At 39.8% G+C, this 288,358-nt stretch overlaps 2 protein-coding genes across 4 annotated transcripts; both read right to left on the bottom strand.

Annotated features, from left to right (window-relative positions):
• Positions 1–117,538: 117,538 nt before the first annotated feature.
• CRPPA (CDP-L-ribitol pyrophosphorylase A) lies at positions 117,539–240,927 on the bottom strand. Of its 3 annotated transcripts, XR_012763756.1 has the most exons (11): positions 240,506–240,927; positions 233,228–233,507; positions 216,444–216,593; positions 202,007–202,111; positions 192,570–192,615; positions 179,448–179,545; positions 174,633–174,722; positions 173,825–173,917; positions 169,126–169,254; positions 119,949–120,112; positions 117,539–118,611 (listed from the first exon to the last, which is right to left on the bottom strand). XR_012763756.1 is itself a non-coding variant. In XM_075419227.1 (10 exons), exons 1-10 carry the CDS (start codon positions 240,670–240,672, stop codon positions 120,008–120,010), a joined length of 1,263 nt encoding a protein of 420 aa, XP_075275342.1. In that variant the 5' UTR covers positions 240,673–240,927; the 3' UTR covers positions 117,539–120,007. The 3 variants fall into 3 exon arrangements, 2 of the variants coding, with proteins under 2 accessions (XP_075275342.1, XP_075275343.1); XM_075419227.1 differs by having other exon boundaries at positions 117,539–120,112; XM_075419228.1 differs by lacking the exon at positions 240,506–240,927 and adding an exon at positions 239,922–240,356 and having other exon boundaries at positions 117,539–120,112.
• Positions 240,928–255,552: 14,625 nt separating this feature from the next.
• SOSTDC1 (sclerostin domain containing 1) lies at positions 255,553–259,165 on the bottom strand. Its single transcript, XM_009931349.2, has 2 exons — positions 258,817–259,165; positions 255,553–256,593 (listed from the first exon to the last, which is right to left on the bottom strand). Exons 1-2 carry the CDS (start codon positions 259,136–259,138, stop codon positions 256,178–256,180), a joined length of 738 nt encoding a protein of 245 aa, XP_009929651.1. The 5' UTR covers positions 259,139–259,165; the 3' UTR covers positions 255,553–256,177.
• Positions 259,166–288,358: the final 29,193 nt, after the last annotated feature.

Raw genomic sequence — 288,358 nt, 5'->3', positions numbered from 1 at the left:
GGCAGAATTAGCAAGTCTATAATGGAATATTAATTATGAGAAAACAATAGTGTTACAGGCAGAAAAGTGTCCAGCGCAAACACACCCTGACAGCCTCTCCTGGAATGCGCCGCCGACAGCAAGCTGGGATTGTCATCATCCAAGCTACTGTCGCTCTGCTGCAAACTATCTGGAGTCCGTGGATGCATGTCTGAGGTCCCCTTAAGTTATTGCTTTCTAGGCTAGAGTAAATTAGACCTGGATTTTTGTAAAGTGCTGTCACTTAATACCTATTTTATTAAGGTTATTTTTATGCTCATAATTTGAGGCTAACACATCTGTTATTTCCTCCATTGCCTGGCTTTGGTGAACACTGCCTATGGAAAGTAACAAAGAGTGACACTGGAAAAAATAACAAGGGTGTTTTAACTTCCAACATCTGGAGAAAACAATATTAAGGAAACAGGAACAAATAGGTACGGTAGCCTACAAAGCAAAAGTCCGCTTTTAACAGCAGTGCATAGTTTATACGGTACAGTAGATTTTTATGATTTTAGTCTGGGCCATCTAATACTAAAAATAAGGCTGAAAAATCTCATTAAAGAAGCAGCTGTTCCAGTTCTTGTTTAGGTCATCCTAATGCCAAAACCCCAGGTACAAAGGGAGAAAGGAAAAAAAGTACTAATATCCCTTCCAAAGGGTTTCAAAATACCATCTCAAAAGCTTCCTGTTATGTAGTTTTCAATAAAGTTTTATCACTGCTACATATACGTCCCTGGCTGCTACCTATAGAGATGTAGAAAATTCTGCTGTATCATATGAAACTTCAAAACTGAATTAAGCATTCCTGTGGAGTGGTAAATATCAAAATTAAGAAAGCAGTGGTAGTTTTCCAAGGAAAAAAAAAAAGAAAACAACTCTTAGTATTTGCATTCACATTATTAAATATAACAAAATAAATCAGAAAACGTATGAAGAAATCCGTTAGGGAAAGGGATGCATTCACCATACAAATATTTGTTTGGAAATAGCCCATTTCTATACTACTATTTTTTTTGTTTAAATTTGATAGATTTATTTTTACAATGTACATTCCTAAACCCTCCCATTTGTTGTCTGGATTCCTGTTTGTGACCTTGGAATTCCAAATTTATGATGTCATCCTCTGCCTTTTTTTCCAAGGGCATTGTATTAGAAAATAAAAACAGTATGAAAATACTTCCCTGCCCCTTCACACCGTCTCCTTTTCTCGTGTTAACAAGTATTGCCTTGCCTTCCATTTAAAAAATAAAATAAAATTTTTAAATGGAAAGATAATTTCTACTTACCTTACTCTGCAAAATAGAAGGCCTATCTTTTTTCCACAAATATTACAGGACGTGTGTCGCAGAAGCTGCCCATTTCTAGCTACTGTTCTGGGGTATGGAGATTTCTGTTCTCAGTTAATATTTTCTTTTAAAGAAAATAACACTTAATACTCCTGAAGAGCTTCTGTCTTTTATACTTATAAGTCTCCAAAAGGAGGGCTCTGCTTCCAGTGGCACATGACTGTTTTAGCAGTTTTCCTCATATAAAGGCTACATGTAAATAAAGACTGTTTCTCCTGCCAGTAATGAGAAGCAGGTAGGTGGTGGTTCAGAACAGATGCTCCTAACGGCTTGGCCATTGCTTGTGACAGCAAAAGCCAGAGGAAGTCATGACACACCTAAGCAGCAGATGTGCTTTCAGTTCCCAGTACAAATAACGTGTGCTCCAGCTCAGCAAAGCACTCCTGCGTTGAATAGGTCTGGTTTCCATGGAAAGCTAGCGGTACACCCAGGTGCTTTCCCAAGTAGGTTTTCTATGTGGATGCATAAGGGTGACTCCAGGCACAGGTGAAACAACTCCATGTACCGGCTGAATATCCCGGCCAGGCTGCGAAACGACAGAGTGCAGTGCAGGAGAGATGCAGACAGTCTCAAGAAACTGCACTTCCAAATGATACCTGATTAAAAACCTTACTGCAGCATGAAAGCTGACATAATGAATGCCAGCCTAACCCAGAAAATGCTCCTTATTTTAATAAGTGTTACAAATGCTCAGCACCTCACAGGATTAAGTTCAAAGTCACATTTACAAATACCAGTTCCTTCACAACCCCAAAGTACTAATTTTTCTAAAGAAACCAAACCACACCAATCAAATTAAAAAAAAATTAAAATCTGCTTTAAACACTACCAACTGCGTCCACAATGTTTGCACACTCTTAAGAAGAATACAAGAACCTGTTTCTGTCTTTAAGTCATAAAACCTTGTTTTCCTCAGATAAGGCTGTAAATGCTACACAGTTTCCCAATGCTGAAATCAAAGTGCTGCAGCAACATACGCGTTGTAGCATTTTACAAAACAAATAGACAAATTAAACCAAAAAAAAAAAACCTACTACAGCTTTGCCTTAATAGCTCTACCTTTTAAAAGTTCAGAGGCCCAACATGATTATTCTGAAGCAAGAAGATTTTCCTAGTTTTCCCCACTCCTGTCCCCCACTGTCACCTCCCCAAAGCTGTTAACCCACATTCGGAGATGTTTCCCTTCTGGAAATACACAAGACACTCTAGCAGAACTTTAGATATTTAATGTCACAATGTAGATTGTTTCTTGTATATGTGTTTATAACAGCTTCATCTGTGATTGCTCTGTATCACCTGGTGCAGAAAACACCTTGTGTTTCAGTGGGCTGAAAACGAAGTAGGCATTATTGGTGAAAGGTACAACATCTGTTAAAATGGCACCTAGGTTTTTTCAGTTGGTTAATAGTGTAATCGCTTTAGCTGTCAGATGAATGTGATACCGATGGGAAGCACCTCAGAACAACATGCAGGTATAGTATATGCATTCATAAAGAAGTAAAATTTATCACTGAGTATATAGGTATCAGGAGACCTCTCTATCACTTAAGACCTCAAGGTAAGGCTCCAGTGGGATTTGAAAAATGTGTGGGCTCTTTTCCAGCCCTGTGTGGTGAATTATATCTAGTGACACTATAGAGATGCCTGTGCAGACAGGTGCAGGCTGTTCCCTCGATTCCTCCACGTCTCTGGTCCCAGCCGGCAGCAATCCAGATCCAACGCCAAAGCTACAGAGGCACGTTTAGCTGAGAGGTAGGGCGTGTTGGCTCGAGCATGGTCAGCTTTAAAACGTGCTAGCTGAGAATCTACCAACTGTTTCATGAAGTGAGTTTTTAGCTGAAGTTGTTTTGTATGCTGAATTCTGCTTAGAAATCAAATTGAAGAAAGTGATACTGTCTTTTTAAAATTCATGCAAACATTTTCAAAGAACATACATAGCAAAACAAATGGCTTTAAAAAATGTATTCAGTGAGCATGTTACAATTATGAAAAAAAATGGACCGAGTTCATTTTTCAAGATATGCAGTTGCATCCAGTCTTCAGTGTAAAAGAAATGAAGTCAAGAGGCCAGCATTTTTTTTAAATTCTGATATCCTCCCTCATTTATAGTACGTGCCACAAAATGAAGTGGAAGAGGTAAATGAAGCAGTGAGGATCTAACAGCTTTACTGACAGCTTTCTAATACCAAAACAAACTACACTAGATTTTTATTTATATAGTGGGAATTCACCATTTCAAATACTGACCTTGTGCAGTAAAGTACCTAAACATGTATTTAAGCATTTTCTGAATGTGTAGAATAAAGCAAAAGCATACACTTCAGTACTTTGCTAAATTGGAACTTTACTGTTAAAATAAATTGCAGTTGCAAGGCAAGCAATTGTTCTACATATTACTCTGAATTTATTCTGAAAGCCTATCACAGAAATCTTTGTAATTCATAATACTGGAAAGCCAACAGGAAGACCAAAGTCTGTCAACTGGTGTTTGGAGCAAGGTATTGATTCCTAAGTGGAGCAATGTTAAAATGTTACAGCAACATGATCCGGCATGATTTTTAAAAAACTTACAAGCAAGAAAAATGCACCAGGGAATGCACCCAGGGACCATTAGGCCATGCTTCTGAGAAGGCTGGAGTTAAGGGCAGAACTCCGAGGAAATCACAAAGAAAAAAGTCCTATGTCTTTCAAACCCCAAGGGTCTGCCTATGAATTTATAGCCAAGGATGTGAACCTCTAGGTTACCTGTGCTTCAGATCTGTCAGAAAGAAACCTTTCTATATGCTGTTCCACACCACAGATATCACTCCTCTTCATGAACCAGGACTCTGTTATTTCTATCAAATCTATGGCAAATAAAATAATAAAAAAAGAAAATCAGTCTTTATTTGTCAGAAAGAGACAGGAATAAGGTCAAAAGGACTTCACCACCCCTTCGCTTTCCAATCCAACTTTGAAAGAAAGTGAGATAAGCTAAGGGAAAAGAACACTGAAAGCTTTCTGAGCCGAACCTCACAGGCTCTATCAAACTAATTGAGGAGAATTTGCAGACTCTGTGACAGATCTGAAGGAACTGTGCAGTGCAAAAGAAACTGAAAATATTTACTAACCCAAAGGCTGTTGTCCACTAGTGTTCTCAACCAAGACGCAACAACTCCCTTCTCATGTTCCACTGTGACAACAACTCACTTACAGAATAAACCACAGGAAAGGTAGGGGTCGTTACTTCTGTGTTTGTATTAGACCTGGCTTCTTCTTAATTTTACATATGAACCCTGCAACAAATACCCATTTCCTTTGTGCCATGGGAAGAGGAGGTCTTTGAAAGCAGAACAAGTAATTGAAAAAAGATATTTTCTGGTTTTAATAAGAACTAAGCCAACATGATATAAAAACCCTTTATGTTTTGCAACACCTGTCACAACTTCAAAGAACGTAAAAACTGGCTATTGTGAAAATAACAGGTGTCAGCCTAGAGACGTGAGGTCCAATATGTGGCAGAAGCACAGCAATTCAGGCAACTGCTGTTAAAAGAACACACAATGCAAATCTCCTCAAAAAGCAAAACGTAAAAAACCCCTTATGACCCAGAAGAACGGATATTTTTAAAATTATCTCATAAGTAATATATCATATCGCAGCCTGCTGTAGGTGACCCTGCTTTGGCAGGGGGGTTGGACTAGATGACCCACAGAGGTCCCTTCCAACCCCTACTATTCTGTGATTCTGTGATTCTGTGATTGAAGGATGCAAAGAGATTCAAAAATAGATTGGAACAAAACTGAGATTGAGAAATCAAGCATTCAGGGCCAGGAAAGAGAGAAATGAAGATTAATGTTTAATTTTGTGTTTTAAAATATGGCCTCGCAAATGTTGTAAATGGATAAAAAGAATGCAAAATGGATCATCAGATGAAAATGGATAAAGCTTGCGTGATCTGGGACAGACTGGGTTTCAGAATATGAAATTTCCTGGTGATCAAGGATTTAAGGTATCCAAAAGCCTCTGCACTGATAAATCTCTGATACAGTCCTGAAGACTGGTCATAGTTGTCCAGTTAGTCCAAATGACAACATACTGAATGACAGAAGCATTGGATGTATTGCAGATCTGGTCCTAAAAAAAAATTACAAGTTAACTGTGATTTGCGTAGGAGGTGATGCCTCTATTCATACACTATGGATAAAGTGACCGTAGCTGAAATCCCAGAATGGTTCATTTATTATAATTCATTTATGATCTCATATTGTTGAGTCTACTGTCACTAAATCTCTGCTAAGAGCAGAAATTAATTTTTGTGGGGTTAACAATATAAGATTTCCTTTTCTTTCTTTCTAACTACCCGAGAGGGACAGAGAGAGTAACATCTGATTAGTAACCACGCTTCCTCTGTGATGCTAACTGTGAAGTATGTAGCTGGCCCAGGGTATTAACGGGGAGTTTGTGCTCGAAGCATAGAGACAGACTCGGTTGTTTGAAACATAGCAACAGGCTGGGTTACAGGGTCCTCCCTCACTGCTACCTAATTTGGCTCATGGAGGGATATTCACGGTCTGGGTCCCCTGAGGAACTGTCGCGGTGACTCAGCTAAGCCCCACGTCCGGTGTGTTTATCCTCATGCTATTGTACATGAGAATAGAACATCTCTTGCTTCAGCGATAGCCAGATGTGCATTTGATGTAAGGTTTTCAGGAGTGCTTGAGTAACTTGGACATTTATTCTCATTTTTAAAAACTGCTCCTGGGCAGCCTATCTAATGCTAAAGTAAAGCCACTGAGATGCTTTGGAGATCCTTACTCTGGATTTCCAGAAATAATTGTTCTTAGTTATGAGATTGAAAAGCTTTAATTTTTCAGCAGATGAACAACTGTTTGATTCCCATAAATAAGACAGAAGGTGAACCAGAGTTTGGAACCAGTTCAAACCACCAAGACTACATCTTCTAGAATTAAGATAGTTTTGTATTATTTTTAATGAGCCACATTTTTCTCCTTCAGTGCTATTCCTGCATCTCTTAATACATCTCTTTTCAGCTATCACCCTATTTGAGCCAAAATTCTGAAGATCCTAGTTTACATGAGTGTTCTCTATTCAGATTGATGGATTCTTATTTCAGGAAAACCGAATGAGGGGCATTCATTGCTTTGTTCCGTTTTGCAGGAGGTACAACACTAATTGCCAGCTGGATGGACATGTGAAGACAGCCTTCCTAGGGTATCACAATCCTGTCAGATGCTTTGCTTTTTTGTTCCATGCAACGTAGAGCAGCATCCATCTCGGACAATGCTTTCTACTGAATCGACAGTGCCAGATGTTCTCAGAACTCAGGGCTGTGCCCAGATAATCCAATTAATTTTGTTCTCAGATGCTAAGAATTTTAGGCTGTGCCCAATTAATCCAATTAATTTTGTCCCAAATGTTTAACTGACAACAAAAACCCCCGCCTTTGAAATCCATATCTGAGTCAAGGTAGACAGAATTTTATCAATACTCTGCAGCACGCATGGCAATTCGAAAAGCAGATTATTACTGAGCTCTTATTTTAACTAATTCACAAGTTCAAATGTTCTGTAAAACCAGAAAGAATACAGATAACAGCATATTTGTTAAGCAACAGTGGTCAAAATCTCTCTACTTGCTTCAAAACCCCCAGTCAATGTTTTCCTTTAAAGTTCTGTTCCATGATTCAGGCTCTTGAGAATTTAAGTTCTTTGCTTCTTCGCCTGGTTTAGCCAGCTCAGTTGGGTCTTTGTCAGCAGCTGGGATGGACTGCAAGAACATAGCTACCAGTTCACTTAAAAGCAAACTGGTGCACTCGTTCATGATGAGCAGGAACTTACTCTCCCTGCACTAGTTTTAATATGAATTCATTAGGAGAAAATGCTGCATAAGTCTGGTGCTTAGTTGACAAATTGATACATTTACCAAATATCGAAAAGGATTGGAGCCTGCAAAATGCAACTCCAAAACAAAAGTTTCAGGTTTCATTGCAGTAGCCAAGAAGGTAACATTTCCTGATCTCTTGAGAGGAATTCTTGGCATTGTATGCAACTTTAACTTTTTACCTAACAGTACCCTAGAAACTTTAAAATATTCCAGTTTTAATGAACAGAAAAAAAATAGTCGTGACAAGGTGGCAGCTGAAGACTAGCTCTCTTCCCAGCAGAGAAATACCTCTTGTAATTCTATTTTCCTTCAGTAACACTTCCTAAATATCTTTTCTCTCTATTTCTCTCATGTGTATAAGGAGGAAGATAGACAAAAAGAGAAAAGTTTTACAGAAAAATCGTTTGACCCAGGCTCCTCCACGACACAGACCCCGGAGAACCTCCCTGGCAGTGAAACACAAGGAGGAAACAGGTGTGGGAATGCACCACGCACACACTTCCCTCAACAGTGGCTACAAAATTCAGACACACCAGCCAAGCCCCACTCCTGCAGAAGCAATGTCTGCGACATAACATCAAGTAGTGTTTGTGGCAGAATAGCAATAGTGTGAGAAACCTGTTGAAAAATAAGAGTAGTGGAAGGTGAAGCAGCATTTCTCTAGAAGGGAGATGACTAGGGGGAGAAACCAAGTAAAAGCCTGTAGAATCAGAGAACACCACCTGGTAATTGTCAAACTACTCATAATTGGTATCTCACTGCTGAGTCCAAAGTACTTCTCTGTCTAATGCAGGGCATCTTTGAAGTTACATGTTTGTTAGCCTTCACAGAGCTCTTACTCAGTTGTATTCAGGTGTAAATTATAGAATGCTTTAAGGATCTTTGATCTGTTGTGTATTTCCACAGCATCTATCAAAATGGAGTCTTGCTTCAAGCCTGCATCTACGAAGAGTGACAAGAGCCAACCTACAGCTTTGCCTGCTGTTACTGATTCCCAGTTTTTCGTTACCATATCACAAACGGAAGGGTTTTACTTCCATACATTTCATAAAGGTTGTAAGCAGTTTTTAAAAAATATTTACCTACCACTTTCTATTTTGTTGCAGACTGAAACAATGTGCAATATGTTTGCTTTCTAGTTATTCTCATCATTCTATAGTTTTTATTTTAGACCTCAAGCTAATTTTTATTAGTGATGGTGTTTTCTTCTTGTCCAGCATGCCTCTTCAAGCAGCATACAGATTCATAATCTTCACCTTTTATTTAAAATCATCCCCATCATCTACAGAGCATAACTCCTAGAAAATCTGTGGTTTTTTCCATATTTGGCTTTGCTGAGATCCTCCTGGGCACACACTACCAGTTTTTAAAATTGGAAAGAAGATAGACCTTCCACACAGATGGTGGTTTCTAAGCCGTAAAAAATTAACTGGCCAAACTGTGTAATATTCTCTGCATTGCAGTATTCACTCCCTACATGATGATATTCATCACCCACCCTCTTCCTTCCTCCACAGACTCTCAGAAGATTCACACTATATCCATTTCCAGTGCTCCTCTCAGGTTCCCCAGGCAAATGCCAATCAAAGCTTCCTTTGTTGGTGATATGTACATTCCTCCACGAGCTATAAAGGGTAAGAATGTCCCAACTTTCTACAGGCTATCATAGGCACGTGCAATATTATTGTCCCGTAGTTTATCTTACCATACCCCAGAGAAATCTCATCATCCTGTTTTCTTTATATGGGCTACAGATGTCTTAGCCAAGCTTCCTCACCACTGAGTCACCGACCAGGATTGTTTACGTCTTCGTAATGAGTCACCTTCAGCATTTGGCTCATTGTCAATACACGGGCTGACGGCTTCAGCTAGTCTCTGTTTTGTCTCATTCTCCTTCATCTTGTCACTGTAGTTGTACCTGTCAGGAGTATGAACACAAAATGGCTCCCTCTTACTTTTCCTTTTGCTTTCTTTATGCCACTTCATGTTGACTGATGTCACTCGCTATCTCTAGATTGACTGCTGTTCCAAAACTTTGACTTTCATGTTGTTCCAAGTTCCTGTGCCATAGGAAATCCAATTCAGATTTCTTATTAGCGTCCAAGAATATCAGTTGGCATACAAAAGTGCTATATCTTTGGTCAGATGTCAAACTACATTTAATATGTGTCTTTCATCCTTCTCATTTCTAAACAGGAATACTGTGAAAATTGCAAATATCTAGGATGCTTTAGAAGTCATGTTGCCTTTTTTCACATGATAACTTTTCACTTATTGGAATGTGTAAATGACTAGGAATTCTGCTGGCCCAAGAACTTTCCTTTTTGCACTATCCATCGCCTTAAAGGTTCCCTTTATGAGTGTTCTGTATTTATTAATTCTTTCCTTTTCTAATCACTATGTTTAGTATGTCTACTCAGCACCTAACTCCCCCTTAGATCTAAACTCCTTGCAATCAGTGGTTGGCTGGGCTCCCAGAGTTAGTCAGATTAATTTCCTCTTTCACCTTCAGGCTTTCATGTACTACCTCAGAGCCATTATAGGTATGTTTCCAAAACAACAAAGTAACACTAATATTTTCATTATCGCATTATTTTCTAAATTTATATTGTAAATATGTTTTTATATTATTTCCTTTCCTTTAAAAGATTTGAAAAAAAAAAGGATTAAAGCACTTGATAAGGTTCCTTTCAGACTCTTTCACAATTTCTCTTTTCTAAAGTGGTATTTGCTTTGTTGCATAAAAAATCTTACGGCAACTAAATTGGGGTGAGAGGTAAAATACTGCTATAAATTAGAAACAGGCTAAGAAACCAAAAACAAAGAGTCAGAATTAATAATCAGTTTTCAAGGGAAAAGGTTAACAGGAAGGTGACCAGAACTGAACCCAGTTTGCCAGGTGAGGGTAGAATATAAAGATGTGAGTAAAAACTTTACTGTGTTTAATTGTTACTAACAATATAAATAAATTGTACCTAAGTGTTTTGCAACTAAATCTGTGGAAACCACGCCCAAAATATCTCCTTTAAAAATTCAGTCAGTAGCTTCCAACATAAACCTGATATTTATTCAAAACCACAACTTTTGTAGATAGAAACATGTCCTTATCTTGTTTTTAAATACTGAAGTCATTGTGTGAGTATCTTTGAAGAGCTCCAAATCCTGTGTATGCAGCACACAACTATTCTAAAAAGTCAATCGGTTATTTAACTCTGCAACTTTGTCTGCTGACCTTAGCTACAGTTTCTTAGACATCGAGCTTAACCAGACCCACGCACCCACCCAGAAAAAGGTTTTTGTGTCCTCTAGTACCAGTTCAGACTAATGGCCAGCCCTATGATCCTGTTTATTTTTAAACCAATCTAGATAAACAAATCCTTCCATTTGTCATTATTGTTTCTCTTTTAGGAAATAATCCTCTGAGAAGTTACAAATTAAACAGCACTTACTGAACCAAAATGGAAACTTTGTATAATAGTTCCTTTCATAAAGCACAGATCAAATATAAATTCACATTTTTTGAATATGGAAATACTCCTAGTGATGAAAGTTATACTTAGTACATGTGGAATGTCTGCTTCATTTTTAAGTGTGGGGTTTTTTTTTAAATAACAAAGATACCAGTGAACTTCGAGACGATGAAGTTTAATGGGCCCTGAAGCCTGCTCAGATCTAGCTGCCTCAATCCAAATGCTAATGTGCATTCAGAACTGTGAGCAGAAATACTCAGAGTCTGAAAGACTGATTTCTCTGGTGGGAAATCTTATTTGTGCCAGTGAGAGGAGCTGCTGGCTGGTTTATATGACTGAAGGATTGAGAACACTGGCCCACATGAGGTGTAACTTGGTTGTAGATGGGATTCCACTATTAAACTCTCCCTGATACTATGATTCTTTTTAGATGAGGCCAAGCAAAGCTTTGTTTGTATTGCTTGAGCTGCCTGAGGTACTAATGAAGAGAGCAATAGACACTGTGCTGGATTCCAGAGGTGAAGACTGACCTAGTAAGAATTATTTGTTTTCAGATGCTGGACCTCATTCTGATGCTTTTCCCACTGTGGTGCTGGGTAAGAGACCTGCAGTTGTCGCCAGCTAGCTGTTTGGACACTCTGACACACACAAACATAAAAGAAAGCAGACTCATTATGGATGTGATAGATCCAATATGCCAAATTCTGGGGGTTTTCTATTAAACTGCCAATCAGTGAGGATCTTGATGCACTCCTGCCTCAAAAGAAATGGAAACTTGTGAACTCACACTGTTAACAACCAAACAACAACAACAAAATTGTATTCAGAGTAAGAAAAACACAATTTACTCTGGACTTGGCTCCTCTGAAAATATAGGACAAGATCGTCTCAGTTTTGCAGTTTAGCTGAGTATTATGCTATCCATCAAAATCTGGGAAGACACATGACCAAAATGTGGAACATCTGTATATTGTTGAAAGCCTCAGCATAATTTTTAATTAGAAGATGTGTTTTGAATGTTCTCTCACTTAGTGTGCTAAATAAACGAGCCATTTTAAAAACACAAAACCCAAATAATTTATGGCAAACCAATGAAATTCCCATTCCAAAGCCAAAACCAGCCCAGAGTGAGTGCTGACCTCACCTCTGCTACTACAGCTAGCAGGAAAATTGGTGCACTACTTAGGCTAGGCATAATCCAGATGATAAAAAGTCTGCTAATGGATTTTTCAATTATTTGCTAGATACCTGCCAGGGAGAAAGATGCTGATCCAGATTCTGTTCCCAGGCCCAGTAACACAGTGCAGACTCTAAATAAAGCGTATGTTAGCATGAATCCCAACACATAAAAATGGAGAGAGCAGAAAAATGGAGAGAGTAAGACTGAAAGAAAGGGTCAGGCTGGATGTGGGGTTATGAACAGTTTCATAAGGAATTGATTTTGTTTACTATTTTGGTTGATGCCCTGGCTCTAGAACGTGGTAGTACGCTGATGGAGTCTGCAGGCAACACAAAGAGGCATACATCAACAGACCAGAGGATGAGGAAAACCCACTGAAAGAACTGGATACTTGTGAAAAGAGATGAGATGACAGTAGTGAAAATAACAAAACATGCATTGAAGGCTAAGAACTAAAACTCTCATTTGGCAAAGACTCAGTGGAGTCCGCTCTGGAACTACCAGATGACTGCAGGAGGCTACAAAAGCAATGCTTTGTTAAGGTAACACTACAGGAAGAGCAGCAAATTCTTTGTGTCCAACTGTGCAACCTTTGGGAGACCTCATCTGCAATACTGCACACCACTTCTGTTCAAGGAAAATGAATTAATCACTCGAACAGGTGTAGAAATGGCATACTAGGATAGCCAGAGGAATTAATAATCCATCATCTGAGGGAAAACTAAGAAAGTTCTGCTGGAGTAGCCTTATAAAATCAGTTTGGGGTGGGCAAGTAAACATCAGGAAAGCAAAATAGTTATGTAAGCCACCAGACAGGGCTGGCACAATAATAAGTCAGCAAGCACTGCTCATAAATAACTTGAGGCTGGAAAGTGAAATATGGTGTCTACCCGTCACAGCAATAATCTTCTGATGGAAGATCTGTTCCAGAGTAAAGAGGCAAAAAATATAACTGATCTTCAGAAAAACTTAACAAACTGTGAAAATACGTGGTAGCTATATTAGAGAACTTGAGCAGATACCTCAACACTTCACAGCCATTCCTATGCTTCTCTCTGCTAAATTCACATGAAGGATAAATGCCCAGCTGGACACAATTGTGGTTCTACAGATCCATCAGCTCTCTGAGGAGAAAAGCTGTATTACACAAGCAGCTTTTTAATTGTGACAGTGAAGTCTTCTGTAAATTAGAGGCAGTAGCAAAAGAATAAATAGGCTGACCTTTTTCTATGGGATAAGTACGCAGCCTTGCACAGCAAAGGATACCACTTTGCCATCTGCCCCAGCTAAAAGTCCATTACCTGTCAGTCATTTTAACCTGGCAAAAGTAATTCTCATCTAAGGTGTTCAAATCTGAGGACCAAAACTGTCCTCAGGCTGTCTAAAATAGTGTCTGAAATGAAGGTGAACTCAACACTAAAGAATCATGCTACTATAACTGACAAAGTATTGCATGAAGGGTTTTACTTTTTGTTTTATGCACTTTTTGACTCCTTAAAAGGCTCCTTGCAAGCTAACATTAGTTTTCTACTTAAGCTCCTCTGAAATACAGGTAATTTAATGTCATATAAATGAATATGGCTACAGTTCAGCAGGCTCACAGAAAAGTGCTCTAGAAGCATTTTCTTCCAAGTTTTCCTGAACCTGCACGGTGGGATATATGCAGGAAATGTCTTTGAAGAAAACAGACTGTAAGAGCCATCATGTGTACTGAAGAATATTTTTTAATCCAGAAAGATGCAGGAAGAAAGCAACCAGGACAAAATGATGTTTAAAACAGATTGCATCAATGATAGAAACCATGACACAAGTCCATTTTCTTAACAATGTTAAAAGAAGGGAAGAAAGTCATTCTCATTCCATACATTTAAACATTTTTCTGTGTCTAATTAATTCATTACATTTAAGCAATACATTGTGGCTGAAATTTCCATATTTTCATTTGAACTCCTGAAGAAATTCAGCACACAAGAGCCCTTAGATCTTACTTTGCTAAGTTCAAGCAATTCAAGGATTCCTTCAAACGCCACAGTTCTTTCATAAGCAGTGAATTTAAAATATAAACACTGGTTCATTTCTGATCCTTTGCACTGTTAAGATTTTGTCCTACATGCTCAGATCATTCATTCATTCAAAAACATACATGCTTAGTAACTGTTCAAAAAGTGGATTAAATCCTTTAACGCATTATTATTGCTTTGCCTTAATAAGCCCTTAGTTTACCAAAAAGGATATTTACTGTAAATACAGCACTAGAACCAGCTGCATCACATTTACACGAAAAAGCCCCATACTGTACTGTTTAGAAAAGGAGGCATAATATAGTGGCAAATGCTTTCCCCTGTACTTCTGAATTAAGAGTTTGAAATACTGTGCTTGAAGTCCCATAAAGCTTGGTATGCCTTGGGAACAGCACTCCTAGCTTAATCTGGGCCAGGCTCCTTTTTCCACTTTGAAGGAACAAGATGAGACTTTAACAGTTCCAGGAGCCTCTAGGTAGTCGCGAATGTGGGGCTCTAAAGCATTCACGTGGACGGACCTCAGCCCATATTATAAAGCATGTTTTAGGGAGACTGACTTTTAAAACAAGATCAGACTATCTCCTCTCCTACCAATGCAGAAATAAAAACAAAGCACTTTATTCCCCCTCTCACTGTCTCCTATATATATTTTAAGAATTATGAGATCCTTCTTGAAGTAATATATGCAAGTGAATTGCAGTTGTGAGACTCATGTCATTTAGGGATGTCCATGAATCACAAGTCAACAAAAGATGAGCGTTCGGAAAACACGGAACAAGACAGTAAGTGTGCAAAGAGTAAGTTTCATCATAAAAACTGCAGAGCTATGTAATATTTAGATACAAATGGAATAGAAGCCATCCCTCCCCATTCACCCTCCAAAATAACAGGGATTCAAATCCCAGCATGGAGTAATTTCAGAGATTCATGTCATGCAGAAGTATGTACCTCAGGGCTTTTAGCCAGGAAATTCTGCAAATTTGTCCTCAGATTAAATGGTGCCACGCAACCCAATCACATTACAGCTTTATTTTGAATGCTTGCACTTGGCAATGCCTCTGGCTAAAGATGTCTTGTATTTTTTGGCTCCTATAGAGTTTGTACTAGAAAAACATTTTGGCACAATTGGCATCTACTGTGTAATGTCTTAAAAGGGCATGGAAATAAAATCCCTTTAATTGCTCTTAGGTATTCACATGTTTAAGACTAATTTTTACAACATGAACTAAATATACAGCCTGAACTAACTTCCTATTCAGCCAGGATGATCTTTCTAGATCAAACACGGGGATCCAGAAAGAATGCAATAAAATTGCATCAGAAAAGCAGCTTACTGTCTGACATTTCTATGCAAGGGTTAAAGACATGTCTACATGGCAGCCAAGAGGTACAATTTAAAGCTTGTTTGAGGATGTGCGCACAAGGTGCAACTAGCTGGTCAAGTGATGATAATCGTACAACCTTAGCAGAGCAAAGTGCAGACTGAAAACTTAATCTGAAAATTGGAGCAAATACTTCGGTGCCTAACCTGCAGTGAACTCCAAGGTGTCACAGCTGACACTTTAGTTGTAAGATTTAAAGTCCTATTTAGCCACAATGACTAAAAAATTCTGACAAGACTTTGTTCTAAGTATATTAGGAATTCAAACAGCAGGAGCGAAGTGGGGAGTTGGGGTGTTACTGGACGTTTTCAGCTGAAACTCTGTTTTATCAGTAAAACTAAATTGCAATGTTTCTGTGATACTCATGCTTCTAGCAAAATCTCTGCCTTCTCTGATTTCCTGTTGCAGTTGCTGAGGGGTATTTGGAAAGCGTTCCTGGACTGGGGCTTTTCATGAGAAATTTCAGAGAAGAGTTTAGATGTGCTCTTCCTTAATTGACTGGATCCATAGACTTAAAAATAACCTTAAAACCCTGGAATAATAGTGCCTGCTTTCTTCAACAGACCCACCCATGATTGTGTGCTTTAATTTTTCAACAAGATGTGGAGGTAGGGCCTGAGGAAACCCATAAAAATGTTTGGTTTGGCTTTCTGGCAGTTTTCCCCAGCTAGAGCACATGAAAAGCACTGAGGATGCAGGATCCTGCTAAGTTTCCATAGAGCCCCTGACTCGAACACCACAGAACATTCTGTACGTCCCGGAGCGGAGGATCGTATTGCTCTGCTCACTCTGGGGACAGCAACAAGCAGCAGCAGCAGCAGCAGCAGGTCATCAACTGGAAACTGGAAACTTGCCATCTTTTAATTAGTTGCTCTCTACGTCATAGTAATCCTATTTAAAATCCTATAAAATGCAAGGTCAGGTTTGCTGTACAAGCTCAGATAATGCCAAGCCAAATTTTTAATCATGTAATTAGACATAAACACCTTTTTAGATGGAACAAATATCATCTCCTCATTACAATTAGGGAGTATAATACATGGCCAGGTTCTGTTCTTTCCTATTCTTAATTATTGTCCAGATGAACAAAAATGTTTCCCAACTGACTCTGGAGTCAAGAGCCACTTTGTTTTAACTAAAGAAAACTGCTTTCTACACAACTTAGCTTGGATTTGATTCCAAGTAGATAGTCTTTCAGATACACGAACCAAATTCTCTTTCCTCTTACACTCTATGCAAAGGAATTTTAGGAGACTCCAGTTTTCAATGATTCCAACCAAACTGCTCTGTGAGCAATCCCCGGATGTATTTTAAGGGCAAATAATGCTACCTCATACAAACTGTACATGAGACCTTAAAGCAAAGGATATCAAAGGCATCAAAGTCTTATTGCCATTTCACAGACTGCTGCAGAACTGAAGAAGAAAGATTAAGTGTTACTTAGTCACACAGCAAATCAGTTCCTGATTCAGGAGCAGAACATGGGTCTCCTGACTACTAATCCAATAGCATGGAGGAAAATGTTGTCCTCATCTGGATCTTAAAGGAAGATTTCTCACATCTGGTCCCTTCCCCACTTCCACCATCATACCACTTGGCTACTTGTTCAGGATGCTGGGATGATACATGCTCCTTGCTGTGGCATTAAAAAAAAAAAGGCAAAAAAAAAAAAAGTGCAGTAATTTACAGTGGGTGGGTTCATATTAATACAAATTAATAAGGCTGCAGTGTATTGTGTAATATAATATAATCCTAGTAATCTGAGCCCTTGCTACAGCTCTCTGCTATTAAATCATTGCCAAAAAGTGGGCAAAAACTGCCAACCTTGCGTGCAAATTATGAAGTGTGTAGATTCACAAGATTCTGCCTTATTGACAAAAGTAAACTCTTTCTGAAATAGACTGATTTAGATAGCCATTTTCTTTAAATACATTTATTTTACCTTGCAGGCGTCATCCATTTGGGCAGGAAATTAACTTTTCAGCCAGTGATCTTTTTCACAACAACTCTTAAAATGATATATTTGTATGGAATGCTAGCAAGAATAGCTCTGTATGAGCACACCCTGAGAATAAGTTTACAATGCCTGACAACAGACCAAATATTTCAGTAGGTGCAGAGCATACAGGTCCTTGGCATTGAGTCAGAACTCCAAGTCCCAGTTCACAAAGCAACACAGAGTTGCACACAGAATTTGACAGGTCTGGGGCTTCAACCTCACCCCAAACAGACAGACAGGCAAGCAGCCAACTTTTCAAGAACTACCTTGGGCTGCCGTAGATCTCCCAGCTTTCAGCCCAGACTTTTCATTGACCACTGGATCATCCTCCTGTCCAGTGGTTTCTGTTCTAACGGGATGTCTTGGCAGATTCCTCTTGATGCTCTTCTCACTCTTCAAAGCTCACTCTAATTCCGCTTCTCTCTACAGGAACCAGCTCTCCCTCATTCACCCACTCGTAGGAAAAGGGATGAGTTTGAGACTTCCCAGCCTTACAACCGCTTTATTCCTCAAACTTATGACATTCAGACCTATTTATCTAACCTACTACAGCTTAACAATCATGACATGTAGCATAAGTGCTGCCAGGGATGAACAAGATTAGTAAATAGGCAGGAAAGGGAGCTTGCTGCTTTTTCCTAATATGTTCTCAAATAGGGGCAAAACAGAAGCAGTTCTACACCTGGAAATGATCCCTTACCACACCACTCTCCTAGCTCATCATCATCATCTCAACTCTGCACTCAGTATAAAGGATATTGCTCACTGCACAGGCTGTATCTGTGACAGGATCTTCTCAGTTTTGTAATGGAAGTGTTCTGTGGAAAGAGCTGACTTATTTTTCCTACAAAAAGTGACCAAATGGAATATGCTCATGGAAAGTCATTCCAGTGAAATGCCTCCCCCCTCCCCCTCCATTTGCCATAAAAAAGTACGGTTTTGGTAAATGCTGTCAGTTGTTTATTTTAGAAAAAGAAAAAAGTTCTTCACAAGTCATTTGTAAAGCCAAGCACAGTTCAGATTTCAAAATTTGTGGGAAGTTTTTGATATTTATTTCCACACTTCCCATCAAAGCTTTGATACTTGTACACATTCTTCCTCTTATTTCTTATTAATAAGCAAAAGCAATGACATAAGAAATTGTTAAAGATTCAGCACATAAGACCTTAAACACTTTTATACCTAAAGAAAGGGAAAAGGAATGTAAACATTGACAAAGTGAGAAAGCAGCTACAGCGTGTTTTACCAGTGTCAATCCTAACAGAGTTTTCACTTATTCCACTGAAAAAATAGATCTCCTCATCATCCCTTCTTAGTTTTAATACATTAGCCAAGAGAATTATTTTCATACTAGAAATCCACCCTCAATTTTCTTTCGTAGTGTACTGTAAAACCACCTTTATTTAGTATCCTGAATTAGTCTGTAGGAAAGGCAAGAAATGCTAGGCTCTTGAGAAGCATTTGTGCTTTTTTTTCAGATTCCAAAAGAAATAAGTACATACTAAAATTTGTAACAAGTGCAACAAACATGCATGACAACACATCTGAACTGACGCTTCTTATGCCATGTGGTGACCAGAAGTTGTTAGATAAATAAAACAAGCCTAAAACAAACATCAGAATCTGAAAGAAGAGCAAAAAAACAAAATGCAGAAGATGGCTGACAGGCCAAGAATGAGAAGTGGCTATATCTACACTAGCAATTTAAGCATGCCAGAACAATCCTGGCTGCTGTAAACACCTGGCATGTCCTGGACCACAGGGCTGCATGTGACATATGGTTTGGAAATGGCCTCTGGTGCGTGCCAACTCCTGCACTGTGCCCAGAAATTGTTTGGCAGTGCTAAGTGGCCCAGGCCTAAAACCGTGCTAGGGCAGCCATAGCAATCTGACAGTACTGTTGACCAAGTCCCAGCACCCAGGACCATTGCCTTGACTTAGAAGTGTGGATGCAGCCAGTGAAGCCTCACTGATCATTAATAATAGATGCACAATGTCACTGTTCTGTTTCTGTGGAAAACACTAGCAATGTTGCAGAGATACAGCTCGTTGCATTACTAGCTCTCTATTTTCCCTTTATTTAGTATATTCAGGGAAAAGGGCAAGTCAATGGAAAGTTGTTGCCTGAATTGATGGAATCGTTGGAAAGGAAACAATAAACAAAGGAAGCAGAATTGAAATGTGAGTTAAAGATGTCACTTTTCAGTTTTCTCCAGGGCTGCCCTGGAAAAGGTTATTTTTAGGATTTTCTTTGCTGTCCTATGTAGTACTTGCATGCCTTTGCTGCCTTTACAATTATATATTAAAAGTATAAATATAAAAACAAAATACAGGTTTCTTAAGCATTCCTTTGCACTCAAGGTTGTGAGATTTCTTAGCTCTGTTCAAAACTTGCTTGATTTAGTATTATTACAGGACTTGAGTAGAAATACATTTTTCTCTTTCAAACTTCTATCACAATAGTTAAAGTCATTTTACTGGTCAGCAAAAAAAGTACTGATAGATTTTAACTCATGGTTATATCATTAGGAATATGTATTTCAGGGCTGTGAACTTACAGCTGCAAAATACAGAACTAGTTTTACTTCTCAAGCATTTGTCCAAACATTTTCTTTCATTTTGATCCAAATAGTTTCACACCCACTGAGTTTGACTTTGACTTTCAGGTTCGAACAAACTGAAAATTTCAATCAGCTCCTTAGCTAGCGTAAAAAGGTCCACAATGGAGCAAAATATTGACTTCAATAGAGGTACACCGATTAACACCGGGTGAGGATCGGATCCTGATCAAATTGAAACTCAGTTGAAATTGCTGTGCTTCACCTGGTGTTTATTCACACCTCACATCAAAACCATGAAAAGCTATGAATTTTGCATGATTCTGATTCAAAGCCACACACCATATATGCTTAAAATTGAGTTCAGGTCATTCAGGAGTTCCGCAATGCTAAGCTAATCTTTTGATAAATATGGTTTGCGTTACTAGTTTGTAACAAAACTCCACACCAGGTGACTTTTGTGTGGTCTGGTGTTTCATTGTGAACATTTTGCACTGCTCTAATGAAACATGATTTCTAAGACAACCAGGGGATAAGAAAGAGTTTCTGTTCAATGTTTTGCCCATCAGTTCTTCAATATGCACACAAACTGTGACCACAACATTAAACTCCTGATGTCTAAAATTTGAAACGTAATTCCCTATTAAAGCACCTAAGTAATGCCGGTGTGATCTTCTAGAGATTCTGTGCAGTGGACTGTAGCTCTCATTATCAGCAGAACTGCAAGTCAAACCAGTTTACCTTAGGTCTTTACATAGTCTGCCATTGCATCAGAGCTTGTAAAGGGACTGAGACTGGCTTTTCAGAGGTATTTATGTAAAAAAGTACCTGAAAGTGTAGGTGGCCATCTAGGGCTAGATCCAGTGTAGGCGCTGGGTTCTTTAGAAAGAGACAGAAAGGGCTCTGTGTGTAGAGCTCACCCAGTATCAGCCAAGAAGTAACAGAGTGACAGGAGCCCTTTCCCTCTCTGGAGCTTTGGTGGCAGTCACAGCTATGGGCAGGTGGGATCACAAGCCTGGAACATAAGGTTGCTTAACCTAGACAAAAGTGTTTGCATACGCTCACACATTTATTGCATGTACGTGGGCCCGCTGCCTTGCCTTTTCCATGAAAGAAATGTGTATACCACATGCACAGTAGGTCAGATGCCTCCAAGAAGCTTTGAACTTACTGTATTTGCCCTGGACAGCTGATTTGTGCATGTGTGGTAGATTTGATATGCACAAGCAAAATGCACTTCTTGGATTCCTGGATTGCTCCAGACAAAGTTTTCAGGTAGAAAAAGATCTATCGAGGAAAACTGTGACAAATGGCAGCCTTCTGCTAGTGAGGCTTACAACATGGTAGAAACAGACAAAGAAAAGAAAAGTGCAAGTATTCCCATCCAGATGACTCCACAATGTGGTGGGCAGTGACAAATCCCTTCAGGTGAGGTGAGTACAGTATGTGGGTGCTTCCCCTTTAAGGTACAGGCTCCTATATGCAGGCCTGCCATGCTGAGCCTTTCGGAGAAGATGAGAGAGGAATACATCGTTCAATACTTCTGATGAAGCTTTGGAGGAAGATGAGTACCCACCCACTCAGTGTTAGGCAGGTGCAGCAATACAGACAAGTGAAATTCTAGCCATCTGGAAAATTTACAGTCTGCGGTGAGAGGCCACCTGAACTTAGGCAATTCTAGGGTTCGATGGCACTAAGGAAGAGGCAATCTTCAGGTTTCATGTGGCTCAGTTCCATGCAAGAAATTCCCTAATCTTTTGCTGAATGTAGCCTATGATGCATTGTGTAGGATTTAAGGAGAGCTAAAGTACCAACAACTTCAACAGGGAAGTTCCTTACACACCTGAAATGTTTCTACTGTGCCTTTCCCAAAATGCCACGAGCTTAACATGGCTAAGCCATGCAGGATCTGTTCATATCTGCACCTCACCAAGCCACTTCAACTCAGCACTCCTTTCTAAAACACATAATCTGGCACAAGACTGAGCTCCTTATAAGGCACAGAACCAAGGTCATCTTAAAAATCCTATTGTGAGAGGAAATATTTTATATATAGTTCAATGTTTACACCACTTCCAAAGTACAGGACACCTGAGGGAAACCCTTTCCTAGTCTGTAAAACCTTGAATTTATGTATTCCATCTTTTAGCAAAGCAACAGGCTATGAAAATTCTGCACACTTCTGTCTCTCCATTTAAAGACGTATCAACATGAGGTTCATTAGATAAGAGCAGACAACCAAAGAGCTGCATTACTGCCCAGCTACCAATGAAGATAAACTCCTGGGAAAGGGCAAACCAAGTGAGTGAGTCCATGGACTTCTCCTCTCCAATGCCTTTCAAAGAAGTCTGTGTGGCTCCTTTACTGGAATTTTCATATATGCTTTCCTGTATCTTTGAGAATCTTGTCCTTAGCATTCAATTCCTGTTGCATCCTGGCGTTCAGTGGGTTTAAATGTCAGCATTCACATCCTGGCTTATACACTGATTGCTTCCATGTTATTACAATACTTTGAAAATCTCCAATCATGATCTGACCATTAAAACAAGCTGTAAATTAGATTGGATTAGCATTTTCCTATGGGGAAATAGCATGCTTCTTTATTCAGTATAAGGGCTTACTGCTGGCATGATTCTGTAGGCATGAAGACAAGAATGTATTATTATACTCAACAATGGTACAGATGCCTGAACAAACCATTATACTATGTCACTCATTTCTCTTGCAAGCATCTCGTGCTCTTTGGATTGTAGCCACGCTGCTACTTGACTCTAACTTCCACTGTCTTTCACAGAAGAAAGTGATGCAGGAACTGGGAGACAACAAGTTAAAAATCGCTAAGTTTTCCCCACTGAAGTTTCAAAATGTGAGAGAATGGAGTGAGCACTTCCACTGTCCCTTGGGAAAATTAGTCCTGTTACTGCCAGCACTAAAATCAACATCATCTTCTGTGGTCTAGTGTAAAATACTTCTCTGGGTCAAAATTACTTGATGAAAATGTTTATTTCCAAAGGCTTTCTATTTTGGGTCTTCAGTGTGTCCATTTACAGAACAAGAGAGCCCTGAAAGTTATGCTTAGTACAGTGTTTAGTTTTACTCAGGCTACCATCCCTTCCCAGTCCCGTAAAAAGGTTTACGTACAATAGATCAGAGAGACCATAAACTAAAGACAAAGACCTACACAACGCTGTTGAGGTAATCCTTTGTGCTCTGCACATACGGGTGCTGTATAATGTTTGAGGAAACGCACAATAAACTATTAGAGACATCTGTTTTTAAGGTTGCAGAACACTACAATGTGAAAAGCAGACACTACAAAGCACTCACATTTCCACCAACTTCAAATGATCCTGGATATTCAGTGGAGAGCACCAAACTGAGTAACTGCTCTCCCAACTGACAACAACAGCATCGTGTTAAATGAGACAGATTCTTGTGCTGCCAGTATGTTGTATTGTCATTATTTCTTTGCTCTCCATGTGATGAAATAGGTGGTAAGCGGAGTCTGACAACCGTGCATTTGCCTTATCATACTCGCTGTTAATTCCACTATTAGGTACTACATGAGATTTCAGTGCCCTCTTTCAAAGAGCATCTGCTTATTCGAATTTACACTGCTGTCTTTAGCCAACAGACAGCACAAATTCTCAGTAAAACTCCTTACTACAGCTATAGCTCTGTGATTTCTTTCAGTATATTAAATACTTTATCAAAAAACAATTCAGAGATCATGTCATAATGAAGCTGAAACAAAGCAGCTTTCAGGCAGCTGCTCAGCGTTCCTTCTTCTGCCTTGTTTTCTTTTCCCTAAATGAAAGGAAACAAAGGTTCCTGTTTGTTCTCTAAACCTCCTGCCTATAGCACAGCATCCTCCATTGCAAGCCAACCACACAGCGGCCACCAGCAACATAGCTGGGCTTTGGTGAAAGCAAACACTTCACTAAAATATATTGATCCTTTCAGGCAAGTGAAACAAATGCATTATATCAGCCCCACAACTTTTAGTGGTCACTCTAATTTTTTATCATCTCGAGTAGGATGTTTACAAAGCCTTCTCAAAGTCCACATCTGCAGATTCTGGAGAACGCACTGAGGTGAGGATGACTTGCGTATTTTTGATCCAAAGAGCTCTAATTTTCCCTTAGTGAGAAGGAGGACTCTAAGACCCTTCAGTTCCAAGAGACTCGCATAAGAGTTCAAAAATACTTTCTTTATCTGCTACCACTTTCTGCCATCTTCTGTATAAGCTGGATCTTTAGTTTGTGCATCATGACAAAGACTGCTGCAAAATACTCCAGGACTTTGTGAAGGCACTCTACCACCTACAACGCAGATATTCAGCTCCTCTGCAGTATATAGCTCAGTAATGGGATTCCAGCCAGAGCTCTGCATAACCGATCTTACAGCACTCCGGATGTTAGTATGAAAACATCTAGGGGGTTGTTGTTGTTGTTTGGTATTTTGGTGGTTTTTTTCTTAAAAACTTCTAAAGTATATTCTTGAAAGAAGGTCTCGCTTATGTTTTCTGTACTCACAGGAAGAATATAGAAAAAAACACCAAAAAAATAGATTATTTTTTTTTAATAAAGCAGTAACCACCATATACCTAATCAGATGAGAAACTTTTTGTTTTCTTTTAGATATCAAAGAAAATCTGCCAGTGTCTCTGCTTGTGCTATAAGTTGTCAGTTAACCGCTGTTAGCAAGCTAGATCATGGGAATCTAAGGCCCTATATATTGTGTTCCTTCAGCTGAGGATAAAAGCATTTAACTACAGCCTAGGTAATAATGCTGGAAAACTTGGCTTCACTCACTCATGTTCTGGAGCAGCTAAGTGTGAAACTAACGTCATGGATGTCTTAACTAACTAACGAGGTCATGGCAATACCCTGGGTAATTTGGTAGTGAAAAAGAATTTGCTTTACAGCCTGCTCTCAGGAGTTATCTTCTGGGCAATTAAATGACATGGGACTTTATAAAAGACTTCACTATGAGTTTTGCTCTGAGAACATGCTTAATCATTCGATATTCCAATGACAGTACACCAGTATGGGGACAGATCTGACTGCTGCCCCATGCCCCATGCTTCCTCCCATGCACATACTCCTGATGAATAGTAGCTTGGAGGCAGTGGCTGTATATAAAAGTTTTCTGAGCAAATTTACCACTGGTAAAACCTGTTTTGGTGAAAAACTAAGAGTAATCCAGACATCAGCTTAACACAGGGCTACTCTGAAAAGAACCCAATGTCTTTATGACCAATTATGGTCAAAGAAACTTTTGTTTTGATAATAGCGGGTTTGACAATATCTGTCTTCAGAAGGAGGATGTAATGTTTCCTATATGACATACCTTCTGTATTGTGTCTTGTTTTCCTGTGTTCTCTCTTTTCCAGGTTCTGTTTGCCTCTCAAATCTTTTCTTGGGTGATATCCCATTTTTGTTTTATTGCTTTTTGTCCTTAGAATAGCAGATCATTTATATTGTGTGTTGGAAAAATGTTGGCTTTATGGATGTTCTGTCTGTCTCCTCTGCTAAGTAACTCATGAATGAATTTACCAATCTGACAGAATTGAGACTAAAATGTAAATACTCTTAAATATCGAATTTAAGTTGAAAAAATCTGTTAAAGAAACCTTAGATGTTTGGCATTACAGTTTTTCTTGCTCAGTGTAACTATATCTAGCTTTCTGCATGGTTCATCATGAATATTCATTTATATGCCAGACAGGGCATTTGAATCTAGGGGTTTTTTTGTCGTACATCCCAGGTATTTTATATTCATATAGCCTATATCTACCCAGAGTAAGGACAGGAAAGAGAGGTGTTTACCTACGTATTCTGGAGGGGGAAAGTAAAATATCACAAAATCATATCACAGAATACCACAGAACAAAATATCACAGAATCATACAATGGTTTGGGTTGGAAGGGACCTTAAAGGTCACCCAGTTCCAACCCCCCTGCCTTGGGCAGGGACACCTTCCACTAGGGCAGGTAGCCCAAAGCCCCATCCAACCTGGCCTTGAACACTTCCAGGGAGGGGACATCCACAGCTTCTCTGGGCAACCTGTGCCAGTGCCTCATCACCATCATAGGAAATAATTTCTTTCTTATATCTAATCTAAATCTACTCTCTTTCAGCTTGAAGCCATTACCCCTCGTCCTATCACTACATGCCCTTGTCAAAAGTCCCTCTTCAGCTTTCTAGTAGGCCCCTTCAGGTACTGGAAGGCCACAACAGGGTCTCTCTGGAGCCTCCTCTTCTCCAGGCTGAACAGCCCCAACTCTCTCAGCCTTCCCTCACAGGAGAAGTGTCCCAGCCCTCTGATCATTTCTGTGGCCCTCCTCTGGACCCACTCCAACAGGTCTATGTCCTTCTTATGCTGGGGGCTCCAGAGCTGGACGGAGTAGTCCAGGTGGGGTCTCACGAGAGCGGAGTAGAGGGGCAGAATCACCTCCCTTGACCTGCTGGCCACACTGCTTTTGATGCAGCCCACTCCTGACAGCTGAAGCTACCTCTGCTGTACCCAGAGGAGGTGCTGCAGGTTCATTGTTGTTGCTGAACAATCACTACCAGCTGGAAGGAGTTAGTTACTACAAGTGGCATGACAAAGAGCAGAAGTTGTGCCCAGTAGCCAAAATGTGTCTAGCCATCGAAGTATCTCACTGCAGTTCTGCCTCTGCAGGGTACACTCCAGGTACACTGACACTTTGCATGCAATGGAAGAAAATCTACATGCCACAGGATTAATTTCAAAGTTCATGCATGTGTTGCCTTGGAAAAGAGTTTGGGGTTGCTCTACATTACAATCTCCTCAAAACAGGCAATCATTTATCACTCTGCAAGTATCAGAGCAAATACAGCCCTTATGTGAGCTGAGAAAAGAGACGGGCTGCACAGCCACATGGATGAAACCACGCCATGGACAGTTGCGTAGGCCAGCCAGCCAGTGCTTATGGATGGATCTCTCTAAAACATCTCTACCTGTGTCACTAAATTTGTGTCCAACTGCACTTGGTACAGGGTGGTCTGGACTGAGTGGGGATCTTTGTCTCTACACAGCTGAAATCACAGATGCTAATTCTTTTGGAGGCAAATATGGACACCTCAGTAAAGAGAATGGTTTGTTAACCAGTAAAGGCAAATATATTCCTGTGAAAGTAATCATTCTACATGGAGCAGACTCACATGGACGGGAAATGTTAGCAGTTCATTTCTGTTTGAGAACCTGAACTAGTCAAATGCAGTTGCAATAAGGCTTTTTGGTGCTCAGGCACCACTTCTTACCATTACCTTGGGGTCCTGCCCTCAATTTCTTCCCAGCATGGCCAGACTTGCCCTGGCATGCTCTCCCTCTTGAGCCACTGGCAACTTCTTCAAGATGTTTGGGCTAGATGACCTCTAAAGGTCCCTTCCAAAACAAAATATTCTATGATTCTATGTTTCCACTACAGCTATCACAGCCTGGAAGTCTGGGCAGCGCTGGTAACACATGAGACTCAGGCATGTTTGTACCCATGTGGCATCCTTTTTTTACTGCTTTTATTGAACACTTCTATATAAAGAACATATTTATAGGAATCAAGTTTCATTTCTGAATAATTACGTATATGAAAATGAACTGAGTAATTGAATTCCAATGAATAATTCAAGCAGCTGTAATATTTGAATCTATAATCTATGAGAGTGTTATATGATCTTATTTCCATTTGATTCCCGAAAGGAAGTGCCTTACAAGCACTTGTACATAAAGTTGTCTCTAAACACAGACACCATCCGTCGTAAATGTTTAATGTCCAATCATGAATTACAGCACCTGTTTTAAGTGATCAGCTACTAAAGGATATATAAAAAAAAAGAGGACGGAAATAGGGGTTTCTTTCAAGGAAGATTATTTCCTGCTGTTGAATTTCTACATCTCAATAAAGTGCCAAATTCAGCCTTTGTTCTTGCAACATCTACTGTGCATATAGCTGAAAACTGAAACAAAGATCTTAGCACGGAATTTCAGCTACATCACCAAATATTTCAACCTCATTTTGCATGTACAATGATTTAAAGCCTCGGCTACCTGTACACATGTGGTATACTACAAAACAGGGCCCACAAACCTTTTGTTCACTTTCTCAATGATTTTTTCATCAATCTTGTCTACTCTTACAATTGGTTCTAGCATTCCTGATAATTTGTAAAGTGTCATTTTTATTACACACACCCATATTCCCCTGCAAAAAAATATATTCCATGCATCCTCTATGAAAAATTCCTTCTAATCAGCATAATACCTGAAGAGGTAAGTGCCATGCAATGAATAATAAAGAGTCAGCAATAAGTGGTAAAAGTCCATGCCTTACTAAAAATGAATAAAATGCAGAGGAAATTAAAAATAATAGGATATAACAGAGAAGGCGAGGGGAGGGGGGAACCTCACAGACTGTTTTGGAATGATTCACATGCAGAAAAATGGGGAAAAATTCACAGTGGATCTGTTTCTCAGGGAGTTTGGTCCAAGTCTCACTGGCAAAAGTGAAGAGGCAGACTTCAGAAATATGAAGCAAAGAGAAAGATATAAAAAAATGGAATGAGGGGAAGGACTTCGTGCCACTTTTTCCTTTTGGCCTTTATACTCTACACACATTTTCCTTACCCTTACTCATACTTGTTCGTCTGGGGGAAATGTTGGGATTGGGAAGTGATCCATGAAAATGAAGCAGCTTGAAAAGCATTATATTAGTCTGTGGAATAAGTAATACTTCAACCAAGTGAAGTAATGGAAACCGCTTCACCCAAGTCATTTAAAATTGGACTGAATAAGGCACTGGAGATTATGCTGAAGGGAACAATTCTGCATTGGCAGGAGTATGGACAAGATGACTTAATAGATCTAGTGTCCATGTGCCAAATCCTGAGATCCGGATTCAGTTTTTATTACTCTATCGTTACTAAAGTTGAACTTCCATTCACATTATTGGGAGCTCACCCTGACACAAGGAAAAACATAATCAAGAGCTTTGGGATTCATGTGTAAAAACATAAATGAAAACTACTTCCGTATCATTTAAAAATATAACTTGCTACATAATAATTATAAAGTTTGAGTGCAAAAGTAATAGATCTATATAGAGTACTCCTTTAGTTATTCCTAACAGCCTGCACAGAAGTTACACAGAGTTTATCTAGTTTAATTGGTTAAGATTTGCCAGAACCAGTGAAAACCCTACCGCTCACTTGAAATAAGTCTCTGTGTGTGTGTTATTCTCTTCCTGAAAGGGATGAAAAAATCTTTGAATAAAATATTGTGATGAAAATTAAAGTTTAAGTATGCTTTGCCATTTAAGCATGGGAACAGTATTAGAAGCTGCCACTAAAAAACGCGTAATGTAAATAAAAGCAACAGCATTTTTCCCTTTTCGTCATTAAATACCAGTGGGGCATTTCAATGTAAATGACAGAAGATTTAGGCTAATGCAGTCTGGTTTCCTTGTTGTAGAAATGTGCATAAAGGGATCAAGGCACTTCAGAGATTGTGCTAAATTCTGATCTGTTTAAGTTTTAAAACAAAACATAACTAATTAAAACAAAATTAGTCCAGAAATGCTATTAACACATTTAAAATGAGAGATTTGAGGGTTCTGTGGGGACAGAGACATGTATGTCCTTGTATGTACACAAGAGTTGGTTTAGATGCAGTTAAATAGCTCCAATTTTCACTTCATTCCCAGTCACACCAATACCTGTAGCCCTCTAGGATTATTCCTGACAAGGAAATGGTGAATCACCTCCCTCTGGCACACTACAGAATAATCATAGACAGAAAAATCAAAGGCCATATTGAGTGCATTGGAAAAAAAAAACAGTCAGAAAGATAGCCAAGGTAGCAAATTCTTTGTTTTGTGATATACAGTTACACATCAGTTATATTAAACATAAAACTTCCCAATATGGGGGAGAGGATTGGGAACTGTAGGACAGTGGAATTTCTTCCCTCCTAATAAAAAAGCCATGTTAAAAGTTAGTTGGGGTCTTATTAAAGTTTTTTACACTATACCGAAAATTTTCAGAGAAACTTTCTAAAATTTGCCTTTTTAGGAATTCTTATTTGTGCTTATACTGAGCACTAGTCTGCATGAGGAGATGAGATTTTTCTCATATCTTTCTCGAGTAAGGTTATTACTCAACACTATAAGGCTGCAAAAAGTTATGTGTGTTCCCAAAATGGGAAGAATGGAAAACTTATCTGATTATTTCTTTCTTTTCTGGTTAGTGGTGGGGTTTTTTTTACCTAAATCTACATGGAGGCTGTAGGAAACCTGGTGTATTATCTTTAAAAATGCCACTAAATCAAAGCGAAGCTCCTAAGTGAGCACATACAGATATGGGGGACAGGGCTGCTGCCTTGCAGCAGCTGAGGCAGAGACGATGGCAATGAATTAACCTTGGGGGGCTTCATAGTCGGCCCCTGGGCATGCAGACAGAATGACACGTAGCCTGACCCTGACCCTGACCCTGACCCTACCTCTGTCCAGACGACAACATAAGCGGGAGGTCCCCTTTTCTATAAGGTAAGGCTTAGATGGCGCAGGCAGCTGCATGGCTTCTATCCACATAGGTCAAAGAAGTTTCCCAGCCTAAATAAAAACAAAGAAATCTATCAAGTCTGAGCAGTTGGTGGGACTCGGCCACTGGCTTCTCCTTTGCATGTGCCTGCAAGTGGGGACACATTTCACTGCGCCATGCAATGCTTCTTCCTCCATGGTCCTACATGTCCACCTGGCAAGGGCACAGCATTACAGCCGCAACACAGAAAGAGAAAGGCGGCAATGCCTCCTGCCATGTCCCAAACTCAGCAGAAGATAATCCCTAGCTGCAACTTAGCCTCAGCTAAACTGGACTTGCCTACGTGGGACATGCTTCCCCCCTTTCACTGGCACAAGCCCATTTTGCCAGGTACTTTGCTGGACACATTGAAAAACTGTCACACGTCAGAGCCAAAGCTGTACTGAAGAGGCTGAGGAGAAAATACAAGTGGTCTGACACTGCTGCTCTGACAGAACAACCACTAGGCAGCTAACACTTCAGATGAGTGCAAGGGCTGCTTTAATTTGCACCACCTACCTAAGCAGCTGTTATTGACCATAGGCATGGGGAACAAGGACAGAAGATGTGCAGAGATAGATATTATTAATATTGTACTATTGCATTAGTACTTTACAAAGATCAAAGCAGGTATCAGGTCTCCCCTCAAGCTGTTCAAGCGCATGACAAAACGAGTAATTGCTGCCTAGAGAGTTTACAGTCTGCACAGTGACAAGAACTGCTGCAGTCCTCCCCAGCTTCAGCTATACCATGTAGACGCACCTGATTCCTTCGGCCATCACTATTTTTAAAGCAAATAAAATGTCTTCTGCTTCTTTGGGTATGGAAGTCATCGCTTTCACAGTATGCTTCATCTGGAACTGTATTTAAGTAAACTCAAGAGAGCATATTCTATATAGGCAATACAAAATCATGTGTGATTTTTTTGTTGTTGTTTCAATAGACAGGGCTTGAGTAATGTCAGGGTTTATGGCTTTTATTTTATTTGGAGGGACTACTTTTTAACGGAAGCAGGAAGCAGTCCTTGGACACAGTAAGTCGCAATGTATAAATAGCTCTACTGAGAGTATAACAAAGGCTCTTTTGTGCTTTTTTTTCCAGCACAGCCAATCATATATGCAACTTAGTAACATAAAAATACCTCATCCCTACTTATGACACCTCTACCTTATAAAAAATTATTAATACATCCATTTAGAATTTCTACCAAAAGCACACTTTTTTATGTGCGTTGCTTAGGTGAAGTCATACAGAAGTTGAAATTATTTTCTTCAACAAATGTAGAGAAATTCAAGAAATCTGCTGTTGTCTGATTACTAAATAGACCATACAGTTAATTCATCTTGAATTGGAATACGTTTGTGGAAATATGCTTTTCCATATGGTTTCATATTTATTTCTGCAAGGTGAACATAGTGACAGGATTTTTTCAAATTAGACTGTACAATTTTTTTATTAAATCAAAACCAGTAGAGTTCCTACTTTGCAAGCATTCTAGACCTCATTTTAATCCATTTGAAGGAGGTCTGAAGTTTATTGGATTTTAAATACATCCTTTTCTCCATCAAGGGTCTTTTAAAGGATAGTTTAATCTGTCTAATTTACATTCAGGAATTTCATTTTACATGCCAGGCTCTGGGACTGTCAAATCCTTCAGCTTTTCATTCTTATCAAAAATAATGAAGCGATCATATATAACCGGTAAGATGTATTTTTCTGATTTTTATCCAAATGCCATTTTCAAATCCAATTTAGGTCATACAGGATGCCAATTTTGTAGATTTAAGAAGTTAGATGGGTTTTCCAAAGGAAGATTATCAGCAATAAGTATAAACATATGTCAGTTCATTAACTCTTTAAAAATATCCAGCACATCAGACTTCATTCCTTCCTACGTTCTAAAATAATACAGTAAGTCCTACTTCAGGTTGTGTAAGGTCCTGATTCAAAGACTCCCAAAACCAGTGGAAATCTTTTGCTTTCCTAGTGGGGTTTGTACTTCAGCAAACTCCAATATATCCCAATATTTTATTGAGTGGGCTTGATCATATCTTGAGATTTGGGACAGATAAGGGCCCCATGCAGCCCATTCCAGCCACTGGTTAGACTAGCTTCCAGTGAAATACTCTGCATCTGCTCCATAACTTAAAGAGTTATTGTGTCCTACTTACAACCAGAGACAGAAGCTAAATTTGCCTATTGTCAGTCAATCACCACTTCTTCCCCCTCTCTCTTGCAAATGTAATACTCCATTTTTACCTGTCTGATTTTAGAATCTTTTTCCCACTTGGTTAAAATCAATATAGCTTCTACACAAGGTGCTGATTTGCATTTCTTAATCACAAGTATTTTTTTTCCAGTATTACGATAGAGTTTAGGAAGTATTTTTTTTTTTCTCCCTGTACTTTGAAAAAGAAAGATTCTTTTATTTCAAACTTTAGGAGCAACCAAATCTAAATCCATGCTAATCCCTAAAGTCAAGTAAATTCTAACAACTCCTTAGAAGTAGTACTAATGTTACCAATTACTTTCTTCCTCTGCTTAGCATGATGCAAATTGATATAGACCAACGAAAGTGGGATTGATTTCCCTGTGCAAATGAATTAGACGGTACTCCAAAAATCAGTACTATACCCAACCTGAATTATGTGCTAAGCATCTTATTCCTTGTATACACAGAATATTTTAATATTACTTAATTATTCATGTATTTCTTAGGCTTAGTGAAAAAGTGAGTCTGTCTTTAGTGGAGGTCTGTACTCTAATGGGGATAGATGGGGATTCTGCCAAATCCAGTACACAAGTCTCATTAACATAAGCCAGGTGAAGTTTCACTGTTAGCGACACTTAAATAAAAGTTATGAGGTAGAATTTCTTATCTCATGTACATGAATATGTTTGGAAAAACAGTAGGAGGACAATACCTCCTTTCCTCAGTCTACAAACAGAAGGAAAAAGAGCTTGAGGACTGACTTATTGCTGGTTCTTCAAGCAATTGCTACATCATTAAATCAATCTTTAAGACTTTTTCCAGTCCCTTCTCCTGCAGACAGACAGCCATACAGTACCCATTCGCTCATGAGCCTAGCTAATCTCATGTCTCATGATGATAATGAAAAATCCTTTAGAAAACCACTTATTTTAAATTCAGGGATAGCATAATTAATAAAACATATAACAGCACTTCTCAGCACCCTTTCACAAGAATGGAGCCCAATTCTCAGTCTTAAATGCATTCAGCTAAAAACATTCAAAAGCTTTCAAGCAACCACCTGTGAGCTCTTAGAGGAAAATGTGAATAACAACCCAGAGGGCCAAACCTGTGCCACTAGCATGGCCCTATGTGAGAGGCAACTCATAGCAGCCTTTTCCCGAGGGCAACCAAGAAAAGGGAGCAGCATTGAAAACATATTCCTGCCTCATTCCACGAGCAATTAATCTGCTCCCCCTTGAGCAGTCAGCACACTATTCTCCATGCTAGCTCATTTATAGCAGCTGGTCGCTAAGGTTGTCCACTGAAACCTTTGCTCACCTCCCACTGCTATAAGCCAGCTCCTGCCTGTACTGACAGAGAGAAAAGGAAAGCAGGCCCCCAGGTCATGCTCATCTGCTATTGCCTGGGCTTGCATGGAGGCAGGGAAAGCCTCAATATTTTTCCATCTCTGCAGTTATCCCAGTGTAAAGGCTGTTAGGATAGTGTAACATCAAACTCCCTTCAGAGGCTATGGGCCAATGTACATCAAAGATATCGCAGTAAGTAAAAATATGACCTGGACTCACATTCAGGGGTATGGAGTCATCAGCAAACATACAGCGCTAGAAAGAAAGCTCTTCCCAAATAGAAAATCTGGGATCGTCGTATCGCACCTCCTGGGTATAGAAGTGTTTGACAAGATTTATAAAACTGAATATATCAGAGAAAGAGAACGTACAGGTTCAATAGCATCCAGTGATGACTCAGGTCAGAGAGAGATGGAGACTCGTTTGTGATCTCAGGGTAGGGAGTGCCCATAGTTTCTGATTGTATTTCCAGGAGCTATCATTCAGAAAGCCTGTATCACCTCCACCAGAACAGAAACTGAATATAAAAAATTCACGCCAATATCCCACAATATCCACACTTCCACCAGCAAGCAAATAAGATTCATTTTACATTCACACTTGAATTATTGTTATACGGCCAATAAAAACAAAATATGAAGCCCTACTGAAGAGCAGTTTTAATTTGACAGCATTTCTGAAGTGTCTGGGGAAATCTGCTGTCTATGAATGCCGCATAAATTCTGCCGTTATTTTCTACAGTACTGCAAAAGGAGAACTTCCAAGTGTTGTTCACAGCAGGAAATGCCTTCAGTCTATTTCTACCCACAACCAATAATTCTAAAGTTAATATCTGGTGGGTCCCTTCAAGCGTTTCAAAATAGTATGCTTTCTGCAGTGGTCTGTTACGACCTACAAAAATTGGTAGTATGAGTTGGGCCATCTCATAATGATGTGTTCTCACATCTGTTTTGTTTACTGTATCAGTGATGCAAGTTGTGATTAGAAAAAAAGTAGCTTACAGTAATTAAAAGCAATGTTTCTCTTTTATGCTTTTTTCTCGTTCTCTGCAAAAGAGAAAGGAAAAATCCTACTGATGATGTCCTATTCCTACTCCATCCTTCCTAAATCCGCTTAGTCATAAAGTGTTGATGATATTCATCGAGATACAGAATAGAATAGAATAGAATAGAATAGAATAGAATAGAATAGAATAGAATAGAATAGAATAGGACTAGACAAGACTAGAATAGAATAGAATAGAATAGAATAGAATAGAATAGAATAGAATAGAATAGAATAGAATAGAATAGAATAGAATAGAAAAATGAGATTTTCCATTCCACTTATCACTGCATTTAACTTGCTTCCCTTTCATAAGAAAGTTTCTTATTTATCATATTATTTATTATATAAGGCCAGACTTAAAACATCCCTGTATTTACAAACTTTTTATATGCCACAAGACTAAAAGAGATGCTTACACAGCATCAGACCATAAGTCCAGTCACTCTGTTAATAGTAGCTAATAAGGGATATCTACGAAGAAATACAAAAAACAAGGCATATGTAGCATGTTTATATATTCAAATAGATATCATGATTTACACATATGATAATGACAATTGCACTGATCATGTCATTTTCATCTTGTCCACCAACGTTTTGTGCCTTTCAAGCTGGCCTATCTCTATTACTCATATAGCTAGAACTTGAAGTGAGCTAATGGCTGTGACAATTAATGCTAGCTGAGGATCTGGTTTTAAACTTCTAGCCACACCTCATTTAAGATTAAAAAATACACGTCCTACGAAATAAACCTATTCGATCTTATGAAATGTGTATCAGGAAACTAAATCAGATCATTTCTAAAGTTTTCTTTTTTTTTTTTTAAAGAAAGGTGCATGCTGGAATACACAGTTATTTATTAAAGTGCATTTTTTCTATGAACTTTTTAAAGTTCAAAGAAATAGCAACACAAAACCCACAGAGTAAAAGACAGAGCATTAAAATCTCATTGCGGTGTACGCTAGAGTCATTTGGATGATTATGTGAAAAATGAATTTTCAAGCTACTGTCCTGTTCTTTACATTTTAACATTAGCTTCAGGATTATGCATTTCAGAAGCAGACAGTACCCACTCAGTTAGAAAGAGATTACCTTGTCTTCTTTATGAAAAACCAGGGAGATCTAGGAACCTTAAGCTCACAGCTATGTGTGTTTTAACTGTGCTGACCCCACTTGTGTTTCACTGTATCGATGCTGAGAGCCTTCCTCTGATTTGAAAGGTCAAAGATTTGAGAACCTACTCCTTATGGACCGTGTTCTTGTTCCTGGCTGTTTGATCACTGTACTTTTTAAATGCTCACCAAACAGACCTGGGATTACAGTTTTCAAATTCCATCCTTTAGAAAAGAAAAAGTTATCTTCTTTCAAGTCATAAGGCTAAAAAAGTCAAGTCAAAGTACAAAAGTGCAATTTCTCGGCGTGTCTGCTCTATCCTTATTTGTTCCATTTTTGAGTGACTGAGTATTTGATTCAGCTCAAGCAGCCACCACTCCCAGTTCCTGAGCCTCAGCCAGGTCTCTCAGGCCCATTCACAATTCCAGTACTAACTTTCCATAATTATTTTATTTCCTTAATCTTCCCAATGGCTGGTTCAGCCCCAGGTGGGCCTCATTCCTCTCCAAGTTCAATACGACAGTCTTTTACTCCCTCTGCTCTCCTGTCTCCTCCAATTTTGATTTTTGCTGGCAGCCTCACAGCATCTCCTCTTTTCTCGCTTTTATACACACAAACACACACGTGCATGCACACAAAATAGCATGGGAAATACCACAACCATTTGGAGAGAAACAATAGCAAATTGCATTTTCCATACCTAGAAAAGAAGGGAATGAACCAAAGGATGACCAAAAAAAAGAGTATGAGGAAGAAAGTAGGACCACAAAACTTTAAATAAATGGAAGGAAAAACCAGAAGAGTTTAAATATAGCAGTAGAAAAACAGTGAAGAAAATGTTACTCATAAATATAAGGATAAGAAAAAAATGTAAAATATATGAGATGAACAGAAAATTTAAAACCAGAAAAATTCTTAAGTCCCAAATAACTCAAAGCTCAGTGTAGCTACTGCAATTTCTACCTATCTGCCCAAAATATCTATATTTAAAAGTGTTTGAAAAGATGGAAAAAAACCCAACCAGTTTCATCTTATAGTGTCAGTCTTAGCTTATCACATAGTATTCTCGAAGTTGAAAATATTAAATGCTGGAGCCTTCCCTCTGTGTTTTCACAACGTGTTAACCTGGAGTGCAGTACATATCATTATGCAAGTGTAATGTTGCATGCTACACCCTGGTGTAGCATCTAACTGTAGTCTGCAGAGACTAAGTCTCTCGTCTGCAGCTTAATAAACTACTTAAATACGTGGCTGATTTAAAGCTATGGCTATGTCTAACCCATGGAATCCAGGCATGCTTCCCAGCTCCTACAGCCGGGTGCGTGTGCGTGCGTGTGTGCCCCAGCTGCACGCTGGCTCCACGCTAACTCCCTTCCACCCTCCACCCCCACATCCCAGTTTCCAGCCCAGCCAGGTCGCCCCCGGATGTTGGGGGACACGGCTACGGCGCACACCCCACAGTTTATAGACAGAGCCTCTGGGAGTCATTGAGCGTTACACTTGCAGCAGTCTGAAGCAGAGCTTTCACTCTGAGTAATTATTTTGTGAGTTGAGCCTTTTACGAATGTTTTCTGCTAGTAGTTTTGCTGTGAAAGAGCATATCTTTTCTCACTCTCAAAAGCAGAAATAAGTTCAGTTCATTTTTTAAAGAAATTACTTTAACAGCTTGTGCTATATTTAGGCAAAGGAATATGAGAGTACAGCAGGCCAATCTGGTAACAAAGGACACGCTGGTTTGGCAAAAGCAGCCAGAGCACTCACATGGCCACATCGCCATGCACTGCACTGGAAGTGTACTCCTAGGTGTCAGTAGTTCATGCGTGGCCATCTGTATTTTGTCAACAATAGCAATTCACTTTTTAATGAATGTTTAAAGTCTCAGTTCCCCCGGGATTAACAGCTATAGAGAGCATCAGCTATTGCTGAAAGAACAGCAGTTCTAGGAATAAACAGAATATTGTGGAATGGCAAACGGGAACCAGTGACCTCATTATTCTGGAAAATGTCTCCTTTTGAACCACAGGGAACTCTGACAATTGTAAAGGTTTAGTCTTGAACAATGGAGTTTCGCAGAGATAGAGTGAAAGTAAAATTGAGCCCCCTGTGTACTTATGGCAGTTCTTTATTACATGCCATATATTATCATGTTGTGTTGTGTTTTGCTTTATCGTTGTTGCGTCTTTATTAAAGATGGGCCAGAAATAAAACCCAGATGTAAACATACCTGCACTTCCAAGGCACTTGGCTTTAGCTAAGAACGCGGCAGCTGAAAGCCATCCTCATCACGTTTATGTTCTAGAAGGTTTATATTCTTCTACTCTAAAAGCAAAAAACAAGGAAAACATTTTAAATAGCAAATAAAATCTCGCTGTTGTAAAATAATTATATATTATGTTGTTTGCTGTTTAAAGGAATCTGGTCATGCAGGTATGGGGAATGACTCTGACTTTAAAGAGAAATGAAGGAGGGTAGCAATTTTGCTCTCTAGCCTGCAGAATACTAACACAGGACACATTCTTGTTCCAAAGTCAAGGGATTTCCTTTGTTTAGGCTTATTAGGCAAATTGCAGACCGGTGTCTTGCAGTCAGACTCTGAGGTCTGCACTGGATTATTGAGCTGTAGGACATAAAACCATATAAAGCAAGAGATGTCATTATTCCAGTGACAATGGAGGAGAAAAATATCCACTGCTGACAGGCCTACTCACTCACAAGTCCATTGGTGTCAACATACATCGCAGTAGAGACAGAATAGCTTAGGAAAGAGTTTGTTGCATCTGGTTAAAAGGGAAGTGTAAGAGCTAAAGGGGAGCAAAATACTGTATGTCAATATTTGCCCTACTGAGGAACAGCAGACACATACTGGAACTGAAGGATACCATACATAAAGAAGTAAGTAACCACATGTATTATTTCAGTCCTGTGCCCCAGCTGTAAAACATTATTTGAAGTTATAAGGTTATAATAGTTGCACAGCTGTGCGAAGGTGAGGGTCATCCATTTTACATACATATTCAAATCAAGAATGCAGGGCTGCTGGCACAGAGCAACAGCAATGATAGGGCCTCAAAGGTAAGAGTGTACAGAAAGACAGTCAAAAATCTCTTCTCATTTTCTCTTTTGGAGATGGATGTGAACTGTTTCACTCCTCTCTTGGTTGTGATTGGTTAGGCTTGAAGATGGAAAATTATAAACAGCCTGGGCACCTAAAGTACAGATTCACAGAAAAATAAGGAACTTAAGTAAAAAAGGCTTGATTTACATCTAAATCAGATGGCGCCTAAACGCCCTAAGTGCTTTCTTTTTCAATATTCAAATGTGTTTCTTGAATCATACATCTGTTTACGGCTACAACTGCCATGGCTAGACTTTCCTTAAGCCCCATCTGGATCCAGAAACTAGATGTTTTCCGCATAAGGATATGCCTGCACAGCAATACACAGGTCATATGTACCTCAACTGGCTCTTAATGAACTCGTCTGGATACCAGAAGCTCATAATTTATCACTGTCCACTGACTAATTTATCTGCTTTTGATATGTCTTCATGATCTTCCACTATGACCAAGAAAAACAGAATTGCTGAGGTTGGAAGAGGCCTCTGAAGATCATCTATCATGAACCTCTGCTCAAAGCAAGATCAACTAAAGCAGGTTGTTCAGGATCATGTACAGCTGCATTTTGAAATACCTCCAGGTATAGAGACTCCACAAACTTTCTGGGCATCCTGTTCTAGCATTTCACAGTGAAAGACTTTTTTCTTATGTTTAAATAGAATTTTGTCTGTTTGAGTGTATTGACTGCCTCTTGTTCTGTTGGAGCTTGGCTCAGCAAGCTTGGGTTCTGCTCTAGGCACAGTTCCCAGCTCCTTGTCTGCAACCAGGACACTGAACTTTTTCTGTAGCTGCACATCTGCAGGCAGAGCATTTACCTGATGCCAGAAGTCAGAAGCTTGCAGCCTTCACCATCATGGGGGTCTCTGACACCAATGGCTCTGCCTGGCCCTCTCTTCATACAGTTGGAGTTCAGGTTCTTGCAGCTAAAAGGTCTTGGAGAAGATCTCATCAAATGGCTTTTCTTGTCTCAGATGCTGTACAGTCACAGAATCACAGAATAGCAGATGTTGGAAGGCACCTCTGTGGATCATCTAGTCCAACCCCCCTGCCGAAGCAGGGTCACCTACAGCAGGCTGCACAGGACCTTGTCCGGGCGGGTCTTCAATATCTCCAGAGAAGGAGAATCCACAACCTCCCTGGGCAATCTGTTCCAGGGCTCTGTCACCCTCAAAGGACAGAAGTTCTTCCTCATGTTCAGATGGAACTTCCTCTGCTTCAATTTGTGCCCATTGCCCATTGTCCTGTCGCTGGCCACCACTGAAAAGAGTCTAGCCCCATCCTCCTGACATCCACCCTTAAGATATTTATAAGAATATATTAGGTCCCCTCGCAGCTTTTTCTTCATGCTAAATGAGCCCAGCTCCCTCAGTCTTTCCTCATAGGAGAGATGCTCCAGTCCCCTCACCATCCTCGTAGCCCTCAGCTGGACTCTCTCCAGTAGCTTCTCATCTTTCCTGAACTGGGGAGCCCAGAACTGGACACAGTACTCCAGATGGGGCCTCACTAAGGCAGAGTAGAGGGGGAGGAGAACTTCCCTCAATCTGCTGGCCACACTCTTCTTAATGCATCCCAGGATCCCATTGGCCTTCTTGGCAGCCAGGGCACACTGCTGGCTCATGGTCAACCTGTCATCCGCCAGAACACCCAGGTCCCTCTCCGCAGAGCTGCTCTCCAGCAGGTCCACCCCAAGCCTGTACTGGTGCATGGGGTTTTTCCTCCCCAGGTGCAGGACCCTGCACTTGCCTTTGTTGAATCTCATCAGGTTCCTCTCTGCCCAACTCTCCAGCCTGTCCAGGTCTCGCTGAATGGCAGCACAGCCTTCTGGTGTATCAGCCACTCCTCCCAGTTTTGTGTCATCAGCAAACTTGCTGAGGGTACATTCTAACTCTTCATCCAGGTCACTGATGAAGAAGTTGAACAAGGCTGGGCCAAGTACTGACCCCTGAGGGACGCCACTAGTTACAGACCTCCACCTAGACTGAGCGCCGCTGATAACAACCCTCTGAATTCTGCCATTCAGCCAGTTCCCAATCCACCTCACTGACCACTCATCCAGCCCACACTTCCTGAGCTTGCCTATGAGAATGTTATGGGAGACAGTGTCAAAAGCCTTGCTGAAGTCTAGGTAGACAACATCCACGGCTCTCCCTTCGTCTACCCAGCCAGTCCATGCCATCACAGAAAGCTATCAGATTGGTCAAGCATGATTTCCCCTTGGTGAATCCATGCTGACTACTCCTGATAACCTTCTTTTCCTCCACTTGCTTGATGATGACCTCCAGAATGAGCTGCTCCGTCACCTTTCCCGGGATGGAGGTGAGGCTGACCGGCCTGTAGTTCCCTGGGTCCTCCTTCTTGCCCTTTTTGAAGACTGGAGTGACATTGGCCTTTCTCCAGTCCTCAGGCACCTCTCCTGTCCTCCAGGACCTCTCAAAGATGATGGAGAGTAGCTCAGCAATCACAGCTGGCAGCTCCCTCAGCACTCGTGGGTACATTCCATTGGGGCCCATGGATTTGTGGGTGTCCAGATTGCCTAAGTGATCTCTCACACAATCCTCCTCGCCAAAGGGAAGGTCATCCTTTCTGCAGGGTTTCTTTCTTTCCTCCAGGGCCTGAGATTCCTGAGGGCTGGCCTTAGCACTGAAGACTGAAGCAAAGAAGGCATTCAGTAACTCTGCCTTCTCTGCATCCTCCATCACCAGGGCACCCACCTCATTCAGCAGCAGCCCCACATTGTCCCTAGTCTTCCATTTGCTGCTGATGTAGTTGAAGAAGCCCTTCTTGTTGTTTTTGACATCCCTTGCCAGCTTCAATTCCAGGTGGACCTTAGCCTTCCTCGTTGCATCCCTGCATGCTCTGACAACATTCCTGTACTCTTCCCAAATGGCCTGTCCCTCTTTCCACATTCCATAGACCTTTCTCTTCTGTCTGAGCTCTGCTAGAAGCTCCTTGCTCTTCCATGCGGGTCTCCTTCCTCCTTTGCTAGATTTCTTGCTCAGGGGGATGCACTGATCCTGAGCATGGAGGAAGTGATGTTTAAACAGTGACCAGCTCTTTTGGACCCCCTTGCCTTCCAGAGCCCTGATGCATGGGATTCCTCGAAGTAGCTCCTTGAAGAGGCCAAAGTTAGCTCTCCTGAAGCCCAAGGTTTTGATCCTACTTATTATCAGCCTGCTTCCCCCATGCAGGATCCTGAAGTTCACCATTTCATGGTCATTGCTGCCAAGGCTGCCCCCAACCTTTACATCCTCAACCAGTCCCTCTTTGTTTGTCAGTACAAGGTCCAGCAAAGTGCCTCTCCTCGTCAGCTCCTCCACCATTTGCATCAGAAAGTTATCATTGATGCTCTGTAGGAACCTCCTGGACTGCATATGCCTGGCAGTATGGTCTTGCCAGCTGATGTCACGGTGGTTGAAGTCCCCCACGAGAACCAAGGCCTGTGACTGTGAGGCTACTTTCAGCTGCCTGTAGAAGGCCTCATCAACTTCCTCCTCCTGGTCAGGTGACCTGTAGTACACACCCACCATAAGTCTGTAGACCTCCTCCCGCAGCTCCAACTTGGAGATACAGATCTTCTATCAGCACATGCCTCCTGCAGCTGAGGGCACCATCTCTCCCAGCCCCAGTCTTGGTGAGGCATCCCTGCAACCATGGACCTGCAGAGCTGCATCCTCCCTCGGGAGCTCATGCTGAGTTGATGCCAGAGGAAGTTGCTTTAGTTCCTGCCTCGTGACAGGTCACCACCATTGCTGAGCATGTGTACACCATCCTCAACAGAGTTTCTGACCCCCTCTGTGCACCCTTCTGCCCAAATTGGCAGACACTGCTGCATCTCCTGGTTGCCTCTGCTAGATGCACTGTCACATATCTGTGTCACACAGGCATGCCTAAATCTCCTGAGGAACACATAACACAGCTGGTTGTCTTAATACAGGACCGACAAGACCTGTCTCCCTGAAAATACAGTAACAGATGCCGTCTTCAATGCCAACAGAAACACTGGAGAAGTAATTCTTGTCCCTGTGATTTTACATTATTTGCTGAATATTGGTACAGTTCTAACCATGTTTAAAAAACAGACATTGCTATCCTCTATTTTTACTCTGGAGTGGTTCAAAAGACTCTAGTAAACTCTGTTCATATCATTGAAAATACTTTAGAGGCGTCCTTTGACCTTCAGGAAATGGGTACTTCCTATTCACTTGCTCTGGGCAGTTCAGTATTTTCCTTTTGACTTTAGGTGCTTCCTTGGTCAGCTAACTAGTCTAGATCCTGGTTTGAAGCACCAGGGTGCTTCCTGGTGTTGGGAATCTAGATACCTAACTTAGAGGACTAGATAGTCTCATACAGATCAGCAGAAAAATACTTAGAAGTAATTCTAATTTTAACCGATTGAAACTTCTGGAATTTAGATCCAAAAAGAAGAGTGATGTCCCAAAATAATACTGGTGGTAAGAGTCCCAGGGCCTTAAATCTCAAAGGACGAGACATTTAGATGCCCAACACTTCTGCTCCATGCAAGAATGAATGCAGATTTCATTGTGATGCTAAATGAATAACAGTTAGGAAGCTAGCTCCTGGAGTTGGATTCACAATAGCTCAGCACTCTCCACATATGTAATTCTGCACCTTTCTCGTTCCTATTCTAGCAAAGACAACGAATCAGTAACCATTAGCTGCAGAGAGGAAGGATTTAAGTCCTATGAGAAGCAAATTCTACTTTTAATTATGGCAAAGTGAGAAGCATAAATTGAAAACCTTCACCATACAATAACCTGTGATTACCAAGGAATAAAGATAAACTAGGAGCACTGTCAAGATCAGAAACTCAGTAATTCCTTCTGTATTGGGAATTGTGAGACTCTTGAAAACAGATCCACCAGAAATCATGCTCATATAAATTGAGTTGTTTCTAGTTCTATCTGGTAAAAGACATCTAAGTCTGCACAAGTGAAATTTAATGGGCAAATGTCCATTCTTTCCCATTAAGGTCAATAATATGGAATGGAATGTGTACACACATTTAAACCCTCTTTACTTTCCAAAACTGCCTACTGAGAACGAACTCTCTATTAGCTTCACAATCATGCCCAGCTGATCTTTGGGAGATCAACAATTGTCTCTGACCAAAAACCTGCAGGGGATTATTCCAGCAGTTTAGCAGTAGAGACAACCCGTTCAGGCATTCACAACATCCCCTGGAACTGTCTCCTTTTCCAGTTTACATATGACCAAAGATATTTAAAAAAATTAAAAAATCTAAATTCATTAGTTTGTTTTTATTGGGAAATTGACTTAAAGATATAGTTTTTTAAAAGGAAAATTAATATTTTTAGGCTGATTTTTCAAAAATAAAACATCTGTAATAGTGTTGGTTGCCTATCCATCTGTCTGTTCAACCTACCTGTCAGTTCTCGTAAAAAACTTGCAAGGAAGTAAGTGAACACAGAATACAAATCCTAGCCCAAACTGTTCTGTGATTCTGTGATTCTGTGACTTTATTAATATTCAAAACAATCTGTATTCCTTAAACTCAAGTCACTATGCAAGATGAGATCATCTCTTAAAAGCTTCATTTCAAAGGATAACGCTAGAATTTGATGTAGGGATTATAATTACACAACAAGAGATCATTCAAACATTGTATCTACACTCAAGAATACAGTAAAAGCAATCACCCTGTAAAAATCACTGGTATCCAGACTAGTAACCCGTTTTGTCTCTTACAAGACACTGTGACTCTCAGAGGTGCACACGTTGAGGACAAGAAGCAACTGGCACAAGTTGGAATACAGGAACATTTGACTAGATATAGGAAAAAACTTTTACCATTAGTGGTTTCCCAGAGAATCGGTGAAGTCTCCATGTTTGGTAATACACAAAATGCGACAGGACTAGGCACTGAGCAGCTTGGTTTAACTGGACCTGTTCTGAGGAAGAGGTTAGACTACACAGTCTCCAGAGGCTCCTTCGAGCCCACACAATTTTACGGGTACTTACATGGAGTCAATTAACAATTAACTCATAAAAGTGAATCTTGAAATTGATTCATATTTCATTGGTAACTAACAGATATTAAAGGATGTCTGTATATCTTACTGGCTTGCTTAGATACTCTTTTGCCTCTATTCAGTTGCAGTTATTTGACTCCCCCATAATCTCTATTTTAGTAATCTCTGAATTTTTGGATGAATCCTAAAAGATGGGAGGCTTGCAAGGCTGTCACCAATAGCCTGTCACTGAGCCTGTCACTGATCTATATAGAATCATAGAAAGTTTTGGGTTGGAAGGGACCCCTAGAGGTCACCTAGTCCAACCCCCCCGCAGTGGGCAGGGACACCACTAACTAGATCAGGTTGCTCAGAGCCCTGTCCAACCTGGTCTTGAATGTTTCCACGGATGGGGCCTCCACTACCTCTCTGGGCAACCCGTTCCAGTGTTTCACCACCCTCATTGTAAAGAATTTCTTCCTTATATCCAGCCTAGACCTACTCTGTTTTAGTTTAAAACCATTACCCCTCGTCCTGTCACTGCTGTCTCTACTAAAAAGATTGTCCCCATCTTTCCTATAGGCTCCCTTTAAGTACTGAAAGGCTGCAATCAGGTCTCCCCGCAGCCTTCTCTTCTCCAGGCTGAACAAGCCCAACTCTCTCAGCCTGTCCTCATAGGAGAGGTGCTCCAGCCCTCGGATCATTTTTGTAGCCCTCCTTTGGACCCGCTCCAACAGTTCCATGTTCTTCTTGTGCTAAGGGCTCCAGAGCTGAACGCAGTACTCCAGGTGAGGTCTCACCAGAGCAGAGTAGAGGGGCAGAATCACCTCTCTCGACCTGCTGGCCACGTTTCTCCTGATGCAGCCCAGGACACGGTTGGCCCTGTGGGCTGCCAGCGCACATTGCCGGCTCATGTCCAGCCTTTCGTCTGTCAGTACCCCCAAGTCCCTCTCAGCAGGGCTGCTCTCGATTCTTTCACCCCCCAGCCTGTATTGATACCGGGGATTACCCCGACCCAGGTGTAGGACCTTGCACTTGGCCTTGTTGAACCTCATGAGGTTCACACAGGCCCACCTCTCTAGCTTGTCCAGGTCCCTCTGAATGGCATCCCGTCCTTCTGGTGTCTCGACCGTACCACTCAGCTTGGTGCTGAGGGTACACTCGATGTCGCTGTCCATGTCATTGATAAATATATTGAACAGCACCGGTCCCAGTACGGACCCCTGAGGGACTCCACTCGTCACTGGTCTCCATCCGGACATTGAGCCGTTGACCACTACCCTTTGGCTGCGACCATCCAACCAATTCCTTATCCACCGAACGGTCCACCCATCAAATCCATGGCTCTCCAATTTAGAGAGAAGGATGTTGTGGGGGACCGTGTCAAAGGCTTCACAAAAATCCAGATAGATGACATCCATTGGTTTTCCCTTGTCCACTCTTGTTGTTACACCATCATAGAAAGCCACTAGGTTGGTCAGGCAGGACTTGCCCTTGGTGAAGCCATGCTGGCTGTCTCGAATCACCTCCCTGGCCTCCATGTGCCTTAGCATATCTTCTAGGAGGATCTGTTCCATGATCTTCCCAGGCACAGAGTTGAGGCTGACAGGTCGGTAGTTCCCAGGGTCCTCCTTTCTACCCTTTTTGAAAAGGGGCACAATGTTTCCCTTTTTCCAGTCACTGGGGACTTCCCCTGACTGCCACGACTTTTCAAATATCATGGAGAGTGGCTTGGCAACTACGTCAGCCAGTTCCCTCAGGACTCTGGGATGCATCTCATCAGGTCCCATGGACTTCTGTACGTTTAGGTTCCTCAGGAGGTCCCAAACCTGATCTTCACTTACAGCTGGAGGGATTTTACCCTCCTGGTCTCCTTCATGCCATCCCTGAAAACACTTAGCTCACTAGCTGTCACTCCAGAAAGACACAAGTTTTCCTTATCTGCCAGCCCCATATATGTGTTCCAGGTACCCTATTGTGTCTTAAATGGCACCCATAGTCTATGTTTAGGCAAGTGAATTGAACTTAAGCTGTTCAGACCAAACATCCCATTTGTGTAATCTTGTCCCAGTTGCCATTGCAGAGGCTTGAGCTGGCTGTTTTACAGTCCTATGTTATACTTCTCTTCTTACACTGCTCACCCCTCATGCTATGGTGGGATGAAATAAGGGCCTTTCAAAGAGGAAAGCAAAGGAAGGCCTCATCATTTGTTCCAGACAGGAAGAAGTAACATGGCAATTCAGGCAGCCCAGCCAGTCCTAAGATTTCTACTTCCAAGCCAAATGCTTTTGGCTACAGAGGTGATCTCGGACAATTCCATCTTTCCCTTTGGGTATTAAATAATGCTCTTCTTTGGTTTTAGTAATATCCATTGAAGCACTGGGAGGAAGAGATGGCCCATGTGCTCTGTGACTGGAGCATTCACCTTTTCTGAAACCAGAGGGCAAACTTTGCTTCAGTTAATATTTAAGTCTTTATTCACCAAAAAAAAACATCAGTAGCCTGAGGTTAAACCATGCTTATTTGATACGGTACAGACAAGAGACTGTACTGAAATTGTTTCAGACAAATTCCAGTGAAGGAGAAAGATGTGGAATAGTTTCTATGTAAAGAAGGCTGGGCAGATCAGGACTGTTCTGGTTGGAGAACAGACCATGGTATCGGTAACAACGGCCCAAAATAACCCCACTGAATGGCAAGCAGAAGGTGGATATAAATAACAGTTCATGGATTCTTCCCATACAAGGACTAGAGACTATCAAATAAAAGTAGTGGTTGGCAAGCCCAAAGTTGAGACTCTTCATGCAAGACTTCACGCAAGGCACATGCAAGCTCTGCAAATCCTCTTTACAGGGTGTTGCAGGTGCTACAGTTTTATATTGTGTGAAAAGTGGTTAGAAATATTCATGAAAAACATTATCAGGGACTATTAATTACAGAGTTAAATGGCACATGACTGATTCCAATCTGCATTGGGACAGAAAATTTCAGTATGTGTTTGGCCTTAAGCAGACGCATTCCTTAAGCATGTACTACTGACTACTTCCAGACAGGCTGCTGGGCTGGAGAGGACTTTGGTCTGTCTGACGTGGCCATTCTTACATTCTTAAATCCCTCACCTGAATGAAGCAGAGCTGCACTTTGCAATGAGGCTGCTTCCAGAGAAAGAATCCAAAGCTAGCATATGGCTCTGTGATTTTGAGTAGAAACACCACCCTGCAGTTCCAAAACTCCTTTTGAAACTTGTTCATATATTTCCAGCATTATCTGATGAAAAGAACAATGAAAAAGAACACTTTGCTTAAAAAGCCCCAACCAGCTCCTCTGTTATCCAAACCAAAACTCCACACTCTCCTGAGGTTTCCCTGCCAGAACCACAAAAGACATTGGCACATTCTATAGGCTCAGGCACCAGCAAAATCCAATACATATCTAAAGAAGACTGATTGCCTGTCCTTACTGCAATTATTTTAAGGCCCAGTGCTCCACAGGGGAGAGATACAAGACAGCCAGGAAAGATGTCGTGAAAACAGACTGTGAGCATATAAATCATCAGCGCAATTCAGACATGGAAGCTAGGAAGATGACTCCTATTTGGAAGATTAACTACACTGTACATGCTAAGGCAGAGCAAGCAAATTTTTTGATACAGATAAAATGCAGAATACTGCAGGGACAAGAAAGGAGTCATCCCTCTGCCCCCAATGAAAATACTGGCTTCATTGAGCCAGGAACTGGAAAGGGTTGTTTTCACTTGTGCTGAAATATAACCCCCAGACCATAGCTGGGAAGAGGACTGGAGCACTTGCCTACAATGATTCAGTCTAGTATGGGAAAAATATATGTTCTTACGATGATTTTCTAACACCGAAGAATCTGTCTATTTTAATAAGCCCAGAGAATCTAGGTGTCTGGTGATTTGTTGCCATAAATCAAGAGCTCATTAAAAAGAAAAAAGTATGAAAAAAGGCAAAGATTCTGGCACGAGTCTTGAGAAAACAACTGAAAAGCATTTTTGACGTTTCATTCATTTTGGTGCAATATGTGCAAAGGCCACAGCTCTGAAGCACCAGTAATTCTGAAGTCTGCCTACAAGGTACCTAAAAGCTCCTGAATTTACTGAATTTTAGAGCATGGATTCAGTTTTCTGCCTGTGTCTGGATATTGCCTGCTGAGAATGAAGCGCAAAGCTGTGGTTGTGGGAGGGAGGTACAGAAAGTCATGTTACCTGACCAACAGGAAATTCAAAGTGCATCAATTGTAGGAGTCCAAAGAGCTGTTGAAAAGTAAGATAAGGTTCAGAAGGGGATTACTGTGTCCTAAACGTGATATTTTTATTGAGAGGGCAGTGCTTAAATTACATTTTTATGAGCCAGCGTGGCATACCATCACTTTTTCATTTTACTGGGAAGCTTGCTGGGACTTCTGCGGCTCACAGCTGCAGAATGGCTTAATTTTATCCTCCCCTGAATGAGACCTTCAGTCCCACCATAGCTTCTAACTTGGAGGCAGTGTGAAGGATGCTACAAGACAAAAATTATTACATCATCAGACAGAGTAGAAAAGAAACAGGGACAAAAATGGATAAAATGCTAAGACTTGATTCAGCAAAAAATATTTATGTGCATGTTAGCCTTAAGCATCTCTGTTTAGTGAAGCGCTAAAGCATGTTCTTGGGCTTAATTGAAGTTAATGAGATTTACACAAGTCCTGAAGGAAATCACATGCTTCACTGCTTCATTAAATCAGAATATAAGTATTATAGGTTAAGGTTTATCCTCAGGGAACTCCACTGAAATACAGGGTGATAGAAACCTATAAATAATTTTAAAGGTATTTATTATTAAAATGCATGCACGAAAATGTGCTAAGAGGAGTGCAGGTTGCATGAGAGCTGAGCCTCAAAACAGCACTTTGTTTAACAAGATATCTGAGACATAAGACTTGTTTAAGTGTAAAATCAGAAGTAACTACAGTGAAGCCAAGGCTGATGCAGCTGAGATCAATATTACACCCCAGAGAAGGGGATTTTCTAAAAGTATGGGGGGAGGGGAAGAAAAACGGAGAACAGGTCCCCAGAGAACGTGATAAATGATGATGGGTTAGGCAATATAGTTCTGCTTCCCAAAGCCAGGCTTAATCCTCACTCAGGAGTAGACATTGTGCCACATATTTAACCTATCCCTTAGAGAGAGTCAAAAGGATCAAAAGCATCACACAGATACTTAAAGGGAAAGGTCATATTCCCATTGAGGACTAATGACTATATCCCTTCCTGCAAGCATGGGGATTTCTGGTGAGGGAACTAAAACGGCAATGTTTCTAGCGTTAACTCTGGCTGTAGGGTGTCTGCTGTCACATCAGCTTCTTGAACCCTTCCCCTGTACTCCAAACTGCCTTCACGCTGTGCTGCTTGCAGCTCCCCGTGTTTCTCCTACAGCTTTTCCATACCTTTCAGCAAAGGGATTTCTTTAACAAAACTGAGCTCTGTGATCTGATCACCCGAAGCCACTGCAATGTCTCAAAACTACCAAAGCCTTTGTGGTTACAGAAGAATTGTAGAGAGCTGCTATAATTTAAGAGCAGGGATTTCTTTTCCACTGTAGTGGTTCAATGTGTGTTGTGTGCACACATGTGCTTCAGCACAGATGGGAGATTCAAATGAATATCAGACCCTTTGGTGTGAGTTCAAATTTCCTGAAGGTGTTGGAATGTCTGTAAAACATCAGATGCCCTTTTGGTTGTTTTTTTATAAATACATTTTAATTCTCTACTGATTTGACATTTCACTTTATTTAGGAAAAATGGGGGGGGGAAATCACAACATATTAAAAAAAGTTGTTGCGGAAAAAAAGAATAGGGAAAGGGAAGGAGGCTTGCATGTCCCTGGCAGCTACCTGCCTTTCTTATACAAAGCCACCTATGATACTTCTACAACCACAAACAAGCCAGGTTTTCTTTGTGCTCTGTCCAGAAAGGAAGTTCAAAATATGTACATCTACTCCAAAGCTATTAATCTTTTTTACAAGATTATTGAGGGGAGTAGAGAACTATTTTGTCATCTTTCCTAAAATAAAATTTCCCTGAAGCTGTAGTAATCTTTAACGTAGGGTTTAAGACACTCTTTTTTTCTCTCATAACCAATTTACCGCCTCAAAAATAATTACCTTATGACTGATTAACTTTTACATTAATTATATCTGTTTCTCTGTTTCTTCAGATAAAAGGAAATCTTTCCCAGCCTGCTGCATTTAGAGCCCCGCATAGCTGACTTTAGTTTCATCTTGCTACTGTCAACCCAGCCCCATTGGGCTGGAGAGGTGGTGTATCCTCAAAGGCTGAAGGATGTGTTGCATGAATCAGTTTCTAAACGGTCAGTAAGACCAAAAGAACAACAACCCCTGAACCTTTAGATTTTCCAAAATGGTTTCAATTGCATGTTAAAAGTAGCATAAGGCAAAACAGGAACAAAAATCAGAGTCAAGCCCCTAAACAAATGTCATCACTGCTAAGACTTCAGTGAGGGTGTTAATTATTATCACAAAGTGAGGAAACCACAGAATTGTTGGACCAAACACACATTTCATGTGGAGAAAGTAGTATAAACAAACCAAAAACATACATCATTTTCCATGGAGCACAGAGAAGATCCATCTATTTATTCAACAAGCCTTAGGGATCCTCCTCCTGTACAAACTATCTAACCTACTACAATAGAACTTGCATCCCAAGGCTTACAGCCTTCCACATGCCTGTAATTTATTAACTATCTATCATCTCAGCTATGAGATTACAACTGGAATAATTCTGAGTGCCGTTAAGAAGGAGCTTGCTGTATAATATCTACACACTGTATTATGACTCTAATGCCAGAGAACCAACCTTCTCCCATACGCTCACATTTGCAGTCCTTTACGTAGACTTTTTAACTAAACTGAAGACATGCAGTTATTCCATCTGGCTATGTGACAGGGGGTGTAACTACAGGAAAGAATATATAGGCTATACCCTATGGCTGAGCCACACAAACGGTGAAAAACATTTTAGTGCCATATGACACAGGGATGCTTAGAGTTCAAAAGTTATCTCAGAGAATGGCAAACACCACAGACTTCACATTAAGGCAGTAAAAAAGGCCACAGTAAGTAGTTTTTGAATAATCTGTCTAAGAAGGTATCCTCTTTCCCCCTTCAATCTCAAGGTGATTTGTTACCTGAAGCTGAATAAAAGATAACATTTCCTAGTATATATATCACACGGGACCACTATCTAGTCATGCCAAAAAGATTTTGTTATTTATGGACCAAGCTAGCAATAAAATCACAATGCTGAGAGCAAAATAGAGATTAGGCAGTTCACTGACCTATTCTCCCAGAATTCAGGACAGAACCTCTCCTGGTTTGCACTCATCACAATGAGCAATTTTTAGAGCATCTCCTTGCTATATACTGACGTCATATTTGACGAAAAACCTAAGCTGAGAAACTTGGGTTATGTCTCCACCACCACATTTACCTGAGTCATAGCCACGCTGCCAGATCTCATTATTGGACTGATAACCGGCAACATTCTATAGGTACACACAATGGCTGCACTCTGGTTTCAACAGGCAAAATCTAGGTTGCGAGAAGGCAATGGAAAATCTACAAGTGCTTTACAAAGGTGATAGATCAAATTTCACAAATTGCAACATCAAGTCAACCTTACTGAACCCTTGGAAATTCCTAACAAAAATGTCCTAAAACTGGTGTACTAAATACCATTAAACCACTTTAATTAAAGTGACTTTTAACTGAGGTCATTCAACATCAGTAATTTGAGCCAACTTACCTAGTTTAACTTAAACCAGGTTTAATATAGTCTAGTTTTTCAACTGACCCAAAACAAATCCATTCCTATATTTTCCAACTGATGTACAACTTAATTTTTAATAAATGTCTCATACTTAAAAATTTGCGAGCAAAGCCAATGCTGCACAAACCACACCTTTCCTTGAATTTATTGCCATCTTTTTAGAAAGTTTATTTAAAAGAATATAACCCAAATATGTGCTTTTCTATGAAACGTACTTTTCAAGTTTGTTTTGCCAGAGAAAATACTCATTTTCCAGAATGGCATATTTCATTTGCTACCAAAGAGGACTGACTGTAACATAAAGCTAGTGGGTCCTTTGGAAGAAAGAGAAACAATTTGACACGGTAGGTCTGGTATCCTTCTGCAATATCAAATGAAGCCCAACTTTTTCAAAATGATGCATGGGAATTTAACCACGTGGTGCCCATTAAAGTCAATGCCAGCTCTCATGGTTTATGAGGTCACCAGAAGTCCTTGATGGAATTACACCCCTGTCCTACACGGCTGATTCTCTTGTGTCACAGAAAGAGTCTGAACCAAAGCCCATAAAGTCAACAAAAATGCCTGCAGTCAGTTTGGTCAGGTTTGGATCAGGTATTTCCACTGGAAAGAGAGAAACAAGAAACAAATAAATTACTGAGCAATTGTTAGTTTAATGGCATGTCATGGGTCCTGTGTTGATACATATTTCTGTATAGTAAGGGGGAAATAATGTCTTCCTGTGGTCGTGCAGGAGGCATCTGATGGAAAAGAGAAACACTGGGGAATATTCCTTGGAAAAACAATAGGACATCCTGTGAGAATGCAATTACAATGTAATTCTTTAAGTATACCTAACAGTTATCATACCATATATCAGGTACAATATACTGGAGGAATAAATATCCTGGGCTCTTTGTGCATCACCTGCATTTTCAGAGTTTACCATACTGGTGCACATCTGTCAGTTTTGTATTTACTAGACTGAATCTTTTAATATCCATCACACACTAATAACATTCAACTTCCAAAAGTGAAACATAGCACCCAATTGGCACAAAGACTTCGCACATTGTTGTATTTTAAAGCACTCAGTGGTTAGTAAAAGACTATAGTCTATTGGTATATTAATTTTCATATTCTCTTGGTTGCAATATGAGTCTGCTTTAGCAATAAACTATGTTGATTGAATACTTTCCAGTTTTCTAGGTTTCAGTTGTGTTTCTGGGGTTATATCACTAGAAGCACAATGACCTACTATGGCCTCCTGAATCTGTGTATGTAAGATGTAACAACATTATTCGGAAAGTAGGAGTTTAAAACATTAACCAGCAAGTTTCTAGGAGTTTGTGTGCGTATCTAACATAGTCAGGATTTCATCAGAGTACAAAGTATCCTAAGCTAGTTAAGAATTTAGGGGGGAATTTGCATGCACACATGCATTGGTGGGTGTCAGGAGGATAGGGCCAGACTCATTTCAGTAGTGCCCAGCAACAGGACAAGGGGCAATGGGCACAAACTGAGGCACAGGAAGTTCCATCTGAACATGAGGAAGAACTTCTTCCCTCTGAGGGTGACGGAGCACTGGAACAGGCTACCCAAGGAGACTGTGGAGTCTCCTTCTCTGGAGATATTCAAGACCCGCCTGGACAAGGTCCTCTATAGCCTACTGTAGGTGACCCTGCTTCGGCAGGGGGGTTGGACTAGATGACCCACAGAGGTCCCTTCCAACCCCTACTATTCTGTGATTCTGTGATTAATACATGCGTACCTTGCAAAAAAATGGTCTAGAAAAAAGCAGACACGCTTATTGAAGGAGATTTGCACAGAGCAAATAAATAATCTCTTTGAGAGAAGGAGCAACTCTGGAAGCATAACAGCAGTGAGATAAGGATTATCGCTTTGATTTTCCATGGGTGCACAGTGTCTATTGTTTAGTTAGGTTTCTGTTGTCCAGGGCTATACAACACGAGAGGAGAACCCTGGCCAGCTAAAAACATGAGTAGTGCAACATTTATTTTACAGCAACCCGCAAGACCAGATCAGACAGTGAGGGAAAAAAGCTGATGCTTTAATATGCCCCCTCTGTGAATTAGGGAATACAGATGACACAAATATAGCAGTACTGTTTCTGGATTCAGGTGTCTTCATACCTACTGCCCCGTCTGTCCACAAGCTGGGTAGGTCACCTCCCAGATAAGTGTGAATTAACCATACAGGGAGTGCAGCACTCTATCAAATGAATTTCTGTAGCAGCTGTGGGGGTTATGGCGAAGCTTCAGAGCCTTCGAATGGCTGATCCCAACGGTACCATGGCTTTTTATTTTCCAAGAAAGATTCTTTTAACACAGGCTGGAGTATATTTTCTTCTGTCTTTTGTTTTGGTCTCTGTTATTACTGTTCTTCAGTAAGGAAAAAAAGTCAGGAAGGTTCAGAGTGGGACAACTTTTTCATTACAGAGGACTGAATCACCCAGTAAAGAACAGAGTTTACAGCAGGAATCCTGTGAAAGAAGCATTGTGTACCTATGTTCACATCCAAACCTTATGACATAGCCTGTAACATTTTACCTTTCGGAGACAGACTGCCATTCCTTGCCTTTGCTTAAATGAGCAGTCCGAATACACAGAGCTGGCCTGCATTATTCCCCTCTCTCATCATCTCTTCACCTGTCTGAACATCACGCTCCAGCTGCATTTTACTGATAAAGATAACACTATGCAGAAGGAAAAATACGTATTCTTCATGCTGTACAGCTGTGTAGGGCTAAATGACTGATATAAATGACTCCTGGGCACCAACTTAAAAGGGGGAAAGGAAAGGGCTGGTGCTGTGGGTGGAACCGGGAGGGGGGCTGGCGCGGTGGGCTGTGGAGGGGGACTTGCCAGTCCGCGAGCTGGAGCCAGTGCCAGTCACGCCACATGGTTCACAGAGCACCCCCTCAAGAGCACATGTTTGTTTCTGCAAGGTGTTTGACTTCTGTCTGAGGGCATTTTGTATGAGCTGAGAGGAAAGCCATTTGAAGTCTTTTTATAAACAACATAACTCGGGTAAATATTTGACATGGATAAATACTTTGTAAGCAGCATGGAGTCCTTAATTAGGCATTTGCAATCTCTCAGCTTACACTTAGACGGTTTTTGAGGAAGTATTCACAACCGTGATACAAAGGCTGGAGTATTACAGACATGCAATCACAGAGCCCAGGCTTTTCATACGCTTTTTAGAACAAAAAGATTAAAATAAGTACTTTGGGGCTGCCAGTTAAACTAAACCTTCAAGTTCTTCTACCCTCACGCTCTACGGGGTCTACTGTAATGGCACCCTCACCTTGACCGCTGGCGTGCTGACCCCTCTGGAGCTCCTCTTCCCTTTCCTGCCATCTTTAACAGGCGGAAGCACCGCGAGCGTCGTGCAAACCCTCACCGCTCCTCCCGCACGGCACGGAAGCAGCAGCCCGCCGTTCCCAGAGGCAGACGCGCGGCAGCCGGACACCTCGGCAGGGCAGGCTCAGCCCCAGCCCGCCAACGCGGCGCCCAACGGCCGCTTTCCTCAGCGGCGCGGCGGGCGGGCCCGCCCGCGCAGCGCGGCCGCTAGGGGGCGCCGCGATGAGGGCCTGGTGGGGCGTGGGGGAGGCGGGGGGCCGCGGGCGCGCCCGTGGGCGCGGGCCGCGCCTTGCGGAGGAGGTGCCGACGCTCCCGGGCGCCGTCGCTGAGGGCGTCGCGTTTGAAAGCCGATCAGAACAGCCCCTTCCGTGCGAAATCTGCCGGCGGCGGGTGGGGTGGCGGCTGGGAGCGCTGGCTGGGAACTGAGCGGGGACCTGAAAGAGAAATGTCTTTGTCATTCACAGCTGAAGGAAAAATAGATGAGGAAAAGCTTTTTTTCTTTTTTTTCCCTTTGCCATTCTAAACCCATGCTTCATTCCGAAACGTACCTACCCTTTGCTTATTCAGTATTTTTAGATTGGTTTTATTTTTTCTGCTTCAAATAATTGACACATAATGGATGCGTGAAAACAGATTGGTGTCATCTTTGAGATTAGGATCCCAGGGCTATAAAATAGGAAAAACTGAATAAATTCTTCAGTTTAAAAAAAATATAACTCAAAAAGATAGGATTTATTAGGAAGAAAAGTTACTCATGCTTTCCTGCTAAGTTATAACATGAATGGTAGCATTTTGAACTCTTGGCCTAAAATAGTTATATTGAGCTTTGATCCTTTGGACGTTAACAGACGGGAAGCAGAGGAGTGAATTGGGGTGAATTTAATTGTATCCAGAGATAGAATAATTAACTCTTCTGGTGCCTATTAGCAGCTAGGGGCTGAAGGGAAAGGATTTAGAAAAATAAAACCAGCAAGGGAAAAGAGGCATTTCTGAATAGTGTTAGTACGACATCCTTCCTTAATATGAGTCACGAAATGAAGGCCAAGTTTGTCTTCATCATCCACCAAAGAGGATAACTGCAAACAGGCTGAAAGGTTGTAGGCCACCGGTTACTGTCACTGCTCAGCTCTTGAGCTTTTGTTCTCCTCTTACATTAGTGAACTTTTCAGTAAATTTACTCTTTTCACAATACGAATACATGGAATAACAAGCTTTCTTATGAGTCATAAGAGCTACAGATGCTCTCCTTTGCAGCCTTGTTTGTAAACTAGATACCAAATCCTGTTTGGTCAACACAGAGACTAAATATGTGTAGGCTGGCCCAGCAGAGGACTTGGCACTATTATACTCCCTGATATACTTCTACGTGTCCACGCCAGTTCATACTGCCCAATGCAGCATGTCCTCCTCGTAACAACAACCTGAGCTCAGGCTGTCTGTAAGTGCAGCACCATGGTGCCTGTTCAGTGGTATTAAGACCTCTCTAGGAAGGACTCTAAAAGTAGCTTTTTTTGCCCAACAGGACATAGACGGGACTTGGAAAGGGTGTGTTGGCCAGGGCACAGGTAGGCTCAAATGCAGATTCAGACCTGTGCTCAAAACATGGAGTGCCTGTACTCTTGTGTGCCTCCCTGTTTAATTGCTATGTTAAGCATCGGTCTGTTCCCACAAAAACCATCGAAGTGCCTGAAAACAATATGCAGGGCACATTCTGTAGCTAACAGAAAGCTTGTAGACTGAGAGGTAAAATAAAATGATTCCATAAACACCAGAGAGATGTTCTTTACATCGAAAGAAGAAGCACTTCATTTTTCCAGAGGCTAAGACATCAGCACAGGAGACAACGTGTTCCAAAGTGTGGAGCAGATATTAACCCACTTCACTAAAGCTATGCAAAAACACAGAATTATGTACTTCGTGTGATTATGTATTATATACCAAAGGGGAAAGGAAGGAAGGAAGAAGAAATCTCCCCAGCCTTTCTACAAATGCATACAATAGGAGTCATTGAAAAGCCCCTCAGTATTTTGCAGCACTGGACAGTAAATCAATGTAATCTGCATTTCTGCAGTAGCAGGAAACTTTCCAAATGATCACTATAAATGGAGCACATGTTTTACGTATAGGTTACTATTTTTGGCAGTCCATCAAACCCCTTTGATCTGTAGACAGTGGGGTTTCATCCAGCCAGCAGGACAAGAATAAAAGGCCGATATTCTGCCTTGTGCCAAGATCCACTCCGAGCAGGAGATGGGGAGCCGGTTATGGTCACACAACTCGGCGGCAGCTCCTGTCTCAGCCTGAGCCACAGCAGAACTTAGATAAGCTTCTGGAGTTCAAGTACACTCTAACTAATCCCAGCTCGTTTCAGTCCCCGAGATGTACCCGTGAAGAAATGAGCTGTGGATCTCTCGGTCGCTCCCTGTGCCAGCACGGGGAGAAGCACTGGCACAAGCGCCGTTTATACCACATTGCGCTGGCTGCACGGCTCCCTGCGCGGGGACCATCCCCTGGGGGCCAGTTAAACCAGCGCCCTGCAACACCTGCACAATACAAAGTGACGGAAACCAGCACACAGACTCTGGCCCGTGAATCCTCAAAATGGAAAAAGGCAGATGAAAAAAAAAACCAAAAACACCAAGGCAAGGGAAACCAGGCAGCGCAGGAGGATTAGAAAGAAAAGAGCAGAGTGAAAATTTATAAAATGGAGCAGATCACTTCCTTACTGCAACAGAACTGAATTTCGAAAAAGATCCACTAAGCCCACAGTACTGCTGCCCAGGATGGACAGTGTGTGGGCGTCCTCCCTCGCCTCTGATTCCTCCCCAGAGATGATGTCGAGATTTATGTCTCCCTTCCTGAAAAGTTCTGGGAGTTTAAACTGGGCCTCAGTCCATTACAGCCCCTGTATAAAGGAGCGGACAGCGAGGAGAAATGTTTTGCCGCCTGTGGGTAATGTACTATGGGGCAGAAGTGTCTGATATCCATGATTTCGTGGCTCTCCAGGTTGATTCTAACCACAGGGAGAAGACAGTGTTGACAAAGAGAATTACGAATATCTAATCTGCCCCCTACATTATTTATTTTTTAACTCTGAAATTCATTATACTCATGGTGTATATATAAAATACATTTTCATTAGCCCGTCATCAAAGCACGCAAATCTTAAAACTCCTCTGCTGTTCTGAATGACATATTTCAGGAATAGCTACTCAGAAATAACTGCTGTAGATGTGTCTGGCTGCTGAACATGAAAGTATGGGTGCTGCTGACTGCCTGGCAGCTGGCCCAGCATTTAACCCTGCTGTTTTAAAATGTCGTAAAATAAGCACAATTTAATCTTTTGAAACCTTTTGGTCAGTGACTGTGATTTCCGCAAAAAATGACTTCAAAGGAAAGACAGGCACCTTTGTTGATGCCTTTTTAAGCAGTCATGAGTTCCAAATTATTTTAAAAAAGGGAAGCAGAAACCTCAAAGTGTGTAACACCTCCTCAGGATTAGATGCTGAAGCGGTATGTAAACTGGGCTGTAAAAATCGATCCTCCACTAGCGATGTGGCTCAGAATGATATAATTAAAAGATAATGTCAAGAGAAAAAGAACATCATCATAGAATAATGGGCTCCTCCTGACACATAAATGCTGCAGCAAAGCCCCCATTTTAATGAAAAAATACCGTCAAGAAGCCAAGTTATTTTATTTTCAGAGCAAGATGTGTTGAAAATCTTCTGTTTCTGTTGCTATATTTCTATTTGGCCAAATGTCTGACACAGAGTTAGCACTTCCACCTTGCAGTGTTCTTGTCATACACAGCACTCCTCCGTGCCTTGAAAGCACTGTGCTTTACCTGTGAAAAAAACAGCCTGCTTCTGCAAATAGTGTTCCTTTTTTTTAAGAAGTTGCAATGTTAATATAGACTGAAGGTTTTCTTTCCAAAGTTTGATGTGGGGAAAAATGTCTGTATTTGATCACTTGACATAGGTTCCATTCAACTTGATTTAGGGAATGTGGACATTCCCAGGCATAAGACTGTTTAGGTATAAAGTGATTATTTTTCACCCCAGTCAAATTGGAGTTAAAAATGCCCTTTAAACACATAGGAGAAAAAAAAAAGAGATGTGAAGATACCTTGAACAAATAAACATATTTCCAATCTACATCAAATTACTCTTTTGACCTTCACAAAGAAAGCAGCCTTTCTTCTGTTTTTCTCAGATTTGGTTGGGAAGAAATATCTTTTGGCATTTTAGTGTTAAAGCAGAGTGATACGAAGAGCATTTGATCCATCAGTGTATGCTAGGATGCTCTGAAAACGCCTACCAGATGTGGCCCTCAAACGTCTTAGGCGTCTTCTGCTTAGTTGCTGGCTTGAGAACAGTCTGAGGAAAGAACTAGCTGATGAGCTGCTCAGACCAGGCTGATCTGGACAAGATCTGGACAACCATTGTCACCCACAGAACTTTAAATGTGAAAAAGGAGGTGCCTTGCAAGACTAGGCGCCTCCAGGATTAGGCAGCAGCCAAGCACGGGTTTCTGGAGAGTGCTTTTGCATGCTGTTCTACCTACATCCTGCCTTAGGTGCCTAAGTCCTTTACTAGAGCTAGCCAGAAATGCTAGATTCCCATTGAAGTCAAGAGAAGGATTTACATTAACTTAAGTGAATTGATTCAGGCCTTAAATGAGAACCATGTGTACATCCTTATGAAGAATCTGGTCCCTTCTGTTTATTCATTGTGACTTCTTGCTATACTGAACCATTCACATGCACTAATCCACAAATAATACCTCAAAAGCCATTTTGGAGTGTAAGAGAGTTATGGACTCTCATGCCCATAGTCTGTGCTGTTCTCAGCGGTTCTGGAAGCATGGCAGCCACCCTGGCTAATGGGTCCATCAAGCCACATCCACCGTTTGGGCCATACATAAGCTCTAATTGTATTACTCGTTTGGCTCGTCAATACTTTTCCATGGAGCTAAAGGAGAGGAGGGCATATGGAATAGAGAAGCAGGAAAACTAATGAATGAGAGAATACAACTTTCAGGGTTCTGGCAATGTTTTCACATCCATTTTTTGCTCCACTCCCCTGAGGTCACAAATAGCAAATGGCATATTCATTTCCTTCCATCTGTGCTATTCTGAACAGCAAACGGGAACTAATATCTGAACTTTCCTAATAAGCAGAGGTGGGAGGAGAGCTGGGTAATAATTAGCTACTGGCTAGCGATGCCATGTAGCTTATGTGACTCTCAGAGTGCTGTTCACTGCAGACATATATTTCTTCTTCCTTTTCCTATTTGCAATGCAATGACTCTTTAAATTAAAAATTAAAAAAAAGCCCACATTTTACCCAAATCCTGCACATGCCGCGTGAAGCAGCAGGAGCAGATGCATGCAGAGCCCGGCCAGCGCTGTCCCATTTTTCCTGTAAAATACACGCGATTCCTTGTAAACACTGGGCCGCGGTGGCTGGCCAGGAAGCCCTGGTGTTGTCGGATGCGTGGCGATGGCCCCCCTTCCCCGGGGAGACGGCTCAGCTCCAGCTGCAGCTGCCTCCGCTGCCGCTGCCTCTGCCGGAGCGGGCAGCTGGCAGGGCCTCCCCGCCGCCCCGGCAGCTCGCTCCCCCCGCCCCGGGCTGCAGAAACCAGAATTTAGCAACCTGGCCATGCAGCAAATAAAGAAATGAATGGAGCTGGAGAGCTTTCTGGAGAGGGCTGCGGGCCGTGCTTCCCAGAGCGAGGGAGAGGAAAAGCGCTTCTGTAGGCGTCTGGCTGGCTGGGTTCCTGTCGGAATAATGATTTCAATGTTACCGTGATTTCACCGAGCGGCACGCTGGGGCACCGAGGGTCTTGGTAGGCAATTTTTTACAGTTGCAAATGTAAATAAGGCATTTATTCAAATTAACCCTCTATTATACAGAGAAAAAACAAGCTGAGAGGAAGCGTTGCTTCTGGAGTGCCAGATTGCAATGCATTTAAGCAGCTGGGAGCAGGACAGGTCCTGAGCATCACCCGGGCAGCGCTGGCCAATATCTGCATTTAAAAATGGGGTTTAAGGACAGTACGTCTGCCACTGACCTGGTTAGCAAGGCAGCTCTACACCTCGGCTTCCAGTCTGTAAAATGGGCATAACGATCATGCCCTTACACAAGCCCCAGAAAAGACTCTTGCGTCATATGACAGCACTGGACACACACTGGGAGGGAACCAGATTTCAGCTCCAGGACAATATTCACATTTCTGAGGAAAAAAAAGACCACATAAAAAAAATATAACAATTTGAAATCCGGAGATATTTCTTTAACTAAAAGTCTTCTCCTAAGCAGCACTGTAACTGTCTCATCCTAAATGATTTCATGTGAGAGATTATTTACATTTTTTATGCTTCAGTTGGTTTGTTTTCCAAAACGCAAAGTAATTTCAAGACAGAGAAGCAAGATGCTATATTTTAAAAAGAATAAAAAGGGAAAGTTTTGATCAATGAAAAATTCTTCCAGATTTTTCATGTCAAAAAAATGCATCCAATCCCTTTTCTGTAGGGAAGTTTCATTTTCAACCAACTGGCATGTTTATAAAGATCCATTTCATTAAAAGTTTTCCACCTAGACTGGTCCAGTAGTAGTACTTTGTACCCAGGTACTGCCAAACTTTTGCGGGGCTCGACTCCGATGCCCAGTGAACTGAGGTTGGCTAGGAGGCTCTTTTCGGGCTTGATGACCTTCTGCAAGTTCCCTGATGCCTAGGAAACAGCGCTTTACTGCTATGGCAAAGCCTGCCCGAGTTTAAAATAAGGGCAGTTCCTGCCTTTGGTTAGGCCACTTTTTTATTTTTTTAATTTTAAAAACATTTCCCCTTTATTTTAATGGTAAAAGGTATTTTCAATATTTTACAAGAAAATACCGAATGTCCTTATTAGCTTTGGGCCATAAATGCCACAAAACAGATTTAAAAACTGGAATAAACCCAACATAAATGCTTGCTATTGGTGAATATAGGGGCATACAAAACAGGGCAGTAAAGTCACTATACAATATCAGGAAAACCATTAAAAAAATCTGGAAAAGCATCAAGATGGCTGGCCTCTTTGTAGTTTCAGCACAAAAAAATTGAGTTTTATTTCTAAATATTTTCCCTAGTGGGAAATAACAGCTTGAAAATAATCCCAGATGTATTCATTTGTGTAGCATTTTTCTGCTTGCAACATATACGCATGGAAAAATTATTGAAGGTTTCAATTCTAGACTTGTATTTTAAAAATGTCAAGCTTTTGAAAAACAGCATCATTTTTTCTTAAAAGCTATTCATTTACCTGGAATGTTGGCCAGCAGGCATACATTATGGACTTGGTTTAGTTAAGATTGAAAAATTGCCCAAAGGAAAAAGAGAAATAGGCAATTTTTGTGGCTCAGACTATATACCAACACGAAATACAGCCGAGTTGATTTTTGTGCTGGCATGTAAAAGAATTTTGCAAGTATGGGATCTTAAAAGTGATCAAAAGCTACCTGAGGTTTTTAAAAAGCTCAAGGGTTGTTTTTTTCCTGTTGTCTTCTTTGCAACCAAAATCTGTATCCTGAGGTACAAACCATTGAAAGCTCTTATTAAATGGCTGCTGAAAACAATAAAAATAAAAGCAATCCAAGTCCATAAGTAATAATTTCAAAAAAAAAGCAGACAAAAGTACGTTTCTGTTTCCTCTGCAAAACAAGTTGTTTACTAAAATGTTCCCATTTTGGGTAGATATTAAAAAAAACCCAACACATACACTGAAAGCTTCAGGAAGTTGTCTTGCTAAAGGAATCACAGTTTTCATTTTTATCACACAATCTAGACCATCAACTTGAAAAGCTGTTTGTCTGGACAGTATTTACAGCCCAGTATTTTCTGTGACTCGTTTTCTATGACATACAGTAAGTGATGTTATCATGATATAGGTGGCTACAAATAAATTTAAGAGGTTAGACTTATCAAGGGTTTTTTTTTCCTGTCTATGTACATGAATTCTCTTTCTTTTTTTATGCAGAGAGACTTTTAAATAAAAACAAATAAAAGTCAGTGGAAATTCAGGGAATTAAATTATTCCTCAGGAGCCAAAGGTACAGATGTGCGAACAGGTATAGTGGTCAAGCCACTGCACATCAACCCTATAGAGCTGAAGGAAATGCCTGTCCTCTGAAAGGAGGAGCCAAGCTCATGGTGAAGCAGCCAGCTCCAGGACCAGGCAGACTATTGCTGTGTCAGTGCAATGCTCTGCGTAAGCTGAGTAAGTGAACAAGGCTGAGTAGTGTGGACATAGTGCCATATGGCACTATTTGCAGCCTGCTGTAGGTGACCCTGCTTCGGCAGGGGGATTGGACAAGATGACCCACAGAGGTCCCTTCCAACCCCGAACATTCTGTGATTCTGTGATTCTGTGATATGGCCAGAGCTCCACTGGCTTGGATGAGTTTCTTCGGACAGTGCCACTGCCCTACAGAGTTGTGCCAGCCTGCCTGGAGCCTGCCAGAGGAAGTCCAGTGCAACACGTGTACAGCCATAAGGATCATGGTGATCCAAGAGCAATACAGTTTATCCTGGTCCCACAGGAATCATTGCCAGAACTTCTCCGGTTTTCTATTTGAGAAGAATCAAGTCTTTAGAGGGTACCAGAGAGGGTGCACTTCAGGAAATGTAGCCACTACATGGCTGGTGGCAAGCGGATGGAGATGCCACCTCTATGGCAGGCAGATGGAGGTGTCACCTCCACAGCAGTGGCAATATCCAGCTGGCTGGTTATGCCATGAAAGGTAGTCCTTCTCCTTCTGGGGTGCAGACTGCTGCTATACATGCAGTCTTCGTCAAACGCAGAGCATTAGGAAGAGGTACAGACACAACCTGAGCTCAGAGAGAAGGACTCAGAGAGCTCCTGGGCTTTTGATACAACATGTCGACTTTGCCCTGATGGAGTGAATGTCCACGCTCAGCTGACACGTGATACTTGAGCATGATCCATGTGCTGCGGAAATGGTCGTGGGAAGTGCCATAAGTGGTATTCTCTCTCTTCTTCACTAGATTCAATACCTCCTCAATGACAGCAAAATTCATTTCTTGGATACTTCACACTGCCCTCTCTGTTATCCTGCTGGGAACAAACAGTGGCACGGCCATACCTCTCCTCCCCCATGTGCTTCAAGAAGTAACTGAAATGGCCAGTCAGACAAAGTAGGAAGAGCAAGCTCAGGGACAGAGTTTCTATACTCACAGTACTGAATCTGGATTGAATACAAGCGGAAGGACTTCAGACATTTCTTCTAAACACTTTTCTGTAACAGAACTGCAGTCCTCTCTCTCTCAAGAGGAAAGCGTGAAGACATACTGATGTTTCTGTGCTACCAAGCTCTCCACCATCATACAGTCAGAGAAGAAAAAAAAAACTGAAAAAGTACGGTCAACAAGGTCTTAATGTACAGCTGGTGAAGCTGGCAGAGGAGTCCTACCTGATGCCCAGGAGAGCAGTCAGGCCACAAACCCAAGACTTGTAAAAGTTCTGAGTGCCCACAGCTCCCAGCTGCAGGTAATTAGCATATCTGAAAAGTCAGATCAATAAATATCTCATTGCGATTTAAAGAGAATTTGCGTAGACATCACTGATGTCCCCCTGCCGAGCAGTTGCAGATGTCTTGGCAGATCAGCGAAATCAGATATGTGGGCTCTGGTTATATTCTAAGTATAACTTGTTTTACTTACACATATAAGTAACTCCTGGAACAGAGATAATCAAACAGCTTGCAAGCAATTCCCTTGTTCAGGAATCTCAGTTTATCACTAAAATTGGGATTACAAGCAACAATTCCACCTGAGGAATAGATTTTAATATGAGATCAAGGCAAATAGCAAATTCACCTTCCGATAACACAGCTCCCTTCACACACAACTCTATATAATGCAAATTGAAAAAAATGAGTGTACCTTCCCATGAATGAATATTTACTTGCATGCTCAAATAAAACACAAAAGAAAAAAAAGAGTCTGGAAGATTGAAATGGCACCACCTGGTGACACCTGCCACATGGTAGGAATGGTTGCACATTAGGACTCATGAAGCCACTTTTGTTGTTTGAAGTTTTGTTGAATATCCTGGTGTATGACTGTAAAAGCCTTTAATAGAAAAATCTTAATTAGCCACTGCTTTTTTTCATTCTGTTGCTATAGCTCACTGTAAAGACAAAAAGACAATTGTAGACAGGTGTGTGGAGTCAGATACTTCCTTCAGAAATTACCAGAGTAAATCAAGTTATATATAAGACTCACCTCACTCTAATTTATAGTTCAGCTCAGACCATTGAACTTGCAAGTAAAATTTATGGGGGAAGAGCAATAAATTAAATTGGGTAGAAACATAATTTTAGTCCTCCAGTTACTTGTACAGTTCGATTTAACACATAAAAAATGGAGTATAATACTAACTTGTTAATAAAATGTGCACAGCGCTGACATGTAAAAACAGTTTTATAATTGGTTGGTCCACTTTGTTAGCCTTGTTGACAACACTAAATTTTCAAAACCCTACATTCGTAACATTGAGCTAACATTATAAATGCAGAAAGCTCATAAATGCATACAACAGAAATTCATTTGGCCTTTGATTTTTTTTGGGGTGTCTTTAAAGTGAAAACTGTAAAATTACCACATAATAAAAGCCAGTACACTGAACACTAATTGCCCATTTATAAAAAGCTCTTTTCCTCCAATCATGTAGGTGTGAGGCATAAACTTCTTGGGTTTTACGGAGCTGCGATTTATACCTTCAGTTCTGTTTCTCTCTGTTGCATTTCATCTTAAGCTTATAAAAGACGAGCTGGATTCTATTAATCTGCATCAGCGGATTCATTGGACATTAAATCTATGAAGATCCCTACAGGGTTTTAATTGTGGCTGAATTGCCAACAATAATTGGGCCTCTGACTAACCACGGAGAGCAGCCCACCCTCGCTGCCGGGCACAACTGCTAGCTCCAACACCAGCCACGATAGCCCACTTTGTCAGCCGCCCGAAGGGAAGTTGTCAAGTCTGGGACCCTGCTGCTTTATTCCTATAACTACGTTTGAGAAACACCTCACAAGTGGAATTGTGGTTGCCTCATCCAGAAAATGTGGAAAGGATTAATGTGGCATGTAAAACAAATCACTCCTGAGCTCAGCTGAGAAAGTGGGTATTAAAAGCACTCCAGTCAAAAGAGCTTTAGTGAAAGGGTCATGGTGATATACAGTCAGCACATGTTGGGCTGGTAAAGCTGCAGGGTGTTTGGAAATGGTAATGGTCCATGGGTGTAAATTCTTTCAAGACCTCTTAAAGGCACATGTGTTTCTTGAGCATGTTCTCCAAACAAGGACCTGTTATAGGCTAGATTCACTGGAGCTTTTAAACTTTATTGATTGGTTTGTGGTATTCCAGGTTCGCTTACTGGTTGGGGTTTTTTTTAATGCTGTTGATAAACACAGAAAAAGATCCTGGTTTAATCTAAAACTTATAAATCTACAAACTATGTGGTATATAGCTTTATTGTAACATATTTCAGAATGTGTTATTTCTTTTCTTTATGCCAGTAATCACTGGCTTCACAAGAGTTAAGGGTCTATCAAAATTTTTTTTATGAATGCAGGTTGGTTAAAGCATCTTTAGTTTTGAGGTTAAAAAAGTCAGGCCCATAACTTTGACATAACATTTAGCATGCCTTTATATATGTTTGTAACATTTGTAACGTAATATTTCCTAAAATTATTAAAAAGATGGCTCATGGCAGCTTTTCTTGTAAAGCTGGGAAGACTTACAGTGCTTAGTGAAAGCTTTATTTTACAAGTTGCACTATTCCTTGTTCTTTTTTTCATTAGGAGTTTCGCTGTGATTTAGCACAAAGAATAAAAATGTGATAACATATATGTACCATGTAGCCCTTTTCTACCCAAAGAACTGCCACTACAAGACGGAAACATCCAGAAATTATTTTTAAGCAGCAACTCACCTTGAATTCCATCAGAAACATGAGGGTTCAGTAATTTTGTAAATTAGGCCTTCTGTGCAGGGATCACTTCGCTTACATTTGAAGTGGAGCCATTTCTGAGAAGCATGTGTCAGGTGCTGAGCAGAACACAGCCACAGCTTTATACAGACTGAGTGGCTGAGAAGTGGAAATGAAAAAAAAAAGACGTATCTAGTTGCTACAGTACTTGGCATGATATAATTAAAATCACTAATAATCACTTGCAACACGCACCGTTCCATTCAGAACGCATCCCTGCAACAAGTGGCCTGCATTCAATTCTAGGGAAGCTTATCACAGTTGTGGCCCAAAGGCCAGTGTTTTAGGATTTGGCCAGCAGCATGTTGTTTTGGTTAAGTACACTAGAAATTAGGATTCTTCAGTCTTTTTCTCTGAATCTATTTGTTTTTACACAAGGCCACAATTAATTATTTTATGTGGTCATTTAACCTGTGTTCACTATAACAGACTTGAAAGCAGAAGCACAAAGTGCAGTTACATGATGTGGTAGGTGAAAACATTTGTTCTGAATAATTATATTTAATTCAAATCATATTTAAAAACACCAAGGAGTTGTTTTCTCGCAAACTCACAGGATTGTTATGAACAGGGACCATGGTTAAATGATCAAAACCCTACTTAGTCAAGTTAAAACAAATAAATAAAATAATGTGACCCTGGAAGAGTTTGGGTTCTATGTAGGTTCTGGTTCAGTACCCCTGACTTTGGCTCTAGCTACAACCATGACTACAAATATTTTTTCACAGGCTTCAGCAATGACTCCATTTGTTACTTTTGCTTAGTACAGCACTGGTGAAAGTCAAGATCAATCGTTCCCCTGCAATATTTCCACCATGCAATGAAGTTCCACCCATAAAGCAAAGGGACACACAGTAGATATGATGTCACTGTCTGGCATCTTTATGGAAATCAGAAAGCTTTGGCAATGCTTTACTTCAAAATTAAGTTTCCTGTCCTCTTCCCCTTCAGGAAGGTGAAATGCGATGTGCCTGTAACCTATCTTGAAACAGATGTCCTGTAGCTACTTAGGTAAACAGCTGAGGTAACCGGCCAAGACACGTTTCAATGTTTTGTGAAGAGACATACAGACTAAAAAGACAAAGAAAAAAAAAAAGGTTAATAGCAGACGTGAGTTGTTGTAATGTCATTGTTCCACATCGCAATAACGTGCAGGAAACTGGACAGCACTGTAATCTGTAAACCAAATTATTGGTGTCCTGCCCAAACATTTTAAAACCCAAACACCTGCAAGGAGCAGCCAAATACTCTGAACAGAAGACTAGTCCTTCTGGGTTTTTTTACCCTTAAAAAAATATTATTAAATTTTAGGCTTAGGAAATGTTTTTCTTTAAGCTTGCTAAGCTACAGGGCATGAACAAAGGCATTTTTTTTCCAAGACTATACAGTTGCTCTATTAAACCAAGTAAAAGTTTCCTGTACCTAGGAAAAAAGACACTGCTTACCTTTTGTTTCAATTCTAAGTTTATAACAGAGTCTGTCTTGCTAGTGTTCATGCTAAGACCTCAAATCAGCTGTTTTGCTAAAATGCTGAGGTTGTTTTAAGTTGAAGTCTTCATAGTACCAGCTTTTTAAGTTAAATTCCTAATAGCGTCTGCTCTCAAGTTTTGTTTCATTTTGAGAAGAACCTGCTCTGTCTCAGATCTAAAACTGTAGATTTGGATTCAAAGACATTCATCAATATGTTTGTCATCAAATCTGCAAGTCCATTCACAGTTGGACAATAAGTTAGAAGGAAAAAAAGGACAATATTACATTGTTACTTACTTTTTTTCCAGTCAGTGAGGCTATAATAATTTGATTTTAATTTAATATAATTCATTGAAAATCCAAACTTTCCTTTCTGTTAGAAGACAATCCTGAAAATATCCACTAAAATAATATAAATAGTAAGCAGATTTAACAAAATGTCATTCATTTACATCCTAAAGATGATCTCTTTCTTATCCAGAGCTGAATTTTAACTGTGCCGTGTCAGTAACCTAAGGGCCTTTGAGCAGTTGGGATTTATCAGTCATTTCACTGCCTGAAAAAGTTAATTTGGACAGAAAAGGAGCCCAGGGTAGAGGGCTAATGACCTCTCTGTGCAGCTCGTTACTCAGCTGTTCCAGTTCTGACCCACCACCCTCAGCCCCCAAAAAATGGTTTAGTGGAGTAGAGCAAGGTCTAAAGCACCAAGGTCTCCCTAAAATTATCCATCCTCTTACTATTCCGCAGAATTGCCTCAAACACTAGTAAGAACTAGGGCCTTGCTGTGCTAGGAGATGTATAACCATTAACAAAGCAAGTATTACTTGCTTTGAAGAGCAGATAAATTTAAGATCTTCTAACAATAGCAGTCAGTGAGCTTATGCCCTCCTAAATAGGAAATCAGGTAAGAGAAAAAAAAGAATAAAACAATTGCTGGGTTTATTTTCCTCTCAACTAAGGATCAAAGTGGGGCTTGTTTAGATCTGGACTTAGTGAGCTCCATCCAGCTTGTTCAACAAGGGTTTGACATGGGCAGATCACGAGTCAAGGCTGTATTTTTGGTAGGCACAAAAAAAAAATGCTGGTAAAAAGTAGGAGAAAAAATTAACAGGATAGAGAAGGAAAAAATTCTTTAGTAAAAGTTATTCTGATTAAATCATTTTCCTTTGGAAAAGGGCGTATGAGGAAAAAAAATCTGCTATGTGTGTGATTTATCAAAAACTTATCAAAATGTCACATTTCAGTAAGGCCTCATTCTTTGTTTTAAACAGATTCTAGAAAAAATACATAAATATTTTACGCATTAAATTTCTTTGAATTTTAAACTTAAGATTTTTGGTTGTACATTTCTTCTTTCTTCTTCTTAATTTTTTATATTAATAGAGGAAGAAAATGGCAAACCCTGGGAAGCCTTCATCTGGAACTAAAAAATCTGTAATCCTGAAGCAACATCCTTTTTTCCCCATAAAGTTGAACAAAACTTTTTAAATCTTTTCCAGGAAATAAAAAAGGCAAAGATAAATTCATATCTTCACACAAGAAGAGAAATGCGTAAGTTATCTCACATTTGATATGGGACCATCCATATGTCAGCCATTTCATGAAGGACATGGACAACTCCTAGCAACCCTGTCCGAAGCAAAAGAGAAGGTAAGGAGGAGGCAAATGTCCGCTTTCTCCTCTCTGTTTTCGCTCATGAGCTGCTACCAGCACTCACTTCTGAAACTGTTTTTCTGTGTGGTCTTTTCTACACCTTCCATGCACTTGCCACATTTTGCCCACAAAATCTTCTTTCTACATCTCTGCAAGAAGTGCTACACAAAGTGTATGAGCACACATCACTTTAGAAACGAGTCTGGTAACATATGTACATGTGTGTGTGTGTGAGCGCATGTGCTGAAAACATGTATCAGAGTCTTCCTATGGGTCTACTGCTTTCTTATTCACAAGTGCCAAACCAACCCCAGGATAATATCAAAATAAATTATTCACAATTGAATTACTTGCATATTCTGCTATTCATAGAGTAAATACATCAGTACTGAAGCAATCTCAAAATGTCATTCTCTCCCTTTTACTGGCTGTGGATTCTGCCATCATAAGAAGCAAAAACCTAGTTAAGATTATGAACAGACTAACCAGCTCTGCCTACTAAACTGGGAGCAGATACAGTAGGCAACTGCCCCCACTAACATCTTCAAGCAGCAGTTTTCAGGCAAACAAAAGGAAGCACTTTTCATTACAATGCACAATTAAATCATGGAACTTATTACCACAGGATGCCAGAGAAGCCAAAAGTGTAACAGGGTTCAAAAGGAGATTAGCCTAATTCATGAAGGATATGTCTTTCAATGACTATTAAGCACGGTGATCCGGATGCACCTCTGGCGAAGGAAGTCCTGAACCCACTGACTACTGGAAGCTGGGAGGGATACCATAAAGGACTTCGTGCATAGTTTTTATGTTCATATATAAAAAAACATTATTTTAATTGAGCACCTTAGAGAATTTTTTAATACAAAAAAAAAAAAAAAAAAAACTAATCAAGCACCTTAAAGAATTTTTTAGTTCTCAGACTCACAGTTCTTATTCCTACTTGACCACTTAAATGTTTGCAATGCTCTTTTTAGGGGCCCTTTTTCAGCAACTTGAACATTATATTAGCCCTTTAGAGACAAAGCAGTAACTTCTTTTAACAGATTTACCTGATGGTATACATCCAGCTTGTAGAAATCTCTCTACCTTTGTAAAGCTGCAACATCGGTTCCCAGAAACCTGGTAAGTATAACTAAAATAAAATGTGATATGTGCACACCTGTATAGCAGATGACTACATTAAAAGTGATTAAACAGCATTTCTTTTTGTTTCTTCTAATTTGAACCTGACTCTGTTATACTTCCACGAAGAAATTGTTAGAGCCAGGACCCCTCTGAGCAAACCAATTTACTGTAGCTGAGGATGCAGCCCTTGATATCACAAACTGAGGACAGATAATTGTTAAGAAGAACACGCGTCATTGCAAAGCTCTTACAGTAACACTTCTCTTCATGTGACTTTGCATTTGAAATGTGTTTGTGTCATTTATATTGCAATTATATTGTAATGCAAGATATGTTTGGGATTGTAAATATCAAGATTAAATCTACCTTGAAAACTCAGGCTGAGTCAGGTTTATAGCCTAGAGGCAAGTTGTGAATCCCATAAAGCATTGTTTGAGGGACCTGGTTAGTGTTCTGTACACCTGCTTAATGTTTTTTTTTCATAGTCACAAATGTCAAACTGCTCAGTAACGCACTGGGGTTTGAATGACAGCCATGCACTTGAGCACCAGTTATGTTTTTTCACTACCAAATTGGACTATAAATGATGAAAAAGAGGTCAGAAAGGAAGTATGGAAGCATACAAATTTGAAAGGGGAAACTGCTAATAGTCATAAACCGTGTGCAATCAAAGGACTGGCAAGTCATTGTGAATTACCTGCTCAATGAATTACTGATCTAACTGCATTATGATATGGAATTTTCTAACTCCTTTCATGTGTGGTGCAATGACTCCTAACAGCTCCCAGATCAAAAGCAAGACTGCCAGAAAAACCATGAAAAAAACCCCACAACACTGACTTTCATTATGAGCACTTATTTTTTAAACTTTTCTTAATATGCAGGCTTTATTATTTATTGATTCATTGATTGGACGTACTATAAGTATGCCACCTACCAAATTTGAGGAAATAGCACAGATATGATCAGCAGTGCAAGTCAAAACTGGTAAGCATGTGCACATAAACACTCATAACTCGTGCATTTCTCCACAAGTGGTAAAACGCAGAACAAACATTGGGTTTATGTGGCCTCCTTTTTTTTTTTTAATCCAAATCACCCAAAATACTTTACAAATGATTAGTTACATGTTAGTAGTTTTACTGACTGTATAAAGTTAATGAGACAATTAGGCTGCACATGCCAATAGCACCAACATGAAGACAGTCTAAGACATAGATGAGCAATGATGAGATGACTGATTTCTACAGGTGCCTGTCACACGTGCCCCAACATGGAATTCTAAGTTCAAGTTAAAACCATAACAACAAAGCTCAAGCCAGCAGACACATTAACCAAAATGTATAAATATTTCTTTCAGCTGGGCTTAGAAATTCTTAAGGTGTGTATTACAATGTTTAAAATACATTTCTAATTCAACATTTTTAATTTTTTTAATCTGTTTTCCTAGACTGGATGAGAAAAAATGAAGTTAATTATCCTCACTTGAGCCATTTTGGAAAAAACAAATAAACAAATAGATTTTATATATATGTGTACACATTTTGACAGATATCTCTTTTGTTTGGTATACATCTGCTGGGACAGCTCTGAGTTCGCCCAGGGATGAACTTCTGAATTAATTTCATCATGATGACAGTCTGCACAGTGAATGTGTCCTTTTTTGTGCCTATCATAAAGAATAAACACTTCAGGCACTGACAGCTACATCACTAGTTCAGTGTGAATGTACTGTATATTTTCCACCTAAGATCATATTTGTAAATACGTGATGCACAAGCAAAGAGAAAGCAAAGACGGGCAGTATGACCTCTCCTGTGGAAAGAAGTGATTGTAATTTTTCCTGAAGAATTCATATTTTTGTAAAAGAAAGAAAACATCCAGAGAAATGCTACTGCAAGAGAGCCTACGTGAGGGCCAATGCCCCCCTATTCCACGCTTCCCTGCCCGCAGCCACCCCAGTCCCAAGGCAGAGGTCTGGTGGGGGTGTCGGGAGGCTGGAGGGGCTGCTGCCCGCGGAGCGGGGAGCCAGGGGAGCCCCGGCTGGCATGCAACCAGGAGCGCAGGCTTCCTGGACAGCCTGCCTGCCTGCTTTCCATTGAAACTTTCAATGGAATCAACATGTTCCTGTGAAATGTTTCAATTCTGTAAAGTCAGCATTTTCCAACAGAGAAGTGTTCCACTGGAAAATTTTCAACCAGCTCTAATAATCAGGGCATCTTTAACATCTCACACGGAGATGGAGCTGAAGGGTATTAAATTTCCATCTGAGAGACTGTGAGCCACATTCTCTCCTTGCTTGTGTCCTGCGCCGCAGCCATGGTCTTTACCTGAGCAGTCTGCGACAGCGGGCTGGTGGTTCTCCAACAAGTGTCACCATGCGACAGCATACTCTTACTGCATTGCTACAGCTCAACCAAACCGGTCAAATGGCAGGCACCACGAGTTTGATGTGGCCAAATATAGGGCCATAACAAAGACCACTTGTGAAACGCTTAGGAAAAGCCAGTATTTTTTGAAGTTTGGAAGAAAGTTTAACCATTTTAAACAATCGTAGGAACCACAAGGAACCATTCTCAGCTCCAGTCATGACCAGGGTTTTTCTTATGCACATATGTATGTTGGAGCATTTGAGTTTAAATTTCTTTTTTTCTTTGGCAAGTTACTTGGTTGATTTCCATGTCTTCTTTGGGAGGTGGATTCATAAACATGAAAAAAAGATATGGATTTTATTTATACAAAGAATCTGTTCAAGAAAAAGTTTAGGAAACGAGCAACAAGAATGTCCAGCAAAACATAGAAAACGAATGGTTCCTGACAGCTGTCAGTCAAACCACTGGCTAGAAACCTCTCATGATGATCACACCCCTTTATATGACCTACTTTGTTTTCAGTGAGACATTTTAGGAGCTTGTTCTATTAAGGTGAGTTTAAAGTTAACTAGACAGAGGTCTACAAATACAAGATAAATCACAGTAAACAATTATTCAAGCAAGATTTTAAAGTGAATCTGGAAGACAGGAAACTGATGCTTGATAGTTTTTTTTATTTAAGTGAGCGTAATGGACCCAAATATATTTCTTTACAGCAAAAAAGAGATAAGAGAAAAATAAATGATATCTTTCTGTAGCTGATGTTGGAACTTGAAAACACAATGCAGAAATTATTGTCAGCAAGTGTTAAACAATCAAACTACATGATGGCAATCAGATCAAACCAGTTCCTTAAATTCTATTTTGCAACTCATTTTTAAGGATTGGATTTCAAACTACTGATGTCCTTCAGTTTCAGCTTTGTGCAGCTGTAATATTTAGCAGCAGGAGTCATCTTGCAGCAAGTCATTCAATAGACCGGATCTTCTAGGGTGTAATTTCTCTTAGTCTAAAATCGGCCAAATAAATCTCAGGAAGAATGTGCCTATTTCACTCTGTTAACCATAAAAGGAAGATACAGGAACAAATTTGTGGTAAACATCCACACTGTAGATGATTTAAGCTAGGTGAGATGAAACCATCCCAACTTTCTTTTAAGGTAACTTTTCATGGAATAAATTACTGGTCAGACTTAGGTTGTAGATGACTAGTGTTTATACTGATTTTAAATTTTGCAAGAGCAAGTTTTAATTAACAGCGTAGTGACATCTGTACTTTAGGATCTTGTCATAATAGAGGAATTTTTAAACAGACCAGACTCTGAGGCTCAGTAAATATTTTACTAAGTGACCTCAAATTTAGGGTTTAAGTATGAGGAGTCTCACTCATGTCAACCCTTACAGTAGCAAGGCAAAGGAAAAAAAGAAAATGAAAAGGCACAAGGGAAAAGGGAGATACAGACATATCAAAAAAAAAAAAACCCACAAAAAAAATGAAACAAAAAACCCAAGAGAAGAAGCCAAAAGACCATAATAAAAAAAAAAAGAAACAGAAATACTCTACGGAATTACTGATCCTGTTTTGTGTCATAGAAAAACATGTATAAACCACAGCAGATAATCTTCCCATCACTGCAGGAGGCAGCCCCGAAACAAAACTCCAGATTTAGAAAGCTCAGCAGTTGGGGAAGCTGAACCCGGAGCCGGTCGGGGCTCGCTGCCGGGCTGTGCCAAGCCCCCAGACACAGTCACTCCCTGACGCCATGGCAGGGGCACCAGCACCTGGCCCACCTCCAGCTCAGCGCCAGCTTTTCCAAGCACTCCTCATCCTGCAGGCACACAGTCACTTCTATGTTGGAAGCCATATATCACGTACACATCCAGCATATAAAGTCACTTTCCATCCTGCTCATTTCGGGGGTTTAAATTATTTTAAATTTCATTAAATTATACATGCTATTCCAAATTTCCCAGCTGACACCTCTCAGCTAACCTCACCTCCAACACACAGTAGGGTTTTCTTCAATATATAAAGACAGAAAAACAGAGCAGCATTGCTCTCCCTTGGGTACTGTTCGGTGAGAGGGGAACACCACATGCAGGTAGCTGTGGCTGAATACTGGTGGCCACTGCTGTCCCTGCCACACAGTAAGAGAGGTTACAGGTCCAAGAGGGATATATTTTGGGAAGTATGCCACTGCCAGCCATAAAACATGTGAATATACACGTAAAGTGAATGCATAGGTACCTATGTAAATATATATTCCTACGCACATATATGTGTAAATGTCATGTAAGGCGTGAGGATCTTGGGAAAGATCCCAGGGCACATGCACTTAAATTACATGTGAGTGTGTTTGTGTATGTATCGGAAATGGGGTAAGCACAGCTGTGCACATGTATGCCTCATGTGCCCCTAGAATGCTGTGTATTTCTGCTATTTTGGCTTGGTTACCTCAGTGCCTGAGTCTACAATAATGCATGTCATCCTTGTGGGTAACATTTTGTTATAAATCTAAGCATGCAAATATTTGTGTCAAAGCTGTCTACGCGTGCAACCAGTTGAGAAGCTGAAATGCCTTCAAGTTATGTAGCAACTGTTTTCATTTTCTCTCAAATAGTGTTTCTGTTATGTTCTAACCTCGGCCTGTTTTTATTGTCTTCATTCTGCTCTGAAGCTTGACTGCCTTTCTCTTCTTTGGCTAACTTCTGGGCAGTGAGAAGAATGTGTAGGAGCCATATCCAAATTTTAATACAAAGACAGATAAAATTCCAGTCTGTATTAAAACAGTCCCTTGCAGAGCTGCTCAGCGTTTCCTTTGTCTACACAAACCCGCTCAGAGAAGCCATCTGCAGCCCCAAGAAGCTACCAGGGATCCTGTAATAAACTCTTTCTTTCTAATGTGGCAAGGGCTTTGAAATTTAAGTTATAAATGTGAGAGAAGGATTAGATTCAACATTGTCCTATAGTTATAGATGTGGTATAGCTGGGTAAGAAGTCTGCGTCTTTGTGCTCCCTCAGTGCACTTAGTCAGTAATTGCCTGGGTGGCTCAGGGCCTCCCCAGCAAAGGTGAGAACGGGCTGATGGGAGACCATGGACAGGCTGGAGAGATGGTGATTGACTGAACCCCTTCCCAGCCACCTTCACTACAGAGTACTTCCCAGAGCACCACAGGAACAAATTTTGGGAATCCTGAGATCCCTCCAGGCAGCTCCCGCTGTGCCTAGACCAACAGATAGGCACTACTGCTGTGCTTTAATAGTTAATTAACACACTGGGTGGAAAATCTGGACATAAGAAGGCTCCCTCAGGCAATTCCTGCAGCAGAAGTGACCAAACTGTACATAGACAAGACACATAAATAGTAGAAAATGCAACTGCAGAAATGGTCATGCAGGACAGTCTTTTGTACATAGTTAAAGCAATTAGGAGATGTTTCGCAAGTAGTTGAAGATAATCAATACCAATGAATCATTGAGATGCTGGAGTGGTCATGTAGGACCACATCCCCCACAGTTTGGGAAATTTCACCTAATCCAGCTAAAGATGCCATTGCAAGGCACCTTGCAAGGCACACTGCAGTCACCATCTAGATAGACTGATCATCTTGTTTGTTTGCCCACATGAGTACTACCCTATACAGACAACCCAAAATCTTTGGGGTCTGGGGGGGGTTGTTTAGTTTTGCATGTTTTTTTTAAATAAACCATCCATGAGTCAATATGCAGCACCTCTTAAATGTAGAAAATCTAAAAAAGAGATACTGGAAAGGGGGGTTTCTGCTAAGCATCTGTCTACATGAAGCAACAACAGGAAAATGTGGACTATGGTGGAATTCAAGGAAAATAAATACGAAATTGGCAGGATTCAAAATAAGTCCACCTGTCTAAAGATTACTTCAACTGTAAACACTTTGGGGAACTCAGACAGTTACCACACACAGTGAAGAGGACTGAAGGAACCAAGATGAACTCATCAAAACAGACCTGACCTTGACTTCCCCCTGTCCTAGTACTCCCCTTGCTTATTCTGTCTTAAACCAGTTACAAGCTTTTCGAAAGTCAGTGGCCCAAAAAGGCATGTGACCATGGCCTCCTCAGCTTAAGTCTATATACTCAAACAATAATAAGGAATAATAACAATAATAATACTAATAAAAAAAATAATAATCAGTCTTTCTTAACAAGGTTCAATAGCATTCAGTTACCTGAATGTTCATTTAAGACTTTTTTCTAGAAGTTAAGAGAGCTTGTGCAAAACAGGTGAGCATCGAAGGTAGAATTCTCATCTTCCTTTTACTGTCATAAAATTGAAGCAGCTCCATATACCTCCAAGGAATTAAACAAAGTTTACAGTTTCTAAAATGAGGTAAGAATTTGGCCCATGCCGTGTACAGTACCAGACTCTTTAAGAAACTGACATTAAGAGGATTCAGGGAAATAAAAAAAAGCAAAGCATGGTCCTTCAGTGAACATCAGTAGTTAAAGGAAGGGTCTTCTATAAGCCTGTAGGAAGAGATATGCATTCATAAATCCTTGTGTGTTGCAAAGCAATGAGACAAATTGCATTTAGCCACATCAGCAGCAGACTCACATAAGAAGCAGCAGGAGCAATAAAATTCATATGTCTAGCTTACATACATGTAAAGGTTTCTTGTACCACATGTCACATACCCAGTTTGTAGGAATAAATATATTGACTATGTTTTTCTAACTGAAAACATTTTTCACATGCAAGCAGACTTAAAAGCACATTTTAAAGGAAGATGCAATAATCAGTTTTTAAACTTTGACTTTAAATTCAAAACAGAACTTCAAGTAAGCCTTTGGGGATGTTCTTTTTCAAGGAATGCACAATTCTTGTTACTTACTTCATGCAATGAATGGCAACACTCAGTCACAAAAATGCAACAGAACTACTTGGGAGTGGGAAGAAGCTATATAAAATACATTCAAACACCAAGATCTTACTAGCCAGCAAGATTTGGAAAAGGCTGAGGCAAAAGTAGATTTGAAATTTTAAATAATATGGCCAAATCTTTGCTTATCAACCATTACTTGTTTCCAGAGAAATAAATCATGTCAATTCCCACTCCCCAGCTACTACACAAATGAAATAATTATCACTGAAAATAACTTCTCTCAGAATTACAGGATCAGTTATTCTCACCAAAGACGTGGCCAATTAGGCAACATGCAGAATGAATGTTTTTGATTGGGTGTCTTTGTTAGGACTGGCAGAAAACAGTACACAGTAATGGCTAAACTATGATCAGACAGTAAAAGAAAATAGCAGTTGCTCATCAGTGTTGTGCCCTTGATTTTTATTTGAGTATGTGCATTGGACCCACTGGGTGTGGGATGCAAGCAAACAGCATGAGGAAGGAATGGGAAGAAATGAAGCAAGAAGCCCTGGTGATGAGCTGCACGACACATTTCATTCTCTGGAAGATGTCCAGCAGACCTGTCTATGAGTCTTTTCTCATTTTCCTTTTGTAGGGTTTAGCTTACACCTTGCTGGCTTTCCTGAGATGCAGGAATTTTCAGGAAAAATCAACGTCTGCTCGTAGGTAGTGCAAAAAATGCAGAGCATGCTTTGAAGAGCAACAGATGTTAGAGAAGTAGTTACTACCGCTAGAGTAGTAGTTCCCACTTGTGAGTAACATTTTGTTCTTCTTTGATGTGGTCTGCATATATCCCCTGCTGCAGAAGCCTAGCTAGCAATAAAATACCAATAGAGTCCAGGAACTGTAATAAGACAGTACAGGTACAAACTGAAAGGAGGTAAATGAAATCTTTTCCATCACTAGACTATTTGGACTGGTGCCACAGAAAGAATAACTGCCTAGGAGGTCAAAAGACCTTGGTATGTCTTACCTGGGAAAATGGGATGGAAGACCAAGCAGCAAACACATCAAGGACCTTATTACTGAGCTACCAGTCGGAGTGCCAACATGCAATGATTTCCCTCTCTCTTCTCTTTGCACTAACACAGTCATGTGCTCTTGAGCTTCTTTGACACTTAGAAACTGTGATACATCACCTCGCACTAATAGCGCTGGGAAGAAGAGCACCTTCCTCTCTCCTGTTCCTGTATAAGAACAGGAGAAGCATATTGGGATATTTCTCGCACAACATTCTTCTCAGACGATGTCTTTAAGGAGTTCTTGAGGTAGAGTTTTTACCTTCATGTTTCATAGCCCTGGCCAGACTTTTGTTCCCTCAATTAACTACTTTCTTTTTTAACCTGTGTAAAGTTTTGGCATTCTATGACAATGAATCCCACAGACTGATGGTAAAATGAAGTGTTACTTTTTTGAATGATCCAACGCAGTCAAAATGTTATGTCATTTATTCTGCCTTCTTTGGCTGACAGTCATTAAAAGTATGTGCCTGCTCGTTCGCCTCTAAGATAGTTCCAGTTATATGTCGACGGCTTTTAGTAGGACACTCAGAAGTACTACAGGCCTTGTGATTTCTATTTCTTCTATCCCTTTCCAAACAATTCTAAAGCAAGTGAGAAAACTATCACACAGGCTTTCCGTAACATAATAGAATACAGAATGTTATCATATTCTCTATTGTTTGTAAAATCAGCATTAAAATAGCTTTTGCATCTTTGCTGTGTTATAACTAGACTAAACTATTGTTACAGCGGTGGGTTTTTTTGTTGGTGTTTGTTGGGTTTGGCTTTTTTTTGGCTTTTTGCTTTTTTTGGATCATTATTAAATGCAGGTAACAAGACACAGCAAAAATTCCAGCTAATATTTTCTTAATACAATTATTTATCTTGACTTTTGAGACACTTCTTTTCAAAACCCTCCTGAACTGCATTGCCCTTAAGTGCACAAAACAGACAGCCTGAATGAATACATAACTGGGGTATAGCGAGAACTAAAATAAAGCAAAAGCCTTTTGGGAATACATTCATATCACAAATACCGTAATAGCTGGCACTGGTAGATCTAGCTCCTGGCAGTCTCTAGCAATGTCAAAGACACAATGTTTCAGAAACAACTGATCAGTCAGCTGCAAAAGGTTGAGAGATTTAGTTCAGAGAAGCCCGTTTATTATATAATGAAATATTTCCGTAGCATCCCATATTTGACATCCCATAAGAACACCAGCTACAGGCTGAGCTAATAATACCACCTATCACTGAAACTGCAATAACATACCCCAGTATCTGACCGTCTTGCCAGCTGCTTATAGGCTTGTAAATCTTTAACCATTTGGGGCTGTAATTTTCCGTTTTTTTCTGTTTTCCTATGACCCATTTTTGGGGCTTTTTTCAAACTAACAAAATACTGTGTTTCTTTCCAATAAAACCTCTTGGGAGGAAAAATGTTGTTTTGTTCCTGGGAAATAAGGCCTGATGAAGTCTTCTTGAGAATCACTCTGGCTTTGCTTTGAAATAGCAATATGAAACTTGGGCTATAGGGAAGTTTTGAGGAGGTTTTTTTGCAATTCTCATTAAGGTCTTTTATAATTGATTCATCAACTGTTTTGAGCTTCCTGGAACTAGTTCCCAACACTTGCAAAGTTTTCTTGCACTTCACAGAGGCAAAAAAAAATGTTTGATAGAACACAAACCATTTAAAAAAAATTCTCTTTTCACTTTTGGAAAACAAAATAGTATACAAAATAAAGAGTCTAAAGATGGTAAAACACTCACCAGCAAAGGGTTTAATAACAAAAGCAAGAAGTATTGTTTCACTTTTCATTATCTCTACAATAAAAATGGAAACATGTTTGGTCACATTTCACATACAGTATACTTCACCAGAATGTTTCCTAGCCTTATACGCTATACCCTGTGGGAGACAGGCATGCTCTCTATTGCTCTGACCTCTCAAATTTAGTGCATTTTCACCGGCTAGACATTTTCAGCCCTTTTCCTAAGCTGGCAATTAAAGCCTCATTTGCAGCTGTGCTTGTGAAGCTGAAGCTTCCATTGTATCATTTTTGAAAGCCTGGGATTTATTTGATCTATGGAATAGTAAAATTCTGCTTTTGAGAACATAAAAAGTACATAAAATATTAAAAACATAAGAAATAACTACTATCCCTGGACAAAAACAATTGCCCCACAGTGAAATGATGAACACAAGCAGCAAACATAAAGAAAGGAAGAGAAAGAAAACCGACAGTAGTTTGTCGTCTTCTGGAAAGTCTGGCTTGCTAGCTGAGGGCATGGAGGGGGAAACGAAACTAGAGAATATGTAAGGCTGGGAGATGAGATCATCCCCCCGAAACAATCCTTCAAATTCGTAGACACTTCTGGATTCATGAGGTGAGAATAACCAGCACTGAGGACTGTAAAATTAATTTGTAGCATTTGAGTTTGTTAACGTTCACTTGCAAGCTGTCTCCTCCTAGAAGGGAGAGTAGGAGATGCCCTGGAAACCAAGGGCAGAGAAATGCAACTGCTGAAACAATGCTCCTTAAAATGCAGGTGACAATAGCTTGCATCCAGACAGCCTCTTCGCTAACAGTCTACACCAATCCAATCAAGAGTTACAGCTACCTTTTAAGTTTTCATCAGCGTATTATTTTGCAACAGCCTGTTGGACTAGATGACCCACAGAGGTCCCTTCCAACCCCTACTATTCTGTGATTCTGTGATTCTGTGATTCTGTGATCCTGCAAATGGTTGTTCCCAGGTGCATAATTATTCACACATGGAGCCTTCTTAAAACAATGGGTGTCAGTGAATGAGTAACTACCTGGAGGGCTGAGAGTCCTGAAATTGCTTCTGCACATGACAGGTAAGTTGCATATTTGCAAGGGGATTTTCTTTCGTATGTGTATTTGGGGTTTTTTTGTTTCCAAAACTAAAATGGAGACAGCCCCATGTCAAAACACCCAGACAAAACCTTCTGAACTTTGACAGTGGATAGAGTCCAAACCTACAGCAACCTCAAAATTTTGCATGTATAGTGGCTCTTTATAGTGGGCTGGATCCAAACCTCACATCGAAAAAAATCCCCAAGGCAGCTGGACTTGGATCTGTGCTTTCCGGTTTGAACCCAAACTGAAAGTGTTGCAAGAAATGGCTCATTAGTTTATTCTGTAGCAGCTGCCTCCAGAAATCTGTCATTGAACAAAGGCACAGCAACATTTAAAAAAAAAAGATTAGTTATTTTTGGATAACCTGAAGGCCCTCTAAGTGTTGTAGCGCAGTATTTTTTGGAAATCAAGGTCTGTTGCAGAGCTGTCTTAGATTTCTCTCAGTGCAGACACGGCTGACTTTTGCCACAATAAGAACATCAACATCACACTTGGGGTGGCCAAAGCTTATAAACATAGAAAAACAGGTCCTCATGCGAGATGCAGGTGAGGGCATGATGAAAAGAGTCAGTCACATTTTGGGTGACTACCACTAAAAGCAGTAGCTCTTTTCTTTCTCTTTCAACTCTCCTCCTTTATTTATGGCATGGTATTCCTCTGCCTCACCAGCCATGATAGGAAGAGTCCTTCCTCCTCCTCCTGCAGCTGTCCATTCCGTCTTGGTCTCAGCAGAGGGATACAGCTAGGATCGGGGTAAGCTGAGAGGAAAAGCCTGGATAAAACATTTTGTAACACGGGGCCTACAGTCCTCATATCCTGCCTTTACATTGTTAACAACAAGCAGCTGTGCATGCAAGAGCAAAAGTATGGGCAAAACCTGGCCACACATAAGAGTGACAGGCTGCCAAGCCTGTCCTCCTACCCAGACCTCCTTCCTAGAGACACAGGACGGAAAGTGAGGCTACTCACCCAGGTCCTAGCTCCTCATGGAAAAACAAAGTGAAAAATCAAGTATTTGGCTGGTTTCTTTTCTTGTGAAGGCCATTACTGACATTTATGTAGTTTATCTTGTCTCTTTCCTGGGTTCAAAAGCTGGTTAATGAAACCAGAAACATATCTTAAAGAAGTACCATATCCCTACAGTATGCATGTCCTGAGTCCTCTTAATGGACAAATTCAAGGCTTCTGCTGACTTGGTGATCACATTTGGAGACCAAAACATGGAAAGAAGGAAGGTTTTATTACCTCACGTTTGTGCCTTCTCAGTCCTAAAATGGGCTACAGGTCTGTATGAACACCTTCACTGGTCGGATACTCTGCAGCACTGATGGCTACAGCCTCAAAGCAGTATGTCCGCAGCTGAGTGCTGCAGGGGAAGAAGTTATCTCTCAGCTGTGACTCTTGATCCATTGCTACCATGCAGAGATTTCTCTTGGCTTTTCAAACTATCACCAAATTTGGTAAATTAATTAATTTAAAGGTTCCTCCCCATGCCAGCCAGAGAGCAACTCAGGACTTGGCCCACCACTTGGCTGGGATTGGGTCATATACAGCCTTCTGGTAATTTATTTATTTTCCTCCACTAAACTGAACTGAAACAAAGTACAATACTGTAAAGCAATGTAGAGGATGTCCTGAATTGACAGTCCTTTGAATTTTACTGAGTTTTCCACTAGCCTCAAGCAGCTTTGGCCCTCACATTGACCCATAAAAGCATCAGCTCTTCTCTACTTCCTTTCTCCACCAGTCGTTATTTCCTTCCCTTTCTAGGTGGCTAATATTTGTCTCCCTTTTTCCAATAGCCACATTTGCGAGCTAGAAAACAGAAAATAAAGTAGTATTGGGAAATTAAAGTGCATTTGCCTTTTACACTGTTGTGCAATTTTCTGAACAGAAATTTAGGCCTTATCTTTCAGTTCCGTCACCGTGCTTTATGCAGGAATGCTGTTTACAAAAATGCATTTGGTCACATACTGATTACAGTGGGTTGATACCCTGATTCTAAAGATGTGTGTTGTGTGAGGGTTTGGCTTGTTTTCTGCTTTGTTTTGGTTTTGGTTTTTTTTAATTTGAAAGAGAACCTTAAATAGACTTTCATAAAACACAAATTGCTTGTAAGTTTTGGCATAATGCCTACAAGTGTTTATAACTTGTGTAAGGAAGCCATCTATCTTAACCAGTGTAGGACAAACATATTTTCCATGTTAATTGGATGTATTGGACCTGATATGTCAATGACAGAGCTTCATTTTAATCAGCAAAGAGATGGCTCTTTAACCTACACAATGCAGGTACAGCCTCTCCCAAACTAAATGTAACAAGCCTGGCAATTATAAAATCACAGGCACTCGTTCCAAGGCCCCAGAGATGCTGGACACTGGCTTTCTCCATGGACTCTCACTTGTGGTAATAGAACACTGTAATTCTACAGAGTAATTATCACTAAATTATAATTGCAATAATGGATGTGTAAAGTCACTCTAGCAAGACCAGTCTCCTGAATATAATCACCTAAAAAGGATGTATAGTTATTTTTACTTTGACCCAGTGGAAATGTTCAAAATATCCCCGTGATTTTTGAAACAGTTACATGCAATTTTTGGTACTTTCCAGAAGAGTGCTGATTAACCCAGTAATAACTAGAAGTTTTTTATATCATGTGCTTTTGGAATATGCCTCTCTGCACTGTAGTCTCTGCTTTTAAGTCATTTGCTGCCAGATAAAGGGGATTTTTTAAAATATATTTTTGGAAGTAAATTCCAGTGTTATGACAGCTGTTCTGAAATGTGTTGTGACAAAAATATCCACACAAAATGACTTTTTAAATGCATTTTCCAGTTATTAGGGAATAACTACTGGAGTAATTTCTTTGGAGCCTTTACATTTCACGTACTAATATGCATCTATTATGTTTTGGTATATCCATGTTTATACACGTTAGCCCTTTTCTATGCATATTCTACCACTGTAGAGATTTAAATTCTATGGACTCAAGACAAAATAGTCTTCTCAGGACTGAGCTGTGGCAGGTTCAGAACTCAGTTCAGAAGCTTAACAAATGCCAGCATGTCAGCTTGGTATGCGTGGTGACCCAGGCCGATCCGCCTCTGGGGCAGCCAGCTGTGCCTGGCCAAGTTCAGCTGTCACCAGCCTGTCCCACCTATAGCCGATTTTCCTTGCACTCACCTTGTCTCTCTGTGAAGGTCAGGGCTTATCAAGCTGTGGCAGTGCCTTTGGGCACTGCTGACGGACATATCGTCCTGTGTCCCTGGCACACTTCACACTGAAAGCTAGGGGTTTACACTCAACAGCCCTTAGGGACGTGAAATAAACACTGCTTTCAAAGGCTCCCATCATAGCATACTCCTCTCCCAGCTTTTCAAAGACAGCTGGCATGTTAGTCAACAAAGCATCATGGCAAAAGATCTCCCAATCATTTTTAAATGAGACATCATTTACTAAAAGAAGATGGAGACAATGGAGATTATATTAAGCCACTCCAGATGCAGGCAGGCCTTATCCTGGTCCTTCACACCTAGAGGTCTGATTCCCTGGTGCCTTTAACTTCAGTTGCTTACTGCCATTACTGCTAACTTCTGTTAATTCTATTTTATATTACTGCAAGCCTAAAGGAGCCAGAGAAACTGAATATTGTTACCAACGGCAGAAAACCCTTCCACAGATGGGAAAATGATCCCACTTGGCAAGAGGCAATGTTTGGTACTTAAAAAAAGGAAAAAGCTTTTGGATTTCAGCCACCAAATCCAGTCCCCAATCTTGGGCTGTGCAGAGTAATTCCCAGAGCTCAAAAATGTAATGTACTGCTGTGGATCATCCATTAAACTGTCTATTGAATGAGGTATAATGCTAAACAGGCTGAAGAGGGTCTATCATTCAGATTAATGCAACTTCAACTCACAAAATTTTCAGAAATGGTTTCTGTAAGCAGGGCAACTTGGTGCTAAATAAGTTTGTTTGCTGTGAGAGCCAAGACGTTAGAGCATTAGAAGCCCAGAAGAATATGGCTATTTCTAGGGGTTGAATCATGACACAAGTATGCAACAAAATGGAAACAGAGTAAACACTATGAAACAAAGAAAACTGCATGAATTTCTACCTGTATAATAAAACCTTAGCAGCAACAAACAAAGCTGTAAAAAAATGCCACAGATTCTTGCTTTAAAGCCATATTTTAAAGATGTGTTTTAGTCCATTCAGTGGCCCTCTAAGAAGCCCACTCTGATTCTGTAATTCCTTTTGCAATAGTGTGAAATGTGTCATTTTCAGCTGCTGTCTGGATGAAGTTTGAAGAAGCCACTGAATGTGTCTAATATTGTCATCACAGTATGAAACACCATACACACAGTGTCATAAAAAAGCATCCTAAATAAGTGTGGAGAATGTGGATTTAAAAATTAAGAAAAAGATCATGTAACTCGAGCTTCTTGAACATTTAGGCACTGGGAAATTTTTTTAAAAAGCATCTTAGCGTATTGAAAATAATATTTTTCCTCCAAAGAACTTGAACTCACTATGTTTGGAACAAAGCACCATCGTTAATCTGGTTGCCCTCATGCTTGAATTTATAGGTGCCATAGGTATACAAATGATAAAACACTCGTGACATGAAACAATGGATTAAGAGCTGTATTTCTCTATTATCTGCATTGCTCAAGCCCCCAAAATAAAAGTGTCTTAGTTATTAGGCAAGTCATTTTAAATTTAATGTTAAGTCATACAGTTATCAATTTGCATATAAATACTCAGAAATCGTTTTGTGCTTACTTTTAAGTGTTGACAGTCTGTAGGCAGGGAGCAGAGAGGGACAGGAAGATGAAAGGAGAATACACAGAACTCTTTATATTAAATATTTGCAGTTGCTTTATGTTGAAAACTCAATTATATTCTTCTTGGTCCACAGCCACAAGCTGTGACCCCGTAATAGCACAGCCTTACTCCTCCATGGTTCTGTTGAACTTAATTATTAGTTCCTCAATGTCCTGTGGTGCCTAAAGCAGAATGGACGCTGAAACATGTGTCTTAAAGACTTGGCCCACTTCACTGCAGTGGACTATATAACTATCATTTTTTAGAATATTATTTCATGGTTGTGCTTTGAAGTGAGAAACATGTGGGACCCAAAGATTGTATGCATATTAATTCAACTTTTTTCTTGCTGGTACTTTAGAGAGCTAGCCAGACATGGACATACACAGTAGGTTCTTCAGACTCTTTGTACCTCATGAATCTCATTCTATGTTGGTACAGCCTGAGGTATCTGGATGTTGGGTGTTTGTAAAACAAGTGAAAACAAGTGTGCAGTAAGTGAGAGTTCTGGTCTCAGATTCCTCCCTTGAAAAACAAAATTATTCTTTTTGGATGATGCTGAGAAGCGTTGAGACAAAAATTAGAAGAACTTTGTACATTTGCCCTAGTTCAAGAAAATAGTAACAGACAACCTGAACCAAACATGGACATAAGCAGCCTCAACCCCCAGTGGAGATTCACATCAAGGTCATCTGTCAAATAAGCAACAGTGAAGTACGTGTGCAGACTGTTTCTGGTGACATATGCCCTTTTCTGGCACAGAAAGTAAGTAGTCTTCATCTGACTGTGGGACAATTTGTTTTAAATTGCAGCTAAAATAGATACACAGAATTTAAAGTGATAGGTCAAAAACAGAAAGAAGAGGTCTTACCAGCATGATTTGTAGGTTTAGCAGTTAGTGAAGGGCTATTCTCAGCCAGCATGTGGAATCACTTACGACTCAGTCATTTGCTCGAAATGGTAGGGACTATCCCTCAGCTTTCTGAATTTTATTCAAACAGCAAAAACATGTATAGAGAAAGCAACGGACAATAAATGTGTGACATCTACATCTCTTCTTTCATCAAATTTTAGATGCACAGCCCAGTAAAGCAAAAGGATTCCACCATTACACATTCAAACCAGAGAGTAAAGGTAACAAACACTCTCTCCAGATGCAAAGAGTTTTGTCAAGAAAACCTGACCCATCTCTCATATGAGAAGTGTAAACCAGTAATTTATGGACCATTTTCTTTTATATAACAATCTCAAGATTGGGACTCCACACTTTTGTTTCACACTGTTATCAGATACATAATTTTCCCAGTCATGTAGGAGACACAGAGAAAAAAAAATCAGGGTCTGTGGTGTTTTGGGGGTTTTTTGGTCTGTAAAATTACAGTGATACAAATATTAATATTGACATTTCATAGCTGCTCCTAAATATCACATTATGAGAAACAGATCTCCAGGACTCTAACCAAGGAAGACTGAGGGAGTTTCTACTTCCTTTAGGAAAAGGTTTGAATAATGAAATATTTTGTTATGTCTATAGAGACATTCTTTTTATAATGCTCTCTTAAGAATCTTCCTCACAAAGAATTCAGGATTTCAAATTATTTAAACACCATTAAAGTAATCCTTGAATTTGTAGCTCACGGGGTTCAGGTGGTTCCGTATAAAACTTTAGAGTAGCTCTCCAGACAAAATAATTGCCTTCTGTCAGCGAGAGCTATTCAACACCGAGGAAGAAAGTCTGACTACTAAAAATAGGTGTCTAGTGCAAGCTTAACCCTAAGATATCAAAGACATCCACACTGCAACAGCCTCAACAGCCGAAATGGCATTAGATAGCTTTATTTAGGTACTTGAATTGCTCTCTATATGCTCTATATCTCATCCCTACTGAAGATTCATGAAGGACATTGTTATCCACAATCTATTTACAATTGATAGTGTGTGGAAGGCTGTGGATGGATGTCTTTCTGCAGGGACCTTGGTCTGCCAACCAAAGATGCTCCCAGAAGGTTTGGGGTTCACCAGTGTGAAGCTGCTACTCCTGGGCCCCATCAGAAGACACCGTAGGAGCAATACGTCATGTCCTCCAGCACAGCTTAACAGCAATGGCCACTGCTGATGGTCTGAACTAGCCCAGATGACCTTGCCCTAGCTAGACTCAGAAACCCAAGTAAAGCCTTGCAGAGCCCTATAGACAAGGGTCTTCAGTAACGTGCTGGCAGCAAACAGCTGGGGATAGAAACATCTTAACCTAACACAGCTGTCTGCAAATTGAACATCTGTCCACAGGCTAAGTATTCAGCTGTATACTAAATGGAACAAAATAGATACACTTTGGACAACTTAAAAATGTGATTCTTTCTCGTAGATATTCTCTTAAATCTTACAAATCCTTAAGTATTTCTTGCATTACAAATATGGCAGCCCTAATTTGCCTACTTTGTGTCACAATTTTGTCAACATGAAGAGAAACAAAGGAGCTGCAGAAATTCTACAAAGCCACTTGTACAGGATGCTACTTACTAGGGATTAACACCATTTACTTTCAGAGCAATAGTGGTAATCACACACACAGACATACAGAAATATACTTATATCTTCAAATAAGATCTCTTAAAACTGAACAGCCTGTGTTGGGCTGCAAATATGCAACAAATGGAAAGTAAATTGAATGAATGGCTCGCTGCCTAAGACATGTTACTGAGACTATCCTAAAGCCTATGGCAATCTTAAATTGTGCCACGTGTTTGTGACATTAGGGTAGTGGAACAATTCTCAAATAGTGTCATTATGCCAAGAAAAAATGTCTATAAAATCAGTAGCACCTTTCGAAGAATTCCACTATGGCATTACTGTATATATGATGCACAAATATTCTTCTCCTGCCACACTGTGTGACCCTATTACTGTGTGACCTCTATTTGAGAAGAATACTAGGAACTAGGCTGATTCCATCCCACAGACCCTGAATAGTATTTACAAATAAGACCTTTTGGCAGATGTTCATTAGAACTGGTGATGAAGAGACAAAATGGTTGAATATCCCATTATCAATCCCTGAATCATGAAGTATTCTTATTATTTGCTATAAATGCAAATCCCAGTAAAGCATGAGAAGTGTGTACCAACAAAATTTTCAGCATACAGTAAGCACATAGAAATGCAGTAATATGTGCATCTGTATAAAAGTCATTTAGTCAAATAACAGCAATAGCATTCTTCGCTGAATATTTTAAGGCTGTCTTTGATCTGACATATATACACACACACATACACACACATATATATCTATTTGAGTTAAACTCCTCTTTGTACTACTGAAACTAAATTAATTGAATGACATTTGGGTGTGCTTGTCCCATTTTACTTATGAAATCTTCTTAAGAAGGATTTCATAATTAAATAATATGTAAATTTTAAGCTATTATACGTTGGTAATAACAACACTTGTCAATAAGATTTCTGTCTTCAGAGCCATCTGCCCTCACAACATTATTGTGAAATGGCAGTTTATGGCAGACTTGGACAAAACTCCCTCCCTGAAGACAGAGATGCATGGGTTTGTGCTGCTGTCTAGAAACAGTCACTTCACACAGTGAAGGTGCGTCCTTCTCTCACCACCGTGATCAGTCCCAAGACATAAAGGTGCCTCTTCATTTGTCTGCTTTGATGGCAACAGGACCACAGCTAGAGAGCTTCTGTCCTTCAGACTCTCAGGCACCAAATGCAGAGCAGCAAAAGTACCCTCGGCCTTCCTGATGAAATTATGCCTCTACTAGAAGACTATAAAAGGCATCAGATATGCTCACTTTGTTAATAGAATCTACTGCAAATGTATTATTACGCTAAATATGGTGTTTAATCCTCCTGATACTTTGGTGAGTTATGGAAAAGCTAACCTTATATTAAAGGTGGGAACAGAAGATCTAGACAGACAGTGACCTACCTTCAAACCATTCAGAAAAACAGTGGTGAAGCAAAAGAATACACCAGGATGTCCTGTGTGCTAGTCCATTTTCATATGCATCAAGCTATCCCAGACCAGAACTCATAAGGGGATGTAACCAGAGTGATAAAATCAGTTGACCATAAACATGAACAGTGCTGCTATGTTCCTGGTACAGCCCTACCCATCTGGACATTAGGTCTGGGAACAGAGGGTCTAGTCTCTAGGTAACCATTAATGTTAAACAATAGTAGTGAAGGGGATTTTTAATAGAAATAGCATTATAGTACTTATCTATTGTGTAAATTAACTGAAGCAGTCTTGCATCTCCATACAAAGGGGTTAGTTTTTGATAGGGGCTAGAAGTCGCCTAGAACCGGTCAAGACGACCCTGCTGTGTGGATGGGAGCCAGAAGAGAACTGAGTTTGCACAGAAACCAAAGTCAATCAACAAACACTGTGATGAAGAGGATGAACCTTCATCTTGGGACCCCCGACAACTACCACTACAATGCACTGTGCAAACGCAGCTGGGAGAAGTATATGGAAATGACTTCTTAGAACTGATTTTAATATGAAAGGGTAAGTTATGTAACCTAATGAATACGTATATTTTTGATCTATATAAACTGCACGGAAAAAGTATGAGTTATGCACGTTCGGTGGAATTATCCCCCGTGCATCCAGCGCTGCAATAAAGAATGCCTGCCTTTTAACACTACATTGGCGTTACGAGGCTTTACTCCTGGATTTTTGGTGACAGGGATTTAAGAAGACAAAAGTCCAAATTCATAGGACTAGCTGGTGTTCTCTGGAAGAAACACATTAGTTCCATGATTCTGACTCTGTATGTTATTTCTCCTTTCCTAACGTGCAACGAGCACTTTTCTTACACATTTTTTCACAGAGGATAGTATGACAGTGAGGGTGCTACGTAATGGCAATGCACAGCTAGCCATTTTTGTGATTGTGGCCTGTGAAGAGCTACATGTTTGTGAACTGCAAGGCTGTCTTTCTTGAGAGACTCTGTTAAGCTCTGATGCACAGCAAGTTCCGTGCATTTTGTCAGGATGTCCCAGTTTTATGCCCCTCTCTGGCTCTGTCCCACTGACTCGAGCTGGCAGCAGAGCTTTCTGTTGTGTTTTCATCTCCCAGCCTTCTACCACCAACCGGCAGGGCTTTCTGCTTTTCTGGGAAAGAAGCTCTTCAAGACTGCTCTTCAGGGTCTATGGAAAATTAACGCAACTCAGTCAGGGGAAGCTGCTGTCAGTGCTCTGCTGTCATCTTCTCCCTTAAATGCTGCCCTTCAGAATGGAGTGCTGTGCATCGAGGTCTTTGCTTGCTACAAATTTCTTGCAGAAATATTCAGCTTTCTCAAAAAAAATTCAGTCATATCCTTCAGCATTACAGCTGTTTGTTTTTGATTCAAAGGACTCCCTGAGTATTCAGAAGTCTGAGGTCACCGCACAGTTTCTTGTGCCATTGTGGAAGAAAAAGCTCATAGTGTGTAGTTTCTCCAGTTTGAGTTCCTGTCAACCTTGATAGGCAGGTATGGAAATAGACCTGAAATTTCAGAGCTCTGGGGGAATTCTCCTTCCTAACCCTGTTCAGGCAGGTTCTGTTAAACCATGCAGCAGGTGCCTCCTGCAATAAAATTTCAGCTTTAGCGGTTCGAACCCGCACCCTCAGCTGACCTCCAAGGTCAGCCTTGCAAGATGGCCAGAATTAGTCTGTACAGTAGACCACAAGGGGAAGGCAGAGTGCTTGCACTGGGCAGTAAAGCAGGACTGGAGATCTGTGTCTGCCAAAACAGTGCTTTGGGACAAGCTATTTTGTTCCTTGCTCCTGCATATCCCCTTGTGAAAAGGAGAAGAATTGCTTTCCCCACACAACACTGTGAGGTGGGGAATAAAGTCCATCATATAGTTCATGAGACATAGACTAAAAGACTTAAACCAAGGTGGATTTGTTAACAGTACTAATCGGAAAAAGTCCCATGGGCTGGGGTCAAGGTGGCCAGCTCCTGCAGGATCAAACTGGGACCTTTTTCCAAAGGGATCTATACTTTCTCTAAAGAAAGACAGTGAGTACTGCTAGCTTTCTTTTCAATTAATATCCACTATACACTTCCTACACCTTGAGGAGCCCCTGCAGGGAACCACCCTGAAAAAGTAAAGAGATAGGAATACAGAAGACGACTTCTTATAATTCATCTCAGAAGTGGCTGAACTAGTTTTCTCATCAATGCTAGACTTTTTGTTTGAGCTCTGAAGTGTTTTAGTTTTTTACTTGTACCCGTCGCAGGAATACATTGTCAAGAGCAAATCTTCTGAGGCATACCAGGATAGTGATTGGCAATTTCCTATTATTTATTAGCTATGGCATAAGCATATATTAAAATGCAAGAGCCATGCCCCCCTTTTGCTCTAGTATTATACAATATATGCTTCCAGTCACATTACAGAGAAATTATTAGACAGCTGCACCATTTTCCTTTCCATCCTACCCCTACCTTACTGATGCAGCATAACAGTCTCCAGCCCCGAGAACTCCTACTGCTCATTTTTTTCCCGTTTTAAAAACAGAACAGATCGCCTCTTCTAGCTCATGAGCAGACAGAAAAAAAAGAAGAGGGGAAAAAAAAAAACCTACAAACACCCCCCCTCAAAAAAAACCCACAAGTCCTCTGGGAATGTAGGGGATAGCATAAGGAGGAAGGTAGAAGTTAGCTGAATCCAGAATCGAGTTACATTGTTGTCCAGTGCTTTAGAAATTATACTTTAAATACGATAGACTGGATGGCTGGAATGTTACTAGACAGAGACCAAAAAGTTTAGCTGATGAAGACAAATGGTAACTAGAGACCCTTCAAATTTCTTTTAGGAAACACACAAAAACGGTGGCTCAGCATGCCACATTTTTGTGCTATTTTGGATTTAGCTACTAAGGAAAGCTAGCAAATTAAGCATTTTACCACCAGAAAACAGTATTTGTTCCATGACAAATGTTAACCACTACCTAAGTTTGTTTCCTTCTTTTACACTTGAATATTATTGATTAATATTATTGATTAACAAGAGGAACAGAAGAATCTTTGAGTATCAGCCTAAATTGTCTGAAAGCCTTTCTTGGTTTCCCAAGCATGAATTCCACAGCACTTACTATAAAGAAAAATATTTACAGGCTGGGTGGTAGGAGACACCTGGGTGGAGTGAAATTGAGAGTGGGAATACAAGTCTGACTCAGCCGTAGTTAGAGTGAAAAGGTTACTCAGAAAATACAAAGGATAAGCCATCAACAGAAACTACGCTCTTGAGTATGATAGTACAGCAAGGAAATAGCATCAGCAATGTCAACTGGCAGAAAAACAGAAAAACAAACATCAGCAGGGTATTAGAAACTGATCTGGGGGAAAAAAATGTCATTTACAGATAAGATATATTAGGTGACATTTGTTCTGTGACTGCATGTCTTTTATGCAGGGAAAAGGCCCAAGTAGCAACAAAAGCCTCTGAAAGCTCCAGATATGACTGAAGGAGGATTTCCTCCGGCAACCATGAGGAAGGCTTTTGCCTGTCCCTCTAAAAGTCACCGGCAACCCCAGGCATCAAATAGGCCCCCAGTGGAGGTGGGGGCCACAGAGCCAAACCAGATGCGTTTCAGGGATGGGACGTAGAGCAACGCTGTCACCAGCAGAGCACACAAGGCCTCTGGGCTATGTAAATTCTGCAAATATCTGAAGACTGCCTTTGTGCTTGCAGCAGCCTGGGCTAGAGAGGGGGAAGAAGTGGGCTGAAACTGCCTTTACTTCTCTCTCCCATGGAGGTAGGAGTCCTGTGCTCTTTGGCAGGTGACCCAGGCTGTCACCCCTTATCTTTTCTCACTGACACTGAGATCCACTTAGAGTTGCCTTTAAATTTAGACAGGCATATCTTAAGATGAGAAGTGAGAATAATAAAGCCAAAAGTTGCACTGGGAGAGACGCATGTGCCAACATGCTCTGGTATCCCATGGAAATGTCATAGCACCCACCGTGCATCTCCTCGTGTCCCCATAAAGAGCCAAGCCATAAGGAACTGCTCCCGCTGGGCCGGGCCCCAGTGCACAGCTTCTTCCACATGCGGGGTGCTTCAGCCATCCTCGGGACAGCATAGCCTCATGGGCTTCAGAGGCTTTGGCCACAGAAAGAAAAGGAACAATTTATCCACTACCTTAAAATCTCATATTTTAAGACTTAGTTCATGTCAAGTAACTTCCCATGACCATAAAACAAAGCCTAAATGGAACAAGGAGAAGGAGAAATAGAGGGATATTCTTATTCTAATGAAATAATTAGTAGGCACAAAAGCCTAAAGGGGCACATGGGAAGATGTCATAAGCATTTCTTTGCTCTGACGAACTGCTTTAGCAGTGAGAGCATCAGAGAAGAGGCTGTCAGTGGCTACAAAGGAAAAATCCCCAAAGCGGCCACAGCATTCAAGTAAGTGTTTAGGCCTGAGTCAGCCGTTAATTAGGTAGCTTCAAATGGAAGAAACCATTTATAGGAAGCCCTGATTCTGAAAAAAAATCCCATGTAGTCCATCTAGCATTATGACAGGTCAGTGAATGTTAGATAGAAGAGAAAGAAAGAAATGAGGCAAAAGCTTTAACCGTGGCCGGTAAAGGTCTTTAACTCCTTATCACCTTCTCATTAACATCTGTCTTCTCCATTGGTTTGCAGTTCATCTAGGTACATTACAGCAGCTGGTGGGATACCTCACTCGTCAAGGTGAATAAACTCTTTCCACCAAAAAAGCGGAAGGTGACAAATAAAATGTTTACATTAGTGGCCATGATAATTATTCCCCTAGTGTTGCAGAGGCAGGGCAGAGAATCAGATGCCATGACGGGCAGTTCTGTGGTGTTAATGTAATTTGTAACAAAAGTAAATAGCGAGAGCAATTCTGCAACCTTATGATTTCAAATTTAATGCTGCTAGTGTGATCTCATCATCCACTGGATTAGGTAAATGAACTGCCCTAAAATACAGACGCTTTAATGGGTTCTTGCATTCTGTGGGCTTGTATCTAATTTATTTTATTCCCATTCAATTTGTAGAACAGACTCTTGCAAGTATTTCCCAATAACTTTTAAATTTCTACAATTGCTGAGATAGTGTCTCAAACAAAGACCTATAGGGCTGAAATAAAAATAGTGAAGGGTTCAAGATGACATCATGTTTTATGAACACAAGACGTGACCACAAATAACCTACAATAACCTTTAAAATTAGTTTTTTCCTGACTTCATAAAACAATATTTTATTTGGCAGGCCCTTATTGGCAAGCACTTTGAACAGTTCTATTTGTTTTCTGTAACCAGGAAGACACAACCAGTGTTTTCACGTAGGTTTCCTCAGTACTGTGGTTTTGCCATTTTCTCCCTCTTTATTACTGCCTGCTGCTGTTGAATATTTTTCTTTGGGATGTTTATTAAGAACAAGGATATGAAATACAAAAATCCAAACTTTCCTTATAACAGCACTGGTGAGTTTCTTCCCCTGTAATAGTGCTGTATCAAAACCACAGAAATAGATCAATGTATCTAGAATGATCTGGCTGCTTTAAGTCTAAAGTTATGTAATAACATACAGCTGGCTACATGTATATTATGAGAAACTGAAGGAAATCAGCCCATATGTCCTTTGATGCATTAACCAAGACCAAGATTTAGAAATCCACCATAACTTGTAACACCGTATGAAATGGAGGAAGGGGCTTAGCCAGCCACTGAACTAAATAACAAAACAAAATCTAAGTGTTCCAGTTAAAGTAAATTAGAATTCAACATCACAGAGTACAAGAAATGCTGCTGGTTTCTTAGGGGATTTTACCTGGGATTAGTTGCTACAGCATTTCACTGTCACCAGTTGTCCTGGTTGCGTGAGGCACAACGTGAGAGGTGTGTTTTTCACAGTACCGCCTGTAGCTGAAGGGGATTGCTCTCTCTGTTTGACACTGCTCAGGCTTTCGCTGTTTTCAGTTGTGCTGTCATGGAAAAACAGACCATTTTTCCACCTTATCTGTACGAGTCGTTATGCTGCTCTCACTGCCTTAAATATGTAATTTTGGGGGTTTGGGTTTTTTTTTTAATACGCTTTAAGAAAAATCTCTGTAAGATTTTTATTCAGTATATTTTGAACTAAGAAAGAAATTTAGTCTACAGTCAAAGTTGCACCATTCAGCAAATCCCACCCCCCCAAATGTTTTGTATGTCTGAGCAGGGACCATGCAATTAAGATGAGCTTTTCGGCTTCTGTACACAGTTTGGACTTCCCAGTAATCCCTCTTTCTTCTGTACGGTATGAATCTTGAGTGAGTAAGGAAAGTTCCAATAATTAAACTTGCTCTATTGACCTAACCAAAATTAACTGGCTATGCAACAATGTAGCTGTCCATGTAAAAACAGGAAGTCAGATTTCCCCAAGTAACCCTTATTCACCATGAGAAAAACAGCTGGTGCTCTCCCTTTACATGCAAGTGTGTGGGGCATGGATAAAAGATGTATACTTCTGATATCCTCTCTTTTAAAAGGGTGTGTTTTTTTTTCCAGTGGCAGTTTTCCAGCACTCAGTTCCTGAGAGGTAGGGCCCCAAGATAGTCTGGTCAAAATAGTTAGAATCATATCTTTGTAAGGAGAAGTCTGTGAAAACGAACAAAGAAGCCACATTAGTATAACATGAATAATCCTCCCTGACCTCCAAGGAGAAAAATAATAAAGGATTTATTACGCTTTTTTTTTCTCCCTAAGAAAGAGTAATAAGAAAAATCCCCCTTACAACAACAATAACCACTGTTTCAGAATCAGAGCTTTTGTGTCACTGTTTTTCAGTAGTTACGCTACATTTCTCCCAGTGCACTGCTGGGATTTTTTATTTTTTATTTTGCTACGCATGCTCGCACATCTGCTCCACATGTGTGATCAGCAACTGGATTTTCTGAGTTGAACGTCCTGTTAAATGGACAGAGTGGGCAGATCATTCCTTAGAGAGCAGAGAATCTGCCTCTGGTGGATTGCCGCCAAATGCAATGGTGTAATAAAGAAAAGAAAGCTGCTCGTTCGGATTGCTCTGAAATGAACTGTGTCCTCTCCTAAAATACCATCTGGTTAGGATCCCTGGAGGCACAGTCCAACACACCTAGGTCTGGCAGCCTATGTGTTTGATGGCTGTAAATGTCTCTGCGTAGGTCGACTGGGGGAAGGCAGGATCATTAAGAATTAGAAGAGGTGAAACAATTGTACTCTCATTCCCTTTCACCCCCCCCCAGACAAAATTACACATGAGGGGTGTGGAGGTGATTGTACTTTCTGTTGCTGAAGCTGACAGCTAATCTTTAAAATAGGTGTCTTAGGCTTGGACTTTCTATGCATTGTCTAAAAGCTTTGTTTTCAGCTGCTGTAAACCAGCAGCGGTCTGGACTGATCATCTCTTCAGATTTGGCCCTTAGTGCATTAATCAAGGGCTTTATAGTAAACTGTATAAAGGAGATTGAAGTGAGCCTTATGGTATGTGTGCAAGGAAATCCAGCTTCCAAAAATCAAATCACACCAGGGACTGATAACGGATGTACAAAGTAAGAGGAGAAATTAACAGATGCTTCCCAGTTTGGGCCATTATCACCAATGAAACCCAACTCATATGGTCCATAGGTCACATTAAAGAGTCTGCTGCAGATGAATTTGGTTCTTTCCTGATGCTGATAAAATTAAGGCTGCGACTGCACAGTGCTGGATCTATCCTGAATACAAGTTGATTTTCTGAAGTACTATCAGTGCTGCTGAAAGGTCCCCTCTGCAAGTTTAGCAGTTAGGTCAGCAACCAGAAAAACAAACAGTATCATGCTGGTTTAATCCATCTCTGTAATGGATGTCCTGAAAAGTAGGAAACATGACAGTTCCATTCTCAACAAACCCAGTATTTCATTTTAATTTTCTTCTCAGTCTACATATTTCCTGGTGAATTAGACAGGGCCTGAGAACATTCCTGGGCACGGGATTATGATCATCTATGGTGTTAAACAGCTAGGCAAGTCCCTAGCACCCTCAAAGCTGCTGCCAACTGACCTTCAAACCGCTCCCAGGCACAAATCAGAAGCAGGGGATTTCCAGAACCATTCCCAATAGGCAATTTGCAAGCAGCCACCCAGTTCTGAAGGCCAAGAGTGTTTACTAGAGCTGAGCTGGCTGCTCTGTGCTTGTTGGCCTGGGTTCTTGAGAACACTCTGGGAATGTCTCAGCCGCCCATCCATAGCCCTGGACAAGTCTCACCAGCGAGACTTTATTTTAAGCAGGGGCGGAGTCTTCCACTTATTGAGGCAGAGGTTTTTTTCTGCCTGGGGAGACCATTTTCTTTGTAAACAAGCCCAAATTATAAAACTCTGGAGTTATGTTCAGGGCTTCCCTCTGCAGCTACCACTTGACAGGGTTTTGTTTCTGCGATTGCCCTGGAAGTTGTTGGATGACTGAGCCCCTACAGTAGTGCCTCTGATGCAGTCGGTGTCACAGCCTCAGGCTAATACAATCATGCTGCCCAACTGAAACCACGCTAAAAATGTTATGGTTTGTTTTTCTCTTTCCAGAGGTGTTTTAAAATAGCTATCTGCTGGTTATATTGTGAGTTCTGTTGTTCTTGTTTATCCATCTGCTTGTAATTGTGCTGGATTTGGTTCAAGATGACCTTTAACTAATTTGAAATCATTAATTTGATTATTGCTTACCACCCAGCAAAGAAATGGCCAAAAACCAGGATTCTGCCTTTGCAGGTCTTTTCAAGAACCTGGATTCATCTCAAATACAGATGAATTATTATTTTTCAAATTTCTTGAGTCAGACATTATGAAAAAAATGTATTAGCAACAGTGATAGAGGGTGTATCTTACAGAAATTACGCCTTTGGCTCAAGCTGTTGTTTTAGCAATTATGAAACTGAGAAAAACATCACTTTCATTAACAGCTGTGCTGGCTCATTAGGTCTCAGACCAGGTACTCCAGGAAAAGTCCCTTGTTTAAGTGATACTTTCTGGGCTTCCCTGCCTGAAGCTGCAACCTGGCAGGCATTCCTGAACCGACCAGCTTCCAGTCCCACGGAGGGCTTTATCTGAGCCCAGTGTTTCCAGGCTTCAAGTACCAGCTCCAGGGGCGCCGGGTCCAAAGAGCAGGACCAAGGGCCGGGACTCGGAGGGCTTCCAGACAGCTGGGGAATAAGTCCTGATGCACCAACCTGTGAGGCCAGTGCCTTTCAGCCTTGACATTCCACTGCTCAGGGTTTGAGAAATGCAAGGCCTTTGATGTTCAGCATTTTGCAGTCAGTGAACCAGTTTTCTTCAGCTGGCAGTTTCTGACAGACCATTCCATTATACAATTTCTAATAGAAATTAGTGGAATAGATATGTAATAGAAAAGAAAGAAGTGAATAGATCTGTTTATTATCTAATCACTATATGAATTAGTGGTGTATAAAAAAGCTGAAGTCCTAAAACCAGGTGAAGGTTTTTCAGTTGGGCAGTTGGAGATGGGTGGGGAGGAGGGTTAAATGTTTTCAGCCAGATCTTAGATTAAGTTCAGAATAACGCAGGATGCATCTAAGGAAATCATACTTGCAAAATAACACTATTGAAGTGATATAATGAACACTCTCATTGTTTCAAATGCAGATCCTGTCTTGATCAATCATTGTGTACAAAAAGATGATTTAGTAAATAGCTAGTTGAAATGGGACAGGAGCATTAAGACAAATGCTAAAAAAATGTTTTCACTCATAATCTAAATCATTTAGTTATTACCCTAATAACTAATAATAACTAAAGATGGGGTGAAGCCATTTAGATGATGAACTAGATGACTCAGAGCCCATCATTTTAAATTACTTAAATTACAAGCTTAAATTACTCCATTTTGAAGTTTGGTTAAGTTCATTTAGAGCTTTTCAGTATTTTCTGGTTTTGTTCCTGCCTTTCTGGGACCCCATTGATGCTCAGCCTTCTCCCCTGTTCCCCACAAGCTCACATCGCCCAGGAGTGTGCTTCCCTTGTTAGTAACAACAGCATCGCGTGGCAGTGACATGGTTCCTGCTGCAGCCAGGCTTGGCAGATCCCCTCCCTCTGCAGGCACTAGCAAGGGTCTGCAGTACCTTCTGCAAGCCAAATTTTTGCAGCAAGATGGGGGCAAAGAATCATTTGGAAATGTATATAAGAAATACAGGCTTGGTTTGAACAGAAAGGATTCCTTCTTTGAAACTTTCCTTATCAGTTGAGCAAGGTATTTTGTTCTACCTGACAATGTCTTTCCTCATTGTAAGACAGGAGAACTGAAAAGCAGTGATTCCCCGTACAAAAATGCTGAATTGGAGGCTAATCACCTCACCCGCCTTGGCAACTGATCTTCTGCCCTTTGAAGACCTGAAAAGTCTTCCTGCTGGCTCACATGGGTTGTTGGACTGTGTCCTTCACACTGGTACACTAGAAAGTCCCTAACCAAGCAAATAAAGCTTCATAAAATCAAACTATTCTACACTTTGTAGTTCTGCTATAATGCATTTAATAATAATTCAAACCTTAGCCATTTTATAGGGTCACATAAAGAAATGAAAAGGGATATAGAGGACAACACAGAGGCATAGAGTCCTGCATGATCAATAGGCCATTTTAGCACACATGGTGGTACAAAGGCAGAGCTCTTCAGAGCCATGTAATAAGCCATGGCAGCTATCTTCTGCGCTACCTGCCGTATGGCTTTCTAGATCTCACAAAGTTTAAGAAAAGGACTCAGTAATACAGTACTGTGCCCTACCACGGCACACATCTCCCCATTTCGCAGATATTATGACAGCATTATGGACTGGTGAGGAAAAAAAACTACTGCTGGGGAAACAATGTTTGCCGACTTTGTTCAGTGTTGTCCATACAATTTTTAATTGCCTCAGCAAGTTGTCATTAGGTGAAAGATAACAGCCTGCCAAGTCTAGAGAGTAAACATTTTGTGTTGGTCCACCCACAAAGCATTCAAATAAAAAACTTGTGCTTATTCAGTGTAACACAGGTTTAACTATCTCATTTTCATAACCTTTCACTCTTCATGGCCTTTCCTGGTCTCTTCGTGTTTGTTCTCAGCCTCCTGAACCTTTCTGCTCGCTCTTTCATGTTCAACATCTGGCTTAATCAGACTTAGGTTATCATTATATTTGTGAACATGTCTGATGAAGGTGTCTCTTTTATTACTCATCTGAAGTCTGGTTTTAAATGTTAACATCTTAAATTTTGATAGGTTTTATTCTCATTCCCCAAACTGCATATTGTTTACACATGTTACTCCTAGGCATGTAATGTAGATATTAAAATGTAAATAAATATATAGATACATATATTTGCATCCACACAACACACATTTTATATATAAATATGTGCATACCATATATAATGTACACAATATTTATGCATATATTTTTTTACTAGTATTTGGCTCCAAATTTGAATTTGACAGTAAAGCAGCCCAGAAGCTCAGGGCACCGTGTAATAGAGGGCCCTTTCCACATGCAGTTGGTAAGTATGTTGTACCAGGTGGAAGAGGACTACATAAAAATGAGAAGAAAAGGTTTGTCTCTGATATTATAGAGCAGAGGAGGAAAAAAATAAAGGGTGCAGACAGTATTGGTCTAAGAAATAAAAGAGGGAGTTTCCAAAAGGAGGTTTCTGGTCTCCGGTGGAAACTGGGGTCAATGAAATTTTTCAGTTCAAAAAAGATCAGAAAAACGTAATCAGGAGTAGGAAAGAGTCCTCGCATGGGAAAAGCACACCTGAAGCTCACAAATGTATGGGACAGGAGAGTGTGGATTTGAGGCTGACAATAGCAATAGCTGCCCATGAAGGGAAGAGAAGCACTGCAGCTGGTGCAGCAGAAGGGAGTTTGGCCAGCAGGACGTGCTGCTGAAGCCAAGATACAATCTGGAAAAGAGAGCAGCTGACCAGGAGCCGCCAGAATGCTTTCACCATTCTGAGAAGTGTGTGTAGTGGTAAGTGCTGGCAGTGGGCTTCCCGTTCTCTCCCTCCCTGATACGTATGCCTGAAACTACAGTTAGTTTTTACCCCTGAACTGTGCACATATCTCTAAAGTATGGAAATCCCTGCAGTCTGGTAAGTCAAAAGAGACAGCCCCTAAGTCTTTATCTTAAGACTTTTGCTGTTCTTCTAGTAACCTGCTCGGAGAATACCATAGCTTGTACACGAGACTGTTCCCCTTCAGATGACAAGAGTGCAATGTTTTTACTAGCCACTGCTGAGCAATATAGTTTCTTGGTCTGCATCCCTCAGGAGAAATCTTATAAAGTATCTTGGACTATTTGTCAAAACTTGTGCTCGTTCTCCTGTTGGACCTGAGAACCTGGCCAAAATTCAAGGGGTTTGAACTGTTCCAAAGAGGAGTAACTGGTGCAGGAATCAATACTTCTCTCAAACAGTTTTGTACATTTACAAGGAGTGGACTGACCCTCTGTTCCTGAGGAGGAAAACCACAGTTATTCACCACATCAATGTCCTTCTAAGTTACCTCTCCATGAGGACTCTCTCCAGGCTTTTCAGGGTTGTGCAACCAGCTGCTTGTTGGTTTCTGCTCCTTTTCCTTCTACACCACGCAAAGGAATGTGTTGCAGAGGGATCACAAGTAACAGAAGCCAGGTTAATAGAAGAATCAACTTAACGCAGTCGTGTCAGACCTGCGCTGCACGTGATCTAATCAGATTTGCAGAAGGCAGTGCTTGTAAGCGCAAGCCCAGTACAATATGCAGGAAGCTGATTTGCCTGGGGGATGTCGTTTACAATCTCCAGCAGACAACACCTCGTATGGTATGCCCGGACCACTGGGTTACCACGGGGGATATCTAGCCTTGTCTTCTTTTTGTTTCCATTTATTTCTCCCACATATGCGACCATTAATTCAAACAGTACTCTTTTCAGCCCTCCATCCAGAGAGCTGAGATTCCTCAGTTGCGTTCAGTATGTGCTTGTGTTAGTGCGGAGACCGGTGGCACTCCGTGAACAATTTCTTTACTTGAGTCCACGTGGTCAAAACTGCCCACTTCAGGGGAGCTTCACTGGACTGTCAGTGACTGAAAGTACTGGAAGAAGTTGCAACTTCAGCAGCTGTTTTCTCTTTCTATGAATAGTATGTACAAAGAGATAGGTACACTGTGCACTGCTTTGCCAGGGAAATCTGGAGTTACCTTCTGATCTTTGGTGTGGACACTATGGATTTTAGTTGGAGTACCTGGGATCCAAACCTAGTCATGTTTCTTTTAACGCAGCGCGTAGCCAAATCCTTTAAACCAGCTGGACTGTCACAGTCTCCTGCAGAAAATAGCCAAAGAGCTATTATGGGGGGAGGGGGTGTCACAGGAGCAAATTATGGCAGGGAAAGGTGGGGGCAGAGGCAGTAGCAGTTCCTGAGTGTGTGCTTCTGTCCTGCAGCAGAGGCATCACTGCGTTATCTCACTGTTGAGGCTGCAGGTAAATGGTGACTAAGAAATTATGTCTCTCAGCAAAATGGGAACAGCTCTCCCTAGCTATTACGCATCCCTTGCTGTCACCTTTCATGAATGTTTACAAAGTACTTGGGGATCTTTGCATGCGAAGTGTTACATATGAGCCACTGGTAATTAAATGTTTTATTATGTACTTGTTTAAGCCAATGCTAACAGTAACTAGTGGAAAACTTCAATCTATGTCTCAGAAAGGTCGGAATAATTGGAAAGAGATGACTGTCTGGGTAAAATGTGTGAAATCTAAAATAAAGCCTGTCTGAAGAGTGTGGTGTGTTCTCACCAATGGGTGAAGAAAAGGAGCCTTTGTCATTTATCAGCACTTGCATTGAATCTGAGAGATCAAGAATACAGCAAGCTGATACAGCCAGGATATTTTCTCTGTGTGTTGCCCTGACAGCGATCAGCATTTAAACTGGATGCAGTACCTAAAAGGATCCAGCATCTAAATTATATTCAAACACGTTACATGTAAGTGGTCATCAGACAACTTGAACATTCAGCAAAGGAGTCCAGTCACCTTGTTAGGAGTTACAAATCTTCTCTGAACTGGGGTGACGCACTTGTTATCCACACCTCTAGTACTACTCCTTAAAACAAGAGACAGGTGGAAGCCACAAACAGTGAAAAAGAACGAAGAGGTCTTTGACAACTGCGAATAACACTGACTGGCCCTGGCTTAAACACAGGACCTATAAATCAACATTTGTGCAGGTGCAATTCTGAACGTGCCTTTGTGCATAGACGAGCGCGTTCAGCGTCTGCCGGGCAGAGATCACGGGGAGCTGCTGCAGCTCCCTCAGCCTCTGCTTGGCCCCGCAGCAGTCGGGGAGCTGGCAGTCGCTTCCCTGAGCTATGCACCAGGTGCAGCTCCCGTGGCTCTCGGCTGTCGCTCCCACACCTCACTGCGCCCGCTCGGGAGGAGCCCGCACCCTCTGCGCACACCGTCCCAAAAACGAAGACGAGTGGGAACCAGAGAGTAAGTACTTCAATATTGAAGAAATATGTATCAACAGCCCTTGATGGTTCTATCCCTAGCCATTAATATGTGATTGTATGACCTTATTTTTAAGATAATTAATTATCATAAATGTAATTTTAACAAATTTCAGTGTAGGATTGGCTGGATGATAGACTCACTTGTTTCGCCCCACTCTGAGCTCCCTGCGGCTACCTGTGAGCCTGGGACTGCCTGGCTACGCCAGCGGGCAGAGATTTTGGGCCCAGGTTCCTCAGCTGGAAGTCTCCATCCTGAACCTTGGCACCTGCCAGGAAGCCGCCTGCCCCCCACCCCCCCGCCTTCACTTCGTAGTATCATAAACTACTTCACATTCGCTAAACGCATTCACTAACCTTTATCACACGCAGCATATAGATCATACCTAACGGGTCAGTTGCAAAATAGTTCGACAGATGAAAACGTGTGCTTTACAAACGGGAGCACCGCCTCGGAGGCTGCAAAACGTGACACCCTCCCCCCCCCTCCCCATCCCGGCCTCGCGCGCCGCGCCTCACCGCCGGTGTTAGACTCCCCCTGCAGGGCGAGCCCGCCGCCCGCCCGCCCCGCCCCGCCCCGCCCCGCCCGCCGCGCGCGGCTGCCCCGCCCCTAGCCCCCCCCGGCCTCAGCCCGCCCCGCCTTGCGTCTCCGGCCGGTCCCTGCAGCCCGCACGCCCGCACGCCCGGCAGCCAGAGGGGGCCCGCTGCGAGTTGCTGAGGGCTGGCGCTGTGCCTGTGTCACAGGAACACCCTTAATCCCCTCATCACTTACTCTCTCCTCTCTTGCTCGGTATTTTAGAGCTTCACCCCATCTCTTTATGGACCTCGGGATCCTGTTTTCTCCTTCCCTTCTGCATGTCTTGGGGTAGACCCCTCTCCTCCTGCGCCGCCGCCCCTGAGGGCACCCCTCCACCATGGCACTTTGGTACCACTGTGGCGAGAGCCGAGAGCTCTTTTAATCTCTCCAAGAATGCTGACATTTAAATATTTTCAACCTAAATCAAAGCCAAAAAGGGACATTTGCTTTTTTCCTTGGTACAAATAGTGAAAGAAAAAGGAAATTTTGAAAATAAAACATAGTTCAGCACTTAAATGTGTCTGGTTTCAAATGCTTTGTCTCAAACCGGTATGAAACTGCATTTCCCTGTAACAGCACGTTGCCTGATGGGGGGAAGGTTTGCCACGCTGTTCCTACGGCGTCATCTCCCCGACTGAATGTCTGCCGCCAGGAGTCCAGCACTGCCTGGCCGCAGCCCTCCGCTCACGGCTGGCTCAGGGGAGGTCTGCGCTGCGGAAGATGGAGTCCCTCAGGGGCCTGCCCTGGGGACAGCCGTGGAACAGGGACCAGCGCCTCAGCTGCTCTCCTCTGAGGTCCGCGTGGCGATAAAGAAACACAAGGCCTCGAATCCATTTAAGCCTACGTGTTTTAAGTCAGCTAAAAAACCCAAAATATCCCAGTTTGGTTCCATGGATCCATTCAACTTTGTAGACACCGTGTTTTCTTCGCAAAAATTAGTTCAGGTGGAAGATTCCCAAGGGTTTTCTGCTCCTCGTCCTCACAAACGTCGGCCCCACCCCGTGCAGAAAGCAGACGGCGGTGAAGGGGGTGTGGGGACCATTCCCCACTGAGAGCCATCCGCGGGGGGACAACCCTGAGATCAGCTACCGTCCCAGCCAGCGCTCTGCTAGGCCGGGCCACTGCACCTCCGTGGGGACAGGGATGGGGCCAGGGGTGTGATGCTCCTGCAGCGCAGCCCGTGTGGGCATCAAGAGGGAGGCTCGGCCTGGAAATGGCTGCCAGGCAGAGAGCGGGGGGAGCCTGTCCCGAGCCCTCTCCTCAGGCGGGGAGCAAGCTGGCCTCCAGCAGCCCTCTGTCCAGGGGGGACATGCTCTGAGCCTGGCAAGGTTACACACAGCCTAACAGGCCTTGCTCTGCTTGCACAGAACACCAAAGCTGGATGTCCAGTTTCCTCTGTTGAATGCTTTCAAAACCCCTCAGCTCCTGGCAGCGTAGTAATCGGTAGGAGTGACAATCCCAGCTCTGCCCAAGAGGGACTTCAGCTCAGTTCACGTTGCTGATGCACAATGTAGACAGGGGTAAGCATTCATAAATCTATTGGACAAAATCAGATGAGTCAAATGAGAAACATGGCTAGATAATTTTAATACACTCATAAATTGGGCGGTCTGAGATCCTCGCCTCTATTTCAGGTACATGAGTAATACAACCTATCATCTCCAAAGCCACTGAAAAATGAGTGCAGGCAAAGAGAGATTTCCATGGCTCAACTGGTTAAGCAAGGGTTCGCTGATACACAGAGCTGGTTTTGGCACTAAAGTATCATCTCAGCAGTAATAAATTTTACAAGACAGCACTCTTCAGCTTTTACAGTTTTCAATTTACAAAGGACTTCATAAATATGAATACAATCACTGTATCAAATACTGCTGTGAAGCAGCCATTATTCATATTGCACAGAGAGAGATGCTAAAGCAGAGAGATGTTAACTAACCTGCCAGCACTCGTCTTTCCCTCAGCGGGACTAGTGCCCAGTACAGGCTCTCCAGTCTGTGCTTTAAACCTGTGCACTGTATGCACTTTGCTCTTTTACAGGGATAAAACAGAGTAGCAAGATACAGTGGGGGCCTGAAGGGTCTCTGCAATCTAGCGTTGGCCTCACCATCCTGGTACCTCCTCTTTCATCAAGCAGCCACTGGGTTCTTGGCTTTCTCCAGTCTCTTTCTGGCACCTGTGTCCAGCCTCATTCCTTGTGTTGTTTATTCGGGCTTTGAAGTTGCTTGGAGAAGAGGCACTGTTTCGAATGTGGCTGGCACATTAATGTCTCAGCCAAGGTCAGAAACCCAAAGTAAAGCATGCGATTTAGAGTGACGTATTAGTTTCTTCAGAAAATACTTCAATTAGAGCAGCGTCTGCATTCAAGTGTCGTACCGACCAATGAACATACACGACTGGGACAGCCATAGCCCAGAGAGCTTACAGGCGGTGTTATTGTTCCAATGACACAAATACACACAGAAAACCTGAGGGCAAAGGCAAGGAATAACCTGTTCTAGTCCATGCTGAAAGTCCATGCCAGAATCGGTGGCCAGCAGTCACTCTTCAAAAATGCCATTGATAGGTAAAATAACACATCTTTGATGTTTTAAACAGCAGATCATCCTCTCAGCACTGCTTTTTTTGCTTCCTCTAATTATTTTTACTATGATTATTATTATTACTGCTGTTATTGTTGTTATGAATTCTTTGGCTTAATTAGATCATACTTGTTCTTTCCTCCCTAAGGATCCTTTTCTTTGGTACTTCAAGACTGATGTTCTTTTTCTTCAGTACGTCAGGACTGACCTTCTCCATCACTGTAGAAATAAGGAGGAACATATTGCTCAGACTACCTTCCGATAAAACTTTTATTTTCATTCAGATGAGGCATCTCCATGGATAATGAATACTGCATGATTTTTTACATGCGTGCTAAAATGCTTTGCCAAAGGAGGACCTACAAGAAAGCTACTCACAGTCCTTATTTTCATCTGAGCGACCATTTCTTCTGTCACCCAATGAAATTTTTTATGCACTCTTGCACATTTGTTTTAAAATGTAAACAGAAGGGGTATGATTCACCAAATACAATTTTGTATGTCCAAAAGTTAGACAAGTGTTTGAAATTAGTTGAATGTAATTGAGAAATTAGTTGAATGTAATTGAGGTACAATCAATTGAAGTAAGACACCTCACTTGTTTTAGCAACTGTTTTGAGTAGGATGAATCGCTTGATACATTTCTATGCACAAATGTGATAAGCACTCCCTGAAAGCGATGCAAAAAAAAGTTACACGTAATTATGAAACTCATTATTGTTTTAAAATTGTGCATGAGGTCATCTGCACATAACTCCTACCTGGCAGCAAAAATGCATGAAAACCCACACCTGCGTAGAGACAGTTGCATGCATGCAGTGAAACCTGGTGTGCACCAGCAAAGATCTCATATGGGAGCACACCTCTGTTCGCTTCTGGGCTCTCTGTAAGCGGGACCGCTGAGAAAGCACGGGATCATCTGCTTTACCGTAATGCCTGCTAGATGTGAGTGAGTAATGAAAGCCACAACCTAGCCTACAGGCAACCCCAATAAATTTCCGACAGTATTTACTGCTCTGCAGTTTTTCATTAACCTGGGGTACGACATTCCACAACCAGGAAAAACACAATTCGACTGCACAGACACAAAACTGCATTTTAACTGCAGAGGGCATGAAAGAGCTACTGAACAGCACAGTGTGTTACTTACAAGGCATTACTTGCAACGTAATTTTCTACAAGTTTGATTTCTTCCACGCTAAGTATTTACAATATCACATTTTAGTCCTGAAAGATCCTCTGAGGATCCATCTGATTGCTTTCTTGGGGAAAACCACAAACCTAAACAGCATGAATTATCAGATTCATTCTAAGAGGGCATTTCTTTCTGATAATCATGGACTAGAAATCATTCTGTTTTCCTGACTGAAACTAATAGATGTCAGTTCTTACTGAGATTTCATTTCCCATTTTACTTCATGCTCAAAATCACTTTTTTTTTTTTGAACTTGCATACAAGATTGCTGATGTAGGATGAGCTGACATTTACCTGTTTCCCACTTAATGCCACTTTGAAAGCCCCCAGCCGTTCATTAATTCTCACTGAGTCACTGAGCACACCCACTATAGTGCAATGAAGCTATTTTTTTCATACTTTTCTGATGCTTATAAGGCTTTCATCAAACTGAGTTTAAGATTAAAAAAAATAATAATAAAAAAAGAGTTGAGATTTTCACTAAAGTATAAATTATCCTTCAAAAAAGCAGTTGTAATTGTAATTTGAACAGAGAACTGTCCAAAACTTGCCCATTTGGGCTGTATTTTAGGCTTTTCCAGAAATCCGAAACAGATCTTTCTCAGGGTGTGTTTTCAGAGGAAAGAAAAAGGTCTGCAAACACCGCTACCAAGAATCCAGCCTGCGGCAGGTATGTGTTGGCAGAAGCAGTCCCAGCCGGTAACAAACACTTTGCCATCCTCCACCCACACAACCTGATCAGCGTGAATCCCCATTTTTCCAGTAACCCACATGCTAAGCGTGTTTTCCAGCCTGCTCCTTAAGCTAGGCGCATCTTTGCTACTCATTTTGTAGCCGTGGGGGCCGAGAGCCCACCACACTCGGTATTTGTTCAGCCCATCTCAGTACCCCAGGCTGTCAGTGCTGGGAATCTGTGAAGAGGGAGAGCAAAATATTGGCTCTTCCTCTGCCATCGGCAGTCACTTGGGAAAGATTTTTGATAAAATATTGATGGACACCACCAGAGGGTGCATTGCTGCCGCTGTAATGCCCGTTCTTACACGGTGAGTACCATGCTCCTCTGCTGCAAAGCTTTGGACAAATCCTGCAGCTTCAGTTTCTGTGGCGCTGCCTACACAATGGTGCATGATGGAAAGCAGGATTAAATACCAAAGTCAGTGAAGCCAATTGCTTTAAAGAAAAAGAATTTAAAAAAAAAAAAAAGGAGAAGTAATACGCCTTTTGTGCTGTGCACTCAAAGCATTTTGCAGCTTTTCTTGGAATATCCATCATGAGAGTCCTTCTTTGATCTGCTGCTAGCAGCCACTCCCAGAAGGGGTGAGAGACACCTCGCTTCCTTCCTTCCTTTCCTTATCCTGACCTGCCGGTCTGGAATGCAGCTCACCTCTGAGCGTTTTCAGATGTATCATTTTCAGACAGGCTTGCATGTCACAGCACACACCCGGGGCTCACGTTGATGCTCACAAAGCCTGCGCACAACAGCCAGAGGAGCCTCACACGCATCTGACCCTCCCGTGCTTCACCTACTCGCACGCCCTTGGCTGCAGCAGGGGCGTAACAGCGTTAGAATAACAAGTATTCACCTCGCCTCCACACAGGCAGGACCAGAGACAGACCAGTTCAAACACTGGCGCCCCGCGGGTGCAGCTGAGCGGCAGTTTAGGCTGCGCTGTGCCGGTGTTGCTGCGGCCCGACATGCCCCCGGCACATCCCTTTGCAACAGGAATCGTGAGATACCTCCTCCCCTGAAGTCATCCCACCGGGTGACTCGGGGGAAAGCTAATCCCTTCTCGCTGGGTTGGTTTCCAGCCAGGTAACAGTTGGTGTTTCAGCTTCCTCAGCTGACTTGCTACACAGCAGCACGATCCTCAACGCCAGCGTACAGGAGAGGGGGACAAAACACAGCGTCCAGAAGAGGCCAAGACTTTTTCCAACCCTGCAGACTAGCTTAAACCGAGCACAAAATCATTCTTTTAGGCTCTTTTAGGCTTACTGTGCTGTCACCGGATTCAGAGTGAGTCCTCAAGAAGAGATTTTAAACTCTGCATTGCCCTTTAGCAGTGCCCCTATAACCCCACCTACCAGAGGCCTGTGGGTGCTTAAGCTGCAGTCACAGCTAAACTGCAAAACATAGTTGGCATTAATCAAGACCATAATGTTCCCCCACCAAATGTCAAGGGAGTTGAGAGCGGCATAAATACACACTTAAAACTGCAGCACAATAATAATAATAATCATAATGATAATAATAAAACCCCAGCATAAGCAGCATGGTGATGTGTGACTTAGCTGAAGATGGCCGGAGGGAGGAGATGCCATGCATTCTTGAGTGCACTGCAAGAAACTTTCAGTCCCGTTGCCTTCAGTGGCGTTTCAGTCAGGCTGTGTTTCTGCTGTGGAAAGGAACTGCTTAACACAGCTTCGTGGGGTTCCTCGGTTTTTGTCTCCGAGCAACTCCTGGCAGAGCCACTGGTTAGTAAGTGAAAACACACTTTTTCCAGTCACCAGGACTGTACCTGGATTTGGCTTCTTTCCCTTTCTTTCGCTTTTTGTTATTGCTGAGACCCAGACAGATTTGCAGATCCGGCTCCTTGACTAGGTGCTGACTTTACAAACCCCAGTTCTGCTACTGAAGCGGGGGGAAGGGGGGCCCTGGCCTTGGGGCAGATAATTTCCCCTTGCAGCTTGGCTCCAGCTAAGAAGCGGCATTCAGCGCCAGCCCGGCAGCTGCCGTGCAGGAGGTCTGTCCCTTCGGGCAGCTGCTGCTCATCTGCCTGCAGCTGGCAGCGGAAGTGACATCTGTTCTCGGTCCCAGCTGTGAGCAGCGCGGAGGTGCCAAAGCCCAGACGCCTCAGTTCTCGATCCAGGAGCAAGGAAGGGTTTCTGATGCCAGACCACGGCCTGGCTTGCAGGGGAAGGGAGGGGGGGGGGGATTGTCTCCTTCCACGATGGTGGGCTGGGAGGAATGGAAAGAGGCTGACAAATGGGGAGAGAAAGAACAAGTAACAGAAGTAGGGGAAAGTATGGGAGAAGAGCGCAGGACAAGACAGGAGTGGCTGAAACAGAAAGAAAACATGAAATTTGAAGTGACAGGGCCAGTCTGAGGCAAGGAAACAAAGGGAAGGAGGCAGAATAACAAAAAAGAAAGAGATGCAGAAGTAGCAGCAAATCACTGTGCAAGGGAGGCGATTATCTACAAGGCTGCTGAACAGGGAGACGCCTCATCGAGCTGCCATCTCGGGCGCAGAGCCTGGAGGGCTTTCCTGCCCGCAGCCCTTAGCGTATCATGCCGTTCAAGGGGTCTCCCCTGCAGATTTTGCCGTCTGGAGGAGCTCTGGTGTATTCTCTCTTGCCTCCTTGCTTCTCCATCTTTTTTAAATTCACATCACTTTTTGCTTGTCCAAGTCTCTTACTCTCTCAGTTCTCTTTGTAACCATGCTGTAATTCAGTGTTGTGGCATTTTAACTGAATTATGATTTCAGTTTCTGAGACAGCAGTATGTGCAAGATGAAGGACAAGATCCGTTTCAATCTAAAGATCGAAAAGCATACTTAAATTAACCTAGGAATAAATATATGAAGAAATGCCACTTTGCTCCCCAGGCTGGTGTATGCAAGCCGAGTATATTCTATCACGAACATATTTTCACAGTTGGGACTGTTTCCTCAGTACTGGCGCTGAAATTGTGTTTTTCAGATCTCAAAACTATTTAAGTATTCCTGGTAGAAATAACCAAGGAAAATGTATATTCAACAAGAGCTTTAACAGTCCTGTCAATCAAAATCAACTTAACACTGGGAAAAATGCAGTGTCAGTGACAACTTCTTTCCTTTGGTGCTTGCCAGCAGCAGAAGACGAACTGAACTGTGGTACGAGGCATGGGCTGAGGGAGACAGGCATCATACACACTCACCAGTCTGAAGCTCGAAGGGCAGGCACTGCGGGCACACCGATTTGAACTCATGTTGGTTCTTTGCCTTGGGAGGTGCCCAGAGCGGGGCATTAGTCATGGAACTGGGTGCCATTACAAATTATTTGAAACCAGGTGCAAAAGATTGGATTGATTGAGTAGGGGAGGAATAATGAAAGCAGCTTCTTAGTTTCTCAGAACTCAGCTCTTCAAGATTAGCTTTAAATAATGTAGTTTGGCTCTAAATACTGTAGTTGTCGTTGAATTTCTTATATCAAAATTACATATAAGATATAGATATTTATAGCTTAATATTTCATAACACATTTTCCCAACGGGAGCCCATAAAGATATTATTCTTTTTACAAGTCTCAGCAGCTCTCCCTGTTCCAGTGAGAATTAGCTGTGGTTTTAATAAGTGATCTTTGAAACAAACAAGAGGAAATTCCTCTGAATACCGTTCTTTCACTACCTTCACAATGAGGAAAATCTACCATCTAGTAAACTATGCGTCTGAATTAATCAACGTACTGACTAACTACTCTTTCTCCAGTCAGACAGGAATAAGACTGGTGCATGTGTCACATGGACCAGAGAGAATAATCAGAAATCTTAAAAAACATACAGTTGAGGCACTACTAATACTCTGCAGGGCTCAATTCATCCCATAACACACATTTTTTGTAACTACCAGCCATTTATATGTCCCAATCATCACAGCAGTCACACTGGTTCAGGTCAAAGGTAGCTCTCGCCCAGAATTCTGGCTCCTGCAGGAACACTGTTAACATAAGCCTATTCCTGAACCCCCAAACCTTCCAAAGCCCCCAAAACCAGGAAAAAAAGGGAAACACACACTGTGTGCACATCTTGGTGGATGCTTGATAAGATGAACTAGCATCATGCAGATCAAAATTATAGATGAAGAGGAGGGAGATAAGAGGTAATAAATGCTTTTGTGTATCTGGAAGTAAAAGTGCTTTTCTTCAGAAATAAAACCTGAACAAAAATCAGTGATCAGCAGCAAGTGTCCGAGACAGGGAGAACAGAGCAAACCAACTACGACCCTTCTCTGGTGGAGTGACCTACAGACAGAAGTTGCTGCATCATCAGAAAGTGTCAAGCAGTAATCGGGAACCTTGCATGTCTTTGGAAGCTTCTGTTTGGATGGCACTTAGAACAGCATTGTGGAGATGATGAGGCTCTGGTGTCACACAGAAATACAGATCTGAATCCACCAAAAGCTTTAAGGCATCCAGGCACTTTTTTTTTTTTGTTCTGCAGCCCGCATTAGTTACCACGATGAGCTAAAAGCTTCACTGTGATATTTTAAAGTCAACTAGAGTTATGCCACTGATTACAGTAGGGTCACATCTCACTTTGTTTCTCTTTGCTTTTTCTTTGGTTTTGTTTTTTTTTGGGGGGGGTTATTTCTAATTCCACCGTCTTCTATCCTTTTCATTCTTTCAGCCTTTTTAGAAGACCATCAAGCCATCTTTTTCAAGCTAGGTAGCCTGACAAGCTAAGGAAAAAAAGATTTTAGCTAGAAATTCTTCTGCCAACTGATCTAAGATAAATGAAGTAATTTAATTTTCAGATTTTGCATGAAGTGGGTTGGTTTCAATATACAAATCTAACTCACTCCGTTTTGCAGCTATGAAAAGCACTTCTAGGGCCATATTCTGTATTCTCTTTTCGGATGAACAGCACCCAAGGAATACTAATTAAGAGTGCTTGAGGAGTAAGGTAAGCAAGGCTGGCAGAGTCTGAGCTTTTATTTACTCTGTGTTATCTCTGTCCAAATGTTCAAAGCAATATGGGTGGTGGCTGACTGAACAGTTAAATTCAAAACAGCATGTGTGTCCAAAAGGCTGCCAAGTTTCTCATGTATATTCCTATTTGGGAGAAGCTATGCACAGACAAAAAACAATCAACCAGTTTCTTAATTTCATTTTATATCTTTATTCCCATTGTAAGTATTAACAATCATCCAAAAGACCATTTAAATTTGGTCTGGATACACAATAGCATTCATCACACTCCAGTTTCTTTTTTTTTTACTGCAGTTTAGTATTTTGTGATCTGTTTTAGTAGTTCTGTTGTTGATGTATTTGCTTCCAGCAAAAGAGATTTTTCAGTGTTTGCAGATTATTTAAAAAGACTGTTAAAAAAAAATCCATAAAGCAATGATTAACAGTACATTAAAAAAGCTTGCTATCTTCCATTTAAGATTAGTACTAAGTATGTTTGAAGACCTGAAACTTACTTTTTGTTGTGGGTTGTCTTTTCAAAATAAGTCTATTAAAAAAAAAAATTTCATTACAGCTGTTCATTGCAATAACATTTGTAATTGGATTGAAATGCTTTTAAGAGAATAAGGTAAGTAAAACAACCCTACACCGTGAAAGGTTCTGTTTAAGCAAACAATGTTACACACAATGCAATGCTAAGGCAGTATCACAATGTATAAATCAGAACAGATGAAAAAGATAAATTATTTTCTAAATTCACTTGCTTATTATTATGGGGGGAACACACATCACACGTTGTATTTCAGTCTTCAGGCAAAGAAGAGTCACAAAACACAGTCAAATAGACATGGTTCATCATGTCTTTTAAAAGCCTGGGAGACAAATTCCTTCATCAAATTCATTAATGTAAAAGCAAATTCAGAAAACATATTTGTGAAAGCTGTCCTGTTAAATTATGAATACCAATAATAAATTCTTTAGTTGCTCATTTATGTGCATAATCTGCATATGCACAGGCATGAATATATATATATATGAATAAAATATGCCTATTTTATAGCCATACACAGAGCTAATATGAATGCTTATGTGCTTATGTTGTACACTGTCAGAAAAGGACAAATTATTAATCAAAGTAGAGAGGAGCGAAGAAGAAAGCAGATGATGCACGAGAACTTTGTTAGTTGTCTTAGGATGACTTCTGTGTGGAAGAAAATGTGTGCTCTGGATGTAGAACAGTCGGCTAACAACTCTCCATGTAATGAAAGAAGTTTGGGATCGACATCAACTTCTAAAAGGGATTTAAAACAGATATACAGATAGTCAGGTGAAGGGAAAGAGGAAGGCGAAGGGGACCGAGCCCAGATCATGCTATGCTAAGTTCTGTCTGAGCACCAGAGGGAGTGGAACATGGTGGGAGTAAGGGGAGGAACGCTGGTGTCAGAGGGAAACCTGCTGAACTGACAGTGCTCTCACTTAGGACAGGCTGAATGGGGGGCTCGCTGGAGATTTCTGGTGGAGATACTTCTCTAAGGCCTTATTCCAATCACAGCAGCTACGCAAGATGTTACCCTAACCCCTTCACAAGTTGCAGGAAAGCTGGAATTCCCGAGTCTGATACACAGGGAGGGACAGGTGTTTTCAGGGATTGTCCTCTGCTGTACAGCTCTCAGTGGCTGTGATACCTGGAGACACTCCACATGATAACCATTCACCATTTTACCTTCCTGTCCCAGCCTTCCACACTTCAGTATCAATGTAGCATATATTTGAACTCACAACACTCAGTTCTCTTCAATACTATTTAATACATACATACGCCAACCAATAAGAGATGAAAATTGTGTTCTTTCTTGTAGAGAAGCTAACACCATCTTCCTATTTCTCCATTACCTACAGACTGGGTTGTCAAACCTTTTTTTTGGTCTTAACTCTTCCTTCGAGCATGCATATACACACACATGCATATATGTACACACACGTGCAAATACAAAGAGCACGTGTAACACCGCACTCCGAGGAGCCACTGGAGCTACTTCAAAATGATGGGTAGTGGAAGAGGTCTAGGACACAGCCAGAGCACACCACATCTGGGAAACGGGGGTTTAGCACCTCGCTGTCCCCAGGCACATCTTCTCCGTTTCAAGGTTACCTTCATTACATGGAGGACGGGGACCTGACCCTTCAAACACTTCTTGCAGTGTGCGTTTCTGTTGACGTCAGGAAGGCTGCACTGTATAACCAACTCTACATTCACTAATTGGTTTTTGAATAATTTAATGCAAAGAACAAGAGCTGTGCTTTAGGCTTATTTTCTCTTAAATCAAATTTCATTCATGCAGTCCTAGAGTACAACACACATGCATGGTTAAAGACAATTCTGCATGAAGACTGAATGCTTTGTGTCCTCTCTGCACCTTTTTGAACGATCAGTACTTCACAAAAGCATTTCCGTATCATTCCTCACAGTGTGTACCCAGTGTATCTCAGAATGATTTGTATTTCATTTTACACTTTACACATAACATCAGACGTGCATTTTAAGTATAAAAAATATGTTGTTAAAAGATCTTAATAGTAAATGTCATAAATCCAGAGTTTTCATCAAAGTATAAAATGATTCAAGACCTTTGGTGAATGGATGATGAAAAAGAAACATTTCCAAAAGCTACACATGATTTATGGCCTTATGCTACCAACAGCTGCCCAGTCAGCTCCGGGTTTCTGTCCTTTATTAATGCCACAGTAAGAGCCACAGCAGAATTTACTGTCTCCTGAAGCAGCAAATGGTCCTGTGGAAAAAAAAAAGAGCAAGCGAAACAATATGTTAACAGAAGTGGAAAAAGTAAATATATAAAACTGATTTTCAAGTATGCAAAATTACCATATGACTTGAAAAAAATGAAAACCACTTATTTGCACTTATTAGAAGAAGAACTTCTAAAACTTGTACTTTAAGGAAACACAATTTCATAGTAATATCCATTTGCCAATCTCCACGACGATTTAAAAAGCAAAATTATTTTTTAAAAAGGAATACATTAAAATTGCTAGAATTAATGCCATCTATCCAGAGACCACCAAACCAGAAGCTTGATTCCTAACTGATTTTTAAAATCTAAAAGGTAGTCAAATTTTGGGTTTGAAAACATTGGAAGAAAACTGAGGATTTAATTGAGTAGCATAGTTAGAGACCTATAACTTTAAGCACCTACTGAAGCCCATCTGTAGTCTACAAACTACTTAAACTCACAAAGGCATTTAAGCGCTGGGACTTCAGTAGTTTAGGCTGATCTTTGTATCAAATGACTTTAAAAAGTAGTCTGGTTTTGATAGGCAATATAGAGACCAAGACAAGAAGTAATAAAATGAGACTTTGATTCCGTGCTTCTAACTAGAGCACTCCAGATCACGTTTGAAAGAGTCCTTTGTCTAATTGCCAAGTTTTCTTAATTGTATTGACTATAAAAGGTTGGCCTCTTGTTACCAGTAACATTTTTGTTTGCGCACTGGGAAAATATCAATAGGTGTAGCCACGCACAGACACGTCCCTGGAGAGAGAAACAGGAGGGAACAATTTCTGTGAAGCAACAGAGAAAAAGAAAGGTCTACAAAACTGTCGGGAGAACCTAGAAGAGTTTCAAATACAGACGGGGAGCTACAAAGAGAAAGCAAGAGGTGTTCTCCGTATCCACAATGGATAAAACTGGAAGCAGTAGGCTTAAGGGAACTTAAACTGGGATAAAAGAAGTCAGGAAAGGGTTTTATCAGCAAGGACTGGTGTACAATGGAACAGATTATTGGACAGATTAAGGGAACTCCATCATTAGGGTCCTGTAACCTGAGACCCTCATACGTGTGAATGGGATGCAGGTACAGCTTCCCGCCTGGGGCAGACAGATGGAGCAATTTGATTCTGTATCATTTCACCACTGCTTTTCTAAGATGCTGCATCAAGGAATAATTTGTAGATGACATGTTTAAAACATTTGGATTAATGGAGAAAGAGGAAATGGTTTCAACAACTTATACAAAAACATAACATTAATCACTGCTTTTTAAGTCATAAGCCTACTGCTGAGGGGACCTACCTGTTCAGCTAGTCCAGAGGGGAGCTGGAGACTAAGAACTTGGGGCTGAAGGAAAACCTGATACGGGAAAAGTATCCCTGGAACACTCTAAAATATGTAGCATTATATTTTATAATGCTATTAACTTCTTGCTCTACGTAAATTGCAGGAAAAACTCTAGACAGGTAAATGGATAGAATTAGAAATAGCTAGTTTATACCCGATTCTTTTATCATTCCTGGACAAATGATATTTGCACATAACTAGATTTTTATCCTACAAATGATCAAATAAGTAAGCTGTTACAATTTGTAAACCTGCAAAAGATTACACTCCTCACAAATTCACGTTCTTTATTCTAATATGCAGTAAAATTATTTACTAGTGGTCGAAAAAAATGTCTTAGATTAAAAACGTTCACCACAGCTGTGTCTTGCTGCCTACTGAATGACACCTCCCATTCCGTCAAGCAAGGAGCGCAGAAGCGTACTCGGGTCCTGCTCCCCCGGTGCCTTTTGTCATGGACCGAGGGTGCAAAGAGCAACTCGGAATCCACTGCTCCAGTTTGGCGGGGGTCTCACTCCCTCGTTTCCCATGGGTATAAATTGCTGTACAATGCACAAGGAGAGCGGAAGTCACGTGCGTACACCTGCTCCGACGGCAAACGCCGCTTTCAAGACCTAGCAACGCATTTCTTGATACCCAGCAGTGCCAGTCTCTTTGAGCCCCTCATCGCTTTTTGTTCAGTTTGTCTCAAGGAGCACTGCACAATTACAGACACTGTTTTCCAAATGGGCTCCCAGCCATATCTGAAGTTGGCTGGAGGTGTGTATTTTTTTTTTTCCCATTTAACAAAAAAGAAAAAAAATACACCTGGCCAGGAATCCTCTTAATGTTTCTCTCAATAAATCTTTCCACATCTTCTGTTGGTTACTGGATTCAGTACACATTCCTTTGCAGTAATAAATTATTTAAGTTTTTGAACATAAAAAGAAGCAAGGGAAAGAAATTTAACTTTCACAGGAGAGATTGAAAGTGACACCACAGGATTCCTTTAGCCTGAAAAAAGCTTTTTCTAAAGCTAAATCTAAGGCTTTAGTGCTAATTTCTATGTTCTGAAGGAAAGACATGCAAAATGATGGGTAGTATTTATAACACAGGCAATGCGGCACAATAATGTGTACAGAAACCTGTGTGCAGAAGTGGTCTATAAACCACACTGAAAACGACTGCTGAATTGCAATTTGTTCAAAAAGAGAAACATAAAAAGTAAGCAGCACAAATTAAAATGCATTTGCAAGTTTTACAATTACTTCACTTCTAATAATCTGATTATTAATACTATTATTATAACTATTCCGGAAACCTACCAGTTCCTGTCTCTCTTGGAATCAATCCATACAATGGCAGGAGCAATGAACTGTCAAACTTTAAAGTATTTATCACAGGGGCTACTAATTTTTAGATTTCCGCTGTTGCTCCTTCCCAGTAACGCCGTCCCGGTTTGATCTCAGGGGCACCTATTCATTGAACAGGGTCCAGCACCTGGGCCTGCGAGCCAGCCTCTGAGCGCAGGAGAAATCTGTGCCACAGAGGTCAAGTACACGACGATCTTAACTTGCTTTATTCTCACGGCCACAGTCTTACTGGAAAGAGGTAGTAAATAACGCAAAAAAATGGACTCTTCCAGGAATTCCAAAATCATTGTACATCTTGTATCTTTCCGAGAATCAAAACTCTCTCTTATGCTAGGAATCACTATTGTAGTACGCGATGGTCATAGCCTGTGCATAATGCATAACTTTGTTGATCATTTCTAGTCCTTATTATCAAGAAAAAGAGAACAGAAAAAGAAATTTTAGCAACTGAAAGAGAGCACATTGTTCAAAGAGTAGGCATAACTCTGACTGACACAATAGTTAAGTTGTATCTTAAGTATTCTTTCCTCTCTTCTGAATATTGCTGGGAATTTATTTCATCTTAGGCAATTACTGTGCAAGTAAGTGGATATTTTCAATGTGCCACAATGATACTTAGCTTTTTCCTTAGTAGTTACAGGTAATTTGGATGCCAGCAGTGTTTATAAAGAACATTAAAAAGAATTTAGATGACAGAATTCAACAACAACCCAGGAAAGAAAAAGAATCTTGTGGGTCTTTATTAATTTAAAGTTAAACTAATAAGCGAACACTTCAAGGCCCCCAGCTATTTCCTTAAAACACCCATGTTTCTGACACTGCAATGTTATTTCTGGCAGCAGTGCTGATTACAGCTGATAGTACCTACAGGGAGGCTTCAGCAAGGATGCCAGGACAAATTCAATCTACCACACCTAACTCCATTGCACATACAGGCCTCCAGACTTCTTTTATATTCAACGGCGTAGCACTAAATCTTTCAAAAATCTCATTATTAGTTGCAGGAAGTCAAATAATCAAGCAGAGCCAGGTCCTCACACGTCTAATTGCCTGACGTGTTTGCATGTATTGTAACCACGATAAAAAACAGGATGTAGGAACAGAACGATCAATACAAATCCTCATGCAGCCCACAAGAGCTCTCGCACGTCGCTGCCCACCCGCCGCTCGGCGCTGCGGACTCCAAGCAGAGAACACACTTCAGCACGCGACTCAGCGACTGCGCATCCGTGCACGCGCTGGATGGATCAGACAGGAATCGTTCTCTTCCTCATCAATGAAATCCTTCAAAAAGACTGTGACCTTTAAAATAGACTCGGAGGCAGTAATGATTTTAGGGGATTAATGACTGAATTTCCACAGGATCAACTGGTGTGCCATGATCCCCCCTAAACCCCTGTGGTATTCGCTGTCTATTCATTTCACCCAGTCGACATAAATGAGTCTCTTGTAAAAAAGAAAAACCAAAACCCCCTAACATTTCTTGGCCATTAATAAATAGAATTTTTTATTGTTTGAACAGATGATTAACTACATTTATAAGCTAAAAACAAAACTTTTACCACTTTATATTTATGTACTTTGGAAAAGAAAGTACTCAGAAACACTGCCAACCTTATAAACCATAAATCCACATAACAGCACTTTGATTCCAAAATAAAATATCCACTTTGTCTGTTATTAAATAGTAAAAATATTCCAACACAACCATATTGTGTGAGGGTTGTAACTCATATTCAGATTTTATTTGATGTAGAGTTACTGACTGGAGGGGTTTTCTGGTCTGCAGAATAAGACTGGGAATGGATACAGGGACAGAGTTAAAGTTGTGTTTGGAATATGCAATCTGATATTTTACAAATGTGCATTTATTTAAGAAACTGTGAGGATATCTGAATATTTACTGACATTTCCCTAACGATTCATTTCCTTGGCTCAATCTGTTCAGGATTTTTGTTTTTCCCCAGCTGGAACTTCACACACATGCATTTCAATTTGCATATGTACTAGTTCAGTTTAAGCATAGCTTGAAAAATACATACTACGCTTTTTAGCTCTAAAAAGAAAAAAAAAAGTCTCTGCAGGTATAACCTCTGCCTTTTACTGCATCCCTCCAAAAGAATAAAACAGCTGCACTCCATTATTTGCATTTTTTTTGCTGTAAAATTATTCAACTTTCTATTTAATACAGTTTTTAAAAATGAATAGAACTGTAATATTAGTCCAGATTATATGGCTGACGGGAAACCTGCAAACATGATTTAAAGACGCTGCTGAACTTACGGAACATCAATATTAATACGGTTGCGTTTGCCCCAGGAGCGGAAAGAGGGCCAGGGCATGTGCTGGCGTGCCGGCGTGCCCCTGCCCTTGCTGCTCCATTGTAGGCCCGCTCCCCGGCACAGCGGTGGCTCCTGCCAGCTAACGTTCCCAGACAATGGCTGGGCACGGATCCGGGGACAGCGCCGGCCAGGGACTGCTCCCAAGGGACAGCTGGAATGCGGACACCCTCTTTCGGGAAAACGAGCAGTTAGCCACATGGGCATGAGGCATGCAGCGCCTTTCAGCCCCAGGACAAGAGAGCCATCCCTGGCTTGTCTTACTTCCCACCTCAGACATAGCCTAAGTATCGCCAGGAAGTGACAGTTGCGCCTTTCTCTCCCTACCCAAATGCATCAAGAATACATAGAACAACAATCAAATAACCCCCCCAGAATTAGGCACAAATCTCATGTAGCTACCACATAAAAACAGTAATTTAAAAAAAAAAATTAACTGCTCTATGGACATCTTTCCCACCAAAACCGAGAAGGGGAGAGAGACGAACCACACCACAAGGCAGCACTCACACTGCACTGCACATTCCTGTCCCCTTACGGAAAAAGGCTGGAGCCAGCAGAAGGACCACGTGGTGGAGCGCGTCCACTGGAGCATGTCCCTTCGCAGGGTGGGCCTGGACACACACCAGGCACACCGCAAGGCAGGAGTGGAAGAGCAAAGGGCTGAAACAGGCTGTGTTCTGGCAAGCATCCTGCAAAAGACTACGTTGGCAGTACAAAAGGAGCTGTTGTTAATTTAAAACTCCACGGGACGCTGCAACTTATACTAAGGCTATACCAGGTGTCTCCAAAACTCGCCTGATGTCACGTACTGACAGTGTTTTATTTGCACTTAGAGAAACCGAGTAGAGAACTTAGCCTCAAAAACTGCAATACTTGAAATTTTAATCTTCAACTATTTTTCTTTTTAAAAAAGATGATCTGAGGAGGGAATGAGGTTCTTCCACTACCAAAAGTCAATCGTGTAACATGGTTTGGTGTTTATTCTAATCGCACCATGAGGAATTCTCTGGTAGATTCCTGAAGAAGCTTTTTTTCCTACTCAAGATATGTAGTGGCATGCATCTATGTATCTGAGTAACCTCCACTTCTGTAACAGTACAAATTAAGCTGAGGTCTCCTTTCTTCTTAAAATGCTTCCACATCACATTTTTAAATCCATGCGTTAAAGGATCTATTGATAAGTGACAGCTCATACATAATATCAATGCAGTAAGTTACCTCAGTAAGCAGATACCTATGCAGATCATTCCAAAAGATAAGAAAACTATTTCTCTGAATATTTTTAGCTTTCCTTTCAAGTAATACAGAAATAATTAAGATAGCATTTGAGTTCAGATAGGTAGCTGGGTTCAAAATTATTCCATCAGATTCACAATTGAACCTCTGTACACGCAGCCATGTGTCCTTTCTGAACTAAGAAAATGCAATCAATTCTTCATTAGTGGATACTCCTCAAAATAGAAATAATTCTGAAATCTAGCTACTCAGGATGCACTGAAGAATTGAGAAAACAGATGAGTGGCACTGGAAGAACCAAACTGCCACTGTGCTAATGGAGCCTAGCAGACCTCTTAGTTAATGAACGCTGACAGATCTGAGTTAATTCCCTGCAGTTAAACAGTTGTACGTCCATGCTACAGTCAACCCAAACTTGGAGAAATTGTGCACAAATACGTGATACTGTACCACATCTCTCTCTCCTGTACCACTGCTCAACCGTGCCTCTTATCGTTTGTCTCAAGAAAATGGGAGCCATCAACATGTAAAATGACCGTGTGGGTACACTGAGGACAGACAAGTATTTCACATCTCCTGGAGTCTGTAAGGATTATGTCCCTAATGCTACTGCGTGTATCTTTTCACCTAAGATTCACAGATTTTAAACTGAAGGTAAGCATCGCTCTTCTGTTAAAAAAATCCAACAAAACAGCACAAACAAAAACGCAGACAGGATTAATGCCTTTCTCTAGTAGGAACAGAATAGACAGAATTCCCCTAAAGAGCACTTTTAGAACAGCTCCATTATCTCCATGTTTTGCAACATGTAGGCGACCAGGGTTCAGTTCCCTTCTTTGGGTGAGGTGGTTAATCCACCCCCCAGCTCACAGTTTTTGTACAGGGGTTAAACTCCCTGTGGAGGAACATCCATTCGACAGACAGTCACTGTATCACAACAGAAGGATGATATGAATCCAGCCGAGGTGCTAGTCCAGATGCCTGGGGAGCAAATGAAATCTCTGTTCTAACTTTTGCTTCAAAAGTTCGTTCTTTTGATGTAAAATAGACAAATGGTGTTCGGAACAGACATGAGCTTGGTGCCAATGCCTCTGTCATCTGCAGACCTACGCTTTATATTTCCTTGTTCTCTTCCTCTCCAAGTCTTTTTTTTTTTTTTCCCTGTAAGAAAAATTGTTACCGTGATCATACCGAATAATCAATAAAAATTCCTGGACCAAAAAATTGTCCAAAGAGTTTGCTATAAAGAGCATTTTCAGCACATTCAGTCATTGCAGCTTAAGCAAGAGTTTTCATTCAGCACTTGCCACTATCTGATCTAAGCTCTGTAAGCTCTTGGCAAGAGTGAGTATGCCAGTTAGTGATAGCACAACCATCTGTCAAGCGTTTTTCCCCTCTAAGTTGCTCAAAAAGCTACCTAATGCTTGAGCTTGCAGCCAATTCTGCCACTTGTATGGGACTGGTACAAAAATACTGGCAGAAATCAGTCATTTAACAGATGTGGTTGACTGCAAAATTATGTGTTTGAGGTTTCTTAGAGGTGGTCTCTTAATACAGTATGTTACCAAATAAGACTATAGCATGAAATGTATTCATGTTAATATACATTACAGAATCACAGAATCACAGAATAATAGAGGTTGGAAGGGACCTCTGTGGGTCATCTAGTCCAACCCCTCTGCCGAAGCAGGGTCACCTACAGCAGGCTGCACAGGACCTCGTCCAGGCGGGTCTTGAATATCTCCAGAGAAGGAGACTCCACAACCTCCCTGGGCAGCCTGTTCCAGTGCTCCGTCACCCTCAGAGGGAAGAAGTTCTTCCTCATGTTCAGACGGAACTTCCTGTGCCTCGGTTTGTGCCCATTGCCCCTTGTCCTGTCGCTGGGCACCACTGAAAAGAGCTTGGCCCCATCCTCCTGACACCCACCCTTCAGATATTTGTAGGCATTTATAAGGTCCCCTCGCAGCCTTCTCTTCTTCAGGCTGAACAAGCCCAGTTCCCTCAACCTCTCCTCGTAGGGGAGATGCTCCAGTCCCCTCACCATCCTCGTAGCCCTCCGCTGGACTCTCTCCAGTAGCTCTTCATCTTTCTTGAACTGGGGAGCCCAGAACTGGACACAGTACTCCAGATGAGGCCTCACTAGGGCAGAGTAGAGGGGAAGGACAACCTCCCTCGTCCTGCTGGCCACACTCTTCTTGATGCACCCCAGGATCCCATTGGCTTTCTTGGCAGCCAGGGCACACTGCTGGCTCATGGTTAACCTGTCGTCCACCAGGACACCCAGGTCCCTCTCCGCAGAGCTGCTCTCCAGCAGGTCCACCCCAAGCCTGTACTGGTGCATGAGGTTGTTCCTCCCCAGGTGCAGGACCCTGCACTTGCCCTTGTTGAACCTCATCAGGTTCCTCTCTGCCCAGCTTTCCAGCCTATCCAGGTCACGCTGAATGGCAGCACAGCCTTCTGGTGTATCTACCACACCTCCCAGTTTGGTGTCGTCAGCAAACTTGCTGAGGGTACATTCTAACTCTTCATCCAGGTCATTGATGAAGAAGTTAAACAAGACTGGGCCCAGTACTGACCCCTGAGGGACACCACTTGTCACCAGCCTCCAACTAGACTCAGCGCCGCTGATGACAACTCTCTGAGTTCTGCCATTCAGCCAGTTCTCTATCCACTTCACCGACCACTCATCCAGCCCACACCTCCTCAGCTTCCCTAGGAGGACATCATGGGAGACTGTGTCGAAAGCCTTGCTGAAGTCAAGGTAGACAACATCCACGGCTCTCCCTTCGTCTACCCAGCCAGTCATGTCATCGTAGAAAGCTATCAGATTGGTCAGGCATGATTTCCCCTTGGTGAATCCATGCTGACTACTCCTGATAACCTTCTTTTCTTCCACTTGCTTCATGATGGCCTCCAGGATAAGCTGCTCCATCACCTTTCCCGGGATGGAGGTGAGGCTGACCGGCCTGTAGTTCCCTGGGTCCTCCTTCTTGCCCTTTTTGAAGATTGGAGTGACATTGGCCTTTCTCCAGTCCTCGGGCACCTCTCCTGTCCTCCAGGACCTCTCAAAGATGATGGAGAGTGGCTCAGCAATGACATCCGCCAGCTCCCTCAGCACTCGTGGGTGCATTCCATCGGGGCCCATGGATTTGTGGACGTCCAGATCGCTTAAGCGATCCCTCACACAGTCCTCCTCGACCAAGGGAAAGTCATCCTCTTTGTAGGTTTCTTCTCTTACCTCCGGGGCCTGGGATTCCTGAGGGCCAGTCTTAGCATTGAAGACTGAAGCAAAGAAGGCATTCATTAGCTCTGCCTTCTCCGCATCCTCCGTCACCAGGACACCCGCCTCATTCAGCAGCGGCCCCACGTTGTCCCTAGCCTTCCTTTTGCTGCTGATGTATTACTGTATATTACAGGCCCTATGAGGTATCACTCTGGCAACTTTGTAAAAGACACTATAAGGCTTTTTAGGGGCAATGGAAAAGATGTTTCTTACTATAAATATAAGAAAACTGAAATGCTCCTGAGGCACAAGAGACTTGCGTTCTCCTCTGACAATGAGCACTGCAAGCTGCTGAAAACCTAGGATTCGGCTGACGTTGAGTGAAGCTGTGGCACATTTTTCCCCCGGTTTCAGAAAGCTTTGGATGAATCCGATAGCTCTGACAAATTCACATGGGAGTGGGATTTAAACCTTCCACGCAGCAGCAGCATGTAGCAGCGCTTCCCTCCGTGCACACATGTGGTTGAACCTCTGCTGCCTGTTCCACTGTGAGAGTCTAGAAATACGTGGATGGGCTGTGGGGGCAAGTTTTGCTGGTGGCCAGGACTACATAGCAGACCCACCACAGGCAAACATACAGAAAAAAACAGGTGAAGTAGTGCTGGCCTCCCGCAAAATGTAACGTCCCCGTCATGCAAACCACTCACAGACCGTGGCAGTACACCAGGCACCAGGCGAAGACAGAGCAGCCACGGAGCATGTACGAATGCATTTGACACACGGGGCTAGCAGCAGTGCAAAACAGGTTCAGCACAGTTTAGCTGGTTTTCTCCTATTATAAGCTGAGAAGTACAGCACTTTCAAGCTCAGTTTCACTGGAGGACTAGTGTTTTAGCCCTAGTCAGCAGTCAGTAGGAAGGCAAAAATGTGTATGTAGAGAAGACAGAGAAGCAGTGGGGGAACAAGCTAGGAGAAAGGGGAAAAGAAGAAAAGACAGAGATAAAAGATTAAGTACACAACTATCTCAATCCTCAAAACACAAAGACGCGCCATTGCTAAAGATCAGGAGAGATTACTGTCAATGCCAGAGGCTCTGTCGGATAGGCAACCTGTGTCATATACTGTAGGTTAAAAAAAAAATATCTTCAAAGAACAGAGTAGGACATTTCTACCCAGTGAAATCTGAGGTCATCAGTGTAATCCTAAAACTCTAAGTAGGTAAGTATCACATATCTGAATGCTTCTCTCTACTTTTACAGCACTATGGCATTGTTACTTAGGATCTGACAAAACACACCTAATGGGGAAGAAAACAATACAGCACTTCATTTCTAGCAAGAACAAAAAAGTACATATTTTATGGTAAATTTAACACATGTTGATATTACAGGTTTCTCCTTTCTGTCCCATATTATATTGACAACTTAGACTGGCTGTTGCACTTTTCAAAAAAAAATGAACACAGTAGTTTGCAAACATCTAAGTTGCTAATAGGCAGTACAAGACACAAAACACTTGAGCTATCACAGGTTACAGATTTTGCATACAAATGTGCAGGAGCGGTTTCATATAATTCGTGACATACAATTTACGATTGTGATTATCAGTGTTACATAGAGAGACTGGGCAACTTTTAATTAGTGACTGCAATAAAATGAGAAGGTCTTTGGAAAGAATGAGTGATGCATTTGAATCTCCTGGGTGATGCTGAAAATCAGTGCAGAGGAAAAGAGCATTTTTTCCACTCTCAGTCTAAAGCACACTTTTCTCCCCTCTTCTTGGTGCTAACTTCATATGGAATATTATGCATAATAGACATCCAGCCCTCCAAAATATGAAGAGGCATGCTTGCATCCATTTCAATGTAAGTGTTATGTTCAGTCATTAAAATCTTCATTATACAACTCCTACAGACTGTGAATAATCTGAAGTACAAGCACACGGCTGCAGTAACTGATTGGAAACATTCCTCTTGATTACAGATAATTTATTTGAGATGGTTCAGAGGAAAAACTATACAGCCTACTAGAAATCTAAATTAAAACTTCTCCTTTGGGGAAAGAAATAAACAAAAACCAAGAGATTCTGAGGGGCAAAGTATGTGTACACATGTGCTGGGCTATTGTTCACATCCCAGTATTGTGGCTTCCAAACTTTTAGAATGATAATATCAATTCAGTGGGGTAAAGGCCACATTCCTATCTTGGTTACAGAAATACAGACCAAAGTAAGTACAGTATTATGAGCCCAGTTACTTGGCAGTTGCAGAGACTGAAATTCAACTTTAAACTCTGTATTTTGCTACGGAAGGCCTAATGCACAACTGTTTTTAAACTGCTCTCTGAAAATTTCAAAAGCAGCTTTAAAGTAACTCAAATGCCAGTGTTTTGGGCAGTGAGACACAGTGAGAGGGAGTGGCTGTCCAGAAGCTTATTGTTAAGCATATGATATCATACTTTTCCCTGATTGGATACTCTTAATTGAATCTAGCTAGTTGCTTGCAAGTGGCTCTCGAGTTGCATCATCTTACCATTTTGTGAGGAGGGACCGATTGCAGAATAAATCGTAAAAATTTCATGTTTAAGTTACACATTGAGATTTGAAAGCATTCTTGAATAACACATTAACATTTAAAATTGAATGGCCATCCTGCATGTTTCATCTCATCGTTCAAATTCTACTTCTTTGACCATTTTTCTGTGATGCTTAGGCATATTTTATGTCCCATCTCTGACTTCTTGTCTTGTCTACAGCTGAGGGTCTACAGCCTACTGGAAGGCAAACAAAAATTCCTTACAATTGAAGACTTTTATGTAAGGCCAAGCTAATCTACTGTCCCCCCCAACATAAAAATACCAGACTGATAAAGAAGTGTCCAGAAATGAGACAAAAACTTACAAGGACATGAGGTGACATCTCTCCTTGCAAAGTAAGAGGAGAGGAGTCAGCAGGGGAAAACCAAGTTACAACACAAGTTATTAATAAAGATTCATTCCCTTTGTCTCTCGCACCAATATGACATTTTAAGACATTAATTTTGCAGTAATTCTGATTGTTTTCACCATTCCTTTGCACAGAACATGGACTTATTCCCTGCTCCAAAGCAGTCTTCATGAAGTGAATGTAATAAGCAGGAAAGGAACTTGCGTATCTTGCAAGCATGAATAACTGTACAAGCAAGGGAGCTCTAAACACATTCAAGTACACTCAAATACAGCCAAATGCACTCAAAACTGCTGTAAATGGAGAAAGTGCATTTGCCTCTATTGTTTTCTTTCAGGTATGCTGCCTAGACAGTGTTTACCTACACACTTAAGACTGGGCAGTTTATCTGAGCAGCACCCTAGGACGCAAACTGAATGAAACCCTACCCAGTATGCACGAGGAAATAACAGTAATTTCTAAAAATGGTGATCCAAACTCTCAATTATTCTGTTCTCTATTTCTTTGTCCTCCTTAGTTTATAGCCTAAAGCCAGTGCAAATAGAGCACTTGCCCACATTCAAGTTCTCAGCTAAGCAATGGAGGGAGCATATAAAGTTTGAATAATTAATCCTAGAGGAGGGACGGTCCTTGAATCTGGTGTGAGCAGAGGTGCTGGGTTCAGAAAGCAGCAGCAAACAGCCCGTGTCCAATCCAACAGATGGGGAAGAGAAGAATCATAGAAACATTCCAGGAGACCACTGTGGGAAAGTGCTCCCTCTCCACCAAGCGGCTGAGAGGAATGGCGAGCACCGGACACACCGCACCTTTCCACGGAAGCATGGACGGTAGCAACGGATGGACAAGGCTGAGGGTGTAGTGCAATTTTTAAAGATACAGTCGAAGCATGCTCAAGCCAGCTAACCTGCTAGCAGTGTGACTAGAGCAGCACAAAATGCCAGCGTGGACTAATCAACACATGCGCTTACTCCCTGTCTCGGCTGGTTTTTGCAGCCCCTAGGTAGCTCTTGCTGTGATGGCTGAGTCTGGATCCCCACCGGATCATCCCACTGTAGCTTCAGTCACATGGAGGAATCACTCCTGCCACTAGCTACTGATTAAACCACCACACAGCTGGAGGGCAAACAGCCAGTTTCCAAAAGAAAACCCCTCGAGTATAAGCCCAGTGACAGCAAGGCAGAAGAGGGCCCATAACCTGCCTTGTAGCTACAACACAGCAAACAGATAAAGCAGTCGGCACCATTCCTCAGAGTTCACCAGTAAATCCTTATCCTTGAACTCAAAATGTATAATCCCTACGATTTTAAGGGGGCAGATGTGCTTGCTTTTAGATTCTAGTTTTCTTTTAGGCTGTGAGAGTCCAGCTACACCACAAAGATAGAGCCCACAGATGTTCTCTTACATAAAAACCAGGGTTTGCCAAGACAGGCTTCTCTTTCTTTCTGCCAGCTAATATCAGCCCAAACCACGTAACACAATAGCCTGTCTATATACAAACAAAGGCTCTCAAAAGCAAAACACATCCAAATGATAGAACTCTTGCAAAATAACAAAGAAAAATTGTACTGTGCTTTTAGAAAAATAGCTATTTTAGAACTTTAAAACAAATAGAAATAGAATAAAAAGAAGTAGAAATAAAAAGAATAAAGGGCCAAGTGTTGCTTTAACAGATGGATTAATTGTAGTCCATAATTAAGATGTTCTATTAAAAATAAAAGAGATGAAATATGTTGTTAGCTATGAACACATCTCTTTTTACGAGATTAGCACTGACTGTTAAGCTTCAGGTATGTTGTACCTTGAGTTGCATAACAGAAGCGTCTATGTTTCACAGCCTTTAACACTTTCAATTAAATTGTTACCAAAGTTTCCTTTCAAAACATCCCCAAACCATCTTGTGCCTACTTGCAACTTTAAATAGGTCTGTGACTGTCTGCAAAGATAAGTTCGGTTCTCCCTAGTATCTCCTCATAATAGGCATCTGATTCAGAAACTATTTATGACGGTTTCCAAGGGCATGACTAAACATGATGTGTAAGAGTTTACCACATCACTTACTCCTCACTTTAAAATTTGGGTCATCCAAAGGTAATCAAAATCAATGGGCTGAGTACAAGCGACCAGTGCTATTTTCACAGTGATGGGCACCGGTCTTTTTCATAAGAAAGCGGATTGCCCTTCTTCCAAGACAGCAAGGTAAAAGAGGTCATATCAGCGTCTTGCAGACTGCCTGCATGTGGAGTGTTTTTCGCTTTTCAGCTTTCCCTACACAAGCTGAATATTCAGCTAAATATGACTGTCACCGACACTTAGAAGTGATGCAAGAAGCATGATATTGGATATTAAGTAAATAACAGTATAATCCACTTGCAGAATCTCTAAAGTATTTTAAAATATGTTAATTGGTAATACTATTTAAAATAAACTCAAGAATAATTTAGAGGCCTTAACAACATTGTTGAATTATTTTCTAAATGTAACTGTCAAAAGTGAAAGCAAGCACAACACTAAGTAGTTTTCAATCTGACAGTAATTTTGACAGCAGTTAATCATTACAGATCCTAGACATAAGACAACAGAGGAATTTTTAAATTATGTTAAAAAGTTGTTACTTTTTTGTAAAAACTGTATTGTAATTACAGCATTTATGTTTAAGGGAAACGTAGTAGCTTCATTTTGTTGGGTTCTGGTCTTGATATCCACAGCTGCGGAGGAAGTAACTCCCATGAAATGGTGCAGTTACTCCAGCGAGAACACTGGATGGCACAGACGTGAATCCGAGCACCCACTGTGTGAGCCCAGCTACTGGAGCCTGCAGAGCTCTTATGTCAGAGATTTGTTTGCTTAAAAAGAAAAGGAGTGCAGCTCTGTTTAAGCCTTTTGCAGAATTAAAAAGTAGTTCAGCTGCTCAAATCGGGTGTTAGTTAAGAACGAATCTCCTGGTGCTTCAACTAGAAAGCACAACTTTTACTCTTTGACTCACTTTTTTTTTCCTTCCAGCTTCAGTATTCGATTCCAAGTTCCCAGCTGCATTTAGAACCGCATGTATCTTTTTACAGGGGCAATGATTTCACATTGTTCATCTCCTCAGCCTGTATTGACTAGATGAGTGTGTGGTTTGGCTTTTCACGGACATGTTTTAAAAGCTTCCTCTGGACAAAAGAAGTAATCTCAAACTCCATTTCCACTAATTCCTCTCTTGACTCAGTATCTCTTTTGCCTTCAGCAAACTATATTCCCTCGTGCCTGCTCTTGGCCTCAGCTTTTACCTTGCACACTCAGCTACCATAAATCTGCTGTCTGTGCAGCAAGCAGAACTATGTCTGCAGCAGGACATACATGCCACAGCCACGTCTCTTGACACTCCCAGCTGTCCTCAGTCACAAGGTCTCCTTCACATTAACTACTGAGATTACCTTGCTGTCAGTAACTTCAGCCTTACCTTTCAGGAATGTTGGCATTAACTTCTGCTGCTGAATACCCTTTTACATGCTCAAAGTGAGATTCCATTCACCCAGTCAAACAAAGCTTCTAACCAACAGAGCTACGCGTTCCCTTCAAGGCCCACTAACAAAACGCAGCCTGTCCTGTGCTCGAGGCCGTCTGTCGACTCGCTCCAGTCCGAAGAAGGCACTTAAGAACCCTTACTGCCTCAGTTACTGCCTCCTGATTATTTCCCCCTGCTTTCCACACACCCTTTTCTTTAACCAGATCTGGCACTAGCAGAAAGGATTTCCTGAGTTGCTTAGCCTAACCTTCATCTGAAAAATTATTCTTGTCTTCATGCCTCAGTTATACTACTGTTCTTGTAACATTGTTGTTGCAGCACATATTTTTACATAAACTGCATAACATAATAGAAACATGTATTAGGAAAAAACTCCCTGTCTTCCACTCCCCTGGAATTTTTGAAATATTTTTCAAATCTTGGCTCTCTTTACCAATATCCTGAACAATATAAGCAACTAGTTCAGTTTTCCCCAATAATCTAAAACCTACACTTTCAAGACACAGGCCTTGCTTTTTTATAGAGATTCATTAGGTCCAAACCCACTAGTGACATCTTTCGTAGTGGCAATGCATATACAACATACCAACAGTATTATTTGACTGATACTACAATATCCAACTTATTTTTCCATTTTTTTTCAAATGTTTTCAATACAATTTATAGGATTCTATTAGTAGGATGGAAGTTGGAAGTGTCAATTTTGATTTCTGTGTGTTTGTTTATAACCAGTCTCAAAGCATTATGAATATACCCTAGAATTCTTTCTTTCAAACAAACTCAAAAGAAAAAATGTGGTTGTATAAGATGGTAATAAATATCAGTTAGGGGCATTATTAATAATTTTGCAATGACATTTAAAATGATTAATCAGGAAGTTTTTATCTCTAAAATGCAACCCAAATATCAGAAAGAACATACTTTAAAATGTAGAGCTATTTATAAAATAAAATGTAATTAAGCCAAAATCATCTTTCCCAAAACATTTCTAGATTCACTCCACATCACTAGGATGCATTTAGGGAAGTAAAGAATTTAAAGAGCTTTGCACAGGAATCTTTGTTTCTGCAGCTGTCATCATATTGAGTAAATATATATGGCAACTAAATTCATATTCTGCAGTCAGTAAATACCAGGAAAGCCAAATCAGTCAGTAGAAGCAATCTTTTAATGTGCGTAACTGATAATGTTCTGAGAAAGCTGCCATGGACCCTACAATTTTCTAAGTCTTAGTGTTGGCCACTGCAATGTTACTTTCTGCTGTAACTTTAGTATGCATTTAAAGGAACCGATATTGTATTTACACAATAGATAATACATAAACTGTAATAAGTTATGACAGGCATTGTATTTCAAGACAATTATAATTTGCCTCTAGTAGTTTTATAAGGCATAAGACTAAATACCTATTGAGTTTTACCACCCAAGAAGTACTGTGTTGGACTGAAATGCCTGGATTATATTACTGATAAAAAATAGAAAACAAACTTCGAAATAAGGAAAACAGGCTATGTATTGATTTGCGAATGATCTCATTGCACACCACCTCCAGAACATTAACTTCATCAAGAACCCTGAAGCTATTTGTAATGTCAATTGCTATCAGTTAATTTTCAACTTCTTAACCTGTTAGGCAAAGAAAAACACAGTTCAGATGAAAACAACTAGAAAAGCTTCTCATAAACTGTGTTACAAAGCAGAAGCACTGCATGACTCTGAGATTCTGCCAGCACCCACTGTTTGTAGATCATGCACTATTACGATCTGATTTGTTAACTTAGATTCTGAAAATAACATTTTAAAAAGTTCAGATTTACAGAACAGTGCTAATTCATGACCAAAGGGCCAAAATTAAAGAAACGTATTCACATGCATCCATTAAAAAAACAGTCCATGATTCCTTGTATCTAAGTAAGGTAATTCAAACTGCTATGTAATTTGCAATTGCAGTTAACGTTTGCCACTTGTGAAATCTTCTGAAGTTTATTTTGGAATCAGTTCCTTCTCTTGCAAGAACTGTAAAAATATAAAGTGCATCACATGTCACCAAAAGAGATTAGTTAGTTACTGCCCCGGGTGTCAGTCCAACCTTATGCAGAGACACACATTCAAGATTCAACATCAACAGAACAGCAAGACTTTTGGACAAAACAACGTACCAACAAAGATGGTTGGTAGTAACAAACCCCATCAACCTTACAGTAGGTAGATATATACTCTCTAAAGTCACACATAATGAAGGTTGCAGTCATGTACTTCAGGTGCAGTAACTGAGAATGGCTTTTGGCAAGTGCACTGCAAGGCTCTGACAGCGTCCCATGAACATCAGCTTTCTTGCAAAAGTGTAAATATTTCTAATATGAATTGCTCATTTGTCACAAACATGTCCATACTGTACTTAAAATAGGATTCTAAATCTCTTATTGGCTTAAGACACAAAGGATTATTGATAAGTATCTGTACCTCAGAAATATTTTAAATTAGTCTTGAAAAAATATGTAAATGCATATCTTTCTTTCTGCTACAATTTCTACCGCATCTTCAAATGCGAGTCATCAAAAGGAGAAATCACCACAAATGATGTTGTGTTCACCCAAAGTACATTTTGTTCACCACTTCTGCCAGTATTCTACTCTCTCCTCTCTATTTTGCAAATTCTGCTTTGCAACTCTGCCTTGAGACATCAGATGAAAAGCAAAGCATGAAAAACAGACAGTAGAACACTACTGTGCAGCTCAAATGGGTGAACCCTATAACGCAATTTCATAAATAAAAGTAGGAATCAGATCCCAAAGGCAACATAAAAAATGAGAAATCTGGCTTGTATACCAGTCAGAGGTACTCTGTCATATTTTATTTAATGTGAAAGGAGTTGAAAGTATCAGAGAACTACAGCTTCCTGGGGTACCTGTATAAACAGTGAGCAAATGGCAGCAGAATTTACTGATAAGGGTAATATGTGCATGTGCTTATCCATAAAACAGGTTAATAGATGAATTAATTTATAGTAAGAATAAAGTCAACTTCTGAATACAAGACCACCATTATTTCATAAGGATTCCTTTGTTAATATTTAATCCACGTCCAAGATCAGAATTGTTTGTGATAGCATTTAGGAGAGCAGGCAAGCAACGGGACAGTTACAGATAAAGGATTAACACCAAGTTCACACAACCTCACTCCCTAACAAACCCTATGTAATAGTTTTATCTAACATATACAGAAAAACGCTCTAAAATAAAGGTTTTTAAATATCTTTCTGCATAACATAACGAGCTGTCAGTGTCTGTTGTGATGAAAGAGATATGTGGCTACAAAAGCTTTATTCAAAAACAGACAACCAGATCGACACAATCCACAAGAAAGCCAAAATTAGAAAACTAGGCAATGAGAGACCAGCTTTTAACACAGTTACTAAAATTCACTCCTACATCAGATGACAGGATCCAAAACCAGATCAGATTTAGGCACACATTCACAGGAGGGCTTTATGGCTTTCAGTAGATATTGGACAAGAAAAGGGTGTTCAAGTCCAGAAATACAGCCTTCAAAATCCAAGGACACCCACAAGGCAAGTAGTTCACATGTTTTTGACAATACATTCCTGAGATACTTTGGTTTAGAAGCACCTAACTGCTAAAATGTAGAACTGCTGAACCTAAAATCTGCTAAATCTCTACACGCTTTCTCTAAGTTGTCTGACTTACTGTACTGCAACATTACATGCAAAGAAATGGGTAACTGTATCAGGAAAGCCTGCTTGCCCTAGACCCCCTTTACAGGTACAAATGAACCTCTCCTTCTCTATAAAGTAATTCAGATGAGGAGCCTAATGCCTACAACTTGTTTAGATGATGTAGCTGCATGTCCTAATCAAGTGATTGTAATATGGAAATGGTAATATGATTTTTTTTTTTTTTTTCAGTTTCCACACAGAGCTTTGCATTTGTTACAAAATCTCGTTTAGCTGAGAAAAATCCTTGCGTGGGAGAGGGGCATCTTAAAAAATGTATTCTAAAGGCAAATGTAACCTGAGAGATATATATATAAGCAGCAAAACACTAAACCAAGCCCCACAGATCCTTATTTTTCATAAAAACTGCACTTAATCTGTCTGTGGTAATAAAAGGTAACTTATGAAATTATTACTTGAATAGTCACTGAAAATAAAAGCAATATATTGCAAAAAGTGTTGTTCCATTAGAAAACTATACACAATTCTGTGCCTGCATTAGTTGTCTCCCAGCCACAGAAAATTACAATAGAACTTATAAGATTTAAATTGCTATAAATGTTACCTAAGAGGGTTTTTTAAAAAAAAATTTACTTCTGAACAGTTGTAATAGCTCCTCACTAAAATAAGTTTGTATTTTCTGCCCACCTTTGTATTGCAGCTTTGTTTTCAATTTCCCATTTACTTAGTGTCTTGGTAAAAGTGCTACAGGTTAAGTAACAGATATATTTGCCTAAATACCTACGATGAATCATTTATCTTCAGTTTAATATATGAAAAAATGAGAATTCTTAGAGGAATTTTACAATTATATTCTATTGTGTTACTTTTAAAACTTCCATACACTATCAACATGTAGAAAATTTTTTAATTGAAAACACAGAATAGAGCATTTATATCTAGCAACAATTAAGCAGAATTTGAAATACCCCAATAATAGGATGGAGATAAAACAAATTAAGAATCTTTAAACTGGAAAAGGTTTCCTTTCCATTTTTCCTTGTTGTCAGTAACAGGGGTGGCACTGCACATTAGAAGTCTCCATTGGAAGTATTTACTACATCAATCCCCAAGATAAAGTAAATCAATTAAACACGAACATTTAAGAGTCCTAACAACTAATTGAGCATAATTGCGACTGAAAGAGAAGTTCCATAAACTTCAGCAGTAGTCAACATAATATTAATCTCATTTGCATTTGTTAAACATCCAGGTTTAATAAGTGGAGGACATGAAAATGAAACATGCCTGCCAGATACTGTTGCTTAATTCACTGGAAGGTATACAGCAAAGCAACGGATGAATGACACATACTGTATGGGGTTCACAGATATTGCCAGTTCACTTAAAAGTTCATTTTCACAAATGAACAAAAGAGCTCTAAAAATGTCAGCTGCATTATCTGTAATTGCATGAGTTTATTGAGTCTATTCCCAAGCTGTACCTATCACACCCACTCACTTAAGGCAAAGACAATTGTTAATGAAGAAATATTTTCTAGTTCAATCTGCTCAACCCCTGCTGCACAATGTACCTTATTATCATACTTTCTAAGCAGCATCACTTTCCACTGCATAATAGGTCTCAGTGCCCTAGTGAAATCACTGCACATACATCCTCACTGTTCTCTTAACAGACCTCTTGCAATTACTTATCTCTTTTAATCTTTAGAGTACTGTTTTGCATACAGGTGTTAACTCAGACATTTCATATCAAACACAGCCCTGCTTGTTTAAGTTGGAGCATGTCTGTGTTTCAAAAACGGGGTATTTGCAGTGCAAGTAAGAATACCAGCAGAGATACTGCATGTTGCTGAACAATTAGCCTTCAGTAATTTAATCCTGTATTACCACACAAAGATGTTAAAGTTTTAGCTTTCCTGAAATAGTTGGGTGTTGTGCTTAATCTGGGCACAGTAATATCTTGGAAGGTATATGCACATTGCAGCACTAACTTCACATTCCAGAAGTAATTCTTGGTCTGGCTAGATTTAAAACCAGTATTATAACACTGTAACACAGTTTTCAGTTGATCACATAGTGCTGCAAGAGTGGAATCAAGCAAGCTCTGAGCAGCACTGTCAAAGCAACAGCGAATGTAATGTTCAACGTGGATGGTGAAGTTAATGTAGGTATTGACACACTTCTGTACAGCCCCGCCTGCCACATGCAGTCCCCGCCACCGTGAGGTTTCAGCAAAACCTTGGGCGTGATAGAGAGAAACAAAGTTTAAAGGGCATCTGCAGAGAAGTTGTTTAACTATATGTCTGACAGAACACATTATTCACAGATAAGACTTATAAATGCTTCAAATCAGAAAGTCACAATCACTTGCCTTGTATACATTGTGAGATAGGTATTTAAACTTAAAACAAAAGTACATTAGGAAGTCTGAGCACGAGAATCGACAAACAGACTGTATAAAACTGTACAAAATTGCTATGTTAATGCCATTTGGCTTTAACTTTCAGCATGTGCTGTGATAAAATGCTTTTTTAAGTGCATTCCCATCACTTCAAATTTTAAAACATTCTCTATTTAATAACCAAAATACTACTTAACAATAACAATGCTTATTGTTTCCACATTCTTTTCATCTTCAGTCTATCAAAATTAATTGCCATGAAAAAAACAGATGATGAAGTCTGTTCCTACCACAAAAAGATCCTTATCTGCACAAAATTTTTTTACTGATGAACCGAAGTTTGTGAAGCATTTCCCATCACAGTTTGCTTTGCATTCCATTTCAGGCACACCGTACCTTTACTACCTGCAGCGCTGCCCTCCTTGTAACTACACTAGTGAGCACAACCCCAGATACCTCCTGGGCAACTTGGGTCTGTGGAGGCCGTTTCTCTCGCTGCACAAGCACGTGAACAGTGCTGAAACGAAGCCACCAGCTCTACTTGGATCACGCTGCTCTTGGGTATGCTGCAGAACGGCTCAAATTACCACACATACTCAGTGGAGAGCACTTACTGCCCTTCGGGATATGCCAGAGAGTATTTCTAGTTATCAATATTTGAGCAATACTACCTGTTCGGGCCACCCTGCTCAGGACATTCTCTTTTGACGAGGGGCATGAACAAAATAACATCTGGAGGTCTTTTACAGCCCCCACCCTCTTTTTTAAAGAATGGTTGTCTGACTTCATGATTCACTGTTGTAATTTTTCTAGTAACTGGCAACTTTTTGTGGCCAATTATTTAACTATCAAAATAATATATTCACCTGAAGCAATAAAAAGCAATAAAAATAAGAGTTGGCAGTTACTACTTAAATTACAAAAATCTTGATCCAAAGAGTTCATCCAATTAGCAAAAGAATAAATTAGCCAGAAGGTGCACTATGCAAAGTGCTTAATGCTGTTTTCATTTAGATTATATTTGTGTTCAAGTCCAAAAACAAGTAGTGAGAGTGACAGGGATCCATTTTGTGGATCCTGCCATCTGGCACAGGATCCCTTGGTGGAGTCACAGAACAACAGTTTAAGCACCAGATGCTGTCGAGGAAGACAGACGGCTTCTGTGAGGGGCAGGGAGGGCAGAACCACAGCCAGATGCAGGGCTCGCTGGGCTGGAAGATGTATTCTCCCAAGCGCAGCCTCTGGACTAGCAGCATTTAGGCTTTTTAGGTTTCGCTTAACCAAACCACCCATTCCAGACCGCCTCTGCTCAGTACCAGTAGCCAGAGGCATAACAGCCAAGTGGAAACATCTGGGCAGAGGCAAGAAAGTAAGTGAAATGAAGAAAATTTAAATAATAAAGGTAACAGGTAATTCCTTTGCTGAATGGAGGAAGGGAAAACGACTATTTCCTTACAAAAGGGATGCTGCTGCTGCAGATGAAAGTAAGGAAAAGATAATTACGTGTACTGAAAAGACAAAAGGAGAGGGGAAGGTTGCCTGGCAATGAATAAATGCGGGCAGCTGTTGTAGAGTTGCCTGCTGCTTCCCAGTGCAGGAGGAACAGACAGCTGAAGCCCAGGCATAGGAAGGCTTGGGTTAATATTTTAACCCAAGGAACCCAGGAAAATAATAGCTCCTTGGATTTGCTAAATTCAGATTTCTTCACCAAGTAGGGCAGCATAGTAAGAGCAGATCAACAGAACGATGCAGTTGCTGCTGAGGACCTTGCAATTACGCAATACACATTTGGAGGATTTTACTCAGACTAGTTCAAATCTGAGCCCAAATCAAGTGTTCCCACTTCAGCAGTTCGAAGGAAAGCTATTTCATAAATCTTTGGTTTCCAGAGAGCAGATATTTCAGCTGGATACTCTGGGAAGCACTTTATCAACCTTTTGTCTGTCACACAGGACAATGCTAGGTGGCAGGGGCAGTGACATGCATCTCCCCTGTAAGCCTCACATGGGGAGTCAAGCCTTATTTCTGTTTCTCTTCCTGTTTCTGCTCTGCATCTTTCTGTCCTCACTCACACAAAAGTGCCACCACAAAGCCATCGGGAGTTTCCTATCAATTCTGACCTTGCACCACTATTTTAGAATCACAGAATGCTGTGAGTTGGAAGGGACCTTTAGACGTCATCTAGCCCAACACCCCTGTAGTGAGCAGTGACACCTTCCACTAGAGCAGGCTGCTCAGAGCCCAGTCCAGTCTGACCAAGGAGGATCTGCTCCATGATCTTCCCAGGCACAGAGGTGAGGCTGACAGGCCGGTAGTTCCCACGGTCCTCCTTTCTACCCTTTTTAAAAACTGGCACAACGTTTCCCTTCTTCCAGTCACTGGAAGTTATCCTCAACGCATTCTAGGAGTTCCCTGAATTGCCTACAGCTCACCATGCTACTTTTCCAGCAGATGCTGGAGTGAAGTCCCCCAGCAGGACGAGAGCCTGTGAACGTGAAGCCTCCTAGAGGTGGAGGGAGAAGGCTTCATCGGTAGGCTCCCCTGGATCAGGTGGCCTGTAGTAGACACCAACAACAAGGTTCCTTTTGTTGCCTCTGTCTCTGATTCTTACCCATAAGCTTTCGACCTGCTCATGGCTATGCTTCAGGGACAGCTCTTCAAGCTCTATCCATTTCTTGATGTAGAGGGCAACGCCTCCACCCCTCTTTCTCTGCCTGTCCCTGCTGAACAGCCTGTAGCCATCAATAGCCACACTCCAGTCATGGAATTCGTCCCACCAAGTTTCAGCAATGGCAATCAAGTCATAGCTTTCTAGCAGCACGGTAGCTTCCAGCTCTTCCTGTTTCCCATGCTGTGCGCATTCATGTAGAGGCATTTCATCTGGGCTGTCAGCCATGTCACCTTCTTAGTGGAATACCCCTTATTTCCCTTGAGGTGTTTCACAGAAGTTTCCTTGTTGGCTCCTACTACCTCAGGAGCCCCCAGCTCATCTCCACAAGACTTTGTGCTGCAGTGTCCCCAGCATGCCTGTGGGCAACAGGCTGAGGGCCCATACTAGCATCTTGTCCCTCTGACCATTGTGTGTCATCTCACAGCTTGTCACAGGCAAGCCTGATATGTCCCCCCTCCCTCTTCACATCTAGTTTAAAGCCCTGTCAATGAGCCCCACGAGCTCCTGAAGAAAGACCCTCTTTCCCCTTTGAGAAAGGTGGCTGTCATTTAATGCTAGCAAGCCTGGTGCTGCGCAGGCCATCCCATTGTCAAAAAAAGCAAAATTTTGATGGTGACATCAGCCACAGAGCCATGTATTAATAGATTGGGTCCACCTGTTCCTTCAAATATCACTGCCCACAAGTGGAAGGAGGGAGGAAAAAAACACCAGTGCCCCAGATTCCCCCACTAACCATCCCAAGGCCATGAAGTCTCTTTTAATCATCCTTGGGCTTCGCACTGCAACTTCATCATCACTGATGTGGCAGAGCAGGAGTGGGCAGCAGTTCAAGGGCCGTACCAGGCTAGGAAGCTTCCTTTTGTCAGTGACCAATATAGAAGAAAATGTGGCCCTACTCCTCCATCCATGGTAGTTACTCCACGAGGACACCCCAGATGAACTGACTTCAGACCTCGTGGAGGCACTTCAGTCTCAGGCAGGAAGTACAGTTAATGTCTGCTAGGAGTCTCTGCCACCACCGCTGCTTCGTCTCTAGTCTGACACCACCTGGAGGTGCCAGAACCTCTGGATGGGACTACGTCATCTTGGGACATGGGATGACACTGACAGTACATGCAGGACTTCAGGATTCAGAGGGACACAGTCAAAGCCTTCTGTCATGAGCTGGCATCATGATTTCACCACACTTATTAAAACAAATTTTAGGTGCCTATAATTGTGTTCAGTACAGTGGGCTAGCTCAGTGTGGGCAAAGTCATAATCAAGATCTCTCAGGGCATTTTGCAAACCATAGTCTTAAACAGCGTATACATAACTCTATATGGAGAATGTCATTTTTTTTACATGAAGCAATATGATATGATCAAGTCTTGAAACTAGAGACTCTCACATTACACACAAAATCTCCAGTGAAATTTCTACCTGAGGAACAGTGATCACTGCCATTGAAGTCAACGGCAAAGACTCTGAGGTTTTTTTAGTCTATGATGGTATGAGCAGAACATCTTGGCGGTATATTCCATATGCAGCAATACAATAGATTATGATTCCACAGAGGTTCCCTTTGTTATACTAATGTTCAAACTTAACAAAAGAAAAAAAAGAGTCAAAATACCATTAATATACTTAAGGTTTGTCAATTATACTAATGTACTACAGTGTACCAGTTGATTATTTTGGAATGACCCACCTGGGACTCCACCCTCTATTCTGCTCAAGCACAGAAATGGGCTGAAAATATATATATTTTCCCAGCCTAAAGCAGCAATGAATAACTAAAAAGCCTGTCCAAGCCCTGTTCTGGTGTACTACAGTGTAAAACTGGAATTTTGCAGTAAATACGTCCAGGAAACATCATCTACGATCCTTAAGTGAGAAGCTTCTCCTTCTTGCAAGTTTTAGCAAACTTGCATATTTATTTCAATGGACGCATATTATAATTTTACTTTGCAATTTTAAAGAAGTAAGTAGAATCATAGAATGCTTTGGGTTGGAAGGGACCTTTAGAGGTCATCTAGCCCAACCCCCCTGCAGTGATCAGGGACATCTTGAACAACATCAGGTTGTTCAGTAGCCCTGCCATTGCTTTATTTCACCTTTATAATCTTGCATTAAAATGCTGTTAACATTAATAATGAAGTTTCTATTTTCTCCCAAATTAAGAATTTTACTTTGTTAATCTCAATTTTTATAGTATTATCAACCAGTCTGCAAGCACAGCAAGTTTTTTCTTTTGAATAGGACATACCAGTGTCATTGCAGAACTTGGTTAATTCATACTGAAATTATTTTTCCCTCAGCATCTCAGATAATAATTGGGTCTCCACTGAACGTCTTCATCAGTCATTGAGAAATGCTTTTTAACATGCATACGCAGTGAAATACGACAAGTAGTCTGCCACAATCATTTTCATAATTGAGTAGCTGCTAGGAATTCCATTTTATTAAACAGAAGCATAAAACCAGAAGAAATCTCCACAGTCCTGTAGTTCACACTCTTGCTCCTGAGCTACCCAGAAACAAGATTGCTGAAAGGCTGAAGTACCATTACTACGGCAACATGGACCGTAATACTAACTAAACCCTGTTTCTCACAACCAGACATGCAAACAAGCCCTCCACTCTCCTGGAAGGACTCCTAGGTTCCAGGCTCCTACCCAGCCTACTTTAAATTCAGCTTTCTTGAATATAATTAACCAAAACCCACATTGTTTATGTACACTTATACATACTAAAGTACCAAAATAAGATCTGAAACACTGCAGTGTTAATTTGCATGCCACAAAGAGAATGTATTTTAAAATAACTGTGTTTTCTTTGAAGACCATGATTGTGGAATATCAAAAGGATGGAATAAATCAAAATAACACAAGCTAAAAAACAAAACAAAACTATTCAGCCTAAACGCTCAGCACGAGGTAGAACCTTTCCTCTATTCCAAGCTTAAGATGGAGATTTCCTCACCACTTTTTCTTTCTTTCAAATCTGATCCTATGTGTTCATTCCTCCCAGACCTTCTTACGAAAGATGACAGAGAGACTAAGATCTGCATCTCCAGATCTGGCCAGACACAGCATTCCCTAAAATGTGTTCCCCCACACAGAGCACAGTACCAGTGGTCCTGTCATCAATCACAGATGCAGAGAAAGGAATACCTATATGTTTATTTCTAAACCTGATAGCTTGTTGATACTTGAAAAGAGATTAATCACTCTACGAGTATCTCATGAACAGCGTTCACTTACAACGAAAGCATTAATAATTCCAGTGGTATATATAAAGAACTATGCAGAAGGCTATTTACCTATCCCAGCGTATGGGAAGGAAAAACTAATAGAATGAACAGTTCAAAAAATTCTGAGGGGCACAATAAACTTAAATGCTATAAAACACTGTTGGGAGAAAAATGTGGAATCACACTGAGATCCTGTGAACTAAAGCTGTGAATCCACACAGATTCCACTCCTCCACGGATACATGCCCCAGGCTACTATCTTTCTGAAAGACAGCGTCTGTGTAGAGATTTACAAATTAACTTCACTTGATTTTCAAAAAGTGTTATTCATCATTGCATCATGTTTTCAGTCAGGGCAGTCAAAGAAACTAAAGTGCTTCAGCTGAAGCCACTAAGTATTTGCTAACTTGATACTGATGTCAGTTCCAGGGTGGAGAAAAGCCTGCAAATTGAGGATCATGGTAGGCCAATTTCACAAGAATTTTGAAGAGAACACTATTTTCTTTCTGACTTCTAAAACTCCTTTCTGCTACTTGAATTTTTACTAGAGCTCTTTCTTCCTCTTTGCTTTCACTAAAAATATTGCACCGTAGTTTCTTCTTTACTGAAATATGCCGATAATCTCTAGGAAGTGGGAAAGATGGAATAAATAGAACATCATCCACATCGCTGGTAATTTCATTTATATCTGACATTTTGAGGAAAAAAGAACAGATTCGCAGTTGCTCCCCCTTTACCCTTCAATATGCCATGATGAACTGATACTGTTAACAATAATAAAATATTTTATCCATCTAGGAAATAACTATAGTTTAGAAAGTGAGACGTTCAATCCATTTCAAAAACAATATGAACACACCATGTTTCTTCAATACAGCACTTGTAACTCCTGGTATTGTGTATCCCTGCACGCATGAGCATGCGTAGGAATGCCTTGTTTCAAAATAAACATTAGAAACTTGGATAATAAATATATAATTATCATCTGGATAAAATCAGATGCCTAAAATCTCATTGCCTCTGAGTATAATTATAGTAATAAAAGTATTGCTGACTGATGAAGAAATGTACTATTTATGCTGCAGGGATTGCAAATCAACACTTTTTTATACTCAGCCAGTTAAAAAATCCAGTCTGCATTATAAAACTTCATTGGTATATAAAATAATTCACCTCTGCACTGTAGTGATTAATCCTCCTGGCTTTCTCCTCCTGTATTATCTCTTTCCTATGATTTATATTATTGTCATGATAATAAATTCATCAATTCAAGATAATACTTGGTCTTTACTGGATAAAACATGTTTATATAAAATGCACGTTCATTGTCCTAAATCACATCTTTAAGATATCTTTCATATGTAGTAAAACATTGTCTCAGTAGATTAGAGCAAATATTTCCAAACATGTCTACAAAGTGCAGTCCTCAGAAGCCTCCTATCTTATTTTAAAATCATATCTTTAATCTTATTTTGCTCACTATATCCCTGGAGTGAATATTAAAGAGAAGGCCTATTTTACAGTTGCCAAGTGGGGATACATCATCTGAGCCGAAAATTTAAATTTAAATGCTTTAGATCTTCTGGAAAGATTAAAAACATGAGTAGTGTTTTCATCTATATGTATGAAGTACTTATTGATAGGGTTTCCAAATTCTGCCAGCAGGGGTAGAAGAGCCTTCTCTCATTCAGAGACGATGCAGATACTGCAATGCCTTTCCTGTTCTTAGTGGAAGAGTTGTGGGCAGTGGTCTACATTCAACTGAACCAGCTCATAAGTAATTTTACATCAGATGATTTTTTGAGAAAATACAGAGGAAATATACTATTCACTATATCCATTTTCTGTTTTAAAATACAAAGATTCACGCCAATGTCAGAACTCCAATAATCAAGGTTTCTCTCTGCAACTTATTTCAGCATACTTTTGCATAAAGCATTTTAACACCATATGATTACTTACTTTTTTGCCCCATAAGGAACAGCACTGACAACTGCTGCAGACTGCTAAGACTGGTAAAATGATTGTGGACCCCATGATCTACTCCACCTGTGCCACAAAATGCTAAGTTCATTGCTGCTGCCCTGCTCCCAACCTTTTTTCTGTCTCCCGCAGTGTTCACTCCTGTCTTGCCTTTTATCTACTACTCCAATTAAAATGTCTATTTACCCCTTATCCTCTCTCCTTGACACCAGGTGCCCAAGCTGAGGGGCCTTGTGAGCACACGAAAATCATTTTACCCCATCTCAACTATTACACATTGTCCAGCAGCACCAAATGGGCGGAATGAGCTGCAATGTGTTCCCCAGGGAAACAAATTTGGGGAAAAAAAACAAAACAATGCCTGTGTGGGGTCTATTCAAAGGCTTTGTGGAAGTGACAGCCTCAGAGAAAGCTGGAACCCCGGAACAATAAAGCATGATTAGTGCAGAGGAACGCTGGAAAATTTCAGAGCTGTAGGTTTCACTAGCATCAACAGCCCATGTACAAGAGAGAATGTTCATATTGCTGCATCACTTGGCTAAATCTGGATTAATACTTACAGGGAAAGAGGAAAAGATATTCCTGATATTATGGCGACCCTCCCTACCAGGATGCAGCTTATCTTCTTCATTAAAGTGGGAAAGAAAAACTTAAAATAAAATTTAACTCATTTACTGTATCTTCCAATCCTAGCTTATCTCATGGCTCAAACTGGAAGGAGTCTCCACCAGCACAGATTCTATCAAGGATCCCTATGAGAGGACAGAAGCTAGGACACTTCAGAGTGTCTGCACAGGACATGGTGATAATCTGATACATGGGAAAGGATGCCTAATGAACATAAAACCAGGATTTTACTCACTTTTTGCAAAACACAATGGTAGGACAGGCTACAAGTGTTTGCTAAGTGAACAAACCACATAGATCAGACCACACTGCATACAGTAAATCTGCTTTCATCTGCTAAGAGAACTATACAAATAAGAACATTCCTTTCTTAACTGGAGAACCATCTTTATGCATAGTCAAGAGTTTATCGTAATCTTACCCAACAAAAGCATCCTATGCTTAAGTAAGAAAGCTTTTGGTCAGATTTACAGTTATCTTGTTACCAAATAAACCTTAGTTACCTTAGTTACCAAATAAAGTCAGATCCTAGAGGTAACACACATTTAGACTAAACACATGTAAGGATATCAACTCGCTTACAGTGCTCACTAAAGCTTGTAGAAATAACAGTTGTGCTGCTACCAATGATAATATCGTAGTTACAAAAAGAGCCTGTTGGACCAATACCATAGGAGCGTACCAGCCAAGACTAATTAACACCAAATTACCCAATGATTAAGCTCATGCTATAAATTAGCACTCTGAGCTATTCTGCCCAATGTTCCTGTCCAAAGTGAATCTGATCTTTTACATCCCTAATTATCCTGGCCAGTTCTACCATAAATAGGGTTATACTGCTTCTAGAAAACACTTCTTACTTGCAGCTCTTGCATATTTACAGCATGTGAGAAACCACCACCACCCCACCTCCCAGTCTGAGAAACACTCATGCAAGCACTCTGGGTAATTCGTTGCATATTTTCCACTATCTGTATCAAATACGGAATATTGATAGAGAATCTCCGAAAAAAACACTTTGATGGTTTCACTAGTGCTATTACTTTTTTAGGAAAAACTCTATTTTAAAATAAATTTCCTGTTCCATTTTTTCTGTGATGCAAAAACTACCTCAGGTCTGCCTTGTCATAGCACTTCAGTCTGTGATGGAATTTGATCTGAGGCAATAGCAAACATCATCTTCAAAGGGCAACATGAAGAGAGATTTTGACTTATGAAATAAGATGTAACTAAATACTAGTGTGATTTGGTCAGACAGCTGGACAATTTCCATAATAACCCTGAACATTTCTGTATGTCTGTGTGTTTGAAAAGATTATTGCTCATGTCCCACTTAACCAGGAATATGAGGGTGATAATTAGGCACTGAGCCAGCGAGCCTCCAAGCAGCTCCTCTTAATGCTGTAATATTAATTAGTACAAAGCGTGTCCTTGCTGAATAGAAAGGCAAAATGGCCTAATTCACTACAGAAAGAACTAGAAGCAGAAAAATATTCAGAGCTAATTACATAACATTTTTTTGCCAAGCAGTGAAAAGCTGAAATAGATGCATATACAAAATGAATCCACGTTTCAGATGAGATGTATCAAGTTACCTATGCAAGATGGACAAAGTTACTAAAACCAGCACAGAAGGAAGGCAAAGACAATGATGTTCACTTTCAGGAATAATCATGCATGTAGAGTGGAGGAGACTGGATGATCATTTTTTCTGTCTCTAATGTCTAATATCTTACATATGAAGAAGAAACATTATTAGCTACTGACTTTGTTCAGCACTGAACAGTCAAATCTATCTCTTTTAGAAACAGACTGGTTTCAAGCTCTTAGAGGCAGAGTCACAAGGAGCTACTGGCATGAAAAATTATGCCTGCTCTTACACTAGATATTCAAGCCCTGTTAAGAACAAAAGCATCACTACAGCTGACAGAACTACCAAGTCGCTAAAGCCGGCATGCCTTCACTATTGCCGTGTCTGACACACAACCTGACGATGAAAAGCTCTATCAGAATAATTAGAAACCTTCAGCAGCTACTTTCTTACACCACTGAGTTTCATCCTCGCTCTCAGACTTGGGATGAACTATTTCAAAGAGATTATATTGTTTGGCCATGTTTTTCCAATTCATGCCTGCAAAAGTGGGTGGCAAGGTATCTGGTAGCAAAACTTTGACCAGTCAGAGAGAGATGGAATTAAGGAAAATGAGGAATCCATCTGAGTTCACTAGGCTAATTGTTCAACAAGATCTAGAAAAACCATAATTAACATTTGTTGGATGATTCTAGGCAGTGAAATGCAATTTTCTCAATCTTCAGCGGAAAAAAAGAAAACAAAAATCAGGTCACCTAAGCTTTCAATAGAATGTTATAAAGCTAAGAGGCCGCACTTACAGACAACTATAATTATCTTTTCCAAAATTTGTATCTTTTGCAAAATTTATGCAAAATTTGCAAAAGTACTCTGACATTTGCCTTCTCTTCCTATGACACACCAGTAAGAGTCACTAGTAATTTAACCAGCAAAATCTTACATCAACTGGATGTAATAAATGCATGGTTAGCTGTTCTTTCGTAACACAGGTAACTTGCATTGGTTTTGGAGTAAACTTTAGTAAGTGGATTGAGAACGGGCTGAATGGCAGAACTCAGAGGGTTGTCATCAGCAGCACTGAGTCTAGTTGGAGGCCTGTAGCTAGTGTTGTCCCCCAGGGGTCAGTACTGGGCCCAGCCTTGTTTAACTTCTTCATCAACGACCTGGATGAAGAGTTAGAATGTACCCTCAGCAAGTTTGCTGATGACACCAAACTGGGAGATGTGGTAGAAGGCTGTGCTGCCATTCAGCGTGACCTGGATAGGCTGGAAAGTTGGGCAGAGAGGAACCTGATGAGGTTCAACAAAGGCAAACGCAGGGTCCTGCACCTGGGGAGGAAAAACCCCATGCACCAGTACAGGCTTGGGGCGGACATGCTGGAGAGCAGCTCTGTGGAGAGGGACCTGGTTGTGCTGGTGGATGACAGGTTAACCATGAGCCAGGAGTGTGCCCTGGCTGCCAAGAAGGCCAATGGCATCCTGGGGTGCATCAAGAAGAGTCTGGCCAGCAGGACGAGGGAGGTTCTCCTTCCCCTCTACACTGCCCTAGTGAAGCCTCATCTGGAGTACTCTGTCCAGTTCTGGACTCCCCAGTTCAAGAAAGATGAGAAGCTACTGGAGAGAGTCCAGCGGAGGGCTACGAGGATGGTGAGGGGACTGGAGCATCTCTTCTACGAGGAGAGGCTGAGGGAGCCGGGCTTGTTCAGCCTGAAGAAGAGAAGGCTGTGAGCGGACCTAATATATGCTTATAAATATCTGAAGGGTGGCTGTCAGGAGGATGGGGCCAGACTCTTTTCAGTGGTGCCCTGTGACAGGACAAGGGGCAATGGGCACAAATTGAAGCACAGGAAGTTCCATCTGAACATGAGGAAGAACTTCTTCACTCTGAGGGTGACGGAGCACTGGAACAGGCTGCCCAGAGAGGTTGTGGAGTCTCCTTCTCTGGAAATATTCAAGACCCGCCTGGACGAGGTCCTGTGCAGCCTGCTGTAGGTGACCCTGCTTCAGCAGGAGGGTTGGACTAGATGATCCACAGAGGTCCCTTCCAACCCCTACCATTCTGTGTGATTCTATGTGAAGTGGAACTCTGACATACGAACACATTTAATGGAACTTCAGAAGCTCCCAAAGAGCACAGTAAATCACCCCAAAACATTTTAAAGATTTATAAACAAAGCAGACTCATCTCCTCTCCAAAAGACTTAGATAACAGGAAATGCAGAAAACATTTTATATTGTTCCAAAATACGTTCATACTATTTCTTCCACAGAAATCCTAGTTAAAATTATTTTCATGGGAAGGGTGTAGAAGGCATAGAAGCGGTACTGCCACTTTCAATATAATTTTTAAAGAAGGATTTGGTGTGGCTTTATGAGAAGGGGCTTAAGATTTACTCGAGCTACACTGCATCATGAGACACATCAGGAAAAACTACCTGTAAAACACCTGAGTCATATGTAAGGCACTGCCAAAATTCTCCTTTAAATCAGGCACATAACTAGTACCAAGCAGAGACTGCTGTTCAGAAGCAGGTTTTCACTTAGTAACAATTTAGCACTTAAGTCCTGTTTCAGAAATGTTAGTTTTAAAGCAGTTTTAAAGCTGCTGAAGGTTTATTCTCAGTTCAAAACTAAGCAGGTATCAGTTACAAGACTGCAACTCTCTGCAGCATATCCATTAGTTACAAAGCTATTACTGAAACTTCAACTTTGCTCACTAAAAGTAAAGAGCTTCTAAACTGCACATCTATCCAAACTGCACATCTATCACAGTATCAGAGTAATCATAAACTGACCTAATTCTTTTATGCACACAGAGGATGGCATGGTTTCTGTCAGACCAAACCTGTCTGGCCAGAGGCGAAGTGTGGAATCTTAGAAGCAACCCACAGCCTTACGTGGGTCTCCCATGATGATTGACCTAAAGCCATGCTCTGCTTAGCATTTCATTTACTTCACCCTCTCCTGTGGGATCAAACACCTGTGTACAAATTTACTAGATTATACGTCTAGCATTAATAATCTGCTTTAGCTACCTTTGTGTTCCTGAAAATGTGCCTGTGATAATTGGCTGGTACACTAAGCTTCTAAAGATGCATTTTCAGGACAGCATAACAAAATGAAAAAGCAGTTTGAGAGAAAACATGTCACAAAATCCTTTCCGATCCTAAAATATAACCCCCCTTAGACCCCCACTCCCTAATGGGATTCTAATAATATTAAGATTTTTTTTACTTCCTGATGGATAACATAATATTTAAATAATGTTTTCAGCATAAAACATTCTATCTAGAACAAACATAGTATGCTCTGCTTACATAATTTGAAAATACTCTGAATCCAAACTTTTCACCAGAAACTATTTCTATTCATATTTTCAGATAACTAGATCCTTCATACCAACCACTGTTGAACAGGTTCTAAAAAATCGAAATCAGCAAGGTTTATTTGCAGTAGTATGCATTTATTTGAACCTCAATATTCAATCTCTTTGCGGGAATGTAATTATTTAAGGCTGTAATCATTTCAGTGTGTTAATTATTCCTCAGGAAGCAAAATAACTGTTACATTCCTGTCCAACGCAAGCATCTGGAGCATTTTTATGCTTGGTTTTAAAAATCCAGGAAATACATGCAAACTCTGAAACATCAATACATTTGCTCCAGTTTTTCTTCTTCCCAAACACAAAGTACCACGGGCAGATTCCACGACTCCTCACCTAGTGCCACTACTTTCAGAAACAGAATTCAGGATGCTCCATCTCTAGTCTGGGTAGCTGCATCACGTTTTGCCCAGTTAGCCCATACCTTACATAACAACAACTCAAACTTCCAAAAGTTATGTCACTATGTAACACATACATCTAGTAGAGGGGGAGCTAAAATGTTTTTATTAAAATTTCTTATCGAGAGAATAAGGTGCACACAACCAGGAGCAGCACAAGAAACAGGGCTTTACCCCAACCCAAACAGAGCGGTCCTTCAAAGAAGTAACTCACCTTTTACAGAAGGAATGAACATCCCCTCTTCCTCCAACAGCAGAATCAAGAGAGGGAGGAAGGTTAGTCACAACTTACGAGGAAAAGGCACATGCTGTCCCTTTGGCAACCCCAGTAATTTTGGCTCATAAATTCCATGAGCTCATAATGATAGTTATGCCATAATTCCACAGACTAATCTTTGTGCCTTGAACCCTGCAAGCACAAAGCACACTTTCAAGGACAAAATGTAAAAGCTGACTACGGAACTGGTATCTGGTCTTGTCAAAGGAAAGCTTTGAAGCCATTTTACCTCATTTTGGACAATGAAAGATCTCATGGGACAGGGAGAAGCTTCTAAAAGTGCATAGCTCACAGAGTGAGTGGACATAAAAGTCTGTGTGTAGTCAGGCTTACAAAGAATACTTCATTTTACTGCTGTTGTTTAAGTAGAGATCATCCACTATCTCCCTCTCTCAGATATTTTGCTAAAAATTTTGCCTCAAAAATTCAACACCTGGCCTGATAAATTCAAGCACAGAACATGGAATGAATTACACAAGTGAGAGATACTTGAGCACGTATCTGCATGAGAATGGAAAAACTGAGTCAGGGAAAAAGCTGAAGGCAGAGGCTCTGTCAAAAATGAGCATTCACGCTGCTGCCAGTACCACACAGGTTGAATCAAACTCAAATGTAAACAACCACTTTTTTAAAAGATTCTGCTTGGTGGAAACTTCAGAGATCAAAACAGTTATAAATCAAGCAGATTTATTTAAGCACATTGTGAAGTAATGGGCTCTGCCTCTCCATAGAAAGTAGGACTTTTCTGAGCTGCTGGGAAATTACACTGTAAGGCTCGGAGTACAGTTAAAGTATTATTTAGAAAGACGAATAAAAATTCACTTAGGAAAACAACAGCTCAAATAAAGTTTTAAAATCAAATATAATTAGCTCAGACTGTGAATGCTGGAAATTCGATAATGGTAACATTTTCCACCCTTTTTTAATCCAAACATATGATAGGAAAATAACTTTCAGAAAGTACTTCACAACAAAATTCAGATTAAAATCACTACCCACAGAGGTTTCTTATGATCTACATGTCTTTCTCTGAATGACAGTATCTTTTTAATAAAATATAAAAATAACTCATTCTACCTCTGTTAATCCCAAATTCATGCATTCCCATGTCTTCAGAGAATTTTCACAGTAGAGTTTAATCTAACTTCAAACGCTATTCATCTCACACTGTCTTGAGATATGAACATATCTTTGTACCCAGATGTTCCAAAACATATTTAGATGAAAGCCAGCAGGAATGTGCAGAGACTTAACATCAACGAGATGAAGTTGCCATAAGACTGGCTCCTGTTATCTTTAAATGTTAAAAAGTAAATACCTCTGAGCAACCAGAAGCAAGCAGCAGAATGCACTCAGAGATTGTTCTGGCCCTAGCCTTGGGTGAAGAAAAACCACGTATTTATTGGCTGTAAGCGCATTTGTTTGCTTGTCTCTTGCTTGGTGGTTGGTTGGATTGGGTGCTGCCTGCAGCAAGGTCTGTGAGCTGCTTGGTGCAAACAGAGGTAAGCAGCGCTGAAGGAGCAAGAGGATATTTGCACCTTTGCACGCAGTAACTGAACAGCTAACATGAGGCGAATGGCTAGATGAGCAATCATGGCTGAGAGCATGCTAGGAGGTGTTTGTAGACATCAGGGGAGCTTGCATGAGAATGTTCCTTTGTCACCTCTCTATAGAGATACGCACAAGATGAAAACAATAATCACATAGCAAAAAAACACAAATTGAAGCTGAAAGATAGCCGGTATGCATGAAATACATTGTGCTAGAAATCTCAGAAGGGAAGATTCTGCTAGGACATGAGGTTGTGGCTGAAGAAAGAAGAAAAAAGCCTTTCCAGATTACAAAATTTGCAAGCGCCTGCTGGAAAACAAGCCCATGGTGCCAGGCCACAATAGGAGCAGGAAGATCCACAGAAACACGGGACAATAAAGACAAAGCAGAGAAAGAAAAAAGATAACAGGAGAGAAACAGAACTGAATGATAGGTTTCATGTCCCAGCAAACAGAAAAGTTTACATGGACATCAGGGGACTAGACAAGAGCATGGAACAAAAATCTGTTAAGGCTAATACTACCATAGCAAACCACTCTGGCTCAGAATATACGTAGTTAACAATAATTGAGTATAGAGAGAGAATTAGGGGCTTCATATATGCTTGCCCTGACCTGATTCTTTCCTAAGCCATTTCCTTACAGCTACTCTTAGACACAAAATAATGGCCTACAAAAACTTCTGATCAGAACCATTATGGCCATCCATACATTGTAGCATAATAAAGCCCATCCCAACAAAGAACGCCAAACCTGGAATGTATCAGGACAGGTATTTCCAGATGAGACAGGTAAGTGACAGAGGTGTACAAATCTCAAAAAGGTTCCAGTGCACAAAGGAGCTACTAGGACAGACAGGATATCACACAAGAAAGGGAGGATGCAAGAGCTTGAATTCTTTGTTCTATAAAAAGAATTCTGAGAAAGATATGACTATAGTGTGAATGCAGAAAGAGATAAAACACAACTGGTCTCCAGTAAGAATGAATGATACAGAAAAACCTAAGTCATTTTGAAAGAGCACTTGACTGGTTACCAAAAAGAATGCAAGACTAGGAAGAAGGGGAGTCACGTCAGTGTCAGACAGTCTCTTCCAGTTCTCTTTTCTTAATGCTATAACTTCAGCAATTTTTAAATGCATTTTAGAATGTAACAAAGGTTATATGAATGTTGTTAGTTGTATTAAAAGAAGCATTCTCAACTAGTTGCAGAAATAACAACATATGAAGGTTGTCCTTCCCCTCTACACTGCCCTAGTGAGGCCTCATCTGGAGCACTCTGTCCAGTTCTGGACTCCCCACTTCAAGAAAGATGAGGAGCTACTGGAGAGAGTCCAGCGGAGGGCTACGAGGATGGTGAGGGGACTGGAGCATCTCTCCTACCAGGAGAGGCTGAGGAAGCTGGGCTTGTTCAGCCTGAAGAAGAGAAGGCTGCGAGGGGACCTAATATATGCTTATAAATATCTGAAGGGTGTGTGTCAGGAGGATGGGGCCAGACTCTTTTCAGTGGTGCCCAGCGACAGGACAAAGGGCAATGGGCACAAATTGAAGCACAGGAAGTTCCATCTGAACATGAGGAAGAACTTCTTCACTCTGAGGGTGACAGAGCACTGGAACAGGCTGCCCAGAGAGGTTGTGGAGTCTCCTTCTCTGGAGATATTCAAGACCCGCCTGGACGAGGTCCTGTGCAGCCTGCTGTAGGTGACCCTGCTTTGGCAAGAGGGTTGGACTAGATGACCCACAGAGGTCCCTTCCAACCCCTACCATTCTGTGATTCTGTGATATGAAATCTCTCACTCATCCTATGTAAGGATGCATCATCTTTCATTCAAAGAAAAATCCTACTGCAGTCAAGAAACACATCTCTAGTACAACAGAAGAAAGTAAATGGAGGCTGGATGAATTCACATTTCTTAATATCCAGAATCAAAAAGAGAAGCGGTCTCATTTGAAAACAATAGAAAATACATGGTGGGAAAGATCTAGAATAGCAAAAGCAGGCTTATAATTTCCATTGTTTCTATCAGTTATGCTAAGAAAATGAACTTTATTTTAGACTCATAGAATGGTTTAGTTTGGCAGGGACCTTAAAGATCATCTAGTTCCACTCCCCCTGCCATGAGCAGGGACATCTTCCACTAGATCAGGTTGCTCAGAGCTCCATCCAACCTGGCCCTGAACACCTCCAGGGAGGGGGCATCCACATCTTCTCTGGGCAAAAGTACTGATTTTCTGACACTTTCAATCCAAAATGTCTGTTTTATTTCTTTCTTCCAAAATAATTTTAGAAGTTCATTGGGACCTGAAGGCTGTGCACAGGTGGGGGAGTAAAGGGCATTTTTCATTCTTGACATTATAAGGCTTTTGCCATAAAGTGCAATATCGCATATTATTTTTACGTACTTCCGCACTCGGTATGTTCCATAATGGATGACTTTCACACGAACAACCTGATGTAAGCAACAAATAAGATTTGGTGCTTAATATCTCAAATCCATACAGAAGCCTCAAGCACTGCTTCCAACCCTTGTAAAGAAATCCCCCAAAGTCAGCCTGAGGCTGGATTACTTGATTCCTGCTTGTAAATAGTGGGAGAGGGTAAAAGTGGAAGTCAATACTCCCAATATAGATTTGATGGCCACTGCCTCTGCTGCACAAATTTTATGAGCTACCACACCTTGAAGACTGCAGCAAAAGCCACAGAATGGTTTCAGTTACTAACAATGTAAAGCTTGATGTGTTTAAATGGCTGGAGAACTTCAGAAGTTTTCCTGGTCAAATCCAGTGATGCAAATGTGCTACAAACTAAAGAAGTTATATGGCTGAAAGGGGAAGTTACATGGCACAGTAAAAAAAAAAAAAAAATCAAAGCATGACTGATAATCTTTATCATTGGACACAAGTAAATTAATGGAGCAGAAATTACTGATCTTTGCCTGTAGAAATCCGAAATTCCACAGAAATGTTACATATCTTTGCCATATGATTAAACACAAAACCTGCAAGGCAACAAAGAACACACCTTTCAGAGAAGACGACTCTACAGTAGAATACTGATCAACATCTTTATTATCAGCCAAGCTAGCATCGACTCTATAAACTCCTATTTTCAGAGTTGTTTAATACTTCAGCTATAAAACTAAATTTTGCATTGGAACTGGAAAAAGTTAGCTGAAAAATTTCAGCCATATTTTTCGCTTAAAAAAGTGCATCCAAAATACAAAATATTGCTAGGAAAATAACACAACAGCAAGCTGGTAACATTTTCAAAATGCCTCTTCAGCACATGTAACAATTTTAGTAAGCTTATTTTTATTATTGTTTTATGTATTCAGAGCTAAGCCAGGAAAAACAGATGTACTCCGTACTACAGGTGAGTATTTTGGTTACCTGCTAAATGACGCCTTTGGGGGATAGTATGGAAGCAAGGTGAGAAGACTAATTTTTGATGCCCAGCTTTTAGACAGTAAAAAAGCAGAAGCATTGCTGTGAGTCAAGAATTGCATCACTAATAATTCAAAAGTGCAACTGTCCATAAACAGATTCAATGGACTTCACAGTCTTCTGTTAGGAAAGCTAGCAATGGAAAAAAGAAGTTAAAAGCAGTTTGTTTGCAAACAAAATTTCGTGTCAAAATCCTTTCATCTTGAATGTTTATGTTTCCACTAAGAGATAACAGGTCAACGCCAAAGTTTTCATAAGATGGAAAAAAATGTCAGAATAATTCATATTAACAGATTTGAAGATGAAACTCAGATATGACGCTCATAGTATTTGTTTTTGCAAAAGCTTCCAATTCCATGCTTATTCCCTATCACATCCAAGTATCTAGCATAATTAATACATCCACACTTTTCTAAGTGCTATATTTTATATCACATATTTTCCTTTCCTCTCAGCATTTCAACTTTTGAATCCACTCATTCCCCAAAATTGCACTCCATACTGTTAAGCTATTTTAGAGTAATATATTTTATACAATTAAAATATCCGCAAAAGAAACAACTGGCAACCTTTATTGACTAACATTGCCAGAATGGCTGAACAGAAAGCAAAGAAGTTTAAAGACCTTTTTACGAAGACATGACTTTTAAGATAAGTCTACATGCCTAATCATTTTGGCTGACAAGGTGGTGGGAGAACTCCGATTCCTCCAATTATAAGTTCAGTAGCTGAAGTGAGTCTAAAAAGGTCGTGTGTAAAAGGCATAAAACATTAATCTCAATTTTCTGTGCAGCTTGTTAAACTCCTAGAAGCTGTAATAGCAGAGACAAATTGAGCAACTTTCCGACCTTTCTCTGATAAAAACCTCTACGGTTATTTAATGAAAACCCAAAAGGTTACCAACTATTTTTGTAAAAATTTGTCTTCCTCAGACTGGGAATTTGGTACTGCACTGCGAAGTCAGTTTGTAGAAATGCTTCTTTCGAGTGTCTAGTAAAGTTGCACAGTTGCAATAAACCCACTAATTTATTACCTGTTTTGGCTAGGAGAGGAGGAAGACTCAAGGAGAAACATGGAAGGGCATGGCAGAGAACAACAGAGAGAAAAACAGCGAAGAAAATGAGCAAGCAAATGTAAGAGAACATATGCATTCATTCAAGGTAGACAGACTAAAACCCTGGAAAAAAGGAATAACAAACACAATTTGTTGATCAATATGAGCCAGTATCAAGCTTCAGGATATCTACTAAAATCAGCAGCAGCACAGGCAAGCAGCTGTTCTTCCCGCAACAGTACGCACTAGAGCATTTCAAGCAAAAGTGAGATTACCAGGTTTTGTATGAAATACTTTAACACTCAAATATTTGTGACCCTTCCTGACTCAAAGCCCAAAGTTTCACCAATGTTTTGGTAAACTTGGAATTAGTATCTTTCTTAATTGACTAATGCTCCAGAGATGTGATCTTTTTTAATTTTTTGACATGCCTTGAATAGTGCAAAACAGATGCAGAAGGTTGGTTTGGCCAAACAGATTTCAGTTCAAAATAAAAAGCATCTAGCTGGTTTATTACTTCTGTGTATATTACATAGCAGAAAAAATATTCACACTCAGCAGTATTTCTCTGGAACTACTCAGCTTTCTGTCCTTCAAACATTAGATTTAGAACTGATTTTCCATAGTTAAGTAATATAAATATTTAATTGACAGGAATCTTAAGAGAATTTTCCAACCAATTTGATACTAACAGGTAAAAATTATAGAAATACGTTGGGCTAACAGCCAGTTGTTACAAACAGCATGACTAAATCTATATTTTAAAACTGTGCTATTTTCAGAAGTTCCTGTAAATGTGCTTTCATGTGAGCAAGTCTGACAAACCAAAATTTCTGATGATCAAATCAACCAGATGGACCAACGCTTTTGATCATACCCATTTTTAGCACAGCCTGTTAAGATTTCCACATATTCACACAATAAAATACATGAATCAGTGATGAGCTGTTAGACATTTCAAAACAAAATCAAAGACAAAATTATCAAGGTGGGTCAGAAAGTTATCTGCAGTCGTTCATGTGTGTGAAAATACTGATGAAGCACAACAATTCTTTTCCGTGAAAGTATAATCTTTTTCACCAAAGTAAAACAATCTGCTTCAAATGATGTCCACCCAATTGCAAAATTCTAAAGATAAAGACAAGATAAATATTACTGAAATTACTGAAAATCTGAAAATTGATATGTGTAAAATATCACCTATAAACATTTTATTCCATAAATTCTATCACTGTCTCTTGAGGGAATTAAAAGATGATATGGTCCATGCAGAATGTTGTCCTTCATGAATGATCTTACTTTTTTTGTGTGAGCCATTCCCAAGGGAAAAGGATAGTTTTATGTTTGATTTCTTGAGTATCAAGTTAACAGAGCCCCCAGTTCTGAATCTTCTATTCACTGAAAATTCCATCAAGAGTTACCTGTAGTTTTATTTTAGAAATCAGTGTCTGTAAACCTTTTTTGTCATGTCAGTTCTATCTATTGCAAAATATGCAGTCATGACTTATTGCAGACAGTAGTAATAATTAAGGATAAAATAGTGTCCAGCCTATATAAATATCAGTCTCTGGTTTTACTGGTGAATGACTTGCTACTCCTTTGTCTTAATAAGCTTACAGACGATGATTTCTATGAGGTTATTCATGTAGAAAGTTTCAAACTAGATTTGGTTTCCCACTTTGTCGAAGCAAGATCACTCCGGCTCATCACACATTTACCCAAATTTCCTTGATGAAATAGTGAATGGTCCATAGGATCATGCTACTTAAAAGTTCAGCTTCTGGCTCTTGAAAATACTAACCAGTAATTACTTGGCCTTAAGGACTTCTATGAATACATACAGGTTTCCAGATTCATTACAATCTGTTACGTCATTACAACTGAAACAAAAAAAGTGTCATCTTGAAAAGAGAGAGGTTTCCAGGCAGTATCACAATCATTCCAATCAGACTGGAATCATTTGACCAATTCTACGCTGATTATTAAATTAATTAAGAAGCGTGCAGCGGTCATGTAGGGCACGGCTCATTTGTTTTCAAGAAGTTATCAAGCTTTTAGTTTGTGATTTCACTTCATTTGCTCTTCAGGCTCATTGTCTCACTACTGGTTACCAATCACCTTCTGCTTTGCCACTTGTATGATCCCATTTGGGGTTGTGATCCCTGTTTTGAGAACCATTGCCTTAATGTCTGCACGTAATACTCTTTTTAAGGGATCTTTGATGAAAAAGAAACCACAAACGTCTACCTTTTTGGTTTACCAAACCAGACAAAAAAAAAAAATAAGCACTCTAAGTATTTCTAGAGACATCAAGCACACTGTAGACGGCCTCTTGTCTTCAGAAAGTTAAACACTAAAATAAACGTCCAGTATGTTTGCATAAGAAATCATCCATACTTCAGTTTCCTTTTAGTTTCAAGCAGCTTCACAACAATTATTCTATTTCATCACTTGTCTCTTTTTAGTCTATGGACTGTGATTTTTCTGGCTGTCAGTGAATAGTCCCTTTATCTAAATCAAATAGCAGTTTCAGAGGCAAAAATATTTGGGGCCACCTTACCCCAGAGAAGTCTTAGCAAATATTTGCTGTTCTGACCCAACATTCTGTCAGTGCTTCTTTAAAGTAGGATTACTTAAAATTAACATCGTTCTATAACCAAGATATATTTGTATCACTTTCATATTTTAAATCTTTCCGTGGCTTACTATGCCATGCATACTTTATTTTGGATTATAATTGTTCTTTTTTATTCTTTGTGTAAAGTAATAAAGTTATTACTGAAACTACTAGAACAAAATTTTACAGTTGCAACCTTTACGAGCTTCTGAATTTGCAGTCCCATATTAGGAAATGATGTTTATACTTTCTTTTTATGTGTGTTGACTATTTTTTGTAATTCAGTCATAAGACATTATTAATTTAAAAGGGAGAATAGCAGTAAATAGAAAAAAAAGTATTTTTAAAAAACATTACTGTCACATTTAAGTATAAAACCATTAACTACCTAGGATATGTTTAAAGACAATAATGCATGTGTTTGTGGGATCAAGGCCCAAGATCAGTATTATTCCATTGCTCAGAACACAGATCAACAAATAACTAACACATGCAGCTGAGGTTCCCTCCCAAACCTTGTAGTTTGAATGACATAAACAAATGCTTTCAAGATTAATATATTTCCCTTTTAAGTAAAACTTTGTTTATTTAAGTGTAACTTGGCTTCTTTTCATAGCTTTTCCTCCTAATATTCAGAATTGGCCGTTCTGCATTACACATTGTACTAGATTAACTATTATTACACAAAAAAAATCTTATTCCAATACATTATAAATATAACACTAGTCATTGCTACTTTAAGGGTCAAGTACTTATTAAATCAAAACAGTTGGAATTTTACTAACATTGTCATCAACATATGCCAGTTATATCCTTCATAAAAACTAGATTTTTCTCATTTTTAATTCACCTTGCTTATCAGCTATTTCCTTCAACTCATCTGAAAAACCCTCAAAAGCTAACTCCACAAGCTCAGACTCTGGAATTTACTGAATACTCTTTTCCCCACTGTGTTTTGGATATGTAAACCATTTCTAACATTGCGAAACTGTTTTAGCAAAGAACTGTCTTTAAAAATGTTTTCAGAAGCGAAATCAACAATATTTTCAGGGTGCAAAGTAAAGCCATTCTGAAGTGGATCCAATCTTTGTATGAATATCAGTAATTTGGTATTCCACACACATGATGTTTATGAGAGAAATAGCTATCTGCATACAAGCCGTGAACATGCACTCATTTTGAGCAAATGAAGGTACAAAGCAGGTCATTTATAAAGCACACTAAAGCTTTTTCCTTTAATTTTCCTGATTAGCTTCTTTGAGTATTAAATATTCATAAAAGTGCTTGGCATCTTTTTCTCAATACCAAATAAACACTGCATTTAAGAAATTAAAGTGAAGACTTATACTTTTTCTATCTCTTCCTATCTCCTCCAGTACTGTCAAAAATGTACTCCTAGGTTTCAAAAGCATTTCACTTTCATTTCCAAAACATAAAAAACAATTATATATCTCAAAAAATATTTATTTCAGCAAATTTACTTTTCTAATGCAGAATCTTAAAGAGTGCCCCCATATTCTTTTATATCAATGTATCATCACAACCACTTAAACATATAACCCTTCTAAATGTAAAATAATTTCACCTCAGTATTACCATGGTCATCTGTCTCAATAAACTCTTCATCCCTTACATTTTATCCTTGTTTTTGAAATAGTAAAAGTGTGCATATCAACCGTGCGTGTCTGGTAGTGATGATATAACCTGTCAGCTAGAGGGAAGCTTACACTGAAGTAATCTGTCACCACTCTTTTCCTGAAATAAACTATAGCTTTCAGGGACTTCTAGAAAGCAGATACTGACAGAAGTTGTTGTGTCAAAAAGCTGAGTATCCTGCAGCACAGCATCAGGTGCTTTTTGTGTTTACACTACCTCTGGTCCCCCCATCATGCAGTATGAAATTCACCTTCTCATCCTCAAACATGGAATTCACCTATGGGCTCACCCATCAGCTAATGAGTTGTACTATAAAGTAAAATACCTTGGTGACTCTGAAATCATGCTTTGCAATTAAAAAAAAATCCACACACCTGTGTTAAGGATGTTTTTTCACTTAACATATTGATTTTGTTCACAGTGCCCCACTGTCACTCTCCCCTAGACCAGCAATAAACTTTGGGTTATGTCACTTCTAGATTCATACGTCAAGTCTTTCCATCGGTCCTCACTTAGAAACAATTATGTTCTTTGTAGGTTTGCAGTCAAAAAAAGACTTGATACATATATCACATATCTACGTATGATCTGTATAACATACCTGTTAGACATCTACCAAAACACTGACAAGCAGGAACTCAAGTCTCTATCCCCATCTTTGTGAGCAGGACATGTTTTAAAGCCATTTTAAACCAAGACAGCTGGAAGTAGTTTGCTTACTTTGCAAAGTGTTTTACTCTATAGAACACTTTTTTCATGCTAAGAAATGATGACTCTGCCTGCAGTGATCTTACATAATCATTCTAGCTCTTTAATTTCAAAAAATGGAGGCAGCATTCTGCTGCAAATCTCTTGCCACCAAGGATCAAGAATTTCCATTCAGATCTCGTATTGTTGTTATACATGCCTGTTATTGACAAAAAGTTCTGGTGCCATGGTCACAAAAATCCACTGAAGATTTTCCTTTTTTCCAGTCAGCTTTACTAACTATTTTTATCCACATATGTATATTTTATCTATTTGCATTTAAATTATCTATACACCCAATGAAGTTTAAAAGGAAAAAAACTGTACTTGCACTAAAGCAATATTTGCAATGTTACTCATTACCATGATAAGGTGCCTCTTAGAGCTATGTTTCAACAGTTACTCAAAGGATTTTTACCAAAGGAAGCCAGAATTCACCCTGGAAAAAATGGGGTTTGAGAGTACCAGAAAGAAGACTGAAAATAGTTCTAGGCCCTTGTATGGTGTATGAACAACAAACTAATGTCATATAATAACATTATTCATATTCTGTTGGCATCATAAGTCTGTAAAAGCATAAACTGATAGGTATTGATACTCAGAGCTCTTAATAACGCCAATAGAATTTGGAGGGAAAATCAAGTCTTTAGTATACCAGAAAAAAGATCATGGAATCATAGAACGGTTTGGGTTGGCAGGGACCTTAAAGATCATCTTGTTCCAACCCCCCTGCCATGAGCAGGGACTTCTTCCACTAGATCAGGTTGCTCAGAGCTCCATCCAACCTGGCCTTGAACACTTCCAGAGAGGGGACATCCACAACTTCTCTGGGCAACCTGTTCCAGTGCTTCACCACCCTCATGGTGAAGAATTTCTTCCTAATATCCAATCTAAATCTGCACTCTTTTAGTTTAAAGCCATTCCCCCTTGTCCTATCACTACACACCCTTGTAAAAAGTCCCTCTCCATTCTTCCTGTAGGCCCCCTTCCTATAACTGTAGCTACGTTTAATCAATCATAGATAAACCCAAACACCTAACTCAACCTAAAAAAATCAGTTGAGATTACATTTATTCTTCTTTATTAAAATTTCCATTTAACTTACTTATTTTTTCACTGTTGACTAAGCAAGTTCAGAAGCTGCAAAAACTGTATCTGCACTGGAGACAAGGCACTTTTCTGGTTGGTAGAACACATTTCCCAGGCAAAAATTGTCTAATTTAAACAGCTTTTGTGAGTGCAATGGATGCTGGAGCGCTAACCTGTTTTGCCTCCAGCTGAGGCAATCTGCTGCCATTGCAGATACAGACACGGTTTGTTGCACCACCTATAAGCCACGCCCCTTCTGTCACCTGAATACCAAACACTGTTTTGATGGAATGTAAAATTCTGCAGAACCACTGATCAAATGTACTTTTACTATTTTTCACTTTTTTTAATGCTGCAAAAAGCAAGTTTCAAAGCAGAAAAGCAAAAAAAAAAAAAAGGGCACTGCCACTTTCGCACGCTCCTAAAAAATGTTTACCATTTATTCCTCTCTAATTAACCAGCTTACATTTTTGCTTATAACTACAGGCTCTTCTGAATTTTGAACAAGAATAGGCAAGAATCTTCCTGGCAAATCTTTTTCATGTCATATTTATTTCCCTTTGATTTGGTTTTAAATGAAGATTCTATCATTAATCATACAAATGACAAAAGTAGATAGTTTGCACATAGAAAGAGAATTACATACCTCATATTGGATAAGGAGACCATAAACCAAAATATTTTTCTTTCTTGCTTCCCTTGCAAATTTCTTGATCCTAGTTAGATCTTCCACTCCAATACTGAAAGAAGTATTTTCTGAAAAATCCAAATGCACCTGTGAAGGAATAAATATGAAAAAAAAAATCCACTTTTTCAAAGTGTGTTATTTTAGACTGCCAGTTTTTAATATCTCATTTTGATGTGTTAAGCACACACAAAAATACAGGCTAACAAAGATTTTTCTTAGTTTCTATTACTATTGAATTCCACCACTTCAATATTTAGTGACAGGAAAATTATTTGTTTTCAAAGCACAGTGAAACCAATATGCCACAACACATCAGAAAACAATGTTCTAACTGCATATTAAAAACATTTAATTAAATTAGAAAACAAACAATGCTGTTTTCTAAACTCTAATTAACTTTCACAGATTTTTTTTTTACTATCAGAATACTAGAGAAATACAAATGTTTTTCTTAAGCATCTTAAAGGTTTTCAAAATGTAATTGTATTCTTTAAAAATTTATTTTGAATTTACTATCATTTCAGTGTAGCATACTAAATGCCTAAATTGGATTAACGTCAAGACAACACTTCAAGTTTAAAAAGTGGAAACTACTTCAAAAGGAGGTAGGGATATGACTGTCATGAGCTCTTGGGCAGGGAAAGGCAGGTCTCACACCCAGCAGGGATGCTGCACAAACAGGGTGGCTCTTACAGGACTTGAGCTAGGATCTCCAGGTAGGTATCGACTAGCTCAGGGCTCTCTGAACCCTTTCTCTAGACTTACGTGGTCCCACAGTTCAATCAGTTTACTTCATAAAGTTTCTGTTAACTGCAGAAATCAAAATTAAGGATGATACTTTGTACATATAGATTTTAAGCATCTATTAATAGCAGAAATACCTTTTCTTTTAAAAGGAACAGACATTATTTTTCTGGCTGAATGATTCCATCTATATAAAATTTATCTGCAAATACTACAGAGATGTAGGAATATAGAGGTAGCCCCAAAGATCTTTGCTTGGGAAAATTACTTCAAGTTCCCTTTGTACCTTACGTTCAATTTATCCTGCCAGACAACAGGTTTTTACTCATTTTTCCTTGCAACACTTTTTAAAAAGCTATTTAGAATCAAAGTGTATATTCACAAGGAGAAAAGCTATTGTCTTCTACTACACAGAGAGAGATTAATTTTCAAACACTTGTTATTTCATTATTTTTTTACCCAAAACAAGGTAAGTATAGGTCATTTACTGCTATTTATAAAAATTTTAAAACCTGTTGAGAGAGCACAGCCTAGCACCTATTTACCATTATCCTGTTCCACAGCATTAAAAAGAGGTTTTCTTCAAACTTACTTTTGTACCAAAATGAAAATACTGGCAACTACACAGCTGAGATACTAGCATTCCTTTCTTAATAACCCCAATTAACAACAAAATAAAAACCATATCTATTCAGTTAGATACTTGCATCTACAAACATGAAAACATATTACTCAAGTCAGTTTAAGAATATGATTCTTCTGGTTATAGCGGAGCTGGAGCACATACTGGTTCAACGCAGACAAATAATTGAACAAAGTTTACCTCTATGCTTCCTATTTCTCTGTGACATTAATCTTCCCTTTTCTGCTATGTCCAGATACAGTAGTCCAACTGCTGCTTAAGCTTACAGATGCCACTAAAAGCTCCAGTCAGGCACCAGGATAAAGGACAGACTTTGCAATCTGTGGCAATTTATAGGAGGGAATACAGACAGAAGTCATCATGTCCAGTGCAAGCTCATCCTTTTACTGGGATAATTCTCCCCAGGCTGGTTAAATAGACAATCTGGCACAATAATAACACCTGTCATTTTTACAGCCAAAGAAGCTGAACTTCGTAAGGAAAAATAAAACCGATTCTCTTAATTATCAGATTATTATGAAAAAGTTACACGTCCTGAAATCAAAGAACAGACAAGAACTTTCTAATTACACAAAAGTCTAAATTAGATTGTTCCTGATTACGAGGTTAGGATGGAAGCAGTTAGCTGCTTTCCTCATTTATCCTTTCAATTCTTCATTACCAGGAACAGTTTTACTTCTGAGAGTAGAAAAGAATAATGTTTCCTGTACAGCGAGTACCTAAAACCTATGTATTTATGTTATCATATTGGTTAAAGTTCTGAGTCACTTTTGCCTGAGAAATATCAATGTGCCCTTTTACATCAAAACAAAGTGTCTTACACAACTTTTCACTAACAATGCATTTAGGGTTTATGTTAAATGAGGTATATAGCAAAGAATAAAGCTGAAGAGAGTCCCACTCTTAAGCCTTCATGCAGAGGATACCCAACACTGAATTTAATTAAAGACTGCTGAAGGAAGACTCTATCCCCCAGCTATACCATCTGTAATGAGTTTTAGGGATCGGAAGTTTAAAGGACTTAAAGAGTTCCCAGTGATTAATATGAGACAATGATTTGTTTAGCTAATTCTTTAGTCATTTAAAACATACTTTCCAGTCCTCCTATTTTTTCCTTCTTGTATTTCTAAAACATAGTGTGGTAATTCCATAAAATTTGAATGTGTAGCACAAAATGCCTTTTTATAGTAAGGGTACTTCATTTTTTAAAGATACTTTTAATAAATATATGTGCATCTGTGGTTTAGATGTTAGCATCTGCTTCCACCTCTAAGTTATAAGACTTCTCTCCCACTGCCTAGTTTTGGGAAATTTAAAGTAGTTGTCAGGAACAACGGATGGACCTGTAGTACAGTAAAGGGATTAAAAGTATCATTTTTTCCTGAGGCTATTTTAAAAGCTGTCCACCTAAATGATCTGTGCATGCTGCAGGCTGCTCAAGCTAGTGCACTTTCATTAAAAATGGTGCTGGATTCTGCAATGACTTCAAAATCTAGTATCTTACGGGCAAAACCCGAGTTTCGTGGTGAGCTTGTGTAAGCATTATTTGCATTCATACCTGTTTCTCAGGAAATATTAAGTCTAGAATATTTATAGCTACAATTATTAAAAAAAAAGTTCTCACATTCCATGTATAACACTAAAAAAGTACTTAATTCAAAGTCCAGAGTAGAGGTTAACTATTAATCGGGCACAAAATAAGCATGCTTTTAACTCCGTAGTATTACCTAGTTGATTAACAATTCCAACTTTATCTGAATATGTCCAAAATTTAACACAGACAGAAATGTTTTTTTATATTCTTGATAAAGAACTGATTAAAACATTCTCAGTCCAGAAAAAGAGCATTCTGCACATCCAATAGCCTTGTAAATGAGCAACAGAATTGGAGGTGTGTCATTGCTCTCATTATCAAAGGCAGAAAAACTTTCTTTGAAAATTCAGTAAAATTAAAGCTCCACCCTGAGCTTCCTCAGAAATAGGGTCAAGAAAAAAAAGATGGTCTGGAAATAAAGTGCTAAATATTGATGTTCACAGAATCACAGAATCTTACTCCAAGACAACAGCATACAACATGCAAGGATATAACTTTTCTCATTTATTTTCATTTGTTTGTTAGATTAGTAATGAAATTTCATCACTTAAATTCTAGGTTAAGCTCAAAATTGAGAAGTAAAATGCTCAGTTTTACCTCTAGATCACTAGACTAGGCACTTCAGAGACTATACAGGCCCCATGTAAAATAACTATCTATTCCTTTTTACAGACCTTCATATATGGAATTATATTTTAAAATAGTAACATATTGTCTTGTGTTATTGCTGGAGAGTATAATAAATGTAGTCTGGAGACACACTCCTTGTGACATATGGCATTAATGACACTCATTCCACCCAATACTTCTCACCCCTACCCATTCAGCCAGAAAACATAATGACAGAATTAATTGGATCTGGTTACACCGCACAGAGACTTTCAAATCTACTCATATTTTCTCCTTTTTAACAGTCTCAATAAAACAAAAGTCATGTACACCTTCAGCTGTCATCCACATGAACTGCAGCAATATTCAAATAATGAGAATTTCAACCAAAAATACCCTGTAAAACTTTTGCCAGGTACCAGAATAGATTTTTCAGTCTCACAACATCTCAATAAGTAAAGTATATATTAAAGTTATATTGCAAAGTACTTCAAAGTTAGTTTTTAATACTTGGACCAGAAACGCAACAGTAATTTTAGAAGTTTGAATAAACCACACAGCACAGAAAAAAATAAAGCCACTTAATCCTGTTTCAACTGAGCATTCAAGCAGAGTACATCATTTGCAGCATCCCCAGCAGAGATGGAGCACAACAGCGAAGCAGGAGTTAACAGTTCAATATGGCCAGTCACAATGAGTCTTTCACAAATATATGTATACACTCCCTGAAAATGTTCAAGGCCAGGCTGGATGGGTTTTTGAGCAACCTGGTCTAGTGGAAGGTGTCGCTGCCCACAGCAAGGGGGTTGGAACTAGGAGATCTTTAAGGTCTCTTCCAACCCAAACCATTCTATGACTCTATGATATATAAATTGTCATTTCTTAGTGTTGGCTTATTTCCTGACAGCACGCAGTACATCTGCTGAAGTGCAAATGATGCTCTTTACAGTCCAATTTACTGTTCAAATTTACAATTCTATTCAGAGCTAGCAGCAGTTTAAACCTAGTCTAACATCTAAAAATATTTCATTAGATGCTTTCTATAATAACTTACAGGAGTTACCTACCGAAATAAGGACAACTGGATATAAGAGAGGAATATTCGATTTTTCCAACATATCCACTAGCTGCTGGGTTTCCTGAATGGCATACTTTTTATCCTAAATGAAAATAAATGTTTAGAATTATTGAAAACATCAAACAATTATTTCCTAAAAATGGAATTCAAAGATCTGTTATTTACCAAAAAAAAGATACATCAGTTTTTTGGGTTTGGGGTGTTTTGGTTGGTTGGTTGGTTTTAATGTATTTGTAACGCTTTTGTTTGGTAAAGTTATAGTTGTTTGTTTGAAAAAAATTGAGATTAATATCACCCTTAAGAAATATATATACATAACAAGCTTAAGGGTCCTGACTGGTCTTGGACATGTTTGATCTAAAACCTTCCTGTTCCCACACAGGGACTCAAACACAGCTTGTATGGCATGCATGTGTCCAAAATGGAAAACACTAATTTAGACCATGGTGGCAATGCAGTTAGATGACTACACACACGATATACCTCTTCTTGAGACAATTCTCTTCAATACAGTATCTACGAAAGGAAATTTTAATCTACTTTCAGTTGCATCCCTCTTGTTCAAGAATTCATGGCTAGTTTAACAACATACTGACAGAAGTGCAGAACAGGGAGAGAAAGAGCAGACCGGTATCTCAAAGGTCTAGTTTGGTGTACATCAGAAGCACCAAGCAAAGGAATGGATATATCAAGAGGATTGAACTAACAAAGAACTTATTATTCAAATATGTAATTATTATTTACCATTACTAGTAAGTTTAAGTGCAAAACTGAAAGCATGCATACTTACTACTTACATTTACGCAAACAAAATTGTAGCACTGTCCTGAAAAGATGTTTTGTAGATGGGTATCATTTTTGCTTAGAGATATTGATACAGCTTCAACCTGATTAGAAAAAAAAATACTACTGTGTCACATACTTGACTTCAGCTTTAACTATCTGCTAAAGCTTCCACCACTATGGCAGTTTGTTCATTCACATGATTTAAAATTGGCAATTATTATTTCTACTATGAGAATTAAAAATTGGTGAAATTTAAGTCTCTCAACAATGAAGCATGGAGTCCAACACCACACAGTTTTCTACAAGTTTTTACTGAAGCGTACTGCTCGTGGGAGCCACTCCAAAAACAAAAAATCCGACGCTAGTGCTGCTGCCTGGGTTAGGATGTCCAGCTGTTCCTAGAGATGAAAACAGTGACAAAGGATCAAGACGATCTAATGATTTTAGACCTCTAATTCAGAGAAAATCTCTAGAATATTCAAATACATATATAGTCATCATGCAACTAAAAATAAAATAAGAAATACGTACGCAAGACCAGGCGTACAGGTACTCAAGGATTCTGCATATGACAAGACTCATTTAGAATTTCTCCTGAAAATAATTTCCTTAATGAATACTTTAAAATACTGTCTTCATCACAGGCATACTTATTTTGCAAATTTTAACTATAAGACCAGCTAAGAAATTATCTTATCCTAGTTAAAATAAAAAGCAGATTCTACTACATTATCAGCTTCAGGATTGCCTTAAGTAAAATCACAAACCAGACACTAGAAGGGGAATTTGTTCCCTAAGAGAAGATGAAACTTTGAAGCCAGTAAAAAAACCCTTGAAAATAAGGCAAATAAATCACATTGCTTCTACTAAACCAGCAAACCTCACTGTTCCACTGCTCAAATAAGCTTTATTTCTGCCTGGAAGACATATCATCTATAGCAAGCAAACAACAGAGGCAATACAGTACTGTGTTCCCTCAGAATGTCACTTAATCCCTAATCCAACAGAAGTACCAAATATAACATTTAAAAAGGCTTTGCGCTGTTATCTGAAGTTGTATTTGTTTATTTTTGTAATATTTGGGGAGCTAACTTGTTTGCAAAGGAAGGTGTTTTGAAATCCAAAAGTTGATATGTATGCACTGAACATTTTAGAAACATTTTGGGCTGAAAATTTGCTAACACAGACCCAACTAGTTGACATTTAATATTTTAAAGAATTTAAAAAAAAAACCCCAAACACAGAAGGCAATAATTACTTTAAATACTTTAGAAATGCAATACTCCAGGGCTCTCTTTGCTTGAACTTCTGTAGAAGTAAATACAGAAATCCCCTGTACCTTTACAACCTTGCAGATACGTGGATGAACAGCAGCACACTGCATGCCAGTCTTTCCAGAAGGTAAATGGAATATGACTTCAGGGAGAAGGTCTACTTTTTTTTTTCCCTTGAGATACTAAAATACTTGATGCTTAACTATTCCTGAACATTTGAAAATCAATTTAGCATATTAGAGTTTTGATTTAACTTGAACAATTTGATAAAGCAGTACACTGACCCTTTGTTTTACAACCCTATTATCCAGCAAAAAATAAATCAGACTTCTCTCTTGGAAAAGTAAGTACAGCTGCCTAACTAGAAGCCTCAATACATCATCACTTCACTAGAATTAATTCTTATTCTATTTGGTATGTTAGTATCCTATGCAAAAGTATTTTTTAAATTAAAACTAATGTTAATCAAAGTTATCAGCTACTTGAGAGAGCAAAAATTACCTAAAAATACCACCTGAGTAAAAGGTGAAAGGTGTTGGTCACTATGTTTCAGTGTCTGAACAGAAAAAAGTATATAGATTTGCTTAATCACTTCTGGTCATTGTAGCAACTGATATTCAGCTAGTGTAAAGAAGCAGACATGGTAACTTTTTATGAACATGAAGATAGGAAGAATAAAAATGTTTTCTTTAATGTTTTTCTACTTATCAGATGCCCTACGCTGAAGTTTCAACTTTATTCAACATTCACTTTAATAAAATCAAACAATAATACCATGACATTGGGAATCTGTAAAAGTTAGTTAAATTATATCAGAATTTAAAATCCCAATTAATACCAATCCAGCAGACGGACAACGCAATGATTATGAATCAGTGAATATCTACTAGTGAAACACTGCTTCATTTGCTAATTGAAAACAATGAAATATTTTTATATACTGCTGTGGATATTTATCCAGTCACAAAAATAACACACATCTTCATCCAGTTGATTACATTTCATGTGATAGGAGCACCATGTCACTGAACAAGCAGGAGAACCTAATTTCCAATCACAGAAGAAAACACCTTCAGCCCCATTTAGGTTTGCTTGCTTCAAAAGGAAGGGCTAAATAACAAACTTAAGGAGGACTCAACTTATGTCTTTCACAGTAAGATATCTTCTGCAAAGCACTCATTTATTAGTTATACAGTTTACAGTAAAATTGATTAAAATACTTACTCTTAAAGTAATTTGCAAGCATTAACTGTTGCCTTAGGTTTTTTTTAGAAAAGCTTCTATTTTTGTTTTCTTTATCTCATCTGCTGAATTTTTAGGTCTTTTTTCCCCTGCCATTGGCATTATCATGTTATCTGAGTCTCAGAAATCCCACTAACAAGACTTCTTTTGAATTCTTCTTTAAGGATGCATCTAGAAGTTAACAAATATCTTAAAAGTAAATATGGCTGCCACTAAGAACTGGCGTGTCAAAACTATCTAAAATGTTAAAATATTGACCATAGTTTGTTAAAATTTCAGACAATAAGTACTTTACTGAATGATTCCCAATTAGTGTCTTACTTAGATCAATTACCCTCCAGTGAGCCCTTTGAAAAGGCCCAGCTTTCAGTGTGGTAAGCTTAACTTGCTTAAAATAATTATCACATTGTACAGAGTCAAATTTCTCTCTCACAAGGTTACTGTGCATCACTTGAGAAATTATTGGCCAGGGCATATATTCTTTCTAAGGTGCTTCAAATTTAGAAGTTCCGTATACTGGCAAGCCTAAAAATTAAATCTTAGAGATTTTACTGTTTAAAAACAAGACAGTCAATACATAAATATCAGTTTTTATAGATTTTCAATCTAAGGGTTCATAAAATGAATGACTAAGGATATTTTCAGGAACAATACAAGAGAGGGATCTTAATGGAATTCTTTGGCAGGTGTCGCTTTGCAGGAATGTTTTGAAAGTGTTGAAGAGAAATTTAACAATCATCAACTTCATTACGAGGAAAGGCAACTTGGATCAAAAAAGAGAAGAACGATGCTAGAAATCATCAACTAAATTAACTGATTCAATAGAGCCATCAAAAAACCTCAGTCCCATATCTGTAGGAATCCCTTCATCTTATGCCCTCATTATCTTGTCTGCGGTCATTTTACGCACGTTTTATTCAAATGCACCATAGATTCAGGTGCCTGACCAACACAACAATTAACTGGTTTTGTAATGAAAATTTGGAAATACGTAAATTTTAACTGGTTTTCGTGCCAGTCTGATTTGCTAAGTTTGGAGTCACAGTGTTGGTTGTTCAAACATAACACATTCTTTGACTTTTCTTACTGGCTTGGAAGTGTTTCTCATGGTATGATTAAAGTGGTGATACACAAACATACATACAGCTGTAGATAAGTCAACAAATAAAGAAGTACTTTTTTTCTAATATGGGTAAATGATGTCTTCCTAGTAATTGCAGAATAGTTTAAACAGAGAGAAAACAGGAAAAATAGCAAGGGGTCTGGTATCAGTGAAATGGAAACATACTTCTGCTCCATTATACAGCTATTCAGACAAGAAAAGTTCCTGTTCAACTCTGTTAATATTTTACACTTATAAATACAGACATTTAGAAGATATAAAGCATGATTTTCCATACTAAATACATTCCTTTCCAAACAAAAACTGCAAGTACAATGTCAAATGACATTTCTAGATATAAAAAAGCAATACGGTTTGCTACAGAAAATCATCCTACTATTAACTAAGCACACAATATGGATCAACAGACATGAATAAAACCATTAACAGAAGTAGTGTTATGCAAATCAGGAAACCTGTATTTTTGAACAGCTATTCCCCGTCTGTTTCTCTGGGTAATAGAAAGATATGGTATCATCACATAAGATACAATTAAGAATCACCTCAAGATCAGTCAAGATTTAACCAATTACTAAACGATAATCACATTTGGGAAAATGAAAATATGTGATAGTCCCATTAGTAGGAATAATGAAAAAGGAAAAGATGAATGAAGATGAAGAAATGCCAGTAGAAAGTTCTATCAATATCCTACAGCAAAGGCTCAATGCGCATTCACTATGAGTGAAATGTACCCCTATCTCTCTGCAAAAAAGGCTGATTAATTTGACTTTGCATTCGCAGCTCTGCAGGAATACAGCTTACTCTTTAATTGCTTCAGACTTTAATTCAGACTTCAAAGTAACAAAAGCATTTCCTCTGTAACATACTTATAACAATTTGGGCTTACTGAATTCATAAAATCGAAAGAAAATGGCCACTCCGCTGTCTGGATCCAATTTCTCCTCTAATCTAATATATACATTTTAAGAAGCTCTGTAAGATCTCCCTCTACATCATAACTGGGTAGAAGATGCTTCTTTCTTGGTAACTTCCACACCTGGTGTTAATCCCTTGTAATAAATACTACAGTGACACAGCAGGTCTCAAGTTTCTGTATTCACATTATTTAGACCATTTCTTATGAGTTGTGACAACCAGAAACATTAAATTATTTGTACAGTTTACAGCCATAGAGTTGTACTTACTTTTATTTGGCTTTTCAGAGACTCATGAAGGAGAAAACCCACTTGTGCAACATCTTCCTTCACATTGGTAATAACACAAACTTGTTGTGATAGGTTGTCTGTGATCAAGAGAAAAACCTTAATATTTCATGCAATGATAAATCAATCAAAACTAATCTGATAAACATCATCTTCAATTCATATAGTGCTGTCTCTCGACAGAACCTTTACAACAGCTGTAAATTTAATTTTAAGATTATTTCTTTCAAGGCACAGTTAATATAGCTATAAAATTTATATATGTCTCAAATATAAAATTCATATTATATTTTATATGATTTTGTACAACATGAAAACATCACATAAAGGCTGTCTCCAAAGTCTCTTTAAATAAGAGACTTCTATGAAAAGGCATTTTTTCAGGCCCACATTACTGACACTAGAAGACAACAAAGAAAATAACTTTTTGAAATTCTGATATCACTTATTACTTCAGCAGATCACTAAATGCAGTGTTAGCAATATTGAGAAAACCTAAAAAAAAAAAAGGAGACACCATCCTCTCCCCAACACACTACATAATATCAAGAAAAAAAAAAGTATTGAAGATACTGTTCAGGGGGACAGCAGATATAACTGTTCACCTCAATATGAAAAGCTGCAGAGTCAGTGGCAAAGGTCTTGGCATGGGGAACATCTTAGATCTCCTACTGGTGAGGGAAACAATATAATATTTTGTGGATACCAAGAACAATTGTTTTAAGTTATTGCCTGATCTGCTCCACAAAGCAAGTATTTCAGAAAATTAGTATTCTGTTTTGTTATTGACTACAGTTTCAAGATTCAGTGAGCATTTTCCTTTCTTTAAGCAAACAAACAAACAAAAATAATTTAAGTGCAAAGCTCTCACTTCTAATTGAGGACTTTCGGTGTTGAATTAATATGCAGAGCAGATCATAAGATTTGCAATGTCTTTGGGGTAGTCATTCCACAAGCAGCTAGGAATTTCATAAAGGAAAAGTCTAATTATATTTAAAGCAGACTTCAATGAGACTTTGGGGACAGAAATACACCACACACCACCACAAAATAAATTAGTAGTGAAAGACACAGAAGAAATTATAAAAATATGGCCTAACTGCTCTTCAAACAAGTCCGAATGTAAAGATACATATTTGGTGCATGTGGAAAGGTTTTTTTATAATTACATGGCGCACAACAAGTTCAATCACATGCATTACTTAAGTAAACATCTCACGTTCTATTGTAAACTCAGGGACTTTGTTACAAAAATAGACATACAGATCCGAAAATTAATTTTAAAGCTGCTGCAGAGTTAACATTATTGGAAAGTGACTTGTGATTTTTAAACACAATTTTTTGTGAGCAGGAAAAGTGAATTAACCACTGAGAATCCCAAAAGATATATTACAATGATTTTATGAACCATGGGCATTTATTATGTCCAATATTTATAAAGTGACAATAAAAACAGTGGTAGCAACTGACTTTGTTTTAAGTTAGCAAGAATGGGGAGGGGGGGAAGAAAGAGAGAGAACAATAAACATCTGCTTATAAACCATCACAACCAGATGAAAGTGAAAATTAAAAAAAAGCATGGCCAGTTCTCACAGGACTGGAAATCACAGGATACCACAACTGTGGGAGAAATTATCTTCCCATAGATTCACTGGGCAAAAAAATACACTGAACATGCATCAAAGCTGGCTTCCACTTAATACACAATAACTTTACAGTCTAAAAAATCCATCAGTGGGAAACCATATTGAATTAATTTCTTATCAGCAGAAAGAAACCGGTAGGTAGATTAAAATCAGAGAGCAAGAGCCACTTGAATTTAGTACTGTACACAGAATGCAGATACGCTGCAGATACAAGATAGATGTACATAATAAACCAGACTGACATATCAGATTTCAAGAACTCGGATTCTATGGAACTAAGTAATATAATGACAAAGGTCGGATTGGAGCTATTACAAAAATCCACATGTGGAAGAAGGCTGTGGGAGCCAAGAAGGCACCATAACTTAAGCTCAGCCAGTTCTTTTCAAAAAGAAGTCAGTTATCAACAGCAAGAGTCAAAAGCAACCTCACAAGAGGCAGCTCAAAGACTGCAACTACTAAAGCCCATCTCGCTCCTCTCCCCAGCCCCCTTCAACCTCTAACTTCCCGCAATGTAAACGAGAAAGGAGAGAAGACTACAAAAAAGGCAACTAAGATTTGCAGATTGAATTTACTAAAGAAGAAAGCAAAATTTGAATCAAGTGCAAAAAAAAAAAACGTATTTTCAATCCAGAGAAGGAATGCAGTGTTCAATGGGAAAGGCTATTGATAAAGTATGAAAAAAATTAAGTGATGGTAACACAAATTGACAAGATGTCGCATGCTTTTAAACGACCAAGAAAAATGTATAAAGGAAGCCTGGGAAATCATCATTTATAAAATCATCATAGCAAAACAACAGTGCTGTTCTAGCTGAGGTTTAAAACTCCATTTCAACTGAAATCCCAACTGCTTCAAGTGGCCAAAAAACCTCTTTATGTTCATTGAGATGGTCTGCACCTTTGGTGTATTGCAGGAAGGAGGGCTGAGCAGAGCCTCCCTCCCTGCAGCTGCTCATGTCCCACCTCTGGTAAGCTGAGGGAGCTCTCTGCCAGCCCAGGGAGGGCAGCTGGAGAGCCGGCTCCTGCCTCCATGGGTTTCAGGGGTTCTGCCAACTGTTGGCAAAGTTCCCCACATGCAGCATTCGTTTTGTCTCTGGCTTTCACAAGTCCATCCGGGTGAACCAAACAGTCATGCTGGAAAGCCACGTCGTGGAAATGTCACAAAGAAATTTAACACTCGGCTAACAAAATTTTGGACTGTTGGGTAATTCAGGCTGGAAGGGACCTCCGCAGGTCTCTAGTCCAAACTCCTGCTCAAAGCAGGGTCACCCGCGAGGTCAGGCCTGCTTGTTCATCTCCTTGCCCCCCTGGCTCTTGAAAGCCTTTGGGAACGGAGACTGCACCACCTCTCCAGGCAACCTGTTCACTGCTCGGTTGTCCTTGTGGTGAGAGAGTTTTTCCTTTTACTGAGTTGGAACCTCCCTTGGCTCAGTTTTTGCCCGTTACCTCTTGTCCTCCCACCATGCACCACTGCTCTACTTTTCTTCCCTACTTTCATGCCACGCCTTCCTTTTCATCTGCCCAACATTTTATTTTTTTTCCTCTTGCTATTACATTACCTATCAGAACCTCTCTCTGGCTTTGGCTTCCTATTCCTCTGTTTCAAACTTATTTCCCTAGAAACCTCCTCTTCCCAATACACATCTTCCATTTACTTTCGGCTTCTTCCCAGCTGTACCTGCTTATGCAGTAACCCTCCCCATACCACATGACATTTAACGCCCACTCAGAACATATTTTTTGCATAAAATTAAAAATAGTTACAACTTTGTACTGCCAAATTCCATTAGGTTAAACATTAAATTTCTCCATCATGAAAGGCGTAGGAATTTTCTTCATTAAATTGGATACAGGATTTCAGAATTTGTTCCATTAAACTTCCTTTGCCATCCAGCAGAAAAAATAATTTTCATTTTTTCTGTGCCCTTCTTTAATATCCTGAAAGGTTTAGATCATATTATTATTCAGTAACACCTGTTACAGTCTTTTCCTAGGATCTCACCCAAAATTATATATTGGCTGTGTGTTTATGGAACTGAGTTAGACAATGTAATAAGTGTCTTTTAAGACTGACTTAAAAGTTTACCCTGAAAAGCATGCCACAAATAAGCAGCAATTAAAATAATACTTTGTTTAAACAAAGATCATAAATACAATATCGTAGGGAATTAATAGCATAAGAATAAAAATGCATCTGAATAGCAAATAGATTTTAGCCCACAGACGTGAATTTTTTCTCTTAGTTGTACATATATGTGTATACACACATTTGTTTTTGTAAACATATGTTCATACCATGCCATTCTTGGTCTGACATTACATCTCCTACTATTTTGGAAGCACATCCTATTCATCATACTTCTGAAGTTTGCAGTGAATTCAAAACAGTAAATTAATTCATCAGAATTCTGTTTTCACTTTCTACACAGCAATGGCTTGACTGGTCTGGAAATTCAGTATGCTTCTCCCTAGCATTTTTAGTATCTCATAGCAGAGATGTTTCTACCATTACAAACACAATAAAAATGAAACAAGTACTTCCAAGCATTTAGTTCATTTATGTTCAACAGACTGAGTTGTAATTGTTATTCGTATAACACAGGTAACCAAAAATATCTACCAATTTTCTGTTTATTCATTCCACATTTCTCTAGCTACAAAAACAAAAGCCAAATTTGATATTGCCCCTACCAGTATTAGCATACAAGAAACAGAGGAAGATTTTGCAGTAGAAGACAAGGAAGAGGGTTGTTTTCACCTGACTATTCTGAGGAGTCCCTCCCCACCTGCCAGTCTATTTCTTTGCCTCACAGAACAGCCACTGGTTAATGAGCATGACCATGAAACTACAACCTACCTCAAGTAAGATATCTGTCTTTTGATACACAAGGCTTACGCCAAATTTTTTTTTTTTTTTAATAAAAAATCATGTGGGTTCTTCATATAACAAAAAACATAGTATGCAGCTCCCAACAGTCGTAAACAGTTTGAAGGCTTTACGACATTTTTCCTGGCACTCACAAAACATAACTGTATCTACATCAGCAGATACTTCTTTAGCTAAATGTGAGGGCAAAATACCCAATCTGCAAGTGCACGCTGTTGTGATAAAATTATTGCAGAAGAAGGGCCCTTAAGAAACGAAAAAGGAAGCGTGGAGAGAGTCAAACTTTAAGTTCCAAAGTTCTACTGAGAAGCACCATTTAAAGTTTACATGTTGGAACTAGAGTTCAAAGATACCTACCCCAAGGGCAGCAGTCCTAATGGAAATTTTTTAGGATGTTTTGTATTAGCCTGATCTTAACTACCTTTCTAGATGAGTCACCCTTATTGTAAGATGATGTTTTCTTATTTCAAGACTATTAAGAATAGGCGTGTGCCACCTTGTCTGCATACTCTGCAAGTTCATACCTGCTTAAATAAAGAAAAGCATTAAATATACTGTTTATACAACAAATTATGTTAGGACTCAAACCTTCATAATACAGTTGTAAGAGAGACTTAAGGAAGTAAGCAAATTAATAAGACATGTTTTAGGAAAACATGTCTCAAAAGATAAATAACTCTGTAGTCTATTTACATTAGTGAAGTGTTTCTTTGTATGGTCTTGAATATGAACAATAAATGTATACATATAAAGTAAAAAAAAGTAAGTAAAAAAAGTATGTATGCATGTATGTTTTTCTTACTTCCACCTGAGTTAAGTTTAGCAAGCTGAAATTTGTCAGTTGTTATCTCTCATTAGGCCAGCAGTTAAAAATCTAGCTGTGCTTCTGTGAAACACTTGGGACTCTTACTTAAGTAGAATTACATTTGTAATACAGCTGACTAAAGAAACAGTCTCATAATTATAACCACATGATTAGCCACATTTTCTTCATCATTTAATTGCCACACATAATAATTTTTCTTGTATTTAATTTGATTAATTACAGAATTATAATTTAATATATGGACAATAGACAGAAATGCAAGAGAACCTCAAAAATAAACAGGATAACAAAATATTATGTCATACTGAACCACAAGGAACCTGTTCCTGAGCAAAACTGTCTAGAGGCACAAGTGTAACCTTAAACTTCCAGCATTAAAATTTAAGTATTTAAAGATTTGTTGAAGTTCATAATGCAAAGCAAAAATAGTTACTATTTGAAACCAGAAAAGGAACAGTTGGATGAGTAGTTATCATCAAAACAAATATTTTTTATATAGCTTAAATGGATTTTCTAAAAGAAGCTAACAGGTAAACAGAAAAGATAATTATCATTCTCTGAAGTTGAAGGAAACCAAGATTTGGTCACTGATAAATATAACAGTAGATGACACAAAATTTGGAACTGCAGTCACAAAATTAAATGTGTAATCTCAAGAGTTCTTCATCACTTCTGAATTCATCCAGTAATAAAATGTGCATCCAGCAAAGTAAATTGGATCGTTTAATAATAAAGAGGTCAGTCGTGAAGACCGGAACGGTAGTGGGGGGCCGGTGTGAGGCCAGTCCCCTTAGTACCCTGCACCCTCCCAGCCCATACATTTAGCTCCTGGAACATCTCCAGAGGACCCGGACGGCATGCAAGGCAGCATGCCAAGAGCTGGTACCTTGCAACCCAGCCTTACTGCGTCATGCAGGACTTCCCCTTCAGGCACTCTGCATGGCTTGAACCTGGAGCACGAACCCATCCAGTATGTGACACACAACTATACCATCCAGCGCGCAATGCTGTATTTCTGTCCTACGTCCTCTTCAACAACTTGACACAAAGAAGAACCATCATGTAGACCACTGTCCCATGGGTAACACCATTTATACTCAAAGTGATGCATAATGTCAGGAAGAGGCACCCTCTCCTCCATATAGGTAGGGAAGATTGCTGCCAGCTATGCTGAGCAAGGCTACAGACACACTAGCAGCCAGTGCCAATCAAAAGAAAAGGGTTTTAACAAGGCAAAAGATAGTAAATTCCACATGGTCCTGCCATAAATATGCCTTCCTGAAGTTCCTGGCATCTCGTCATCAACCCAAAGAAGGAAAAGGAAGAGGGAAGGAAAGGAAAAAGAGGAGGTAGATATCCAGAAAACCTATCCCTGAGGATGCCTCCAAGGCGGAACAGTATCTGAAAATCCACAACCATGTAGGTCTCGCGCAAGCCATGAATAGCACATTAGTACACCGGGGACTTCTGCTAGTCAAGTTTGTATCTCTAAACCGATCAGAATCAGCAGAAGGACCTTCCTCTCTCCAGAGACTGTTACTGAAACCATCAGAGGAAACACTGTATGCTACCTCCTTACAGCAGTTGTTTCTCTGTCCATCTCCATGACACTAGCAGGTCCGTAACACAGAAGCTCACAAACAGCAGTGAGCAGCTACCACACAGCAGACAGCTACCTAAGTTGTGGGAGAAAGCACAAGAGGGTAATGACAAGCATAAGCACTTCATATAGCACCATGTAGTGGGTTCTGAAATCTTAAGAAAAGCAGACGTGTGATAATACAGTCAACTATTCAGCTAGGAGGAAAGGCCCAACTGAGCATGCCCTGGCTTGCAGGATGGTTGCCATTCTGGAAGGTGACCTATCCTTGAAGGATAAGTGCAGCACAACACGGCAGAACATAGCTATTAAGATTTCTTCTATAAAACTAACAACACTGAGACTGAATGATGCAACATGGGGGTACAACAGGATGATGTGCAATAGGATAAAAATCTATTCTCCCCTTAAATATGCTTTAACTATGGCATGAACCGTGAACAAAATGCTTACCTAATACTAATTTACATGGCTCAACTGTGCACTACAAAAATAAGTCATACTATATCAACCTGAAGACCTGGTATTTGAAACTTCTTGAAGGGCACCAAATAGATAAGATGCAACTCTCAAACTGCAGACTTGGAGTGCTAACAGTGTCTATTCAAAACCCCATGAAAGATAATTAATTATGTAAGATAAATCTGTTACGGAGCATCCTAATTAGCTATGAAGGACTCATTACACTGCTTGTGCAACGAGTAAAAGAAAATGTATGGCTTCCTTTTCCTGAACTCACGCAATGCAGCAAAAAGCAAATCTAACAAACTTAAAGTACAGTTTTTCATATAGACCAGGCGTAACAAAGAGAACTGTGATTACTGAAGCAGATATACTGCATGCTGCAGTAAAGATCAAGAAAGGGATTATCCTGATTTACCACCATGAAGGTCTTCATTTTCACTTTAACCTACATACACTTTTTATCATAACACACAGCTGGAAAAGATTGTACTGGCTCTAGTGAAAACAAGAAATGTGATAACATTTAAAATAAGTATCTATGAAAAGAATGACTGGTCATTTAAAGCATTTTTGTTCTAAACAGAAATAGCTAAACTTAGTGAAAGTTCCTTGCATTTGAGTAAGCTGCATCCTCATTTTGTACTGAAGCAGTTTTAGAGAAATGCTTGTAACAGATATTAATTTTTAAAGAAATTATAAATAATCTTCTTGAATGACTTATGAGATTATTGAAGCCCTTATACACACAGCAACATGCAAATTGATTTGCATGAAAGTTGCAGTATTGTTTCAGGTTTATAGTGGGTTTTGCATGAAATAAGAAGAAAGGATAGCACTAATTCAAAGAATACAGGAGTCACCTTTACAAGGGTATCTTTATAAGGCAGCAGAGGGAGAGCACAGGAACCATTTTTTCACACTGTATTCGTTTCTGGTTTCCCCACAAGAAGCGTGATGACTCAGTTCCAACCTTCACAAGAGCTGCTCTCCAGTGATGGGGATATGTGGGGAAGAAGGCATAAGCAAACTGGACAGCTGAATGATGGAAGCAGGGTGCTGCCTTCTCCTCTAGCTACGTAAAGCAACATACTTTACATAAGGTGTCCGTTATAGTTTAACCCGGCAGCCATCACCTAAGCACCAGACAGCCGCTCGCTCACCCCTCCTCTTTGCCACTCAGCAGGATGGGGAGGAGAAATGGACAAAAGGGGAAACTCGTGGGTTGAGATAAAGATAGTTTAATAAGGCAACAAAGGAAATACTAATACTACTAATACTATTGCTAATAACAATGATAACAACAACGACTATAACGAATATGCAAAACAAACTATATAAAATACAGATTTTTTCACCACCCGATGACCGATTCGCAGCCACTCCCTGAGCAGTGATCGCGGAACACCAGAATCACGAATTCCACTAAATTCCCAAAAAAGTTTAAACTCCTGGATAAAAGAGGACTTTAACTCAAGGAAATGCGAAGAGCAGAAAAACTTCTTGCCCCCCCCCCCGCCAACCCCCCTTTATAAACTGAGTGCGATGTCTATGGCATGGAATATTTCCACCGGCCAGCTTGGCTATCCATCTGGCTATGCTCCCTCCCAGCTCCTGCACACCTGCTTGTAGGCCGAATACGAGAAAACTGAAAAAAGTCCCTGATTTCATAGCAACAACTGGAAACATCAGTGTTATCAACATTCTTCTACTAAACCCAAAACACAGCAGCTACTGAGAGGAAAATAAACTCTATCCCAGCCAAAACCAGGACAGTGTCCATCTGGCTTTTTCCTTGCCACTAGAAAAGAACGTATCTAGTAAAGGAACAAATAAACTCCAAGAAGATGATCAAGAACTTTTTAAAAATAGAAATCAGCACAGGTTTTGATTTTTCTTTTCCTTTAAAGATTACACACACTCACTACATCCTGAAGGTCCTCTGAACTAAAAAGTTCTTAAGCATTCAAGTAATACTGAATGATACAGTTCAATAAATGGGTCGTTCTATTACAAAAGAAGTAGAGTCTACAAGTTCAAGGAAAATGGAAATGAAAATGGATCTTCTTGATCCAGTAATGACTGATAATTTGCTATTAAATATTGAGAACACACATGATAAATAAATATGAAACATATACAAGAAAAAGGAAAACAAGATCAAAGTTAACATAGAACTGAGTTTGCTGAGACTTTTTTTCCAAATTAAATATTGAACCTTTTGTCAACACCTGATCAACATAGTACATTCATTGAGCTGATTCATGGCATTTACCTCATTTTATGCTGGCACTACTGGCCTGAGCAAGCTTGACTGACAGAAGTACAACTACTCTTGTTACAGCAAATATTTACAAATATTGTAACAAAACAGCACATCCAAGTGGCTGAATCAGCTTTCTACACTTCCTTACTAACGTTACCATATATTTTTCTTTTTTTTAATTTTTCTTTGACAGTCTCTGCTATATAGATAATACTTAAAATTACAGATAATACTTAAAAGAAGTCTGTACTGTAAAAGCATGCATACAGTCTGTTAGAATTAGTAATTCAGTGAGAAAAGTGTAATGGATCTATATTTAGACCGGAAAAAAAGAACTTCAATTTTTTTTTAGATAATTACTTTTACACTTCTCAAAGATTGGAAGCTCCCCTTTTTTCCACTGATCTATCATTCAAGGTAAAGTATTAGTTCCAATTCCTATTCAGCAAGGAGATAAAACCATTGCTTAATTTTATATCACACTGTACCATGAAATCTCTTTTGCATACTGATTCATTCTATTAACTTTTTTTTTGTCTTATGAGTCATTTTGCTAATATGACAACCACAATAACAATATATGAGCTTTTAAAATTTATATTCAAACTGAATTGTTTTATCCATGGAAAGACCATTTAAAATTAAATGAAAACTACTACATACTTTTCCAAGAGCAGAAGAAATCAGATTTTTTTTTTTAAATGCTTTGATAATCATCGGGCCAACTCAAGAACTTCTTATCTAGATTTTATTTGTGAAAAACTGTTAATGGCAGAATGAATTAAGTTTCCATAAAGTTTGTAAATATCCAATAGCTATCAAAAAATAAGTGGACAAAACAAAGAAACTGCATATTTTGAAAATGTTTTTCCAGTTTGTCAAATTGTACCTCCATTTTCAAAGCTTCCCATAAGATTGTATAAATTAAAAATACCGTTTTGAAAATATTAACCAAAGTAATTTCTGACATGAAATATTCTTTTCAGTAACTCAATAAAAGCTGATGAAAAATGGCATTTATAAACCAAGAGATGCTCATACTGGCAATCTCAGCTGAACAATTGATTCCTAGGAAACCAAGGGCAGAGAGTCTCCCTTCCAACCTCCCAGCTTTGTAATAAAAATCTGAGACTCCTAAGAATTTCCGAGCTTTCCAGATGTATAAATGGAATTTTCTGTATAAACTGAAATGTTTGTGTCTATTGCCTGTTCTCTTCTTGCTGAACATCACTGAGGAAGAGTCCGGCTCCATCTTCTTCACTGTGCCCCATGTGGCATTTATACACATTGCTAAGATCCCCCTGAGCCTTCTCTTCTCCAGGCATAACTGTGCAAGCTCTTCCAGCATGTCCTCATCTGACACATGCTCCGCTACCTTAATCATCGTCATGGCCCTTTGCTTGATGCTCTCCAGTATGACCATGTCTCTCCTGCACAGGGAGCACAGAATTGGACCCAACACGCCAGATATGACCTCACCAGTGCTGAGCAGAGGGGAAGGATCACCTTCCTCGACCTGCTGGCAATGCTCTGCCTATGGTAGTCCAGGGAGCTGTTGGCCTTCTTTGCCATAAGGGCGCATTGCCAGCTCCTGTCCAATTTGTTGTCCTCCAGGACTCCCCAGGGACTCATCTGCAGACCTGCTTTCCAGCTGCTCAGTCCCCAGCCTCTAATGGTGCTTCCCAAGTGCAGGGGTTTGCAGTTCCCCTTGCTGAATTTCACGAGACACCTGTCCATCTGTTTTCTCCAGCCTGTCAGGGTCTTTCTGAATGGCAGCACAACCACCTGGTCTTTCAACTGCTCCTCCCAATTCTACCTCATCTCCAGACTTGCTGAGGGTGCTCTGCCCTATCATTCAGATCATTAGTGGAGATTTTAAGCAGCGTTGACCCTTAGGGTAGACCACTAATGACTGGGCTTTACTGTTTGAGCCTGGCAGTTCAGTCAGTTTTCGATCCACCTCACTGTCCACTTCTCTAGTCCGTACTGCATCAGTTTGTCAATGAGAATGTCGTGGGAGATAGCATCAAAAGCCTTGCTGAAATCAAGACAAACCATATCCACTGCTCTCCTGTCATCCACCAAGCTAGACATTTCATTGTAGAAGGCTGTCAGGTTGGTCAGGCATCATTTCACCTTTGTAAATTCATGCCGACTACTCCCAGCCACCTTCTTGTCTTTATTAGGTTTGTAAATCCTAAGCTTGAAAGCCAGAAGAGTTTGGAACCTCTAAGAATCCTAAGAACAAGATTTTTAAAAATTCCAGGCCTCCAGCTATGGAGATGAAATTCCATTCCCTGTCAAAACCAGAACTTCCAAGGTTTCCCAGCCCTATCTCCTTGGTAAGTGCCTGAAAAAATCAGTCATGTAGTTGTAGCAATGCTCATAATATGCAATATTTGCCCACTGTAACAACCAGAAACTTCAAACTCATTGCATTCCTCGAGGTCTATAGAAGCAGCATGGAGAACACCACAGCGCTATCTGAGCTCTGTTTAAGCTTTCTAGCTTGTCTACAGTGACAGAGATGCTCTCGGCATGGTCTGCTTTACCCAAACCAGCAGCTAAGCCAGTACTGGATCATGTAATAACATGAGCCACCAAAATGAACAACTAACCAGTCACTCACTGTGCCCTAAAAGGACATGGGCTTTGCTCTGTTTTTCTTCAATAGGAACCACACTCTTTTCTGTGGAGAGATACTTTTAATCCAAAGGGAAGTCCCTTTCTTTTCGTCAGCTTCCGGGCTTTTACCCCTCAGTTCTCAACAAGGAGTCAAGCAAGAGTCCTCTGAATCAGTGCCTATCAGGTTACAATAACCATCATTGTGCTCGTTATACAGTACTTAAGATTTCTTCCTTCCTACATTGTTTTTAGATTGAGTCGATCTAGATGAAGACTAAATTTAGTCTTTATGTTAAACTGCCATGAAATCACTGTTGCCAGTACATGAAAAAGTTAAAAACCAGTTCAACAAAGTATTGATAAATTAAGAGAATACTTCAATATCATATAATTGCTATATCAATTTAGGTAACAAGTTGCTGTATGTAAAAGAGTGAAGAACCCTAAAGAGTTAATATTTAATTTTCAATCTACTACTTAGATTAGAAAGATGAAATATACATAGAATTGAACAGCAAATGAAAGAAAAAAATATTCTTATAAAGCCATTAAAAATTCATCTCTGTTTGACTCTGTAATACACATAGCTTTTTATAAGGTTCTCTATTCTAAGAGAGGTAAATAATGGTAAATGATGCATAATGTAAGTATTCCAGTGAAGAGGCTAAAACAACTTGCCTCAGCACATTTTATTCATCATAAAACTTTTCTTGGAGACATTTAAAAGTATAGCACACAAGATTCTTAATTAGACTCAGGCAAACTGACAGACACAAGGACAAACACATACCCTTAATAATCGATTCAGCTGCATACAAATCCCTCTTGTAGGTCACCTAAAGGACAGACAAGTCTCATTAGATTTAACACAGCAGGAAGGAATGTAAAATCAATAAAACAACGCCCTGAAGGCAATTCTTTACATTTGAAATACTATAAACAAATGATGTTGTCAATTTCTTAATTCTGGTAAAATATCACTGGCAAGTCACGAGAACAGAAGTTGCGCAAATTTCCAGAGACTCGAGAAAAACCTTTTTTTTAAATACTTAGATCTGCTTAGAACTCAATTGAAACCTAAAATTATTTTTAACCCTTTGAAGAATCATAAAAATATGATATTGCATCCATTTTCTCACATCCATTCTACTGTATAATCTTATTGTGAAATAGACTCATTTTTATAGGACTGCTGATCACAAAAATGACAGCCAAGGAGAAGTCTTGCTATTTCTTTTACTCACATAGGCATAATTTTTCAGTAGTGCAAGACTATTACTGTTTATGAGAGTACAAGTAATCAGTGGGAGTCAGTGAGACTACAGTAGGCTTTATATGAGCTTTCAGAGGATTAAAAACCATCAAGATCTTCTTGAAGACATTAATCAGGTCAAGTTAGATGGACAATAAGATGCTGAATATTTACTTGGTACCTCCAATAAACATGTTTCACATATGTCTTTGTATCCTCATGGTGGCTGACAGTCTCAGTATTAGCTTTACAACTAAAGTAACGGAAAACTAAAGACAGCATCTACCCAAGACATCAACAGTCTTTTGCTAGCAATGTCTTTACAATGACATACAGTAACATGAACTGATATAACTCCTAAACATGTCTTTGTTTTTACTGTAACTTCCTTCTATGTTAAATATTACTAGATTTTCTGCATTTGCTTCTACAGAGTCTGAATAACTTTTTTATTTCTTTTTGAAATGGACTGAACAGGATTCCAAAAGCTTTAGTGCTGCAAAGTAAATCTTACGCAGAAACATACCATTGTAGGTATTGGCATTTTAGTCTCCAAGTAACTGAGTCTTTGATTTTAACATGAGGATTCTTGTAACTACTTTCATTTCCATCTCAAATTAAGCTGTGTACTGTAGTCAGAAACAGACATATAATATTACCTTTCTCATTACTCATAATTTCTCTAAGGAATTATATTCTTTTAAAATTAAAAATTCACTTACTTCCCTACACTTTGTCCTACAGGAGAAGCAGATAGAGAATAAATCTAGCCCGAGAAATCTTAGGTGTCTGAGTTTACATACTGTTAGGAAGAATCAATATCTCTTGAATTTAAATTTAAGGATAAAGAATTACTGAGTGACCAATTTTGTTGCAAGGTTTCTTTCTAATTACCTGCTTCTAGAGGGCTTTTCTACTGAACTTTCAGTATACCCCTAACAGGTTACTGTCTAAAGCCATTTCAAGAAACAAGATTATCCAAGCTCTGTCAAAAGTGCCTGTACTCTAAGGGTCACAATCTCTTTGAGATGCAAAAGTTCTTCTAAATAGTCTGATTATAAAAAGAAGTTACTTTATCAAGTAGGCCCAGTCTTCAAGAAAACAGCACATAAGAATAAAAACATTAAGAAAGAACCTTTAAAATCATCACTTCTGAAATTCTGAGCCAGACATCAGCAAACACTTCTTACAGTGGTTTGCTAGAGAAATACAGAATCTGAGACCGTATCACACTATCCATATATATTTCTTTCATAATCTTTGATCCTATAAACTAATTTCCCATACAAGCTGCTATAAGCTTTATGAGAATAGCAAAGTTGACAGAGACAAAAACCCTGCCAGCTACCACAGGTGACCACCATTTACCAGTCATGGAGGGAGGGACCCTATACACCTCTTTCAATATTGAATAAGATGCTAAGTCCAACTAAAGTTTCTCTTAAGGTATGGATATTCGTACTGTTTCTCGATTTTCTTGTATTGATTAAGGTGTTCTTGCAATTTAGATGAGACTTCTTCAAAAGGTAGGCAATCACAACAGAGACACCCCTTGGTTTAATTCCAACCACTGACTATTTTAGTATGAATTTGTTTTAAACAACTTTTAAGGCTAGTCAACAAAAAGTTTATTGTTCTCAGCAGCTAAACTGCTGTATCTCTGTTTTCACTGAAGTGGATTTGCATTCTAGGCTCACCTGAGCCGAAAGCAATACAGATCTAGCCACCTCAACTGGGAAGAATACTTTAACTGCCACTCTATACCAGAAAGATGGCACTGTCCTCTCTCGCAAGCCAGGTGAGGTGCAAAAATTACAGTGGAAAAAGAATAAGCAAGAAAAATGACACAGAGGAGTTCTCTCTCACTTTACAGAAGAAAGATCTTCTACCTCATCCATTTCTGTTTTTTTATATGACATTACTAAGCTAAATTTCTACCGACTTACCAAATTACCATTTAATCTTCTTTTTCATGCTCTTCTCTAAACCTTCTCTATTTATCAACAGTTGCACAGAGGTTGAGTCCAGATTTGACCATAGTATTCTAGATGTACTTGCAATGTTAGAACATCTGTTTTATAATGTCGTATTCTTGTTTCTATATCCGTGGCTGACATAAGGTATATTGCCCACAGTGGAAGCTTGCTGTACCCAGTGATTCCTACACCACTTTCAAAGTCACTGCTTTCCTAGAACAATTCTTTAAATATGGACTATACTTTTTTGTTTCTAAAAACACTTCTTCATACTTGGCTGCAATGAAAAGTATACCTTTTGTTTAAATTATTTGCCAAGCAATAGTTATCAATAGGTTACTTCTGATCAATTATATTTTTATTTACAAATCCTTATACCTTTGTGTTGTCTGCAAACTTTATCAGACAAATGTTAAATCGTTTAGAGACAGTAACAGTTTCTGTAGAACTGTACGTGGTAAGAATTATCTTTTGAAATATCTCAGTTATCCAATTTTTAATCTATTTAATGAGGACTAGTACAATTACAGTCATCCTGTTTTTAATTAACATGCCATGTAGCAATAAGTTAAACTTGTGCCAACTGTATATTGTATCAGCACTACCACCTTTATCAGCCAAGACTATAATCTTTTAAAACAGTCTTGAAGTCACTTTCACAAAACAAGTAAATCTGTGTTGGTTGTCATTAATTACATCAGTCTCTTAACTCTTTCTTTCGTTCTGCCTGTAGCAGTGCACCCTTTTGTTTTCTTGATCAATACCTAACTCACAGGCTTCTAATCACTCAGATTCTCTCTCTTCATGTGACAACATTAATTTTCATGTTGTCCTCTTGAGAATCTAGTGTTCCAAGATCTTATGGACATTATTGCTGCAATCTAGAATATTGCTAGGCCATATACTAAATCTCAACACAAATAACTCACTAACACGGAATATGAAACCATCATCTGCTTATTTGGCAAATGCAGAATAGTCTTGCTTTTTAAACATTTCCTTATTTTTCTGTAAGTAAACAATCTACTAGATCTATTTAGTAAAGCCTCAAAATCATCAGACAAGGGTTGGTTGGTTTGTTTTCCTGTGTGCCCTTCTCTCTCAGTTGTCAGACTGCAACTTTTCACTGCCTAGGAAGACGCTCTTTTAAAAGTTCCTCAGAGTTATTCCCATTTAATGCTTAAAAGTCTTCTTCAAACTGATTCAGCTTGATGAAAATTTCAGATTTACAAAACTGTATCTTAAATGCAAAACATAACTCTTTACCAAACAAATACAATCAAGCTATGATCACACATACAAGAAATGTACTGCATTTTAGTTCAATGAAGTATTTCCCTCTGTTCTACTAAGGTATCATACAGATCTCCTTTGCATGGGATATTTTTGTAGGATTAGAAAATAACGTGTTGTTTTTAGAAATCATAAGGATTTTTCGCACTATCACCATTAGGTCTTTAAATGTGTACCAAGCTCTGAAAAATGTTCTTAGAATGCAGCTTTCATCTGCATTATACACACAGATATAGAGTCCAACAGTTACATTATGTTACATGGTTTTATACTTTATTTCAGAGGATATTGCCCCAGAACATTTAAGGTCATTTTGTTCCAAAGGTGTCAAGCACAGAGAAAGTGAAAATGTGGTGTTGACAGTGTCATTCTGATTCCTTTTTTGCCATCCTGATCCTAAATACCTTATAAATAGTGATATAACAACTATTTATAATAGAACCTATAAATATTTATAACACTGAAGTAATTTGAATGTTCCTGCCTAGTTATTGTCACTACAAAGAATGATTTTAATTTTGTAATTTGTTACCAGAAAGTAAACAAACTATCTCTTGCTTTAGTTCCAACAGTGAGTGACTTTGAAATGTCACTTTTTCTAATGCACTGTAAGTAGACAGTGCTCAGGTAGAATAATTAGAGATAATTCGAGAAAACAATATACTTGCACACATAAGTAACTTTTCCCCACAGCTCTGAGTCTTTTAATGTTATGTAGGTTGTGCACCTAATAAATAAACTTACAGATATCAGATCTGCTCTTTGAAGATTCAAGGTCTACACAGGGTGAAACTGGTTTGTAACACTGGGACTTTAGAAACTGTTCTCCACCTGTTAATTGACCACAGTTTTTCTGTTACACGTCCTCTGAAACCTTGACTGAACAATGATCATTTATTTCAGTTCTCATTTATCTGCATGGAGTATCTTTTTGCCTCTTGTTGAAAAAATAAGACTGGGGCCATTGGGAGCACATCAGCTCTTGGCATATGAAATATAATTTATCTCAGCATTGAAAAGCCTTACAAAAAAAAGCAACAACATATTGCAAATTACATTATTATGACAGCTAAGGAAAGATAACTCTGCTTCTGAAAGGTGTTTAGTAGCTAACAGCAATAGCTCCTAACCGTTTTGTAGGCAAGCATCATTTGAGAAAATTTGCTTTCTTCTGCACTTCAAACTGCACACAGTGAGCATGAGTGTTCTCTTCTTTAACGGTACTGCCCCAAGTCACCTGCCAAGCACCCCAGTACAGCATGACCAGGATCAGGGTGCTATTCAGGCAGGAAGGAGCTATCTTCCTCTGTAGCCTCTAATCTGATACGAGTATTTGCTGCAGAAACAATTTACCATTTCACAGACCTTGTCCTTTTTATGCCTTTGAATGTCTTCACAAGCCACAGAAGACACCAATGACTTTTAGCTACAAAATAAGACAGGGAAGAGGATGCAAGAAGGTATAGGTACTCTAATGACATGGCATCAGCATCTTTATATATGCTATATGTAGCATACTCCCTGCTCTGCACTGCCTGCAGCACAGTATCTGCACATAAATGGGTGCTGTTGCTACCATCACGCACTGCGCAATATTGTCAACACTAAGACTGTGGTGGGCTAACCTTGACTGGATGCCAGGTGCCCACCAAGGCGCACTATCACTCCCCCTCCTCAGCTGGACAGAGGAGAGAAAATAAAATGAAAGGCTCATGAGTCGAGGTAAGGACAGGGAGATCACTCAGCAACTACCACCATGTGCAAAACAGACTCAACTTGGGCAAATTAGTTGAATTCATTACCAATCAAAATCAGAGTATGGTAATGAGAAATAAAACCAAATCTTAAAAACACCTTCCCCCCATCCCTCCCTTCTTCCTGGGCTCAACTTCCCAAATTCCCCACTTCGTCCCTCCAAGCGGTGCAGGGAGATGGACAGTGGGGGTTGGGGTCCATGCATCACACGTTGTCTCTGCTGCTCCTTCCTTCTCACACTCTTGTCCTCCCTCAGCGTAGGGTCCCTGTCACAGAAGGCAGTCCTCCACGAACTTCTCCAATGTGGGTCCTTCCCACGGGGTGCAGTCCTTCAGGAACAGACTGCTCCAGCGTGGGTCCCACACAGGGTCACAAGGTCACATCAGGAGCCTGCTCCAGCGCGGGCTTCCTATGGGGTCACAGCCTCCTTCAGGCATCCACCTGCTCCAGCGTGAGGTCATCCACGGTCTGCATGTGGATATCTGCTCCACCATGGACCTACAGGGGGACAGCCTGCCTCACCATGGTCTTCTCCACAGGCTGCAGCAGAATCTCTGCTCTGGCACCTGGAGCACCTCCTCTCCCTCCTTCTCCAGTGACCTCAGTGTCTGCAGAGTTGTTCCCCTCACATCGTCTCATTCCTCTATTGCTGTGCAGGTGGTTTTTTTTCCCTTCTTAAATGTGTTATCCCAGAAGTGCTACCACCATCGCTGACAGGCTCAGCCATGGCCAGCGGTGGGTCCGTCTTGGAGCTGGCTGGCATTGGGTCTATCAGATACAGAGGAATCTTCTGGCAGCTTCTCACAGAAGCTCCCCCTGTAGCCCACCCCCCCCCCCCCACTACCAGAACCTTCCCATGCAAACCCAATATAGACTCTTTCACAGAATCACAGAATGGTAGGGGTCAGAAGGGAACTCTGAGGGTCATCTAGTCCAACCCCCCTGCCGAAGCAAGTTCACCTACAGCAGGCTGCACAGGACCTTGTCGAGGTGGGTCTTGAATATCTCCAGAGAAGGAGACTCCACAACCTCCCTGGGCAGCCTGTTCCAGTGCTCCGTCACCCTCAGAGGGAAGAAGTTCTTCCTCATGTTCAGCTGGAGCTTCCTATGCTTCAATTTGTGCCCGTTACCCCTTGTCCTGTTGCTGGGCACCACTGAAAAGAGTCTGGCCCCATCCTCCTGACACCCACCCTTCAGATATTTATAGGCATTTCTAAGGTCCCCTCTCAGCCTTCTCCAGGCTAAATGAGCCCAGCTTCCTCAGCCTTTCCTCGTAGGAGAGATGCTCCAGTCCCCTCACCATCCTCGTAGCCCTTCACTGCACTCTCTCCAGTAGCTCCTCATCTTTCTTGAACCAGGGAGCCCAGAACTGGACACAGTACTCCAGATGGGGCCTCACCAGGGCAGTGTAGAGGGGAAGGAGAACCTCCCTCAACCTGCTGGCCACACTCCTCTTAATGCACCCCAGGATCCCATTGGCCTTCTTGGCAACCAGGGCACACTGTCAGCTCATGGTTAACCTGTCATCCACCAGCACACCCGGGTCCCTCTCCACAGAGCTTCTCTGCAGCAGGTCAGCCCTGAGCCTGTACCAGTGCATGGGGTTATTCCTTCCCAGGTGCAGGACCCTGCACTTGCCCTTGTTGAACTTCATCAGGTTCCTCTCTGCCCAACTCTCCAGCCTGTCCAGGTCTCACTGAATGGCAGCACATTCAGTTCACCTGGTCCACAGTATTTTCAGCTTTTCTACCTGAATCTCCTTCTACATATTCTCCAGTATGCCACCAGCTAAAAAAGTTCTCTGTCCAATATCCAAGCACCTATAAGGAATTCACTGTCCACATATCATCATCTTCTATGTCTTTACATGACTCTTAAAGTCCAGTGCTACTGCAATGAGTCCCACACGCTAGAGAGTTAACAGCATCAGGATTAATTTCACCAACAACGCTGGAGTGGCACTAGCACTTCAACAACTCTCTTTTAAAAACAGAGATGCGCACAAGCTCAAGTCTGAAGTGTAACTGGAGGCTGATTACTAGTGCTGTTCCTTAGAGGCTGATACTGGGGGCAATACTATCTAATCTTTATTAATAATCTGGGAACGGGGAAACACCCTCAGCAGACTAGTTGATGACAACAAATGGGGAAGCATTCAATACGCTCAAGGGTACAACACTCATTTAGAGGGATCCTGAAGGCCTGGAGAAAGGGGCCAACAGATTCCTCGCAAAATATAACAAGCACAAATACAGTATCTTGCATCTGGGACAGAACAACCCTGTGCAGCACGCCATACTGGTGCCAAAATACAGAAAACAGCTTTGCAGAGAAGGATCTTCTGGACAAGCTGAGCATGAGTCAGCAGTGCATAGAAGTGCAGAAAAGGAGTCCAACTGACTGGGCTGTATTATTAAGAAAGTAGACTTCATTACAGAGAATACAGGGATTATTCCACTGTATTTGGCACTATTGAGAACACACTGGATTACTGTTTCTAGTTTTGCCCCCCCCGCCCCGCCCCCATATAACACAATGAGGAACAGGAGGAAGCCCAGCAGGGGGCTGCTAAGATGCTGTGAGAGAACTTGGCTTGTTCAGCCCAAAGAAATCTCTGTGAAATCTCCATTTCTGGAGATATTCAAAACTCAGACTGGACAGCCTAGTCTAACTAACCTGCACAGCCTAGTCTAACCCATCTGGCTCCACTTTCAGCAAGGCGTTGGACCAGATGACCTCTTGGTATTTCCTTCAGTCTTAATTACTCTGTCATTCTAGGTCAAAAGACTACATTTCATCTGCTGGGCATCAGCATTATCTACAGACAGAAAAGAACTAAATAAACATTATAAAGAACTAAACAAATATTACGGGCATATTTTATTACCTTTATTGTAAATATCATGCTTTGCAATGAGAACAACAAAACCACCCAAAAAGTGACGTAATGCAAATATGCATGAGATAATCTGTCCCTTAGAAGACTGAATAGGAAAACAGGCAATATAGTGTTTCAGAAAGACTATGTCCCCAGAAAGATATTGAAAGAAGCTGTATGCAAACAACATGTAAGTAAATTTTGCTGCTAAATTGCAGAGGAAATCTGCACTACAGATTCAGGAAATTACCTTTCTGTGTAAGATTTACTGTCATGTTATTAGAAATCATGTCCCATTGGAGGAAATTTACTGTCAAAGACAGATGGAGAGATTCGAGCTGCTTCCAGATCATTCAAGTGTGGTAATAAATAAAATAAATAAAATAAATAAAAAAGGAAACACTTAAAAATTGCATGACACAACAGCTGCTGAGAAAGAAGAATGTCCCACCATCCAAAACAATGAAATGGGATACTTTCAAGCAGCAGGGGCGTATCCTTTGGCACTTGTACACACACCTGCTTTGTCAGTTGTCAGGAATTTACAGACTATTGGATATGGTGAATGATGCTTAAAAAACTTTAAAAGACTGTTTGAAGAGGTTAAAAATTACAGGGTTACTGAATGTAATGAACTGCTCTAAAAATCAAACTGTTGTTAGCCAGGTATTTGGCATCAGAGAAAAAGTGATGTCATCACAGGAAAAGTGGAGGAAAATAGACAAAACATACAGAAATAGCAGGAGAAAGCTCATCTCATAAAAGAATGTTCTTCGTTGTAGAGATTATGGATTTATAGTTTCACAGATTCTCAGGTTATTCAAGTATCTAGTTGGTTTTCCTACTTCCACATAAATACTGTCTTCGCTGATTATCTCAGGTAACATCTGCCCAAGTCTGTCTACAACAATGAGCTCTAAAAAAAGCTCATGATAATCCCAAAACAATTCTGAAATTTGGAAGAAAAAAGTGTGACTATGACAATTGAAAACACATCTGAATTTGTATGGCAATATGTGAAATTTATTAATTTTAGAAGCTAAATAAAAAATAGGTATTATTATTGCCTTTACCTTCCAGAGGTCAGCTGTTCCTTCAACTAGTTTGGCATTTGTCTTACAGTATTTCAGAGCCAGATGCAAACATTCGGTTCCATAATCCAGGTCATAGTCTGTACACTGTAGTAATTAAAAAATAATAAATATTCTTAATTAGTCTTAAAGAAATCATACTTTTAAGCAGTAACAGATCTTCTTTCATTAGTTAAGCCTTACATCTCAACAGTCCGGTCCAGAATAATATCTGCTGTAGTAGGTAGGTAGGTTCAGGACAGATCAGAAATAAAACCCTTCCAAGAAGCTTATGCCAAATCCTAGCTATCTAGCAAAGTGTTACAGAAGTAAATAAACACTTCATAACCACAAATTAATTCAATTAGGCTGCAAGTATCTTGCTACACCTTTATGTTGCTTACTAAATCAATGAGAAGTGATCTGTATAAAAAAAAATTCTTGATGGAGTTGAGGCCTCACCAAAAGAAATCATCAACCTTCTAGTGACAAACTTTTAGAGTATGGGAACAAGTTAATAAATTGAAGCAGCATGATTCTTCAAACGCCTTGTCTGTTTTGGTTTTTGCAGCAACAAAAAAGGACGGTAGGAACCAAGAACCTCTGTATTCCTTACATATATCCCTCTATATTTTTCACCAGATATCCGCACATAAAATAGCAAAGTTTCATGCTACTCCATGAGCCTTCCAGATTTAAGAAAAGAAAAAAAAAATCAACAAAAATCCAAAAAAGTTGGTTTGTCCACTTTTTAGTCATCTAGAAGAGGCATTCTTCTCTCAACACACCCTTCCCAAGCAGTTCGGCTTCCTATAGTTAGTGACTGTAAGAATCCTATTAACGGAAAACCGAGTAGTGACCAGAACCTCTCAAGCCAAAACACAGGTAGGTACAAAAGCAGAAACTGGGAGCTATTTAGTGTGCAGGGGGTTCTTTTTGGTGCAAGTCTTTCCTGCATCCCTACTTGGAATTATGCAAAATGCACTTGACTCTGCTGCTGGAGAGCTCAAAGTCATTTCCCTTCCGCTGGAATCAAGGTGAAAGTCATATGAAAGGGCACCTGCTAATGCACATCATCTGCAGTGTGAGCACAAGGTGCCTTTGCAGCCAGGACTTGGCACGCATTGTGTCGATACAACTGGCAACTGGGATGAATATCACTGCTGGTAAAGTTCCAGTTTACACATATAATTCTGAAACATTAACGGATCACCAAAGATCAAACCTCAGTATTTCTTTCTGCCACACCAGTAGTTATATTCCTAATGATACTCCAGAGAAGTCCACACAAACTAGCATAATGAAAATGAGAATACAAACTAGGTGAGAATAAACAATGATATTGGTATGAAGATGAAATACCTGATGCAACTAAGAGCTAGTTATTGATCAGATTGACTTCATAAAACAGGTCCTGAGTAACCACAAGACAATATTCATTTTTTCTGGTATTGAAAAAGGACACAGGAGTTGTTTTGAGCATGCAGCTGAACAGGGAATTTCAGACCTCATATACAACTTCAGCTTTTCAAAAAGTCATATTTTAGTTACAATATCAAGGAGAAATAAAAAATGTTAATATTCTAGGTGAAAACAGTAGTAGTCAAAATACTGTGTTAGGACTCATTATTTACACTTTAAAAAATTAACTTGTAAGTTGTAAAAATACTTGGAAAAAGAGTTCTATGCACAAGACAAAGACAAAAAAATCTTGTCCCAATGTAGAAAACTACAGATTATTTAGGTTATTCTAAGAAAATGTAAAGAAGTGATTGTTCACGTTCTCCCAGTAAAGAGATTTCTTATCAAGTTCTAAAATTAAGCAACCAGCAGAGAATTTAATCAGGCTTAGAAGCATAAGTGAGCCAAATTCAGGCCAAGTTAAAATGCATATTTTATTTTAAATTTTTTTTTAACAGATAAGATCATTCACTCTTGGAACAATTTCTTTAAGAGAATCACCTCTTCAAATTATGCAAGATCATAAACCGTCCTTTTCCTTGCCTTTTGATACACTAAACTGTCAGTAGCTAAGAGATTAAAAGGTCTAGCATCGCTACCTTGTTTTCTTCTTTGCTCTCCCAAAACCAGGCAGGAGAAGACAATTTAGATGTGTGGTCTCCCATATGCTGAATACAGCGATTCTCACTCAGTATTCAGCATTTTTTGAGCCTGTGCCAAACGGGTAATTCTTGTGGATACAGTACACTTTATCAGGCTAAATCCAGTAACAACAATACTCTCATAATCCAGCCTAATTTCCAGCTTGATTAATTGGAGCATGTCTCCCTAACATACACCCTCGAAACTATACACGAAGACAAAATGCCTTGTCACTGCGACAAAGATGATAAATTTCACCCAGGGTGTGGCAGCTTTGCACTACTGCACCAAACAGTTCCAAGAGCTAATATGTGAATTCGCAAAGTGCTTTGAGATCCTACAGGACGAAGAGTGCCATAAAATGGAAGTAATTATCCCATTAGCAAAAAAACTTTTTATTTTTTTCTTATGCAAGGCATTAGAATTTCTCCAAACATTCTTGCGGCAGAAATTAATCAGGGCAAGGTGTGGATCATACAATATCCTGGCTCTACCATTGCGCCAAAGAACTAATCAAGTACAGAGCTATGTAAACTAGCATAGTTTTCTCAACAGACCACCAGTCTGAATAAATGAAAGCATCACTGACAAAATCCATTTAATATATTTCTGCTGAAAAGAATTCTGTAGAATTGGGTAGGTTTTAAGGACAGGGAAAGGGAAAAAAATATTTCTTCCTCTAAATCTCAGGACAAAGCTGCTAAGGTAAGAAGCAATTGTTAAATCTCTTTGGAAAACATCTCAGAACTACAATCTGAAGACTGTACAAATCAGGATATTCATTTAGGTGATGGTGACAACCCTGTATTTAAGCAAAAGTCTGTGTGCATGGAAAAAGGCAGATCAAAATCCTCTGCAAAACCGCATTATTAAAAAATTAGCTCCATTGCAATTTTGCATCAAGGCCAAAAAATTACCAATTTTCAGCAAGAATGAAATGGAACAGAACTGAGGTTCTATTGAAGTTCCAAACAAATAATTCTTTAAATGGGACTAAAACCAGAGATAAAATCCAAGCAAAAATGGACCACAACAATGACAGGGTGCTTTTAATAAAGTAAAAACTTCTCATATAAGAAGAAATGAGATACTAGGTTTTCTTTCAACATTTAGAAGCTACACAGATCTCCTTATCAAACAATCAGGTCTAAAATCCTAATGACCCATGGACAAAACAGCAGAAAGGCTTCCATTGTTAGGTTATTTCATACATTTGGACTGAACATTCAAAAACTCACAGATATTCCCCATCTTAATACTGTTATACAGCCAGTTAAAATCTACATTATTATACCGTCAAAGGAACTGGAGTAGGAATTTCAACAAACTGAAATCACAGAATCATAGGTTGAAAAAGACCTCTAAGATCATCAAGTCCAGGCATCAACCCAACACCACAATACCTACTAAACCATGTCCTAAAGTGCCATGTCTATATGTTTTTTAAACACCTCCAGCGATGGGGACTCCACCACTTCCCTGGGCAGCCTGTTCCAATGCCCGACCACTCTTTCAGTAAAGAAATTTTTCCTAATATCTAATCTGAACCTCCCCTGACGCACCTTGAGGCCATTGCCTCTCGTCCTATCACTAGTTACCTGGGAGAAGAGACCAACACCTGCCTCACTACAACCTCCTGTCAGGTAGTTGTAGAGAGCGATAAGGTCCCCCCTCAAGCTCCCCTTCTCCAGACTAAACAGCCCCAGCTCCCTCGGCCACTCCTTGTAAGACTTGTTCTCTAGACCCCTCACCAGCCTCGTTGCCCTTCTCTGGACACGCTCCAGCACCTCAATGTCTTTCTTGTAGTGAGGGGCCCAAAACTGAACACAGTACTCCAGGTGTGGCCTCACCAGTGCCGAGTACAGGGAGATGATCACCTCTCTATTCCTGCTGGCCACACTATTCTGGATACAAGCCAAGATGCCGTTGGCCTTCTTGGACACCCAGGCACACTGCTGGCTCATGTTCAGCTGGCTGTCGACCAACACCCCAAGATCCTTTTCCACCGGGCAGCTTTCCAGCCACTCTTCCCAAGCCTGTAGCATTGCATGGGGTTGTTGTGACACAAGTGCAGGACCCAGCACTTGGCCTTGCTGAAACTTGTAACAGTTGTCCTCGGCCCATCAATCCAGTCTGTCCAGATCCCTCTGCGGAACCTTATCACCCTCAAGCAGACTGACACTCCCACCCAACTTCGTTCCATCTGCAACCTTGCTGAGGGAGCACTCAATCCCCTCACCCAGACCATTGATAAAGATGTTAAACAAGACCAGACCCAAAACTGAGCCCTGGGGGACACCACTTGTGACCAGCTGCCAGCTGAATTTAACTCCATTCACCACCACTCTCTGCGCTTGGCCATTCAGCCAGTTCTTTATCCAGCAGAGAGTACATCTATCCAAACCATGGGCAGCTAGTTTCTCCAGGAGGATGCTGTGGGGAACAGTGTCAAAGGTCTTACTAAAGTCCAGGTAGATGACATCCACAGCCTTTCCCTCATCCACTAGGTGGGTCACCTGGTCACAGAAGGAGATCAGGTTGGTCAAGCAGGACCTGCCTTCATGAACCCATGCTGGCTGGGCCTGATCCCCTGGTTGTCCTTCACATGCCCGGTGAGCGTACTCAGGATGAATCGCTCCGTAATGTTGCGTGGCACCGAGATCAGGCTGACAGGCCTGTAGTTCCCAGGATCCTTCTTCCGGCCTTTCTTGTAGATGGGTGTTACACTGGCGATCCTCCAGTCATCTGGACTTCCCCTGTTAGCCAGGACTGCTGATAGATGATGGAGAGTGGCTTTGCCAGCTTCTCCGTCAGTTCCCTCAGCACTCTTGGATGGATCCCATCTGGCCCCATAGACTTGTAACTGTCCAGCAGGACAGTGGCATAGCAGGTTGTTAACTGCTTCCTCCTGGATTATGGGAGGTTTAGTCCGCTCTCCTTCCCTATCTTCCAGCACTGGGGGCTGACTACCCTGGGTATAACCAGTTTGACTATTAAAGACTGAGGCGAAGAAGGCATTAAGTACCTCAGCCCTTTCCTCATCCCTGTTGGCAATATTCCTCCCTGCATCCGATAAGCGATGGAGACCCTCATTGGCCCTCTTTTTGTTGTTGATTTATTTGTAAAAACATTTTTTGTTGTCCCTTACAACAGTGGCCAGCCTAAGTGCTAGCTGGGTTTTTGCCTTTCTAATTTCCTCTCTGCACAACCTAACGAGACCCCTGTACTCCTCTTGAGTCACCTGCCCTTTCTTCCATAGGTGGCAGATCCTCCTTTTTTTTCATGAGTCCCAGAAACAGCTCCCTGTTCAGCCAGGCCAGTCGTCTTCCCCGCTGGTTCGTCTTGTGGCACATGGGGACAGTCTGCTCCTGTGCCTTTAAGACTCCCTCCTTGAAGAATGTCCAGCCTGCCTGGACCTCTTTGCCCTTCAGTACTCTCTCCCAGGGGACCCAGCGTCCTGAACAGGCCGAAGACTGCCCTCTGAAAGTCTATGGTGGTGGTTTTGCTTGGCCCCCCTCTTTACTTCACCACAGACTGAGAACTCTTTATCATTTCATGGTCGCTAAGCCCAAGACGGCCCCCGACCACCACATCTCCCACCTGTCCTTCCCTGTTAGTAAACAGCAGGTCTAGCAAGGCCACCTCCTCTGGCAGGCTCACTTACCAACTGCGTCAGGAAGTTATCTTCCACATACTCCAGGAACCTCCTAGATTGTTTCCTCTCTGCTGTGTTGTATTTCCAGCAGATGTCTGGTAAGTTAAAGTCCCCCATGAGAACAAGGGCTAGCGATTGTGAGAATTCTGCCAGTCTCTTGTGGAAAACTTCATCTACCTCTTCATCCTGGTTGGGTGGTCTATAACAGACTCCCAGCAGGATGTCTGCCTTGTTGGCTTTCCCCCTCATCTTTACCCATAAGCATTCGACCTTGTCATCACAATCGTCGAGCTCTATACAATCGAAGCAGTCCCTAACATTCAGAGCCACTCCACTGCCTCTCTTTCCTCGTCTGTCCCTTCTGAAGAGCTTACAGCCATCCATCGCAGCACTCCAGTCATAAGTCATCCCACCATGTTTCTGTGACAGCAACCAAGCCATAGCTGTCCTGCTGTACAATGGCTTCCAGCTCCTTCTGTTTATTGCCCATGCTGCATGCACTGGTGTAGATGCACTTGAGCTGGGCTATCAGTCTCATCCCCAACCCCAGCATGCCACACCTGTGCTCATCTCTAGTGAGCTGGGCGATGTCCCCTTCCCCCTTTGAATCTAGTTTAAAAGTCCTCTTGATGAGCCCTGCCAGCCCATGGGCTGGACTCCATCTGTCGATGCTATTATACGCTGAATAATCCATGCTACGTTACTATTCAGCCAAGTAGGTTGACTTGGACCATCAAGGTAGGTAGCTACAGTAAAACTGCAATTACCTAATACATTTCACAAGCAGATGGAAGTACGCTGCCTTTAGGACTCCATATAATGAAGAGCATTAGCTTGTAGTACTGTCCTCATAAAAATCAAACAAGTAGTAGTTACTATTATTTTAGCTAGCTCTTGTCTAATTAATGAATCACTTCTTGATTCAGTATTTCAGAAAACAGTCAGTGAGAAGGAAAAAAACCTAGACACAAACTGCAATGCAGAATTAGGAAAAACACAACAATGATGCTTCATGGCATATTTTTAGAATAACTGAACATAAAACTACAAAATACAAAAAGCAAAGTGGGTGACCAAAGCTGGCCATGTTGGAAAAGAAAGTGGATCTCCATACAGACACACACAGAGCATACAGAGACCATAAAATACATTTGAAGAAGAAGAATGCGGTACACTGATCATCCTTACAACATAATACACTTAATAAAACGTTTGATGCTTTTTCTAAAAGATGAAGGCCAAGAAGCAACCCATCACAGCTTATAAAATCTATACATCTTACCTACTTTTTGTCATGTTAAAAACAGTGGTGATCTCTTTTTCAGTGTTTTTACACTACAAAAACAAACTGATCCACATCATCAATTCATGATTGAATAGCATCAGACAAAGTAATTTTTTCCTCCAAGAGAAATTTACAGGAGGCAAGTATGAAGCTGTTCAGCCTTGCCACAAGTTAGATGCCTTGGCATACACAAAGTTTCATACTTGGTGAAAGTTAAAAGAACAAAAAAAATTGAAGTGCCTTGAAGATTCAGATATCTTTAGTCTTACGAGGGAGGTGAGTGCTGTTTTTTTCAGGATTCCAGTATTAAACACCAAAATTCTACCTCACTTACATTTTGACCCTTCAGTCCTTTTTCTGAATCTGACCCTTGCTCCAAAGTTGCCAAGTTTTTAGCCAACAATTTGTCTGCTACTGTTCACTGAATCGCCTGTTGCTCCTGGCAATGTTAATTTGACAGACATTGACTTCCTTAACAAAGAATGAACCCACAGAAAAGTCCCCAAATCAGTCTAGACATTTTGCCTCGAAGGACTTGCCTGATCTATGCCAAAATATTACTAAACTGCTACAGCTGACTCCACTTCCCTGCTACAGAGGATACTACAATGCTTCACACATGTTTGAAGAAGAATCCCAGCAACGTTGTGCCCTTTCAAAAAGCACTTTAGAAGTTTACAAAATCCACATGGAATACGCTCCCTATTATTTACATACAGAAAAGACAATACTTTGAGCAAATAATTCTACAATGGGCCTAATAACAGCCAACTTTCTTACTCTGGCAGAATCTTCCCTGAACATTCTGAGGTTTGTCAGACGAGAACAATTTTGGGATTTCCTTTTCTTCTACTGAGGACTAGGTTGGACAGTTTGCAGAATCTCTCTTCCCCTCATCTCAGCCCCAACTGAGGACATCTTGTAATGATTTTTGGGGGGGAGTGGAAGAACATCTGCCTCCCAGAATTTAGCATCAAAGTATTTGCATGATTCCCTCTGACACACTATTATTTTGTATCTTGTCATTACTATGCCTATATATAGCAGTTCTCTCCTACAAAGGCAAATGCTGTAACATCCCATAAGTAAATACAATTGCTTATTATCCAAAAAGTGGGTAATGTCAGTTATGAACAGATGTATTAATTCAGTGTAGTCCCAAAGAGTACTAACCTCTACACAGTTTCTACTCGGATTAGATAGAATCCCTAAAGTCAGTCTGTTCTGTGTGGATATCTGTAAGGAGGTTATAGACATGCATCAGAGAAACATCTCTAAACATGTTGAAGCTCATCCTCCTTCAATGAATATTCCTGTTTCCTGTTCCTTTTTTTAATTGTTATTTCAGCTTCATTGTTCTGATTAGGTAAAGATAAACTCCCACAATCTACAAAAGGTCTACTATTAACAGATGATTAAACTAACTACATATGCAACACAAACACCCCCCAAAATGGTGTCACTTTTGTGGTAAAGTGGAGACGATCAAGAAGATCAGAAGATCTCAAAGTTAAGTGTAAAACAATGTATAAAACAGTACCAGGAAAAAAAATTCTCTCTCAAAATTATTTTTTTTAAATTAAGATTGTTAAAAACCTATCACTCTAAATAGTGATCAGACTGTGCCAAGCCATCCACATGTGAAGGATTCCTGCAGAATAGCCTTCTAACATGTCCCACCCTTTCTTCAGCTCTGTGTAGCTCTTCCCTCTTACAAGGTCCTCAGCTTCACCAGAACGGTCACGTTGCTGAGCAGCTCTATTGTATCCCCAGCATTCAAGCTGACAAATCCCTAACCATCATATCATCTTCCCTAGGCTTTTTGTTTACATCTCTGACATAGAAGCTAGTCAGGATCTTCTACATACTACTCTTCTGCTTCCATTTTCAGTTGTTTCTCTGCTAGATCAGGAAAGGCAAAGCTTTTTAATTGTTCCTGCTACCTTCCTTACTTTTGCATCATTTCAAATACATGATGCTTTGTTAAGTTTGGGTATTTCAGCCTTTGTATATTGTGGTTGTGTCACTTTATAAACTAACGTCACATGACACAACGAGACGCTTTGTGTTACAGACAAAAGATCTGAGATCTCTGTGCAATTCACAATATGTCAGAAACGGGTATTACAGAAATCAGCCTCAGCCTACACTGATTAAAGAAAAAAGGTAGTCTACCTGGCTTCCTGATATTCTAATTCCTTATTCCTTAAAAAATACTGCTCCAGGGAACACTTGACTTCTAGTAAGTGAAGTCTTCCCCCCCACCTCCTCCCAGGCTTACAGGATCATACTTTGCATTTGCCCCTATTTAATTTAAAAAGCTGAATAGAAACATGAAACTACCTTAAGCAAAAATGAACAAGTATGGTCTAAGGAATTTATTCTTTATTTGCTATATTTGGAAAGGGTGGATTTTCAATTAACACTTAAATTTTTCTCATTTCCCTTAGGGCTGATAAGAATAGAAAAGAAGCCTGCATTTCCAAAGATCAGGAATTTAATTCTTAATAACCTAAGAAAAAAAAAAAAAAAAAATCTAACTGGCTGGTTTTGTTCCAGGTAGGTTAGAATTGAAGTAAATCATGGGCTCTGCAATTTTACAACTTATCCTCAGGTTTCACTAGTTATTCGAGATTTGCATTTTTTATTTTAAAAAGTTTAACTTGTCCACTACTAATATATACTGAAGGTTAGTGGTATGGTTCATTACATTGTGCAGGAAACAAGAAGTCACAAATCAGGACACACCAGAACTAAGAGCACTAATGTACATCACATTTATCCCCTTAACACATTTATATGGCCTTTTACCTAACACCCCAAGGAAAACCCCTGGCTAAGGTAAAGCCTCCTGCCTGCAAGATAGTAGTCCTACTGCAAAGTGGAGGCATCACAATACTTCACTGAAATAGAAGTAAACAGTTGTTTTCCCATGCTTCATATAACCAACAGAACACACAGACTTGCATCAGAAAGCGTTAAGCAGTGTTACACACAGGGGTAGGTGCCTGTATCTGCCAAAATCCCATTATGGCTACTCATTTATTGTAGCTAAGTGCTCTATCTAATGATACATAAGTCATCAGTGAGGCTTTTTAAGACCAAAACAGATGTTAGTTCCACTGGCTGTTGTGGGCTCTGAACAGTTGCTTAATTTCAATATTGACTTTGAAAGTTTTTAGTCTGTCTTATGTGATGTCCAATACATAAGCCAATAGGTATCCTGAGTTAAAAGGAAAATGTACAACAATGTAACAGAAATGTTATAAAAATGTTAAAATCAGTGTCACTGTTCTGGAGTGGAAGGAGTAGCTACTTCCTTAACAGTGGTCTTCTGACCCTGCCGCATTGGAGCAATTATCCTTTGAGGTAGAGGAATTCTGAAAAGCTTTCCCTTCCCTGTTGCACCTCCACCAGACACAAAGTTCTGGCAATTCTTCTTTCACCAAGAAACAACAACGATTCTCAAACCGCTTGCATTGCCCCAGTAAAAAAGTAAACATACGGGATGTCTGAAAGTCTTCTTTTTTCCTCTCAAGCATATACGCAGACATATCAAATAAAGCTGCTTCCACCACTAACGGATGTTACAACTGATGCCAGCTGAAGAAGTCTGATATCCTTTTTAAGGAATTATTTTCTTAAATCTATACTATTATTTCAGTATGGTTAAAAAAATTATTCAAAATTAACCATCAGAAGACCTAGCAGTATCCAGTACCACACCAACATTTTTTGGATTGTGCTTCCTGTTTCAGATTTATTTAATTCTATGGGGATTAAAACCAACCAAACAAACAAACCCTGTTTTGCAGGTAGAAGTCCCTGGCTACCTTACAATCACAAAGTAGAAAGATGAAATAATTTCCACATCAGGATAAAGAAACATTATGGAATTGTGAGAGGTGGACCATCCCAAAGAACAGAAGATTTCAAATTAATACACCTAGCAAAAGGAGATGTGACTAGTGGTAACAAGAAGCCCTCTTGAAAACAATATAATGCATACCTTCTCGCAGAACCTAATTCTCTCACACAACACAAGCAAAAATTAGAAACACAACAGAAATTATTTCATAGCATACTTCAGAGGCAATGGATGGAATACTTCACCCCATTTCCGGGTAACTGACAAAACAGACTCTAATTTGATGTCACTTCCAATATTTCTTCTTTTTTTGACAAAGTGGTGGTAATAAAAATCACATTAAAAATATGAAAAATCACTTTAAAAATACGGAAGTACTGGTTTTTAGCCTTTGAAAAGCCCTGTTGAAGGAGGCTTAAATGTCAGATATGCAAGTGATGAAGAATGTTTGTTTTAATGAGCTCTCAGAGCCATTACAAAGACAACAGAGTGCATGCAGTTTTTGAGCAACAAAAATTAAAAGGTTTCAACAGCACTACTATAAACCTAACTATTACATAACTATAATAGTTATGATGTCAGAAACCATGACATTGTCACAGTTAAATCAGAAAGCAATGTATGTCTGAATAAAGCATATCTGTTTGGAATATGTCTATTCCAGGCAACAGAGAAGAGCTAAAGGTGAAAACTAAACTGAGATCCAGCACACAAAAATGAGATGCATCACAATGAAATGCATGCAAACAACCTGGTTGAATGTCCTCAAAAATCTGTTCTGGATTTTTGGCACCAAATGTAAAGGGAATTCACTGTAGTATACATGTATTTTAAGATACTATTGTAAACCAATCTTTGGCCTTTGTTGCATCTACTTCAATTAATTTCATGTACAAGGCATGTGTTTTTCCCCAATTCATTACAATCATTCTTTAATCAAGCAAGAAATGGAAAAAGTTTTCCAAGGAAATTACTTTTAATTTGATAAAGATCATACAAAAGTATTTTTACATATTTTAATAGTGTTAATAGCTTCTTCCTTTCTGGTTCTAAACATATTCAAAACAGTAATAAAAGGAGAAGGAGCACTACTCTGCTCTGCCCAGATCTGGTACCAGGCAAGAAAAAAGGCTATAGATAGCAAATCTGTAAGGATCAGAGAACTGACCTTTAATCGAATGTTGCAACTTTGTGGTCAAGATACTCAGAGATCTTACATTCACGAAAAAGAACACATCTGTAAGTAAACTCTCTAAATCTACCTACTCACATCAGATGATACACTTAAACAGAGATGGAGTTTAAAAGCAGTATTCCACATTACCCACAATGTAACTGAAAAGCCTATGTTATTTGAAGCAGTAATTCAAATGGACAGTTTCTTTCTAAGGAATGCATGTTTGACTGTTGGTTTCCCCCACATTGTTGTTGCATAAAGGTCACAACTGTATAAAACACACAGGAGTGGGATCATGATCCCACGCCAAGTCAGCCAAAATTAATTCCATTCCCAGCTTTGTGAATGACTTGCAACATGAGTAACAAAACAACTTTATCTTTTTTTGTTCATCTGTACAATGATACTTACCTACTTCACCAGGTAGTTGTGGGAACTAATGATGGGTATGTTAATATTTAGGAACCATCATAAGCTGCATCCTTTCCTACAAAAATCTGTCCTACAGTAGCTTGACTAAGTTTTTCAGGACAACAATTATCTATCCTTTTTTTTTATTTGTTTGTACAGTTCCCGGAACAATAGGGTCTTAATCCTTGACTTGGACAGCTAGGCACCATTGAAACATAAATAATTAGCAAACAATATGAGTTGAGAGGTTTCGCTAAGTGTTACCCTTCCCAGAGCTCCAAGGCACAGAGCATTTAAAGGACCAGAATTTAGCCACTGCAAAGGGAACTGGGGACAAGGAAGCATAGCCTTGGTCGCCTGCTAGCAACTTTGGTAGCTTGTTCTTGAAAGAGGAGGGATACAAAAAGATGTCTGCTAGAATGCATATGTGAGAAGCAAACACTATTCAGAGGAGCATATGAACTGCAAATACAGTTGCCTTTTGAGCAAGCCATTTAGGGCAAAAGATTTTATGTATTTGCCAGCTCTACTGTATCTGCAAACTAAGAGCAAACACAGTAGGAAAAGAAAAGGGGTTTGTTTTGGGGTGGGTTTGTTGGGTTTTTTTGAGAAGCAACACAAACACAAAATTTGCCAAGCGAGACAGATATCAACAAGAAAGGAAGACTTGTATAACCAACAGTAGCTGCTGACTCTTGAAATGTGTTCTATGCACGTATATGCTGCCTTTATCATGAGTATGCCCACTACATTCAGGCTAGAGTCTCACTCAAAAGTATCAGCTGTGTGTTATCATATGCACCAAGAACACTCCCCTGCCTCCCACAAGAAGCAGCAAGGTTGGAGCCAGCCCAATCACTTGAGCAGCTCTTCATCTTGGACAGCCCTTCATCTTCGGCATCTAATAGCTTCAAGTATCAAGCATAAAGGGTATGACATGGAATCTGTGCCAACATTTCTAAGTAAAAAGTTACTCAACAATTACGCAACTGTTTCTTCTTCATTGCCTTGCCCATGCATTTGTTCTGCTGTTGATGACTTCTAAGCTGCATACCGTCTGTAGGTGAATATCAGTAATTTGGGCTTGTTTACCCTAGAAATGAAAGACTGATAGGAAGTATGACTGTCAGCATTACAGGAGTGAAAAATAATTCCTTCCAAGTGACACATGAAGAAATGCTGCTTCCAGTCTGTCTGCAAGATACCTGGAGGACAGGCAATTTCCACAAGGTGATGAATGAAAAGGAAGTAGAATGCTGAGACGAAAGCCTGGACCGTTTCCAGAAAACTGTGAATGCAGGGTGGGGCATGCAAAAGCAGTCTTCAAGAGGAATAAAGGCAAAAGAGTAGAGGTTTAATACGCTATCCACAATTTTTATTTTCTTAAATAAAGATGATGCTAAAGCAGTATGTTAGGAAAAAAATGGAGAATTACAACAGAGACTAAGCCACTAATCTATGTACAATGCACACATAACATGAAACAAATGAAAACACTTTTTTACCTAGATGTATCAAGTCGATATTATCCCAGTATTTTAGAGCAGCCTGTATCCCATCATCTTATTATATGATGTGCTTATTATACTGTGCATGCAAAACACTTTGATACTAAGTCAACAATACATAACACTTAGCTAACTTTAAACACATTAACCCAATCATTTAAGTAATCTATTTAATGCACAATAAAAATTAAAGCAAATCTGTCTTTCCAACAGTCTAGACCCCTCACTCCCTCTTGTACTTGTCAGTTTGAAAACTTGAATATATTAGAATGATAAAGCATTTTCATCAAAAGACCACACAAAAGTAATTTGCATACAGTTTGATGTGACCTGAAATAGATGCTGAATCCCCATTTTTGAAAGAAAATAGTTATCTTTTTTTTTTAACTAAACAAAATGGAAAAAAAAGTCTTAGAATGTCTCAGAATCTTACCTGTTGGTATGCTTCATAGATTATATCAAACAAGAAAGCCTGAGGCATTTCACTCGCTCTGTACCTGGCACGTTCCAATGAGTGGTCTAAACAGCCATCCGCTGCAGAGGCAATAACAGTAGAAACTAGAGGACGAATTGCTCCTGCTGCCTGTAGAACAAAACATAGAGAGGCCTAAATGTTATTCATATTAATGTATATCATATAGCTACAGTCAAAAAAGTAACAGCTTTAAAATACGTTTTCCACTTACTTATCTTTTATATATCTCATAATGCACAAGTCATACTACTTTGTATGAGACTTTTAACACAAATATAGCAACAGAAAACTGTATACGTACATGCTGAGGGCAAATTTACAAAAAAAAAAAAAGTCTTAAGTCCTTCATAAACACCTACTGCAAATACATGTACAGATCCAAGATGTTCATTTTTCAGATTTTCTTCCACATACTTATTGGGCGGTTTCTGAGGACAGTCCTAGACCTATTCAGGTATCAAACAGCAGGGGACACGCCTGCGAGCTCTTGACACCACACCTATTGCTTTCACAGATTTCAGTTTGGCTAAACTGCTCAGAAATAAGTAACAACAAAAGTTTCAGAAAATTGAGCTTGTTCCTCAGTGTTGAATTCACCCTGTGAAATACTGAGCAACCACACTTACCAGTGAAATCGCTGGGAACACAGTACATACACCAGAAAGCATTCAATATCCAGCAGCACTACGCCCCAGAACAAATACTCAAATGCTTATATTTCAGTTTTGGTTTTGCTTAGATTTGAAACCAATTGAACATATATCTTTAATCTTTTCATCAATATACGGTATTAAAGATCTGCATCCTCTCTGAAACAGAACTCTCCTAGCTGGTTTTAGTCATTTTGATACCAGAAAGTTACCCACACTTCATCAGTCACGTATCAAATACTCACATGAACTTTATACGAAGCTAAAGGCAATTGGGACAAGAGTGGTCCATACAGTAATGAAAAGGATGCAATGGCAGAATGTTGCTTATCAAGTCACAGGGCAAAATGCAGGCTCCCTAATAATGCTAACTACTGAGAATGGCATCCTTACACTGTACTGTTTATTATCTCTCTTTAAGAATAATAAAAAAGAATAATTGATGCTGTTCCAAAACATTTGGAACTTTCCGATGTCTTAAATCAGTATACCTAGAAAACCACTCCCATTGGTGAATTCTGACACTTTTCACTGCAGCCACAGAAGATTTTCTGCGGTCTAGTGAGCTTTGTCACAGAAAAAAAAACAGGTCTCATGACATAAATTAAAGCGCTGTTATTGCTGATTTCATTTACCTTCTGTTGGTAAATCCTGCCCTCATACATATGAGTCCTGTCCATTCTTCCAAGATTTCTGACCTCAGATAAGCATACAGTGGCAGAATGAGACACCAAAAAAGAGCCTAAAGTTTTTCCCTCTCAGAAAAGAAGGAACTAGTTGTCTTCCCTCCCCTTTTCACACTACCAAACAACAAAAGAAAGAGGAATGCAGTCAGCATGTTGAGCACTTCATGAGATCTAAAATAGAGCTTCTTATTTCACTCTTTTACAGAATGAGGACAGAATGTGGACCAATTTCTCATGTCCAAAGAGCTCTGATATGTATGATCTACCAAGGCAGGCAGAAGTGAGAGAAAAGATTCAAAAGATTCAGATGACAAGACAAATATCTGAATCACTTTCTAAAAACCAGAAAAGCACTTTTTCTTTCGAACGTGGGAATACATGTCTATATAAAACACAACATGGAGAAAACACTATCATCCAAAGGCAAAACAAGGTACCGAAAGATCAGCGAGGACTATGAAATCACAGAAGAACTGTCTATAAAGGATCTCGATGTCACCTAGTCCATCTTTCTGTCCCAGGCAGGATAAATTTTACTTCTGTAATTGATAAGACAAACTGACAAAACTAAACACCACTATAATTTTAACAATACATCAATGTATTAAATGAGGAGTAAATTCAACAGATGTACTTTGAGGTAAAGTTGTGCATAAGCAGAATTAGAGAGACTAAAATATCTACAACTTGTCCCCTTCTCTATTTCCTGTGACTCCAGGACACGGATTATTATCCCTTTTATCTCAGCTGCTGGGCATTTGTACTATGTTATTTTGCTCTGCCGTCATATTTTAATTGGTCACACATACACACAAAAAATTATAAAATTAGAAGGTCATGGGAAAAGAGACGGAGCAGCATGCTAGCCACAGATTTTCTGTAATTAGTTAAGCCTATTTGAATTCTTTTTTCTGAAACAGTTACCATTTCAGAAAAACAGTTAGCAAAAGAGGATTTCTTAGACTGATACAATATTTTATTACAGTTTTTAACAATCATGTCATGTTACATTTTAAGCATAAAACAGGCCAAGAGAATACAATGTGACTTGCGTAACCAAATGTCACAAGTGAAACACGCACTCTGAGGAACAAAAAACCAAACTGCAATTCTAAATAAAATTGAAATACTCAAAATTACATTCTCAAAAGAGCTCTGAAACACATTGTTTTCTTGACATCTGGTTTATTGCACAATAAAAACTCATGAATGTCTGTATCTGTATCTTTGTGACAATACTGAACCACATCTCCTGCTCTGCTGAGGCCTAGCTCTTCCAGAAGATTGAGGAAAATCTAATTCCAAATAAATCCAAACACGTCACTTTTTAAAACCTCCAATTAACTTCAAGTAGCACCTAAAATTTAACAAATTGCACTTTTCAAACAACTACAGTTTTGCTTTACGTTACCCCAGAACTGAGTCCAGTGTGGCAGGCTGAGAGTTTCTCACCTGTCTTCGTGTGTTTCAATGAGAAATGTCAAGTTAGGCACAACAAGATGTCTTCTGCAGCAAGCCCACTCAAAATATACCTGACACTGACTGAAAACATGAAGTTTACCACAAAGAATAAGATTTAGGGGTGACTTCTGATAACGTGAGGGAGAGAAATTCTAACTATGTACGCAGTAAAAGGATAACTAGCAGTCATTTGATTCAAAAAAATATCAGCTTGTATTCCAAAAAAACACCACTCAGTCCACGACTGCTCTATGCTTTAAAAGGAGAATGTAGAGCTCCAGTACTTACTAAAGCCAGGAATTTTCTACTGCACAGAAAACCTTCACACGATGAGCAGCTGGGGTCCAAAAGCCATGTATCCATGAGCTTGAGCATACTTGCTAAGGTGCAGCACTGAGCTGAAACCATGAAATCCTGAGATGAGATACAGAAACTGGTTCGTTGTGTTGCTCAGTACTGGTTCGCCTTTCTGCAGGACCTTTCTCTACCAGCACACACACACAGACTCCCTCAGCGAGATGATGTGACCCAACACCGGGCTGTGTTTACCACCTCAGTGACACAAGAACTACATTAGTTCCTAAGGCCACTTTCAGACTGGGTGAAACTGGGATCAAGCAATGGAAAATACTGTCCTGTGCATGCCCTGCATTGTTTTCATATGGGACAAGAGAGCTGAGTCCCTAGCAAAGAAAACCTTGCATCTGCAGTACTGGCAGCACATTCTGTAGCTGGCATACGCCGACGCTGCTGCCAAACCCAAGCTGGTTTACGCAGACCTCACCGCACATGCTTCTGCTTCCAAAATCAGCTCCTCAGTATCTTCATTCACGGTGTCAACATAATATTTGGCATGTAAAAACAGAAGAATTGAACTGTGAATGTTGTTCTCTCACACAGGCCAAAGAGGGGCACAGTTTAAGATGTATGGCTTGTTCTGCAGTATTTCCTTCGGGGTTGCGCAAGTATCCTCCCTACTCAGCACAAAACCTTTTCCGAATTCTACTTCTAGAAGTCTTGCAATGAACTGAATGGGGAATTTAGGTACTTAAGACAGGGTTACAGACTACATTTTTTAGTTCAGAAACTTAAATATTAGGGCACAGAGGGCCAACAACACAATCAGGTACTACTGCACCTAAAGGGGTTTTGCCCCAGTGACTGTGGGGTGCAAGTAAAGAACAAAATCAACCAGCTGGTCTATGTCTATTCAGTTAAAACAGCAAATATTTTATTCTTTGCAAGGAATTTCCATGTTTTTCTGGTTATAAATCGGTAACAAAGAACTATTTCCATATTAGTAAAGAGAATATATACACTGAGTCCCAGGTATTTCAATTTTATTTCTTCTAATTTGAGAAGCTTTCACTTGCTATTTATCTCAGGAATGTACAGGTATTTGGCCCGGCTCTCAGGCAAGAGGTTCAGACATGAACTTTTTTTTTTAAAAAAAGAACAAAACAAAAAAAATCTGTCCTCATTTAAAACAACAAGTACTTGCTAATGTCACTATAGTTTTACAGATCTTTTTCACACTTTGAATCATCTTACCAAAAAATACAAATCCTGTGAGTCTAAAGCAAGTGCCTGGGTCTTATACTAACATTTCCCTACCCAGAGTACTCATTTTCCAATTTTAAATCATTTTGACCCAGATGTCAAGTAGATTTGCTTTCAAAATCATACACAAAATGCATCATACACCCTTCCTGAATGTGAAGTGGATAGTTCATGGATATTCAAACTGAATTTCTTTAAATGTCCACTTTATAGCCTTCAGACCACTCCAAAGACAGTCAAGCACTAGCTTTGGTGAACATGGCATGTTCAGGAAATGTATACACTTTTTTCCCCTCTTTTGCATATTTTGTTAAATAAATTAGTTAAAGTATCTAAATATCTGTGGGCAAGCTCTTAAAATACTCTTTCATAGTGTAACAGACAAAAACAAATATTGCTAACTGGTTAGTTTTCTTCTGCAGACAAAATATTGGAACAAAATCCATCCTTTTAATCTATCATTTCCTTAAAACAACCCTAAAATATCCTCCGAACGCAGAATTCTATCAACTTCTGTGGATGTCACAGACTGGTATCTCTCAGAAACAAGCTCATTCATCCATCTGCTGAAAACTGTGCCAGCGTCTAGGTGCTTTTAGAAGCAACAGGTGTCTTTCATAACCCAATTTAAACAGTCCAAGTCAAAAACCTTTACAATTTGTATTCAGTTTTTTGCATAACTGCCTAGAGCACAGCATACATTGAAGATTTAAAGATTTAATGCTGACTGAAAAAAATGTAGAGACTGAAGTGGATCATGCAGGTCAGTATAATAGGGTATCATAAGTCTTTTCAATAGATTCAAGCCGAACTAATCCACCTTTCCACTAAACAGTAACACTGTATTGTTCTCATTTTATCATACTTTTATTCTGACAAGATATTGTTTAGATGTATGTATTCAGTGAATACATAACCAGGGTGTGTTTTAAGATCAGACAACACAGCCAGTTCAAGGAGAGTAAAATCCAAGCATTATTGATGACACCTTTCATTACAAAATGAAGTATTGATGCTTAGGCCATAGAAACCTACACACAACATAGCAACCTGGCTAACACAATGCACTATAGCTTATTTTTACTAAATATTCATAAAAACTGAAAATACTCATTTTATTTTAAAAAAACCCGAAAAACAGAACTCATTAAAATTTCAAAAAGGATTAACGGGGGGACATGGAACTTACATCATAAGAAAGAAATTATCCAGGTTACAAATACCTCTAACACACAGTGCGTTGTTCAGCTGAGACCAACACTCCACATCCAGAATACAGCCTACCAAGAACAAGTTATCAAAGAGTCAGAAGCTCCAAAAGAGCCTGAAAACCAACATACCCGCACCACTGATCTGGTCATTTTTGGTAGCCAGGGTTGAAACGGAACAAAGCTAAATAGCTGAAAAGTTCAACAAGTTGAATGATATGGACTAGGAAGAGAAAAAAAAAAACTGCAGTGGCACAAAAACCTTACAAAAAATACCACAACTACAATTCCTTTTGTTTTATAACAATGTGGTAACACGCTCAGACAACCACATATCCTGCAGGCTGGCATACTAAAAAAAAAAACAAAAACGTATGCTATGTCTTTGGCACGCCCCTGTCCCCAGCAGGCCTCAAGTACCAATGCAGACCCACAAAGTTCACTTACACAGCCAATTTACAACCCTGAACTTCAAGTGAGTGGGAATCACAGCCTAAAACTTTACAGAGTCCAGTCCTAAATGAGTAGACTCTCCCACCCCTCTAGCATGACTTCCTTCTACTTTTTAATTACACCAACAATACTTTTCTACTCCATTCATAGCCTGTCTCCCCTGAAATTAATTTTCCTTATGCTTTCTATCATCTCAGCTGTCTAGCAACATTAAGTAAATGTACATTTTATATCTCAATCATCCTAATTGCATTAGAGACAGTATTTTGAAATTACTTACGAATAGGCCTGATATTAAATATATATAAGCATAGCTTATGAGTGCTATCTTTAGAAAAATGTCCCTATTCTCACGTTTTTACATGTCTTCTCCATATTCACATTTATTACTTTTAATTCATTAATCAGAGTTGTTTTCAGCTCTGACAAGCAAAATGGTACTGAACCAAGACTCCCAAATAATTTAGTCACCCTGTCTTAGAAAAAATAAACTTGTCTTGCATGTATACACTGGGAATAGGAGTAGATTAGAAATATATTTTCATCACTTCAAAGCAGCTGACTTCTCTGAGACTGTATGCTGGAGGCTGTGGGGCTAGTCACACTTAGTAGGACAAATACATCCATCTTGAAACTCTATTAAAGTCAATTTTGTAGTGGTGAATTTGGTAAATATACAAACAATTTTATCTTGCTTTTCCATGAAGACAAGGATTGCATTAGGACACTGTTCAACTGCATAACAATAGCAATCAATGTTAATTTAGACAAGCTAGCTATCTAACAGTTTACAAATATGTCTTGGAATGTTTTTCATTAGGTAAAAGATTATTTATGTTACCAAACACTAGCATCTCCTAAGGATTTCAGTCTAAATTAGGTCTGGCTATGAACCAGAGAAAGAAGTTCAGAATAACTATGATTAATTTCTTCTCATTTTATTCCACCAAACTGTTTCCACATGTTACTACAAGGAAAGTATTCTTTTACACAGATCAAACTACTTGCCATGAAGGGCATTCACAGCCATCTACAGTATGAAAAAATAGAGAAATAAACACAGTATCGGTGATGCATGAAACAGGTAGAAACACGCATTTCCATTCAGACAGCTGCACTCAGACTAATTGTATCTACAGTAAGCAACATGCTTCAGACACACTCAGTAATTACCATTTAAGATAGAAGAATTGTCTCTACTGAAAGATTTCTTATTTCAAATTAATCAGAATCTTCAAAGCAAAAGTCATAAACTCAACTAAAAGATTAAAATATTTCACATATTTAAAAGGATGTTCTTTTCAAATCCTTTATATTGTAAATCTGAAGGGGAGCATATGCAATAAAACAGTCATAGAACTATCTTTGTAAAATAAAGCAATCGGAGAATTTCTAGAAAATCACATTGAAATATTGCATCTTTCTTCTTAAGTTTCTTTTTTTCTTTTGCTTTTCTGCATTTTGCATTCAGCTGTTGTCTAGGGCTACCTTTTAACCTCTCCAACCAAAAGCTGTAATCTATGAGAAGTTCTATGACTCCGCTGCAGAGATGGAAGACTTTGAGCATTTCCTCCTCCAAACTGCAGAAATCCTGGAAAAACAATTCTGTTTGGACAGAAAAGATCGGGGCATAGACAAAGTAACGACACAAATTATAAGCTACCACTCCTACACAGAAGTACAGTTGATAACTACTATTTGGCTATATGTTCAAAGTTTTCTAAACTTAGGTGTGAATACATACTCAAGCCCAAACTAGCCAAACGTCCAAACTGAACTGATTCAAGCCTGCACATAGTCCACCAAGTTCATAACCTCATTCTGCACCCAGAACCCACCTGGTTGCTGTACAGCAAGGCAAGGCAGCAGTCTGGCAGCATGGGGTCAACTCAAACCTGTCACTATCTGCCCCTGTAACTCCTTCTGTTAATGTCAGATCCGAAAGACCCTCTCAAACCACCACCTCAGACACACACTTCTGTTGCAGGACCAGATATGGCACACAGTCAGGACTACAGGACAACCAGGATGACTCAGTGAAGAACAGCAGACCACAATAAAGGTAGAGGTACTCTCATTATCATGTAGAAACACAAATGTCAGCCCAGGGCATATCGTACTTCCACCCACACTCACACCCAGGCTCTACCATGTAGCATAGACATAATTTGTGTGGCAGTGCTGTGGTGGGGATGGGATTCCTTCCACCTATTTCTTCTACCAACAAACAAGTACAATCCACAGCCTGGGCTGTGTATCCATTAGAGATTAAGGCTGAAGAAAAAAAAGTTACCTTCTTTCTGCCAGGTATCTTCGTTTTCTTAAACAATAATTCTTAAGTTACCTTATTTTGAATTTTGTTGGGGGAAAAAACCACCAAATTCATAGTCATTATCAGCACACCACTTTTGATTCTCATTAGTGAGATACCCACTGAAAAGTTTTCTATGTAGGCAGCATCACCAACCAATCCAATTCCAGCTATCTTGACATATTTGTACTGGCAGGCTTTAACTGCCCAAGGACAGCACTGGTTGAAATGTTAAAAAAGCCTGGTGTAACACAGATATTAAACCTAATCACCAGCCAGACAAAAAGAAGGTTAATTAGAACAGATGTAAGGAGTTTTGAACACTATGAAAAAACGCTTGCATGCTAAACTTCACCTAATTTCCTTTAAGTCTGTTTACCCAGCTGGCAAGGAGCACCAGTCAAACTCACTAAAATTGGGCATATGTTAATCTTAAACCAACACCAGGAAGGAAGAAATTATAATTGTGTTTATTCCTAGCCGCAAAAGAGGGGATGTTTAATCAGAAATTTAATATACACTTTGATCCAATGTTAATGAGCTGACACTATGTTGTACATTGAACTGACTTCAAAGACACAGGACGCTTTAAACAAATGTAATGTATATTTATGACACTGTTTAAGAAAAAGAAAACATTTCATCTAATGAGGTCACCTTTATCAGAACATACTATCTGAGTAACTGGGGAGAGTACATGTACATCAAGACATGTCAGAGCCCCAATTAGCTATAGCAAACTAAAGAACACTACCAATAACAGAAACTGCTGCTCAAAAGTTAAGACTGTACATGTTCTTTTTTCACTTTGCATGATTTCTGTTGTTTTATATTTAAAGCATTTACCTCTAAACTTCAGTAAATATCATAGAATCATAGGATGGAAAAGACCTCTAAGATCATCAAGTCCAGGCGTCAACCCAACACCACAATACCTACTAAACCATGTCCTAAAGTGCCATGTCTACATGTTTTTTAAACACCTCCAGGGATGGGGACTCCACCACTTCCCTGGGCAGCCTGTTCCAATGGCTCACCACTCTTTCAGTGGAGAAATTTTTCCTAATATCCAGTCTAAATCTCCCCTGGTACAACTTGAGGCCATTGCCTCACATCCTATCACTAGTTACCTGGGTGAAGAGACCAACACCTGCCTCACTACAACCTCCTGTCAGGTGGTTGTGGAGAGCAATAAGGTCACTCCCTCAGCCTCCTCTTCTTCAGACTAAACAGCACCAGCTCTTCATCTGCTCGCCATAAGACTTGCTCTCTAGACCCCTCACCAGCCTCATTGCCCTTCTCTGGACACGCTCCCTCAACATCCTTCTTGTAGCGAGGGGCCCAAAACTGAATACAGTGCTCAATGTGTAGCCTCATCAATTGTCGTTTTGATCTAATCAACAACCTGCCAAATTCTAAATGTTATTCTGTGGAAAAAGGAAGATTTCTCTAAGAAAATCTAAAAGGTTCCCCCCATAAAGACAGGACAATAGGAATACATAACTAAAAATATATAAATGAGGTGGAGGAAGAAAGCAGACCTAGGCATATCACAGGCGGCAATTTTTCAACACACAGCACTGAAAACAAGCTCAAGAACATACTGAAAGTGGAAAAGAAGCAAAACCACCAATACACATATCTACCCAGAATAAGCAAAGTGTGGTATGGCAAACAACAATAACTGTTGAACATTTGATTTCATATTAATTTTTTTTTTTTTTTTTTAAGAAATGGGTTGAAAACAAGTCTTACGAATGTCACTTACTTTGCTCTTGTATCATGACTTACTGCCATAAATCAGATGAACTATTTTTAATATAATAAAGAACAAATTCACAAAAGTTAGCAGGACTAAACCAATATATACATTCTTAATGGTGTCATACAAATTACATAGCATTTCTTCTAGGGCATTCCTTATCTGGGCATTCCTTGTGAGAAATTCAAGAATGATCAAGAAGTTCGTGTTTTCCATAAATACAGTAGTACTGTATATTCAATAAAATACATTTTGTCGTATTATTAGCCAAATAAGGTCTTATTACCTTAGTCAACATATTCAGCTAATTTTTGTCACAGTGCACTAACTGGTAATGGTTAAAAACATGTTCCCATTTCTTAAGGTTTTGTTTTCTTCTTGATAGATTTTTTTAAAGTACTTCAAAGTTTTTACAGAATCTGTGTAATACTACCAAAGATCCATACTAAGTATATGATCCAGACCACACATAGCAGCCCCTGCCCAAAGAACAGCACATGCTAGTATAGTGCTTCACAACTTTCTTACATCGTATTTAATCTTATCAGTTGTCGGCAATAGTTGTATATTATACACAATTTGATGGATTCTATAACGTGTAAAATTCAGTCTAAGCAATTTAAACATTCCAAAGCAAATCATGTGACCAGTATGCTACCAATAGTTTTCAGTATTTCTAAAAATATTTTAAAGGATACTTACAGCTTTAAATTTTGGCATTCATTCAGCATGAGATGACAATAAGATGAGCTACCAGCACTTTCTTGTTCTAACTAGTGCTATACTGCAAATCTAGGTGGCAAAAATTAAACAGAATATTGTCTCTAAAAATTAATACATCACAAAAACAGTAACTTTTGCCTCCAAAATTAACAAGACTATTTTAATTTGACTACAGAGTATTATCTTGCATTAACAAGTAACGAAACACATCTTACAGTCAGCAAACCATCTTTTACACCCTAATTACTGATTTACATTGCAAAAAGCTGTCAGTGAGAGTGCACTGTGCCACAAAGGATTCTGCATATTAGATTAAGTCAATATAAAGAGGAGTTAACATTCATATTCAGTCGAGTAGAAATCTTGAAGCTACTGCTACAGGAGTTACAATTACAGTAAAGAAGTTATATTTCACCTCCAGAGCGTCCACAATATTACAAAATCAACAATATCATGATGTGAAGGCTACTGATCCACTGCATATCATTAAACATGTGATTTGCATCATTTTATAAAGAAAGAAGAAAAAAAAACTTGGTGTTGTAGAAGGACTTTTTCACAATTTAATCAATGAAATGCAAAACTGCAATGTTTAATAACTCTTTCCCACCCACAGAGTCCTGAGCAACCAAAACCACAGGCACTATAGTCTGTGGTCATGCAGTTCCCTAAGCAACTCTGCACCCACTTATCAAAAGTCATGGCCTTCTGAATTCGCTCAGCTGCTTCTCTCGGAACTGCTTGTGTCCTCTCCTTGCAGGAAACCTTGCACCTGAGCTGCTTTTTCTTCCAGCCCATTAGATTAAAAATTTCAAGTCATCTCTCTATATGAGCTTCCTCCAAGATCTTCTCTGTTATCACGGGACTTGTAAAATGGATCATTATACCTTACCATGTGAGTTTGGCTCAAATAGTAACTCTAATACATGTCTGTATGAATTTGATACCTCATGAATTCTCTCTTACATGCTCTAAGGCTCCTCAAGGCAGTTTTAGTTCTAGCTGTACCACAATCCACTTATCTCCTTGGAAACAGGAGGATAAGCACAGAACCAGTCCAGCAAACTACTACAGCATATGAAACAGGCCAAGGTGGCTTTCACAGAAGCTTCACCTAACCTGCAGGGCTAGTGTTGTCTTTGCCGCAACCACCCAGATCACAAAACTTAACCAAAATGCAGCTGGGGGCATTTCCGGACGAAAATTCAGATTTCTTTTCAGTGCAGTCTCTGCTGAAAAGGAAAAACTTGAGGAGATGTGCACATCAAATCCTTAGCCAGAGAAAGATGGCTAAGCATCTCTTCCAGACTCTGCCATGCAGAAGTGACTAGAATGATCCAAGGCCTTTATTCAGCTCCTCACACATGCTGGACAAGCAGATATTTCCTTTAAGGAACTACTATTTCCTCCTTTGATCTGCTGCAGGGCGGAGAAATCTTAGTAACCAGACACATCTTTTCTAAAGGCTGCTTCATTTTCCAAAATCACATTGTTTTCTCAGACGAAGCATACAGATTTTAATCAGCCTCAAATCAACAGCAGCGTCATATACATAGTTTCTCTAAATTTAAAGGTGGTACATTTTATAGACATGACACAAAAATGACCTCAGCAACCACTTAAGTACAGGAAGCTATGCTCAAAAATTACTTCCAGGATAACCTAATCCTACCTAAAAAACGTAAGGTAAAAATTACTGTATGTGCAGACTTCCAGAAGCTAAACAACATGGGATTAAGTCACCTTGTTAAAAACAAATAAATACTAGTTGTATTAGGCACAGCTGGCTCTATTAGTACAACACAGAAACACTGCAAAGAAGAAAGGGAGGATTATAATTTAAGTTTCTGTCTATGACTTACGTATTTCAGTTGGCTGAGTTGCATCCTTCCTAATGAATGCAATGAATCATCCAAATCACTGAAATTGAGACTGTGATAGAGTTATTTCTCCCCTTACCAGTGCGCTCTCCCCACCAAACACTACATCTTGTTAGGACAAAGACCTCAAGTATTTGCTAACAACACATTAGTTCTCCATTCAACACAGAAAACAACTAACTACTTGGCTGATAACTTCTTACAGGACCGATAATGCCACAAACTATGGAAATATCAGTACGTTTCTGATAGTTATCCATTACTACAGAGTTGAAAAAAGAGTAATGCATTGCGTAACTGTTTTTTGTACAGTAGCAAAACCACACTTGATTTCTTCACACATTCAGAAAAGTTTCAGGGCTACTGAACAGATTCTGATCTTCACAATGATGTAGTTCTTCAAATTTACTCATACATTGGCATAAGTCAGCGTCTCCCAAACTACAGAACTCACTCCATCAGTGGAATAAAAATCAGGTCAAGATTGTAGTATGTCATCAGTTCTTGATTCTGCTTTTGCACAGTGTCTGACAGGACAGCAGAAGCCCCTCAAAGTATCAAGCATACAATGAAAGCAGAACCTCTGAGAACACAGGCACAGGACAACTTCAGATGACCCAGCGTATAAATATGAATCAAAAATGGTCTGTTACTGATGCAGCCTTTACAGCCGGCTAAAATCAGTCTGAGTATAACAAAGAGGACAAAGATCACGTGTAAAATATTCCATTTCTCCAATTTGTCAAGACCATTTTACATTCTAATACTGTCCTCTAAAGTGCTTGCAGATCCTCCCTGCTTGGTATCCTCTGCGTATTTAATAACCATAATCTCTCTTCCATTATTCAACTCTAATGTTTCTTCAAATACCAAGTACTGAAATTACCCTAAAGCATGTCTCAAAACTACAGTATCTCCAGAGTCTCCACATATTTTTTAAAACATACATAGGGCAACAACTTTCCATTAACCCTGTAGCAGGTTAGAGAAATATTACATACTCATCAGACTGTCAAAATTGCTGTTTTTCTAAAACAAACGAAGAAGTGTAACTGCTTATATTAACTACTGATGCAATTATTAAATTTGCTAAAGGACAAATGCTTAAGTTTGGAGAACTTGAATGGGTGTATAATATCAGCCCATATTTTTGCGCTATGGCAAATTCACACGGTAAGATAATAATATTGTGGCAAGGAATGACAGGCAGTGGGCCAACATGCTCTTAAGGTTCCCAAAAAGCATAAAAGTGACTTTGTTTTTAATTAAAATTATAGCCTTCATTTTGAATCTAGTAAGGACAGAGGAGATAATAAGAAAACAGAAAAAGATAATTGCTTCTAAGAGAAAAACAATAAAGAATGGACAGAGGGAGCAGAACTGCTCCAGCATTGCCATCCCCATTCAAGCATACCATACCAGATCAGCCTGTTTATCCACTTAAGCCCTCCTTCAACTTCAGTGGAGAAAGAGAGATGGTTTTTGGTTAGCCATCCACCATATTTTGCTAATGCAACTCCACATTCATACATCAAGCATTTTATTTTGCTATCTAACTGGGTGAAGGAACAGCATGTGTACGGGTGCATGTTTTCTGCTCCAGCCTTCCAACGCAGTAAGACTGATAAGCGCAGCACTGAGTCTAACTAAATCCAGAGACAGGAACAGACTGAGCATAATATGTAGTGCTTTCTGTCTGGGGGTATTGTTTTGACCGATTGTGTATGTGAATAAGAGTCCATGAGACTGAGTAGCACTGTACATCTGTATTGGCATGTATGCTTTGCTCAGAACCTTGCTAAAGCTGAGAATAAAGTAATGATGTCAGACAGTTTCCAGAAACCAGCTTTTAAGAATGCCATTTTGATTCAGTCCTTTCAAAGACATAAAATATACTTTCAAACCCAGTTTATGGCAACCACAAAGAGTCTTTGACACTGTGTCCCTTTTTTTTTTTCTCAGTAGCACAACTGACAAGTTCACCCCCTCCTTCCTGATATTTTTTTTCTTGTAAGCATTTTTCTTCTTAGTTATGTTGTTTAAAATGCAATGTTGGCAATGAGATATTGCTAGAGGCTTTGGACTGATGCCTTCTGAAGCTTCCACTTTTCCCAACTTTTACTAGCAATAAAGAATTTGTTTCTAGAAACATGTAATTTTAATTACAAAATTACCCCAAAAACATAAATGGAATTTAATTGGTTACAAAGTAATATTTTCACATAATCAAGAGATTGTTTGGGGCATTTCAGACATAATTTATTAGTTCTGGATAAGGTGCACATTTTGATTCCTACAGGCAAATAACAAACTGATTAGTAAGTGTAATAAAGCAGTTTATTTGTCTGACAATTGGCAGCTAGAAGTGCAGTAACTTACTTGATCAATTGCCATTTTAGAGAACATTTAAGCTTCTCATAATTATGCTATCTATATGGTATGCAGATGAACAACAATAGAGCATTACCCCTATTACACTAGTGATTTAATATGCTGTTCCTACCAGGTTTTGTACCTTTCTACATAATGCAAAAAGGAAGTAATTACTTTTTGTACTGAAAGACTGAAGAACTGACTCCCTTTTAGATATGCAAAGAATTCGGCTAGAGAAAGAACTAAAGGTGATAGCTTCTCTCAATCAAATTTTCTCTGATATTCAAAACCATGCATGTCAGTTTTGAGAAAAGAGTCTTAGCTTTCCAGTCATTCAGTTCTTCAGAATTCTGCAGTTTTCAAGCGAAGATTAGCCACCTCTCTCCAGCAGGAAGCTTTTCCAGTTTGTTACAGAAAATAAAGTTGTTCTCATGTTCCTTAACTCAATTGCTTTGTCGGGTAATATCAGTAGCTAACAGCTCGTGCAGTCCAGTTCTCTGATGGCCTAGCCTCACTGAATTCAGTGGATCTAAGCCAACAGAGACCAAATAAATACCACGCATATTTCAGACAGACACTATACAAGGGAAAAGACTACAACAAAGGTGTAATATCACCTTTTTGAGATCAAATGTTACTTCAGTGATCTAGGTAAGGAAATATTTACCAGTAGTCAGAAGTTCAGATGGACTAAACTGCCTTGAGAATGTCAATGCAGATTGCCTTGGTTCCCTACTGCTTTACTGAAAATGTCTTACACCGAATTAAAAAGAAAACCAGGAAAAAATATTACATTAAAATCACACGTTTCCAGAAAAAGTGAACAAGTTAAAAAACTTAAACACGACAAATGAAATATGATATACCTACCGTAACACGCAAAGACACCTAAACACACATTCAGAAAACAGTTACTCTCATTTCAACTCAACATCAGTACAATTAACTCCACTCTTGTCTCAAAGAATCACATTTAAAACAGATTTACAAAGGGGATTTATTTTAAAGTCTTTGGCAGAGAATCAATTCCAGAAAGTTATTTTGTGCTGTATGAGAAAGAATTTTAACAAGGTTTTTGACCTAACGGAATTTAAGTTTTAATGACTGGAAACTTATGTTCTGTATCACTGAAAACTATAGAGTAGAGTTTCTATTTTGCTGCTATTTCACATTAATCCAATCTAAAAAAGTACAGGCCTGCTGGTAAGAAGCTCAAGATATTTAGCTCTCTTGCCACTTATTCACAATTTTCATATAAGTTTGAGATGTAAACACATGAAGTTTGCAACTCAACCAATGCAGTACTCTCTTTGGCTATTATTAATAATCACTAACTGAACTACTCTAGCATTAGGTGAGAATTCTGCATGGAAGAAAGGTAAACTATCATTACGTAATCTATTTTTCAACTAACAAATTGCTGATTAATTCGGTATCTTACTGATAATCTCTACGGCAACAATTATTCCTCATCGCAATTAACACCTGTGGCATTTAAAAATCTCTCCCTCCCCCATCCAACCTCTCTGCATAACAGGGATTCTGAATCTGTTCTACTTAAAAATCAACATAATACATTAATACAATTGCTAGAAAAATCCTTATTTATCAATCATGATTTTACACTGTACAGTATAAATAACATAGCAGAGTTGCATTGCTGTACAGTACATACCCCATGTTCTTTGGCAGCCATGACCACTTTTGAAAGAATATCTTCTTCAACAAATGGCCTCACAGCATCATGGATAATCACGACTTCTGGTTTCTGGAGCAGATGGTTGGAAAATTCATTCTCTGAAAATACTTTCAGTCCATTGAAAATTGACCGGTGACGAGTTATTCCACCTTTTACTACCATAACTCTTTTGTGGCCGTATTTTTCAACGATAGACTTCATTGTTTCAATATTTTCAGGAGAGACCACCACAATAATGTCAGATATCCAACTTATCCTACAAAAAAAAGTACAAAACCAAAGAAAGTAGACATGAATGACTAAATAAAAGTACAGATATATCCAAATTAAGTAATATAAAAAAAAATTCAAGATGGCTAAATACAGCATCTCTCAATATACTCAAGTCCATGGTTTTTGTGTGTGTATTAGCACTCCACCCCTAAAAGAGCGCTACACGAGAGAATCTCTGCTGATGCATGGATGTCAACCAAAGTAACCGGAATTCTGGGAACGGACTTGCTTCCAACAACCAGTTTGCACAGGAGAAAAAAAAAAAAAAAAACCAAAAAAAAACCAAAAGCACTTCTGATAATCCTTCAAAAAGCCTTCAAAACATTTCTTACTTCAGCCTCATTCCTAGCTTCAAACATAACTTCTAAATCAATTAGCTACAGTCTGTTATTTTAGCTTTCTCTAAATTCAGTCTCCAGTAAATTGGTAAATCCTAGGACCTGGAATACTCCATGTTCTACTGTGCAGTACACTGTGTAAAAGCGAATAAGAGGAACAAGAAAAACTCTGAAACAAAGAAAACAAAGATCACTATCAAGACAGGCATGAGTAGTAATTGACAGATTGCTAATGAATCTAAACTGTGACACCTGAATATTGACAGGAAACATTATACTGGTAGTTTGAAAAAAAAAAATATATATATACACACACACACAAAGGTTTCTGTTCTAGGAAGCTAGCAAAGTGTAAAAACATAGCTATGCTAGGCAAAATCACCATAATACAAAAAGCACATTTTTAGAGAACTTCAAGTTTCTACTGCTGGCTTCAGCCTAACTCTACAATTGAGGGGTGGTGTCGGGGGGGAGTGACCCACAACCCACAAGATTAAAACCAGTCACAACTGAAGTTAGGCTGAAGTCATACTTGTGTTAAAGGACCTAGGAATACAAATTATAGTCACATGTGGCACACAGTGCTTCAAAATAATGGAAATACCATAATTCAAATCCAGCTACTTGAGTGACTTTTTTCCAAAATGCTATGGAGATAACAGAAAAAAAAGGATTTTAAATTGTTTTATCTCCTTTCTGTGTCTCCACAGATGACAGGATGATTTTTTAGCATGACAGACAAGAAACTCATCAGATGAGCAATGATTATAAAAACAATTTACTACAGTAAAATTACTCATGTGTAGCCTGCACATTCAACTAGGAAGAGAAATAAGTATGGTATATTCTCTCAACTAAAACTGGTAAAGCTATTGAAACTAATTTTGCAGACACAAGATGGACTACAGTACTAAATACTTTCAGTTAGCAAAATAAGAGGAAGAAATTTACAGTTCAGTAATACAGAGGCTCAAGGTATTCGTTTCTGCAATAACATATGAGAAGGCATTGCCTAGGAACTGTCCTTACTCCAAAAGCCAAGTCATCTGTGACACAAACCACTCCTCTAGAACTATGTGAAACAGCAGAGCATCTTCCACCTTCTGTATGTTTTTTTGTAAATAATAGGACTCTTGGAAAATTATTTCAATGAATTTTAAATAGCTATTAAAAATAAAATAAATGGAAGTGCTATTAGCATTCTTCAAAAGAAAAATCTTTGTCCTTATGTTCCTTTTATTATTAACAAAAGCAGAAAACACAGCCAAACCAACATATTCTCAGCATTTTTTTAAGTATTGAAGTTATTCACATGTAAAATCTGAAGTCATATGGTTTCAAGTTCCATTTCAACTTGTCACTCACCACAGGTTCATCAAAAGGTTTTCAAATCTCTCAAATGAATCCTGGCATAGTCTTACATTTAGCCACAAAACTTAGCACCTCTGCATGACTTCAACTCAGAACTAGGGCAAACTAATCGGATTCATCTCGGTTCCTCTTTTGAATATTGACAGCCAGCCATTTAAATAAAGCAAAATTCAGGAAGAGATATTTCACACCAAATGAGAACAAGAGGTCTGCACATCTATTTGCAGAAAGACTATAGCCTTACACAGTTCCCAGAAACAGTGGACAGTCTGCACATTCACTCGTGACTGTGTAAGAAGGGCACTGACATTTCCCATTCTGGAGTCAAATGAAACAGATTATGAGGCAACACAGCATCTTCTGAGAAGCAGGGAAGAAAACAGAAGTACTGGTCAGCCTATGATAAATCTCTGCTCAGGGGGGTGGAATGGCTCAAGGCCTCCAGCGGTACACTACACCAAAAAGTGACAGGATGCGGTCACAGCTCCACCCTGTGTCTGGATAAACACATTCATAAACTTGAGTATGTCCTGCTTAAACTAATTCTGGACTAATGTTCCATAATTAGAGCTGGGACTTAGAGATGCAACCTATTCATGTAAGAGTACAAAGGTATCCTCTAGATTGATTAGGTACAAGAACAGTTCAGGCTTTGAACCCTAACGTGTCCCACCAAAACTCATGAAAAGTACTGATTCAGTAAAACATGATACAAATTCTCACAAACGAGAACTGTGCACCACACAGGTGCTTAATCTTTTAAAGATCCGCTTATGGAAATGTTCAAAGTAGAAAGGTATCAGTATACAATTAATCTGGCAGTAAATGGATTTTTTTTTCCTCCTTCAATTTGTCACACCCTTTTCTTCAGAAAAAGATTTCATACTAAAATAGTAAGAAAAGCTCAGGACCTGTCCAAAAACCAGTTTAAAAATAGTAAACACACTTTCCATTTTGTAACAGTAATATTCGATCAAGATAATGCAAGCTTCAGAAAGAATCAGCACAAGGCATGAGAAAGATTGGGATACTGTACCCCAACGTGCTTTCACAACCCTAAATATAGAACTCTAGTGCTTCCATACAACATAGGCTGTAGTTCTAAAGTGGAAAAATCAGGTCTGATCAAATGAAACAAAAGTAACGACCCCAGTTATAACCACTTTACAACGGCCCTCGGAGGACCTCAGTATTAGCAGAAGGAAAACAATGAGGCAGAAAAGGACCATATGTTTGTTTCCTGTGTCTGTCCTCCTCGTCACCTACAGACAGACGGACCAGCTGCCTAGCAGAAAACAGTATTGTTTCATTAAATTTCAAACAAAAGTACATACATTTATATTAGCTGAGCTAGACTTGAAAGTGAAGGAGCTCATTAACTCAGCAACATATTAAGCTATTACATGACTTCACAACACAGACTGTGGAGGAAATTAAACAATCAATGAGTTATGCTCTGAGACTGTATCACCTGAACGGCATGCTCAGGTACAAATGTGACTGAGGCTTAACCCTCAACCAGTACACTGACATATAAACCAGTGCTGAGCCCGAAATCTGACATAAGGCTTAAGTTCTCACACTTAGTTTCTTGCAACTCTTACTCAGACCAGTAAGAGCTATCTAACACACAACCTACTGAAATCATCAGTTATGTCAACAAAACAAGGTCAGAATCAGGCAGTCACTGCTGAGAGGGCTTTCGTAGTGTAAGATATGATCTTTCACTGCCACAGAAACTCTTCAGAGGCACTAGATACATCATTATATTACTTTTACTGATCTTACTATTCAAGAACCAAATGAAAAAAAGAACTGTCAAGAACAAAATGCATTCATGGAATGCAAGCATAACATCCTTTTGCTCTGTAACAGCTTTGTTATGCCTTTATTGATATACGAAAATATATATGAATTCGTATGTATCTTTCACAGTACAAAAATGGAAGCAGGGAACTTTTAAGTTTGAAAGTTTCACAGGCACATTACGGAAGTTTTGAGCATCTCATGTACAGAAGCCATGCATTTTTTCCTGAAAGTGTTCCATATTAGTCAGACAAGATAACAAAAGATACCTTTATTAAGTTAAAACAACTGGATGTTTGCTATGATTATTTTTAGCTCATAAGCAATTTCAAGAATAATTTAATGATAACTGGACAAAAAGATCACAATAGATACATTTAACAAAACTGTAATTGTGCGACCTGTAGAGCCAGTTAGCATGCACCAGCCAACACAGAAAAAAAATAAACTACACAAAACACTTCCGAAGAGGCGATTCTTTGGAAGCTTCCCCCAGGTGACTTTTTTTGGTATCAGGCTACCTGTTTTAAGAGACTACCTTACAGTAAACAAAGTAAACAAAGCTGTCTGAAACCTTTATAGAAAAATATTCTGCCAGTAAATATCAGCAAATATTAACTCTGCTTTCCTCTTTCATAACTTCTCACTGTACTTTCAACAACTGGTGAAATAGGAACACAGCAAGCACAGGAGCAGCTTATTTGTCCCACAATGATTTTAAAAATCAGCCTTTACCTTAGCCTATTTTCTTTTCTGTAGCTTTAGTAAAATATGTGTGCACACGTGCATACAAAGCTGAGATTCCTCCCTGTTTCAGAAAAGGAACTGGAAAGGTTCTATTCCAAACAAACATACACAAACAAATTTAAAATGAAGGAAGAACCCTACTAGTTTGTATGGAAGCAAAAAGGAGAAATGCAATTTTAGTTCTGTTGAACTTGATGTAAAAGCCTTGCATAGTTCAACAAAAGCAGAAATAAATCCTATGGGGAAAACAGACATGTAAGTTCTCTAACACACTTCAGTTTTACCCCCAAGACAGGACCTGACCTTCCTATCAGCGCCACTGTACTGGCAATAAAAAAAATCATTTCTCCTCACTGTATTTTTTCCTCACCTCCTCTTCCTAAGGGCATCAACTTTGATTATTATCGGCAGGCCAGCGTTCTACATGCTGTCATCTTATGCAACAGGACACACAGCTTATTCATTCATGTCTGCTCTTGTCTGCCAGTTTTTCTGCATCAATATTTAAGATTCTCACTACTTTCAGCTGAACAGTGTAAAAACCCTTTTTTTCCTCATTTTTAAAAAGCACATGCAAAGCAGCTCCAAATTTTGGTTTGCTCACGTATTTCTGTCCATATGTTGTTACGTTTTTTCCAGGTTAAAAAAAAACCTCAAAAATAGCTGCAGTAGCTGAGATAACAGTCCAAGAGAAGTTATTACAGGCTGAGTCAATGATTCATTCGATTACAACAGATAATTAATAGACATCAGAAGATTGTATCAACACAGAAAATCTGCCACTTCTGTGTGACACATGATGTGACAAACTCCAGTTCCTTAATACGACACTTTTGCATGTACGTTCACACAAAGTAAGAACAAGGTACCTCCTTTGCAGTTTCAGAGACAAAGTGATGAGATGAAAATGAACACCATTCCGAGCTTTCGAGTACATCTGTTCCCAACTCCCCATACACACACATACCAGCCAACACTCCAATTCAGTACAGAGATGACAGAAAGCTCTGCCGGTGAGAGCATTGGCAGCAGTTACTGCACTCCTAAACTTAAGCGAAAGCACCAGGTTCACAATCAACTTGGGATCATGCACCTGGTTGGACTATACAATTAGAATTCAACCTTCTAATTTTTTGCAGCTTTAGGACATAAATATAACACTGTTGCTAAAAGAACTGTTACATTTTTCCAGAGCTTATTGGCAGCAAAAATGAATTTTTTTTTAAAGAATAATGTTTTATTTTCCTTGTGAATATCATCTCCATCACAAAACCTCACTGTTCTCTATTCCAGGTCGCCAATACACTGAGTGAGGATATCATTATTCCCATGACATTTTGGCAGAAATCACAGCTGTGGCAAGCTTTGGATTGGAGGTTTTGCTTACTGATGTGTTTAGCTTTGTGACTGGCTGCCGTTGAAAATTAAATAGAGAAAATAAGCAGTATTTCTTTCACAAAGTAAGAAGTGACCTGAGGGAAGCCTCACTGGGTGGGAATGGAAAAAGAGTCCCAATATTGATGTTGTACAAGTTTCCATGAGTTAAGAACTCTGGGAGATGCTGGCAATTCCATTTCTTTTCACCACCCTCCACTCCTCCCTGTTTATTCTCTCTAATATCTAAAGGTTTGTTTTTCTACAAGTTACTGCAAAAGATCCAGAATACATCTGACACTCCACTCCTACCTGCGCTGTTTCAAGTGACACTAGATACAAGACCTACATTATGTTAACATTTGACAATAATATATTAAGTGTCAGTCACATGCCTTGAACTCAACGGTCTTACAAAAAGAAAAAACTTGACTGCTAAGATATCCCATTACTTAAATTCTTTGCTCCAACGTAAACAAAGAAAAGCTGCGCATGCAGCCTCACACTATGTGAGCTATCGGTTTCTAGCCCAGTAGCTGCCCAGGGGCACTTCAGCTTCCTGCTGAGGCAGGGTGTTCCATCGCAGGCTGTAACGGTGAAGTGCAGTGCAGCTCTGTAGACCACTGACTTCGGCCCGCTATGAAGAGCAGATCCTTTTTTTGAAGCCTCTGGACACTACTAAGGCCATCTCATAGCATCATTAAAGTTGGAACAGACCTGTAAGATCATCAAGTCCAACCGCCAACCCAACACCACCACACCTGCTAAACATGGTCCTGAAGTGTCACACGTGCACATTTTCTGAACACCATCTCCAACGGCTATGGTAGAATAGGGGTCTTTTTCCAAGGCCTCTGGACAGCACCGTGGCTGCCTCCAAAGGCTACGGCAGGCTCGTAGCTCACCACGCCACCCGCTGCAGCTACAGGAACCCTCCAGCTCCGCGGCTGGGGGCCTGGCGCGGACCTCCAGCAGCGATGGAAATCGGGAGAGCAGCGCTGGGGAGCGAGGAGAGCAGCCCGGGGCGGGGCAGGGCGCCCGGGACTGAGCCCGCCCAGCCACAGCCCAGCGCGCCTCCGGTCTGCGCCCGGCCCTGGCGCTCCCCGCCGCTTGTCGCCCACTCCGACTGGGCGGCGAGGGAAGAAGAGCCCACCGAAACGCACAGCCGAGCCCTCCGAGGGGCGGCCGGGCCTGGGCGCCCAGTGCCTGAGGCGAGGACGGCTGCCGGCGGCCTTCCGGGCACTGGGGGCGCGCCGAGCGCCGGCGGCCGGGCCTCAAGCGGCGAGGGCGGAGGGGAAGGCCCGCCGGGCGCGGGCGGGGAGCCGAGCGGCGCCGGCCTCGTTACCTCTCCATCGCCCGCACCGTGTAGCTGACGAGCGGCCTCCCCTGCAGGGCGCAGAACTGCTTGGGGGTGGCGCCACCCAGGCGCTCCCCGCTCCCGCCCGCCGGCAGCACCACGGCCACCGGCGTAACGGCGGGCCCGGCGCGGCGGCTCCGGCTGCTGGGTTCCATCTGCAGCTCCGCTCCTCGCCCTCCCCGCCCCGCAGCGGTCCGGAATGCGGCCGGCACGGCGCAACCGCCCGCCCGCCCGCGCGCGTGTTTTATTTGCCGGCGCGGTCCGCGATCCAAAGAATCCAGCGCCCGCCCGCCTTACTGCCCCCAGCGGGGACCGGGCCGTGCTCGCCCACCCCGCGCTACGCGGGGCCCCGCAACGGCGTGCGGGCCCGGACAGCCCTGCGGCACACGCCAAGGCCCCGGCGGGAGCGGGAAGGGACGCCCACCCGCCTGGGACGAGACAGCAGCCAGACGGCACCGCAAGCGGGATACAGCGGCCACTGGCCCTTTAAATGCCCGGCGCGGGGGTGATCCCCCACGGCGCATGCGCGGGCGCGCCGGGCTGCTCCCACCTGCGGCGAGCCGGGGTGGGTGGTGGCCGTGAGGCACCGCCTCGCTCTGTCCCCGCCGCTGGGCCGGGCCGGGCCGGGCCGGGCCGGGCCGGGAGCCGCGGGGTGCGCACGGCCGGGCTGAGGGAGCCCAGGGCAGGCGGGCCGAGGCGTGGCCTTGCGTCCCGCCGCGAGCCTCGGTGGTGAGAGGGCTACTGCTCAGCAGGGCTGGCCGGGGACGCCTGCCAAGACCCGGTGTGTGTTGCCCTTTCGTCCTGGGAGGGAGAGGGTGAAGTAGCAGCAGTCGGTTCGCTGAGGGGAGCTGGAGTGTTGCAGCTGCTTTTTCGGCATTACTGTGGGCAGTAGCTGGGACAGATGGATGGGAAAGGGCGTAGGGCCCAGGACCGGTACCGGAGGCGCGGTCCGGCGAGGAGGCGGACATCTGGTCACACGTTTGTAATCAGCAAAATACGTCTCAGGTTAATATGTCTGGCTTCACTGTATGTCTTAGGCTGTAACTTGGGTGTGTTCAGACATTATTGCTACACTCCGTCCTCATCTGGAAGTTTTGGACATCTTGCTGTAGAGATAGCCTTGCAAATCTACAAGAGCTGTTGTGAGCTTGTAGCAGTGAGGGCTCCGAAAGCGAAGGGGAGCCAGGAGCGGGGCGCAGTATCAAGGCGGCCAGAGCACTAGACCTGCCAACCGGGAGCCGGGGGTGCTAAGCATGGGTCAGGGTCAGGATCGGGCCCTCAGGGTCAGGTGCAGTCCAGTGATGGCCCCGCAAGGTCTCAGGGAGGCGGCAGGTCCCAGGGCAAGCCAGGAAATGGAGCCAGTGGGTGCAGGTCAGGGAGGCACCACACCACGTAAGGGGACACCAGGAAAGGTTCTGCTTAAAAGTAGTTCACAAGGGAAAGGGAGGAGAGAAAGGTCAGGCCTTTGCTTCTAGCTTTCTTCACAACAGCTCCTATCAACGGAAGAGCTGACATTGGATTTAGCAAGCTAAACTGCTTAACTTAGTCAGCTAAACTCCTTGGAGGTGGGTTCCCTCAGGGCCCTAACACTGTCATCTTTCACATTAGTTTTAGGAAAAAAATCGGTGTTTTATAGGCAGGCTGTCCTTAAATGACATGGGGCTTTAAAGTCTGCAAGGTTTTTTGATCTATTCTTTCTATCTTTGAGAAGCTAACGTTTACAGCTTTTTGGGTTTCTCTTAGTTGTGTTAAGAGGAACTAAAGTAGAAGACATATGGAGACTTTTCTGAGGAGTAGGTCTGGTCAAAAAAGCAGCGTGGAAGTAAGTTTGTTACGTCCCAGCTGGCCTGCTTTGCCAGTGCTGGCTGTGGACTGGAGTAAAATGATCATATTGGGATCGCAGAGGCATCATGAGTAGGAGCCATACAATAGGACAGAAGTGATTCCTGCTAGCAATGGCAGAGTTCACAGGTATCCTTCATACCTGCAATAGCAGGAAGGTCCTGGAAAATTGGACAGTAAGTGGAGGACATAGGCACTTTACATGTAGAGGTGTCTTCACTGTTAAGAAAATGAACAGAAACCACATCAGCTAGTACCATGCAATGGAACATGCGAGGGACTGATGGCAAAAAAAGGAAAACATGGCAAATGAAAACATATAGATATGCCTTCTGATGTCTCCAAAAGCTTCAGTAAGGAACAAGTGTACTATCATGGGCATTAAAATCGGTGTGTGAAAAGGGGCAGAGTAGTTACACAGATTACTGAAGAACTTCTGGAATGGACACCCTTTTCACCAGTGAAAGCGTTAGCTAGAAGTTGAACAGCCTTCCTCCTAACAAGTGTTGGTCTCTTTGTCTTCAAAACTGTTATTAGTGGGATTTATTTTAGAAAATCTGTTGGCTGAGTAATTGTGTTTACCTGTTTCTTTTCCCTTTCAGTGGGTCTTCTATTTTGTCTTAGAATCATAGAATCATAGAAAGTTTTGGGTTGGAAGGGACCCCTAGAGGTCATCTAGTCCAACACCCCCGCAGCGGGCAGGGACACCACTAACTAGATCAGGTTGCTCAGAGCCCTGTCCAACCTGGTCTTGAATGTTTCCAGGGATGGGGCCTCCACTACCTCTCTGGGCAACCCGTTCCAGTGTTTCACCACCCTCATTGTAAAGAATTTCTTCCTTATATCTAGCCTAAACCTACCCTGTTTTAGTTTAAAACCATTACCCCTCGTCTTGTCACTGCTGTCTCTACTAAAAAGATTGTCCCCATCTTTCCTATAGGCTCCCTTTAAGTACTGAAATGCTGCAATCAGGTCTCCCCGCAGCCTTCTCTTCTCCAGGCTGAACAAGCCCAACTCTCTCAGCCTGTCCTCATAGGAGAGGTGCTCCAGCCCTCGGATCATTTTTGTAGCCCTCCTTTGGACCCTCTCCAACAGTTCAATGTCCTTCTTGTGCTGAGGGCTCCAGAGCTGAACGCAGTACTCCAGGTGAGGTCTCACCAGAGCAGAGTAGAGGGGCAGAGTCACCTCTCTCGACCTGCTGGACACACTTCCCTTGATGCAGCCCAGGACACAGTTGGCCCTGTGGGCTGCCAGCGCACATTGCCGGCTCATGTCCAGCCTTTCGTCTGTCAGTACCCCCAAGTCCCTCTCAGCAGGGCTGCTCTCGATCCTTTCATCCCCCAGCCTGTATTGATAGCTTCCTTGAAAGTATTTCTCTACACCTAATTCCTGACTGATGGCACAGGTTTATCTGTTGTCTCTTTTCAGGACTTCCAAGTTTGCCCTGACTCTTCCACTCTGTGCAGATTGCTACCCGTTCAGCATTAGTTCTGTGTTATCAGATGCCCAAAATGAAGTTTTCATCTTAAGGTAGGCATTTCCAGCATCTACAATTATCTTGGATCACTACTTGGGTTACATTGCTCTGACTTTTTCTTACAGCAGTTCTATACAAACATGTTCACGGCAGGATGTTTGCGTCCTTCCAACTCTTTCCTTTTTTTCAGTGTAAGAGACATTCTGAATTCCTGACTCGGGTCTTAATACTTCCATTTGTAAAGAGCACAGACATTAATCTAGTCAGTTGTAGCTGATGTTCCAGACTTTTTTCTTGTTTGCGTTATTTTAAGAAGTAAAATAAGGTCTTTCTAGTTTGCATGGCTACTCACACTATGCATTGGTTCTGAGGGGCAGGTGAGTAGGATGTTCCCAAACACAACCACCACCTTCAGAACTATTTTCCCCTTCCTTCTTGACATTATGGTTTTGCGCTACTTCCACCTCTCCAGCAGTCTGTTGTGCCTGGTACCTTCTCTCTTGCCCAGCCAGTGTTTCCCCACTTAATTTCTTTCATGCATGTGAATTTCTTCTGTGAAGGATAAAAAGACGAGAGACAGAGGAAAGAGTATAACATGCCAAAATCAGTTTTGTTCTTGTTCTGAAGCCCATTTTCCTTATTATGCTAGGTTGACAAGGCTTGATCTGTCCAGAAGAAAGTATGTTTAATAATAACTTTGATGGATGCAGACTTCAATGTCATCAAATATGTTGTGTATTTGTGGTGAGATTTGATGATCCAGCCAGACACCACTTGGAAGCTGCTTTTGGCTGCACTTGAATGTGAGGTGTGTCAGAAGTTTCCATGCTTTCCACCGTCCCTATGGACAGTCAAAAGATCTTGTCTTGTGTTGATAGCACCTGTTAGTTCTTCAAGAAGCCCTTCAGTATAGATTCTTGGGGTCTTGGTCAGACCAAGCTTGTTACTGCTATTTCTCCTTTTATTTTCTGTTTTCTTAGACAATGACATGGAAGAAAAAGCATATATAACATCAGTATCAATTTATGCTGTGTCTTAGCATGAGTTACGAAAATTGGGATTTTCAGCTTTACATCTTTTAAATATTTACTTGACAGTAACATACAATGAAACACAGTGGTATTTTGTGAATGCATAATTTACTTCAGTTCCATTCCATTTTGCATTTTTTATTGAATCTAATATTAAATTTGGTTATTATGCGTATATGTGCATACTCATATATAAACATTTGAAGTGGGCTGAAAAGTAAATTCACACATACTGGGAGAACAATTTTACACAGGTTTTAATTGGGTAAAGACGGACAGAGGCAACGTTTTTGCCTCAAAGCAAGTAAAGAGCAAGCTAATCCATCATTTCTATGCAGGGGTATAACATCTGAAACTGCAGTAGTAGTTTGCAATTATGCAGTAAATATGCCAATCATATATTTGAAAAGAAAAGTGTTTTTTTCTTCTTTTTTTATTGAAGAAAGAAGATATATTCAAATAGGAATCAAATTACAGAAGTGAAATTCACCTGAAAAGTTAACTGCTGGAAAAAAAAAATCCCATCTGTTAGATGACTGAAACTCATCATAGTGTTTCCAGAGAATATTAAGTTATACTGAAAGGTTGTATGTGAAAAATGAGTAAAAGAGTAATATTTCTTCATTAAAAATCACATTGAGTCTTCTGATGTGGTATATATTAACTGAGAAATTGTCCCCTTTTCAAAGTCATTTCTGAGCTCTTGAAGCATTTTGGTTTTAATGCAGGCAAAATAAGATTAATTTACCTCTTCTTGACCAGCAGCAAGGTTCACTATTGTGTGTTTTAAAGGGAAATGCGTGCAATCAAGGAAGATTTTGCAAATTAAAGTGAATTGTAAAAGCAAAATTACAAATAAATAAAATACCTCCTAGTATGGAAATGTAAGATCTATAGAAGACAACATAGAGCTAAAAATATTTAAAAACTGAGAGACATTCTTGCAGCTAACACAGTATCTGCAGCATTCTGAGCAGTGATGCAGGCTTTTAGCCAGAACCTTGTGTTTGCAGGATTGTATTTCACTAATTTTATCCAGACATGTAAGTTACTACTTCAGTGGTGGCAAGCCATTAAATGAACATCCAGAGCTGTAAGCAAGCAAGTCGAATGTCAGTTCTCTTTAGAGATTTTTTCTGTTCAAGTAGGATAGCAGTCTTGGCTTTCTTTAAATCACCAATAACTGTCTCTGATTGGTGAAGTCAGTGTTTACAGAGACAGACACAAGTTCTTTGCATATCTAAAGACATTCAAAAGTCCCCCAAAGGACAGTATTTCATGTTTTATCTTGCATGTCTATTGCTATTTATAGCAGTTTAGACAAGATCTCAAAGTCTTCGGCATCATTACAATTTCTACATCTATATATGAAAAAAAGATTGAGAAAGCATGGTATGGGTAGGCATTTTGTTTCCAGATATGTTATTTCAGTTCTGATTGATCACTAGAAAAAATAATCATGTGACAGTTTGCTTTCATGCTTTTCACAATCTGTTACTTGTTGCCTGCAGCTGAGACCTAGTCGACCCTCCACATAGTGCTTTTGGACTGACTTGCATCTTTGCTGTTCCAGTCTTAGTTGCACAGCAGCTGCCTCAGAGAATTTGCTCTGTGGTGACAGTGGTTCCCAAGTCACTATCATGTCATAAGGAACATACAGCCTGAGGCAGTATATTAGATAGTGGAATGTTAAAAAAGGCAAAGCTATTTTCTCTCCAAATCATAATTAACACTGTTGGGGAAATCTTACCTTATTTCATATTAGCATATTTTCGTATTTATGGTTTTTATAAATATGATTGCAAAGGGTTATTTCTTGTTCTGAGATTCTGGGATTAAAGATGCTATAAATGTGTGGAATACTTACATAAAGTGTTGTGTTGTTGATTTGCTCCTGTTGCTACATGGAACTGAGATCAAACCAGCACGTATTCAGCAAGGGAGATATGCACATGCATAACTTAAATGATGTAAGTAGTTTACTATAAAATAGCAAAGAGTGCTTCCATGCCTAATACACAATGTGCATAGAATCACCTACAGATCAGATCTCTAAGGGAAATTCTAAGTGCTATTGCCTTCATACGCAGTTCTGCAAAATATTTCTGATGTATGGTTTTGGTTTTTGACAAAATGGTGTAACGAGCTGTAAATTTTAGTTAACGAGGTAGAATGTTCCATGATTTTTAGTTTGTTAAGAGTTGAAGTGTAAATAGAGAATATGAATGCTCCAAATGGTCTCTGAAATGTGGTCTCTGAACAGAATGGAGTGTTTTCATACTTGCACATCATTGTAGATAATTGTTGAAAAACATATATTGAGTTTCACCTGTTGTATCGTGTGTTTTATGTCACACCTTTGGCATGGTTTTACTTGGCTCTGGTAGATACATTTCTTTTAAAGTCTATGAATACTTGATACACAGAGGAAGCATCTTGCTTATGTTCTGTGCAAGTGCTAGAGAAAAAATGGACAGAGATTTAATTTGGTGTTTGACACACATTTTAAAGCTTCACCCTAAAATGTTATTTTCTCCCTGGAATGTTTATCCATTCTCTACTCAGTAATGCTTTAGGCTATTTCTCTGGGATATGAAGGTTACTTCAAGAGCTAATGAGTATTTTCTGTACACAAAGTAAAAGAATTTAAGGATAAGATAATTACCCCATAGTATCTAATCCAGTAATTCATGGGAGTGAGAGTCCCTGACTGCAGGAGTTTTTGTGAAATTCAGAAAGGTTAAAGACTTGAAGAAAGTCTACTGCTTTGGGGAGTGTTTTGGCAAGTAGGTGATGAGGTGGAGGCCTCAGGTAATTTTACTTTAGGAATTATTGACTAGTCTTAAACACTTGGCTCTGGGAGGGTCTTTGTAGGTTCTAGGTAATGCCAAGGTTGGGTAGGTCTATCTGCTTAGCTTTAACGTCACCATTTATTGTGCTGGTTTATAGGAGTTTTGTTTGGGGTGTTTGACTGTCAGAGTGCATTGTATGGTGACCCTAACAGAGATTAAGACATGCAAGTTGAGTGGTGGAAATCACAGAGACTGTTTTCCACACTTACTGTGACTTAACAGCAGGCACCAGCCGTTAGGATAGTGCCTTATCATCTCAGTAAAACAAAACAAAACAAAACAAAACAAAACAAAACAAAACAAAACCAACTACTTTGATTTACTCTTTTTTTGACAGGCGTCCAATCATGACTGGAGAAACAGTTACCTGTGAGCAAAGACTAATGGTAGTTTCCTTTTCCCAAAACAATTCAATGCAGAGATAGTCTATGAACTGGTTAAATATGTGGTATTAAGCCACAGATGCCAGTGATACAGATTGACGTAATGAAATATTAGAGAATACGTAAGAGCTGAAGTTAGATTTGTAATAAAGTTGAATTTTCACTGCTCTAAATCTTTGTTTTACTTTTGGTACGTGCATATTATCATGCCACGTTTTACTGCTTTCCTATATTCTGTGTTATCTGTCTCAGAGTGCTTGTAATGGAATGTGAAACAGTTCACCAGACAAAGTGATGGAGATAATCAAATGACACCAATAAAAACTTTCAGATTTGGTATGAATAGGAGTATAAGCTTTACTATTTATTACTACACTGAAAGTATTGCTACTGCATCTCTTGTTGTGTTAATAATGGTCCTTACCCTTAGAATGCCAGGCATGTTATTCATTAGTCCTATGTTTGAAGAACATAGATGACCTCAGTTTGCCAGAGTTCATATAGAATCATTAAGGTTGGAAAAGACCTCTAAGGTCCGTAGGAGGGATTCCATCCATGTGAGTTTTTAATTAACAAATAAAGACTGGTCCTAGCTATACCGTCAGGCACAGAAATTGCAGCAGGTAAGAGAAGATACTATCCAACACAAAAATTTGACTTTGCATTCATTGTGGATTTGTATGGTACACATAGACAAAACAACCATGTGGAGCTAGTTAATTTTTCTCCTTTTCTTTTGAATTTTTAGTGTTACATTCTAACTTTTTTTGGCAGTTTGTAAGGGAAGTGCCTTAAAATGTAGCCTGCCTTGTGGAAAGGTTTGTGAATCTTTTTTCTCATTCTTAACAGTGGCTTAATAGTGAGCAAAACCTGTAGGATGATAGTCCCCAGAACAGTAGCCCTGTCCTAATCCTTTGCCTCATCCTTTCCTAGCTTGTTCAGTTCTAGCATGAAAATATCAGATTGGAAAGGGTCAGTCCTTTGATCCTGTTCAGTTTTTAGAAAGATCAAGGTTACAGATTTTTTCCCGTCTGCAGCAATGTGGCTACCTGTCATCCAGCAATTATATAGAGACTTAGCCTATTTAGCATATACCACTGAGCAACCATCAAAGGTTAACCATTTTCCAACATACTAATCTAGCTGGATGCAAACCAACTACTTAATGAAAAATACTCTGTATTCTGTTACTGTATTTCTGAGTAACGCAGTCCAATTTATCTTACTTTAAAAATTCTTCCTGACACTGACCTGTGCCAGTACACTTGTGTTTCCATATACATTGTTTTCTTCAGTACTGAACACTTCTGAAAATGGATTAAGTAATGCATGCTCTTCTTTTTTTATTTTTGTGTCGGAACAGAATTGTGGGGCAAGTAACCTAATTACTGGAAAGAAAAATGTTTCGTCATTGAGACACCATGGGAAAGAGGATTTAGATTTTGCCAGAGCCAGAAGTTTCAAAGTGGAGTGCAGAAGCAGGCAGATTTGCAAGGGGCTGCAGTATTAGAGTAGATGAAGAGTACCATAAAGTACTGCAGTCTTAAGATTCAGACAGTGGCTTGGATGGTCTGTCTAATGAGGGCTTTTATGGAAGAAGTATGCAAAAAAGTGTTTAAGCAAATAAAAATGGAAATCCATCTTTATTTTTGGCAAAGGATGTTGCAAACATTTTCTTCTGGCAGAAGTGTCAAGATTCATAACTGATTACAAAAAGTTCAAAAGAAAATACGGGGACAATAGTTGCAGAGCACCTGAAAGAGTTTTTATGTATAACTCACTACCTGTATTCTTAAAGGTCTTGTTCGCAAAATCAGATTATTGTAGGTGTAACACTGAGAGGGAATCTACTGATAGACTTTTTGTAAGTTGTAAGCGTGATTTTGAGCCAAATTCTTCAACAAGGAAGTCCAGGTGTGTGGTAGACTGATAGCTTTTTAAGAAACCTGTATGTGAACCTTTTCAGCTTAGGCAGTATTCTTTCTCCTCAGAACAAGGAGGCTGTGGTTGTCCACCATAAGCTATGACCAATGCAGTGAAACATGAATTTCTGTGAAGATGTCAGATTCTGATGTCTCCCTGACTTGTCCTGGTTCTGTATGGAATATGTGGATGGTACAGACATACTGCGCTGTGCATTCTTCCCTTTGCATGGGAAGAGAAGACACAGAGACAGTCAGAAATGGTTATCTACCATGTGAATTTAGACTTAGAAGTCTATTAAATCCCAAGGGTAGCATGTGCATTGGCTAGTGTTTGGCTTGGCAATCTGCAGATAGAACAAGTCTTTTGCAGTCTCATGAAAAGTTGTGATGATTAGAAGAAAATGAAGGACATGCAGCACATGCTGTCCTCCACACGTCATTTTGTTCAATTTTTTTGATCCATTTTCTCTTCTTTCACCTCTCGTAGACACATCCGGATTCAGACATTTCAATATCTAAAAACAAAAGATGTGGTGCAGCGATACAACCTGTTCGCTGCTGCTATAAGCTGTTCTGGCTACCGTCCTAAAAATGGCAGTAAAGATGTGCAAAGGCAAAAGTTTCAGCAGGCTTTTTCAGTGGAAGCAAAAAAAGCAAGTGATCCTTACTACAACCAAAATTTTTGCAGCTTTACATTTTAGAAACAGACCTCTGTTCTCCATCCCAGTTTAATGGCCATAGGGAATATAAAAGAGCTTTCGTCAACCCATCCCCAAAATAAATGAATAAATAAATAAGTAAATAAAATAATAATCTAACAAGCAACAGATGTTTAAACTTGCTTCAGCTGCAATTAAAGCCTTTGTGCTGCAGAGTCTGTTTTAAAGCTCTGCATAGTCCCTCCATTTCTGTGGCTGTTCTTGTGGTAGGGCTAGAGAAGTACTTTTCTCCTGAGGCCCTCTCCCTCAACGCTCCACTGTTTCATACTGAACTTTAATGAATGTGCCTGGTTAGCTCTTCTTTAGCCCACCAAAGCATTGGACTTCACACACTGGTTTTTGCTTTTACTAAGTTTCTTTGCCATTTCCTCGCTAAGTCACTTCTCACTGGGGCTAACAAAACAAATCAAATGTGGAACTCCTAAGTCAAATCAGAGCATTACTTTTCCTCTCAGTAGTCAAAATTAAAAAATGATGCATCCAGTCAGTCTAAAAAGAGATTTAAAATATTTCTGTATCAAAAAGCAAGTATGCTGTAGTAAGTATAGTTCACAACAGCTAAGGGTTTAAACAATTTTAAACACTATGGTACAACTACTGTAATAGGACAGGGGACAAGAAGTAGACAGTGTTCAACAAAACATTTTTAGGTGATTTAATTTTTTTACTTAAGTAGATGGTAACCAAGGTCGCTTTTTGACAGCAGTTGTTTTTGGGATTTAGTAAACAGAACTATATTGTTGTTGCAGTGTATTCTGATCTAGGCCTCTTTTCCAGGGAGCTGATTTTTTTTTTATTTCCCTTTACATTCACAAAGTACCATGTTCCAAAACCAGTCCTATTAAAGTCAGTGGTCCTGATTTTCATTTATATTAAGATGTCCTCTATATTTCTTTGTGGTTGTATAGAGGCATTAAGAAGGCCTGAACTCCGGCTAGGTAATGTCACACTACCTCATTCGCTACAATATGTTGTCAAACCAAAGGGAGTTAGAAGAAACCAGCACCCAAAATGGAGTTACAGTCCAGTGTTTGTACAGATTTTTTTCAGCAATTAGTAGAGACTACTTATTTTCATGGCGTGTAGTTTGATGAGCATTAATTAAGAATGAAGAGTGTATTCTCATCATGGAAGTACTGAGGAAGGTACATATTTGAATATTAACTCGGTGTTAGGCAAGTATCACTTGTAAATCACACTCTTGTAGTGTGTCAGTCCACATAACTCATACGATGAGTGAGCTGAAAGGCTGGATGTCTTTCAGAAAGATGCATGGGCAGGCTTTTTGTTGTGGGGGCGACGTTCAAGCATCATTAACAAATCCAGTGACAGAATGTCTGCAGAACTCATAAATCTCTAGAGAATTTTTGGTTTTAGCCTGGAGCAATGTTTGCATGTATGTTGATGAGCTTAAAATCAAAGCCCCTTGCCTGGCCTACGGGAAAGGAAATGCATCATGAGAATAGGATACCTTCCAACACTAAGGATTCCTTATAATTTTCCACTGAACACCTCCAGGTTAATACTGTAGCAACAAGACTCTCACAGTGGAATGTGTTGAATGGTCCTTTCTTGATTAATGCTGTACTTCTTCAGGAAGGATATAAAGGTCAAGGTTAGGAGGACTACAGTGATTTACTAGCAGAAATCTGTTAGGTATTTTGAAGGGTGTTATTCGAATGTCTGCTTGATTTCCAAACAAATGACTGAACTTGGATTGGGTGGTTTTGATTCCAAGGCTACTGGAAAGGAGAGAGCACCAGATTTGTTACTATTAGTAAAAAATGAATAAATAAACTTCTCAAGGGCCTTTCTAGTCTAGACTGCAAGTGTCAGGCCCTTCTGACTTCCACAGTTGGTAAGGTCTTAACGACACCTGCTATCTACTACTGCCTCTGCGAAGTGTGCCTCCGAGTGCTGCCACGCTATCAAAACAATCAGCATCTGGCTGAGTTTGTTTCTAGTGATGTCTAAGGAAAATTGATTTCCATTCATTATAAAACAATTTACAATTTACCCCTTAGTTGGGGGCTGTTTTCATCAACTCGAAAGTAAGGCAATAATGATGGAAGATTAACAGATTATTTCTAATTTATTCACGTTTAGTTTTCTAAAGAAGCAAGTATGAGAACTTAGAAAATTATTAGGTTATTTTCAAGATGTTTGAAACGCTTTTTAAGAAGCCTCTGGACTTAGTGATCTGCCCATATGATAAGATATTATTGAGAAAGTCAGCTTCTATATATTCTTAGTGTAGTCAGTCTAGACTATTTAGTTGTCTAAAATGTGTAAAACACTCATCTGATCTTCCTCTGTTGTACTTTTTCAAAACATTTACATGCTTCTTGTATCTGTTTGGCTTAATATTTCAGGTGAAAACTAAGAAAATTTTAGCACGTTTGTCTTTCCTTTTTAACTCTGAAACAAACAGAAGAAGATGTGTCATATTTAAAATTGTTTCAGTTTAAGCAGTAATTTTTTTTCACTGAATATTTGAGAACCTTTGGCAAGATTCTCCACTATAGATACAAGAGCGATGGCCCATATGCTGCCTACTGCAACTTTACATGTTGGAGACTCTCCATATGGAAAAAACTAGTTGGAGGTACTCATATAATGCCTTTTGTCTGGATCCTTGGATAGACCCCTGTGAGTTCACATGTAACAGGATGAAACAGAAGGGAGATTGTATAGGGCAGACTGAAGCAGTCAGATCTAGGAGATGAGTCACAAAGAGTAACATTATTCCTTAAGAAAATTCAAGATTAACATCTTTCTGACATTGCTTTCCTGCAGATCTCCCCCACAGAAAGCCAAAGTCATGGCCAAAGAAGAGACCATAGGCAACTTAGCTGACACCTCGAAGTTCAGTCGCTGCTGATGGACAAAGCTCTTACTGGCTTCCCTCAAATATGCCAGACTTAGAGATGGGCCCCATGGTCTTTCTGTAGCATGTCCAGCAAAATTTCATTAAGTTATCTTAATGGAAGTGTGTTGAAATATTCCTCTTCAGGTAGTTCTGTGTGAAAAAACGGACTAGGAGTTATAATCTCTATTGCTAGATGCAAACTCTTAATAAATGTGTGTATTGTTCTTACAAACTTCACTGGCTATAGAAGAGTCATGAACAAGATGTGTGAGTTTTTTCACCATTATTATTTCTGGGAGTCAAACACAGAACAGGCAGAGAAATTTTACTGATATGTAGTGACTGTTTGATTTGAAAATAATTTTGGTTAAATTTTGGTCTATTATCTCAATCTTTTGTGCTTTATCATCTTGAAGAAGTGGCTGGAGAACAATTTAAAAATGGACAGATATATGGCATTTGTGAATAATCTTTCCCTCATAAAAGGGATTGAATTAGACTATAATGTCTGTTCAAATAAAAAACTAGGATATCTTTAGGTCCTCTGGGCTGATATGCCTAGGAGCAACATCATGTCACCTCTCTCCCTGCTAACTCCTTTATCATCATCTATCCTCCTAGGCTTAAAAGAAGCACCTTTAAGATCACAGAATTTAAGTATAAATGGTTTCTGATCTCATTGTTCTGATATTTTCACCATCAGAGAACTAAACTTGAAACAACTAGGTCATTAATGCAATGTTTTTTAACTGTACCACCATGTAGATCACTTAAAAAAAAAAGTATATGTCTTTCTTACATACAGCAGATTTTGAAAAGAATTCTTGAAAGTAGCTTTGAGGAAAAATCATTAAATTTTGTCCATAAAATTTAGGATTCAGTAAGTCAAGCAGTAGCAGTGATTTTCAAACAGTTCTACCTTAACGACCAAGGAAGATCTCTGCCGAGAACTTCATGAATAATCTTTTGGAATTAAAATGCAAAATGGAATGAGATAAAGAGAAGGTCAAAGAGAGCTTGTGTGAGACCTTCTCAGGCAATACTTTTCGTTACTCTCTGCTTGTGTAATCTTTTCTTTGGGTGCAAATGGGTTGTAAAAGTTAGTGATTTAAGAACAGCAGAATCCCATTATGAAATCTTGCCCATAGTATTTTGATATAGTTTGAAAGATTAAGAACAGGTGATTCATGGACTATGTACTGAAAGGTAGATTGGTTACTATATATTTCCCGATACATTCTGTATATGTACTGAAAGGTAGATTGGTTACTATGTATTTCCTGATATGTTCTGTAAGAATTTGTGGATAATGTGCAGGACTCTGTTGGCTCTATGGGAAAGATGAAACTGCATGTTATTTTTACCATTAGTCTTTGACTTGATAATCACTAATGAAAAGAAAAAAAAATGTGGTGTCTTACTAGCTTGTAAAACTTCCCAAATATACACTTCTTCTGCAATGTACAACTTTAGAATTGCTAAATAAGAACCTGGCTTGGACCATTCATAAGCACCATCTGTTAAGGGGCTGTATAAGTTTCGTACAAGAATCCACAGATAGATTGTTTTCATGTTAAATATCGTGGGTAGATTTTTTTTAACGTAATAATGTTTTCCCGCTTTTTAAGATTAAATGTGACTGATTAAAATGTGTGCATTTTCATACACAGAGCCAGACAATACAGTTTTTTAGCAGTGTTTATTTTTGTACAAAAAAAAAAGAAACCAATTATTTTGAAAGGAAATCATCATATCTGTCTTGTGATTGCATACTTTTTAACAAAAATAATACAGTGGAGAATGAAAAAAACAATTTTTATGTTGCTACTTCAAAATGACACCTAAGTCTATGAATGTTCAAAATTAAAATATATATACCAAGAATGCTAAAATGTCTATTTTACATTATCTACAAAATGTATGTTCTAATCCAGCCACAAATCGTAGGAAAATACTTTGATACATGAGAAAAGCTATAAACATAAGAACATTTTGGAGGGAAATAACACACATAAAAGCTCATTAAATAATTGCAACAACAAATAAATAGTTTGTTCAGCTTTACTTTTTGATTGCTGCCATGCATATTTCAATTTTTGGTATACTGAGATAAGAGAAAGGTCAGCATGCAAGGCATTTTTTTTAGAATGAATCTGAAAGCAGATATTAGGTGGTGTATTTTTAAGCTGTTGTCAGAAGTTCCTAAAACGTGATATAGAACACAATAGACATGATAACTCTTCTCATGAAAACACACAACAAAGCATCTTTTTACAAAACAGACTTCAGTGAATGTTGATGGCAAATTTTCTTTGCCTCCTTGGCTGGGTTTGGAAGGCTTGTGTTATTCCCCATCTTGAGCATTTGGAAAATCACCCAAAAGGTCCGTATGCTGAGCATGCCCCTTTTGATTTTGGCCAAAGCAATAAGCATGTAGTGTCAGGTGAGAACACAGCAATGGCAGACTTGTCTTTAGCAGTCAGAACGGTAAAGAAGTGATTACAGGCGAGTTCAAATTTGGCAGGAGAAGAGGGAGACGAGAGAGGAGAGGATGTCTGACTTCTAACTTGTACTATGTTTGCTGGATTTACTGGCTCTTTTCCTCTCTTTGTGGTGCTGGATAGGTTTTGCTTGAGAGGTTCCCTCAAAGTTGTGGCTGGACTCATTGTGCTGCCTCGTGTATCGCTTGCACTTGCAGGCCGTGACCACAGTTATTTTGTAGGTTCTTATACTTCCATCCTGGCACTGAAGCTGGATCCTCTGGGTGCGAGTTTTGTCATTAACACACCTCCACTCTTGCGAGCTCCGCCTGCTCCAGTACTTGGTTCCATAACCTCCTCCAATCCAGTTGGGGAGCAGTGGCAAAGGGAGGCATTCACCAGCACACACCAACTCCTTCAGTGGATTGATGCTGGTGCACTGGCCATCTGAAATGTACTTGGTGGATCTCAGTTCCCGACAGCCAACTTGAACACGATCTGCAGAATGCACAGAATAATAAACACTGAGATTTGGAATGGAGAGGTTTCCTTAACCAGTCATTTGCACATTAACAAGCTATGTTTTGCAGAAGTCAAAGCAGGCTGTAATCTTTACAGGACATCTCTTTACTGTTGTGTCCCCCAACACAAGGGCCTCAAGTGCTGATGGTATCTCTGGGTATTACCACAGTGTAAAGAAATCCTAATGATATGCACTCAGCAATTGTGGTAGAAGAGGCAATTTTATTCTCTATCCTTCTCAGGGACATACCTTTTAGAAGAGAAAAAATGCCCCAAGGGAAGAAATGTTTCCTGCTTGTTCTCAGTCTAGGGAATCTGCTCTGTGATGTTTACAGCGATTACGTTGGATCATTAGCAAGGGGAAAAGAGTGCTTTGGAAACTGCTTATATGCTTTTGAATGAATTTCAAACAGCGTGTCTCTTCTCATTCCACGGTTACAGTGGACTGAATCTCCCATGAGCACTGCTGCTCTGAACACAGACACTGCAGAAGGGATAAGAGCCGAAGTTACCAAGGAATGGCGTTCTGCATGCAAAGTTTGCATGATTAGCAGACACCATTTCAGAGCGGTCGTTTTGCCCTCAGGGTAACACCATCTTTGTATCTGTAGTAGTCTTTATATTCTATGGGACATAGAGGATCCTGCAAATTCTCTCAGGCAACTGACAGAATCAACATGCAGAGCTTCTCATACAGGCATGTTTGTACCCGCCTGTATGTGCAGCTCGGCACCCTGCAATAAACACAACTGTTTATTTCAGTAATTACACTTTGAAATAAACGCCCACAGTGCGCTTAATTTTAATAAGCAACCTTTACTGGCTACGCTCTCCCTCTTTCTGAAGGACAATTACGGCGCAGATTCTACACACAATGCAATTAACTAACGCCTTTAAAATAGAAGTAATTACTAGAAACATTTTAGAGTGAATCATAAAAGGCTTTGAAGGTACATCTACATATCGCAGCTACAGGCTCCTTCTGTTTCTGCCTGGATTTTTGGAAGCAAGTTCATAACAGAGAGAGGCACTGAGTTACGATCCCTTCCCCCTGTCCCCTGTGTCTCGGGGCGGGCAGTCGGAGGGACTGATCGAGGGACTGATCCGAGGGACTGCTTACAGTCTCCTGCCTGCCTTGCAGAAAAGATTGAGGCTTGCCTTCCTGCAGCTGCACTCAGGAATGTACCTGGAAGCAGCTGGTCACAGGTTGGAGTTTGTCTTTCCTCCTGTTTGCGTGTCTTTCCTGGCTCGGCTTTTCTCCAGTGACAGCTCGTTGACGCCGAATGCCTACTGGGCTGCTCCAGTAATCTCGTAATGATGGGATGTTTCCTGTGCACTTACACCCTTAGCATTCACAGAGGCTGACACACCTGGCTTAGCCGAAAGGTATCGCTGTCACTTTTTGCCTTGGCTTTCCAGGGATGACGCTATTTCTATCAAATCGTTGTGGGTGGGTTGGTGTGTGCATGTGTGTGTGTGTGTGTGTGTGTCTCCCTGGATTTCTTCCATTTGACGGAGGTGGGCAGGGGAGGGAGCAGACAGAGTCAGCAGAAGGTTTCCAGATCCCCGTGCATCTGACATGGGTACATAAAGCCCAGCAGGAAGAGACTAGATGTAGGAAGGCAAGTCAGAGCAGAGATCGCAGGTAAATTATGAGCTGATTTGTTTACTTTTGCTGGAGGTGTTAAGCAGGTAAGCGCTACAGCAGGAAGCAGAACTAAACAGCGGCAACAAAATTCAGAGGTTTTTATTGCATTTGAAAAGTGGCCCAGACACCTCCCCCGCCCGCAGCGGGAGGGTGAGCCCAGGCAGCGAGCGCTTTGCCGGTGCCTCTCGCTCCGCTGCCTTTACCTCGCCTCCCCGCCGGGTCAGCCGTGAGCCGCGGCCTCCCTGGGTGCGCCTCCCCCGGGAAGTAGCCCGCCCGAGCGGGCCGGTCCTGCGGGACTCGCCCGGGGCAGGGAGGCCAGGGGGGTCCCTGCCCGGCGCCGGCAGCATCTCCCCTCGCCCCGGCTCCCCCCGGGCGCCGGTTCCTTGCGGCGCCGCGGCCGGCGGCGGGGGGGGAACGGACAAAACGTGCTGCAGCGGGGCGCCGGGGCCGGGCCGGGAGGGGCCGGGGCTCCCCGCCGGGGCCGGGCCGGGCCGGGCCGGCCGAGCGAGGGCTGCGGGCCGCGGGGGAGGTGCCGCCGGCGGGATACTCACTGGTACGGTCGGATCCGGCGGTGGGGTAGTGCCTGCCTCCGTTCCTGGCTTGATTCAACGTGCTGTTGCTGCTCGGGCTCGCTGCAGCGGGTTTAACAACGTGCGAGTAAAGTATCTCTGTGGCATCGTTCTTGAAAGCCAAGTAGCTTTTCGTGAAGATGCAAGCTAGGAGAAAGCCATAGAAGTGAATGGCAGGGAGAAGCATGGCTGGGTTCAGTCTCTGTCTGACAGAGCTGGATGAAATCTTTTTCTTCTGCTTCTTCTGGGTAACTCTGAAATTGCTCTTGAAGGTTTCCTTTATATATTCAGAGAGGCTTGGCATTCATTCAGGTGTAAAGTTGTGGATAGCTTCAGAATGAAAACCCACAAAAGGGGTGGGACCCCTACATGAGCCTGCGAAGACCTTTTACCAATAGGAGAGAAGACTGCAGTAAAGGAGGAGTTTAGATACACTAATTGCAGGATTCCTGTTTGGGGCTTTGGAGGGTATCGGAGAACTCTTGGGCACCGCACAGCAGCCTTCGGGCTGAGACCTGGAGGCTGCCGGCTCTGCCCCGCCGCTCCGTGTGGCCCTGCGTGCCTGGCGTTTTCCCGTGATGGGGCTAACACAGTGCCCGGATGAGTCCCTCTTGCTCCTGTTAGCAAAATTATGTCCCCTCTTCTCGGATGGGAGAACTTGCCAGCTCTGTAAGGATGCAAAAGTTTATAGAACTTACAGAAGGCTGCTAGTGACACAAATACTGTCTGCTCTATACCAAGATCGCTTAGAAAAAATACATTGTGAATAATTTAAAGCTGCCTCTAGATGCTTTAAATTATGCAGCTTTGATCAACACAGAGCACCGCTAGAGAAACTACTTGTTTTAGGGGAATATTCTCTCCCTGGTGTGCAGAGTTACAAGTATGCATTTCTGTATCACCATGCGTAAAAAGCATCTCCTCTAGGCTCCTTAGTACCAACATATCCATATTCATAGCCTCTCACTATGTTCATTCACCAAACTAGTCTTTTTTAGTTTTGTACATTGCCTAGCGCGTTCTTATATTTTTTATGTATTATTTCATGTGATAAAGAAAACAAAGAGGAAAGAACAATCCTTATTTCAGCATAGTATTTTACTGTTTCACACTTCTTTGATTTTACATAAAATTACATGGCCCAAATCCAAATGCTAGTGTAAATTGAGATGCTGTCAGTAGGCCAATGCTTGTCTGCATCATGGTGAATGCTCTGTAGATTTTCATTATAAATAAAACAATGGTGATCAACACTGAGAGCTACAGTGTTCTCATTGAAAGGAAATCTTTTTCTTTGGAAAAAGCACAACCATAAAGGAGGCCACATTATGTAAAGTTTAGACTCTAATCTCACTTACAGTCTTCGTAACTGAATTGATATCTATGGAGTCATCCGGGATTTTATTTGCTGTAATGAAAGCAGAACCGGAACACAGGTTAGGTGCCTCTACTGCCGGGGTCAAAATCTCAGTCATTCAGAGACGACAACTTTGTTTCATCCTAGCCACCAGCAGACATTTGTCTGTATCAGCAACACTTCCCTCTTGAATCACTAAGAAAGATACCCTGGATTTCAGCAGGAGTAAGGACAGATCCACAGTAGGTGCTGAATTGATAGCCTTTGCTTAAAAGACACAGGAAAGACAGGAGTGTTGCAAGGTGAAGTTAGCTTTACTGGCAGAGCTGTGTGTGGGGAAGTTAAGTTGATTGCCTGCATCTATTATGAGTAGCCCAACCCAGTTCTGGAATAACAAGAATGTTGCAAGGCAGAGTGAGAGCTTTCAGCAGAGTAATGTATGGACGAGTGGGATCACTGCTAACCCCTGACAAGGCTCCAAGTTCCACTCTCATGGAACGTCTTATTTAACCACAAAAGCAAAGATGTGCATTTTAACTTTCTTTTAAAATAAAGTAGAAGTGAAAGTTTCCTTAAGCAAATTATCAAAGAAGGTATGTACATTACAGACCATTAATACCTGAGCATTATTTTTCTTCAGCAGCAGCTAACCAAAGGTCTACTTTGCCCATGTTCAAGTCCTACTTCATTTTTTCTTATATCCGCAGATCATACAGATCTTCACACATCTCACCTATCCTGCAGGATAGTCTCTGTGCCGAACTGAGCCAATATAATTAAAAACATGGAACCCATTTTTCAGTTATCCATAGTACCTGTGGATACCAGTCAAGGGACCTCTTCCTAGTAGATTTTCCCACATTAGACAAGACTTGGGAAAGTCAGAAGTTTCCGTGAGAGCTGCTTTCTTCTCATAAGAAAAAATGAATGGACCTTGGAGTGGCTACAGGACTAGGTCTTCAAGGAGCTTGCTAAGCCTTGCCCTTTTCAGCTTTCAGTGAGAGCTAAAAATCATCCTTTCAAATTTGGGCTATATGAAACCATTAAGTTGGTCACATACTTCTCTTGGTCTCGTCACTTAGAGAAGGCAAACCTCAAGACAAGCCTCTTGCAGCATTTGTAAAAGAAAAGTTTGGCCCTGAATTTGTCATAGGAAAGATAATACAGATGACCTCATTTTTCTGTGCATTAGACACAGACTAGACATTATTTTAGTTTCATTTGTATTTTCTACTTGTTACAAATACTGTATGAATATTTCATTATTTCAGTTCCTTGGTCAGTACTGTCAGCCTCTCTGCTTTGAAAGGTAAGCAGGCTTCTGAGGAGTCTGTCAGTTAATTTGATTTACACTTTCCTTTGCCAAACCTAGAGCTTGCAGCCTTTCACTTTTTCCGAGTCTTCCTGAGAGAGATTAGAAATCGCAGGAGAGGAAGGGATGCTGGTCAGTCAGATTTGGTTATTCTTCCTGAGCAAACCTCATAACAAAAGGTGTTTCTTAATGCTTAGCTCAGAACAGGTTCCTAGACGTAAAATATTTTTTGTTATTTTTAGTTAGATAATTGTGATAAGTTCTTAAAGGTGAAGGCTATGTTACCTTTGTAGCCACCAAAATAGACTTGTACAATGTATAGTCTGTCCTTATTCTAGTCAAGATTTGATGGCTTGTGTAGAACATTGCTCTGTGCTTAATCTGTAATATTGGCCATAAGGAATATATTACACAAGGTCTTTGAAGTCTGTACTGGCTTCCTTTTTGCCTCTGGGCTTAACTCAGGATGTTCTTATTGATCTATAAAACCCTATATGCTTTGAGTCCTAGGCAATAAATTCTCTCTCCTTTATCTTCCATTATGATGCTTCAGATCAGCCAGGGCATACTGACTATACCTGAGTGTCTGGAGAGGTTGAATGCTCAGTGTGAAGGGCCCAGGAGACTGGATTTCACTGCTCCAAAGGATCCGCGAGAGCTCCACTCTGCTGCTTGGCATGGTGTAAAGGCATGGTTCAGTCAGATCCTTGAACAGTGACTGCGGGGAAGGCGCGGGGAAGAAACCCGTTAACCAGATTAATTTAAATGTTTGTACTTCTACCCCGGGATAAAGTGCTGCATTTAACTACATGGTTTTTTTCAACTTCACTGCTTCTTGTACCTTAACAGCCTTGCTTCTGAATGAACCTAAACACGGTGGTAAAGCCATTCATCACTCTTTGGGGAGAATGGTATCCAGAGTTATCCACACCTTAAGCACATCTTGCTTTCTCCGTTTTCTGTGATAGCAAAAATCACACTTGTCTCAATGGATGCAGAATAATACAAGGCATATGTTCTGCTAAGATCCCTAAAGAGAATTCCCTTCTTCGTGGTCGTTTATAAGTCTGTCAGGATCCTGTCTCCCATGTTTTTTAGACACTGTAATGATGTCCAAAGGGCAAAGTTTTGCGCAGAGTGCACACACCTGTCTAGCAGCACAAAACAGCCACAGGGAATAGAAGGGTATGCACTGACAAGTACAAATGACTACCAGAGCGCCTTGTCTTTGCAATCCATATGATTGCTGAACATGCACAAAATAAGAAGTAATTCCCAATTTTTCATAAAACTTGAGCCTGCCTAGCTTTAATGACAGGAAAAGGCCAGAATCTGAAAGAAGGCTGCACGGAAAGAAAGGTTCAAACTTAATTTTTATATTTTTACTGTTAGTCCCAAAGAGAAGACAATTAGGACATTGCGCTTCTGACTTGTTTCCAAAGCCAGATACTTTGAGAGTAAGTACAGGCTCAGATAAATGACTGCAAAAAAAGAAGCTGACATTTATTACTTTGCACCTTAAAACAGAAATGACTGTCAGGCTGTTTTCTGTTAAGCAATAAGCATATTAGTAATGTACTTCAAAGCAGCATAAAATGTGATTTGGAGCATGATAAGAGAACTTCTCTGAAAGTGAGGTAAAATTGTAATAAATGCAACCGTTGAGAACTTGTAAGCTGTTGTGCAACAAGTTAGCATAGTTTTAAGGCTCGTACAGGAAACATGTTAGAGAACCAAGATACCCCCTCCACAAATTCTCAAACCAAAGATTTTTTGAATCCGGAGGTTTTTCTATACTAAGTGGTACTTTTTAATTTTCTCAGCAAATTACATTTGAGAGATTCAATGGAAAATATAACATATGTTCTCTTCAATGAGAATGACTAATTAGTTCTGATTTATGTCTTCTTCATCTCCCTAAGATTTTGTATTACAATTTTATTTTTTTTTACTTGCTTTTATACATAATGTAGAGAGAATAATTTAGGTCAGGCTATGGCTTCAAAGGAGGCAATTTATCACTTTTATCCAAAAAAACATTAAACACAGACTGAAAAGGGGAAAATGTTTAAGTTTATTTTTAAATTCTAGGAAAATTTACAATGGAGTGAAGAACTGTCTGCACTAATTATAATTGCCACCACTTCTTGAGCATTTGCAGTAAGATTTTAATACCAGATTGGAGACAATGTGGCTTATTAACATCCAAAATATGTTTTATGATTTTCTGTATACATTGAAGAAGAAAGAAAAACAAAACAGGGTTTTCCAAATAAAAAAAAAATTATAATAACAGCTTATTTATTTGGGGTAACATTTTCAGAAGCTCTTGGGTGACATTGAAATGTAACACTTATTTTAAACAGATTTAGGGCAATAAAGCAGGATTTTTTAATATGCATAGACACTGAAGTCAACTGGACTTTAGTATCTACATACTTTCTGAAATGTTGCCCTCAGGAGTGAAAGTCCTATTGATTTTCAGTGAGCCAGTTGCTTAAATGCTTTTGAAAATTTTACCCTCAGGTTAAAATTCTGAAACTCCTACTCAATGTTAAGCAGGCAAAGTCCCATCAACATACCCCAGTTGCAAATAAAATAGAAACTGAGTAAAGGTTTTGAAGTCTGTCTTGTTTCTTTGCATGTAATTAACTGAACTCTTAATATATCACTATGTTTCAGTAAACTGCTTTGTGTTTCTAATTACGTGGTCTGAAATGATTACAGTGTATTTAAAAAATGCACACTCTACAACAACCAGCTAAGAAAATCTGGCATGGTTTCAGGATTTCCTAGGCAAACACTTGCCAAACCTGTTGTTAGATCCGAAGTCGTAATTTAAAAACAAGCCTACAAGGTATCTGGAAGAAGATCCCTCTTTCCTTCCTTCTGCTCCATCTCCCACTCCCTTACAAGGAAAACGCTTTACATTACCAACACAGAACAGTTACTGACATTTGTCTCCTGATGAGAAATCTGTCCCTGCTACATTCAGGTTTTAGATTTGGCTAATGTGTGTTCCTGTTAAAGAAAATGTTACTTTCACCAAGAATGTTAATGTCCAAATTCTTCAATCAGATAAACATGCACAACTCCCTACTGAAATTAAGGAAGTACCTGAGGGCAAAACCTGGCCCCAAATTAGAATTTTAATAATTGTAATACTGTGTAATACTTTCCTTGCCCATCCTGCACAACAAATTCACAGACTTACCATGCATTTGGTATCAGGGTTTCACTTATAACCCATGAACCAGAATATAATTGAACAAAGTGTATACAACTTATTTTATTAAAATTAATCCATTCAGTATTAACGAGCACTTGTACAGTACTGAAAATCTCTTATTTGCTTATGTAGGATCTTCCATAATCCAGCAAATATTTTCACATTATCACTCCAAACACAGTTTTAAACACTGGGAACCTTAATTAAAATGGAGATCTGTCTCTCTCTCAAAGAATCTGTAAGAATGTCATTTCATGTGTTGGTTTTTACTCTCAGCTACTGCTGTTTCCTTCCTACCTGAAGTTAGTTGCAGTCACCTGGTTCTGTTTTAAGTCCCAGACTCTTTCATGCAATCAATGAATGAGTCAGGCTGAATAAAACTGAGACACAGAATCAAGCATCTCCTGCCTACGCAGACACTACAGCCCATTGCAGACTTCCTTTCCAGCAATTTTAATTACCTTGAATTCACATTCAGGAAAATGTAACAAAAAGAGCTGACAGATTCCCACCAGTTGAAGATCTCCTCACTGGAATGCTCTAGGATCTCTTTTAAAACAATAATATTACATTTTTACTAAACTAAGGTTTAGTAAAACTTACTATGACTACAGTACAGCCCTATACTAATAAAGTGGCAAAATGTACACTGAGAGTCAAGTTTCCAAAATCCTAGGACTAAGTGTTTAACAGGTTTTTAGGTATTTCTACAGTGAGAACATTTTGTTGTTGCTGTTGACTCACGTAAGCAAATATAATCTATAGAAACACATGCACACTCAGTTTGGCTAAGAGTGTGAAAAATGCTGTTGCCATAAAGTTGAGAGGTGGGAATGAATGTTCAGTACATTCCACCCATTCTCCAGGTAGTGTGTAAAATTTAATATCAAAACACTTCAGGGAAGAACAAAGAATGGAAATTCTTTGCAGCAGTAGGTGTCAAGATTTCAAAATCTTTTCTTCAATCCAAGTCAGAAAAAAATCCTCGCATTCTGAGACTCCTTACAGAAGAAATTTCAGAGAAAAAAGAAAATCTAACCAGATGTTGCTGCTCAGCTTTGATTTTTTCTTTGATTAAGCTTGACTTTTACTAAGGGCGGTTCAACAGCAGCAGGATAATCCCTGCCTTAAGCATGGCATTAGGTTTTAAAGGATTATTTATCTTATCTAAGCTTAGAAGTCTCTCAGTATACCTTTATGGTAATAAACAAATGCTAGCTGTACTTATTTAATCACAAAGTTTTGAGCAAAACCATCCTCTAGCCTGAAGTGCAGTGGGATTTCAGTCTTCAGCTAACGCTCTATATATCTATATGATCACAACAGAGTAGCATTTAGAATTAAAATATAGTTAAAGTAATATGGTTACAAAACAACGAGGCCACTGTCAGCAGAGATAATCAGCAGTGATGAATTTAAAATGACTGCTTCTCCAAAGATTAAGGTGTTCATAACTGACCGTAACAGTAGTTCTTGTCACTATTGCACCTGACATCAGTGTCCAGAAACTGAACAGGCTCCGTAATGAACGTGTTACCCTATATTCAAAAGCTTGTCACCGTTTATGTCTGTAATCTTCAGGACATTCTTTTTCCAATGCAAAACATGGTTGTTGTGAGAGAGATTTATCTTGGGACTTCAGTCTTAAGTCTATTTGGAATTACAAACTGGTTTAGATGACATATAAACAGTATTCAAGAAAGTAAATGTCAGAACATTCTGTTTGTTCACTTGGCCTTTCTGCAATTCTTCAAAGCATTTCAGAGTTGCTTTTCTAAATTGTATCCTAACATGGGAACGTTATACAAATAAAGCTTTTATAACTGTCAACATCTGAATTTGTTTTTCAGGAGGAATATTTCCAATAAATTTTCACTCAGAAGGATAACAGAATAGTGTCCTCTTTTCTGGTAGTTTTCATCTAAAATATAGCTCTCGTCTCACACATTCATGCCTGCCTGATTAGAGCAGCATAACAACTTTTACTGTAAGTGGAAAATCTTGCAGATGAAAAATCCCTGGCATGATTCTTACCTGATGGCCAGGATTGGCCCCCTGTAACTCCAGGAGATGCATGTTTCCTTTTCAAGGTTGGATGTAGCAAGCCACCTTTGTATAAACAGCCAGTAAGAGGTGGTGCTTTGCATCATTATTTTTTTGTCTTTACTTGCTACCTTTGCTACCTCTTGGTAATCTTGCCTTTCAGCTTCCCTTCGGAGTTTTGCATCACAGAATGCTCATTTCCACCCACCTGTTGGGTAGCCAAATGGAATTAGTGTCCCATACTGACTCCCTCCTTTACTTTTCCCATTGCAAACTTTGGCAAGCTGTTGGAATGTAAGAGGTGTCATAACGACTGCCTGGTCTTTCCATGCCTGTCCACCTAGTTCCTCTGCGCAGGAACCACTTTTAGCAACCAACAGAGGAGACAGAGGGTTAGGAGGGTATCTCTCCAGAGACTTTTTTGCACAGCTGAAGCTTCAAGAGAGGAAAAGTATTTGAGGTACTTATTAAGGCTGCATACTTGCGCAACCTCATAAAGAGCTAGTAGGTCAGGCAGGTCCAGGAGGCAATTTGGGGAAAAATTTTATAAAGTAGGTATTCTGAGGAGATTCTGTTCACTAGTAGGTGGCAATGCATTTCACAACCATTTACATAAAAACTGAGTGGAAAGGGATTTTAGTAGTTTCTGTGACAGAAGAAAGTACCTGTTGCTGCAGAACTCCTTACAATAGTAGATAACCATATCTGTGAGGGGGTTTTCCTTTAAAGAAATTTCTTAAACGAAAATTACTTTAAAATTACTTCTACTTCTAGATTTACAAGAAGTTATAGCATAATTTTGGGTTTATAGTTGTAGAGAATGTCAGTAAATGCTCTTCTATCTTGAATGTCTACCTGAACTTTTAGGTTGTGCCCACTCTAGCCTATATACAGTTTTACATCTGCTTCTTACATGAACTGTAACACATTTACATATATAGCATGTTCTAAATTGTGCATAGAATAGATATTTTGTGCTCCTTCTAAAAAGCAACATGGAGAACATAAAAGAAGGGTATTTTACTCCAAATAAAATATTTTGTTCTGGGCAACCCAATACATAATTCTTGTCAACACTCAGTATCATTATAAGGTCTGTTAAAAATGCACTAAAACTGAACTACTGGAACTAATTTACTCAATAAGACTTTAATGACTTTCTCTGTTCTTAAGTGAAGTGAGGAAAGTGATTATTTTATTACTGTTCATTTAATCAACAAGTATAAACAAAAAATGAATGGATATGATGGTTACTAAGGACAGAGGTATATATAACCATGAAATACTTGATTTTATTTTGCATTCTAGACAACACTTACTGTCAAGAATAAACTGTTTAAGATAGATCATTTGTTTTATAAATTCTCAGAAGGAAGAACTACGCATGCTTTTGCTGCAGCATTAACTTTCTTTAAGGGTCCAATTCAAACCTTGTTGAAGTCAATAGAAATTGTCAATTGTCTTAAGGGGAGTTGGATTTGGAGCCTCCATGCAGTAAAACAATCACCAAGAGACTAGCTGGCAGTGTTCTGATAATCTGTGTTCATAGCGTGCACATTAAATTAATTTAAAACATCTGTCCAGTAGGTGGCATATGAGATCCTGTAGTCTAAAACATAAATAAAGCAATGGCATGTCACCACCAAGACAGGGAAATTGTACTTCACCAGTTAGGTCTTAAAGGCCAATATGCACTATAACTGTCTATACGCAGCAACCAATGTGGTCTTTTTATTAGCTTTTATTTAATTAGCATTATTAAATTCACATTTCCATGTTAAAAAGAACTCATCATATTTATGAATAGCATGGTTATAAAATATTTGATTTATCCAGCTTGTTAAAAATAGTTTACATTTTTCAGTTTTTCCATTACTTGATGTTTACTACTAATGCCAGCACACTTGTTCTTATAATGTGGTGGCAGTCATTCGCAAGTCCTTGTTCCAAACATCTGAGGCAGGACTAGGGAGGACTTTTTCTCATTCTTCCTGATGGAAGTTTAGTCTGCTTAGAGGTCATTAGTGAATGCTTCATTCCCTAGAAGCCCCCTTCCCCTCCTATGTGTTGTTTCCTATGGACATTCAGCACTGGGACTCCAGTTTCAACCTCACGCCACATGCAGTAATGCCACTGTAAGAAATCTGGGATTGTCCTTGAAAGGGGGGGGCTTCGGAATCCTCTATTCCCATTTGAGTCCTCTTTGTATCACTAACTGTTCATTATTTTGATAGAATAGGTAATGTAGCAGTGACTTAATACCACATCACTACATAAGACTGAACACCACTTTGTGAAACTACAATACCTGAAAGAACTTCAAAATATCTTAATTATCCCACACACAAAGATTAAAGGAAGGAAGACAGTACCAGCAATACAGAGGCTGCTTAATGTAATCATACTTCAGGATAACTCTTAGTCCTTTTTGGCTAGGGATGTTGCAAAGGATTGAAGTCGCTCATTGTTTGCCTTATTACCTTCAGCAGAACATCTGAGGAACAGAAACACTGAGTTTGCGCTCCAAATCTAGCCCTCAGCTTTGTGGTGGGCTTAATTTTTGTATGGTAAAAGTTCAGGCTGTATCCCGAACCCTAATTGGTTTGAGCTCCAGCATCAAAAGTTGGCATTGTACTTGAAATTAATCTAATCATTAATCTCATGATTTTGGGGGCATTACAATGTTTTCTACGTCTAGGATTTGCATCTATACTGTCAAGCATGTGTGGATCTCCAAATGTTCTCAAGACCCAGCTCTCCCATAATTCATACCACAAATCCTTAAACTAATACCAAGGCGTTATTTTAGCATGAGTGCCAGGAGGTGGAAAAACTCTCGCTGTACGCAGAAACACTGATTATACTCAGTGGCTTTGTGTGGGCCAAGCTTTTGTTCAGGCAGCCTGCCTGGCCTGTACGCAGGCAAAATCAGTCATAGTAATGGTTCATCAGCTAGTACTGAGAGGTGGTTTTTCTTCGTAACGGTGTAGGCTATTTAAAACCAAGCTGTGAGTGGGCTCTGTAAAAAAGTATAGATGGAAAATTTGTGGGACATGTGGCTTAGCGTGCGCATGTGTGCAGTCAAACCCACTTTTCAGTTTGTAGTCTAGACATGGCCTTATGGCTTGGATTTGGAAATACTGAACCTCACAGAGATGAAAGTAGGGTTTAATACCCTAAGGCGGGTGCGTTGGAATGTGGAGAAAACCTAATAATGCAGGTTACTTTAAAGTCTCCAGTATGACTGTGGTCAATCCTGCTCTTTTAAATGGGGAGGGGGAAATTTCATCTCATCAAAATTTGGCAGGTACAATTCAAGATAAATAGTTTGAATCTCTAGTGACTGTGGTTTGGAAACAAAATTAAGCTTCTAATAAATTTCTGTAAATTCGCTTTCCGAATGTTCTGCTAAACACAACGTCTCTCTTGGAGGCAGCTGTAATAATACACTACTTTACATTTATAAAGTGCTTTTCATCCTGAAAATTTCCAACAGACTTTGCAAACTGCATTCATTCAAAATCACCTAAAAGTGACTAAACTGCATGGGGAGGAACAACCAGATATGGAGGCACAAAACATACCTTGGACCATGGAAGTTTTGACCAAAAACACTAGACTAAAATTCTATCACTATTGAAAGAATAATATTTTTTTAATCTACATGAAATGGCCAGGACCCTGGATTTTTCAAAATACTCAGTTGATTGTAAACTTTACCAGTCCACCAAGTACCCGGGAAGGTAGAAACAGTGAAATGATTTGGTTGGGACTGGAAGAGTAATAGCCAGGGTGTCTTTAAACTAATGCTTAGAGTCTTACCCTTTCCTTGCCAGATATATTTGGATATTAGTTCCAGCTCTCTATGTTTTGCATGCAGATGAGACAGTTGTTGGGTACAAAGCCTTGACAAGGCTGAAAACAAGCAAAAGCACTTTCCTACAAGAGGATGATGAACAGAATGTTACTAGCACTCATTTGCCAGGGTGGTATGTTCTGTTTAAAATAGAAAATACTAAACACAGCAGTAATATAGAAAGAAAAGAAGTACTGCATGCAAGCAACTAATGCAAGTAATAGTGTTAGGTGAATGCATATGTTAAGATCATGAGCTTTTTCATTACAGTGGAAATAAAATAGAGGATATAGTGAGTGCTCATTTTGTTAGCTTACAAAACTGTCATATAGCATTATATTTTGGCATCAAGCATTTTGAAAGATCCAAAAATGTTCGATACAAGTTAGAACTCAGTTGTCTACTTCTTTAGAAGTAAGAGCTCTCACAGAGTTCAGCTGAAATCTTGCGTAGGTGAGGCAGGATCTAGCTTGCTGAAGACTAACTGCACCATTCACTGAAATGCTGGTAGCTAAGAATGGGCAAGTAATGGACCTAGTATGTGGCATTAGAAATACTAAGTCAAAATCAAACTGCATTTTTTTACATTGAGACAAAAGTCTCAACAAAATAAAAATGTATTTCACCAGAAGAAACAGATTACACCAATTCTTGTTTTATGTACTTCATGCTACCTCACTCCTGCCAAAGGGCTAATCCTTATCCTAGCATTTTAAGTAAATTATCAGTAGAACAGTTATGGACAAAGCACGACTCATATGGTACAGATAATAAACATGTATACAAAACATTTTTAATGTACATTTTCTTTTTCCCTTTCTAATAGTAAACCATAATCTACATACTTTCCGGGTTTTAAATGAGTTTTTCAAAGAATTCTCTCAAAATGGGACCATTTTAAGTCTAAAAGAAAGTAATGATAACAGTTGATATTGTTTCTTAGGACCTATTGTTCATTAAAATTATTTTTTTCTTTTCCACACATGATTTACTGGTGAACTTCTGTGTTGTTCTGTGCACAGAAGGCTATAAAGGCTTTTATACAGTATTTCTTTGTTTCAGGGGTAACTGTTTAGAAAAACATAAGGAAAATACTCAATTTTTTTTAACTGTATGTAATGCAAGTTTTTCTTGTTTCTGAGATTGTATTTGCAGGAGAAACATAAAAAAAGGAAAAATGTTTTTGGCTGAAGTCTTCAAAACAGCCGAAGAAAATCAGCTATCCACTTTAGCTGGTTCATGAGGATGGTTTAGTTTCTATCAGCTTTACATTTGTCTGAAAAAGACAGCCACTAAAGTAAGGCGCTATTTTTCATTAGAGCCCAAGAATCTAAGACTATAGAAGCCACAAAAAAATATGCAAATTATTCATTCTAAAGGCTACAGATATGGCAAAATATTTGACGCGCCCATGAAAAGTATTTAAAAGTTATTTGTTACTCTTCTTTAAATGGAAGAGTAAACAGAACATGGATCCAATTGTATTGCATTTGCCAAAGTTTTTGTAACATTGGAAGGCCAGAGGAGATTGCTAGATGATTATATGCAATAAAACCAGGTACTTTTGCCTGAACTTCATGACCTGTATTTGACTAAAGAATGTGTTTCAGAAGAGCACTGAAATGTAAAGGAAAACTTCAGCAGTTGCAGAATCCATCTCTTCTGCTAGTTTGGACATTCAGCCTTGCCATTAAGAATGTATCTCTTATCTGTAGTCTGAAAGTTTGGGCTTTCATTTTTTTGGCTGTAAAAAGATTTCTCATCTATAATACCACCCAGTACTTCCTCTTGTAAAGGTACAGACACACTAGGTTTCAATAATGCGCAAGTCTTCTTTTATTTCTCTCTCATTTGTCACTGTTCAGTCTCTCAGACAGCTACCAAGCTACTTAGCTGAACACAAACGAGTTATTTTCATCTCTAAGAATATGGTATGAGGCCTACTATACAGAAAGCACAAAACATCAAGGCGTTCATGACAAAAATCTAATTTAAGAACAGTGCTGTCAAATTCTCAGCAGTATCAAAGTGAAGAATTCCTTAATAAAAACAGTAATATGTGTCCCTACCTTTCACAAGCTTTGCTTCACCATGCAAATAGATACTGCTGGAAAATTAATTAGTTGAGGTGGAACCCCCTTGCCACTGTTTTTTTGACATACAAAGATTATATAACAAGAAGTGTGCCCATTTGAGGATGGTTGATGATACTTCATTGGATGCTAGCCATTTGTACTTCTGCACAGTCCAGTTATGCATCTCTCAAGGAACATCTTACAGTAGAGATTCCAGAATCCTTTGACTGATTTCATTGAAATGTACTGGTTTATTAATAAGTAATACAGATGTTGTCTTTGATTCTAAACATCGACGTAGATCAGGAGGTTGGTGCTTTCATGGGCGTGAAACTCATGCGTTCCTGGAACTTGTGAGACAAAGGTTGGTGTCATTTGATGTGAACTGGGGGCAAGGTTATGTGTTCAGGCAAGTACTGTGGTTTCAGACCAAAATTTCCATCCCTTAGAGGTATATTTCTTCTGTATTTCATCAGCGCAAACTCTTAAATCTGCAGAAGGCCTTAGCAATTGTACTGCTGCCCCACATACCAGCAGAGTGCTACAGTTCAGGTGCATACCAAGGAATAAAGGCAGTGAATGCTGACATTTTAAACCACTTAAGGGTATATATAGTTGCCTCTCATGTTTCATAAGTGCTGTAGAAGTCACTGAGAAGTAAAAACAAATAACTTTTACTAGTAAACAAGGACTAAACACAAAGATTGAAAGCTAATTAGAAAATTTGAGACAGAATATAGTGAATAAAAAGATGAAGCATACTATTACATAGGGTTCCACATAGCTGCATTACTGATCATTTCTATGTCAAATTATGAGCTCTACCTCAACCATTTCATAGGAATCTATGACTTAAAGCCAAAAGAAGCCTGAGTTCTTGGGGTTTTTTGCTGTTACTTATTTGTTGTTCTGGGCCAGTTCTCCACACAGGAGGTCACTCTCCATGAGTCACGCTGCTTGAGAAGTGGCTAAAAGATGATGAGGCGAAGGCACAGAGCTCTGCTGAGGCAATGTCTGCTGGGAGAAGGGCTGATATACACAGGGCAGGAGCAGAGGGAGGCCATGGAGCAGTGAGGCCACCTCCTGAGCTGTGGTAGCTCCAGAACCTTCGTACTTGTCCAAAGCATATACTGGAAAGGACACTAGGAAAAGAAACATTGACACTCCTCAAAGTTAATTGAATCAGTTATGACTGTGAGTGTGGAATCTACATGGTGTGGGGTCAACCTTTCTTTAGCCATGATTATATATCTACTTGTCCAACAGAGAAATTGCCTGTTGGCAACAGTTCTCATACAAGGAAATAGGAGGGGAGAATATCTTGGTGAGAACAGGAGCAAAGGTAATGGGAAGAGTTTGCAAACCTGTGTAAGTTATATTAAAATGTTGAATGCTGTAGTCCTTACTGACTCAGCAGATATAGTTGGGCACTTGGTACCACTGAGAATGGGACCATTGATTTAAGCACCAGCTTTAGACTCCTAATTTTGAAAAAGTATTGGAAGTGTTGGCTTAAATATCAAGAATTTATGAAGCATTTTGTACAGATGGTAATATAGCCTACTGCCATGAGCTTTTTCAGTTTAGTCAACAGATGCTGAATGAATGACACACTACAGGAACCACAGATTCTATTTTTAAATTCTGTTTGTTTTTTCCTGTCTTTCTATTCTGCTAGTAAATAATTTAAAGTGATATTGTGTACTTTTGTAAACACAGAACCACATTCCACTCAAATACACACCTGTAGCCCTATTCAGCAAAAAACTTAAGTGCTCATATTCTGGCTTTCTGTGAGTTTTTTTTTAGTCTGTCATGTTTCCTTTCCCTATTGTTACTACAGACTCCATGGGGTACCATAAGTGAAGATTCACCAGAATTCTCCATTGTAAGATGTTCTTTTTGTGCTGGCTTTTGTCCTGGCAGGAGATAAACCATCTCCTTCACTTTGTCTGGGACACAGATGGGTATGGGCAACATTCTTCCACTATTGAGTCATTAATCAAAAGGATCTATTTTTCCACTTTCTAGTGGCCTTTTTCAAAATTTTATCACTGAGTAGACTGTTGAATATTTTCTATTTATATAAGCCTGACCTTTTCCTAAACCAGCTTGAATTGATTAGTTTAGTGTCAATAGTCTCTAAACCATGCAGTTTTTCTACACTTTTAATAAAATATGCACACTGGAGATCTTCCTGCCTCCATGGCTTACTGAAAGATGAAAATGGGAAAAATGTAATGCAGCAATAAAGAGCACCATTTACCATTATTTTTTCCCGACATGGCATTTTGATAAAATTTAAAACTTTTCCGTGAGCATTCCAGTATTGAGAAATATTTGTGAGTTTCAGAAATCCAGTGTTGCTATCTGCGAAATAGATGTAGAACCATTCCTTGTTCTTTCAGGCAGCTCCTGAAGGACATGTTGTGGGACACCATCTGGTGGATAAATGTAGTTAAAGCAAATATTTATATTTGCAAACAAGATGGGTTTTTTTGTTCTATGAAGTTCATATTTGCTCAGATATCTTAGTTTCCCTAGCCTTATCCAGTGTCATACTAAAGGAAGATTAGCAGTAGTATTCTGATGCAAACCCTTCACAAGCATGGCCTCTAACCCAGGTCATGAAAGACCTTTGTACTTCAAGTACTGAAATGTAATAATTTTGAATGTTGAAGATACCCATGGCAGCATTTCACCATTAGCATTTCAGCATGTGCTTCTGGAGTATTTATCGTGCTTTGATTCCCATCCAAAGCATAGGAACTAGGCTGCTTTTGGATGAGATCAAACTAGAAGCTACGCTCCAGCCACAGGACCAGGCTAGAAGTGCCCCTAAGTATACCTTCCTGAAATGTGTGGTGTGGATGTTAAGCTCTCAGCACTAACTCCTTCATGCCACAAATCCTTTCCTTTTAACCTGGACTACTTACTAATGTAGATATCGTTCCTGTGGCTCACCTGAACCTACCTGCAGAGCAGCGACTACCTAGATGGGCTTTGTGAATCTGACTGGAAACTTCAGTCCATCCGGCAAAGCAAACTTCCAAATGGAAACACAGATGGGTCAGACTCCTCTATGTTTGAAGATTTGTTACATGGTTCTAAGGTATGTAATGTAATAGCTAAGTAAAAAGCCCTGGATCAAACCTTTTCTCCTTAGTCAGAATCCAGAACAATTACTTTTCAGACCATGCTTATTTTTTTTCTTGGTGTGATAGTATGAATGTTTTGAGAGATTTCCTTAGAAGCAGGTTGTTCTACTGAATTTCTTAGCATTAGGAAGATGGCATTACTGATATATATATGTTATACATTTGTTTGAAAAATGCATTTTGTTGGCTACTTTTATATTTCTCATGAAGCAAGCAAGTAGAGAGACAGGGTGTCTTTTGTAACATTTAAAAAAAAATTGAGACAGAGAAAGAATTGCATCTGTGTATAATTATGGCTAATGTGCTGAAAATTTACTGATCTTTTGTGAGCTCCTCCTTAACAAAACCTCACACAATCATCCCCTTTTTATGCCAACAAAATGAGTTTTATAGCCTGGACTTTTCTACATCATAAATGTAAAAATAAAGCAGTGTGTTGGGAAATATTATCAGCACCATTATATTTCATATAATATGCTGCTGTATGGTTTCTAGGTTAAGCCTGGCTATAAATTTTTAAGCACATACCACCATGTAGTACTTTCGCCTCATGTGATAAAATACAGAATCTTAAAATAATCAAGCTGCGTATTTAAAATGAAGTAACCACAAATTCTTACAATTCAGAAAGCAGCGGTATGCCTGTAAAGAGAGGACATCATTTACTGAAATTGTTTTTACTAGGCACACCCAATTTTGACTTTTATGAGGCCAAGCTAAGTAACACTGATTTCTTAAGTTATTTTAACAACAAACTTAACCATTCAAGCTTCACATTCACTTTCAGGATTAGTAATGCCTATGAGATTGACGTTTGCATTTAAATAGAGCTCTTAATTTTATTTTAAGAATGTAAGAAAGGCTTCACTGGATCAGACCAGTGGTCTACCCAGCCCAGCTTTCTGCCTCTAGCTGTGGCAATAGGAGAGGCTTTTCAGAGAATCACCAGCCCAAGTGTCTTCAGAGGTCCATTCCTCTTTCACATCCCACGACACACCATGACTGTGTCAGGGATGCCAGAGGTGCATCCCTACCCTATGGTGATATTGTCCATCTGTTTGTCTGACCGTTTTTCGAACCTGTTGACTCAGTTTGCCTCTGCAATCTCATGTGATAGCAAGTGTATAGAAATCCTTTGTTTTATCTGTTTTAAGCTGATATTTTATTATTTTTAGTAAGTTCTTGTATTACAGGACAGAGCTAGCAGAAGTTTTGCCTTCACCATTTTTAGTAAGTTCTTGTATTACAGGACAGAGCTAGCAGAAGTTCTGCCTTCACCTTATCCACTCTTTTCATGACTTCATAACCCTTCCTCACTTTTCTTCCCAGTCTTCTCTTTTTACTGCTGAAGACTCCCAACATTTTTAGTCTCTCCTCATAAGGTGGCTGCTCAATCCATTCTTCATTTAAGTTGCTCTTAGAGTTGCATGTTGTTACACAGAATGCCAAGACATTTTTTTAATGTTTTGAGAGCTTCTCAGCAAATTCTGGGATCCCATTGCCATACTAGTGAAAAGAAAACTGAAGGTTTTCATATTATCAATCTGATAGTTGCTTTTCTAGTAAGACAGGTTACTTTACTGCTTCTTCCTGAGGGTTCAAAAAATTAATTCTGGAGAATATAGTTTGATTTTCCTCCTTACTAATTTCAACCTACTATTTTATACATGATGCTATTCAGGAACTTCAAATTTTAAATTTTTAGGAGTACCTTGTTTTTGCTACAGCAGGCTAATATATTTAGCTGTTCTTCAGTAATACTTACACTTTCCTCTAATGTGCTATTTAGTTATTCCTTTAATGCATTTATCTATCTACAGCTCTTTTAATTATGTTAGGCTCTTCTGGAATGTCTTTAAAGTTTTCCTCAAAGACTCTGAATCATATCTATTCATTGCCTTCTCTGACACTCAGTATTTCTCCTGCTCTAGCAGTTTGGGCTGAACACTGGTTTTGAAAACTTTCCTTTTCACTTTCATTTCAGGGATGTTGTTGCCACCTCATATGTTAGAGGTTTCATTTTGTGTTAGTAACAAGTATTATGTACAAGTACAGAAGCTTATGGCCACAGGTAGCTATCTTCTTTTCTTCCAGGAGAAAAATACAAGCATTGTGCTGACTGTTACTGATTTATAGAACACAAAGGCCTCATTCATTCTCATTTCAAGGTCATCGTTATGTGATCTTCTTGACAAGTTTGAACAACTTGCAGATAAGCATCAAGAAGTCCTCATGAATAACAATGACTAAACTGTCAAGACAGTAATAGTATGATTGAAGAGAGCATCCTCTAAATGCAACATGCACTAAGGAATGTGGAGAAAACTTCCATGCCTTACAATTGTGATAAAATGGGATGTGCCATTTTTAATGTAACGGTGAACTGGGTTACTGATTGGAATCAAGTCTTAAATGAATGGCTTATTTAGCCAAGAAGAGAGGAGTTTTGACATTTTTAATAAAGCAGAGTGATGTGCAGAAAGCTCAGAGAATATAATATCTTTCTCTGGCTCCTTTGTTCCTCTGTGGGAGGCCACTGTATAGCATTCAAGAAAATTCCGTGGTGATGCAGTGTTTCATATGAGCAGATTGACAGGATGCACAGCTTGGCACAATTGTCTGTTTCTGATCAGGATTACCAATAGCAGGGGTGGCAAAGATCCAAACTGACCTATACTGGTGGAATAATTTGCGTAATTATTCAGGGAACCGTACTGCAAATGCATTTAGTCCTTTACTTTCATGTGGAGTTCAAAATGGGGCAAAAACCTCATGGTATGCTGCACAACTGTGAGTTTCCATGTGGCACGCGTTGATTACTAACTTGGTGAGGTACCACATGAGACTGAGACAAGAAGATACATACAACAAGGTTCTAAAGAGTGATAAACTGGGTTTATTTAATTCCTAGATAAATTTCATAGAAGTAGGACACATATGTGAAAACTGGATGGTAAAGATTCCCATGCTCAGTATGACTAGGAATGCCATGTATACTAATTAAGCAAACAGAAACAAGAAAATAGTTTGTATGTATTTTTGAGATACATACAATTCACAATAGAACAGGTTTCCAGTCTCGGTGCCAGATAAGCCTAGCCAAAAAGGATAATTGATTGGTTTTATGCACCATTGCACAGTGTCTAAAGGCATTCATAATCTACGGTTGATTGCATTTTGAATATTGTCAAAATGAATACAATCCCCTCACTGTTGAACAAGATCACAATATTTATATTGACAATTGAGAACTTTGAATAATACATGGTCCCATCACATCTTTTCTACAAAATTAAGACTCTTTTATGTCTGAAATCAAAAACAGATTGCACAGTCCAAATAGTTAGGATTTTGTCAGCATTTTTCAATTAAAATTGGTTATTTTTGTAAGTTGTGTCTTTACCATATAAATATGAAAATACATTCTCACAGTATGGACTTGGATTCCATTCAACTTCCATTATTTCTTGTATGTTGTTATAGTAGGCTATCTGCCCTATCAAAATGAGATATAAAGGAAGTTCGTAGTTTGTGGGGCTGAGAGAATAAAACAATGTTCCCATTTAAAAACTGTCTCAAAAGTTAGTATTAAATACAGAGACATCTTTCAAAAAGAAATGTTACAAAGCACAGGCTGAGGGAGAGTATGTTCTCTCTCTGAAAAACATCCTGCTTTTCAGCCAAAATTTTGAATAAAAAGCTTTGTCAAAATTTTTGATGGAACATGGAAACAACCACTATATTCTGTGAGCGTCCATGCCAATTTTCAGGCACTTCAAACAATTGTTCTCAGACTCAAACTTCACTGCATGTATTTAAGTATTTTAAAAGTTTTAGAAACTATTTTATTAAAATATCTTTAAATGCACTTTTTTTCTTTTTTTTTATAATTGCCCTGCTATTTGGGCACAGAGTTGAGAGTCGGTAGATCTTAATTTATTTCCAGTACTGCCATTCTGTGCTTTTAGAATTCTGTGCTTTGAGTTCTCCATGAGTAAAATATGGATTAAAATAATTTTCTTGGTATAAAGCTTCAGGATTTATTGATGAATGTATCTCTTCTCACAAACCAATGAGATTAATTTTGGTTGCTAGGCTTACAAAAAAGCAGTAAGGTATGCAGATATCCCAGAACAATTCTGAGACCTGAAGTGATTGATCTTTCTTTAAGGGAACAGTTTAACAAGCTTTCACCTACGCAGAAGGCAAATAGGCTGTCCCAGGCAAAGGCAAAGATAGCACCAGCCACACTCATCTTTTTTTAAGGCAAGTTCTTGCTGTCAACAAAATTTAAGCCCCAAACAATCAAAGGTAAGTGGAACAGCATCACCCTTGCAGTATATCTAGTGGGCAAGCAGTTATATTTCGCTCGTGAAAGGCTTAGGTTGAAATTCCTGCCGCAAATCTGGCAGAGGAGTGATTTGGGGCCTCTGTACTCATTGGATTTGGGGCATAGAAGACCTTCTCAGAAGAAAGCGCACACAGAAAGATTGATGCAACTGGCATGTTGTGCTGATGCTGGACAGTTTCTGGGACAAGGGGAGTCCCTGTGAGCACAGTGCCCCTGCCCAAAAATTACTCTGAATGTTCTCTTCATTCTTTAGAGGCAAAGAGCACTGGTTTGCTTTGGGCACCTAAATCCCACAGAAGTCACAGCTGAAAATTTCATCTTCTATTGGCTAGCTTAGTTTACAGTCTGCCCTGCAAACTGATTTCAATTAATCCCCTTCCAGACACCTAATTTTTCCAGGACATTGACCATGGCAAGTTCACTCAAAATTCTGAATTTCTGCAAGTGAGAGGGTTTCCAGGAGTCAGGCACAGCAATACTAAGTTTTATAACTCATATGTCTCCCTTTTAAATATAGATAAAGGTCTTCTGCTTTTGCTTTTGAGTGTTAGATAAAAAGGAGATAATCTTTCCTGTGTGAAGAATGCCACTGAAGGGAGGCATTGATTTCCCCTTATTTTCATGCAGTTACATTTCATAATGGGATTGTTAAAACAGGGGCATTTATTTCTCTTTTTTTGATCTTACCTTTATATCTGTGATTCCACAACTTAAATTTTTTCTTCTTGTCTACCGTTCCTCCACTATCCTTGTGACACCAAATGGCACGGGCTATACAACATAAGGGATACTGGGTCGCTGATGTAAATGCATCTGCTGAGAGTCAAAGCGTAATGAGAAGCTGCACAATTAAGAACTAAGCACTTTAAAGACCAACAGTGAAGTCCTGAAGGCGATCAGAGCATTGAGGATAGAGGTGTCATGCCGTGCTGGTGTCAGGAAGGCTGCAAAGGCACTTGTCCACGTTGGCTGTTCTGCGAGGGCTGTAAGGTCTGACTGCCTTGCCGAGGTGACTGAGGATGTTGCAGGTTGCAGAGCACCATTTCAGACTTTTACTGTGGGATGTCTCAGGTACCAGTTCCAAATATTCATTTGTGTCACTTCTGAAGTTCTGTGAGAATTGTGCAGAACAGCTTTCTACCTTTGTTGAAGCTGTTTCTAAAACATTAATTGGGACTTCTTTGGTTCTTTTATGTAACATGGAAGAAGATCAGAGAAAACTGTTCAGGATGTGCTGTTTAATTTTAGCACACACATTGTGTGCCAAAGCTGTTTATGTATGTGGTTAGCACAGCAATAGAGAGGAAAAAACGACAACAACAACAAAAAAACAACCCGGAAAGCCAGTTGCAACGAATGGCAGTTTAGCTTGTTCATATTTGTGGTGGGGTTTTTTTTGCTAGTGATTATTTGTGAAAAAACAATATTTAACTATAATCCCATCTACCCAGGAGTTAAAATATTCAGCACTGCTTACTAATGACCTAGCATTAGCATTAAAAAACATAAGATTTATTGGCAGTTATTAATGTTCTAATCATACGTGGTTTAGACCGTTCTGAGAGTTAAGGTGGTACTGTATAAGAAGCTTCCAGATATATATCCAGTTCCAGTAAATTCCCAACCATGCACCAGCAGACACAGGAAAAGAAAACTGTCCCAGTGCAGATTAGGCAGTATTTTACTCCTAGTCCTACAGCGTATTTTAATCAAGGTATTTACACACATAAAGTGTAGTTTCAGAAAATGTGTACATTTTTTGTCTTTCAAGCTGAAAATAAGGACTAGCTTTAAAAGCTATTGAGACGCCCTACAGTTATGAGCAAGTGTCTAATGTCACCTTCCAAAACACCTAGCATTAATCAGTCTTCTTAGTCAATCAGATTGCTAAACATTAATTTTTAGGACTTCTAAAAACTTACTAGAACTGCACTTTGTCCCAGAGCACCAAAGGGAAACTGCAGTACTGGAGAATTTTAGCCCTATTTTTATCCCAAGCTACTGTATTTTTGCCTTGGGGATGCTGGTTACAAAGGTTGAAGGATCTGACTCTTTTTTCTTCCCACTTGGGCATATTCACACTTCAGACAGAGGAACCTGGAACAAGGTGTAAAAACTAAATTCCTGGACATACAGAATGAATTAGAAAATAACAAGGACTAAAGGATTTTCGAAGGATGGATGTTTGTTACTTTCTGAAAACATGAAAAATTGAAGCACATCAAATTGGGAACCAGAACTGTTTAAATACAGTGATAGATAGCTTGGCATGAATTTCATGGAATATATGTTTTTTGCTTAGATTTAAAAAATTAGGGAAATCGAGGATTAAGTTATCCTTCTAGATACACTGATTTCTTCTTGATTATGTGGACTAGTTTAACCAGGGCAGTTTTTATGTATCTTACACAGTTAAACTGAATCAACACTAAATATTAAAGCATTCCACCTTAATCTGTGATTTTTTGTTGTAACCAGGGGAAATAATTTTGAGATAGAATAATCTGAAGGCAAATAAACCCCAGCTGTATTCTGAACTGTCTGACAAAATGGTGATTGTTCTGGAAAACAGAATTACAATAAGCAAGACCAAACTTATGTCAGTACTAAAAGAATGCAAGGAAACAAAGAAATAACTAGAAGGCACCCACTCCATATTGCAAAAGTATTTCAAAATTCTGAACTATGTCCTTGCTGAACAGAATATCTTAAACATTTATGTGTAATGCCTTGTTTCAAAGTAGTATTTTTTTAAATCCAAAAGTTCAGCTGTTACAATTCTCTCTTCCATTCTGAAGTTACGTAAGTTTCCTGGATCACTGGAACTTCCTAAAAATGTTTGGCTTTTACAAAACAGTACATTTGAGTAATATTTTTTAGGTGAAAATCTTCTTATCACCTTGAATGAGCTAAAATAACAAAAGCCAATGTTATGTATGTATGTGTGTGTGACTAGAATATTTTTGTCATATCAGACATAGACCTTTTAATGGAAGATATTCCTACTCATCAATAAGTAGAAACACAAAACAGAGAGCTTCCTTGTATCAATAACCTTTAACTAACAGCAAATCTTTTTCCTCAAGGCAAACAATCAGGTAGCTCTGACACCTGTAGCTACTGGAAACATTTGTCTAAGCAGGAGTCAAACTAGTGGGAGCCTGGGGAAATATAAATACAGTAAATGGATTGAAAATACTTCAGCTGGTGCTTAGAAATTGTAAAGTTATGAAGTACTACTCTTTGCTAATAAAAATACCCTAAAGCTCGCCAAAAGTTAGCTTACTGTGGTGTTGGAGCAATTACCAAATATATTTAGAAGAGAAGAAAGCTGCATTATGGATTAAAGCAGTGTTTATACGCTGAACTGTATGAAGGTAGAACAGCTCTCTAAGATGACAATTGCTTTTAAAGTCTGCTGGTACACTTTACAGAACACATCACTTTATTTTAAAAACACTGGTATTTCTGTAGAAGTGGGTTCTGCCCATATCTGATTTTATAACTGTACATGTCTTTTTAAAAAGAAATCACAACTCAGCCTGACAGGCATAAAAGCTGACTTCTCAAAGGTACCAGTGTACCTAGAAGTCCAAGCAGTTATCTAAAAGCTCTATCATTCATACAGTTTGAGTAATTCCTCTGTGTTTGACAGTTCCAAAGAGTCCATACTGGATTCAAATTGTGCTCTGCTACAATGACTGTTCCTTGTTCAAGTTCCCTACCACTTTTACTAACATACTCTCAAGTATTTTTCTCCCAGCACAGTTTTGTGAACTTGAACACATATCTTTGCTAGTCATGGGCCTAAATAATGCCAATACTTAGAAGCATGCATACCATGTCCTACATATCATTGCAAGGTAATAACATGAAAAATGAGAGCATGGGCATATGAAAACTTTAATCTGAATTTATTAAACTGTTCCTACATGACAATGAAATCATCATGCCTACCAGCTGTAGAAAAACTTCAAAAGTCTATCACTACTATGTAGTTTGTGAGAATCTTGCAGTTCATGAAGGCGCTCGTCAAGCACTTTCTCCAGCCCTTCATCATTCAGTGTTATCTGTTCCCTTTTTCTCAAGTATGAAGGCAAGAAAGGAGAAACAGAATCAGAAACAGTTGTGAAACATAATTATTCTATTTTCATTCTGCTGCTAATTGGCAATATCTTAACAAATTTATGAATGTGATTATACGAACGTAAGAGGAAAATATTGGACTTGATCCAGAAGGTCTGTTCCAGGCCTAGATCCCATTTTCTGTGCAGGGGAGTATTGTAATGGTGGCTTTTGCCATGTAACACAGATTCAAGAGACAACTGAAAATGAATCCATTAATTGCCTTTGATACACTGCTACAGTGTCCAGATGTCATTTGATCCTAACCCTTCTAGTAGCTTTAGCTTAGGTACAGTACTGAGTATATGGTAATCATTAGAGAACAGGAATAGTAGGAGTAATGTAGTGCATGAGTAATTCATTCACACAGCTTAAGTCAGTAGAGCTTTGACAGACTAAACAGAAGTTAGAGCATCCCAAAATACCAAATCAGTGAGACAGATGAGTCAGGGTTCTTCCCGGGGCGGAAGGCATGAAGAAACAATTTCAGTGCCAGGTAGCCTACAAACATAATTCACCCCATATTTAGATTAAGATGCATAGTCAGTATTATATAAATTAAGACTTTTTGTATGATTAAGATAGTTTTAAGAGTTCTGGTATTGTGATTGCACTCCTTTTCCCTTGAACCAATGTACATGCAAGTTCTTACATGTATAAACTCAAACTCTTCTTCGGACTTTAGTTTTATTTTGTATTTGCATATAATCATTTGCATGTTGCAGTATGAATTCGCCACAGGACATGTATTTGCCATGTTACATGTTCATGGCATTAACTGAACAATTAAGTTATTAGGCTTTTGTTGTTGTTGTTGTTACTGGGGTTGCCTGTGCTCTCTGGACATGTTCCCTGAACACTCATGGTTCCACAGGGAGTGTTGAGGGGCCAGCAATGGATACAGACTTTCCAGCACCCGAGGTGATTCACTGAGAATTGCTTTTGTGCATGTCTGCATGGTGCCATGTAAACACAGCCTCATTGCCAACATGTTAAAAAGACAGAATACCAGAAGTTTACATCTGAAAACTACTTTGGCAGCCACCACAATTAAAAAATTATTTGAAAATGAAAAGTTACGGACTTTTTTCAGTATCTGTAGGTTATGAAACCAGCCCTGTGACAAAGAATTCTCTGAATTAATAGGCACACTGCCATCAGACATGAGTAAGATCAGCATTGAGGACTACACGTAGAGAACTCTGCAGACATTATCCTTTTAGAAACGGTTATTAGTTAAAAGCTAAGGTGGTCGGTTTTGTTAGGAAGCAGTATTAAAAGTTTTAAACATGCATAATATGTTTTTATGAAAACTACCAACAATGTTAGTAACTTGATTTCAGGTACTGAGTACAGAAGTTTTACTTATGTGACTAGCAGCAACATTTTTATAATAACTTCTCTATTAAAATATCTTCCCATGAAGCCTCAGGCATTCCAAACTTGCACATTATAGAAGAGCAAAGATTCCAGTTATCATGTTCTGGAAAGCATATGTGATCACAGCAATGGAGATATATTTTTTTAATATATGTTAGGATAGATACAAACCATTGTGGAAGTGCACATACAGCATTTTGAAACATCGGGATGTAAATTTCTGAGACCAGAGTAATAGGATCATTTGACCTGCTGTTGTTCACATATGCATAAAAGAGCTGCAGCAGACAAGAATTTATTTTCCGACTGTCAATCAGACTTGGAAGTTGAACTGCAGGAACACTCCAGCATGCAGAATGGCCAGAGAACAAAGCTAGGAGTTGGTTATGTTGAAATGAATGATACATCCAAAATGTGCTGATAGAAAAATAAGACTGAGCATTTATATATCTGTTGGGACACTTCTCCATCAGGCCTGTCACATTTGTGGTGGTGATGGTCTTTATTCTCCAGGGTAGTATTCAGATGTCAAGTCAGACTGAAGCTGGATTTGAACGAGCTAGTTCATCCATATGACGCAGTCTGCTGGGACAGTTTTGCCATAGGCTGCATGTGGACTATTTTGCCTGCTTCCCTTACGCTTAGCATTGTGTAACATATATTAATTTATATTACACATAATACTAGAAAAACTAAAGAATTCAAGTCTCATTTCCCAGGCAGTAGTCTAACCCTTCAAGTTAATCACTAGCTTCAAACTGAAAATAGTCTGAACTGTTTAAATATAGGGTCAAGCTTGTATTATTTATTGGAAAAAAATCCATTCTCCCAAAATTCTGCTCCTGAACTTGTTAGGGTCACTGTGATGTCGTCAACGCTATCAGCAAGATTAATAGTGTGAGTGAGAGAAGTAATTCAAATGTCCAAATGCTTCAGACAGCGTGGAGTATTTGAAACATCTGCACAAGGCTTGCAGCTACTGGACCTGCGGGAGACCTGCACTCTTCTGGAGCAACAGGTGGAATGCAGGTGGGATATCCTACTGATCTTTCCTCAGGCTTCTGTGTTTCACCCAATAAATACTGATAAAATATTTCCGATAGCAAGAAGAAAAAAGGAAATATGCATTTATCTAGAATATTTTGCATTTACTTTGCACCTTTCCAAATGAAATCTATATACAGCCTTAAAAGGAAGTTCATTATACTAGTTTCTATGTAGTATAACACAGGCAATTTTAAATTTGTCCCAGATAATTCTCTTATTTTTTGATGGATGTTCTCTAAGTATGCAGAACTGTACAAACATGTGAGATGGCAAATAATTCTGTAGTAGGATCTGCTTTCTTTGAGGGGCTGGACTTGATGGCCTCCAGAGATCCCTTCCAACATAAATTAGTTGATTTAATAAAATGAAGATGCAGTTTTTAAAAACACCTTTCATGAAAAAGCCATACAGCACAGTACCTTTGATGATAAGTATTTAATTACAGAAGATAGTAAAGAACTGTGCAAACACTATACCGTAATGGGGTATACTGTATCCATTTCTTAAAAAAAATGGTGAGTGCAATCTTGCTATTGTATTTTTCATTGTTAATTATTTTTCCTTTTACACTAAATAAACATGCTGTAAAAATACAGGCCTGGTCAGGCAGATGCACTGAAACACACTCAATGTTAAATCAGGGGTCAATAAGACTACAAAGGTGAGACTAATATGCAAGTAGTTTAAATTATCTGTATGAAATGAAAATAGATTTTACTTAAAATATTTGGGACACTGCACGAAATAAAAATCTTACTAGTATAATATCTAGAGAAATGGAGACCTTCAAAACTAATTTTTAGAAATTATACAGGACTTGAAAAACAGAAATCAAATATAAACCTTTAAAAATAAAGAACATAGTTCTACTATTGCAGACAAAGAACAACTGAATTTTGAAATTATAAACTTTGGTGATTAAAAAAATCACGTATTAGACATTGGTTTTAGCATGTTGCATCTTTCACAGTGGTTACTGAAATTACGCATTCCAGCCACCATAACAGGGTTCGACTCTAGGCTTCCACTGAATCCATAAGCCGACAGGAGGTTCTTCTATCAAGTCCTTAGTAATAGCACTACTGCTTGAGCTGGGTACCTCTGAAAAGGGACCTCGAACAAAGAAATCCCTGGGCAATTATACCTTTACAATCTAAATTCCCCACCCCTCACGCGACAGTTTGGAGCAGTAGTAATATTAGGGTCTGGGGTCTTCCCGTTCTTCATTGGGCCCCTTTATTTTCTCTAGGCAGGCTGCTTCTCTTCTTATCTCTAAGGCTGCAGCTTCTGTTAATGAAGGTAGCTTCCTCACCTTCTGGCTCGAACCGGCTCTGGGGCCTTCTTTTACTTGACTAGGTAAAAGTTCAGCTGATCTAGGTGAAAGTTCACAGGTTGAGGCCTGAGGCTTCAGCAAATTTAGCTACTAATGCTAAGCAAGTTCTGCTAAACAGGTTCTGTGTAAGGTAGTATACCAAATCGCACAACAACAGCTATTGAACTATAGGTTAAGCTACGAAGAGCAATTGCGCTATCATTTTTTTCAGTAAAGCCCTACTGAAATCACTGGGAAGTCAAAAAACAAAACAAAAAA

Source organism: Opisthocomus hoazin, chromosome 4 (genome assembly GCF_030867145.1).
Source record: "Opisthocomus hoazin isolate bOpiHoa1 chromosome 4, bOpiHoa1.hap1, whole genome shotgun sequence".
NCBI classification, from domain to species: Eukaryota; Metazoa; Chordata; class Aves; order Opisthocomiformes; family Opisthocomidae; genus Opisthocomus; species Opisthocomus hoazin.
The sequence above is the reverse complement of the archived record's forward strand: the minus strand, read 5'-3'. Positions and strand labels throughout refer to the sequence as shown.

Coding starts and splice junctions, on each gene's coding strand:
- SOSTDC1 (XM_009931349.2), bottom strand. CDS start 259,138: ATGCCAAGCCTCTCTGAATATATAAAGGAAACCTTCAAGAGCAATTTC. Junction 256,594..258,816: donor CGCCGGATCCGACCGTACCA/GTGAGTATCCCG, acceptor TGCATTCTGCAG/ATCGTGTTCAAGTTGGCTGT.
- CRPPA (XM_075419227.1), bottom strand. CDS start 240,672: ATGGAACCCAGCAGCCGGAGCCGCCGCGCCGGGCCCGCCGTTACGCCG. Junction 216,594..233,227: donor TGGCTGCCAAAGAACATGGG/GTATGTACTGTA, acceptor TTTGTTCTACAG/GCAGCAGGAGCAATTCGTCC. Junction 179,546..192,569: donor AGCTGAATCGATTATTAAGG/GTATGTGTTTGT, acceptor TCTTGATCACAG/ACAACCTATCACAACAAGTT.